At 41.1% G+C, this 238,109-nt stretch overlaps 15 protein-coding genes and 1 long non-coding RNA gene across 33 annotated transcripts in view; 10 read left to right on the top strand and 6 right to left on the bottom strand.

Annotated features, from left to right (window-relative positions):
* The first annotated feature begins 1,127 nt into the window (after positions 1 to 1,127).
* Positions 1,128 to 34,649, top strand: ric1 (RIC1 homolog, RAB6A GEF complex partner 1). The gene is made up of 27 exons (XM_019278326.2): positions 1,128 to 1,815; positions 6,223 to 6,330; positions 18,090 to 18,169; positions 19,222 to 19,329; positions 21,134 to 21,279; positions 21,410 to 21,546; positions 22,420 to 22,511; positions 23,153 to 23,241; positions 24,007 to 24,151; positions 24,275 to 24,323; positions 24,620 to 24,838; positions 24,935 to 25,147; positions 25,504 to 25,542; positions 25,877 to 25,987; positions 26,085 to 26,174; positions 26,294 to 26,454; positions 27,787 to 27,925; positions 28,014 to 28,130; positions 28,744 to 29,151; positions 29,305 to 29,616; positions 29,745 to 29,903; positions 30,145 to 30,281; positions 30,385 to 30,665; positions 30,763 to 30,975; positions 31,062 to 31,239; positions 31,331 to 31,519; positions 31,650 to 34,649. The coding sequence occupies exons 1-27, from the start codon at positions 1,675 to 1,677 to the stop codon at positions 31,966 to 31,968; spliced, it is 4,380 nt and encodes a 1,459-aa protein (XP_019133871.1). The 5' UTR covers positions 1,128 to 1,674; the 3' UTR covers positions 31,969 to 34,649.
* Positions 34,650 to 36,670: 2,021 nt separating this feature from the next.
* Positions 36,671 to 56,604, bottom strand: ermp1 (endoplasmic reticulum metallopeptidase 1). The gene is made up of 15 exons (XM_010738306.3): positions 55,994 to 56,604; positions 53,362 to 53,666; positions 50,980 to 51,107; positions 49,817 to 49,922; positions 49,251 to 49,397; positions 49,040 to 49,132; positions 46,396 to 46,608; positions 46,093 to 46,313; positions 43,147 to 43,321; positions 42,792 to 42,982; positions 42,404 to 42,556; positions 41,794 to 41,996; positions 41,586 to 41,701; positions 41,034 to 41,197; positions 36,671 to 40,494 (listed from the first exon to the last, which is right to left on the bottom strand). The coding sequence occupies exons 1-15, from the start codon at positions 56,266 to 56,268 to the stop codon at positions 40,318 to 40,320; spliced, it is 2,667 nt and encodes an 888-aa protein (XP_010736608.2). The 5' UTR covers positions 56,269 to 56,604; the 3' UTR covers positions 36,671 to 40,317.
* A 2,666-nt stretch (positions 56,605 to 59,270) lies between these two features.
* On the top strand, positions 59,271 to 64,336 carry oaz1b (ornithine decarboxylase antizyme 1b). The gene is given in 6 exon segments (XM_010738296.3): positions 59,271 to 59,496; positions 61,884 to 61,935; positions 61,937 to 62,023; positions 62,412 to 62,584; positions 62,961 to 63,046; positions 63,198 to 64,336. Coding segments are annotated over 6 exon segments (654 nt in total). The 5' UTR covers positions 59,271 to 59,371; the 3' UTR covers positions 63,329 to 64,336.
* A 2,909-nt stretch (positions 64,337 to 67,245) lies between these two features.
* On the bottom strand, positions 67,246 to 96,631 carry uhrf2 (ubiquitin like with PHD and ring finger domains 2). 3 transcript variants are annotated; one of them, XM_027282181.1, is made up of 16 exons: positions 96,471 to 96,631; positions 87,405 to 87,800; positions 85,707 to 86,026; positions 76,377 to 76,595; positions 76,051 to 76,160; positions 75,700 to 75,886; positions 74,988 to 75,111; positions 73,743 to 73,850; positions 73,498 to 73,602; positions 73,244 to 73,350; positions 72,922 to 73,084; positions 72,431 to 72,568; positions 72,054 to 72,288; positions 71,705 to 71,856; positions 71,027 to 71,125; positions 67,246 to 70,901 (listed from the first exon to the last, which is right to left on the bottom strand). In XM_027282181.1, exons 1-16 carry the CDS (start codon positions 96,618 to 96,620, stop codon positions 70,755 to 70,757), a joined length of 2,760 nt encoding a protein of 919 aa, XP_027137982.1. In that variant the 5' UTR covers positions 96,621 to 96,631; the 3' UTR covers positions 67,246 to 70,754. The 3 variants fall into 3 exon arrangements, with proteins under 3 accessions (XP_027137982.1, XP_019133883.1, XP_019133882.1); XM_019278338.2 differs by lacking the exon at positions 96,471 to 96,631 and adding an exon at positions 95,734 to 96,135 and having other exon boundaries at positions 71,705 to 71,853; XM_019278337.2 differs by lacking the exon at positions 96,471 to 96,631 and adding an exon at positions 95,734 to 96,134.
* LOC113746451 (uncharacterized) lies at positions 83,162 to 83,835 on the top strand. The gene is made up of 2 exons (XR_003462885.1): positions 83,162 to 83,252; positions 83,596 to 83,835. It is a non-coding gene; the product is annotated as an uncharacterized LOC113746451 (long non-coding RNA).
* Positions 96,632 to 100,516: 3,885 nt separating the features above from the next.
* brd10 (bromodomain containing 10) lies at positions 100,517 to 110,978 on the top strand. 2 transcript variants are annotated; one of them, XM_010738266.3, is made up of 10 exons: positions 100,517 to 101,009; positions 101,472 to 102,216; positions 102,695 to 102,895; positions 102,978 to 104,611; positions 104,797 to 104,858; positions 104,993 to 105,082; positions 105,234 to 105,349; positions 105,514 to 105,722; positions 105,931 to 107,955; positions 108,192 to 110,978. In XM_010738266.3, exons 2-10 carry the CDS (start codon positions 101,483 to 101,485, stop codon positions 110,180 to 110,182), a joined length of 7,062 nt encoding a protein of 2,353 aa, XP_010736568.3. In that variant the 5' UTR covers positions 100,517 to 101,009; positions 101,472 to 101,482; the 3' UTR covers positions 110,183 to 110,978. The 2 variants fall into 2 exon arrangements, with proteins under 2 accessions (XP_010736568.3, XP_010736560.3); XM_010738258.3 differs by having other exon boundaries at positions 100,518 to 101,009; positions 105,928 to 107,955.
* mlana (melan-A) lies at positions 110,415 to 113,840 on the bottom strand. The gene is made up of 5 exons (XM_027282182.1): positions 113,724 to 113,840; positions 112,592 to 112,684; positions 112,310 to 112,406; positions 111,974 to 112,081; positions 110,415 to 111,265 (listed from the first exon to the last, which is right to left on the bottom strand). The coding sequence occupies exons 2-5, from the start codon at positions 112,678 to 112,680 to the stop codon at positions 111,197 to 111,199; spliced, it is 363 nt and encodes a 120-aa protein (XP_027137983.1). The 5' UTR covers positions 112,681 to 112,684; positions 113,724 to 113,840; the 3' UTR covers positions 110,415 to 111,196.
* Positions 113,841 to 116,298: 2,458 nt separating this feature from the next.
* Positions 116,299 to 136,948, top strand: LOC104925421 (nipped-B-like protein). 5 transcript variants are annotated; one of them, XM_027282055.1, is made up of 48 exons: positions 116,299 to 116,747; positions 117,576 to 117,623; positions 118,118 to 118,267; positions 118,991 to 119,156; positions 119,514 to 119,614; positions 122,142 to 122,250; positions 122,337 to 122,485; positions 122,725 to 122,837; positions 122,926 to 123,016; positions 123,144 to 123,647; positions 123,742 to 125,187; positions 125,364 to 125,465; positions 125,622 to 125,780; positions 126,026 to 126,097; positions 126,178 to 126,267; positions 126,366 to 126,466; positions 126,572 to 126,658; positions 126,768 to 126,999; positions 127,660 to 127,811; positions 127,920 to 128,000; positions 128,103 to 128,203; positions 128,319 to 128,448; positions 128,532 to 128,614; positions 128,752 to 128,884; positions 128,979 to 129,122; positions 129,218 to 129,304; positions 129,589 to 129,806; positions 129,899 to 130,001; positions 130,089 to 130,187; positions 130,277 to 130,423; positions 130,929 to 131,063; positions 131,165 to 131,263; positions 131,380 to 131,433; positions 131,551 to 131,659; positions 131,755 to 131,891; positions 132,145 to 132,285; positions 132,397 to 132,490; positions 132,623 to 132,777; positions 132,868 to 132,958; positions 133,083 to 133,256; positions 133,378 to 133,568; positions 133,735 to 133,842; positions 134,187 to 134,387; positions 134,506 to 134,652; positions 134,780 to 135,144; positions 135,232 to 135,406; positions 135,563 to 135,751; positions 135,977 to 136,948. In XM_027282055.1, the coding sequence occupies exons 3-48, from the start codon at positions 118,204 to 118,206 to the stop codon at positions 136,334 to 136,336; spliced, it is 7,989 nt and encodes a 2,662-aa protein (XP_027137856.1). In that variant the 5' UTR covers positions 116,299 to 116,747; positions 117,576 to 117,623; positions 118,118 to 118,203; the 3' UTR covers positions 136,337 to 136,948. The 5 variants fall into 5 exon arrangements, with proteins under 5 accessions (XP_027137856.1, XP_027137855.1, XP_027137854.1 ...); XM_027282053.1 differs by lacking the exon at positions 116,299 to 116,747 and adding an exon at positions 116,905 to 117,100 and having other exon boundaries at positions 135,977 to 136,336; XM_027282052.1 differs by lacking the exon at positions 116,299 to 116,747 and adding an exon at positions 116,905 to 117,387 and having other exon boundaries at positions 135,977 to 136,336.
* A 1,405-nt stretch (positions 136,949 to 138,353) lies between these two features.
* nup155 (nucleoporin 155) lies at positions 138,354 to 149,621 on the top strand. 4 transcript variants are annotated; one of them, XM_019278349.2, is made up of 34 exons: positions 138,354 to 138,467; positions 138,767 to 138,933; positions 139,776 to 139,913; positions 140,029 to 140,125; positions 140,235 to 140,305; positions 140,395 to 140,487; positions 141,101 to 141,364; positions 141,454 to 141,527; positions 141,657 to 141,748; positions 141,856 to 141,953; positions 142,046 to 142,213; positions 142,299 to 142,399; positions 142,513 to 142,683; positions 142,779 to 142,889; positions 143,049 to 143,143; positions 143,229 to 143,314; positions 143,572 to 143,713; positions 143,839 to 143,905; positions 144,006 to 144,121; positions 144,343 to 144,446; positions 144,618 to 144,751; positions 144,860 to 145,051; positions 145,323 to 145,461; positions 145,560 to 145,695; positions 145,795 to 145,948; positions 146,043 to 146,147; positions 146,243 to 146,397; positions 146,497 to 146,626; positions 146,713 to 146,826; positions 146,927 to 147,047; positions 147,132 to 147,242; positions 147,607 to 147,743; positions 147,861 to 147,967; positions 148,682 to 148,820. In XM_019278349.2, the coding sequence occupies exons 2-34, from the start codon at positions 138,792 to 138,794 to the stop codon at positions 148,818 to 148,820; spliced, it is 4,104 nt and encodes a 1,367-aa protein (XP_019133894.1). In that variant the 5' UTR covers positions 138,354 to 138,467; positions 138,767 to 138,791. The 4 variants fall into 4 exon arrangements, with proteins under 4 accessions (XP_019133894.1, XP_010736538.1, XP_010736530.1 ...); XM_010738236.3 differs by having other exon boundaries at positions 138,369 to 138,490; XM_010738228.3 differs by having other exon boundaries at positions 138,369 to 138,592.
* An 869-nt stretch (positions 149,622 to 150,490) lies between these two features.
* Positions 150,491 to 152,240, bottom strand: ora5 (olfactory receptor class A related 5). The gene has a single exon (XM_010738209.3). The coding sequence runs from the start codon at positions 152,003 to 152,005 to the stop codon at positions 150,851 to 150,853; it is 1,155 nt and encodes a 384-aa protein (XP_010736511.3). The 5' UTR covers positions 152,006 to 152,240; the 3' UTR covers positions 150,491 to 150,850.
* Positions 152,241 to 153,295: 1,055 nt separating this feature from the next.
* On the top strand, positions 153,296 to 164,154 carry zdhhc8a (zDHHC palmitoyltransferase 8a). 3 transcript variants are annotated; one of them, XM_019278311.2, is made up of 11 exons: positions 153,296 to 153,468; positions 153,554 to 153,783; positions 159,650 to 159,771; positions 159,864 to 160,021; positions 160,484 to 160,656; positions 160,759 to 160,861; positions 160,998 to 161,089; positions 161,171 to 161,300; positions 161,436 to 161,550; positions 162,241 to 162,356; positions 162,471 to 164,154. In XM_019278311.2, exons 2-11 carry the CDS (start codon positions 153,680 to 153,682, stop codon positions 163,761 to 163,763), a joined length of 2,406 nt encoding a protein of 801 aa, XP_019133856.2. In that variant the 5' UTR covers positions 153,296 to 153,468; positions 153,554 to 153,679; the 3' UTR covers positions 163,764 to 164,154. The 3 variants fall into 3 exon arrangements, with proteins under 3 accessions (XP_019133856.2, XP_019133855.2, XP_027137720.1); XM_019278310.2 differs by having other exon boundaries at positions 153,296 to 153,783; XM_027281919.1 differs by lacking the exon at positions 153,296 to 153,468 and having other exon boundaries at positions 153,779 to 153,886.
* Positions 164,155 to 174,050: 9,896 nt separating this feature from the next.
* Positions 174,051 to 191,938, top strand: arvcfa (ARVCF delta catenin family member a). 2 transcript variants are annotated; one of them, XM_019278308.2, is made up of 16 exons: positions 174,051 to 175,227; positions 179,044 to 179,220; positions 180,392 to 180,999; positions 182,910 to 183,388; positions 183,474 to 183,657; positions 183,765 to 183,882; positions 184,172 to 184,340; positions 185,018 to 185,035; positions 185,180 to 185,251; positions 186,142 to 186,269; positions 187,164 to 187,314; positions 187,395 to 187,587; positions 188,441 to 188,552; positions 188,979 to 189,066; positions 190,572 to 190,648; positions 190,879 to 191,938. In XM_019278308.2, exons 1-16 carry the CDS (start codon positions 175,207 to 175,209, stop codon positions 190,969 to 190,971), a joined length of 2,688 nt encoding a protein of 895 aa, XP_019133853.2. In that variant the 5' UTR covers positions 174,051 to 175,206; the 3' UTR covers positions 190,972 to 191,938. The 2 variants fall into 2 exon arrangements, with proteins under 2 accessions (XP_019133853.2, XP_019133854.2); XM_019278309.2 differs by lacking the exon at positions 185,180 to 185,251 and having other exon boundaries at positions 174,053 to 175,227.
* A 1,821-nt stretch (positions 191,939 to 193,759) lies between these two features.
* Positions 193,760 to 195,945, top strand: bmp10l (bone morphogenetic protein 10, like). Its single transcript, XM_019278323.2, has 2 exons — positions 193,760 to 194,210; positions 194,551 to 195,945. The coding sequence occupies exons 1-2, from the start codon at positions 193,877 to 193,879 to the stop codon at positions 195,594 to 195,596; spliced, it is 1,380 nt and encodes a 459-aa protein (XP_019133868.1). The 5' UTR covers positions 193,760 to 193,876; the 3' UTR covers positions 195,597 to 195,945.
* Positions 195,946 to 200,129: 4,184 nt separating this feature from the next.
* smad4a (SMAD family member 4a) lies at positions 200,130 to 207,619 on the top strand. Its single transcript, XM_010738186.3, has 11 exons — positions 200,130 to 200,546; positions 201,932 to 202,288; positions 202,416 to 202,590; positions 202,677 to 202,706; positions 202,790 to 202,993; positions 203,319 to 203,426; positions 204,039 to 204,089; positions 204,184 to 204,367; positions 204,515 to 204,683; positions 204,891 to 205,029; positions 205,738 to 207,619. Exons 2-11 carry the CDS (start codon positions 202,049 to 202,051, stop codon positions 205,947 to 205,949), a joined length of 1,512 nt encoding a protein of 503 aa, XP_010736488.1. The 5' UTR covers positions 200,130 to 200,546; positions 201,932 to 202,048; the 3' UTR covers positions 205,950 to 207,619.
* A 1,300-nt stretch (positions 207,620 to 208,919) lies between these two features.
* Positions 208,920 to 224,567, bottom strand: rfx3 (regulatory factor X, 3 (influences HLA class II expression)). 3 transcript variants are annotated; one of them, XM_019278335.2, is made up of 17 exons: positions 224,383 to 224,567; positions 219,725 to 219,837; positions 219,498 to 219,586; positions 218,112 to 218,370; positions 216,555 to 216,629; positions 216,102 to 216,283; positions 215,824 to 215,943; positions 215,620 to 215,744; positions 215,409 to 215,524; positions 214,438 to 214,553; positions 214,107 to 214,258; positions 213,913 to 214,010; positions 213,613 to 213,762; positions 213,274 to 213,482; positions 213,037 to 213,190; positions 212,691 to 212,733; positions 208,920 to 212,522 (listed from the first exon to the last, which is right to left on the bottom strand). In XM_019278335.2, exons 2-17 carry the CDS (start codon positions 219,830 to 219,832, stop codon positions 212,242 to 212,244), a joined length of 2,277 nt encoding a protein of 758 aa, XP_019133880.2. In that variant the 5' UTR covers positions 219,833 to 219,837; positions 224,383 to 224,567; the 3' UTR covers positions 208,920 to 212,241. The 3 variants fall into 3 exon arrangements, with proteins under 3 accessions (XP_019133880.2, XP_019133881.2, XP_010736476.3); XM_019278336.2 differs by having other exon boundaries at positions 214,107 to 214,261; positions 218,112 to 218,367; XM_010738174.3 differs by having other exon boundaries at positions 214,107 to 214,261; positions 224,383 to 224,566.
* Positions 224,568 to 227,474: 2,907 nt separating this feature from the next.
* Positions 227,475 to 238,109, bottom strand: part of glis3 (GLIS family zinc finger 3) — a 14,271-nt gene continuing 3,636 nt past the window's right edge. For all 3 annotated transcript variants that reach the window (XM_027281968.1, XM_019278321.2, XM_027281969.1), the window contains exons 5-11: positions 233,472 to 233,633; positions 233,260 to 233,370; positions 231,362 to 231,506; positions 231,132 to 231,204; positions 228,446 to 228,597; positions 227,748 to 227,921; positions 227,475 to 227,620 (exon numbers count right to left, since the gene is read on the bottom strand). In XM_027281968.1, coding sequence (XP_027137769.1) covers positions 227,499 to 227,620; positions 227,748 to 227,921; positions 228,446 to 228,597; positions 231,132 to 231,204; positions 231,362 to 231,506; positions 233,260 to 233,370; positions 233,472 to 233,633 — 939 coding nt within the window. In that variant the 3' untranslated portion in view covers positions 227,475 to 227,498. The remainder of the gene's footprint in view (positions 227,621 to 227,747; positions 227,922 to 228,445; positions 228,598 to 231,131; positions 231,205 to 231,361; positions 231,507 to 233,259; positions 233,371 to 233,471; positions 233,634 to 238,109) is intronic.

Below are 238,109 nucleotides of genomic sequence, written 5' to 3'. Positions count from 1 at the left end.
GTTATGATTTGCTTGACAGAATTAAAACAAACTGAAAGGAAATGTAATAGCACTTATTTAAAAAAAAAGAGGATGAAATGAGGTTAAGTAGAATAATTAATTTAATGATTGATTTCAAGGGGGTTCATAGAGTGCCAACCACCTTTACCATCTCTGTTTAGTTCAAGTGTCAGTGATGCAGCAGTGCACTTAATTATTGTTTTTAAATATGCCCTGTTCTGTCTTGTCTCTTTTCTGTGTCTGTTTTTTGTAACTTGTAACAAAATCTTCATAAAATATATTAATAAAAAACAAACAAAAACTTCAGGGGCTCCAAAGTAATCCCCCAGGTTATGGAGTGCCTTCAGTATAGTGGTTGTATTTCTATACAATCCAATCCAATCCACTTTATTTATATAGCACGATTTTTAGCAAACACAAGGTTTCCAAAGTGCTGCACAACAAGATTAAACACAAAAAGTAGACAGTAGAAAGATAAAAAACAATAAAATAAAATAAATAAAAAGCACTACCCGCACAAGATAAAAGAAATAAACATAATAATAAATAAATGAATAAATGAAAATATGCATGTATACACATAAAATCAGTATGACAAGTGCTCTTTATAATCCTCATAACCTCCTCTTTTTTTTCTTCCAACAATGTCTTTATGAAATTTCAGACACATAACACATACATATACATATATGGCATTCTCGAAACAGAAAGGTTCCAAAGCGTGTAACAACAAAACGGCAACACAAATAATAAATATAAATCACTTACGAAAAACTAAATACACAATAAAGTATAATACAAAAATTACGTAAGTAAATAATAAAAAAAAACCAAATGGGTGAGAATAAACGCAAAACCAACCATATACTGATCCTATTCACAATGTGCATTATACATAAATTAAAAAGTGGTCAATCTGCTCCAGACAGTAATCATTTTCCCAAATGAGCTGCAGAGGGCTACTTATGGGTCATGACCTCTCTGAATCAAATGAAGACATTTGTTTATAATGGTCAGGCAGGTTACAGCCCGCCCTGCATTGTTTCTTTCCCACCACCAGGTGTCAGCGTTGAGACGCGTCGCCTGGAAACGCAAACCGCGTTCGAAGCGACGGTTTTTCCACATAACGGAGATGTGACGTCAGATGTCAACACCACGCAAACGTCTCCGCCGCCGCCAATCAGCGCCGACTCGAGCAGACTCTTGTAAAGATGGCGACGGGGAGACACAGAGGAGTGAAAGCTGGACGCTTTGCCGCTGTTAAACTCCGCTGCTCCGGACACCGTGAGAACTGACACGGTGGCGGGAGCGACGGCTAATCGACCCATTTGTCCGCCGTAGTACGCCGTTCGGTGCTGTGTGCTGTTCCCGAGGGTCTGGCTGCTTTTGTTTTCGGTCAGTCGTTGCATTGGAGACACAGCTCCATTAGCTTCAAGTTGGGAAGCCAATGCTAGCCCACGGCTAGCTGTGTTTAGCCCCATCGGCTGCTGGGGTCTCTCTGCACGGCAAACCGTGGGGATTGATTTGGCTGAGTGGTGTGAACTGCGTGTACTTAAAGTTTGAATTTCCACGGAAACAGCACCCATGACTCAGTCGGATTAAAACTACTTCAGGAGGAATACGAGGGCACCGACGACCTGGCATTGCGACACTGTTTGGAGTGAGTTTGCCGTCATGTATTTTCTAACCGGCTGGCCCCGGAGGCTGCTTTGTCCGCTGAGGAGTGAAGAGGAGCCCTTTCACATCCAGCCAAGCTCCCAGAGGTTTTACTTCGCCGTGCTGTCAGAGACGCAGCTCAGCATCTGGTTTAGTCGGGTAAGTTTAAAATAAATAAATAAATAAATAAAAAAAAGCCAGACAGCCTGCAGCTTGGGTTCAAGGCAGCTCATGAGCTCAGCTGTCCGGACAAAAACAAACGCGTGTAGCGCTACTGTCACCCTGCTTTCACCAGCTATCAAATCAAATCTGCGTTACTGCGTGGCAATCTGGCCCTCTGCCCATCCTGTTTATTAAAAAAATAATAATCGAGAAACACGTCGCGCAATAATGGTGACGTCGGTGAAGGCATGCGCCTTGACGCATCGCCAAGACGGTGCCAACCTGTACACCTATGACATGCGTGACAGGTGACATTGTTACGCATCACAACGGTGTGAGTATATCCGCATACGTGTGACGCGTACGAGCACAGATAGAAGGACAGATAGAAGCACAACACTTCTCCCTCGTTCGTGACTTAAAGGCTTAGTGGCTTTTCATCCTCGCAGCCACAGGAGCTGAAGTTCACCTGATGAATGTTTTATGTGAGTCAGAGGGCAGTACACCGGGTTGAGGTTTCTCGGGTAGATTCAGTTCTTTTGATGCCCCCCCTTTTTTTTCCTTTTTATTTCTATCACCCTGCAGCCTCAAAAAAAAAAAAAGGCTCCTGGAGTTCAAAGTTCAAATTTAATCAGCACTGTGTTTCCAATAGTTTCTGACTGCATGCTGTGGGTATGTTGGTGTTTCCAATAGTTTCTGACTGCATGCTGTGGGTATGTTGTGCCAGGCAGCAGCAACTCGACATCTGTTAAGCCGCCAGAGTTAAATGTTAAATGATGAATGTAAACAATCATGTCAGCACATTATTTCATTCTTTTATTTTCCTTTTTTTTCCCTCCACAGCAGCTTAATACAGAAGGAACATTCATTTTTCTAAATGGCCTCTGTGTAGTCGAAGGCCAATGTGTGCTCACTCTCTTTTTTGTAGTTATTATTTTTCGACATGAGGCGGTAATCTTATCAGTTATGAATTTAACTGTACGGAAAAAGGCTTCCTATGCTCAAACAGGCTCACTTAGTAAATCTTGAATCCTTTCAAACACACAAACAGAGCGGACCATTGTGGCGTCTTTGCGTGAGACAGTGGCAGCTACCACGAATGAGTTCCTATTTTCAACCGTTATCCTTATTTATTAATTTGTTTACAATCTCTATTTTAACTTCCAGACAAAGAATGGTGTCGCGCCGGCTAAAGGTTCGGCCTTTGAATATGAGAAAATGCAGAATGCCTCGTAAAATGTTTTGCGATTTCCTCCTTCAGCACTGTTTTCAGTCCTAGCACCAGCAATCAATGTAGCACAAAGGTCCTATAAAATTCCAAGTATAGCCTTTGTGCTCCGAACACTGTGAACTGAATACTCTTGCCCCCATTGGTTTTTGAATACATCACATTTAGCCACACTGATATAAAGAGGAGCTGTTTGAGTCGATAACCTGCAGACGAGGACATTGTTTACAGTAGACTGTGTTCCACACACAGCTTGTATATTATTGAGCTGTAGCAACAATGGATCAGGGTCACTGCTGATTTCCTGAGGCCCACACAGGATGTGACCATATTTTCCTTCCCCTCTTTCTTAAGACATTTCCCTTTAAGTATCAATAAGGCAACCAGGAAAAGAATCATGTCAGGAATGTCCACTGGAGCAACCTCTTCCTCATGACATGTACCTTTTAACATCTGTTGTGTTCATCATGTCATTTCAGTTCACTATCTAACCCAACTCCAGACACATGGACATATCGGGGGATCAAGTACTGTATTTTATAACGCAAACACATATGGTAAACTTGGTTATATAATATTGAGATTGTGATATTTAATATAGCATGAGCAATGGGGTGTGGAAATGTTGTTATACAGTTAATATTGTCCTCTGCTGACTCTGTTTCTTAGTTTATTTGACTCTCGTAGCCTAGTGAAAATAATTCAAATTTAAAAAGTCTATTCATATTTTTGTAACATGTAAAAAAAATACATAGTAAAAGTTGGAAAATTCCCCTCCCAGATTAGGATTGCGCTCAGCCATCCAGGTTTATTCTCTTTTAATCCCATCTGTCCACGACCCTGGTCAGTGCAGCCTGAGCCCGACTAGTTCATTTCAGGCACCGTTAGTTAATCCGTGTAACACAGCAGTTCAGCCCTCTAGTCACTCTGCGCTGCTACAGTTTTATGGGAGGGTGGAGGGTAGTGCTCAGGATGTCTAGGAATAGAGGACGGAATTTGTTGGTGTGGCGCTGTTATGCGATCGTGGCAACGTATTTGGCTCCGGGTGCCTGCGAAAATTAGCTGTGTATGGTTGCACATAGTTGTGTGTATGTAATCCTTTACTCTCTCCTGGGATTCCTTCAGTTGCACCAACTAACTGCATGTAATTGTGGCAGAGCATGGGAAATGGCAATGCAGGGGAAATATGGTCTCGAGTCACCACTCAGCTCAGTTAAAATAAAGTTCACTGGTTGTTTGTTTGGGATGACTTCATGGCAAGTTTTCCTTTTGGCCTCTGAGTTAGTGGGCAGAGCACCTGCCTGCCTGTAGCACTGGGTCATCCAGTGAGCGACTTTTCCAAACTTTAAATATCCTGAAAAGTGCACTACCCAAAGTTATTGATAATGATTTAACAGAATAGTACAGAGTAGAGTATTTTCCTGCGTATGAGAAACACCCCACCCTCCTTTTTAATATGTAACCCATAAACAAACGCAGTATCTAAATACATTATTAGGACAGTTTTGCCCACAGAGGCACTTACATAATGCGCCATAATTCCACTGAGCTGCCATAATGTTGAACTGTTTTCATCCCCAGCTCCCAGATGTAATAATAATACTGCCTAGAACTAGTGTGATTTTGTCCCTTTTAAAAAAATAAAAAATAAAATAAAAAATTGTTGTTTGTGATCTGATATCATTGCATCACTCATGTGACTTAGTATGAGGTCTTATGTTGCCTAGCTGGAATTACGTGAGCTGTTTCCCGGATTTCGTTACATGACCGTCGCTATTCAGTGTCATACAGTGTCCTGGTTCTTCTGCGCAAACACTCTTACATGTCCCACTGAAAACAGTATTAGATGCCTTACTTTAAAAAGATGCAGGACCAACATACTTTTGATGCAAAACATGTTTAACCGGTCTCAGTGGAAATACTACATCCGAAAAAATAAATGAGATGTCATACAACTCCTGTAGTTAGATTTATGGTATGACTCAGCTTGAGTTTCGGTAATAATCTGTGCTATTATAGTAAGTAAAACTCTACATTTTAATAATGAACCATAAATCACCTGCAGGGAGTTTCCACTGGTTGACGAATGATACCAATGAGTCAAGAATGGAACTTTATCAGGTGTTGTCAGCTTTATTACCAGTGTGCCTCTTGATCAACTGTTTTGAACACCTGTTTTCGTAGTGATTTAAGGTTGAGGCAAATTCAGGGCAAAATCTGCCAGTGTATGCCCGTTCATATATCTGTGTTTCATGGTATTAAAAAGTAGCCTGAACAACCTTTTTGTTTACTGGGCTAAAGGTATTTTTCAGATTCAATGAGCTTCACAAGGCAAGAATTAGCAGCTCAGCAACAGGCAGGTATCATAGACATCCCATTGTTTCCAGACAGAATTGTATGTGCGTTGCTTCTATACCAATGAACCAACATTGAGGCAACGAAACGAGAGGCAACAACTGACAACATTATTATGCTTTCTATGTGTTAAAAGCTGTTTTTTTTATGTTGCTGTGTCCAGAGCTCTCTGTTACTAGTTACTGGTTACTTTCAGATTGCTCTAGTAGTCTCATTATTAGTGCAATTTGGAGTCCAAATAGACCAAAACCTGAAGATATGCCATGCAGATTAGCACAGAGAAGAGAAACTAGGGCAGTAAAATGTTTGGTATTTTTGCATTAAAAATGACTAAATCTAAATCTGACATGCTGACTTTTCTTAACAGAAATATTAATCTGTTGTCACACTTATAGGCCCTTTTCAGAAACAGTGCACTTTGTGGTTCTCTAGCCGTTCTCCGCAGCCAACCAAGAACCTGGTTTGAACTCTGGGCACAAGCTCACCTGTTGTGCGTTCTGCTGTGTGTTGCGTTTTGCCCAGCACTGTGAGAAAAAAACAAAAACTGTTGTGGTGCAGTACAAGCCATAGAAAATAACAAGTGCAGAGCCACCGTTGCTGCGTTGAGTCTGAAAGGGCCATTACATTCAGACCTCAAACCTATTTAAAAGTAACTTTCATTTCATCAATCTTAAGACGTTTTTGACAGTGAAAAGTACATACTCACACAACTTGTGTGTTTTTAATTTATTTATTTTTGGTTATGATATGTGGCAGTCAGATGTCTGTGACATGCAGAATGTTTAAAGTGCTCATTTTCTTTCCCTTCTCCCCACCCACAGCCCAGTGTTTTGATAGTCAGCTATATCGAGTCTGCGAAGGCAGCGGCCCAGTTCGGCTTCTACCAGAAGGCAGAATGGAAACCAGACGACTCCATGATAGCTGTAGCAGTAAGTACACCACTCTATCATCTCATCTCATATTCACAGTTTCATTGATTCCCATTGGCTCCTGTCTTGTTTCAGTCCCTGTAAATACAATTAAATACATTAATTGCTTGCATAGTAAATACAAATATAGTACTCATATGACTGGAGGTTTCTCTGGAATTCCAAAAGGACGTGTTTTTGTTGTTCACTTCAGATGAAGTGCTGACACATATGCAACATTGTTGTGTTGTCAGCTGTCACCTGTAATCACCTCTTGTTCTCTTCCTCTGTCATACCCTCATCTGTCTTACCTGTGTGGTTTTCTGTTGTCAGTCATTTCCTCTCTTCATTTTAAGACATGTAGAGTTTCAGTCAGCCGTTGGAAGATGCTTCAGTAATCAACCGCAAACATTCTGTTAAAGAAAACTACAGTAGCAGCTTCCTTGTGCCTGTAATTGTAGTCCATCACAGTTGAATGCGCTCGGCGAATTTTCGAAAGAGGAAAGTATGGCTGCACTTTTCTAAACTGCAGAGTTTGTCCTATTTTCCCGTGGCAATGAGAGCGGAACTGAAACGCACTCCCTGAGCTCACTTTTTGCAACTTCACTTTCAATCATGCACACATAACACAGTGAGCGACGGCGTGACATTAGTGTGACATTAGTTAGGATTTTAAGGTGCCGTAAAGTAACTGGAAAGTAAAGGAGAATAACAAAATGTCAGGGGAAAAAGATGAGAGAGGATTGCAACTCATTCAGCATGAATAATCTCGTCGGTCTGAGGATAAGCAACTTAAAGTCAATGTTGTCGTCCATTTGATCTCACTATTCATGAACACTAGTTACATTCTGTTTAAGCAGCATTGTAAAATGACTTCTTGGCACCCGCTGTCTGTCTTTATTATCCAGTACATGTAGGTTCCTCCAGTATTTTCACACATCATTATTTATGATCTCAGCATGTACAAGCATTCAGACTGCAGGTTTCATTGTGGAAGAAAATGTATGACTCCCCCGAGGCTAGACAAGCTTTGACTTGGATGATCATCGCTTCAGGCCCAGTGCTTTCAGAATATAGTGGCCACTTCAAAAGAATTTAAATGGCTTTAATGTTGTGCTTTAGGCAAATACTGCAACACTAGAAAAGTGTACTACTGACTGTTTAAGTTACAATAGACTCCTCCAGGCATTAGAAAACGACCTGGTGTTGAAGTGTGACAAACAAGATCATCAAGATGAAGTTGATTTGGGGACAGCTGATGGAAAGAGCTCATTGTCTCTTATGATGAATAAAGACACTGAGCAAATGTGCCTTTAACATTTTCAGATAAGCAGTACTGTGATGATCTGTGTACTTTCACTCTGACTGTGCGTCAATCAACTCAGAGTGAAACAGTAGTTCGTTATGTAAGTTTACTGTCCTGCGGTTTATTCATTATAAATGTTTACATGTCAGCTGTAATTATTTACTTTACTCTCACAGAGAACCTATTGCAATCTATAAACTGGCTTTCGTGTGGGCATCAATCATCTTTTCCCTTGAACTTTGACCTCATTCTTAACTTGTCAAGCATGAGTGTGAGCTCTATACTGAGAACAGATTACATCCGTCAAAAAGGATCTACTTACTTCAGCTCTTTTGGGACATGAAGAAGGCCTCATTTTTTTCTGTTTTTTTTTTTTTTTGCCAATACAAATTCACCAGAATGCGTGATGAGGGGAGGATACATAGTCTTTGTCAGCTTGTTTTTCTTTTGTTTCTGTTAAAATTATCACCCACAATCTCCCTTCCTGTCATAGCTCTACCTTAGGTAAACTCCCAAGAAGAGCCCACAACCAAAGAAATGTGCAGGCTACCAGCCCACAAAGCTTAAAAAAAAAAGATTTTCTGTTCATTTCCTTGGAGATGAGATGACTATGTTCTCGCCAGCATGTTTTCTGTATGTGAGCCCACACAAGCTCTCTGATGTTAGCTTACCCAGACCTTTCCTCCACTGTCACGCCTCCAGTCGGATCATCGAATCTTTTGCAGTTCAGTTCCCTGAGCATATTTATCACCCATGAAATTTGGATTAAATTGTTCATGGTTAGGTTGACATATGCCTCCTTTTTAAGATGAGCATTGTAATCATTTTCAATCTGCCGTCTCTGTTTTTTACGCCTTTTTTCAACTCAGTCCAGGCAGAAAATCAACATTGCTGAGACGCGTAAACCACCTCTATTGATGTCATATATTGACAGCTGGACTGGTCTTGTTGTGTCCACTATTCACAACCCTTCCACTGAGGTCGAGAGCTAAACTAATGTATATTTTGCACATGATCGTGGACAAACAGTGGCCTTGTTCAGAGGAGAGACAGCATGTTTGATACCCTCTGGATGCAGAGACAGCAGCACGGCTGGATTTATTGAGTTCTTATTTAATTCCAGCGTCAAATTTAAGTCCCCCTCATCAAGCGTAATCCCCTGTAACAAGCCCTGTCTGCATTGAACTAATGTCTTGATACATACTGTGAATCAGAGACAGAACAGACGGGCGCTGCATCTGCTGTGTCAAACATGTCGAAGCAGAAGTCTGAGCTGTGGTAGTGGATAGGCCGGGCTGTTTATGCGAGGATTTTATGTAAATAAACAGGAAGCTTCTTCGTGATGATTACCATCTAGTTTCCCAGCACACGTGAGCTTTGCTTCCTTGATGAAGAATATCTGAGAAAGAGTATTTTGACCCAGGCAGGCACTGATAATCGAACTAGATATATGTTGATGTAATCTGATGAAAAATGAGGAAGACATTAACCTCTGACATGATATGTTCTTGTCATTACTCATGGTCCTTAGCCTGGCACTCTGCAGCTAAGGTGACTCTGTGAAGGAAGCGCCTTGAGTTGAGTAATCTCACACAAGGCAAGTGCCCGAGTCAGCAGATGACTCGATTGGCTTCCAAAGGCCATGTGATCAGCAACACAACGCAAGGATGACCGCCAAGACCCAGAACAGAAGCAGACGGCATCAAAACAAACCGCACACAGAGAATTGATTCATTCGAATCATTAGTGCCTGCTGGATGAACGCGCTGCTTTGTGCGACTGTGTGGACTCTGTCGGCTGCCTGGGATATAAAAGTGTTTACAAGATTAATAACTTTACATTTCTGTATTCAATATAGCCAAGAATAGAAATATGTGGCGTGCCGTGATTAAGGAACCTTCTCACCACACAGAAATCTTTGTCTAATTAGCAGAATAATCTTTTCTCTTTTCTTATAGTTATGCAGTCATCCAGATGTTACAGGACCAGGATATTTTCCTGTACAGATGTTTATGTTATGTGGTTGAGCAGTTTCAACAAGCCATATAATTTGGTTTCTTTTTATATTATTTCCATAATTAGGATGTGCTGGGTCAGGTGGAGATTTAGCATATTGCATATTACATAAGTTGGTGTAAATGAATTGTTGCATCACCAAAGAGTTCATTGTTTCCCCTTTTTTCATTTCATGTTTCAGAAAGTCCAGCTAATCCTACATTTCTTTTTTTTTTATAAACACTGCCAGGAAATGCTGCCAAGGCTGCAAAAAGATTTAGAAGTCAGTGTCGCTGTGAGCGCAGTCCATGTTCCTCCTAAAGCACCACCACTTGTCAACAAAAAATTGGCATTTATTTATAAAGACATAACATAACTTATTAGAATATATTAGCACCATGACCTCCTGCCCTCTTGGTGTCTGTCTCTGCCCCCCTCTCTCTCTCTCTTTCTGTATTTCTTTTCATCCCCTGCCTCTTTTAGTGAAGCCAAAGTACACATGAATGAATGTTGTGAATGTGTCTGGGAAAGCAGTAAGTCAGGCTTGGTCCCAGGCCCAACCAGCCAAACACAACAGGGAGCAGGTGGAGGAGTTAAAAATACCAGGGGCACGATCGTTCACTCACTTCCTGGGCACCTCAACACAAACACAGGGTTCGATTCTGAGTCCTGACTGGTGAAAAGTATTAAATCTTAATGTGCAGAGGACTTGTGTATGTGTGTGTGTGTGTGTGTAGGTCATTTATGTGGCAAACGCGTGCATTGACTGGAACAACCACAGTCACAACCACCCAGCCACAAACTGCATGTAATTTAAAACAGAAATACCTCTTTAATGCCAGCAGTGTTGTGTCTAAACTTGAGCTGCAGGTCCAATTGTAACGAAGCATTCATGCTCATTATCCTTCAGTCCGTAACGATTTGATATCATCTCATGTGATCATGTATGTTTTATGTTTGTGTGGTGTTTTTACTTCTCTTTCCTCGGTGTCTAGTCATAGCGGGATTTACAGAGCAGAAACTGTTCCTTTCAAACTTCCTGAAAATGAAGTTGAGTTCAACATCCGGACAACAATCTTGAGTTTTAAATTTGGCAAAGCATTCACTCGTCATGTTGTTGTTTAATTTATCTGTCAAGAGAACTGAAAGGAGAACTTCCAGAAGGACGCATTGGAGTGCAAAACTAACACAAACAACATTTCATGGTTTGCTTGAATGAATCACAATGTGTTATGTTATCCAGCAGCTATGTTGTGTCTTGAGCAGCTTTTATCTCCACAAAGCCATAACACTTTGTCACCCTCATTAGCATTGTAGTTCAATTACGTGGTGAGCAGACTTGGAGAAACGAGGCACTGCAGAACAAAGCCCAACGCTGCCCAGGCAGTAGTCCTCAATCCAACCACCAGCTGTTTCCCAGATGTTTGGCTGCTCACACACCCTGCAGACCTCGAGGCTAACGTAATCACCCTCCCAAACTGTGGCTAGGACTATCTTTAGCTGTTTGTGTGTGTGTGTGCCCCTGTGTGTGCATGAGGCAGACCATATGAGAGAAACAGCTAAAGCAACTGATGGGGTGAGAGGGATGGACTTTTTGTGTGTGTGTGTGTGTGTGTGTGGTAGGAGTCAAGAAAGGATGAAGTTCTTCAAAACAGGGGAAATACTCTTTCACTCTAACTCGTGTGTGTTTTGGGATCTGTCCGAGGCCAAAATGTTCCCTCTCTGTTTTTAGACTCTCGCTCAGCGGTGCCCGGGAAAGTGTTTTCACCAAAGTTTTATTTGGTGCAATTTTTTTATTGCACAGACGTAGTTCCACATGCCATACAAGTGCATATTATAAGCTCATACATACAAGCGTTGTAAGTGAAAAACAAAATAAAGTCTAAAAATACTCAACCTGTACTCACCTATTGTTCAGTCGGAGAATGTTTAAAAATAAGTAGCAGACTCCTAAAATTGTAGAGTCAACATTCCCTGCAGCATTTTATGTTTCTGTAAACTGATGCAACCCTCGAGTTCCCATCTTATCTCTGCTCCACACACTCACACACATTCAGGATATGGAGGCAATAACAAGAGCAAGCAGATTTAGTTGACACGCTTTTTAACTCTTTTTACTTTGTGTTGTGGCGTACTGGTTTAGGTGCTTCTTTTACTGTGTTCCCTCCTTGATCATGCAGAGCTGGTGAATTCTGTCACATTATAAAGGGACGGTAATGTTTCATCTGACAGCTTCATCTCTACTTTAAAACCAGTTTTCAGGCCTAAACTCTAATGTATTTATTACTGCTATCCTCTGTGATGAAGCATTTACTTTGCCTATACACTACTTACTGCTCTGCACACCAGTTTACCCAACAGAAATAAACAGGATTCAGCTATCAGTTACACATAATTCCTCTGTTACGAAAGATGCACGTAGTAGCAACGGCATACTAGTGACAGATTGGACCGTTGCTTTCCTCCCCACTGTAACTGTGAACTGATAAACCGGCGGAGAGATGGATCAGATGTCTTTTTTAGTTTTCTCATGCTGACAGCTGTGTGCTTTCAAGCTACATTTGGTAAGGCCGCGGTTACAGATGCAGACATCTGCATCTGCCATCGCATGCTGGTAGCACTGTTTGTTTAAAGTCCATGCTGGTAGCTAAAACACATCTGATTTGTGTTTAGCTAGGAATTTTGCATGCATTTCTATCCAAAGTGGTAGAACTGGTGTGTCTGTGAATTGTGTGAGCAGTCATATTTTTGTCAAAAGAGTGCACTTAAGTTAAGGGAACAGATATCCACAGGCTCTTGTGTGAGGACCTCCAGAGCTTGTTTAAACATGCAGAAGAGAGGCCTCGGTACTCGATTACACAGTGTAGAGTTTTCTGCTGACTTTCAACTTTCACTGCAGAAAACACTGTCTTTAACTCTACTTGCAAGCCCCAACTAGATGAGTTACCAAGTCAGCTTGTTCCTCTTCATTTCTTTTTGCTTGTGCCTTTACAGCAGCATTAAATCAATCCGTCTGATGTTCCCCTTTCTCGTATGCAGCGCCACGCATAGTTTAATAGTGTAAAAATGCCAACTGAAAAAAGTGGAAGTGTTACATGACAAGAGCCGAAGCCCTGTCTTCAGTCCCTGTAATTACAGTATCATCTATTATGTGCCCCGCACATACCGTACAATTATTGATTATGCATACGTGCCCGCAAAAACCACCAAGTTATTCAGAGAAACCAGGTTAAAAGAGGATGTTGGAAAACATTTTCATTCCCTTCAATAACCCGGTTGTTCTAAAACCACCACATGCATTCAGTCAATAGTCCGTCGCTTTATTTTTTCATCCGAGGCTGACATATTTTGTTTGAATTGGCGATTGGAGAGCTTTTTGGTCAGAGTCTTTGGACTAATGGCAGAGCAGGAGGACAGGACCTGAGAGTGTTTGTTAACTGTGCACATGCTGCAACTATGAGAGACTCTGCCTATCATATTATGTACCAAGCCATGACAAATCAATGATTTAGCTACTTGTTTGTACGAGTTCGGGAACTCTGATTGACACTGCAGTCCTGTATCTGCAGTGGAAACTGAGCTGAACTTGGCATCACTCATTTATAGATGCATCCTATTTTGCAGGCTCAGGAAAGACTCTTTGGGAGTAACTGCAGCTTTTGTTGCCTTTCCCATTTGACGACAAATCTTATAAAACTTCCCCCACACCGAGACACTGAGCACATTTTGTCTTTTTAAATCTCAGCGTCTGCGTGTTTATTGGGCCTCAGTTGACAATGACCGCCATCCCGCCTCTTCCTGTATCATTATCTCCTCCGCATGTGTGAACATACCGAGAGCACCAACCGTCCTCGAGACACTGGACGTATCTCAGTTGTCGCCTCTCTCTCTTTATCTCCGGCCCCTTTCATCCACAGTTTTTCACGTATCTTGACGAGATGAGTTGAAGCAAACCTAATCATAGTCACTGTGAAAAGATGAATGGCCGTGTGAATGCTTTCATGTATCCCGTGTGATCAAACTACAGACGAAAGGGGTGTGATGTTGAGTGGGAGACGCTGCTGAAGTTTGTCGTGGGTTGCCAAATAGTTTTCCCGCCCCTCTCCCCTCCCCCCATCTTTGATACTTCACTGTGATTCCCTGCCTCCTGTAATTGACGTGCTTTTGAAGTACAGTTGCAAGCTAGTCACACTCGCATTTCCTATCTGAGCCCACATAGGCCTGCTTCGGGAAAGAGCCACGGTCTGAATTCATGAATGGTTCAGCGGGGAGGCGCTCCTGGGATTGTAGGCTTCACATTGACAGGACTTTAGAGTTACTGTTTCGAAGTTTCTTTCCATCTTATGACATGCAAGATACAGTATTTCTGCTGGCCTGTGCACTGTTATGTTTACTGCTTTTATTTCTGTTAAAGGCAGGAGCATACCTCCATACAATGCAGACAATGGTCGACAATTAAACGGTGCTGCAATGTAACGACATGTAGATTTATTCAAGAACTCTACTTTATTAACAATTTATCAGTCAATTCCTTTTGCAGTTGTGGGTGATTGCCCAGTCCCCAGAGGGCTAAGTAAAAATGAGTAAATCCATTTTATGTTACTTTTATTCCTCTACATTTTATTATTAACTTATTGTTGTAAACCATTTTTCTTGTAAGGCCTTTACAGAAAACAGTAATCTAGTTGGATGTCTCGGTTGTTAGTGGTTAATTAAGCCCCAGCGATTTCCCCCTTTTAAACTTCTCACATGGTTTTTGGTGTTTGAGGCCCAAAGAACTCAAATTATACAGGATTTCACAAAAAAAAAAAAAAAAGCCAAGGGAATTGAAGAACATTGTTTGTTTTCTTCTTCTTTCCTCTCCCATAAATCTTCTCATGACCCCTCATGGGGTTGACACCTAGGTTTGGACCCACTAGACTACCTAACTTTATCTAAAAACTAAAACCCATGTTGTATTTGTGTTAAGAAATAAATAATGCCATCACAGTGAATCAGTTACAGGGCATTCATATGCTACTTGAAGTATATTATTGCTCATACTAATTGATATTCCTTCTGTAGTATTTATTAAAGTATGATTTGAACACAGGATTTGTAATAGAGTGTTTTTACATTGCCGTGTTGTGTATATATATTTCTTCCACCACGGCAATATTAAAACAGTTGAGATAAACATTCACTCATCTGAAAAATCACTATAAGAGAACCGAGCGTATTGTTGGGACATTGTTGAATCCTCGTTGTACTTTTTTTCAGTTTTATCATTTACATATGCAAACATGTATTTGTAAGGGAAGAATTTTGTGCGTCTAAATGGAAATACGAAGAGTCGTGCCACCGTGGTGGAGATACGCACTCTCTGGGTGCTTACTCGTATTTGTATGTGGACTATAATAACTAACTAGGTCATTGTAATGAGACTGTGTCCTACTGTGATCATTTTAAACTATATATAGTGCTAACACGAACATGATGAAGCAGCTATTTTATCTCTTCAACCTCGGTGCATGGTGACTTTTCTCAACACACTAAAGTCAGTGTAACATTGAATCAGTCTCCTCAAAGTCCTTTAATCTCACCTGCACTGTGGATTCAACTCTTTAAAGGTCACGATACAGGCAGTTTATAATCAGGAGTGTGTGTCACACACATTTTGGTGAGTTTCATTATATTTAGAAGTTAAACAATAACATGGGGATCTTTTTGTTTGTGCATGTCTCACTGCCAACCTCATATAGAGTCACGTTAGCTCATTCAGTCACGTCTGGGTCAGAGCGGCTGATGGTTGGTTGTTACAGTACATGTTAGGGTTGCAAATGGTGGAAAATTTCTCGTAAATTTCCAGAGACTCTCTATATGAAGCTAGGGAATTTTGTAGATATTCCAAATCAGAAACTTTCCATGGGAATTTATAGGAATTAACTAGTGGCCTCAATAGCCCTGTAGTAAGCAGTAGGGATGGGAATTGATAAGATTTTTACAATTCCGATTCCATTATCGAATCTGCTTAATGATTCGATTCTCTTATCGATTCTCATTTGGGAAAAAAGGTCATCTTCTAAATGTAATGCAGAAGGCATTTGTTTAACGTTAACTGTTATAGCATGTTTTACAAAGAAGCACATCGCGCTAACATGGTAGGCAGTGTGTTACCAGAGTTACCTTCCGTAGTAACCACAGAGGTGGTCATAGCCTGGCTGCTGCCGCTGCCGCTAGGTTGAGATTCATCTCCAGTCCGAAGCGTGTCAAAAACACGACATTTATTTAAAAATATTGCATGTTGTGCAAATGTTTCTGCATGTTCGTCGTGTTTCCTCCCGACGCTGTTATCTCCACTTTGCAATGATCGCAAGTCGAGCTGTCGCCATCTGTTTTGGTAAAATGCAGCCAAACTTAGGAGCGTTGGAACTGAGTGGGTGCCATTGTTTACTACCGATTGCACTGCACGTGCGAAACTTGCGTAAGTTACGTGGTGTAATTTGTCATGCTTGCTGGAATCGAGCGCGCGTAGCTTCTTGCAGAAGTTACGTGACGTAATTCGTGCTTTCTGGAATCGAAAGAGAATCGTTAGATAAACTGCCAAACGATTGAAACACACGGAACCGGTTCTCAACAGGAACCGGTTCTCGATTCCCATCCCTAGTAAGCAGTGTGCTATGGGCATGTGATTGAGGAATAGCAGATAGTCAAGTGTACCTGCTAAAATTTATTTTCCCCAACTAAGGACCAACCTTCAATTTTGGAAACTCCCAGTTTATTCCTGTTTATTCCCATACATTCCTGTTTCCAACTCCAAATTCCCAGAATTTTGCAACCTTTAGTATATGTTGACCATGTCGTGGCTCAGACGTGTCATGTCTAACATACTGTATCTACCTCAACAAAATTTAAAGGACGGCATTTGCATTAAAGGTTTGGGGAAAAAGCTTTGAATATTGTGCCACAACTTTTATGTAATTTTATTTTTAAAAATGACAACAGACACAGTTAACCGTATTGTTGTTATTATTACAAGTCTACACAGTTACCCCATAAATGACATGTAGATTTAAAATGCTTCTTTTCATGCTGAGATGTGCAGTTGAGTATTAAAAGAATCAAAAGGCAATTTAAGCTGCTGTATGTTGAATGTTTATACTCTCATTTCTTGTCTTTCCAGCAGATCTTTGGACTGTTGTTGTTTAGTAGTTTTTGCTTTTTGCAGCTCGTCAGTGGTTTTGTGGGACTCCCAGGGCTGTTGATGGGTTTAGCAGGCCTCGGCTTGGCTCTGTCGCCTCTCTGGCTGTGGCTGCTCTTTTCTAGCCGCGCTTCATGTTGCTGCTGGCTTCGCCCTCTCTATGGATTGGGTTTTCTCATTGCTATGGTGATGCGTCAGCTTGCGACCAACACTGTCGCTCCACTAGAAAAGTCAAGGGTTACTTCAGTGCACTGCCACCAATTATGAGCCAAACATTGGCATAGAGTGAAGCACAAATGTAACACTGTAAGTAGCAGAATAGTAGTTTTTGCAGTGAACTCACTCGCGTTCTCGGTTGTTTTGCATGACAGCCACTGCAAAACCATGGCATCTTACTGCTGACAGTGGAGCTCGGATCAGGTTTCGTGTCATGTTTCAGTCTACAGGCTCGATTTCAGCAGTTTTCCTGGCAGCATTCTGTGTCTGCATGTGTGTAGTTGTGGAAAAAGGCACTGTTGCAATATTGTCCTCCCATAAAATAGTAGATTTTGACATCATAGATGGTGTAAGCTTCACAACAGAACAGAGCCTGGAGCATGTGTGTTTTTAAAATGCTGACAAATTAGTTTTTTCAGCGCCCTTATCGCAGCTGCAGCAGTTTAGGAAAATGTCAAGCATCAGTTCCTGGGCATACGAATATCTTTTTAACTATGACAGGAATATTTATAGCTTATGCCTCTGAGATATAGGGGAAAAACGTGAACATGAAATACTAATCCTGGTCTTAGAGTCATTATTTGTGAAAGGATTCAGCCAAGGCAGACGCATCTACATCAGACAAAGCGTGGAGTTTGTTTTCTTGACATAAGCAGCATGATTAGAAGAGTTTTTTTAAGCTTTTAACAAAGACACACATCGTAATTGATGCCAAGCAGTTTCAGACCTGTCGACGTGGCCCTGCAGCGTCATGAACTAATGCAACCATCGGTAGTTCAGACCTACATTTGTGTATATTAAGCTGTTTTGGCCCAAAACAAGGTGAAAGTGAATATTTGTGGTATTTGCAGTGAATGCAGACTCACACTACCTTCTCCGTGACTGCAACAGATTATGTTTTTGTTAGCTGATGAAGCCCTTTTCTTCCCTTCTCTCCTCTTATTATTTCTCTTTTCTTGCTGCCTAAAAAGGCAGAGTGACTTTGCAAATTTATATTCATGTAATAATAAAACATTTTCATCTCTCTGTCTGATAAAAATGTATTTTTTTTTTTTGATAACAGTCCTTTCTCTCTGTTTTCAGACTGCCAAAGGCTACATCCTCTTGTTTGATGTGCTGGGTGGAGGAGATGACAAGTACCTTTATGAGCCTGTCTATCCAAGGTGAGTGCAGCACACACACACAAACGTATACACACACATGCTTATGGAAGGTGAGCAGAGGGGAGCAAGCTGCAGCTTGCAGGGAGGCAACACCATCAACAAAGAGCCATTTAATTAGTATTTTCATCCATGCTGTATCAATCTTAAATCATACTTGTGTGGATACCCCCCCTTCTGCCATAGTTTTTTGCTGCATTTCATCTTGGAAGAAGAGTGTCAAGGTCCTTGTCATAGTGTGAAACCGACTGAGACAGCCAGCAGCAGTCTGTCACTGCAGCTGAAAAACAATATCAGTAGGAATACAAGAGCGCCATACTACTAAATCTTCTCACGTCGTGTCGTGTTTGCTCATGACTAAATAAGTGCTGCAATGATTAGTCGATTAGTCACTTAATCACAAGGAAAACTTTCACATTTGAACTTCTCAAATGTGAATATTTTCTGGATTGAGTAGTCCGCTATGACAGTAAACTGAATATTTTTAAGTTGTGGATAGTTGTGATTCGCATTTTTCACCATTTTCGGACACTTTTTGGACCAAACAACCAGTCGATTAATTAAGAAAATGATGAACAGATTAATTGATAATGAAAATAATCGTCGGTTGCAGGCCTAAAACTATATGGCCAAAAGTATATGGACACCCTCATGTAATGAGTGAGCATCTCCTTCCAAAACCACAGGACATTAATATGTTGCTGTAACAGGCTCCACTTTCTGGGAAGGCTTTGCAAACAGCCACACTAAAGTATGCACACAGGGGGTGTCCACACTAATCCTTCCGTTTCTGTGCTTTGTATCATCAGCCTCCATGTCTTGTGTGTGTGTGTTGTGTGTGTGTTGTGTTGTGTTGTGTTTGTATGAGGTTGTGTCTACAGGGCACATGTGGATGTGTGTGTGTTTCGCATTCCTAGACAGCATACCAGCAAAGGTCGGGGCAAGTCGGGGCACATTCGCTGATCCTTTTTTCAGCTCTGTTAAAAATGCGTTGCTCCACACATGAGTAAAACATTTTGATATCTATATTTGTTTTATTTGTGTGTTTTGAACAGAGGAAGTACTCGTGTGAAAGTGACCCCGGGTTATAAGGAGGAGCAATGTGCCCCCGCTCTGTCTTTAGAGATGAAGAAGCCTGTGGATCTGGAGGCCCCCATCACCAGGTAGGATCAAGTCTCATTGTCCCTTTTTATCTCTGTTTTATGGTTTTGTCTCACTCTGTTGTGTCTTCATGTCTCTCTCTCTCATATTCACACAGTCAAGGTCACCTACACACCTGTGCATTGCTTTACTTGCACATATTTAGTTTCTTCTCATTTCAAATAATGAATTTAAAGTCTTCTAAATTACACACAGGCAACATTTTTAGCCACACTTTAAAGCTTGAAACGTGCACTGATTTTTTTTTTTTAACAGCTTTTTTTTTTTGGATATGCAAAGAATTTCCACCAGTGCTGTTGCTGTTAAAACTGACCCACTCTTTGACCTGTGAAGGGCATTTTGGCTCAGAGTAGTAGCAGCCTGTCATGGAAAGTCAGCGTCGGCAGTGAGAGATGGGTGAGGTGGTGCAAGCGAGAAACTAAGCTCCTCTCACTCCTGTCAAAGTTGTAAACAGAGAGGCCTCCAGAGAGAAATACACAAATATGCAAGGGATGGAGGAGGGTGTAGAGAAAGAGAAGAGTGATGGTAAGATGAGCAGAGGTAGGTGAAAAGGTGTAGTGATAATTGATGAGAGGAACATTTTTGATTTCAGTGTTAGCTGCACAGAACAGAGTGTTCCTTGGAGCATTAATCAACCTTTGTTTTGTGGGCAGTATTCAGGTCATAATGTGTGTATGAATTTGGGGTACTTAGTATTCCTGACCAGTTTTTATTGCTTTATGTCTCTCTGGATTATCAGTGTAATCAGACTGATTGATCGTAATCCTACCTCATGGCTGTGTTTGCTTGTTACACTTTCTGAATGAAGTGTCGCAGTCGAGTTGAGGATGAGTTTGTTCTGTTCACTTTCTCTGATGAGGCTCATGGCCATTTTAGATGGCTCAGCATTCATTCGCCATATTTCAAGTTTATTTTAGTGAATGATATTATTTTCAGGTAAGGTTATTTTAAGCCTAATGTACTCTGTGTATTAAAAAAAAGCTCTTGGTGGATCTCTAAAACCTTAGTCTGTTAGATAAGAGCCAGAGTCTACTCCCTTCTTGTTTCCTTCTTTTGTGGTGCTTCAGTCTTTGCTAATTTCACTTCTTTTTTGCGCTTCTCTCCTCCTCTTCTAGTTTCTCCCCCACATCCTCCAACTCGACATCTTTGTTTGCAAAATGATAAGAACTGTCACTCGCTCCGTGTTCTTTCTTTCTTTCTTCTTCTTCTTATTGTTCCTGTTTTTCGTTCGTCTTCTTGTTTGTATTGTCTGCGTCTTCTGCGTCACATCTCCTCCGCTGTCTGCACTCGACAGAGATTACAGGGTAGTCGTCTGAATGTGAGCGCTCTCTTGGCATTTTCGCAGGCGCAGCTCGATTCCACAGGAGATGAGTGGGTGTCTCCTGCTGTGAAACTACAGTAGAAGTCGTCGCCTCCTCCACAGTCGAAGTCCACTGTGCTTAACTTCCTTTCATTTGTCTCTTTCCTTCTCGCCTATTGGTTGTCCTCTCTCCATGTTCAGTCTTAGACCTCTCATGCTTTTTGAAAGACAATGAAGCGCTTTAGCCTCACACACGCACACACACACTGTTTGTTTGTTCCCTCGTGTATAAGAAGACAGTGAGACTTGGCACGGGCAGCTACGTGCCCTCATCACAGCTGGTCAGTAAAAGTTTCAGGCTTCACTCAGAGGGCACAGCTGGACGATGACTAGTCGACTGTTTTCTAACACTCCTACCACCCCTGACTGTTTTCTTTTACTACCTCCTGCATTCTATTCATTTAAACCTCAATGCTCACATCTGCATTTCTTCTTCTTCCCACCAGTCTGCAGTCCCTCCAGGAGGACTTATTGGTATGTACCGCAGACGGCTACCTCCATGTACTGCACTGGGACGGGCTAGGCAGCAACGGACGCAAGGCCATCTGCCTCACTACCATCCCCTTCTCGCTAGACCTGCAGTCTGCTCGAGGTTAGAGACTCCAGCTGTCACATTTTGACTACAGCGACCTCTGTATTGTCCAGTGTTTGCCTAACTTCAGCTCTAGCCCCAGTCTTTTGTTACACTGAATACTTAAATCTCTGTACGTGTGTGTGTGTAGGTGGTCCCTCCCTGGACTTGGAGGGAGTGTATATCCGTTGCATGGAGTATTGCCTGACCCTGGATGGCTTTGCTGTGGTACTGAGTGACGGACGGCTGGGCTTCATCACACCACTCAGCAACACCATCACTGCAGATGTAAGAATACTCAACACTACGGGACAAAGACAAGATCTAAATCCAGATGATGACAAATAGTACAATAGTTACAGTATTTTAAACTTTATGAAAGACTCACAGTAGATTAAGCCTGTATAATTCTCTATGCACATGAGCATCATCAACTGACCCCATGACAGAAGAACCACCATGATAACCAGGAAAATCCCCCAATTTTATGCAGAATTTTCTGATTTGTAAAAAGAGAAACTGAATGTTCTGTTCACCTTTTGAGTAGAAAATGCAATCTATAATCTGGCCATATTCTGGGGTATTTGTGTGTCACGAGTCATAGGTATAGATATCAAGGCTGACAAATAGATACATAGGTGCAACGTGAGCAAACACTGAAATGAGTGAGAAAGTTTCTGGCAAGTTTTCTGACAAGCGACTGCACTTTTACCAGACAGGAGAGACAGACAGATGATGCAACATGTTCAGGTCAACAGGTTTTCAGATTTTATGGAGGCAGCACCAGATTTCTTCTTTTATTAATATCATGATAATATAATTCAGTACGGGGCTTGCAGTTATTACTTTATCTTGGCAGGAATTAAACAGTGATGACTCCATCGGTTAGATATCTTTTCATATCCAAGCGAGTGAGATAGGCTTGAAACGATGTCCATGAAATTGAAATGTGGGTGTTGTGGTCACCATCAAGATGATTGTGTCAGATATAAAACGGTAAATTAAAATCGTGACCGAGCGTTCTGCTGATAAAGTGTGTTTTTAATTCTCTGCTGGTTAAAAAATAAAGTTAAGAATAAATGTGTTTAAAGGACCTGCAGATGACGTCATACACACATTCAGTTATTTGTGATTCAGTTTTCTGTGTGTGTGTGTTCACAGCAGCTGCAGGGCGTCTGGGCAGCAGATGTGACTGATGGCACCTGCGTGGCTGTCAACAACAAGTACAGACTGATGGCGTTTGGCTGTGCCAGGTACGTGTCGCCCTGTCCGTGTCTTTACAATACAAGGATGGGAAGAAGACTGGGCTGTGGGTTTTGCGCACATCCGCGTGTTACAGAGATGGATTGTTGTCCGTGTGGTTTGTGTGTCCAGTGTGAGAATCTGTCAGTTTGTGTTTGCAGAGGGCTAAGTAGTGTGTGCTTGTGCAATCTGCCAAGTTGGCAGGAATGTCTCTACTTTATTGCTCCCCGCTCTCCTTTCCTTCAAGATTTTGTCTTCTACCTCACTGAAACAACGTGGACACACACACACACACAAACAGTGTTAAAGTTCTTCATGTAATTATTGTCCAAACAGTCATCTGCAGACAGGAAGAGAAAGTAGAGCCTAAAATCAGAGTGTCAGAGTGCTTGTTAACTCTGATGTAGACCCAAAATGACCTTGATTTTATTGCTGGGATTAATGTATGCGCATGTGTGTGTGTGTTGAATGTGAATGCGCAGTCACCTGTGTGCAGACATGGGAGTAGTTCAAAGCATAGAAGTGTAGCTTGGAGCTATTGCCACAGCTGCACATTACAAATTAGTATTGAGGCAGCCGTGTGTTACTACACTCCTCATATTCCGACAGGCAGCAGGTTATAGCTGTTAAAGTCTGTTTGTTTTCATTACAGCGGCTCAGTACTGGTGTACATGATAGACACCACGACAGGATCCATGCAGCTCTCACACAAGCTGGAGCTCACCCCAAAACACTACCCAGGTATCACCTGCCTCCGCTCTTCTCCTTCTCCGTCCCGCTTCGTCTCTGTCCTCTCTTCATGGGTCTCTCTGGGTCATGCCCCTACACAAATTCCTGGTTGAGATAACTCGCATTCTTTCAGCTGTCTCTCTCCTGGGTGCACATGCCTTTGTTTCCCCTTAGTTCACATCTGTTTTAGTTGAGACTCTTGTAATCTAGTCCTAAAACCACAGCTCCCCCTAGTGGTGGAGCATCACCACTCTAACAATGCATCTGTTGTCAGGGTATCTGCAGGAATTATTGTTATATACTGCTGGGAAGTACAGAAGGAAATATGATGTCATAATAATAATAATTAATAATTCTAGGCCATATGATACTTTGGCCACAATGATTGTAGAACAGGCATTGAAGTGCATTCAGTGTTGCGTTAAAAAGGTCTTAGATCTTCAGCTTAACTCCAAAAAACCCAGATGTTAGCACTGATATTGAAACACACAGAGACAACACATATGATGATCGTGTCTCACAGACACTCAGCTACTGCAATCTCATTCTCCTTTGGTGTCATTCAGAGCTTTTCCTCCTAATTAAGATGGAAAACAACAGACCAAACAATTAATGAGCTCAGTGCGTCCGCAAGAAGACAATATTCAAAAGCAGAGTGTTTCCCAGTCATACTGCGATAAAGAAGAATGTAATATAATGTGGTTCACTATCAAATATGAGACGACTATTAAAGCTTTATGAATCCTGATAACTTCTCTGTATTATTTGCATGTTCAGACACCTATAACAAGACGGGCCCAGTCAAGCTGATCTGCTGGTCACCTGACTACAGCGTTGCCATGGTTACGTGGGAGCGTGGCGGCCTATCGCTGTGGAGTGTATTTGGAGCTCACCTCATCTGCACTCTGGGAGAGGATTTTGCGTAGGTTCACAAACACACACACGCATACACACACACACACTAATGCATACACACTTCATTTAAATTCATATCAACCTTTGTATTTTTTATTTTGTTTTTTTAATTTTTGTGTCCTCCCCTCAGGTATCGTTCTGATGGTACCAAGAAGGACCCCATTAAAATCAGCTCTATGGTAAGTGAGCTTATTCAACACTCTCTGTTTAAGAGATTAATGGGTACAGAGATTAAAATTTGATTAGAAAGTAATTGGAGTAATTGTAAATCTTGACAGTTGGCAGTTTAAAGTGACAGCGTTGTGGTTATGTTGAGATTCAGTAACTTCTCAACACTGTTATTTACACAAGCTATGTAAACCACTATTATTGATTCTGTTCATTGCATGTTTTATTGCAAACACACAGTTTGCCTGTTAAATATATAATGTAATGTTTTTGTAACCGTGCGTACTGATTGACTCACCCTTTCCAGAGTTGGGGAGCAGAGGGGTACCACCTGTGGGTGCTCCCTAACAAACAGGAGAGGAGAAGGCAGGAGGAGCAACAGCAACAGCAGCATCAGCAGCAGCAGGAGGAGGGGGTGGTAGAGGAGGAGGAGGAGGAGATGGTCACACCTCCTCCCTCCTCCCTGCAGGCCGGCATACTGCAGTTCCACTTCATCAAGAGTGCCCTCACAGTCAACCCCTGCACGGTGAGAGGAAACACATCCTCAGTTTTTGTGAACACTCACATTCAAACACACACATTAAATATTCACGCTCCGTTTGCTCCTCTCTCTGCTGCACAGAGTAACCAGGAGCAGGTGTTGCTCCACGGCGAAGACCGCCTCTACCTGACCTGCGGTGACCCCACGCAGGTCAACAACACCTCTGACACACACCCGCACACACACTTACACCCACATGACGGCAGCCCGCTGCACCATTCCCCCAACCCCGACTCCTCTCTCTCTCAGGGACTCAGCACTTTACTGGGACACAAGCACTGGCACGTGGTCCAGGTAAGGATGCACAGTCGTCTCACATCATCATGTAACGTTGACAAGAGTTTTTAAATGTGTCACCAATGTGGCTACTATTGCATCTCTTAGCAACAGAGACTTTTGTGGCTGCTAAAGATATTTAAAACATTTATTAAACTGCCAGTATATTTGTTTCTTAATAATTTGGAGGAATAAAAGTCCCAAACTTAAAAAACCTCAACATAATATAATGTGATATATAATATAATATAACATTTTTTATTAAACAATTTATGTTGGAGATGTATTCTGCTTAAAAATCAGTGTCTTGAACTTGATTGCGTGTATATAGTTTAGTGGACATAAGTTTCTCATAGTATTTTGTATTCCTCTAGATTCACAGCACATACCTAGAGAGCAACTGGCCTATACGGGTAAGTGTGGGAATGTGTGTGTGTGTGTTTGTATTTTTTTAGCCACCTGGCCACATGTGTGCTCATATGCTTGAAAAATGCTGCAATATCGCCGAGTTTACAAAGCAGTAATGTTCACAGAGTAAAACAATTACACTGCATTCACGTGTGTGTGTACATAAGCAGACTTATCATCACCTACTTCATCTTTTATGATGGATGGCTTTGCAAACATACTTGACGTGTCAGTTTATCAGTTTACAGGTGCTCAATAAAAATGTCTGTAAAGCTGTGTTCTGTTGATATTGATTGTGTGTGTGTGTGTGTGTGTGTGTGTGTGTGTGTGTGTGTACAGTTTGCAGCCATAGACACGGCAGGCCAGTGCATGGCTGTAGCAGGGAGGCGAGGCTTTGCACACTACTCCTTATTCACAAGGAAATGGAAGCTGTTTGGAAATATCACTCAGGTACACTCTATATAAATGGCTTCATTAGTTATAGTATAAGTCAGTTAATGAACAACTGGTGACTGGAAAGTTTCTTTTTTATTTCCCTTGTCTGTAGGAGCAGAACATGACGGTGACCGGAGGTCTGGCTTGGTGGAACGACTTTGTGGTGGTGGCCTGTTATAATTTTATAGACCAGCAAGAGCAGGTGAGACTAAAGAACCACTTACTTCATCGTTGTTCCACATAAATCTCAGTGTTCCTTTCTGTTCGTCATGATTCTATAGCTGTGTCTCATTCCCTCTCTTGTCCCTCTGTTGACACTAGTTGAGACTCTATCAACGCTCGACCAACCTGGACAATGCCTTTGCGTCTGTCACCAAGCTGCACTCAGACACTCTGCTGCTCAACGTCTTCAGAGACATGGTCATCCTGTTCAGAGCCGACTGCTCCATCTGCCTCTATAGCATAGAAAGGAGGAACGACAGGTGGGCCCACATCGGTCTTGACTTTACAACTTAGGGCGCTTCCATACCGGGATAGTCCAGGGGACTCAGATCGATCTAAAATTTAACACCGTTATTTGGTTTGGTTTACTTTCACACTGCACTTTTGAAAACAGACCAAACCGCCTGGACAATGTCATGCAGTTACAACAGCTGGTCATTTGGGGGTGGTATTGCCCGAATAAGCACTCACCAGGAAGAAGAAAACCTGGCTCATCAATTGGCTGCCTTGTTCACAACAAAAACAAACAATGGATCAACACCAAATTTTTGCAATCTTGGTGTTTCTGTTGTTACTTTGGTGTTTAAACCTAATTGGCTCTTCACATGAAGCTGCCCAGTATGAGCAGCACACGAGGGCAGCGAGCTATCCAGCATGTTGCTCTCCACATGACATGAATGCAGCAGTAGCGAAAAAGACAACGGAGAGCGAGAGACTTCCTCTCTTTGGTTCGCTGGATAGTCCGTTAGCATTTCCCCACTGTGAGCAAATCGCACCAGGGTTCACTTGCAACCAAACCGAGATCCACGTTTTCAGGTGGACTAAAGTTCGGATGAGTTTTCACTCAAAGTGGACTGTTCAACTATCTTTAAAGCTCTGGTGTGAAAGCGCCCTTTAAGCACTCACTATCACATTTCTGGCATTAATCTGCCAGGCTTGTCCTAGAGTTCGTAGTAATATTTGTTTTGTTTTTTTTTGTGCCTTGTAACAGTGAAATGTTCCAGATGGCCTCTACACACTAAACCTTTATTCACTGTTTATCCACAGTAATTCACATTTTGCATCCACAAAACTAATTCTAAGACTTTTAAGAGATGGCAGCATCTTTTGTAAACTGGATACTACTCTACATGTTGAACACTGTTTCTCTTCCTTTCACATGCTCCAGCAGCAGTGAAATTCCTGGCACCAGTAATCATAATAGTGTTAGGTAATAGTGTTACCGCCATATTTTCCCTCGAGAAAAGAGGCTTTTAGTAAACCCGTCACATGACACAACCGGGCATCGGCTTTATGTCTGTCCGAGACATTGTTTTTAATGAATCGCAAAACTATGTGAGAATTGTAAAGATTTCGACCTAGTTAAATATTTTTAGTGATTTTTTTTTTGTGTGTGTGTGTGATTTTTGAGTAAATGTAATCAGATGACTTCATAATATTTCAGTACGCTGCAAGTTCTTTGTCAGCATTTCAGAACATCGTGGATGGTGTTAAAGTCCTCCTAGTCTTTCTCTCTCATTTTCGTGCATTAGTGTTTTTACCTTGAAGTCACAATGACTTACAAAACAGATTATCTCTATTTCATGTTCCAGTCCACACCCGACAGCCAGCGTGGAGTTATTGCAGGAGGTGTCAATGTCCCGCTACATCCCTCACCCTGCCCTTGTGGTTTCTGTCACGCTCACCTCTGTGCGCACAGAGACCGGCATCACATTGAAAGCCCCGCAGCAGGTAACAATAACAACAACACACACACACTGATCTATATTGTCTCTATAGCCGCATGTACATTAATGATTTATGTGTGTGTCCATCTCAGGCCTGCATGGCAGAGAGCATCATGTTGAATCTGGCTGGCCAGCTGATCATGCTGCAGAGGGACCGCTCAGGCCCGCAGGTACGAGAGAAGGAGACGCCGGCCAACAGCAAGAAGCTGGTGAGACCAAACACCTCACTGAATTTTGACTTTGTGTGATTACAAATAATGTATCACCCCCTTGCTTTATAAAATATTACATTCATTATGATTAGTTTTTGGCTCCGGTAGACATTTAGCCATCGTGAATAAAATTTATTAAGCAATGCCGTGTTATTACGTGGTCTCAAGTTACACTGCTTTGTGCGTCAGTGCAACAAGAGCTTGTTTTGTTTTGTTTTTTTAACTGTGCTCTTGCTACAACAAAGCACACACAGAAGCAGTAACTAATACTAAAGCAACCTACAGCTTATGCGTCAACTTGGCTTAGCTTGCTTTGTGTTTATATTCCTGGTATATTTACACTGCGTTGTGCGTCAAGAGCTTGTTTTTTTTTAACTGTGCTCTTGCTACAACCAAGCACAGAAGAAATAACTAATACTGAAACAACCTACAGCGTCTGGGTCAACTTGGCTTAGCTTGCTTTGTGTTTATATTCCTGGTATATTCAGTATTCAGTAGTTTATGGCAGGCGATGTTCATGCTTGATGATCTGTTACACACTGGTTCCTCTTGTCCAACACATTTCATTCTTTTGTTGTTACCTGTGTTAATCTGCATCTTTGTCCCATAGCTACCATTTTGTCCTCCGGTGGTGCTGGCCCAGTGTGTGGAGAACGTGTGGACCACCTGTCGCTCCAATAAGAAGAAGCGACACCTGCTGGAGGCCCTGTGGTTGTCCTGCGGTGAGGCAGGCATGAAAGTCTGGCTGCCACTGTTCCCCCGAGACCACCGCAAGCCCCATTCCTTCCTCTCCAGACGCATCATGCTGCCCTTCCACATCAACATCTACCCTCTGGCTGTGCTGTTTGAGGACGCCCTTGTATTGGGGGCAACCAATGAGACTGTGCTCTATGATGGGCTGCAGGGATCCTCTGAGCCGCTGGAGGCGCTGTTTCCCTACTGCACCGTAGAGAGGACCTCCCAGATCTACCTCCACCACATCCTGAGGCAGCTACTGGTTCGCAACCTGGGTGAACAGGTATGTGGAGCCTCCGGTCTCATGTCAGCTTTGTTAAGGAGTGGCGGTGATACCAGTGAAGAAACAAACACAAATATACTTTACTCACACAAACTCAAGTCTGACTGTTTACAAAGTACATAAACTCAGTCTGTTCTTTGCACTCTCCCGCAGGCTCTGATGCTGGCTCAGTCATGTGCCTCCCTCCCCTACTTCCCCCACGTCATGGAGCTGATGGTGCACGTCGTGCTGGAAGAAGAGGCGACATCGCGGGAACCCATCCCCGACCCTCTGCTTCCCACCGTGGCCAAGTTTATCACCGAGTTCCCCCTCTTCCTCCAGACCATCGTCCACTGTGCCAGGAAGACGGAGTACGCCCTGTGGAACTACCTGTTCGCCGCCGTGGGAAACCCCAAAGATCTGTTCGAGGAGTGTCTCATGGCTCAAGACCTGGACACAGCAGCCTCCTATCTGATTATACTGCAGGTAGTGACTCGTGTTACCTCTTCAGTTAGATGTCATAGCATAATACAGAAGATGCACACGTAACTAAACCTGTTTAGGGTGTCATGATGTCATATAATGCTCACTCTGTCTCTATCATTGGTGTAAAGAACATGGAGGTTCCAGCAGTGAGCAGACAGCACGCCACTCTACTCTTCAACACGGCGCTTGAGCAGGGCAAGTGGGACCTCTGCCGGCACATGATCCGATTCCTCAAAGCCATCGGCTCTGGAGAGATGGAGACTCCGCCCCCAACGCCCACCACTCAGGTAAAAAAAAAAATCCCTGCATGTTTTATTTTGACTCTTATCTATTGATGTTAGATCAGTAATTCATGTTTGACATGAATATTCCTGTTCTAAGATCAAGACATGACAATTAATAACAGTCCGTCATAAAGAAACGCAGCACATATTTTGTCGCGAGGAATTTGCCGTACCATCAGGCGTCGTGCCCCTCAAACATTAACCTGTAAGCATGAAATCATAAACTGTGTATCTCTGTCTTCAGGAACCAAGCTCGACCGGGGGGTTTGAGTTCTTCAGAAATCGAAGCATCAGTTTGTCGCAGTCTGCAGACTCCATCGCCACGGGCAAGTTCAACCTGCAGAAGACCTTCAGTATGCCCTCCGGACCCTCTGTTAAAGGGTGTGTGTCCCACACAAACAGTAACCCAGAGATTGATAGAGACTTACTGTGATATCTAAATGTTTCCGCTCTCTCTCTTTCTTCCGGTGTTCATTCCTGTCAGTCGGGACGTGGAGTGTGCAGAGAACATGTACATCGATATGATGCTCTGGCGTCACGCCCGCCACCTCCTGGAGCAGGTGCGCCTCCGCGACCTGGGATGCTTCTCCGCACAGCTGGGCTTCGAACTCATCGGCTGGTTGTGCCGCGAACGAAACCGCGTGGCCCGCATCGAAGACTTTGTCTCGGCTTTGAAGAGGCTGCATAAGGATTTCCTGTGGCCCTTCCCTGTTATTCCCGTGGGAAGCCTTAGCTCACCCCTGAAGAACGGACGCTGTCGCACAGGTCAGTCAGACAGGAAACCTCACGTCATTTATTTAATTAACTAAAACTTAAAAGTCTCTTTTTAATACTTCATGGTGTTTCTTTTTGTCACACAAAGTGCTGAGCACACGCCTGCTGAAGTCCCAGTCAGCTGACAGCCTGTTGAACAGTGACATGGACACAGCGCCCCCTCAGGCGGCTCCCACCAATCACACCTGGCTGGACGGGCTCGGACAAAGAGCCAAAGACATAGACACGGCCTCGTCTGCTCACTCCAACCAACACTCACCACAGACACACGATGCATTCCTGTCCCTGCTCACCAACAAAGGTGATAACACTCGGGACAGTTAATCTAAGTAACTGTTAATGGTGTAACTTCCTGTTTTAACATTCTTTCACGTGTCACGTCTCTAGTGGAAGAGTACAGCGTCGGCTCGGCCACAGACTTGACAGAGACCAGCTCGGTGGTGGACGGCGATTGGACGATGGTTGACGAGAACTCCTCCACTCTGAGCCTGAGCCAGGCCGAGTTAGAGCACATCTCCATGGAGCTGGCCAACAAAGGCCCGCACAAGTCACAGGTGCAGCTCAGGTGAGATACCACCACTAAAACATCACCCTGGTCAATTCCAAGGTGAAACCAGAGCCAGCATGTGACAGCTGTGCGTCTCGTCGTCCTTCAGGTATCTCCTTCATGTGTTCACGGAGGCGGGCTGTCTGGAGTGGTGTGTAGTGATTGGTTTGATCCTGCGGGACGCCAACGTCATAAAGCAGGTGATCGGCTTCCTGGACAGCCCAGAGGTTCCTCAAGAAACTGTGCAGAGTGTCCGAAGCGGCTTGTTGGCTGTCGACACATGGGCCTCCACTGACTGGTGGGTAGAGCGTCTGACCAGATGTGTTATTATCGCTCCAGCTTGTGTCTTTCAATTTTTATTTTGGCTTTTATGAGACAATTTAGACACGTTTAGGTCACACTAATCTTTTTCTCTCACCTTTTTCCAGCCTTGGGTACAAACCATTTCTCAACCTGATCCAGCCGCAGCTGCAGCTGCTGATGGATTCGGCAATAGGCGAGCAGGTGCAGCCCGAGGCCTTTCAGCCCATCAGCCAGAGCTCCAAGCTCGGCGGCTCCGAGGGGCTGGGAGGCGCCGCGGTGCCGCGGGCGGAGGACAGTAGAGGAGTAGCGGCTCCGCTGGGCCTCGCCCTACCCTCTCTGGAACCCACAGGAGGTTTCTCCCGTCCCCCCTCTGAGGACTGTCCTCCCGAACAGACAGAGGAGCAGGGGGACGAGGAGGGAGCCTACGACTGCACCTTGTCCTGAAACCAGGAGCCTCCTCTGGATTCTAACCTGTGAACTTTGGACTCTGGTGGGAGAGAGAGGAGGAAGCAGTAGTAGCAGCAGTGGCTTGAAAAACTTTGTGTGTGTGCGTGTTTGTGAGTGTGTGTGGGTGAGTGTGTGTGAGGGTGTGTGTGTGTGTGTGTGCACAGAAAGTACCTCTCCTGCAGGTTCTTACTTCAGTCAGTATTATCCACTCTGAGATTTGCCCTTTTGTGTCGACTAGAAACCCCTGTGGATACCGACAGAGCGACAGAGTGTGCCCGACTGGCACAAAGACATCACAGCACAACCAGAGCCAGGGTTCAGTCTGACGGTAAACAGCCTCACCTGTGTCAGTCAGTACGTTTCTACATCAGGTTGTGGTATTTGGAAGCTGTAGACCAGCACAGGAAAGCACCAGGCTTTTTGTTTTAATTCCAAGACAGATGTTTTGTGTGTGTAGCTTTTCTTTGTGCAACTGGAGACTTTCTTCTTCCTTTTTTTTTTTTTTCCCCCTCACTGTCCAGACAAAAAGCTCCATTGTTTCCTTTTTGGTTTAACGCAGTGCAAGTATCAGTTCAAAGGCAAAAAAAAAAAACACCTGCGGGCAGCATCACGCTACGTCGCTTAAAAGCAAAAATGTAGAACAAAGCTCTCGATGCGCACACGAGTGTGCGTCCGAGCCGACGAGTAAGTAAATGTGCAGGTCTGTTTGTGTGCACAAGAGGTGTTTCATACTTTCATACCTCATATGATTTTAAAATATTTTGTGATACCTTTTTTTCAATAATGTAACAGTGTACAAGATAACATTATTTTTCTATCACCTCGTCCCTCCTGAGTGTCCCTCGCTCATAGTATGAATTCTGTGTAATTCTTGAGAAGTTACAACTTTAAAGATTTCTAAGAAAGTGATCTCTCTGAGAAGAATCCACTGTTGCGAGTGCAGACTAGTTTCTTACCACTGATCAGTACCTCTGCTCATGTATTGTTCACCCCCCTCCCTCTCAGTCCCAGTCCCAGGCCCAAAAGTGTCCGAGGGGAGCCAGAATCAGCCGTGCGCTCTCCTCACATGAAGATTTCAGACATCAGTGAGCAGATTTAAGGCTGCAGTGCGAGCCAAGCGAAGGGTTTCGGGCAAAACAAGAGGCTGTAAAAACCAAATCATGTGATGCTTTATTCAGCTTTTTAAAGTCTCCACTTTGAGAGATTCAAAATGTGTTTCCCCCACCACCACCATCATCATCATCATCAGTAGCCAGGCAGATCCATAATAATGTGTCATTAAAGCCATCCTGCTCTGTAGATTTTCGTACCTATCCCCTTGTTGAACGAGCATTAATCCACTCCCTCGTCCAGTAGTGTTAACCGTGACGCGTCAGTATCGTTTTTAAATAGTGAGGATGAGATTTCATCGGCGGCTGCTTCTCCTGCTGTTGTTGTTGTGTAACGTGACCCTCGTCACCTGAAAAAGGACTTGTATATTTCGTCCGGCTCAACATATCACATCCCCTGAACAGCTTGAGACAATGATGACGGATTTCACCCACGTGCGTTTTTGTGTGCTCCTGCGTGGATTTCTGAGCGCGTGTACCGCATTGTATTGACATGTTTTGGTGACTTCCATCACATGCAATTTGTTTTTAATTGTATTAGTCCTCATTATCACTATTATTTATTGACATTATAGCTGAGTGGTGATTAATGAATTGATGCTCGGTTTGTTTTTATGACTGACAACAAACCCCCCCCCTTCCCCACAAGTAGTTAATCAAAGTCGTGTATTGGCTCTCAAACCACAAGCACTAAAAAAAAGTTCATCACAGATATGTCAGTATTATATTGTGCAATGTATTGAAATGTTACTCAGCTTTATCTTTTATGTTCTCTAGCTGCTTTATTTTTTTTTTTACACCCCCCCCTAGCTGTTTGCTTTTACTTTTCTAGACCAAATCATATTTTATAGATTAATTCTCGCTCTCGTCGGCGTGTACAAGATGAGTTAGGTGTGGTTATCTGTTGTAAGATTCTTTCAACGGTTTCTGTTTTTATGAATTGCCTGTCACGAAAAAAAAGGGCAAAAATGACACTCTACGTCACTCTCCACACAAACCCTGTTGCACCCTCCGCTCTGAACAAGCCTACAGCTACACTACGCTGCTGCGCTGTAAGCTTTACTTGACTTGAAAACGGTAACGTGATGAACCAAAGACTTTACGTCCAGAGGCCTTCTGTTTTAAACCGGTTGTTTCGATTTGAGCACTTGACTCATTATTATGCAGAGAGGGAAGAAAACAACAACACACACACACAAACACACACACAGTCCCCATCCCTCTCATCAGAAATATAACCGTTGATGCTTCAAACTAATGCTGACGGGCATACGAGACAATTTCCTACGGAAATGAATATTGCAGATCTTTTCTGGTTTCCCTTCTCTGCGGGCGAGGAGTGGTCGGTCAGGTGTGTCAGCACTCCCTCCCTCCTGTGTACAGTTGTAAAAGTATTGCCTGTTGTCCTGACTCAGAGTAAAAAGTTTTATTTCTGGGGACGGGAGCAGCAAAACATCCTCAATGCAGTGTAAAGATACTCTCTTGTACATTTGCCTTTTCTACTCATGTTTGGTTTTCTACTTCATTTTTTCCTTGTACATAAAGACCAATAAATTATTTTTAAAAATGGTTAGTTTGCGTCTTTCTTTCAGTCTTTACTATCTTCCACCTAGGTTTTTTTTTGGCACCTAACTACTACTACTTTATCCTACAGAAACCATTTGACTATCACAACGTTCAGCTCATTTAGGACACGATGGCGTGTATTTTACTCATTCGTACCATTCATACTTCTTAAAATATTCAACTTTTTCCCCCACATTCAAATTTTACATAAAAATGAACGGCACAAATTTCAAGTCACACTTTCAGCTTCCACTACTTCTACATACGTCAAACTGTACACAAGACTTTGTACTATTAACTATTCAACTATTTTTAAAATTATTACAGTTTAACTTTGTATTTGTTTTTTTTAATACCTCTACTGTTTTCCAGGCATTTCAGCAGGAGGCATCCACATTGCATTTCCTGCAGGAAACGCAGTCTTCTAGTTAGAAACTGATCTGCTGTTAAAGTAAAATGTTGCAAATAGATATAATACGACACATTTAACGTAATAAGCATTTTAATTGCTGTACAGGTGCTAATTTAATTCAAGCTTTTTGCATAATGTAAAATCATCCCATAACCCTGTAACCAGATTAATCCCAATCGCAACAGTCACATCAATCACTTAATTCCAACTAACAGACAAATATGCAATAAAAAAAATAAAAAAAACGGAAAACAGCAGTTCAAAAGGAGAAACTTAACTGTTACAGTTACTCAAAGTGTCAAATCAATCACAAAAGAAACAAAATGATCAGTATTATTAAAAAAAAAAAAAAAAATCTTAATTTAACTCTTAGAACAAAACCTAAACAGTTCAAGAATCGGGTGAAGAGTCAAGATGTTGGACAAAAAGAAAACACAATCCAGGTAACGATAACAAAACCTTTTTTTAAACATTCATAAAGAGAAAAAAAAGAAAACTACATCCTTCAACAACAGGCGATAAGACATGTCAACGTATATCCCAGGACAGATTTCAGTTCAACTGATATGGACGATTGTTAATTTCTTTTTGTGACTCTTACATGTGATGACGATACAGCTACATCCACGTTTACACTGAATGAAAAAAAAAAAACACACTGTGCAGCACATAGTCACCTCTCAGTCTGAGCTGAGCCACATTAATACATTAGACTCTGTTACAAAGTGACTTTTAAATTCACTGGAACCTAAAAATTAGTTTGTTTTCTCTCCATGTTAAAGCTCTCTAGCAGCGCTCAGTGCGAGCTTTAGTCTGAGTGGGGAGCACCAGTGGCGTCAGACGAGCCATTTCACAGCGTTTACGTCACCTCTTGTTATTCAGCATCCCGTTTAACGTTAGACTTTTCTGTTTCCATGCTTTCAGTACGCCACTTTACAGATTTTTTTAGAAAAATATTCATTTACATTGTTAATAAAGCTTTTTCTCCCATAGACACAACTGTAGCACTTTGAATAAAACAGATTTGCGTGTGTGTGTGTGTGTCACCACACAGCACTGACAGACAGCTACACACTGATGGTGTGTGTGTGTGTGTGTGTGTTTGCTGGAGGCCTTACTTCGACTGAAATGACTCAACTCTAATGTCAACTTGTCATTTGTAGGTTTTCTTCGTTAGATCCGAAGTCAAACAAACATTTCAGAAGCCCGGGCCGCTTTTCACCGTCTACAGTAAAACTTATTTTGTAAAAAGAAAAAAAGAAAAAACACATTCATGGTGCAGATTTCCAAGCACTGCTGTGCTGATTAGACCAGGTTAAAGACAGTGAGGTTCATCTGACTGTTCGGGCTCCATAAACCTGATAATTGATTACAGACTGATGGACTACAGAGAGCCAGCGAGGTGGTCACAGTGCAGGACACACCTGGCCAGCTGTGAAGGAGAAACATTATGCAGTTTAGTGTTTCTGTTTCTGCTGTGGCTCATGTCGACTCTGTCACAGCTACTGAGCAGCACAGAGGTAATGCAGCAGCATCTGTTTGAGAGGAATAAATTATTACATGTATTTATAAAAAAAAAAAAAAAAAAAAAACCAAAAAAAAAAAAAAAAAAAAAAAAAAAAAAAAAGAACCATACTGGTGTTTTTTTCCCCACAATGTTTCATTTACAGCATGTTTTCCAGCAGGCAGCTGATGTTCCCATCTCCAGTAAAGCTGCTTTCACTGCTTTAAAAGGTTACAGTAAAGTTTGAAGTATATGTGATTTTGTGTGAGTGGCAAGAAAAAAAAAAAAAACACAAGTATGTTCCTTTAAGATGAACAACAACAATCTTTACAACAATTTCACAAGCCGAATAAATTTCTTCTTTTCTTATTCATAACAGCAAATGTCTGACAGATTTGATATTTTCCTTTTCGAGGCGTCACTGTGGTCCACTCTGCTCTGGAGCTTTCAACAGTATCACACCTTCTTTGCAGTCGGAGTACTTTAAGGACTCCTCGTGCATGTCGGCTTAAAAGATCAATGTTCCTCTTTGACCTTGGAAACTTTTAACCTTTAAGCAAACATGGACGTGGACTCAGAAGCTTTTTGAATATCTACATTTTCACTGCATCTGTTGAGAAGGATCATGGCATCGAGTGGACCTAGTCGTGAGATTGTGCATAAGTGTAAAAGGAGACAATCTGCTTTCAGCTTGCAAAGTGCCAATAAAGGCTGTGATGGTTTTTAAAGTTGAAACTTTCCAACAGAAAACAATCGAGGAACATAAAAACTCTGCGCAGTGAAGCACCTGATGGCTTTAAGACCACTGAGACGTTTGTGTCCACGACAGTAAATAGTTTGTTTGTCTTTGGAAGCGAAATGTTAAGGCCTCCTTCATGTTAGCATTTTTTAATTCTGTGTTAAACAAGACAACGTGGATCACAACGACAGCGGTCGCCGGGTGCGACACAAAGTGGACCGAAGACCATTTTTGCTCAGTGGATCTCCGTAGTCTTTACAACTCCATCATCAGGAGTCCGACCACCAACAAGCAACTGTGTGACATTTGTGTGTTTTAACAGATTTATGTGAGACTGAGGATGGTCACTCTGGTTTTTTTTTTTGTTTTTTTGATAACACAGCTTTGTGATTCAACTATCAAAACACAATGGAAACAGATAAATCTCCACTTAGTTAGCAGAAAACATACAAAACATTCAAACCAAGAACAAGAACATGAAATGTTGATCATTGTGGAGGTAGTGGTGACACTGAAGGGGCCAGTATACTCTGTTAGAAGTGCCTGTCAGATGATCAGATAGCTTCAAAACCTCGTCTCTTCACACTTTTCCGACATTCACGCCGTAAAAAAGGTGAGAAAGGAGCCATGGATTGAACTTCTCTGCCTCTCTAGCTCTCTCCTTTTTCATTCTTGGTACAACTATTCCTGTCACTTTTTAACGTGAACAACCAAGTCCAACACAATGAATGTCTTCCAAGGAGAGGCTGTCTGAAAATACGAACAGTTATCACTTTGTTTCGAGTACAACCCGTCCCCGACTAAAACAAAACAGGCCATTAAATGGATTGTGGGTGTGATACTTGGGAGTCTAGGCAACAAAACAAACGGATACAGCTCCACGTGAGAGGAGTGAAACTGAAGAAATATCACAGAAGAACATCACAGGAAATATTAACGGTATAAGCTGTCTGCAGCAGCACCGATGTAAAATTATACATTCTTAAGACACATTTCAGAGAGAAACCTAATTAAATGTAAATGCAAACGCCTCACCGGGTTGATAATTAGCTGAGCAGCCACACCATGTCATCTGTCTACAACAGAGATTATTTATGGAAACAGAAGTTAATTTCATCTAAAAACATCGACATAGAGCTGCTTTATTTTACAGGTCTGTTAGTTCTGAATAACTTATTAGGACGTTTCCTGAAAGCTTTATTTTTCCATATGTGTTAAATGCATGTATGCATGTAGACTGATTTATCTCTATGTTCCATATGATTAGTACCAAACTACATGTATTTTCCAGAAAATACAGACCAATAAAATAATGTTTTGGAAAATCCAACTTGGAAAATAAAGTCTCTATATTGCTATACTGATTTGGTGTCTGTGTTTTTAGTGGTTAGTGACTGAAAACAGGTTAAGTTTTCCCGATCTGCAGTCAACACGTAAGGTTATTGGATCCTTTTCTTTTAGGGCAGCAATTTATGATTATTTTTAGTATCAAAAAATCTTCCCATTGTGTTCTTGATCAATCGTTTACACTTATATTAAATATCAAAGAATAGTTTTTAAAGCCCACAGGTTTAAAAGCTGACATGATGTTCTCTCTATTATATATTCAAGTTTGGGGAACTGGAACCAGCAGATTTCTGTCAATTTCAATTAACTGATTATCAAAATAGTTGGATTTATCTTCTAATCTACTAATTGATTAATCAAATAATTGAAGAGATTCGACGGTGCTGCTGGAGACAGCTCGTAGCACAGAGGAAAAAGTCAAGTTTGAAAAACGTACAAACACGATTACAGTAACAGCAAAAGTAAATAATCAACACTTACACATGAGACAGAACGAGCTGACAGACACAGATGCTGTTAATGAGTTTTTCCACCCAGTCCTTCCTCGAGGATCAGGGAATAAATCACAGGACATTTAGAGTCCCTGTGAGCTGTGAGCGGTCTCACCAAGCCCAGAAATCACACGTTTGTTTGAACACAGCAGGGCAAAAAAAGTTCAGACCTCGATATTGCCCTCAGTGCAAAATCCTCGTCATCAGGAAGGCTTCTCCTTTTTAAAAAAGGACACCTTGACATTTTGTCTTTAGCCAGCTGTTTTCACTTAACAGGCACAGTTTTCTGCATCTGCATGCCAGATACTCTGACGATTAAAGCAGATTGTTAGCATTCCTCATTGAAACGCAGAGAGAGAGAGAGAGCTTTGCTGCAAATCAGTGGTGTTAGTGAGGAATGTTAATGAGCAATGTCATTGTTAATTGATTAGCTAATACAAAAACTATTTGCTCATAAAAAAAAGAGAAAGAAAGAAGTGTGTGTTGATGAAAAGCGACTTTCAAAAGTGTCAGTTTCCAGTTAAAGTCCAAAAAAAAAGGAAAAAGGCTCAAACAAAACAACAAGTCTTTGTTTCCCTTCCCAAACAGACACATCAGTATGTTACTACACCTTACAGTACAGACAGTGGTGGTGTTATTTCTGCAGAGGAAGCCAGACACACATTTACTCAAGTGGTTTGCCGATCAAGAGAGAGCAGGGGGGAGGTAGCCATGCAACATTATTCATTCAGGAAGGGTGTTTGCATGAGAGACAAAGAACAGGAGGAAGTGAGCAAAGACGGGTAGTGAGATGAAGGGAGTAAAAGCAAAGGCACGATAGATTGAGTACAAAAAAATTAAAATAAAATAAAAATCTTAACCCCTTCGTTTCGCTAACCGCGGAGTGAGCGGACAGTGAGTTAGTCGTTCCGTAAGCCGGTCAAGCTTACCTCTGGCATGTCTCAGCACATCTCTTCCTGCTCAGGTTAGCTACTAAAGCCTACTGACACAGTGATGGGGGTCTCTCAGGCAGGCTGGGAGGGAGCGTGAGTGTGTGTTAGAGAGTGTGTTTGTGTCAGAGTGAAAAGGCGGCAGGGCTGGCTCTCGGTATTGTTCCTTTTGAAATCTTCCGTCTGGTCTCGAGGGCCCCTGCAGCCCTCGGGCTCTTCTGCAGCGTCAGCCTCTGATGTGCGGCGTCCTCAGTATCGATACATGTCGTAAGTGCTAACCCAAGCCGAAGGAAAAGCCCAAGTGGGAAACCTGGGGAGAATTTCCTCTAGTTGAGCAGTCCTCTGGTCTGGCCCGAAAAAATAGTGGGTGGAGATGGCAACAGAGATCATCCCCTCGGGGCCTGATGGGTCTGGATCCCTCGGAGGCTGATAGAGGGAGGGAAAGAAGGAAAACCATGAGAAGGAGAGAGGCCAGAAGCTGTAAGAATAATCACTTCGTCTTTAAGTTGATTATACCGCATGTGTTTTAGCTTATGCAATGGATTTTAAAAAGGAGGCTTTAAAAGGTTATGGAGTTTGTCTCAATGCGATTGCTCTAATCTAAAATCTAGAAATGTCAGGTATGAAAAGAATGAGAAAAACTCATCCGACTGGATACAGATAGATTTTATGGATGTCAAACGTGCAGCAGCATGGGATGATTTGTGATGAACAGTGTGGGCAAAAACAACACATAAGAATAGCTGAGAGAAGATTGATACAACTTCCATGTCTGTATGCTAAATATGAAGTTGAAGCCAGGAGACTGATAACAGAGGGAGGGTAGTTATCTTGGTTTTGTCCAAAAGATAAATGAATCCAAGCTCTTCTAAAGCTCACCACTCTCCATGTTAATAAGTATATTTCCCAAAATGTAGAAACATTAATATATAAGTACAGACTGTCCCTTTAGCTGCAGACAGTACCTGTATTTCAAACCAGAAGGTCCATGTGGGGGCATCGAGGCCATGGGAGTAAAAGATGAAATATTCCCCGCTCAGGTCAAACTGAGGCGTTCCGTCACCGAAGGACCAGGTGGAGAGGCTCGCTCCTTTGTGAGGCAACAGATACAGAGACATGTGGCTGGGACCTGCAAAGGGAAAGGATAAGAGTTTGTCCAGCTGTTGTGGAATTGCAGATGTTTTGTTTTTAAAGCCAACGTGGAAGAGTTGAGATGTTTTTACAGTGCTCAGGAACATCTACATTCCTATGACAACAACTGGGTGAATTCCTTCTGCTGAGAAAGATCAGCCGATAGGATTGTGGTGAGGTTATTTTGTCTGCTAATGTTTCCAAGATCAAGACTGAACTTTCAAGCAATAATTCAATGTTGTTTCAAAACGGCAACCTCCTGTTCAAAGACTCCTCCTGCATTGGTCACATGGCTTTTTTAACCCTAACCCTTATCTCTGTATGCGACTCATAGAACGATAACCTATCTAGATTTGCGTTTTGTTTTGTCCCAACATGCTGCTGACCTTTCGCGCTGAAGGTCATCTTGATTGTCCCCCAGCTGGTCTCCTCTTTGGACAGCAGACTGAACTCCACTGGAGAGCTGGGCGACACTTCTGGAGCAGGAAGGTACCAGTTCTTTCTGCAAAACACACCCAAAATACTCGAGGTGAGGAAGACTACAAAGTATGAAAAGACAATAAAGAGAATGAAAAGGAGCTGTGAGTTACTCACTTGCTGAGGGACTTCACAGGCAGGTACCAGGGGTAACCACAGAAGGGTCGGTCCTCGGGGCAGTCGGTGCGAAAGCTGTCGTTGATCTCGGGGACGTGGGGTGTGATGTGCTGTATGCCTGTGAAGTCAAAACTGTTGATCCATAGACCTGAATCCCGGCTCTCCACCTGGCCCTGGAGATTGTGGAAGGTGCGTGTCGTATGCTGCAGACAGGACGGATGAAGTCATTTATTTATTTGAAGCAGATATTTTCCTTAAACTTGATTCACTGCTTGATTTTCTACTTAACGGAGTTACTTTGGGGAAGAAAAGCGACTACCTGCTCGCGTACATCACAAAAACACGTGGAGAAGTCTTATAGTGTGTGGTGTCCCAGCTACAAAAAGCCAGTTACAAATAGGGTTGCAAAAGAGTTCAAAGTTGGAAATTTTCCATGGGAGTTTATGGGAATAAACAGGACTAAAGCGGGAATTTACAAAAAATTCCCCTTTACAACTGTAGTTAAAATAATTTGAATAAATGCACGTGTGTTTGGTGTACATATTTGTTCTTCGGTGTGTGTGTGTGTGTGTGTGTGTGTGTGTGTGTGTGTGTGTGTGTCACTTTGAACCTGCAGGAAGACTCGTTTTGGCCGTGGGCTCTCGGGACTTCCTGAATAAGGAAAGAGGACGCCACAGGACATCAACAGGAACATGACCATGAAGACTGAGCCAAGACCAGCCAGGATCCACTTAGTGCTCCGTACCAAGTAGATGAAATGCAGCTGAGATAGACAGACAGACAGACAGATATGAAATATGTTGCTGGAGTGGAGGAACAAAAACTTGCAATGAATATGAGAAGTATCTAGCACATGACATTCGATCTTACTGCCACTCTGTTGTTCGTCAGTTATAGGTAGCAGTTGGTTTGCTTATCTGAAATCTAACTGCTACTGTCAACAAACTGCTCGGTCATGTGATCCTGCTGCCAAACAAACAGCAGGGGGCAATACTCACAAAAAAGGAGGAGAGGAAGATGGTTGCAAGGGTGACAAGGGAGGCCAGCACCACCTCGGGGGGTATTTCTGTACCGCTGCGACCCATGATGGGTGTGAAAATCTCAAACACCACCCAAAGGAGGAACATGAAGTGGACATACGGCAATGCCAGGCCAAGCAGATAGAACACACTGTACTTCATCGACGCTCCTGCAGAAAGATGGACAGGTTACAGTTTGTCAGATCAACATGAACCCGCCCCACAGCTATCCCAATCAAACAGGATGAAGTACAGTAAAGCTTGTCATAGAACTACATCTTAAGGCAGAAAGGTTTATACCTAGTCTGACTGTCAAAAGTTGAGTTCAGTTTACCTCTGTGTTTAAATTCTTTCGCCAGCAGTAGTTTGGTGGCCAGTGGAAAGGCCACCATTAGCATGGGCACGTAGGCCGAACACAAGCCCTGCTGGGTCAGCCAGACCAGGCTGCAGCACCACAGCAACAAGCTCACGTCAAAGTAGAGATCAGCCAGCTCCACCAAACGGACACCCTGCATGACACACACACACACACGCACACACACACTAATTAATATACAAGGAATATGCATGAGTAGATACGAGACATCGGTGGAATACAAATTTGTATTTGGGCTGTGTGTTGCTTTAATAGGTGGGAATCAGCTGATTCACAAAAAACACTTGCTAGAGGGAGAGAATATCATCAAGGCTGATGTAAAGTAATATATTCGTCATCTTTATTTTTTTAGATTTTACTCTGTATTTAATTTTGATCCATGTATTTGTGATTAATTTTGCATCTCAGGATAAGATAATGCTGTAAAGATATATTTTTGAAACATTTTTCTTCACAGTCTAGATAAAATAATCATTGTATTCTTTAACGCACATATTACAAACTTAATCAAATAAAGGCGTCTGCTACTTTTCCCATGCTAACCAAACATCCTGGACCAACAGGCCTGTTCTTGTTTGCCATCTTTCTACTCAAGCTGTTGTCACTATTATCTGTATACTATCAGAATTAAAATCTGTTGACATACAGGAATGCTAGAAGTTTTCTGTCTATGAAGAGTGTGTGATGGCAGCTCAGATAAGTAGCCTCTGAAAAGTTTCACTTTAATTAAGGAATAACACAAAGAGCAGTTGTAGTAGCTTCTGTTACCCAGTACATGCTAGTAATTACAGAACTGTATCCTCAGTTCCTGCCTTATAAACACTAAACTGTACATCGCAAATAATATTATACATCTTTCTACACATCACTGCAAACAAGACATTATCCTATGAGTGTTGTGGAAAAACAGGAACAAATAATCAGTGATATGACTTGGCACTTCCCAGTTCCTACAAGAGGAACTTTTCATAGTGTATCCTGAAACTTAAACTAAGAACTGAAAAAGGAAAACAAAACCTCAATACTCAATCCAGCTCTTTTCTCACACCGCATTTTGGTGTTGTGATCATGATTCATTAAAGAAAATATCAACTCATTGACTCAGCTGAACAATGTTTAGAGTGTGAAATTAAAAGTTAGCCAGCGAACATAAACTGTTAGTAATAAAAAAAGTTAAAGAAATGGATAAATGGTAAAAATGGTAAGCTAAAAGAGCTAATCCACATTGATATAATATATAATTCAATTAGATCCAGTTAAAATCAGGATGAAGAAGCATATGGGGATAATTATGGCTGGTGGGGAAGCGGTACATGAGTCCATCTGACAGGGCTGTGGGGGTACATCGGGCAAAGAAAAGACCAAAAACCACTGAACCAGAATACCAAATTATCAATGCTCTAGCAATTTGTAGAAAATTGTAGACTTTTCATCCAGACATGTTTCATTTAATAGAGCAGACAGAAATGATTAAGTCGATAAAATGAATGATGTCAGTCGTATCTAGACTCTTTTGTCAGTGAAAATACCATTTGAAACGAGGCCAAAGATACATTCTGCTCTTTCAATAGAGGTTTTGTTACATTGGAGATGAAGCCTTATGTGGTCTGGGAGAAAGGTTTGTCTGTGTCCTTTCTGGATAATAGCCATGAAAAGCTGGAGTTCGTAATGTGGTTAGCTCCATAAAAACAACTTTCTGTGATAGTTTCAATCCCAAATAAACACTTGTATTTACTAAATGTCAGACATACAATATGTGAGTTGAACAGCGCCTCCTAAAAAGTACAGAGTGTATCAAAAAGTTTCTGGCACTGATAGAAATGCAAGAACAGGCTTTGATATTAGCAGGCAGAGAGGGTAACATTTGATAGCTGGTATACTCATAAAACGTCACACCGGTCAATTGACTCTCAGCCGTAGAGTATGCCGTGATTGGCAGTGAGTATGACAGATGGCCGCTGCACACACACACAAGCAAACACAAAGAACTGCTATTCTGCTATCACCATTGAAAAAGAGGAAGTGTCTGGCTTTCTACCCGCTACACTTTAGTCCCCATTAAATGTGAGCTCAGTGATGAGCTCAGCATCATCATGAGATATTATGCTCCAGGAAATAATGTGATGCAATCGGTTTGCATGAAGCAATATACAAATATAGGAGAGGAGTTGAACTGAACTAAAATGAAGTCTACACTGTGTGCAGAAGAAACATGTTTGTTGAACAAGATATATTGTTAAAAGATGTCAATCTAAGTCAAGCCGGGCAACATTTTTTCAGCTTCAGCAGAAAAAAAAATGTCATGACTCACCTTTGGCCTAGACTTACAGTAGGATAGGATCTAAATCTAGATACACATAATTTCCCCCATTTAACCTCACAGGAGTGACATCTTCAAGTGATATAAACTGGTTTCTACTGTACTGATTCAAATCAGGGTGGCTGACTAGATTTAGCCTTAGTTTGGTTTGCAGTTCAAACTAAACTATGCTATAAAACACAAACAAACAATAAGTAAAAAACTACACTACACACTACAATGAAGCAGACAGAGTAATGGAGTGTAATACTGCACAATGAAATTAAGTTATTAAAGCATATCTCCATAGTTTACCGTAGCCTACTTCTGCAGTTACACACAGAAAGTTACTGTCCAACGTTAAAAGAATAGTAAAAGATTTTTGTATATACACACAATATTAATTTTTATGGCCAGAGTAGGATGAGAAGATTTATATTATTATCATCTCTGTCGCTTCAATATGAAGTCTGAACCAGAAGATGGTTAGATTAGCTTAGTATAAAGACTGAAGACAGCCGCCTTGTTTGGAGGCGTTCAGATAGCTCCAAGAGATAAACATTATTACTTATTATTCGAAGCCCAGTATTAAAATCTCCACTTACTCCAAAGTATAGGTTTTTGGCCAACGTGTGAATGAGGATCATCTTTCCTGTGGCAGCAGTCCCATAAAGGCAGATGGAGGCGTAGAAGTGGTCGTACCAAAACATGGAGCGGCCCAGCAGAGTGACGAGCAGAGCTACGATGAGCACCGAGAGCAGGGTGACGAACCAGCTCAGGACTGCTACACCTGTACAACAGGCCAGATCACGAACATAACGACCACCTGAAAGAGAAATGGAGATGAATGGTTAAAGCCTTCTCTACGCCACAAACCAGCGATGACATAAAAGAAATGTGTGACCCACCTCCGTTTCCTGGGAGTGAGCCTTTCTTGGCCAGATAGAGGAAGGTCGCTGTGGCTACCATGTAGTTGAGGATGGTGCCAACACGGGCTGGATAAGCCACCACGACTACCCCTAACAGGTCAAAAAATACCATGTTGCCATGGCGATACTCTGAGGAATCTGCCAACTTCTCTGACGTTAACAGGTACCTCAGGACGGCCAGGATGTTGTCGCCTGAAAACAGGAAGCGAGTTTCAAGGTGATGAGGTTCAAAGTTGGAATGTGCTAACATAAATACATACATTTAGTATGTATTTGTGTTAGTACAGCATGTTAGTACAGCTATAAGTACTACTCATATACAATCAAGTGACAGTTTGAGAAGGGGGATAGATTTAGCATGTGCATTTGTTTGTAGTGGTAGAGAGGAGGTACTCTCTGAAGAGCTGGGTCTTTTCAGGAGTTTTCTGGAGGTACAGAGAGACACCCCTGATTTGGTAGGAACTGGTAACGTGTTACACAAACGTGGAACAACAGACGAGAAAAGTTTGGATTGCCCTGAGCATCCGGGTGGCAGAACCAGGCGTCGTTCATCGGAGGAGGAGGTAACATATGCTTGTATAAGGGCATTCAAGTGAGTGGGTGCAGGACCAGAGATTACTTTGCAGGGAGACATTAGAGATTTGAACAGGTAGCCAGTTAATGTTTTGGGTTGATTGAAGACCAGGCATGCTGCCGCATTCTTGATCATTTCACAGTATAGAGCAAACAATACATCAAGAGGACAGCCCGAGGGTACAGGCAGGACAAGATCTTAACTCTAACCCAGGAAATGAATTCAGGGAGAAAGCACTGAGTTTAATCAGTTTGGGTTTTTGGTTCCAACTATTTGTAACTCCACTCCTTACCACGGGAGGAACAAAATGGTTAATATGACTGAATATGAAAGTGATAACTTCATGGTCATATGACAAAAGAATCACCCTTTATACAGCTGACACATCATATGCAGCACGGACAGCACGGACAGCACGGACAGCACGGACAGCTTTTACTGCTGACTCAGTGTAACCTTCTGATCAGTAAGGGACAGACTGTGTAGTAGTTTGTCCCTTGTTGTAGTGGCCTTTCTCATGGTCATGGAAACAGTATTTTCTGCAGCTATGAAACAGTGTACACATGAGCGCCATGTAAATAATTAAACAAATAAGATACTAGTCTGTTACTGTGTACCGAGCCATATAATCTCTGCTTTAATCATCGGGTGAAGTACCAGCTATTTTCTAATTATGGTAGACAATTCAGTCTTAGGCTCGTATTAAAGTTTCACCCATGACAGGATATGTAAGAGAAACTGTGCAATTTCACCGACCCACACACACACACAATGATTTCCTTATCTTCTTATCATTTCGATCTCACTACTCCGTCTCCGGGTGTGTATTGTGTTTGTAAAAGAGTGCGGTGGTGAGGTGTGTGTGAGGGCAAGTCATATTTATGACCTCTCGTAGTTACACAACACAGCAGCAGTATACAGGACACCTAGAGGACTTTCCATGAAATGGGCTACAATCATGGTGAATGTAGATGAGAAATCGTGAAGGATTGGTAAGAGGTCGTCGTGTTGGTTACTGCTGCCCGAGGCTAAGTTTCCTTTATCCGCACTACTCTATGTACTTCTTCCTGCCTGCCTGCACAGTTAACAGTACACACTCCCCCACAAACACATGGACCGGACAAAGCTCCATTGTTCTTCCGCCTGGTGGGCTCGCTGTGGCCTAAAAGTGTAAACAACGGAGTTTACAACATCTACTTGTTCATGTTGCGGTGCCTTGCTTAGCTAAATGATTCGTGGTTCACCCACAACTTTCCTGTCTGTATTTCACTGTGACAATCTGTGACATACATTTTAAAGTCATTTCACAGTGACATGCGTATCTTTACAGTCCAGGCTGCGTTATCGTTCAACATTAGAACAATGCTAGCCTTGCACTTCTGTCTAGGGACAGAGCTGTAAGAGGAAGAGGCCAAAAAAAACATGCTGTTCATTGCAGGTATCATCAGAGCAGAGCTGACGGTGTATCTGCATCCACTGCTCCATCCACCTTACAAAACTGTTCGTCTCTACAGACTAAAAATACCTCCTACCTCCCTCTGAAATCTCACTTTCTCTCTCTAATAATTCATGTCCTTCACAGCGAGTTACTGTACGCAGTGGAAGAGGAGGGAGATGACCAGTAGAGGGAGAGGGGAAAAATGCCAACCGTCTCAGGTTTTTAGTGCTGACTGCCTGGATTCTCTGTTAAGCAAAGCAAAATAATTCGCACCACAGATGCACAAAGTAAATGAGGGCAACAGTAAATGTCTGCTGCTGCTGCTATGTATGTATGCATTTCTTAGTTCTCTGGGAAATAATGAGATCAGCAGTATGCTGATCTGTCCGACACTGGAGGGATAAAGCACAAATGGACAGAGTGTGTTTGTGTCTGTGACACATACACAAGCGTTGGCAGTTGTTTATACGACAACAGTCAACTGCTGCAGTGACCGGTTCCTCCTTGAGACAGACAGACACACCCGTCAGCTAACATGCGCCGAATGTATTTGCAAAATAAATAAACGTACACATAGGTGTAAGTAGAAGCATGTGGGCTTATTTGCATACCGGCTCTTTGTATCGAGTCTGTCAGGATTCGGTCAGCAGTGTCATACTTGGTGTGGTAGATGAAACCGTTTTCGATGAAAGCCAGATCAATGCCTGTAAGACAAAGAAAAAGACACAAACTAAAACCATCACTGCTTTGTATTCTTTGACACAGAAAGGTTACATTCATGACTCATTTCTATACTGTACTCTGAAGATTAGTCAGCATTACCTGGGATGTTACCAAAGTCCCTGTAGATGCGGAAGTCGGTGTCGGAGGGGATGATGCCACTCTGGAAGACCTCCTGACCGACCACAGAGGCGAAAGGGTGTTTGGCTGCGTGAACGTAGGCTTGGACCAGCCATGGGTTCTCTGGACCTTTTGGGGAGGAACAGTAAGAAAGTGTATACTGGATAATTATCACACTTGCTTTGCACTGTTCTGTAGTTTGATGTCTTCAGTGTTAATTTACAATGTTGAAAATACATTGGCTGATACTGTAAGTGTATCAGATATCGTTCAAAACTCCTCAGGAACCATAATCAAGTTAGTAAACCATATAAATAGTGGAAGCTGCCAGAAGGTAAATGGTTGCATTCATATATACTGTAGGTACATAATACAAAACTAGACTAAGCTCTACGTCTCTAAAACAGCACTGCATTTATTTGCAAGCTTTCCCAGTTACAGGAGAAATTAATATTGACTGTGGTCTATGCATGCAAACAAACACACAGAGAAAACATGCTAAACAAGCCAAACCGGAACAATTTTCTCAAACAAAAATGCCCCAGTACCTGTTTGGAAAACAACTTCCTTGCCCCCAACACCAGCAGCCTCCAAGTTAATGAAGGCTCGCACCTGCTTGGCCCAAGGATGCTGAGTAATGAAACCGTGGCTGGCCTGATGGAGACAATGAGTACAAGGAGAGAGAGAGAGGAAGAGTTAGTGAGAGAGAAAGTAAGAATGTAAGAAAAACAAAAAAAGGAGGAGATGTTATATATAAAGTGATCCAAAGTGGTGGAGGCAGGCTACTTAAAACTTTGAGCTGCTTTCCTAACAACAAGCCCTGGATCACCAATAATGTCAAGGACATCCTGAATAGAAAGAAGATGGCATTTAAGGACGCTGACAGGGAAGAAAAAAGCAGCGAGCTCAGACAGGGTGTGTCCGAGGATGCTGGTGAAGCCACTCTAGCATGTGTTCAACATGAGCCTGCATCTGACGAGGGTGCCAGTGCTCTGGAAGACTTCATGTCTTATCCCGGTTCGCAAGAAAAAAACAAAAACACCCCAGTGAGCCGGGTGACTTCTTCAAATCATGAAGACCGCACAGGATCCACTGAAGTTTGCATACCAGGCGAAGGTGAGCGTGGAGGATGTCGTCCTTTATCTGCTACACAGGGCTTAAAGGCTGCACGTCAGACACTGTGGTCAGCAGCCACGGAGCACAACAGAGGAATCTGCTCTTGCCAATCCTGTTCACCTTGTACACATCTGACTTCCAGCTCTGGGCTCTGCCACAGGCAGAAACACTCGGATGATACTGTGATAGCTGGCTGTGTCAAGGCAGACGGGAGGGGGCATGGTTGAGGATTTCGTGAGGTGGTGCAGGTCGAACCATCTCCAGCAGGTTGGACTGGAAAGGAAAGGGCAGTACTGTGTACTTCTCGAGGAGAATAGGCTCCTTCGACAAACTGCTGCAGATGTTTTACCAGTCTGTGGTGGCAAGTGTTCTCTTCTACGCTGTGATGTGCTCGGGAGGAAGCAACAAGAAGAGGGATGCAGCTCGATTGGACAGACCGGTGAGGAGGGCTAGCACTGGTGACAGTGGCGGAGAGAAGGACCCTGGACAAACTGCTGTCCAGACTGGGCTACACAAATACACTCAATAACTCTTTCATGTCTCGGACCATAAGACTGTACAGGGTGAAATATGTGTCCTTGTCACTTCTTCTTACCTGCAGGATATTTTCCTCTGCCCCGTTAAAGAGGAAGACAACTCCATGATGAAGAGGAGTAGACTGGTTAGCCAGAGAATGGAGGACTTCCAGCATGACTGCACAGCTCACTGCATCATCACTGGCACCTAAGACAAAGAAAGCAGTGTATCAAAAATACTAAAAAAGCTGCTCAGTTTGGTGTAATGTGAGCTCCGACTTGCCTTTCACATTTGTATCAGGCAACAAAAGCTTGGCTTGGCCTGACATTTACAACACAGAGTGAAGCAACCGTTCGCCCAGATCTCCCAGTTGTCCTGATGCAGTGGTTCAGTTTGGGATTAGGACACATGCAGATGATTTTAAAGACACATACTTCAGAGTAACACACATTCCCAAATGCGTGAGAATGGAAGGGAAATGTGAAGAATGCGGCAAGCTGGTAAAAAGCTCCCAGTGCTTGTATAATGCTAAGAGCACAAAGGGGAAAGGGGTGCGAGAATAAAATGAAAAGACCATGTGAACAGGGCATGTGACGCCGAGAGATTAGACACATTAGTGATGAGGAACACAATATACAGAGAATAAATGAGAAGAAAAAGGGGAAGAAAGTGCTCTCAGATCACAGAGCCAAACTGAGACATCATGTGCTTCGGCTTTCTGGAGAGAATGTGTTCAAGAGGTAGGGGTGGAAGCCCGTTTGCTGTCTGTCTAGGTACCATTCATGCTCCTGTCGCTACCACTTGTTTTAACAACATATTAATCCTTTTCCCCCAAAAAGAAATCTCAGAATATAGCAAGGACAAAGCAAAGCCTGAATAGTTCACCTGTGCACATATAGTAATAATGCGTAGAGGAAAAAAACTTTAGTATAAATAAAGTCAGCTTTGACTTATCCATTTCCTGTACTGGCTGCTTGCATGTGCATGCAATAAACTTATGTGGACAAACATATGTGCAAGACAAAGCACTGCCTTTTTATTTTTTTCCCCAGTATTATCTTTTGCATAAACGTTGTGTGTTTTGAAGTCCATGAAATCAAAGGCTTGGCAGGCAGCGGTGGATGTCAAAATGTATGTATATCTTCCTGGTCCACACCTCTTGGATCAATTTCCCTTTGCCAGTGAAGCTGTGCGTGCAAATGTGTGTGTATGTGTGGAGTAGCAAAACAGGCTGATGGGTGTGGAGTGAAACAGTGAAACAGTGCAGACTCCTGACTTAAAACCAGACAAAGACTTGCTACAAACCACAATGTGCTACCTATCATCAGCAAACACTATTACTGTGTGGTCTAGATATGATCCTGATTGCTCCGATCAGCTTCCTGGTAGAGGCACAATATGACTGTTTGTGGCAAGCAGCTCTGTGAGGCTGTACTGTGGCACAGATATGCTTTGAGTTAAATGCTAACATGCCAGCAATGATCATTCTAACATGTTGATATTTCTAATATTTATAATCCATCCTCTGTCTGAATCAAACTTCACGACAAACCACCTACTAGTTTTCCCTGTGAACCCCAAATGATAACCTCATGGTGGCACTACAAGGACTGACAACATTCAACAGGATTCGTCCTCCTGAATGTTTGTACATTGAATCTTTATTTGATATCTGGATCAAAGTTTTTAGCATGCTGCTAGCTCCATTAAAAAAATAAAATATAAAAACAAGTGCTTATTAGATCCTCATGTGACAGGACAATACCATTATACCCAAAATGGGAACTAAAGATTATAGATGACCAAGATGACACTTGATGGTTACACCCAAAACGTGGAAGTGCCAAAAACTGCAGTTCCTTAAACGTCCACTTGAGGTTGGCTACTGAACAAGTCAGTCTCCATAAGCCTCCATGTTAAAATGTCCAACTTCACAGCAGAAATAAACATATTTACAGTCTGGTACAGAAAACTGTTTTGGTCTCTATAGATAATTTCCCCATTCATAATAACTGAATAACTAAAGGCTGAATCCTTTTTTAACTCACCTGTTCAAACTATTTAAAGGCTTAAAGATATATATAATAACAGCATGGTCACTTTGATTGACAGGTGTGTGCCGCATATATGCTGATTTTTAGTTTAGCCAAGAAAAAGCACGACTGTCAACACGGTGGCAGCTGTCAGTGGTTATAACAGACTTGATAAGTTGCAATCAATTAAAAAATATATAGATTTGAGCAAATATACAGGACATATCGTGTTTCATTTATTACAAGACTTAAAATTGAAAGTCTTTTCCTTTCTGGTAATTCTAGTTTGGTAGAAAGGTGCTTGAATGTTTTCTGCATGTACCGACATGTAAGTTGTGTGCAAACAACTGTCTCATTACCTTACCTAATTACCAGTGTTCACACGCTGTAGGCAGAATTCTTCAAGAAAAGGATGAATCATCACATACCTGGACTGTTGGCCACTGTGTCAAAGTGGCAGTTGGCCAGCATGAGATGCTGCGTCCCACCCTTTGGCTCCAGCCTGACAGCGATGTTGGTGACGCGGTCATAGAAGCTGGTGAAGCCTCCAAGAAAGTCAATGGAGAAAGTGCCGGTGGGACGCTGCACGTCCACCGTGAGCTGATGGGGGCCCGCTGCTGTCTCGACTCTAATGTTCTCTATCTGTTGCAATAGGTAGCCCACTGTCAGTACTTCATTCTCGTGGCTGCCCACTGGCCGAGGGCCGACGCTGGTGATCTGCTCCAAGTGCCGTCTAAGATTGTCAAGTGAGGAAAAGAGTGAAACAGAGAAGATTAAACCAAGACTGTTCATTCCCTCACAACATTGCAGCATATCTTATTCATTTAAAGACAATGACTTATTGTATGCATGCACGTATGGGAGGGCACAGTGCATGACAGTCTTTCTAAAAACCACTTTGAGGTTTCAAAACTTTACCTAGATTAAACTTTACCTAGATTAAACAGGAAAACGTTGCTGACTGCTCATGCGACTGTAGACACGCACACAATTGCCTGTGTGTTTAAACAGAGTGAAACAACTCTTATAAAGATTAGAGATATACCTTTCAGGAAAGTTAACAGTGCTACTAGTGTTAGTGCTTGATTAGCTGAAGTGAAACCGGGTTTAAGTTCAGACATCTCTCTACAGATTCTGTTGAATCTGGCTCACTTTGGGCCACTGCCCTGTCTCCAGTCGGGTTATGCTATGTCATGTTTCTGTATTACTTTGACCTGATCTTCCTTGTCACTGCACAGACTCCCGCAGGAGATCGAAACAGGAAATTAAGCCAAGCCCGGCACAGGAAAAAAGAAAAACAAATACGTTTCCTCATCTTTTCTTCTTCAAAAAAAAATAAAAAAAGCAGCTGCTGCTGCTGGTCTTTTCTGCAGCTGTCCAAGAAAGGCCAGCATAAGCGCCACATCCCACACCTGCAGAGGGGCTGCCGCTGTGCTAGTTGATGCTCACAGCCACCAAATGATAATATTTGTCATCTAACCACGGTGGCTGATGCCATGTGTTGTAGTCCCGCTGTTACAACATGGATCAGATATGGAAAATGTTTTTTCTTTTGCTCTAGACACCAAAGTCACAAAGTCCTCCCCTACGAGGAGTTTTCTTGTAGTGACAAAGTGGTACCAGATGACCATTTAAGACGTTTGAGCTGCTGCTTTAATTACGTTTTTACAGCAGCTTCTGAGACACAGTTTCATGCTCAAGCTCATAATTCAAATCTCGATTGGCAGGTCATGGACTCGTGAAAGCCATGATTGTGACCAAAGAAGATCAGAGCTCTAATCAGCTCAAATGCAAGCACGCCTGACTCATTTATAGAGCAACCGGCCAAATGATGGCAAATCCCGTCACCCGGCACTTTCAGGAGCTCAACAGCAAGCTCTGCGGACCTCAGATTGAACGCCATAATCCTCGTCTCTCTTTCTCACACGGACTGAAAATCTGGCAAAAGCTGTTGAAACTTAAGAAGCTTGTTTTTATCTAGAAATGAACAGGACGTAACTTTATCTATAGTCACGTAAGCTGCATTTTATTATTAATTCATCTGTCTGTAACTTTGTTTGATTTTTTATTGTTGTTGTTGTTGTTGTTGTTGTTCTATTAAAACATCAGTGCCTTGAAACAACTTATTTTGTCTGAGAAGTCAGAGAAAACAAAAAAGGTGTTTATGTTATGGTTACGTGAAACAGAAAAACAAGCTTATCCTCACATAATAATCAATAATAACAAAAATCAATCCAATAATCATCAATATTCAGACTAGGGAGGCAACTGTTGCTATTTAAATGTATTTAAAACGACGGTTTTAATCACTTTGTCTTTGAAATGTCAGAAAATAGTTGCCAGAAGTCAAGTTGACATCTTTAAATTGCTTGTTTTTTCCCACTAAAGTGTCCACAGCCTAAGGATATTTACATTACACCGACACAAAACAGAAAACGCCCACACACTTTTTGATTTATTTGCATGACATTAACTTAAAAACGGACCACAGCTATGTTTGCATTGGGCTTGTCGTTGGCTTTTATATATTTATTTAATAAAATTACTGAAACTAGTCCTTTTAAAACATATCTACCTGTTTACTTTTAGTTTTTCTGTCCTTCCTGTCCTTTGGATTTCCTGTTTAATGTTTGAATACAACATCATGTCAGGCACCTTGAACTGCCTTTGTGTGAGTGTGAGATGTGTTAAACAAATAAATATTTAATGCGTTACCTTACCTAGTTAAACGTGTCCTTTCTGACCTGTTTTTCTTGGTTTGACATGTTTTTTTCTGTTTGTGGAATAACATGCTCGTTTCTTCCTGCAGGCTACATCATTTAACTAAATCATCCCCTTCAGGTTGTTGTTGTCGTCTCTTCTATGAAAACACCTGGCATACCCAAGAGGAGGCATAGGTAAAGGTGGAGGTGGAAGAGACACCCGGTAGTGGTTTCTAGGCGGGTCTGTTACCAAACTAGAGGAAAGGTTAGCCGGGTCTCTGCTGCTTGGAGACGGATAGCCAACATTTCAACACCGAGCAGGTGAGTGTTATATTAAAAAAAACAAAAAAAAACTCACCGAGCTCTCACCGCGTTGAATTCACCGCTCGGCTTCCCGATGACGAGCTGCTGTAACGATAAATGAACAAGTCCCCACAGTACCAAAATAAACACAGAGACCAGGAAAGCTGCCACCCCTTCCCGCAGCAAGTACAGGCTGACTTCGGGCTTCCTCTTCGGGTCACCGTTGTAGCCGTTATTCCCGCATCGGTCCCGGGAACCGTCGTTATCTTGCGGTGCATAACTCTGCGACCCGAAGGCTTTTATTCTCCTGACAGTGGTGTCGCTCTCCATTTTTGAGCCAGCGGTACATCAGCTGCAAGCGTCGCTGTCAGGCGTCGCTGCTTTTTCTTTTTTTTTTTTTTTTTTTTTTTTGCTGCCCCCACCTCCACCTCTTGCTGCCCGGACCGACGGATCGCGCTGAGGGACAAACCTCGAGTGAGAAGAAGAAGAAGAAGGGCGGTGTGCGCTTTAAAAATGCCGAGCGAGAGAAAAAAAGGGAGGAGGAGGAGGTTTAACGCACTGACGTAAGAGCCTGAGGCGAAATTAACTAGATAATTAGACAGCAATTAATGTCACTTTAAAGGAACAGTTCAACGTTTAAGAGAAACTGAATTATCTCACTGAAATCTTTGCAACTATTCCTTTAATATGAACTCAGTGAACCCCCCTGTGTAAGTAACACAATGCAACAGAAAAGCACTGCAATTAATCCTACACTCATTAGACCAGTATTCAGATTATTTACTTAGGGAACAGTAGTAATACCATAGTGAAGAAATACCATGTAAATACCCTGCTTACACAAGTATACATTTGAAGTGTTATGCAAAGCTAATCTTAATTTGTAGTGCCTTTCCAACAAGACACGTTTATACAGACAGAGTGTATTATATATTATATTATTGCATTATTATCACTAATGTATTATCATAAAGAATAAAATAGATCATAAATTAAGTAATAAATACTTTTCTCCCATTACACATCACGCATACATTGTATCTCACACTCATTCGTGCCGACGTATGCAGTTAAAAAGATAGTTTTTCATCTATTTTAGTAACTATTGCTGTAAATATATTGACTTGATGCCCAGTATGCAGTTTCAGTGAGCAGATGGCTTTTAGCTGTACAAAGTATGATGGGACCACATGAAGGGGACGTAAAGGCACATTTCACCGTTAAGATTTATATTGAATATTTCCTTATTGAACATTTAGCAATTGTTCTAAAAATAGCATCAGCATTATTTATTATTATTATTTATTATTTAATTGTCATAAAGTGATATTATTATCCTACAGATTTGTCGCCATCGTGTGGACGACATGAGCACAACATACGAGATGTACAACACTGTACAGTATTTTATCATCAATTTAGTCATTGCACACTGACTTTTCTCGTCTTACCATGTTTTTTTCCAGTCTTACTTACTTCTAATTTTTTCACCTTTAAATCAGGATTACATACAATGAAGTCAAGTCCATAGAAGCTCTGCGTTCAAATATAATTTAAGTAAAAGAACAGAAGTACTTAAAAGTATCAAAAAATAGCCTAGTCATTGACGTTGTTGTTGTTGACTCGTTACATTATATATGTATGTGTTATTGTATTACTTTTATTGATGCGATAACATTGACGGTGATGCTATACACTGATGGGCTGTTTAATAATTAACCTGCAGACTGATTCTGCAATGCAGTACAGTATTAACTGTATTAGCTGTTAAATAAATGTAGCGATACAATGTTTTCCTTTAAAGTGTAATGTAGTATAAGTCGCATCAAATTTAAATACAGTACAAATAACGTCAAAATTATACTTAGTTGCAGTACTTTATGTACTTACTTTACTTCACTGTATAAACATAAGATACATTTATACATTTAAGTTTGTTTTTTTGTTTTTTGTAAGTGTCAAAATGAGATTGAATGTGGCGTCATGGCTTGTTAGATAATCATGTGATAAACAAACACCTTTAGTATCTTTGTTCTAAGTTTGTCTGGCTGGTACTTTTCCATTACACCTCCCATGTAAACACATATTAGCCGTTAGCCTGACGGCGGCTAACATAAACAGGAAGGTCGCGTTGGTTTGTTTTGACATTCAAATTAATAGTCATATATACATAATAAACACTTGTTAGTGACGACACTGGGTGTACGATCTGATGTTCTTATTGTTATTGTCATTGTTATTGACAGTCAGTTCTCTTTGGTGAAGTTACTCATGTAGCATCTTTAGCTTGTAGCGTTTCTGGTTAGCATGTTAGCTGGTTAGCAAGCGCGTGAAGCTACACGTAAACTCATGTCCCGCACTTTCAAAATAAAAGTCGTTTTTATTTTATTTATTTAGAGAATATTTAAGGATATTCTACTGATAATTAAAGTTAAATTAAACGAAATATATTATGAGATTATTTAATCATAATTTAAACAGATTTTATATTTCATTTTAAGCAGGATGTAGATCTTTATATAATTAAACGGACATAATTATAACAGAACAATTAATGTAACAAACAAATACAAATAGTTTGTCAGACTATTTTTGGTCAGAAAGTTATAATGGACCGGTGCCATTCTGTTTAAAGCCCCATTGTTTTGTTTTTCTTTATAAGATATTATATATAAAAATAGTATATTAAAAGTACATTACCTATTAGCCATAATATCATTTGTAAATCTTCCCATATCTTTTGTCATATCCACAATAGCAATTTTCCTAATCTTATCAATGTGATATCTGTTTATTGTATGTGTTATAAAATCAGAATCAGTAATACTTTAATAATCCGAGGGGGGAATTATTTTTGTTACAATACTCCAGGTATACAAACAAACAAAAACAACATATGTTAAACAATCCAATCCAATCCAATCCACTTTATTTATATAGCACGATTTTTAGCAAACACAAGGTTTTCAAAGTGCTGTACAACTAAATAAAATACAATAAATAACACAATAGAAACACAGTGAAAACATGAAGTAGATAATAGAAAGATAAAAGAAACAATAAAATAAAAGACCAGGACAGCACAAGATAAAATAAATAAGATAAAAGTAAATAAAAATATGCATGTATACACGTAAAATCAACACTCTACATGGAGTTAAAAGCCAATGAGAAGAGGTGGGTTTTAAATAAGTAATCATGTATTAAGAACAAAATATAAATATATATATATATATCAAAAATATATATAATCAAATTCATCCGACTTTAGTGTGAAGCCGGAAAAAAGGGAAGCTATAACGGAAACGTGTGGCTGTGACTGCAGGTGACTTGACTCGCTGTGTTTTCTACCAGCTCCGACTCTCCGACCGACCACTACCCAGCAGAGCATAGCAGAGAGCAGTCAGCCCGTCGTGTCTCTACCCGAGGCCGGATGGTAAAATCCAACCTCCAGCGGATCCTAAACAGTCATTGCTTTGCTCGCGAGAAAGAAGGAAAACAGCAGTCTTTAAATACCATGGCGGACTTGAGTAGCGGTATCTGTGACATGATTGGGAAGTAAGTGAAAGGAGAGAAAAACAGCTCGGCGTTAGCTCGCGGCTAACCGCCGTGTGGGGGAGGGGTGGCTAAGCTAAGCTAAGCTAGTTAGCAGCCACGGAAAGCGGAAGTAAAACGCGTTTTACTTTTTAAATATTTCGAGTTTTTTAAAATATCATTCACCATATCACAAAAGCCCCATTGTTACCTTGCGTTGCAGTCATGGTTATTACCCGAATTTAAAAAAGTGTCACGTTAAAATTATTAGACTTTAACTCGGGACAACTTGAGTTAGCATTAGCAACCGTTAGCTGCGAACATCGACGAACTTGTGGTACGTCACTGCGTCAGCGGGCTAACCCGCTAGCATCAACACTTCGAGTATCTTTAACATCAACTAAGCGATACAAATACAGGTAGTAATTGTGATAATTGGTTAGTTTAATTCGCCGTGTAAGACACTGGAGAAGTTAAACTGACGACAGACGTTTAATTATGATCGTGTCGTGTGTTGACGCGTTAGCCTGTTTAAAGACCAAACCGACTTCCGTGTCTAAGGAAAAAATTGTTTACGACTCGAGATGAACGTAAGGTCAATTATTTGACATTGGTTACGTTAAATATTATTTGTCACGTGTTAAACTAAAGATTCACCACGTGATCAGCAATCCTCCAAGGAAGATACGTTATCTTTATCTCACGTTATTACCTAACTGTGCCATTTGACGGCACCGGGGAATGTAAGGAGAGACAAAAAAAAGAAAAAAAAAAAAAGAAGGGACCAGGTTATAAAATCTGCCATTAAAAGTCGTCAGGTGAGCACGTTACCGGCCACGTTGATCTCGTGAGCTGACACAGCTGGATTATTACGCAATTGACAGTTTACCGCAGCAGGCTCGTGACGACAGGACGTTACCGTGCAAGGTGACGCAGCGGTACATGTAAACAGATCAATCCCCGGAGGGAGACATTATTATTATTATTGGTGTTATTTTAATTTATTATTATTATTATTATTGGTGTTAATTTAATCTTTGTAGGGTTTAATCAGGCCTTAATGACCCTGAAATGATATGTAAATGTATAATATTTATATATAAAATAGCTGAGAAGAGATCACATGACAGAAAATTAATTTATTCACTTTTATCTTATACCTTTATTTATTCTTTATCTATAAATGCATATATATTTTACAACATCACCCTGGGCTGCCGGACATTTCACAGACAAAATAAAGGATAAAAAAATTAATCAGATTAATTGAGCAGCTCTAATTTTGATCAGTTAATTGTTTAAAAAAATAAATTAACCCCTAAAATGAACTAAATCCCAAATGTCTCAACTCTATAGCATCAGCTTGCATTTTAGGAAAATTCAATGAGTGTCCAAATTTCCTGTCAGTTTATATCCATAACAAATAATTTATTAATTGAGGCACTAAGTGCTGAATGTGTCGGATGACAGTAACCGTTAGTTGCAGCCCTGTTGTAATACACAACATGTGTAGGGTTTGGTAAGCCGTGGCACAACAAAGGTTTCCGTTTGTGGGCATTTGGCAGACGTTAGCGGCTCTGACAACGCCGTAACCTACATGAGATGTTTGGAGTTTAAGCAAATCCATTTGGTTTGTTGCCTCTCACCACATCTTGCTGTGTTAGTGCACAGCTCTTAAAAAGTTCGGTTAACAACTCTTAAAACACAGCGCCATTGTTTTGGGCAAGTGGTTTGAAAGAACACCCAGGCCTGCTCGTGTAACACATGTTGTGGACTGAGGTTTTAGAAGCGTTATTTGTTACAAGCTTTGTATTGTTTACAAGTTTACAATGTGGAAAAACTTGTTTTTGTTAACCAGTAATGGATAATGTAACATTTGATCACAAACTGCCATTGACGTTTTTGTAAAGAATTGAAGAAGTGCTTTCAAACCTGATAGGAACCAAAGCACGATCATAATTCGAAGGTGCATCCTTCTCAGTCAAAATATGTTCAGTGCGACAGTACGTGCTTATTATTTTTGTTTTGTGAGATGTAAGTGGCAGCCTGGAGCGCTGAGGTGTAATCTGAAAATATGTTGACTCAAACTTCAAAACATCTTAGATGTTAACATTTTACGAGCTATTGAACACAGAATCAGAGCATACCTCCAGAGAACAACATTATAAAGCTGACTCTGGTTTATATGTTGTTTTTGGTCAAAGGATCTCTTTGCTTGTGCACACCGTGTGACGTAAACATCCTCCATGATTTAATTTAAAGAGGCGGCTAGTCAAAGTCCATATTTGATATCGTTTGAGCTGCATGACACTGAGGTTGTAGGTGTATTTTTGTGCACTTTGTACAGTGGGTTGTGATTTTTCTGACAGTGTTGTAATAATGTCCTCTCTCCTCTCTGTCCTCCCCTCCAGTCTTTCCCTGCACTGTAGTAGTACCCGCGGCCCGGGGCCTCTGTGGTGCTCCTGATGCCCCTCTCCCACCCCTGAAGATCCCAGGTGGGCGAGGGAATGGCACGCGGGATCACACTCCTTCAGCTCGGCCACTCTACTCAGTAAGTGTAGAAACACATACGCACACAGACGCGTAGTCGGTTCTTTTCAGAGGAAGAGATGTGAGCTCCATCTCACGGAAACCATTTCCTGTCACATGATGCAGTGGAAGGCACACCAGGGTTTATTCGACTCAATCTTCCACACTCAGCAGTGGCACATCATTTCATTTCTTTTTCCTCTCAGAGTTCAGTTTATTTATAGGGCTCAGTTTCACTGCTTGACCAGAGTTACAAGCAGAATAACTAAGCCCATGTGTACGTGTAATTGTTTTGGCCACATTTCCATGCTAGTTCAGTTGAAATTGGACCATAGAGAGAAACATAATATCTTCATGACGCTGTCACCCACCACTGTTCTCAGATGTGTTACTAGTGTTTGTGTTTTCAGGACCGAAAGTTGACTGTAACGGAGGAGCCAGCAGGTAACGGTCGCCCCAGGATACTCCACTTCCAAAGTCGTCCCACCGTTGCCAAGACAATACAGTGGGACGCTGTCCTAAGCAGCAGCGCACTCTATGTGGAGATACCTCTTGACCCTCTTCCTGAAGGCAGCAAGGAGAGGTGAGATCGCAGTGTTAGCAACAGGAAAGGGCTCAAGTGGATTAATAGCGTTAGGTCTTTACAGTGGCACACTTACACCAGAGTAAACAAGGACTTAAAGCACGAGTAAAACAAGTAAATAATATGATGTTTGTGTTTTTTTTTGTGTTTGTTTTATGATGACGAGGAGCAGTCTGCAGATTCTCAAGCCTTAAATACACATTAATCTCAATTATTAGCCTGAATTTAGAGATTCAGGTTGCCTCACGTTAAAAACATCAGGGTAAAATAGCTTTACAATCAGTACAAAACACCTCTTTTTCAATAGGACGTGCATGATATTCAGCCAGTTTTTGTGTTTTTTTCTAACCTAAGCTGCCCTCTGTTCTCCCCCCAGTTTTGCGGCTCTCTTGGAGTATGCTGAAGAACATCTGAAAGTCGTTAGCGTGTTTGTCTGCTTTTACAAGAACAGAGATGATCGTGGTAGGTCCCAACAGCCCCCTTTTCCCAGCTCACCTTTTCTTTTTTTTGTCCGAACATCCAGACAACCTTGATTACATAATTTATTTTTTACCTTGTGACTCATACTGCATCTTAACACCTGATATTTTTTTTCCCTACCTTGTTCTTTCAGCTAAACTGGTGCGTACATTCAGTTTCCTGGGCTTTGAGATTGTGAAACCGGGCCATGCCCTCGTCCCCCCTCGACCCGACGTTTTCTTCATGGCCTACAATTTTGACAGGGACTCCTCGGACGAGGAGTAACGCTCTGGACAGCCCCTCCACCCTCTGCTTACTTCCCCCATTTCTTCCCATTGTATGTTTGTCCATCCCTTCCCAGCTTACTCATATACACCACCGTCTGGGTTAAATCCTCTGTGGTAGCTCTCTGTATGCAAGTATTCCTTTTCCCCCATGCTTTTTGTGTTCAAGGGAATATGTAAGATGTGCATCTCCTGTTTCAAACATCTATCTTTGTGTGTATTATTATCCTGTTTTGTCGAAGATTAATCAGTGTTGTCACCTAAAAAAAAAAAAGGAGGGAACCTTTGTTTTATGGACTTACAATCATTTTGCAGTTGTCATAGCTATAAGTTAAATTCTGATATAATTTCCATTTCTTCCTAAGTCTTTGTTTTTATTGATATTTCCTTTTACGATAGATTATGGTGGCGGATTCTTCATTTCTTGAATGTACAATAAAAAAAGTCATCAGGTTTACACTCGGGTACTCCAGCTTTCTTTTGATTGGCTGAATAATGACTTTAAATTTGTCCCCTTGTCTCCATTCTGTCTGAATTGAATTACAAAATACATTTCAGTGGGACCAGTTTTATTTTGTAGCACTAATATCCTCTTAAAAGTGATAGGATGTTTTTTTGTTACTTTTGAGTGACAGCCCCAATAATTGGTACTTCATAGCTGAATAGTGAAACCATTTAGTCTAGAGCCGGAGCGGAGAAGATGAATGCATGTCTGAAGTAGGCGCTTCAGTTTCAAGTTAAAGATCCTACAATGAGTGAATTGGTACAAAGTGAAAGGAAAGTGAATAATCCAAAGTGCTTTGCTTCTTTATGCCATGTATATCTGACAATATTGTAGTATTTTGTTTTTGAAGATTGTTTAAAAAAATGCTGTGATGTTATGATTGGATTGTTTTTGTTTCTCCAGATTAGCATTCCTTTTAACTTTTTCATGATAGTATTGAGTTTGTTGTTCACCTGCATAGTGGTACCTGTTGTGCTTCTGTGATAATAAAACAAACAAACAAAACTTTTTTGTGTGTGTGTGTTCAGACGTATCTTTACTTTGGGTTGGAAGAGAATCTGATTAAGCGCTCCATCAGGCCTGTTTTATTGCTATAATTAAATATCCAGAGAGTGAATTCATTCAATGTGCCTGTGTGAAGCCTGGGGTGGATCATTTTTCTGCCTGATGAAACTGCTGGAGGTGCACTAGAGTGCTGCTGCATGATGGATTTTAGAGAAGCATACAGCTATTATGAAATAAAGTGTTGTTTATATGGATCCTTCTTACCTAACACAGTCTACTGTAAAACACATTTAATGGCCCCAGGTCATACTTTCAACTAGTACCCAACACAACTGCTGCTCAGTGTACACAAACTAAAGAAAATCAGGTCAGTTACACAAGAGCAGTAGGGCAGATATAACATAACATGTCCTGTGTGTCTTCACACCACCAGGAGGCTCCACAGGACACTGAACTTACATATGACCACTCCAACAGCTGATTTCTAGATGCATCTGCAGTTATACAAACCAATGTGTTGCTCAAGCCTCAGCCACAGGAGGCCTGGTGAGGTATGAATGATCTCAGAATGATGGAGTGATAGACTCTCACTTCACTCAAATTAGCTGCACATGGAGAGGAATCCTGTGCTGGACTGCTCACCCTGTATGATTTACTAACATGAGCTCAGGGCCATAGTACACCCACACAGTTTTTTAGTATGTGTGCAGTCTGTGCTTGATAGATTGTGTACTTCTCTATGATCAGTACAGTGTCTGATTACCTTTTGATATTTCCAGCATGCTTCTGCCTACCCTCAAAACCTGAGCGGCGATAACTCAGAACACCTGTGTGGTTGTGCAGAATAAACACCGATTTCTCTCGATTGGGCTAAATTGTTGTGTTACATGTTTTTTTTCTTCCAGCGCAGCCATTTTGACTTCACAACAGGACAAACACAGGGGTCACCTATAACATTAACGATGGCTCTGTTCCACTAAAATGTCCCAGAAAGCTGAGGCAGTGTGCTTCAGAAAGTCAAGCAGTTAAATGGAACTCAGCCTTTATTCATTTTATTATTTACACTTGCGCTTTTTACTGGTGCTATTGATTTTTAATTGACATAACATCATTTGTGAGTACTAATTATTGTAACATGAGATAAGATTTTTATTTTAGAGAATTGGCATCATTTGTTTAATAATAACTAACGTATTTTATTGCTTCACTTAGAACAGGAACTATATATTATGGTACGCCTTGCCAGTAATGTAAATTATGGTTAAGACTGGTGGAGTGATATAAGGTAACAGTGGGGTGTTCAGTTGTCCTGCTGTTGAAGCGGACATTAAGGTGACAAAGTTACGCAGAGGAAACTATTTAATAGACCTTTTTTTTTTTCACAGCAGCCGTTTTGACATGAAAATACAGGGTAAACACAGGTGTTACCAATAATACTAATTAAGGCTGAGTTCCATTCAGTTCAAACAGTCAGGGTGCTGTATGTCGCTTCACTGGGAAGTCCCTGCTACAATAAATGGACCTGAACCTTAATTAGCATCATTGGAAACACCTGTGGTGACCCGACTATTTCATGTCAAAATGGCTGCTGTGAAAAAAGGTCTATTCGACAACAGTCAAGTTTATAGTTAACGCTCAGAGTAACTAGCGTTACGCTATGATGTTACTTACTCATAAAATAAATGTGGTCTATTTTTAATGGCAAAACATCGTACAGTGATGTTGTTTGACAGCACATGTCAAAACTTTAGTCCAATCTTTTCTGATACCTTCTTAGATCATGTTAAAACTAAATAATGACGAGAAAGCAACATTTGAATTCTCAGTATTCAGTGTGCAGAACATGTGAATTAATAACAAACTAACTTTAGTTACTGTTGCATGTAGACACAAGGAAGTCTGCTAGAGACCTGCTTCAATTTGAAAAGTTATTTTTTAATCGAAGCAGGTCATTCATTCAAATCATTATGGAACTTTTTTTAATATAGCAAAGACATACTGCCCATTTAGTATATCTATGGAAGAAAAATAAAGGCACCATTTGTATCAAGAAATAAAAATAAAATAATTCTGAAAAAAAGATGATTCTTCAGAACAAAGTATCCAAAAATAAACTATAGAGAGATTACGTATGTCTCTAATGGGTTAAGAGAATTATATTATTCATCTATGAAAAAACTATAATTAGTTGGCCTAATGTCAGAGAGCAGCGATTAAAATCCCTGTAAATTAATTTTGGAGTGGGAGTGGAAATCGTCTGCTTGACCACTTTAGATATTAATTTCACGGTGCTGACATTAGTATTGCTCCAATAAGTCACTAGCTTCATGAAATCGGTCGAATACGGGACAAAAAGAAAAGAAGCATTTTATTTTCTGGAATCCAAATATTTAATAGGTACATATCAAGTATTATTATGACATGTATAAAATTTCAGATCACAATATGAAGCAATGAAACTCCTCAGACTGGCATATGCTGCAAATGTTTGAGGTCAGCACATAAAAATGACTAATGATTAAAATAGAAGAGAAGCAACTAAAATGGTAGAAAAATGGCTTACAGACATAGATAATAGTAAGCATTCTAGGAAAATTAAATGCGACTTTTTCAAACTTTTTTCTTCAATAGAGTGCAATAAAAAAAAACAAAAAAAACAACACAGCACTGAAGCCAAGCGTCCACAAGACGTCTAAAAAATTGTTAGTACTGTAGGTTCACGGAGGGCAGAAGACAACGGAGAGAGGAGGAGGAGAGGGCGCGAAGGTCACAGCAGAGAAAGAAACGAGGGCTATTAGGCTTGCCAGTCAATGCAGGAAGAAAATAATCTTTGAACAAGATTGAGCAACAGTGGAAGTAATGCACATCACAGTTAGCTTTAAAGACCATAGTAGCATTTGTACTTGCATGTTGTTGATTTAAAAAAAAAAAAAATCCTGAATGATTGAACAGAAACAAGGACATCACCACAAACAAACAGCCGGCCAATGAGAGGGGAGGAAGTGACAGTAACAACCGCGAGGGTGGTGGTGGTGTTGGTGGTCAGACAGACAGTTTTCGACCTCTGACCTGACGAGAGCGATAATAAACGGACAGTGTACAGCAGCGTGTTATTTCAGCTCTGCTCTACACTAAACATGGTGACGCCTTTCGGAGGCAGGTACAGGTGAACGTGATGATGTCGGTGAACGTGGGGGCTACAGTTTCCCACAAAAGCAACTGAACAGTTGAAACCATTTTTGAGATACGTGATCTGAAATTCAGCGCCCTCCAGGTCTGGATCGCAAATCAGTGCAGAGATTTTGCTCCATGAGATGTTTTTTTTTATTGTTGTTTTAACTCCTATCAGACCTGCCAACCCAGGACATTTTAAAGTACCATATCAGCACCGGAAAATATGTGACTCCATGTCAGTTGCTCGAGATAGAAAAAAAAATTTTAATTGAGGATTGCTTGTATTACACATGAAGACACCTGAACACATATGAGTACAGTGGACATTACATGGTAACAAAGCTAAAAAAGATTTAAGATTATCAAATTATTTGGGGCATAATATACAACAAAGGTGGAGGTATACTTATAGTGGGCTTATAAAGGTTTGGCGTGGGCAGATCTTTACTGGTCATGCTGGATCCACAGAATAGTAAAGGTAAGCATACAAAAGTAGCTTAAAAATATTCAAGAAATAGTCTTGAGCTTTGTTCAGGCCTGTTGTACAAGAATTAAAAAGCCTGTGTTCACAGCTGCCGTTTAATGCCGATTTATATTTCGGACCATGGTTTGACACATGAAAACATCCACGTAGCTTTATGAAACTAATGTAGCCAGAAAACTCAAACAAAATCCTAAACCAAGGCTCGCTGCATTACAACATATTACCCTTGTGTCACAAATGCTCCTAATGGTATCCAGCATATCCAAAATAAAAGAACTAGTTTTCTTTGGAACAAACTGTGTAAAAAAAAATCGATTTCTGTCTTTACGTATTTAAGATCTACGTATTCAGCACAGACACGTGTGTATGCTTTCAGGTTTTCTCCTGTAATATCTCAAACTTGCCTCCGTCTCCGGAACACAAACATAAACTATAAGGATTAAATCAGTGGAGATCCATTTGCCTTTTGCTTTCTGACCTTAAGTGCTTTCTACTATATTTTCAACATAACATTGTATCCAGGTCTACTGAAACATACATGTATTGAAATACAACCAGTGAACTCTCACGTGTGTCAAAAATCTGATTCTGAACTGAACAAAACCTTTTCAATGCTTAACCTTGAGGGCTATGAATTTTTAAGCACTAAATGTTTAAACACAGACAAAATTAGAATTTTAAAATCAGTAAATTTCTGATTGACAGTTAACATTCGGAAACTAACTGGGCACTGGATGCCAACTTTTGCCAATGTACCAATTTTTAAAAAAAAAGAATCAATAAAAAAAAGTATTATGTATCTCCTGTTGTCTTGTTCTAGTGTTCTGGTCTGGTCAAAAACAATGGCAGTATCATGACAGTATCAGTGCATTTTTGTGGCATCCCTGAACCTCTGATGATGTCCATATAACTACACCCACATAACCATCGTGTTGATTAGAAAGCTCTTTGTCAGGGAATAGAAATAAATTGCCTCTTTTTTTCACCACCTGGCTCCATTTTCTCCATCGGATGTAACGCGACAACAAATAACTCACATCATCCTGGCCGTGCAATCGCTCGTCACACTGCTTTTTCCGCAATGACGGAGAAGCAGATCGTGCTGGATATCTAAAGCTATTCTAAATCTAACAGAAACACCGACAGTGGATGAATATCTGCTGAGCACAATATATGCTAACCATCTTTGGTGGCTTGATTGTGGTTGCTTGGTAACACCGGTGTGAAACCAGTGTGCCCTTCTACACAAGCACCACATGCTTCTCGAGCATTTCAGGGAGCTGCGTGTTAAGCTTGAAATTTATCACATCAATTACAATATTTCTCTAGTAAAACATACTCATTTAAAGTAGTGAAGCGAGAACTTCATTCATAAATGTCTTGACATTAATGTTTTATAATGATTTCAATAGTATCAGAGGTTTTCAACAGCACTTATGGGAGAGATTTAATAGTGCCATTTTAGGTGCTTGGAAATGGGGACAAAAAGTGCTTTGCTAAAGAAAGATGATAATTAGTTTGATACTTTAGAAGTATTTTATTTTGTAGGAGTGATTTCTCACTACAAATGACTTTTTTTAAAGCATATTTCTAAAGGTATTTGCTCCTGACCTGCTCTACAACCTCTTTGGTATGTTAATGGATTAAATGCCTTTTTTTTTATTTATTCCAAATGAAATCCAAGTAGACAGATGCGCCTGTTGATAATTGTTGTGTTCATTAATAAGTATGTAACGCTGCCATTCAGACACAGCTGCCAAAATATCTGTTCTCTGCAAATGCCCTGGTATCTCTCTGGTGAGACGTTTGCTTGCTTCTTATTAGCTCAAGGCATGGCGATGGCATTATTCCAAGTGACATGAGCAGCTAGCAGGATGCTAGTGTGTGCTCAGATTAACCTACAAAATAAAGTCTGCGGCACATGTCATTGATAAAGTGCTTCAAGGGCATAAAACACTGTGTGCTTCATTTCCATGTACAAATACATGTTAATTCTTGACTTTCCTAATTTTACCAACTCTGTGGGCATCTCTCAGTCACGTGACCTACTTGCTCATATTTAATGCTATGGGGGGGGGGGTGATCTCGTATCGTGTGTCTTCTGTAACCTTGTGAAATTGCCAGTCCCGCTGTGCCTAAAAATGACTGTATTAAACTAGCACCTTTATTTGCCAGCTGAGTAGAATACTGCACGTACACGAAGTAGCTCAGCTCCGTATTTGGGTGTAAAACTTGCATACATGGTACATAAAATGTGTAAAGGTTGGCAGGAGTCTAGTGGCTGATTTCATGATATTGCCGGGGAGAAATTTGCACTCAAACAATGTGCTGTTTGTCAATTTCTGGAACCTGGTGAACAAAAAAAAAAAAGAACAAAAAAAAGAGCTAATATCTTGAGGTGAATTGGGGGTGGGGGGTGGGTGGGGGCTCCTTTTTGTGCGTTTATCTTTGTGTGCGTTTAGGTGGCAGGAGTAAGGAGGATAAAAAATGTCCTTGTTTAAATTTCAGGCTGGTGATGTTAATGAAGACAGTCCAAGTTTAACAGATGAGGTCAGTCCCTACTGAGGTTGCTTGTGTATGAATGATTGTATACATAAATGGCTGTATATGCAATATACATTTGCCCGTGGGTAAGTACAGTATGTGTGCGCAATGCGTTTTAAAGTGGAGCTCTAGGTACTTGACGGTATAGGTGTGTGCACAGAATGAATGCTTATGTGCGTGTATGTACGTATTCTACTTAGAAACGTGATTTCGACCTCATCGGCCCTTGCTGTAGCCGGGAAAGAACTGGTCAAGCAGCATCTGAAGCGTCACGTTTTGGATCATGATGTAGTCTTTGCCCAAGTCGTGGCGGCAGGCGGGGCAGGTGTACACCTTCGCACGAAACGACCGCTGGAGACAAGTCTGTGGAGAGAGAGAGAGAGAGAAAGAGAGAGAGGGAGAGAACAAGCAGGAAGAGGATCACACAAAACACAAGGACAGGGTGTTTTCAGTGGTAGTAGTTGCACATTCATCCGTCCGCTACGCACCTTGCAAACATTGTGTGAGCAGACGGTGGTGATAGGTTGGAAGGCCAGCTCCTGGCAGCACACACACATGAAGATCTGCTCCATCTTGCGCAGGAAATTCTTTATATGTACGCAGACAGAAACAAACAAACAAAAACTCCTTTAATATGTCGGTAATACTAAAGAAAGTGATTCAGGAAGTTAAAATCCAACTGGAGTTTTAAAGCTAATCAGCTGAAGCCCATTAAACAGCATGTAAACTTACCTGCAAATGCCACTTCAGTCCAGCTAAAGGCTGGTGTGGTCCTTCAATATCACCACTAACAACATGCTGGCTGCCAGTGACATGTAGCTACAGCGCATGTTTGTTTACTTTGTCTCTTGTTTCCTACCAGCCTGCCAGCTGCTGTCAATCAAACAAATACACCGACACTCCAGCCGGCAAGAAGGGTTCATTTCTGATCTCCCTTCTTCCTTTTAATACCGTTAAGACTATTACCAATACATTTAAAATCCCTGCTGACATTATTTTAGACATAAGTACATGTGATTTGACTTTAAAAAGGTGGACAAATTTTATTTTCATGCCTCAGTGACATTCGATGTGATCTCCTTTAAGAGGCTGCTGTGTGAGAGAAGCTTTGTGAACACAGCGCTGAGGAACCTGAGATGAGTGTCAGGGTGTACTGGAATTCATACCGGTCCCTCTTTAAGGTTTCCCATGGCTTCATCCCAGAGTTTCTTGTTGGCTGTGTCCTCCCGGATCAGCTGCTGCTGCTGCTCTGACAGCTGGAAGGTCTCCTCTATCTTCACCCGTTTGGAGGGAGGCTCTGCCGCTGGTGGCGACTCTGCTAAAGACACACAGAGAAGAGTAAGCAAACTTGGAGAATAAAAGACAGTGGTGCATACTTGAGGAAGACGCTGGTGGATATTAAATATTTACAAGCTATCTTAAGAAGAAGTTTCACTGCTCACGCTGTTCTCACCTGTCCTCTTCCCACAACACCTTGTCTGACCTGCTTTGAGCTTCATCTGTAAAAGCACCCACCACTATCTCTGGTTGTCTTCTTCTCTCCGTTACTCTGCGGCTCCTCTTCCTCAATGCTGGCCATCGGCTGCTCCTCATCGTCTTCCTCGCCGTTCTCCTCTTTCTCCTTGATCTTGCGTTGTCTCCGTGGCCTCCCCCTCCCGGGATAGTGCTTACTCCTGCCGCCACGACCTGGTCTGGCGCAGGCCTCTTTTTTTGTTTTGTTAGCCATGGCTGCCAAGTAGCCTGGTGGGTACTGCAGACACACAAGGGAGAGACATGAGCACCAAGTGGACTGCTTTATTTAAAAAAGGGAAATAGATTGCATCTGTGTTCCTTGTCTTATTCTCACATCTAGAAACTGGACATGCACATGTGTAACACACACTCAGACACACCTGAACAGCAAGGCCCAATTTCTGGATCCTCTCCAGTCCTTCAGGGGTCCACGGTGCTGGTTCCATATCGTCCCGTCTCAGCAAGTACCGCCACACAAGGTAACCACACTTACCGATCTCAGGCCAGTATTTTACCACCTAAACATGCAGCCAGAATGCCATTAAATGCATGAAATTCAGAGCCATTTCAAAAGGTATTTTAGAGAAAGTCAAGCCCCAAGCAAACTAACAAACTGCTATCCTGCCTGGTCTATGAGGTAAAGAAGAATCAAAGAGTTGTTTCTAAAATAAATGAGGTGAAAACCTAGTGTAAGCTACGGTCCTGCAACCTCATAGGTGACAGAGATTGGATGTTTTGCTCAGGCACTCATGTAGTCACAGGGCCTTGAACCCAGAGTCTCTCAAACCACTTATAACAGCGTCTTTGTATTTTTAAGCAGCTTCACTCGAAGTTAGCATTTCTCTCGGTTTACAACTAAATCCATCTGTACCTTGTAAATACCATCGTAGCGGTTTCCCTCCTCGGGAGCATATTTGCTGATGCGCCGACCTTTGGAGCTGCGCACCACTCTCACTGGCTTTCCTGCCCGCCAGTTCCTCGACTCTGCCCCGTCCTTGTCGTTCAGAGGTGCATCACAGTTTAAGGCCAACGCCCTGCAGGAGTTCGGATTTAAGAGACAAGACAGAGGGATGTTTATCAAGTCTGACATAGGACTTTTTTTTTTTTGCTCATAAGAACTGAATTACTCTTGTTAATTAATTTATTTTTTTAAATAGTAGAAGAATCAGTGAGCTTTCCATTTTAACCCGTACCTGTTCATGTGTGTCAGGGTCTGGTCAAAAGAGTGTTCTCCGATCCGTTTGTTTCCTGAGAGGTCACGACCGCCGCTGCCTGTGTAGGTGAACTCATCTCCCCGATCCTACAGCGGGTCATGGTAACCATAACACAGTGATCAGCATTCTGGATACTACTTCATACTATCTAGCCAGAGTAAAATAACATGCTGTCCAGTTGACAGACATTAATAAATATCTAGTAAAGAAATTTATAAATAAAAATAACCCACCACTTCGTCCTCAAAGCCCCCAGCCAACACCAGCGAATAGGAGCCATCGTTACTGCGCCCGTGGATACCACCAACATGCGGCCTGTGAACACCTGCCTCACTCACCTGAAGTGATATTGATATATTACAAAAGATATGACAATATAATCCAGAAGAATATAATATAGACAGTAAATTACAGATTTTTGAGTTGTATACAGGTGGTATATTTAATTCATTTGTGATGCACTGTAAAAACAACTAACCTGAACTCTGAATTTCCAGGTGGTTCCAACAGGAACACCAGGTATGGGTCCATAGTGGTTTGAAGGAACAATTGTGCACTCCTTGGTACGCCCCACACAGGCCATACCCTGCAATTACATCAAGAAAAAACAACAAAGAATCTAAGCTGCACGCGCAGAAATACCATTAAATGTCCTCGAGCGAGAATGTAATGAATGTTCACGGATTCAGAAACCATCGGAATTCCATTTAGTAGCTAGACGGGATTTCAAAAGTGAGAAGACAAAGAAAAGTATTTTATTTTAAGGTTTATAAAATTGCAATTATGTGAAATCCAAGTATAAATGCTGTGTGACTCACAGCGCTTAAATGTGCCCAAACACACAAGCCAGGCTGTTTTCAATTAGTCCTCAGAGAAAGAGAGCATTCTGGTAAAGAAACGAGTTATTTTCCGTTGGCAGTTCCAGGAAAGTGGCTAAGTCATGCTTAATGGCATTGTTCACATTACACCATGGAGCAGAGCGTCAGGGAGACAGCCAGGCCAGGATGGAAACGAGCCACACAATATCTCAAAGTGTTGCCATGAGGAGGAGATTTTGAAGAAAAATATTTAACAGTATGCCGAAAACAGATGCTTTTAAAAACTATTTGAAATACATGTCAGCTGTCTTCCTCCGTCTCATTTTCTGCCTCAGCAGCTAGTGTGAGATCACTTTTTGCCAAGTGAAAAGTCTCGATGTAATTCGAAAAAAAAGACGTGTCGCGACTGTACGAGAGGAGCTCGATAATAAACACATTAATATTTATGCAAATGTATTGCATGTATGTATGCAAATGTATTTGCTATGACTCAAACTAAAATTATGAATCGACTCTAGGACCCTGAGCTAACGTCTTAGTCTGTCTAAGTAGATATTAGGTGTTATTGACTGGATGTAATGCGATATGCAATATTTGACAGAGCTTCAAAAAGGGACAGACACAACTCTAAACACATAAAATAAAACAAACCAGTTTAAAGGGGGCATGTAGAATATCTTATTCTTATAAAAAATTCTGAAATGTTAACTTTTATATGAGTCTTTTTAATAAACTGTAACTCTTTGACACAAACTGTTTTTCATACTTACCCACGTAGCCTTTAGCTCCTTCTAGAAACCACAGGCCTTCCCCCAGGCTTACTGTTAACATTCATTTTTAAGTCTTACAGAGCATCTGTCAGTCCACCTGGTGTGCGTGTACCTTTGTGTGCCCCTGGGTCTCACCTTTCCCCAGTCCCTTTGACTCTCTGTTGTTGCCGAAGGCATCTTGGCTTTCTTCTTGCTGGCTTTGAGTTTCTCTCCTGCCTTAACAACCTCACTGGTGTCGTTCTTGCAGGTGGGACAGTACCTGGCAGAAAGAGAGGAAATAATTTCTGGATGTAAGCAGGTGTGTGTGTGTGTGTGTGTGTGTGTGTGTGTGTGTGTGTGTGTGAGTGTGAGAGAGAGAGTTTAATAGCAAAAGTTCTACATAAAAAGATGTACTGCCCATGTTCTGGCAAACACAAATCACTGGGGAAATGCTTACCCTAAATTAGCCGGAAGGCAAAGTAGTCTAGAATTTAGTAGTAAGTACTCTAAAGACAGATGTTGCACCAACTTAAACATTTAAATTAAGTGCACACTATAAAGTTGCAATAAAAGTTATTTAAGGAATGTTGTTGAATTTCATGTTTTAGTTTCATCAAGCGCTACACCTCTCAGTAACTGTTCACACCATCATTGCTGTTTGGCGGAGACATTTTTAGCTGCTTCATTAGAGAGACTCACACCTGTGACATCATTGTGTCATTATTTTATATTGATTTTAACCATAATCACCACTTAAATGCCGCTTAAATGCACTTCAGCTCATACCGAACACCATTAATCAACCATCTTAAATTGATTGTGAAGCACAGGATGTTTTGGCTAATTGCTAATCTGCGCTCTTGCTCACCAGTCCTCGTCATCTGGGATAGTGGCCAGCGGCGGGTTGAGGCAGTAGATGTGGAATGCCATGTTACACTCGTCGCACAGCAGCTGCATGTGAGCGTCCTGCTTCCCGCCGCACACACAGCAGGAGCAGAAGCGACACTCGGCGTCGGGGTCGGCCTTGCAGTGCTTACACTCCGGCCCGCTCTTCCCTGGATCCCAGAAGAAGAATGAAACATTCACATGCACGTGCACACGTATGAACAGAAACTTGAAGGTGATCTTATAATATGGTTGCGCTAAGATATACCTTCAAAAGCAATATTGGCAAGTTTTTGCCACTATTTTCACTGTGTGTGTATGAGTTTCTGCATACGTTTAAATTGTCCATCTGCGGCTGAGAGCGCACGAGCTCCTGGTTTCTCCACCTGGTAGATTTCATCCAGAAAGTGAACTTTACAATCCCCGATTACATCTCCAGGACCGCTGGAGGGAGGAAGAGAGACAAGACAGAGAGAAAGGCACAGAAATAGAGATGATGGATCAACACAGGAAAAATAGAGAATGGAAGAAGGTTACATAGAGTAAGTTGGTAAGCAACATGAACTAGCCAAGCATATATTGTGATAATAAGAAAACAAAAGAGAGTTATCCCCCTGAGCCCGACACATCACCCTCACACCTAGAAAAGAAGATCCTCACCCCAGGAGGATTTTGACTCGGAGCTCTTTGTTGGTGCGAGAGGTCTGGTTGACGGCCTGAATCTCGGCGTCGAACCAGAAGCCCCTCTCGTCTGGCGTCTCCATGTTGTAGTTGACCATCACATGCATGCCCACCTGGAGCTGATCAAACCGAAGGAGAGTCCTGGCACGTGGCCGCACATGCACCGGTCGGATCTCCACCACACCGTTCTCTGGGTAACTGGGGAGGGAAGAAGAGGAGAGAGAGAAGGGAGAAGATTAAGTTGTGTCATCACCCTAATTTTCACACTAAAATAAGGGTTAAGCTACCACTGAGCAGCTGACATGAACTGTAGAGCTATTCAAAACAGCGTGTTCTGTAAGTACAGATATAAGCTATTTAACATCTCAATGCATTAAGTCACAGACTGCACCATAAGCAATATAACTGTCTATCCGTAGGAACATGCAAGTCCAAGCAAGTCTGCAGCAGCCCATACAAGCAGAGAGGGGCAGAAAATGTAATACAAGTAGATTTTGCACAGAAAGCCAAAAGTTGTTTAGAAGAAACGTGACGCAGAATCACCAAAGTCAGTTCAGTTCTCTCCAGAACCACAGCGGTACGACCTACAGACAATTCATTCATCAGTCCAACTCAGAATACAGTGCAAATGAAATATGGTGGACATCAGAAAATAATCTTCTTTTTAGTTTATCACATTGACTTGGTGCAAGGTTTAAGCAACTGACAATGTAAAGAATGGACAGCGCCTGTGTGACGTCACTCGTAGGTTTCAGGAAATGAATCAAAGCAAAAAATAAAATAAAATACTATCAATAAATGTGTGGATTTATATTTAGATTATTATTACTACTGGACTAGTCCAAGTTATTACATACATACAGACAGGAATCACAGGGTTCTCCATATTCTACAAAATTCAGAGGATCCCCATCGGTGTTTAAAAACAGACAGAACAGAAAATGATCATTAGTCTCCACAGCAGTGTCACTGTATTCACCATATGCTGTTTGTGCTCAGTTAACACAGTCAAATGTTTAAGGAAACTCCAGTCTGGTTCGATCAGGCAGCAGAGTGAGGAAAGCCAAGATAAACAAAGGCAGGATTAGGCTGAAAAAAAGATCCACATAGCTATATTTAATGTCTATTTCTGAAGATTTGAAGCCGTAAATACATGCATCATATTATTTGATATGAGGAACAGTACACAGGGGTGGGTGTAACCCAGAATGAACTTCAGAATCTGATTAGTTTGGGAAATTTGAGATAATTGGCATCAGCAGATTAAAGGGGACAGTCCTAATACAGTGTTTTATTTTTGTTCCAGTTCAGCTTCCTTTGTAAAAACTCTGATTTGTCTTACAGCTGAAAAGAAAAGTGATTTGAACCTGTTACCTCGCACAAATTGAATGCAACCTTCTTTTGTGCCTTCTAACAACAATGCCAGTCTTGTAATCTTGACGTCACTGTGAGGCTGCCAGGCGATCAACAATGACACCAGACTGTTACTGCACCTGGCCACGAAAAAGTGGCACATAACCCCCCCCCCCCTCTCCGTAAAACCACATGTTGTTTTAGACTTCGTTTTTTTTGGACGGATTACGAGAAACGAGAGCTTTAGAGGCGTCAGCAGGCAGATTTTGTTCCATTTGGACAGAGCCGAGCTAGCTGTTTTCCTCATGTTTCCAGTCTTTGTCCTAAACTAAGCTAAGATAATATGTAAAGCTGTTCCTTTAATACATGAACTAAGACAACAAACACACAAGTCTTTAAGGTTTTTCTTTGTTTTTTTTAAAAAAAACGCTGAACATCCAGAAAGAAAACCAGTGGCACATTTTGTACAATTTTCAAAACACCTCCGTTGCCAAAAGAAGATCTGAACGTGTCTGAATTGAAACGTCTTCTTGTCTCGCAAACGTGTAGTGGAGGTATATACCGTGCGGGTTTGCTGTCTGTCAATCATCATTAACTGTAAGGATCAGGCCAGACTCAGATATGAATTGACAGCTCGCTCGCTTGCCAATACCTGGAATTACGCTTACAGGCGAACACAGATATGTTTTCCGCCAAAGTTTAACCGCGCACCAGCGTATGCATTCAGATCCATTCACACAGTGGGACGAGAACGGGGAAGTAAAAAAAAAAAAAATGTGCACATGATCGAGCAGCCTCAGCTTAGCCTAAACTGGGTACTTTCTCAGAGACACAGAAGCAACGATGGCCTGTTGACCTGCCTCTTACTAAAAAGACTACGCTGCCTATTTAAGCCATTGTAAATTGACCGAGGAGCGTCTTCTGTAAGTGTTTTAGCACAACATGTGCGTACTAACAGGAAGAGGAGGCCGGAGCACAGTGGAGGGATTTCCTTTTTTTTCTTCTTTTTTAGGCCCAAGGGATTACTGAGGTTTTGGGTATGGTAGCATGGTGGTGGAGGGGTGAATACAAGCAACACACATACTTGACACACACACACACCAACATGCACATGCGTACACACACAGGAGAGGAATATCAACCTTGGAGCACAAAGGGACTCAGCATGAACAGAAGGGGAACACAGGAGAACACCAGGGGAGCAGAAGTACTCAAGTTTAAAGACCACACAAGCTCACGGTCTATGTACTGTTGAACACTGGCCCTACTTCAGACACAACATCCACCTACAGATATATAACAATAATAAAGAATAAAAAAAAAGATATTACAAGTTGAAGTATCTAACAAAGCCTGATGTGTTATGAAACGAATGACTGCATTTCATTTAGTCAATGTGTACTTTTAGGGACAGACTCTCTGACCTACACCAACAACAACGGTAGAAAAGGATTTCATTCCTTTCATACACATTAAAAAGGTAACCGAATCAAATAATGGATGCACTACAATCATCTTAATGGAGAAAGGTCCACTGTCTGCGATCTATTTAAACAGAGGTTAGTGGTCCTGCAATGTGATACATGCATTAGAAAGTTTTTAGGTTTTTCCAGCATCTCAGAAAACACGACACGACAATTCAGATTTTGCCCCGACTGCACCTGTAAATAAAATGACATATAATAACTCTAATAGCGTCTGTTCGGACGAGATATGTACAGTGCGTTAAAGAACAGAAAACACTGGTCTGTATTGTGTTGGATCGTTCTGGCGCTGATAACGGCTGCCAAACATTTTTTGGCAGTTATTCAATGTCAGTACATGCAACTGCCCATGGTTGATGGTAGAGGAGGCTTCTCTCTAAGGATGTTGCTTTCAAGTTCATTCCAAATGTGTGTTTTGTGGTGGCCACACCATTAATCTCATTTGACCTCAATGTCCCTTCAACTATTTCTGGATAATTTGAAGATGCTAAAGCGGGATTATGTAACATCTGAATGAAAAAATGCCACATTACTCCTCTTGTTGGATTTGTAAGCCATAAATCTTTCTTTGCTTAATAAAAAACACTCAGAGGATTTGATGCTACAACCTTACGTGGTCCGATAGGACCAGTAGCTGCCATCTGTTGGCAGATGTTGCTGGTTAATGGAAGTTTATCACTCTGACTCTTCTGTTTACATTACTGCTGCACCGGCTGTGAAATGGAGCCAACAAGGTAAGTGCCAAAAACTGCAGTTCCTCGAAGGGCCACTTAGCCGGCTGGCTAAGTCAATCTCCATAAGCCTCTATATTGAAATGTTATTAAAATGCTTTAAAAATGTATACTCAAGCTTAAAGTTACGCATAATTAAAAGTGTGGCCGCGTTGATTGAAAGGTGGGTGCAATTACAGATGGCTTGTTTGAGCACCCAGGAGTCATTCGACCCGCCTCAGGTCCAACGATAATCCACGTCTTTGCCCATTTTTGGATTAGCTGGGAAGTGGAAGAAGCAGGACATCCAACATGGCAGTGTCCACAGAATTTGAGCTGACTTTTCCAAAACCTACGGGTGACGTCACAGATATGCTGTCCATTCTTTATACTGTTATACTGTCATTAGATACATGCTGTCAGTTGTGGTGACAGTGGCCACCACAAGGTACATAGGCACGCTTAAGATTTAACACCCAGGTATAATCAAGGTGTTAGAGGATCCACCAGTATGCCAGCTAAATTTGAAGATTACAGCCGATATCGATTTAAACAATCTCGATTTGGTTCCATTTAATCAAGATACATACAAAACAGGACATTTAACTGTTAAAAAATAAACTTCTAAATAATTTGAAGTACTCTCTGGTGGACAAACTATATAGACCATTTTTTAAATTGCCTAAAACCTCATTTGGCATTTCTGCTCTGCAATTTCTTATCACTGATATATACACCATTAACTGATGTATCTCCAATAAGGCACTATACAGTAGGTCGATTTGTCAGTCTGGCTCTAATGAAGGTATTTCTGTGGCAAATCCTCTGCACACTTGTACAATGAAATGTTTATCTGCAGCAAAACTTGTTGGCATCCATACAAAAATGTTTTGTTTTTGTAAAAACTATTCACACATACCTCACGATAAACAAATGAGTGGTTCTCAAGCTTGTACCGCACACATACACACAAGTGAAATTCATTTCATCTGCTCCTTCCTCACGCCTACTGCTACACATAAACGTGAATAGCTTTCTTCGGGAACACAATACATTGTTTTCCTCTGCAACACTGCTCCAGTTATTCCACCTGCAGATATCACACACCCTAAAAAGAATGAGGTGCAAGTCTGAAGGTAGGAAATCTGCAGCATTGAACATTTGCAGCATCAGTATTATATATTTCCACGCAGCGTTAACTCGACTACGCCCACGTTGTCACAGTGGCTAGACCCAAAGCTTGGGATTAAGTGTAAAATGAAACTTTCTCTTGAGGTAGAAAGAGGGAATAGAGGTAAACAAAAAACTAAATTGTGCCAACACCTTTATCGATGCATAGCGTACCAGAACAAAACGTAGAAACATATTTAATCAGTTGTGAAACTGAGAGAGCATGACTTATCGACAGAAAAGGCTCTTGCAGTCTTCTCTGTTATGAAACCATCATTAGTGCTTTGTGTGCTTTGCTGAAGTCCCCATAACGAGGGAGAAAGGCAACAGAGAAAATGAGAAATCCTCAATTTGCTGATAAGCAGCCGAGTCAGAACTTACTCTGACGCTAAACAAGCTACATATAAGAGCTTCACAACAGTGAGGGAAAGTGACTGCAGTCTCTTGAACGCGGCTTTGTTAGTAATTGAGGCCAAATTGTGAAGCTGCAACTTTTTAAAAACATGACTGAAACTGAAAATGAGAAATTATGTTCAGTCTTGTGACAGACATTAGAAGATATTAAGGGCCAATATGATGATTTTTAAACTTGAACTCGTGTTATTCTAATGTGACCAACTCACTCCAGTCTCTCCAAAAAACATGTGAGCTAGCATAACTTGACATTCTGTCAAACTCAAAGCCCTCGAGAACATTTAATACGTCCATTATTAATGGCCTGCTGGTAAATCTGCAACCACTCATACTACAAATCCCACAACGCACCGCAACAGCTGCCACACAGGCCAAGACCTGTGCACCATCCCTCCCACCACTGCACTATGCACTACAAAACATCAGGACAAGTACACAAACAGTGCGGCTGTTCAAATTCATATTTTTGATTAAAACACTGTCAGTTTAAGAATTTAAGACGATAAATGTTAATATTTTGAATAGAGTGTAATATATAGGAGTTTTTGCTAGCAAAAACATCTGATAATGTTATATATTCATTTTCTCATGAATGTATTTAACAACAATTGTTTTATTTTTTGTTTCCTACAAAAAATCTTTGACAGAATGATTCCTCAGATTTGGTTATCTATCTAGAATTTAAAATTTTTCAACATCTGGGCACCCCCTCCAGTGGTAGTATCAAAAACACACAGCGCTCCAGGGACATTCGGATGAATCAATGACACAACAACAAACCTATTTCACAGCGGCCATTTTTGACATAAAATAGTAAGAAAACACAGGTGTTAACAATGACACAAATTAAGGCTGAGTTCCATTCTGGTCAAACAGAGTCATTGTGGGGCTGGGGTGCCGTGTTGGCTCGCTGGAAAGTCTCTGCTGAAACAAATAGAACTGAACCTTAATTAGTATCACTGGAAACACCTGTGATGCGCCAAATATTTCACGTTAAGATGGCTGCTGTGGAAAAGGTGTATTTTCAAATAAATCCACTCGCCTGTAATCCTGCACAGGAAAAGCAGGTACAGATGATGGATGGTCAGAAAAACGTTCAGAATTCATCGCCGTCAGAATAACTGAAAGGCGTTGCATAGTGATGACGGGGATCTGTCTGTGCTGCGGCAGGGTCTTACACTGGTGACCAGTCGGCTTTTTCACAGCAGATATGGTGACTTGAGTAGGAAAAGCACAGGTGTTACTAACAGCATTAATGATGGCTGAGCCAGCAGCATGCACAGCAGCAGCGCCCTGCAAATGAAGCCGCTAAATGAATTCAGCAATCATTAATTTGAGTAATTGCACCTGTGCTCACGTCCAAATGTCCTCAGTCACAACAAACATGAGCCTAAATTTAGTATGCATTAATACAACACACATTATTTGCACTTTACCAACGTATACGCTCACGCCAGTATAACTGTAAAAAGTCGATGTCAGCCATCTTGTATTCGAGCACAACAATCAAACAATGACTGCTCTGTGAAGGAAAAGGAGATAAGAGAGTGGGCGAGTGAGAACGAGGCTCAGCTCAACTGAAAGTGAAATTAAACTTCATCTCATCCCTGTTTCATTATCACTTACTAAATTAGAAAGTTCAGCAAATAAAACTCTCTGAGCGGCACTCAGGTAGCAGCCACGCTCAGATAATGGCGGCCCAACAGCAGCAGCTTTTGTTACCGGTAAGATCTCTTCCATGGCGTACGCTGATCTTTGCCAATTAGAAGACCCGAGAGCCAAATTAAAGTAGCACTTAAGCCTCTTAAAACACCAATTTACACAGCTTCATATCAAGTGTGTTGCAAAAAAAAAAAAGAAGATGTTTTCGCCGCAGACATTCTGACTTGTCACTTTAAGAAACGCACAGGTGTTACTAATAACTTTAACAATGGCTCTATTATATTCCAGCGTGACTGTCAGCCAGCAACGCACAATACTGAGAGCCTGAAACTGAAGCAGCTAAACTAATTCAGCCATTATCAATTTTATTGTTTACACCTGTGCTTGTAAAATTGTCTTCCACAGTGTCAAGATCTCAGGGGAGGGGGGCAACAATGGTCCTAAGTACCCTGCCAACATGAAGATTCTGGTACTAATCCTGTTGTATACAAGGTTCCTGTTGGCCAGGAGATACTGTATATAATAAAGTGGATAACAGACACGTCAAAGATACAAAACATATACAGTTTTGTTGATTTAAACAGTGCAGAAATCAATGTGATGCCTATTGTCTAACCTTTAGAGTGAATAAATCATTTCATTTTGGCCTCTTTTTTTTCCATGAGCTTGAACCAATTAAATGGCTTTCATGTGTCGAAAATGACAACAATACAAGGCAACATTAAAAACACACGATTGCCAATTGTCTATTTGCATCTAACAAATATAACTGTCTACTTGAAAGCTGCATAAACATAAATTAGATTTCCCCATTTTATGTCTATATTTGTTCCTCTCTCCGCAGAGAATCTTAAACATATGCCGAGCTAAGCCAAGATTTAACCATGAAACATATCTGAGAGTCTTGTTATGGAGCAACACTCACTCAGCACACACACATGCGCACGCACACACACACACACACACACATACGCACACACAACCTCAGTTCCTGCGAGCAGCAACAGGGAGATTCTCCCAACATATCGCTTTGATTTTGTGGCTCATTACATTGCGTAGAAATGCTGTCCCGAACAGCTTCATGCAAATACGTGGCTGTTAATTTTGTCAAGGGCTGGTTTTCGTTCTCAGACTGTGCAGGCAGGTGTTTAAGAAGAAGGGTGTGTGTGCGTGTGCGCATGTGCACGCGTGGGACGGCAAGAGAAATCTTACCCACCCTCCACTTTTCTCTGGCAAACAAAATGATGGAAGAAACCTGGAATGGCGCTCGGGACAGGGAGTGGGATACTACGCATTTAGTATAAGCTGACAGTTTAGATCTTTTGCATTTGCAGCTGTGGCTTCTCAGCAGTGCTCCAAACCAGGGGCTGTATTTGTGGCTCAGTTGTCGAAGACGCAAATCACATATTACTGCGACGTCCTGTGTTTAAATTCAAGACATTTGTCGTTCTCGTCTCCCTTTCGCTCCCTTCCCTTTGACTGTCAGCTATCAGCATTATATGAAAACAATAATCTGAATAACGAACAAATGATAAATAATTCAATTTTGTTATGATAAAGGAGGACACCAAACAGTGTGTGTTATTAGACTGTCCCTGAAGGAAAACCCGTCCCATTGCAAATAATGAAAATACAGAAAAAAAAAAACGGGGATTTGGAAGATTGCGGAATGTCGAATAGAAATGATGTCTGCCTAAAAAGAAAACACACATTTACTGCTAAACAACCCCAGAGTTTCTCTGGCATAACATCCCATGACACAAACACACACACACACAGGCATAGGCACACACTACGAGAGACACAGCGAGGAGGCTATGTCTCACCGGTGGCATGTTCACAGCAATTACAGACAAAGCTGAAGGAGGCAAGCAAAGAAGTAATGCTCCTGAGAACTCGCGAGTTACCATGGAAACGTGGGCTTCTGAATGAATTTGCTGGAAAAGGAGAGCGCAAGAGATAGAGTCCAAATTGTAGCATCAACTACACAAACCCCCACTCTCTCTCTCTCTCTCTCTCTCTCTCTCTCTCTTTCTCCATCCCCTGGACTGCCAAGAGAAAGCAGAGGCTGCAATTCCCAACACACCAAACCAATGTTCCTGATGTTTGCAGCCACCAGTATCACACACATGCACGCACACCATGTATTTATGTTTCGGTGGACATTTTTATCTAGTGCCACACAACAGCAGCGTGCACAAATGCGTTTTTAACATTGGCATAATTACCAAAAATGAAACCCTATTTTCTGCTGTGCCGGAAAACAGCATATGCAAAGAGGAAGGCACACATTCGTTCGGCACTATTTGTTGCCACAGCACTAACGGATTCCAATCCTGAACAGCATTTTTACCATCCAGAATGATTTCTATTCGCCAGACCGGAATGCTGCCGCACTGTTGCTGCGCAGATGTCTGCTAAAATGCTAAATTCAGATCGTTTTTTTTTATTAAAATCCTGCGATGATGTGTTTGTTATCAGTTGCAGCAGGAGCAGCAAAATGAACCATCACTTACTCGTCATATTTAATGTGGTAAATCACGTCCTCTTCTCTATCCTTGGTCTCTGTATTCGCTGTAGAGTCTGTCTGAGAGGTGGAGGCTCCATTACTCTCAGAGCTTAACACAACATTATTCCTGTTACTGTCTGTGGTTTGGCTCTGGCCGTGGGCCTGTCCCTGCTCGGCCTCCAGCTTTCCATTAGTCCTTTTTGGGGGCCGGCCCACCTTGCCCTTGGTGGGCGTTATCTGTCCTTTGGGAGCGTGTGTCACATTTTCGACGCAGGCCTCAAACCAGGCACCGATGCTGACGTCTCTGCAGTCCACCAGCTCGTTAATCTGAGAAGACACAAAGACAAAAATAACACCTGGTCTCTTTTGATCGCATCTATCGGGTCGTTTAAAGAAACACTCCATGTTTTAGCACATTTGCTCCGGATCATATACTTTAAATAAATAAAACACAGAGTGTCAGATTTTTAAACATGTTCTTCCTATCCTGGGTAGCCAATTGCTATAGTTGTCCAATTACAAGTTACAAGTCGCTGTAAACTGATTCATTAGACTACTTATCTGAACTACACCAACAGCATCCTGAAACTTAAGAGGAACTCATTAAATTACAAGGGTAATGTGAGTAATATACATTTGCAGTAAACGGGTTGAGACAATCACTTTTATTAGTTATTTGTATGAAAGTCCTTAAACATTCAGTGTCCTAGTGAGACTCACAATGTTAATCTTCAGACTCGTGTGTGCGCAAACGTCCGAGATGCTTTCTTAAAAATAAATTTCATCCACACCACTGTTTGGTTATGTGTTCCTTTGTAAAATATTCACTCAGTCTGCAGTGAGAGCTTTAAGCCTGTAAAGGAATGTGACCTTGATATCCAGTGAAGAAGCACAATTTACAACTCCTCTCCTTACAGTTACAGTATCCTCCTTCATGGTGAGTTTGACTTCTGGCATCAGAAAGAGTCCAGTCCCACACACACATATATTTCTCAGACATGTCTGTCAGCCAGCCAGCCAGCAAAACTCAGTAGAACACAGTAGATTCACACAACATATGGATTTTGACTGTAGTCTTATTTATAATCTGTAAATTCGTTAGCGGCGGCATTGTAGCGAGCCGTTTCTTGTGTGTTCCACCTTGGCAAGGTCAGCACCGTGCTTATACGCATGTCATTAGTGCTAATAAATTAAAGATGTTCAAGGTAAGAGACCTAAAGACAGAGCACTTAAATAGTGAGAATTAATGGATACATTTAGCACCAACACATGCGCCCTTACACAAGGACACAGCACGTGTGACCAACAATACAGTTAATACAAGCAGGATCGGAGTCTGAGGTGCTACAGCACAAGACGGAGGGGAGAGGTATGGAGGACTTAATACTGTATGTGCAAAATAATATTATTACAAACTGCTTGTCTAGTGTGCAAAAGCTTGTTTCGTGCAAACTAAATAATGCTAAAAAATGAAGTATGGACTTCTTATTTACAAGATGATTTGGAGTTTTGGAGCACGAGGTCCCTTTGGTTCATAATTTCATTTGACATTTAACAAATAACAGTGTGCTGTGCCCAAAAATCTCTGGCACTGACTTGTCATTGGGGGGGGGGTTAACTTTTAAACGCCCCGTAATTTAGCTATGAGTCAGAAGCAGCCAGTTTCATGCAAACAGTTCCCAAATATTTACCCTCCCATCCTCACCTTGTACACACCGATTCCAGGGTCGGATAGTGTGTTTCTGCTGGATGTGGGGGGCTGGGTGTCCCGTACGGGACTGGAGGACTTGAACCCATTTTTGGTACTGGCTGAGTTACTGATGGCGCTGGTGTCCGGCTTGGTTTCGTTAACAGTGCTGGTAGTGACGCTGCTACTGTCATTGTCTATGTTGGCGGAGGTTTCCATAGCAGCGGGAGAGGCAGGAGCTGGGGAGTTGTGGCTTTCCGACCTGGGGTCAGGAGGTGGAGCTGAACTACAAGAAACACCGCGGGAGTCCTTGGTGGCGGGGCTGTCTGGGGGGTCGGTCTGTGAGCGAATCAGCAGCTGGACGATGTCATTGAGACCCACGTTATAGTCGAACAGCGTCTGGCCATCTTCCATCTAAAAAGATAAGAACAAAAAGGATGTATGAATCAGCACAGAGATATATGCCATAATAGCACAGTGCTACAACAGACTATTATTTTTATTATTCATCATTTTTTCTTAAAAAATCATGTAATCAATAAATCAATGCCATTAAGACCAAATGCTATTAGGTTGACATAGATAAATAAAAGCAAATAAATACATTTGAAAAGTAAACTAGAATTTGTTTTTGTTTTTTTGATAAATCAACAATTAATCATCAAATTTGCCCATGATGTACTTCGTCAACAAAGACATCCTTTATTCTATTCGGCCCCAAATTTCTTTCCTAATAGACGTCCAAGTAATATGAAATGAACACCACTGCGCCGCGGAGCGCCCTCAGACAAATACACTCTGCCGCTTGTCAAGGACAAACAAAGAACACACAAAGACGGAGGACAACATTGAGCGCAGCGAGAGGAAACAACTGTGTATTGTTGCTGCGCTCAACAGCATACAGGGGACATTAAAATACACACACGGCGCTTCGATGAATGCACGTGCCTTTAAATACACCAGTGGTGTTTAAGGATGTTGCTTAAGAGTCCACAGCAACAACATCTGTTTTCTGTGTTCTCAATTGAACCGATGTTTAGCTGCTGACTAAATGCATATAACTGTACGTTAACGTGGAGCACTGAACTGATTGAATTTTTATAAAAAGGGGGAAAATATCTGGAACAATTATCACTTATCACTGGTAAGCGTTTGGCACTACTGATTGGCCACAATCGTTTACGTATCCGGTCCAGCAGAAATGGGTGCTGCACTCCACATCTATCCCACACCAGTTTTCTACAAGAAATATATATAAAAAAAGAAATGAATGCATGAATTAAAGTGATAGGAAATGTAGCTGGGGGAAAGAAATGACTGGGTTGCTATGACAACCGAAATAGAGTACCTACCCGCCCCCCCCAAACCTGAATCATGTATACAATCTCTGTCGACACCAACCCACCATCACCATAACCACCAGCACCAGCACAAACCTTTCAAGCAGTGCGGCTTATGGGTATCACAAAATGTTTGTTCTCTCTCTCTCTCTCTCTCTCTCTCTCTCTCTCTCTCTCTCTGTTAAAAAAAACAAAAAACAAGCTCTAGACAAAATTTAAAAAAAACGACGAAGGCCTATTACAAATCCATATTTACTCTTCTGCCACAACCGACCTACTGTTAAGTATACAGCGCAGCTACGGCCTTAGGAACGGAGCTTATGGCAGACACGCAAACTCATTACAGACATCAGCTATTCATTTCAGCTCTCAACCCCACAAGCCCATTGTACTGGAGAGGCGAGCATGGCCGCCGCTCTCACTCGCGCTCCCCTCCTCTTCTTCGTTATTTGACAGCGAGGAGGAGGAGAGCGGTCGGAGGCGTAGCAGGAGAACGGTCGGAGGCGTAGCAGGAGAGCGGTAGAGGGAGCAAGCGCAATTTTCCCCATCCCTCCCTGTTCTTAATAGTCTCATGAAATTTAGATCAGAGGAGCAGTGGTGCAAACACAGCCATACAGTGGTTGCTATACTCACCTGTCTGTCTGTCTGTCTCTCTCTCTCTATGGTAGTCTATCTCAGCATTTCTTTGTCTGTCTGTCTCCCTGCCTAAACTCGGTCTTCGATTTTGCTCTCAGTAATTTTCTATCCTCCTCTGGCTTGTGCTACTTGATACTGCATAAAGAAAAGTAAAGGCAAACAAACACACTAACAGAAAACATCAGACAATAAAACTGCTGCTAGGATCTGAAGCAGACAGCCTCACTGTTGAGAAGTACTGGGTCAATGGATGGAGGATTACGCAGACAGACCGGAGCATCAGAAAAACATACAGTAGAATTTCATGCGCCACACCAAATCTCATAAATAATACCTAAGCTGTACCCGCCTTCCCACAGCGACTTCATTATGAGATCAGCCTCTGAGCCTTGACATCAGTAATAACCAGATGAAGAATCCTTAAAACAAAAAGAACCACCGTCTAAACATGCAATGTTAGAAAAAAACGTTGGTGGAGGTCAAGATCTCTTTGACAGAATCATTGGCACGTTGACTATTTCAAGCGTGCAGGACAAAAAAACACCATCAAGGATAGGACGTTTTCTCCTTCATCATAAATAATGCAGAATAACAAAAAAAAAAAAAAACATCGCTTCTGGTATCTTCATTATCTGACTGAGCGAAATATCATTTGGTGTTGCGGAGGGAGACTTGAGCGCACTTCACAACAAAGCTTTAGGCAAACCAGAGACACTTGCCTTGAAGATCGCTCAAAAAGGGTTGAACAAATCAGAGTTAGAAATCCTTGGCATGGCAACGCTGTGTGCTTGTGTGTGTCTTTGTGTGCGCGTGTGTGTGTGTGTCTGCATGTGGATCACATTGTCGAATGGAATAAAATTAACACCTCTCCGCGAGGCTAATTTCTCTGTAGCATTTCGACAGGCAGTCTTTCAAAGAATCATTTCTTAATCTAACAAGCACCAAAGTACAATGTCAGAGAGAGAGTGAGAGAGAGCCTCAAACAAAGACAAGAGAAAGACCTGTGGCTGCCGAGATACTGTCAAAAACACGCTGAACGTGTAGTGCTAAAATATCACTGATGGACCGTATGTGTTAATATTATGATGTATCTACAGCTAATTATACCTATTGGAGAGCAGAAATGGCGGGTGGGGAGATATTTGGATGGAATATTGCATGACGATTCATTATTGTGCCAACATGCTGTCACAGAGCTACTTATTGTAATGCAGAAATCATTCTGCAATTAGCCCACATAACAATAACATTAAACTGTTAAGTAAAGGTGGACCCAAATTGAAAGACTAAGAAATCGTGGCGGGCTGCTTAATATCAGTGTCTAATTCCTAAGAAGCTCTTTTTAAAAAAAAAAAAAAGGTGCAAAACCCAGAGCGGACCCACACTGCTGGTGGATTTCACAGCAGAGCAGATATTAGCCTCCTTTTCTCCGGCAGGCCGTCCAAACCTCTTACTCCTACGCGTTTTTTTTTCCTTCCCTTCGCCCTCGTCTTCGCCCGCAGGCCGTCTTAGCAAAGAGCTGAGAAAAAATAGGTCATATTTCCAAAAACAATGACATGGGGTGTGTCTGCGTGCCTGCCATCTACCGAGCTTCCATCTTTGATCTTTTATCCCCCATTTCTGACTGCAGACATTCAATCTCCTACCAAGTAAATCCACCGTTAATTAGCACAAATTACCTGGAGTGGTGACAATTATTGTTTTTTTTGTTTGCGTTTATGATTTTATGTTATTTTGTGGTACAGGACGCTGTAACCAATGTACAAAAAGGAACCGTGTTGAGGAAGCGCTTTCAGTTTTGTTCTTGTAGGAATTTGCCATCTTCTTTTTTTTAAATAGTCAAAGAGCTAAATAACTTTCTCAAGCAATGTTTGTCAAAAATACATCTAAGATTTCTCAGGGTCCACCGTACCACTCGATCAAGTGCTATGGAAGCAGCCTATACATACTCAGTTCACAGTATTTCCACAAGTTTTTATTTGTATTATGTATGAACTGTGTGATACTTTGTCATTAAGAAGTAAGAAATATATTTAGTAGATGCGAACATGTGCTATTAAAGTAAGAATCCTTAATCTAAGTAACATGGGGGAAATTAGCAGTAGCCGCTCCGGTAATTTGATCTTAAAAACATTAGGGGAAAACCAGGCTATTCACAATGCAGGGCGCAAGAGCTGCGAGTTAACAGGTAGGACATTTGACCACGCTAAAGCTGAGAAGGAGTGGCAAAACTATGAAAACGTGGGAGTGTTAGAAAGCCTGGAGTTGCAGTCTTAGGGTGACTGCCTCTCTTTGTCTTTGCTCTTTGTCCGGCCTATCTGTCGAAGAAGGGTGTGACTGTTTACATGCATGGCTGCAGCCAACTCTGCTTCCTCTTCTTGAGATTCTCTATGAATTTTTCTACAGCTTTGCAATCAGTCGAGGAGCCACAACATCAATGTATGTATAATCAAATTGTGACGATATCTAGGTCACAGCAACTGTCTGTGAAAAAAAAAAGAAAAGAGGCCAAACCAATAAAGCTTCCCTACAGCCCAACAATAGGCAACAGCTAACGGTGGACGACAGCCCAACTATTTAAACATGTTGCTGCCACAGTTTGGAAAAAAAAAAAAAAAAAACACACACCAGTGAATGACGGCCTTATATTTGAAGCACACGGACGCAACACAAGCCGAGCTTTAAACCACTTAATAAGCCCCTTTTTTTAAATTAGTAAACGAGAAGTCTACTGTAAAAGTGAGCGTAGGCGTTGTGCAGAAAGGCTGCGTGGACAGTGAAAGAAAGGTGTGTGTGTGTGTGTGTGTCTGCTCGGAAATGTGACATGAGATGTTGTTGTTCAAAGTGAAACAGAGACACAATAAGGCACAGACAAATTGAAAAACCCATAAAAACACACACACACACACACACACACAGAGACGCACACACACACTGAGGCAAAGTTGTGCGGCTGCTGGCTTGAGACCCTTCCGACTGAAGGGCAAGCATGACTTTGAACTGGCGAGGCAGCGTGCGCGCACTGAGCTGGAGGGAAAAACAAGACGCCATTTTGAAAAAGGGAATTAGACTGAGATATTCTGCTTCTCCAGTCCACACCAAATCCTAACAGAGCGCAGGCACCACTCCAAGCATGTAAGGGCACTAGCTAGTGTACGCCGCATGTCACTGGCTCATTCCTCGCATTACTTAACACATGGAAATCCCCTAATCAACCCTCCCTACTTATTTTCCAGTGAAATGAAGGAAGCACAGGATTTACCACACGGGCCTGACGTTTGCAACCACAGCTCCGACAGTCCAGGACGGCTCCAACAGAACAGCTAATTAATTGTTAATAAAGAAAATGAAATGAACTACGATGTAACTGCAATGAACAATTTAAATATTTAAAGAACAACAAGTCTTGTTTTATGCTTTGTCCAGAACAATAAAATTAGTTTAACAGTAAAAAAAATATGGAAAATAAATTCAAGACATTGGTGCAAAAGGTGTAACACTCTCATCTCTTTTCATAATTAACGATTTGCAATTATGTCGACCATATAAAAACACATGTGCTGCAGCCTACAGAGATAAATACAAAAGCATTCTCGGCATTAACGTCTCTCTTTTGCCAGATCTCAAAGTATTTTCTTCCCCCCTTCGTCCTGCAGTATATACGGCACACAAACAGGGACCCATTGTGGCCTGTATGACTCAGAATTGAATGTTAGAGACTTCATTATCATTCAATTACACAACAGGAAGTAGGCTGGACAGTTTGCAAATGGAAATTCTTGGCCTACATTGCAGCCCGACACATATGAATGAAGGAAGGTGTGACTAAATGTAAACTATGTGAGATCAACACATTTTGTAGGCCGCTCGCTCGCTTGCTTCCTTCCGGGGACTTATCTAGCCTGACTGAGTCATACTGTATTAATATCAGCGTTGTAATGTTATGCTAAAATGCTGAATAAATCACGGCGTCAGTGTCCTGCCGGCAGGGAGCATCTTCTGCTTGTCATTGCAAGAACCGCTGGCAGAGTTTTTACTAACCTTTCACACACACACACATATATATATATATATACACACATTAAGATACGGTGGATCAATATATTTGGATTCACGTATTTGAGCAACAAGAACATAAACAGTGAATGATACAGACGTCTGTTCAGACAGAACTCTTAACTCATATTACAGCACTACATCTATAGTTGCAGGATATACATTTTCCAAATATTGTTTGCATCTACCACTTCAACAGTTGCAGTTACAGTGCAGGTGTGTGTGTGTGTGTGTGTGTGTGGTAGATCATAAAATATGACTGCACGTGTTCATAAAGTAAACCACAGCATCTGAGGGTGCGCTGCAACCATCCGCCATGACAAACACATGTCAGGATGGCCTCTTACAGTTTTTAGGACCATGTATCTTCCCTAACAACTGACATTTAATAACAGTGAACTCACTTTAATCGCTACGTGGGAGACGGAGACGGTGCCCTCACATCTGTTCACAGTAATACATGAATCATCACATTTCACATCACACAACATGATTTAACAGTGTGTGGAATTGCATCCCACTAGGACAGTGACTAAATATCCCAGCCTGGTCATAACCTCAAAACCAAAGACATACTTTTAGTCTTTATTTGGTCTTTGTGGTTTTTGGGCTGATTTCCTCACAAAGACATGACATTGTAGTTTTGGTCCAAACATATCTTTTCCCAAAAAACACTGGTGGTTTTCTTGTATTACAGATTCTCTGAGTCCACAAACAATAATAATTTATGTCTGAAAACCATGTAAAATGGTATAATAATAAAAAGTTAGGTCAGTGTCGCACAGTACTGGATAAACTTACAATGATATCAATATTACATATTTTACACTGCATTACATAATATTTTACAGTATCTTGTATATTTACAGTAAATCTACATGCTAAAAGGTTAAATTCAAGTTGACCCCATTCCATTTTTTTAATATTCTGCCAGAACAAATCTTCAAAATATATACCAGTATTTGTTTGTATCTAGAGATATCATTCTGTAACTTATCACAATTAAATCATAATATCCTAATATGATTAATTATGTGGAGACACAACAAGCCTAGGAGCTATATTTTACAGGCTACATTACTGGAGTAATCATACAGGTGTGGGAAACCAAAACAACACAGCGAAGACGTCTAAAAAGATGCTTACTGTCTTTTTTTGTGGAGCTGTTGTTGTTTTCAGCCTTTTGATGGTGTAATATTTTAAGGCTGTTTGGAAACCATGTCAGTGATGTGAATTCTCTTTAGCAGCGTTTAGTTTAGACAGAAGGACACTGGCTCATTTTTCTCATTATTTTCTCGTATTAAGATGTTATGATTCAATTGTGATAAGTTACAGCATGAGATGCCAGATAGAAACAAATACTGGTATATATTTTGAAGATTTGTTCTTGCAGAATATTTAAAAAATATCAACCTTATAGCATGTAGATTTACTGTAAATAAACTAGATACTGTAAATAGTATATTACAGTGTAAACTATGCAATGTTGTTATTACTGTATGTCATGTATCACACAGTACTTGTGTTCATATTGCACACATATTATATATATCACATAACCTTTGCGTGTAATGTACTAATCAGAATTAAATTTCAGACATCTTTAACAACACCAACGCCATGAAATCATCCAATCTGAATGTGTGTGTGTGTTACACTGAGAGAGGACAGGTAGCCCTGTCTGTCCTCACTGTACAGTGTGCATACTGTAGTGACGCCAGGGGTGTAAACACAGCTACACTTGCCTTTAGATGTCAGGACACGTGGAGCCACGAGTCCCCTCCTCCCTCAAATGATCATTAACATCACCACATGCACGGGGCACATGTCACTAATATAGACAGATACATATATATATCAAAACAGACATGCGTAATTAGACAGGTGTTTAATTATGTGCTGTAGCAGTGCACACCGGGCTGTTGTTGTTTGCACTGCACTACCTCGGTCTACATGTGGAAACAGAGGGCGATGTTCTCTTTTCTCTCTCGCGGCAATGTAAACAAACATGTCTACGTCGGTGAGACATTTGTTGCATGCGGCTCTACCCAAACAATGCAACATGGCTCCATAACGTGACCGTATAATCATGTAAAAACGCCGTTTTTTTTCTCCCCTCCTCGGGGGGCTGGCACACAGCATACCCCGAGGGGCTCTTGCGCAAGAACTATTGGCGAATTCCTATCAAAACAGGAAGCTCGCATGGGTCCGAAACGGCTACAACACCAGGAGGAGGACCACTCAAAAACCCCATGGCAAAGCATCAAAAAACAGACTGTTGCATGACGGCGTGAGACAAAAAAAAATATCTTTACCTGCTTCCCTCTGTAGAACAAGCGCTGCTGCTGCGGGCTTACATTGAAGATGTCCTGTATTTTCAAGCGTAAAGACTCAATTTTGGTCAATCTAGAAAGATCCTCAACGGTTCGCGTCTCCTTCCCGTCTATAGTACGAACCTGGATCCACATCGTTGCACCCGCCCTTGTTTGTTTACGCGTCAAATAAATAGCGGATAAAGCGGGATTTCAGATGGGGGAAGTATTGTTTTCCAAGGGGGTGAAGGGAAAGGGGGGGGGGAGGTTAAAGGAGATAGAAAAAAAAGAGAGGGGAGGGAAAGAAAAAAATGTTCAGGGCTCCATTGCGTTTTCCTCTGCAGAGGTAAACGTCGGACTGGCTCTCGCGCAGGAGGTGTCTCACATGAGGTCGCGGCGCCAAGCAAATCTCGCGAAGTAACGTTAGAGCGAGCACGGGTTTGCAGTTAAAGGCACAGCTCTCGTTTGAATGTAAAAACTAAACATACACACACACATATATATATATAGAGAGAGAGACATGTCTGAAGGCCTGCACTGTACAGGAGTACACTACTGTTACAGCACCCCAGCAGTCTTATAATATGTGTGCTGCATTTGAATGCATCATATAGTTATGTAAACACCGCTTCATTTGTTTGACAGTTTGTAGTTATTTAAATAAAAATGCAATCATTAAAAAAAAAGATTGCTAAAGATAAAATAAATAAATAAATAAATAAAATGTCAAAATACTGTACCTTAACAGATATGAGCTTGTTTGTTGAATCCTTGTGGATTTCAAAATCTGCATCACTGCTGTCACTGCGTTCTCCAGCATCACTCAGGTCTTCCAGAGGAGGAGGTAGTTGTTCAAAAACTGGCACTGGATTTCCAGCTGAATGAGGCATTGGTCTTACAGCTGAAGTTAGATTAGGATATTCTATTTTGCTTTTATTTTTCTTGTTAAATCCTGATGTTTTCACTAAACAAAAGTAACAGTCTGTGCAATGATCTTTTTGCTCTCGCCAAACCATGGGGGTACCAAATGACAACTTTTCACGTGTTCCTTTGGTCCACATCCGTAAACTCTCGACACACTGCTTGCACACTTTGTGAGGGGCCCATGGCTTGTCTTGATCTCTGAGTTTGACTTTATAATATGCAAAATATGCTTGTTTGACAAATGCACTGATGTTTGCTTTCCTCTGACTTGGAATGGTGAAACTACCACAAATATAGCAAAAGGAGTCAGGGCTGTTTAGGCATTCAAGACGAGAAGTAGCAGGAGCAGACATGATCTGGAACAAAGGAAATATATACCTAGGTAAATAAAACACTAAGATGGAATGGTTACAAGCTTTGAAAACTACAAAAACAGCATAAAACGAAATAGAACTTACACCTGTATGCCCATGGTAACAAGGTTTAGAGAAAAGCCAGAACAAATCCTCTTCATTCCCACTATGCCAGCTTTCTGTTTGCAGATATTGATAGTACTGACCTATCGGGAGCTGCACACACCTCTCACCGCACTGTCTCAATCGTGACTGCACAAACAAGTTGCCACGTAGCTGTAGATGAGTCCAATCGTAATCAGCTGGCAAGTCTTACTACAGCTAATCAGTGGCATTTTTCTTATCTGGAGGGTAAGCTGTGGAGAACAAACTTGACGTGCTAGAAAAAAACTGACTACAATTTTGAAATCAGCATGCCAATATTTAGTTCTAATCAGCATAAAAATCTAACTCAACAGAAAATTGTTTTCAAATTGTTCCCCAGTGAAATTAGAATCAGGTTTGTTGCCATGTTTTTTTTCATGTACAAAGAATTTGTCTTAGTGCTATTGCTACATAATAAACATTAAGTCAAAATATTAGAAGTAGTATAAGTATCAAAAAGTAGAAAATAATATTAATGTATGTACAACATTTTCATCCTCTTCCATGGAGGCCACCATGTTAAAAGACAGTGTCTACAAAAACTAAATACTGACTCTATAGGGGGCCAATCAAGTGTTGTTTCTCCTTTACACTAGGAAGGTGAGGGTGATGTGAGGAGAATGCAATGCAGGGATTACACCACTAGATGTAGAACTAGATTTGCTGGACCTTTAAGTAAAAATATAAGAAAGAAAGTAAACTAAAAGCATTAAAAAAATATTTAAAATAGAAATATATATACAATATATTAATAATATATGTTTTTAAATGAAAAGAGCTGTACAGTTTGTGCATGAATATGCAAAGTATTTGCCAGGTAATGTACAAAGGTTCACAGTAGCATTTTAAATATAAGTAGTACAAATGTAATATATTTTTTTTAATTGTGCAGATATTTATTAAAATTAGGTAGTCCAAAAGATGTTAAATAAAAAGTGTGCATTAATGTAATGGGGTGGAGGGTGTAAGATATAAGTTCCCCCACATTCTCTATGGAGTCTAGGTGGCATGCAGCAAACCTAATAGTATTTGTTTGACAGTTTGTACATTTACACACAAAATACAAGTGAATAAAACATTTTTCTAAAGATCATCAGAATCAGATTTATTCCCAAGTAGTCCCCAGTCTACCTGAGCACTCTTTAAAGGTTCCATGACATACCATGTATTGATTAGCATAGTATAATTTAATCAGTCCATGAAAGTTTTGATTATTTCCTTTTGTAAAGTTTCACACAATAAGACTATGCGAGGAGTAAAAATGTATTTTATGGCATTTATTGTGTTGTTTTGTTAAGTTTTCATATAATGTGAGGGGCAGTACTGTGTGAGGGTCATGTTATTACCACCAGTTTCCACCACAGTACTGTGTGAGGGTCATGTTATTACCACCAGTTTCCACCACAAGGGCATTCTGCCAGGACCACACTTTGCCTGTGGCTCACAGCCTCCAGCCACTACACGGCCATCAACAATTATACCGTCCCAGGTTTACTGGGTGGCAACTCAATTAAACACAAACCCATTCATGCACACTGCGTAGGCACAGTATCAGCTGAGATAAATTGGCTGGTAATCCACTTTTGGTTAAACGTTGTAGTATATTATGAGATTAAACACTAAAGCCCAAGTGTCTTGTCTCTTGTCTTCCCCAAAAAAGGCAATTATACAACTGCAGCACATTCAGCTATATTTCTAACAGGAAGCAGTAAAACTGAGTCTATTGGCTTACAGATAGTCATAGAACTGATTTTAAAGGGGCTGCTGCCTGTTCACAAATCATTTTATGTCCTTGGACCAAAATATATGCCAGAATAGGTCCCTAAAATCTTTATGGAAGCAGTCAGATAGTAGTACTCCTGATTAATTTGGTCACTACACTTCTATGTTGTATGTTGTATGTATAGGTTAAGTGGACAGGGGACTATACAGTAAATCAATAATAATCCAAATAATGAATCTAAAGTCCACTATCATGGACCTGGTGCTATCCCTGTCCCTCAAAATATTTGTGCACAACACTGCAGTGCATTTATGGGAATTTTCCATCCTTGCGTAGGCTAAAAGAAAAACTGTATACTGGACTGAAAATCCATGCCTGACGATACCTCCTAGCTGAGCTGAAATCACTGTAAAGCAAGGCCTCTCGTGGCATAATTGCTTAATTAACAATTGTCCCAGCTGGAGACCTCTTTTCATTCGCCACCGGCAACTGTATAACCGTCAAGAGAATAACACATCCGCATTCCTGATGCTGCTTTGCTTAGTTGACTTAAAATACATAGACTGAAGAACACTTTTACATGTCAGTCCAGCTATAAACAACCTACAGCTATGTAAGACTACATGCAGAAAGCCCAAACACACCATGGGGCTCTCTTGCCCTGACATTAGTCTGTCTGCTTCAACTTAACTAGAATAACCATGTTGGTGGAGCTTTGCATCCTGAGGTTAAGACAAAGGACATTTTTAATGTCTTTGAACCGGTTTAATTAATTAATATATCCAGATTTATCTTATAGGTTAACTTTAATGTTTGTTTACTGTGTCTCATGCTGCTACTGGATGCTTCTATCTATCTATCTATCTATCTATCTATCTATCTATCTATCTATCTATCTATACCAGGGATGTCCAAAGTACGGCCCCGGGGGCCAATAAAATCTTTTTATTTATATTATTATTATATATAATTAATATTCTTATTATTATTTATTTATATTTATATATTTTTAAGCAGTGATAGGTTTTACCTTCAAATGTTAAGCCGCGCTACCTTTTCATTACTCATAATAAGTCATGTTTTGAATGAACATGAGGTGAAGATTTGTATCAATTTCATGCAGGTTTAACGTGTTCCATACAATTTATTCTGTGTTATCTGACTCCAGACTTTTTATAAAATGTTAGTATTGGCCCCTGGACATGTTCACATTGTAAAATCTGGCCCTCTTTAAGAAGAAGTTTGGACACCCCCTGATCTAGACATAAGGCGCTTCACTGCCTGTTGTACATTAGTGACTAGCGACACCTTGTGGTTGTAGGCCAGTAATGTTTACATTGTGCATGGAGCAGTAGCTGAGTGACTCAATTTACACTTGGAGGGCTCAAGTTATGAATTATTAGACTTTACAGTTTGGTGGTGTTGTCTTGTCGATAATGTGCAAAAAAATTTGACATTGTTTCTCAAATGACAGCTGCGCCTCTATTAGTGACAACGTGTTACACACACACACACTTTACATTGCGTTATTAACCTTATTGTGTGTGTGTGTGTTAGCATTAACTCCAAAACCAAAATAAATAACAATTTGGCTTGACACGCGACCAGCTACCCAAACTTACGTCAGGCTGCTGCGCACATTTGCATCAGGCGCACGCAGGGTGGAAGTGATCGGCACCGTAGACTTCAAGCAAACCAGACAGACAGGGCAGACGGTTGCTAGCTTTTTTCTTTTTTTTTTTCTGTAAAGAGCTTCAGAAGAAATATGACACACGTACGCACATTTATCTCTTGAAGTGAGGCTCGTCATGTTAACCTGTCCCTAAAGTCGCTGTCAGCTTGCAGACATAGCGGGTTAACTGTCTGGGCTCACAGATAAATGAACTGTTATGCATTGTCTTGACAATCAGCTAGTCCGGGCTAACGCTCTTTTAGCTTCATCTCGCCCGTCACTGGCATGACTCCGTGCGCTCACGGCATGACATGTCCGTCTAACTTTTTATCCGCCGGACGTTTAATTGACCATTTTCTTTTAGCATGGGCAGCGAACGCAGCAATTGCAGGCCCTCAAGATTGGAGACAATAGCAAGCTAACCTCGCTAGCGGAGCTGGTGCGTGTCTGAAAACCTATCGAGGTAGGTTTGTTTCAAGCCTCTGGTCACTTTTTTTGTTTTGGTGTTTGTTTTTACACGTGATCGAGGGAGACGTGGACGTGATGAGCGAACGCACCGTGGAGGTCTCCACGGGCAAACTTTGTTACTTTATTGTTGTTTTTAACTACAGCTCCCGCGCTAATGGCTAACTTGAAGCTAACTAGCCAGTGATCTAAAGGAAAAGGGAAAGTTTGTAAAGAGATCAAGGCAGGTAGATGAAGTCATTTCAGCTTGTAGTGATCACATGAGCTAAACATTACAGTGTTTTAATAGTGTGAACACCTGCCATGAGTATAAAGGATTATAATGTCAGCAAACTTGAGTATATTAGTTATAAACACACCATTCCCCCTGCTGTATTTTCTTTTGGACCTCACTTAGTAATCACTGTTTATTGGATCAAAGCTATGTTTGAGTGTTCACCACACCTGTTACCCACTCCAGGTGCCTGCACCATGGATCAGGAGGATATAACAGACCAAATCACAGCAGATTGTAGCCACGCTTTGTTCCACAACCAACACCCGATTGTGACTGACAAAGACTCAGCGCCCAAGCAGCCCATTTCAAACGTCATGGCTTCACAATCCAAACGGGTGAGCAGAAGCAGCAGAAGCAGGAGCACTAACGATACGGACCTGGTCGTAACCGATGGGCTCAGTAATGGCACCTGTGAAGTTGAGACTATGGTAGCGTTACACTGTCCTGGTGACAGTGGAGATGTTACTGCCGAGGGTGATCACATCGCCCTTAGCAACGATGACATGTCCGAGTTTTCAAACAGTGACCTCTCTCTGCCTGAAGTTTGCATTTCCACCAACAGCAATAGCTTCGAGGAGGATATGAACTATGAGGTCCAACAAGCTTATAGGATCTTCACTGGCTTTCTCTTAGACAAGCACAAAGGCATCACTAGCCCGTTCCTCCATCCCATCCGTCACCAGGAGGCCCAACATGGTATTGGAGGTGTCCGGGGCTGGGGTCAGGCACAGCTGAGACAGTCGATGTGCTTGCGGAGGATGGAGGAGAAGTTTATCAATCAAGAGTATGAGACCATAACGCAGTTTGTTGCAGACTTCAGGCTGATGTTAGAGAACTGTTATCGCTACCACGGGGTGGACCACTGGATCTCCAAACAGGCTCAAAAGCTGGAAATCATGCTGGAGCAGAAGCTTACATTGCTATCCAGGTAACATAATGTGATTACAATGTTGAACAAATTGCTGAGCTGGCCGATGTTCAAAAAATCACTATACACCTGCAATAATAGAGGGGCCAAAGGCTGTTTTTCTATTACGTGTAATCATAAGTTAACATTGCTTGGCAACAAATGTTTGTTACCTCAAGGCAAGGTTATTTAAAAAAACATTAGTTAAGTTCCAGTAGAACTAGTTCAATTGCCAGCCAGATTTCTACACAGTATTAATGTAGAGTGTCCATAGTACATTTATTTATTTATTTACTGTTTATTATTATTCATAACAAGACAATGGGACTATAATCACAATTGAGATGTTAATAATTTTATTGATGAATTACATATTGTACAATTATTTGGCTGTTGGATTATATCAGCAGATATACTTTATATTTACTTCCATCATCAGCTACTGTTAAACAGTTTTAATCATTGACACATCAGTTTTTTTTTACTCTTGTCAAATTAGGAAGCTGCGAGAGAAGACAACCTTGGCAGTGACTTCCAAAGGACGTTTCGGTGCTGAGGAAGAACGAGCTTCAGGGGGTACTTCAACGAGGAGGAGACTGGCACCTCGTAGCCTGGCTACCATCACTGTTGGTGGGCATGAGTCCGTCATGGTCCAAGCCCTACGGGTGGAAGAGCAACAGAGGGCCAAGGACGAGAAAAGGTGAGTGATTTATTGGGTATAATATTACAAGAAAATGTATTAAAACCCACCAACAAGCTTCATATGTGTTCTGAATTTTCAGGCAACGTGAGCTCGAGAAGAAAGAAGCAGAGGAAATGTCAGCCAAGGAGGTTGAAGAGTGGGAGCAGACTTTGCTGTCACAAGCTTCCCCCCACACTGTGGACACACTTTGGGAACTCCCTGCTATAGGGCACTTCCTCTGCTTGGCTCAGACTGCCCTCAACCTCCCTGAGATTGTATTTTTTGAGCTTGAGCGTTGCTTGCTGATGCCCCGCTGTAGCCCCCTCCTGTCCAAAATTATGTCTTCCCTACTGTCCCCACCCCAGCGGAGGGCTACTCTGCACCGCCGACCTGCCCTGCCTTACTGCCGCTGGGAATCAGAGCTCAGGCAGCGGGTCATGGGCTGGTATCGAACTGTCGGTGCCTCCCATGATCAGCCAGGTAGGGCTGAGCAGCTTGGACTTGGCCACAAGTTTTTTAGCACCCTTGGGGAAGTGAGTCCTTTGGAGGAGAAACCCTTTCACCTGCTGCCCTTCTACCAGCGAGTGTGGCTTCTGAAGGGGCTGTGTGATCATGTGTATGAGACACAAAAAGATGTACAGGATGCTCTGCTGTCCCAGCCCATCCACGAATGTAGGGAGTCTATTTTGGGCTATGACAGCAAGGAGAATGCCTATATACATTTCCCACATTTCTGTGGGGCAGACCTGAGGATCTACTGCCAGAGCCCCAGCATACCCCCAGCTTTCCCTTTCCCTTCTGTATGGGTCAGAAGGGTTGAAATAGAGCCAGGGACTGAGGGTGACGAGTCAGATGGAATGAAGGATGAGGGGCTTCAAAGTGACAGGGGTTGTTATGAAGGCTCCATGGACATTGGAGAGTCTGATGATTGTGGAAGTCAAAGATTAGAGACATTAGGGGGTTTCAAAAGGGAAAATGACGATGGAGAGGAAGATGCAAAAAGGCTCAAATTGTGGAGACTGAAGAAGGAGGAAGGGTCTGAATCGGGGTCCTCTGATGGAGACTCCTGTGATGATTCTAAATTGGACTTAAAAATACACACTAACTCCTTATCCCTTTCACACACTAGTCCTATTAGAGGAGGAGGTGTGGAAATGAATTTGAAGGAAGAGACTGTAGAGTGGGAGCATCAATCCAAGCGTCTCACATTAAAACAGGGGAAGGGTTTCTCACTGGGCTCAATACGCACCATTAAAGCAGAGACACAGGAGCCCTGTCTGAGTGTAGGCGAGCACAGCTACACAGGCAGGTCACCTGCTCGCTTAGTGAGTCAGGCCTCACCAACCAAATCGGTGGGGCTCAAAATGGAGGGAGGAAGTCTCAGTCAGGGACACCAAAGATCTTCCTGTTTGGAATGTTGTAAAAGCAAAACTAGTAATATCAAATCTGAGGAGCACGACTGCTGCTGTGGCACTTCAGGGCTAGCAACACAGTTGTCTTCGGAGAGTGCTCAAAACTCAAGTGAAGAGAGGTTGAATGACAAAATCTGGACTAAAAAAAAAAAGCGGAAGAAAAAGCGAGGGAGGGAACAGCTGCTGAGGGTGAAAGGAGAGCACAAGCAGCTGCAGCACGTGGACAGGATGAGGTTGTCACCAGCTGAGACTGCCAAATCTGCAGTGCGGAGAGTTTCCTCAACAATCAAAAGGAAAGACAAAAAGAAAAAACACAAAACAGGTAACGGAAAAAGTCAGTGTTGATGTTTGTCCTGTGGTTTCTTGTGGTATTGCATCAAGCTCTTTTAGTAAGTGTGTATTCATAGCCACAATGTCATGAGAGATCATTTCTGATTTTGCTTGCATTTATTTTTTTTTAATAATAACTTGTTTGTTCAGTGACTATATCTGTTATCTTGTTGACAGGAAAAAAGCTTGAATTGTCAAAGAAAATTAAAGATGAACCTCCAGTTGAGCCATCATTTAAGGTAGTCATACTCAGTCTAAAATATACACTGTATATGTTATTTTTAATGATGTATTATTTGAGTCATATTTTATTACAACTAGTTTCTTGTTTTGATTTTAAGCCTTACCCTTTCTTGTTATTTCTGCCCTGTAGTTGGTATGCACTAGTCTTGAAGAGTTGCGAGAGCTGATCAGTAAGACAGAAGATGAGCTTGATGACCTAGAGAGCACCAAAAAGAGACTGGTAGGTAACAGTCATAGTTCTGTCATGAAGACTTTCTCACATGCTCCAGAATCTTCTGAATTTGTTGGCGAACATGATGACACACATTTTCTCATAGTTAATGTGAGACAGTGATTTGACTAAGGTTTCCATTGTATATTTGAACTGACAGGGTCGGTGGTATTATAGAAGAGAAGCAGTAAAAGACCTTCACAGCACTCTAATCAGACTACTGAATGAGCTTTCACCCTGGGAACCCAAACTTGTTAAGGCCTTTCAAAGGAACAGGTATAACTCATTTGACATTTAAACGATAACTGGATGAAACCTTCATAAGTAATTTTATTCCTTTTTTGTGTCTGACCATCACAAAGTATGATCACAGTTAAATAGCTCTTTGTATCATACCATTATTGATGGACTAACAAATCTGTGATTTTCTTCTATGTCAGGCTTCGTTTGAAGAAGGAATTTGATGACTTCAAGAAGCATCCAGAGTACAATAACTTTGTGCGTGAGGAGTGTATCTCATCATCGTCATCATCAGACGATGATGAAGAGAGGAGTTTGGAGAAGGAAGCGTGTTCACTCTCGGATCATTATAGAAGATCAGAAGAGGAAGACCTTGAACATATGGTTCCCAGAGGTCTTTGGAGTGGAGGTACAGTAATCTAATCTAATATTTTGATTAATGTAAGCATAGAGATTTAAATTGTGATTTGCTGCATGCAGCTAAATGACACTGTTATAAGCTTATTTAACTGTCCTTTAAAAATTTAAATGGATGGCAGTACCCGTCCGTTAAACCTGTATAGAATGCTTATCAGTCAGTGCATTTCTAATAGACGTCTCTATTATGCTCTCAGCAGGCACCAGGGAGTTTGTGGCTGAGTCTGCTGGAGAAAGAACGGTGACATACATACCTCCCAGTCACCTGAAACATCCTCTGGCCAGCCCAGAGAAAGGTGTCAGTCTGCTGCCAAGAGTTCAGACCGGCAGCAGTAACGTTACTTCTACCGCTGACTCTGGGTCACAGGCTACATCTGAACTTATCCCATCAAATCAATCCAGGGATTCAAACTCAGCATGGGCAGCAAGAGTGCCAGTCCATACTTCCCTGTCACCCAGACCACCCATTCTCCACCCTACCACTGGACTACCTAAAGGCTACACGCCCATCCCCACCCTGCTTGCTAAGAGTGTGGGAAACAAAGTGACCTTAATGAAACGGCCTGCTGATTACCCAGGGGTAAACAACATAGACAAAGAGAGCAAGGGGTCTTTGCCTACCTCTGTAGTGACTACCACAACACTTTCAAAAGCACAATGTTCTCCATCGGTTTCCCAGCAGAACTCACAACAAATGCAGACACAAGGACAGCCACGAATGGCAACAGTGACGGCAGCTCTTTCTAAATCACCACAGGCCAAACCGACCCAGACTGTACCAAAAAATCCTGTCCAAGTGGTGTACAAGGTACCTGAGGGGCTGGGTCACCTTGTGAGAACCGACAACAGCAGCCCCGTCAAGATTTCTGTTCATCCTGTCATGGACCAGAATACTGGAGAGAAGATCATGCAGCAAGTTGTTATTCTGCCTTCTAATCTTCTCATTCACAAAACAGAAGAAAAGGCGTCTATTTTAAATCAACAACAATCAAAGGGCATTCAGGTCCCAGTTTCTAAAGTGACCAGCCCCTTATGTATGTCCACCAATGTGCCTGGGTTCACCATTCCTGAGAACAGAATCCCTGTTCAGCAAGTGGCTCCCCTTAAAGATACCAGGACAGTGAGGACCCCTTCTCCTTCTGTTTCCCCTTGTCTGCAACAGGGCCCCATGAACACAGCAGGGCTCAAAGGGACACAAGTCTGTAGTCCCCAAACTAGCACAACACAAGGTGTCGTGCCAAACCCCTCACCCATCACAACTTCTTCTAGTGCAGTTTCAACTGGGCCTATTAAATCTACAAACCCTAAACAGGAGCTCCAGACTGTGTGTATCCGTGACTCGCAGTCCATCCTGGTAACAACTAGAGGAGGCAACACAGGCATAGTCAAAGTCCAGTCATCCTCAGACCAAAATGCACTGGGTTCTTTGCCCACCAGTCCAGTCATCACCATCTCACCTCAGTTTAAAGCCTTCCTTGTATCCAAGACATCACCAACTCTTTCTCCTTCTGCTCCCTCTAAGACTCCTTCTTGCACCACACCAGCAGTAACAAGTATTTCAGTGGCCCAATCTCAGAACCAGGTTTCTTCAGTATTAAAGTCCCCCTCCACTATCACAACTCAGATCCTCACTGCAGTCACTGGAAACATTCCCATTACAGGCCTTGGAAGCCAGACTGCAAGTACTGCTGTTGCTCTAGGTCAAGGCTCCAACACCTCAGCTGGTTCTACAGTTCCAACAAAGATTGGCCAGTCAGCAAGTACAGCTTCTGCTGGTTCTCATTTTCAAGCTTCATTAGTGAAAAACACTGTTGTCCCATCACTGAATAGTTCTGGCGTTCCCCAAGTTGTCACACAAGCAGAGTTTATCAGCAAGACTGGCATGAAATGGCCTAGTACAGATGAGAGACCCCAAGTTACTAAATTTATCCTGGTTACCCCCTCTTCTTCTGCCTCAAATGTAGCTACGTCAAAAGGTACACCCTCTTCCACAAAATCCCTTCCTAGTTCAAGAGTCATGTTCATCAGCCAGCCCACAGCAACATCTTCCACCACCTCTGTTGGAACCATTCCACAGCAGGCAATAGTAACAGGGGCTAGTGGACAGCTGTTGACCACTTCACTATCAGGTCAGAACGTAAAGATGGGTATAAGCACAGACCAGCCTGTTGGCAGGGTCAACTCAGAGACATTGTCCAAGGACAAGAACATCACTCTGCCCTTAGGTGGGTTTGTTTGTATTCCTGTGTTTTATTTAATCTGTAAAGTTTGTAACAAGGGGACATTATTTAATTGTACATGAACTTCATAAAGTAGTTGGAGGGATGTGTAGTTTCTTTGCGATACTACAGTAATAGTTTATTTATAATAGTTAATATTGTATTCAATTGTCAATACCTATACTCTAAAAACAGACCCATTTTTAATGTTGAATACATTTTTTTCCTCTCTGTGTTTTCAGGAGTTCAGATCCATTTGTCAGGGAAGACAACAACCATTGGACAGTCCATTGGTGCCCTGTCATGTTCTCCTTCCAAGAACACACCAGCGTCTGTCTCCGATACAGTCGGTCCAACTGCCACCACAACTGGACTGCTCCTGGTTACAAGTTCAAATACCATCCCAACTTGTTCTGCCCAAATGGCTCCTCATGCATCTTTGACCACCAGCTCTCTGCTCCAAGGTATCCCTTCCATCACCATGATCTCCCAGCAAGGCTCTTCAACATCAACGTCTACTGCTCCCACTCTGACTGTAGGAAACATGATCAAGAAGGACCTTGGTATTCCCTCAAATATATTGTCCAGCAACTTTCCTGCACATGTAACCAATACTGTGCAGTCTAGCCTGGCCCAAACCTCCACTTCCACTCTTGTCCGTCAGACTTCAGGTATTCAAAGTTGCATTGGTGAGGAAACCATTTCCCACTTAACTTCCTCTCAGCTTGCTCTCAATAAAAGCCAAACACCCATCTCCCCGACAACCACCACCAATTCCCAATTCACCAACTCTGCTACTGGCACAATCCAGCAGAGGATAGTCATCAACACCTCTACGCCCCTTGCTGCTGGCACACAGATCCTTCTTAACAATGCTCGATTTGTAGTCCCTCCCCAGGGTTTGAGTCCAGGCAGTCATGTCCTTATCATCTCTAGCCCTGCACCACAACAAGTGCCTAATGCCAGTGCTACCAGTGCTGGAGTATCAGTACGTCCCCAAGGGGCAAGCCATGTGACTGTAGCCCCGCGAGCACCAGTTTTACCCCAATCCCCAGGCAGGCTGCCTGGTGTGCCAGCCGTAAGTTGTCCTTTTGTAGCATGCACACCTGCTGTTGGTCCATCATTGTTAGCAACCACACCCAATATCATGCCAGTCCGACTTACAGGAACATCTGGTCTATGCTCAACATTGTTACCCAGTAAAACAAATGTAGTGTCTGCTCTGCCTAGGTTGCCAGCTGCACAGGCTGGTAATTTTGCATCACCTCCTGTAGGTACACCCACTCTTGTCTCATCCCCACCAAGGTTAGGTAGCGTACCAGCTCTAGTGTCCCCAGTGGTAACCACTGCCCCTGCTCTTGGCTCAGCACTGGCTAAAATCAGGTTGGCTGCTGGTGCACCCATACAAGCTGAATGTTCATCCACTATTTCGCCTGTAGTAGCACCTTCCTTGTCCAGATTTTCTGCACCTCTATCATTACCTGTTTTACCCAGCCCATCAGTTCCCACACCCCTCTCTTCAGCTGCAGTTCCTGTTGTAGCAGGCACACCAGCTTTGCATTCTGCTCTTCCTCCTCAGCAGGTGGTTTCAGTGACAACCTCGGGTCCAGTCATACAGCTCCAGCAGACAGAATTTGGAATTGCAGCACCCTCCACTGCTCTATCACAGACTTCAGTGTATACTGGACTAGACCACACATCAATAAAAAAAACAGTGTCTGCAGTCATGCAACCAGTGCTTGCTGCAACACGGACACAAGTATTGCCAACCGTGGCTGTCCCACCAATTGTAAGTGCTGTGTCAAGGATGCAGACTCTGCCCGTTGCTACAGTTACACCAATTGGAAGCACTGTCAACACTTTTGAAACGGAACCTGTAGTGACTACACCTTCATCCAGCAGCACTGTAATAATAACTCCAGCTCAACCAATCGCATCGCTTAAGACAAACGCCATCCACCCACCTGTTGTTCTGACCAATCAAGCACTTGTAAAGCACTCTCTGCCGACTTCATCCTTAGTTATGCACACCAACATAGCATCCAAACTACTCATTAGTCCTGATGGCGCTGTTTTGAACACAGTTCAGTGCCAGGTCAATCCGGCACAGCTGACAGCCTGCCCCAAACCACTGGACGCACTGGTGGTTTCCCCCAACAGTTCCACTGGAGCACTACACGCACATGATTCCTCTTTACAGCCTTCGCAGGCAGACAGAAAGTGCACCAATTAACTGAGACTGCGCCGGCTCTGTGAGGACTCTTAAGACTTTTCAGCTGCTTACATTTGGCAGGACTCATATCCATTGCTTGTATTAATCCTTGGGGTTAGTTAAAGACCTGCTTTCCTGCTGTAGTTTGACTCGTAACTTACACTTAGAATACAGTAGGTTATACCCTCTGGTTAGATCATCTTATAGGTAAACTGTATGGTCACTCAGACTTACTAAAAATGTATACTGTGACGGGTTTCTCAAGTGAAAACTGTTGAGGTCACCCTCAGATGAATGTTATAGACTCCTAACTTCTTTTTTTTTTTAACTTCATGGCCAGTAATGACAACTGTTATAAAAAATCAGTAGAAAGGGAGGTTAGATCAAATGATTTTCAGTTTAAGATTTTTTACTATACTACGATAGTCGATACTGCTTCGAGAAGTAACAATTGGGATACAATTCATTCAACTTACTCTACTTTATCTGTCAGTTTGAATAATACAACTCTCTGTATCCAGATTCTGTTATGTTGTCCTTTTTTCAACTAGTAATTGTTTGAAAACTACATTTTACTTTTTAGAAATATAAATAAAACTAATAGATGATTTTGTACTACATGTTTGAGCCCATATAAAATGTTTTGAAGTCACATTTATTTATTTTTACCATATAGATTTTTCAAAAATATTTACTAGGTACATTTTCATTGAACAAATGTGGACGTTACTGCATGGAAATAAACAATGCGACTGTCCCCAACAAGTGTGTTTGAGCTGCTTCCTCATACACAGACTCTTGTGAAATCATTTTTATTGGTTTATTTAAACAACCTACTATGGTATATACATTGTGTTTGTTTGAATAATTTTACAAAGTGAGGGCTACAATACTTTTAAGCTGTTGGTATATTTGGCTACAAAGCTTATTGAGAGACACATCAGATCTATATATATCATCAGACAATAGATGAAGTTTATTGTTTGTCAGTATTCTCCTTTTTTAGACATCCGTCCAACTTCTACAGTTGGTTCTTCAGGGGGAATAGGGAGGAGGTAGCGGCCCAGAGGAAATCTTTTCGTAGGCTGGAGGAGCATTGGCAACCTGGGAAAAAGTGGAATTAGAACAAAATTTAGAGGCTCATACAACTATATAGTCTCAGTGAACCTCATTTATGTTTGTATGTACTATTCAACAGATGTTTACTTTTTAATTACATACACACAATTCACCATCATATCTAGGTATGTCAATATCTAACATATGGCACTGGGTTTAAACAATTTTGGTCTTTGGACTCAACAGTGGCTCCAGTATAGTTAAAATGCTCTTCTCTATTTCAGGAGTCTGGTTACTGCTGCAGTAGAAAACGATCAGCCATTGTGCTTTTGTAACTTCATCTCATATGAGAGGGTGCTGATCTGATTTTTTTTTTTCCCCGACATACATGGATATGCATACCTCCCTTGGGAATGAAACATTTTTAATACCCACCCTTAGTCTGGTGACAAAATAATCTCTCCTTCAGGCATCCATTACATCAGCTTCACGTGTTCAACACTGTGATCAGAGTCCTGAGGCTTTGTACTAAACAAGTACCCTCTGTGGAGGTTGTCCATACTTTGGTCAAGTCTGGCTACTAGTTAACTATTAATTGGCAATGCATTAAAAAAAGCAAACTTTTTCTTCTTCTTTTTTTACGTTCTACACACACAGCTTTTGAATTTGTTATCAATCTTTATCCTGACATTAAAAATACTTGACTTTAGGACAGGGAGATACAATAGAAGGCAAGGAAAGTCAGTTCCTCACCGCAGGTTGGAAGCTGCCAAAATCAGTGAGAGCCATCTTGTTTTCTGATGAAGGTCCTGCCTCTGAGTACTGGCCTCCTGTGTAACTTGGTGACCCTGATCTGGGGCTCTGCAGAGGAGAGAAAGATGTGTGAGGAATTGTGGGGAAACAGCAAGAGATGAAGACATGATAAATTGGGGAGAATGAGACAAACACACAGTGAAAAAATATACAAAACAACACAGATGAATATGCCACAATATATTGATTGTTCGACCCATCAAATTAAATTTTGGTATGAAATCTTGCAGAAACATTGGATATATATATATATTAAAGGAAGTATGATGGTCTCACCCTGATTATTTTGTAGCCACTCCTCTTCTTGAAGTACCAGCAGCCCAGGATGAAGAGAGCTGCCAGGATGACGACCAGCAGCACTATGCCCACGGCCCTGTGATGCACAATTTTTAGTTTATAACTCTATTTGGCATATCAGTATTAAAGTATTTGCCACAATATGTGATGCTGTATACAACAGATTCATATAAGGAAGTACTACTGATTACTGAGGTGATTACTGATTGAAGTACTACTACCTACTGATCCCTGATTTTAAATTAAAATATATACACATACTCCTCAGCTCTGACATTTCCTCGTCTGCTGCTGGCAAAATAAATGTTGAAGTCTCCACGAGGCATCCCGGATGTACGATTACAAGGCATTCAGCTGAAAGTCAAAAGAAAATTAAAGGGTTAAATACAATGTAGCAACATAAGGAGTAAGACAACATTTTCTTTCAGTGCATCAAATGATACCCATTTTCATCTGAAAAGAGAGAAGTTCAAGAATATATATTAGAAAATATGTATATGTTAGAATTAAATGTAGACTGTCATGTCAGGTGTCACAAGGTTATCAGCAACCAAATGATGCACATTGTAAAACACGTGATGTGCACTGTTAAATTGATTTGTTGTCCTTTGGAAATAATCAGTTTTCTTTATTTTATTGTGTCTCATTAAGATAAATCAATAGGAATGTGAAAATGTATAAAAATGTGTCATATTTGCTATTTTTCTCACAACATTTGGGGACATTTATGTCAAAGCCTCAAACAATCTGTCCATATTGACACTGAACTATACACTAACATGCTATGATGTGACTTACTGGGTTGGAATTTGAATCACTTGCACATTCAAATTTGCTTTTTAAAAATACAATTGTTTTGCCTTCTTCATGGATCACTGGCCAATACTCAGAGCCTAATGCATGTCCTGCAGAGTTTCCATCCACCCTTTCTCTAACCTGGTACTGAGTGATGCTCTCTTGCCCAGTGGTGAGTCACTAAAAAGTAATCGTGTAATTGGCTAACAATGCTTTAAAAAGCTTATGTTTGCAAATGACGAAAATACGTGGTCATATTTAATATTTAGGATTGCAAGGTTGCATAAAAGACATATGGGCAGTTTAAGTGTAAAGATTACAAATCAACAGATTGTATGAACAGTTAACCAATCGGGAAATATTCCTATCGATTATATAACATCAACGACATAGTCATCCTGATATGTAATAACATCACTTGTTGTAGTAGCAGTGGATGTAAAGTATTAAGTCAACTTGTCCTGTTTGATCAAGTAATAACAGGTTATTTGGAGTGATAATTAAAAATACTATTTGCACAAAATATTCTACAGTATGCCTGTAATAGAGCTACCTCTGCCAGAAAATAATAAATAAGACAAGCAAAGCACCATCTTACCAAATTGGATAATTAGGTTGTAGAGAACAGTTCCTCTGGTTTGGATGCCTCCTCAGAAAGACTGAGTCCTCTTAGCTCTGTGTTATTTCACTCCTCAAATATCTTGTGCTCAGTGTGCCCGAGAGCAGAGAGGGGCAGAACACACTCATGACCGTCACGGGTTAGAGGCTCATGGTTAAACCCATTGAAGCAGAGTAATTACCGTGAAACCCCGCGGTCGCGAACGCAACACTATTATCCATTGGTGAAACTTCAGGTGTCAGCTGCTGACTTTTTTATGTGAAAGAGTATGCCGTATTGTTATTCATATCCTGATCCGAGAGATACAGTAAATGTGTAGGGTTTGTAACATCTTTAAACCAGTTAATGAAAAAAAGGGAAAAAAAAGTTAAAAGTTACCCTAAATTCCTAATTCAAAGTTAGTTACAAGTACCTTGTAAATATTGTTGTTATATCATAAACTATAGTCAAATACCATAAAAATACTACATAAATACAATCCTCATCAAGTAATTTACTGCACAGATTTAAAACCTTTTATATTATATGAGTTATTCTCTTCTGAAAGTCCAAAATTGTTGTTTTTACGGGGAAAAAAACAGCAGCTGTGGTTGCCAGAACTTTATCATAATAAATCTGGTATAACCCTTTCTAATATTACAGTAGAAGGATATTAATACTGTTGGTTTCACGTATAAGTTTGGTTTTTATTCCACATTATAAAAGGGCTGTATGGTGAGAAACCGCCAAACCATGACAGTAAAAGACCATAAAATATGTCAGTAAATGTTTTGGTGTTTTACTGTACAATTAACAGTCTCTAATATAAAATACTACCTTATTCTGTGTAAATCTACAGTCATACGTCAGAGCATATTTTACGGTCTTTTACTGTCATGGTTTGGTTTTTCACCATACAATCTACAGACATTTGTATCATATTTTGTCTGCAAGCAGCAGATCACTTTATTTTGCTAAAATAATAAGATGCAGATGTGCTGTCAGTGGGAATGGCCTGAGAAACTTGTCATCTTTATAATATTTTTGCTTAGGGGCAAACATATTTGAGAAATGTTCAGAACTTTATGCCTGTTGTGATCTTAGAGCTTTTTTGGGATGTAATATGCAGAACCACAAGTTAATGATTCAACAAATTGAAAATGTCTGCGTCAAACCGCTGTCACCACCCTTGGAAATAAGAGCAAAACCTCTCAGAAACATGTTGTTGCTCATGGCTGCTCACATTGTGTTCACAGTATTCATGGGGATTATTTGTTGGTAATCTGCTGCAGTGTGAAAACACTATTAAAGAAAGATGAATCAAAAGACTATGCCTGTATACTGTCAAGAAACTGCACGGTATGAAGTCAACTTTGGTATGGAGAAAAAAAGTTTGACAATGTTTTAGCCCATGATTGGCAGAAAAGAATAAGTCAGTGCAGGAAAGGATATCCAGATTAGTTTTATTTTCCTAGTAAATGTTTGCTGCCTTGTCTCCTGAGGTCCATCCTCTGACTCAATGTTGAGCAATTATGTATTTTTAAACCCATCACCCATTGATCTTTGATGACAGTCTTCATCTAAAGTAAATGCTTAGTATATTATACTAATAAAGCCCATTCTCAAAACTTTATTAATCAATCTCTTCCAAACATATCACAATGAAAATTAAACCACTATTAACCTGATGTGTATAAATAGGAATAAAAGAAGGACTGTGTTGTTTTATGGGCAACAGTGCATAAAAATGTACCATATTTTATTACAGCAGCAAATTCTCAATTGTAAATAAATTGATTTTCATCACTGAAGCCTTTGTCTTGGGTCTGAACTGTTGATATTTTCCTCGGATGGACAAATCTAAATGAAATTGACAGTCTGAAAAGGCTAAACTGGACAAGAGGAAGCAAAAAGTTTACTTTTAGTCTGCAAAACCACTAAATGTTTCTTCCACAAGAGGGAGACCAAAACCTGTTTATAACATTTAATCACTATTCGCTTCAAATTCAGTACTTCCTCTCTATATATTCAATCTATTAGATGCGATGAATTAGTTTTAAAATGTTTCTACATTCCTGAATATGTTCGCATAATGAGAGAAAGGACAAACAAGAGGAGACTGTTTGCAGCCTCGGGGGAAAGGTGGGTAGGTTTGTTGTCAGTCAGCTGATTGGTGTGACTGTTCATGTGTTTGTGATGACAAGCCTACATATAATACATAACCACTGAACTGAATAGACATTTTTATTAAAGTGATCACATATAATTAAACTTTATTTGTGCAGGGGAAAAAAATGCAGCATATTCTTTTTTTTTTGTTTGTTTGTTTGTTTCATGTTTTTTTAAAGCTCCCATCACAGATCAATGGACTCTTTTGTTTTAATTAATAGCGCTGCATTGAATGATTCCAATACAGAAAATCCTCACTGAAAGGATGCTCTTATGAATGGGCGTTTAAACACGTTGGTTATCCCGGCTCCCCGCCGGTTGAGGGAGTTATTCCTTTTACCGGTTCTTCCGGTCGGCATTTTGAAAGGGAGAGAGAGAGAGAGAGAGAGACTGTGGATCCCCCCTCCTCTTTTTTTTTATCTGTTCCCTGCTTGTTTCTGTATCATGATAATGAAAGCGCTACCTGCAAACATAACCTCCAGCGTCTGATACACATCTCCACTCCGATAAAGGCCGGTTCGAAGGGGGGATGCCCTTCCCCCCTCCCTCCTCCCCGCCTCAGCAGGTGATATGCTCGGCGTGAGAAAGAAGAAAACACCACCACCCCTCCTCCTCCTCCTCCTCCTCCTCCTCCAGTCCAGTCCAGTCCAGTCCTCCTTGCCGGGAATCACTGCCGTTGTGTTAGCTATTACTCGGAGAGAGGAGCTGTTTGAACGCTGGGACGGAGAGGGGAGCTAGAGACTTCTTCTTCTTCTTCTCCCAGCTCCAGCTGCCATCCTACTCCTGCTCCTCCCCCTCCTCCTCCTCCTCCTCCTCCTCCACCAGAACCACTTCTCTTTCTCATCACATCCAGAGGTAAATAAGCCCGATTCAACAACCTCTTTTCAGGCAAATCGGTTTTTATTTATTGTGCAGTGTTTCCGCGTTGTCGGGTAGCTCAGTGTGTGTGTAGAGGGGGGACAACAACAACAACCGTTAACGGGATCAGCCAAGAGAGAGACAGAGAGAGAGAGAGAGAGAGAAGGGGAGAGAGAGGGATAATTGTGATTTGTGATGGGCTCCTTTTTCTTTTTTTCTGTTTTTGCATTGTACCCCTGCCTCCCTGGCTGCGTCGGGTCGGGGGTTACGCTTCCTTAGGCAAGTCCGAGGTCCACTTTTTTTTTTTTTTGTACGCTTTTTTTAAGAGATGCGTCGATGAAGGCCACAGTGTAAGTGTGAGGCGGAAATATAATCCCATACACGACCTGTGTGATATATAAAAAGAGAGAGAGAGAGAGTAGACAGCCTCACGGCTAAACTCGGTGCTCCCGGTGATGCTATCAGCTAAAGGCAACTCACAGACAGACCTAGCATACGTTAGCTAGCTACATCCAGTTGTTGCTAGCCGGCTAAACCTTCCTCCCCCCCCGAGTTGGTTTTTAAGTCACTTTTACAAACGTCTCCGTGTCGCTCGTCCCTTTTCTAGCCAGCGTACACACCTCCAACATGATACCAAGTGAGTAATAATACAGTCATACGCCGCCGTTGAGATTAAGCTAATGTCGTTGTTAAAGGTACGGACAGCACCGGAAACCTAAAAAAAAAAAAAAAAAAACTGACACAGAAACAAAAGAAAGAATTTTGAGATGTACTAACTACGGGTTTGTTTTTCTTTTCTTTTCTTTGTTTTCCTTCCGTCTTCAGCTGCTAAAATGGACATTTAAAACTCCCAAGAACAGGCTGACGTTTGAGGTTATACACACACACACACACACACACACACGTTGCAACTTTTCATCTTTAATTCAAACATTTAGGCGATTTATTCATCAATGCACGACATCCTGCATTCACACGAGGTGTAAACATGTGTGTTTCTGCAGCAAATGCATGTTTAGACTTAAGCACAGCTATGATCATTTAAAAACAAAAAAGCACACACTGCATATATAAACAAAGAACCAGGAAACACAACACAAGTCTTTTGGACACCAGAGGCTGATATGAATCAATAACTTTTATAAAGACATGCCCAGGCTGGCTACAAGGCCGGTATAAACTGTCTACGTCAGAGGTGCAGTTATGTTGGCAGTGTAATAATTGCACACTCATGAGCTGACACATTTTCGAATCCACCATCCCAGAAGATGCACGCTGTCGATCGGAAAACACTGTGTTATTGCCCTGCATGTGATGGCATCCAACTTTTTTTTTTGTGTAAGACTGTCTCTTTTTTGTCTCTGCAGCATTTTGGAGATGTGAGGAATAGGAAGAGATTGGATGATATTAAGCAGCCTGTGCATTGACACGACCTCTTGACCTCATCTTCAGCATGAATGGTGATATGCCTCATGTTCCCATCACTACTCTTGCTGGAATTGCTAGCCTGACAGACTGTAAGTGAAACATCGTCTTTCTCTCACTCTCTCTCTCTCTCTCTTTCTCTCTAATGCTGTTCATGCAGCCTAAACATTATAACATTCAATTTAAGATGTGGCAGCGCTGAGGAATACTTGTCTGCCAAGCTGGCCCAGAAATTGGCTGCACTGTGTAGTTATACCAGAAGCTAAATACTGGTAATTGTGATGCTTCTCACTTGTGGTGATTTCAGGGCAGACAGATGCGAAGTGGCTGATATTTCTGAAGATAGGACGTTGTAGGCTCAAAGACCCTCAACCCAGTTTAGAATGAATACAACATATATGCAATACAGCAATTCTAAAAAGATATAAACAGTATAAGTAAAGCAATATGAAATGATAATACAGCATGAACAGTGTAAATATAGCAAAATTAAAACGATCTGAACAGTTTAAATGTAGATGGCATACAGCATTTGACTGTAAATAGTGCGAATGGTTTGTATAAAGTGGTAATATGGCATGTTTTATTTTTTATCGTGCTTGAGTCAAAATGTTTATTCTGATTAGAGGTGTTGAAAACAAACACATGAGTATGGATGAATCAGCTTCATTAAAAGAAAAATAGCTTAACATGTTCAAAAAGTACATTATTTAAAGCAGTTGGCATAACTACCACATACAATGGGCCAGTTGCATGTTATCAAACTTTAAATCACATATTTTCTGCCTAACTTGTCTTTCCATCATCCCTTCTAGTGTTGAACCAGCTGCCCTTGCCTTCTCCTCTGCCTGCCACCACCGCTAAGAGTCTGCTCTACAATGGAAGGATCTCCGAAGAGGTCAGTAGCCTGCTGGTGTGTCGGGATGAGAATCTGGTGACTCAGCTGGCACAAAGCCTTAACCAGGTCTCCACTGAACACATGTAAGTACCGCTCAACCCGTCTTATACAACTCGCTGCATGTTCAAAAGAGAATTAAAGGTCAAGAAGGGAAAGCTAGCCAGCAGCTACTACAATAGGTTTGTAAGGTGGGGTTAACTCTAAATTTAGTCCTGAATTGGGGAAAGTCATTTTTGTGCATTACAAAGTGTTTCGCTGTTAACTTTTAACAGTGAAGTCAGGCGATCACATTGCAGTCACTTCTTAAACAGATAGGTCAGCTCATGCTCTGAATTGTCAGAATCATGAAGTCAATGCATTAATCAAAACTGCATTTAGGCCAGTGAGCGGCTATTGCTTGTAATATGACTGTGGACTGTGCTTTTTGCTTGCTTTTCCAGAGAGTTGAAGGACAACTTGGGGAACGATGAACCCGAGGGTGACATGCCAATGCTTCTACAAACTCTGCTGTCCAGGGACCCCAAAATCTTCAGGGACAAAAGTATGCCAACTCAGTACAAGGTTTGGGGTGGTAAGGAGGAAACATTGAGCTGTTGCTGTTGACTCAGTGCATGCTCTCTCACTGGCTGTTTCCACTGTAACTAGTTATTCACCTGAGCATTTCCTGGGTCAGATGCACTACTCTAGTTCCTCAACACTAGTTATTCCCAAACCTAGGGCAGAGCTATTGTGGGAGGAAAGACACAGAGTGAAAATTAAGTTAAACAGATCATTTTCTTCAAAAGGCAATGGGGAATTTTTGCTTTGGGATCCACCAGCAATATCGCCAAGTGTGTTTACACACACGCATTTCAAAAGTCCTGTCTTAATAGTGAGGTGTGCACAGTGGCATGACTCAACAAAACCAGAGTGATTCAGATTCATTGATTGGTTATTGATGAGTAGCTTCTTAGCCAACATCATATGGTATCGAAATAAGACATCTGCAGAGCTGTGGCAAGGATAACTATTTTAACGCTACTTCCAGTTTTTAAGTTAAGCTGTGTAAAAGGTTCATTTTATCCAAATTACGCACAAAAATATAGAATCTAGTGTTATCTGGTATGTAGTCATGAATCATATACTTTTAATAGTGTTCATAGGGAATGTAATGTCTGTTTGGCAGAAGAAGTTTAAACTCCTACTCATGAGAAAGTTTGTGGATTATCCAAAGTAACTGGAACATAGTTTCAGGCACATTGCACTGGACTTTTAAAAAATATAATTTGGGAATTTTATGCTTTTTATTAGACAGCACAGGTACAAGATACTTAGACCAGGGATATTGCGGTTTATGGTTGGCATCAAAGTGAAATTCCATTAATCTCCATTGCATTGGGGTCACAGATATCTTAAAACCCAGCCAAATATTTAGTTATTTTGGTTTGTATGTGTCTTGACTGAACACACAGAGATGAAATCTTCTGTTCATTTCTTTGTCTTTTGTATAATCTCAATGGATGGAAATAAATATGACGAACATTTGTTAGATAGCGTTTAATTTGTGTTTTGAAGTAATGCTTCAAAATTTGTTGACGAGTACTCCAATGGTTGAACCTGTGTATACCGCATGTGATATTTAGTAACAAACAGCAAAATATTTAAAAAGATATTTTAACAAGAACCCCATACACGTTTCTTAAAGGCTTAGCCGTGTTTGTTTTTGGTATCGTCAGTGATATCTCTAAATTGCCGTGAACAGTTCTATTTTTTTCTTTTAACCTTTTGTTCAGGAAAGCCATCTATTTTTATAAGCAGCTACACTAACCTGCAATTACAGGTAATTATAAGTATATAGTATCCATACGCACTTTCATACTGAATCATTATTTTTGCCAAAGAAGGGGAAAAAAGAGAGAAAAACTTCAAAGTATAAAAAGAGGTGCTGGCAACTGCAGCTCATAAAAATATATAATCATAGATATTTTATGGACATTAATACATGAGTCTGTTGAAGCGCTGAGTGAAACATGTTGCTGTTATCTTTGCTTGTGCTATTTTAGCCAACGGTAAGAACTTCGTGCTTCTGATCCGGTGAAATGCTACTCCAAGATGGGCTCAATGTGTACTTATCACCCGACAGGATGTATCACTAGACATCTTGCGGCTATAACCTCCTCCTCCATCACCCTGAACTCCAAGTCTTTTTTGTTTTGTTTTTCAAGTTTCATTTCCAGAATGATTAACAAGGGTACACGACTAAGCTTGCAATGCAAGGAAGGACATCACAACGGACCTTTCTTACAGCAGCCATTTTGGCATGAAGTAGTAGGGTCAGCGTGGTCGGGCAGGTGTTTCCAATCATACTAATTAAGGTTCTGTTGCGTTTATTGCAGCAGAGCAGTGCGACATGCACCCCAGCCGCAGTTTGACCTGAATGGAACTGAGCTTTAATTAGTATCATTGGTGACACCTGTGTTTACACTACTATTAAATGTCAAAATGGCTGCTTTGAAATAGGTCTACAGTATGATAGTACTACATTGACAATTATATACACTGTACATTGCTGTGTATATATGATTTGATATTATGAGTACCAGATCATTCTGAATATGTGTAATACATAATGCAATGTAATAAATCCTATAATCCATGTTTCGACCTGCAGGTAGTGGTGGTGTTGTATTGTTTAGCATTATATTAGCTACTGTTTCTAATGTTTCTTCCACCCCTATTTATAATTTACCGTGCATGAATCAGGGGGGACAGTAGTATTAGAAAGACCTCTTAATGCAATGCAACACACTGGAATCGGAGAAAATGATTCATAAGAATTTAGCGTATAAGTAGTTTCCAGTATTGCTATTGAGAAGGTGGTGTTTGGTTTAGTTGGAGCATGTTGCTACACTGGCGGTGTTATTCCCTTTCACTTCCGACACTATGTTTAACCTGAGATACCTTATTTCAAAAAGTGTAGACGGTATCAGATATTAAAAGCTAAAACATAGGAGAGTTTTGGTGCGGCACAATTATGCTCTACTGCTTTGTTTGTATGACCTTAATGTTTTTTCACCCGTATCTCTTAGGTGTAATGCAACAGCCAATGATGCAACAGTATAAGATATCTCAGAATCAGGTTCATGGGAGTCCAGGATCAAACTATCAGCAAACCACTGTCCCTCAAAGCCCCTCTGGGTAAGGCATGTGCCAGTATACTATCAGATGACGAAAAAGCCGAAGCATCTTTCTTTCCACTAAGACTACTTCTTCCTCCTTCACAGATGCTTTACATCCCCGCAGTCTGGATCGGGTACTCGGTTCGTACCCCAGCAGAACAGCCCCATACCTAGTCCCTATACCCCGCAGAGTCCCGCAGACTACATTCAGTACAATCCACCCAGTTATTCTCAACACCAACAGACTCAGCAAGGTGAGTATACATTTAAATCAGGAAAAAATGTGTCATTAGCTGCCTTCCACACCTCTGCTATAAAATAGTGAACATTTGATACTGAGGAATAACATAAAGATAACTGACTTTTATACGCACTGTGTCAAGGAGTAAGTTGATAAGCTGACGCTCTTGCTGTAAAACTACAAGAATGCGTGTACCTCTGAGGTAGATGTGAGAAATAATTCAACTGGTTATTTCATTTCACTCTGTTATAGTTGCTGGTGGTGTGAGGAATATCCATGACAACAAGGTCTCTGGACAGCTATCAAATGCGAGACTAGGCTCAGAAGAAGGCTACATGAGCATAGCTCACAGACTGGGAAATGAGGTAATGCGAAAATCAAGATACCCTGAACTGGACCTGAGAAGATGCTGACTGTTAAATAATTGTTGATAATTGTCTTGTGTTTCAACAGGAGAATGATCCCTCCATGAGGGCTGCCACGTTTCCAGTTAAATCAACACAGTCTGTGTGTTCCCCTGCTGGGAGTGAAGAGACGGCAAAAAGTATGCTGCCTTAGCAACAAGTTGATTCTTCTTTATTTTGTAGAGCAAAAATAATACACCACTGTAGTAATCATTCTTTGGCAAGGCTTAGGTGCTCACCTTTTCTTGAATCTATTTGTGTTTACAGCATCCAGGCCACCCCTCATCATGCAGTCACCTCCACTTGATGCTAGTGCCCCTGACCTGCTCCTCACCTCTGCCGATTGCAAAAGGAAGGAGAAAGAAAGGAGTAAAGAAGGAAACGAAGAGATCGACAAAAATGCTTTGTATGGCATTGTTAGCTCTCCATCAAAAGACTCTGCCAGGCTGACTTTGAAACTGTCCCGTGTTAAGAGTTCAGACACGGATGAACCTGGAGACCTTTCTCCTCGGCCACATATCCATTCAGACCATGATTTGATGAATAATAATCAGTTGTCAAGGACTACCCAGGACTTGTCACAAAGGTTATTTGCTGAGGAGCAGGCAAACTGTCAGCAGGTTCATGCTCGACCAAATACCAAGGGCTCTGGAGTCATCAGCGGGGCTGTGTTTGATGATGGGGAGATAGACACACTTGCAGAGATCGAGAGAATAGAACGCGAGTCAGCCAGTGAGAGAGAACGGTGGTCTAAAGAAGTCCAGGATAAAGGTATTGTGTGCCTTTGGCCTTTCTTTTATTTATTTCATGCCCTAGGTTTGTTTGTGTTTGTAGAATATCTAATTTGCATTTTTCTGTATTGCAGATAAGCCACTGAAGAAACGGAAGCAAGACTCGTATCCTCAGGAATCTGGAGCAGAGTCCAGTGACGGGCCTACTGTACAAGGGGGCAACATTGACAACAAGTTGACACCCAAGAAGACAAATGCTGCAAGTAATGGTGCCAGCCGGCCTGCTTTGATGGTCAGTATTGATCTGCAGCAGGCTGGCAGAGTGATAGGACAGCCTGTAGTGGTCTTGGAAACAAAGCAGTTGTGCGAGGACCACCTAAAGAGCATAAAGACAAAGACTGATGGAAAAATAGATAAAGTTGAAAACAGACCTGGGATCATCAAACAACATGCTGACAACCCCAGGAAGTCTGGCTCAGATGGGCAACCAGAAACCCCTAAGCAGAAGCAGGAAAGGCGGCGCGAATCCAAACACAGACATGATGGCAAAACTGAGAGTGGCAAGGGACACTCGGATGACAGATGTCCAGACACACCACGGCAGAAACACGACAAGCATTCAGAGTCGCGCCACAAAGAGGAAAAGAACCACAACATTCACCGGCCCCATATCAGCCAACCTAAGACTCTAAAGACCACGAGTAAGGCGGAGGGTGACTCCAGACATGGAGAAGACAAAATCAGGGATAAAAATAAGGACAGAGACAAAGACAGAGAAAGAAATAGAGATAAAAATAAAGACAAAGACAGAGATAGAGACAAAGAAAGAGATAAAGACAAAGAAAGAGATAAAGATAAAGACAAAGAAAGAGATAGAGATAAAGATAAAGACAGAGACAAAGAAAGAGATAAAGACAGAGACAAAGAAAGAGATAAAGATAAAGACAGAGACAAAGAAAGAGATAGAGATAGAGATAAAGACAGAGGTAAAGACAAAGACAGAGATAGAGATAGAAATAGGGACAGGGAAAGGGAAAAGAAACACAAGATGTCAAGGGAAAACTGCAACAGAAACTCTCCTGACCAGCCTACTAAACCCGACAGCCCCAGAGTGAAGCAAGACGGAAGCAGAAAATCCACTGACCCGAATGGTCGTCAGAGGACAGAGAATTCCAGCTTTCCAAACGCCCATAATAAAGAAGATCGGAGAAGCGGGGATGGCAGCATTAGCTGCCAAGCTAAAAACAAACAGCAGTCTGTTGAGCCAAAACCTAGCGAGTTCCCCTCATACCTGCTGGGTGGCAAGTCAGGAAGTCTGAAGAACTTTGTGATTCCTAAATTGAAGCGGGACGTGAAAGAGAAAGAGCCCCCGGTCGTAAACAAACTGAAAGAGAACTGGAGTGAACCCCTTGTCATGCTGGAGAGAGTGTCATTGGTAGAGAACTTAAACAAAGGAGCTAAGCCTGTTGTTGTGGTTCAGAAACTCAGTATCGATGAGGTAAAAAAGATCATGAAGGAAAGCAGGAATGCACACAGCTCCAAATCCAGGAAATGGTCCTCCTTTGACAAATCAGAGAGAGGTATGATTTACTTTGTTTATGAAACATTTGGATTCTTTATTCACTTTAAACCACTGTTTCATGAATAATTATCAGTCCAAATAAATAGATGTGTATTAATACATTTGTGATTGTATGTTTTTTTTTAAGTGTATATTATTCTGCGCTGAAAACTGCCTCACCTCTTGTACTTACAGAGATGTCACTTGGTGAAGGGAAGAAGCGAAAGCACAGTATGATCAGTAAGAAATCCAAGTATGCTGAGGTGGATTCAGATGAAGACGATGACTCTGACGAGTGTCAGTATTAAACCTATTTTTGTACATTCACCTCAGAGTACTACAACATATGTCAAGCAGTATTCTGTCTCTGTTGTTGTAATAGTTACGTTATACACATTTCTCTATTTATTAAAGCAATATTTGGTCAGTCTATTTTATTTGTTATTGTTACAGCTCCAAGGAAAAAGTCCAAGAAAGATCACGACAAGACATGGAAGCACGAAGAGAGGAGGGTTTCTGGAGAGCACCGGCGAAGTGGAGGTCCTCACAATCCTCGCCGGGGGAACTCTGATGACTCAAATGAAGGCTCTCCACCACCAAGCCTAAGTGATGGTGAGGCTTTTTTGAATAGGGTTGACAATTGGCATTAGCAAGAAATAATAACAACAAAAACTGTATACAGCAAACTTGTGATTCCTGTTTCTGATGGCTGTCCATTTGAAACCAGGGATCAGCCAAGCTAATTCCCAGGATAGTTGGATTACTACACCCAAGTATTTTTCTATTAAACATTCTGTGCTCGACGTTTTGTTGCTGAAGAATTTAGCTCATGTTGTTATTGTTTTCTTTCGGTTCAGTTGCCAGAAAATTGAAGAAAAAGGAGAAACAGAAAAAAAGGAAGGCGTACGATTCCAAGCTGTCATCAGAGGGTTTGTTACCACTTCTTCTTCTTAATGTTAATGAATGCTAAAATTCTTATTAATCAATTTGTTCACATTTGTTTTAACAGATATGATGGAGTCCTCCACATTCAAGAGATTCACCGCCAGTTTGGACAACATTATTGAGAGCCTTGAGGACGTGGACCTCACTGCTGCAGGTAAACAACAAACGCTACAGCAGTTTCCAACGTTTTTGATTTATTGAAATGCTGAGTTGAAAAAATGTCAACATTATATTTGTTTTGTCCTCGAATAGATGATGATGAGATACCTGAAGAGCTCTTGCTTGGAAAGCACCAGTTGAGCGAGCTAGGTAGTGATTCTGCTAAGATTAAAGCTATGGGCATCTTTAACAAGGTAAGAGGAGTGTGTTTGTGTTGATAAGTTGATGTTTAGCTGTCAAGACTATCAATTCACAGATGCATCGTGGTCAGACTAACTAATCATTTGTTTGATCCACAGTTTTCAACTGATAAACTGGTGAAACTTTTGAATATCCTGGAGAAGAACATTCAGGACAGCGTCAAACTTTCCACATTAATAAACCATGTAAGTTGATTCTTTTTTCAGCTATGGAGGTCATGATATTTTTCTTACCAATTTGAGGTTTTCAGCAAGTTTTGTCCTTTATTTTATTTTTATTTTTTGACATTCGTAGGATAATGATTCCATGGATGAGGAGCGTCTGTGGCGTGACCTTATCATGGAGCGGGTGACGAAGTCTTCTGATGCCTGTCTGACTGCACTCAACATCATGACATCTCCACACATGCCCAAAGCTGTTTATATCGAGGATGTAATTGAGCGGGTGTTGCAGTATACCAAGTTCCATCTTCAAAACTCTTTGTACCCTCAGTATGATCCGGTCTACAGAGTGGATCCACATGGAGGTCAGCACAGTTTTCTTCTGCTCTTGTGCGAGCAAGTTAACATATTAGCAACTGATTCATACTGATCCATGTGGTGTTTTCTTAGAAGAGATTGTGGCTTAAAGTCTGTGTAATGGCAGATTAAAGTTAGTAACTCATCTGACACGTTTCAATCGCTTCAAAATGGCTGCTTTAATGCTCCCACAACTGGGAGTGGCTTTAGCACATTCAGCAGACACACCCCCACAGTCCCGGAGCTGAGAATACTGCTCATTTTTACACCTAATTTCATAAACGTGATGATATTTTTAATCATTCCAGCTTCCCTTTGGCTGTTAATAACACTTTCTTCTTTGGTCTGACCAACTCTGATGAGTCAAAACTAGAAGCAGTTGCAATACTTTCAGGATTTACTTCCAAATACTAGCTGATAAGCACTGTCTCCACAAACTAAGTGATAAGCCTAAGTTAGGGACTTCACTTTAAAAAATATAAAAACTGAAGTTAGAATATTCTTGTAGCCGTATATCCTGATGTGAAATCTTGTACGTGAATGTCGAAATCTCTACCACATTCCAACACTATTTACCTGAAACCTTGTGGTGTTTTGCTACTGCTGTTTGAAGTGGTCTACTTATCTTTTATTCAATTTGTGTTTCCCCTTTATCTTCCTCGCCGAAGGTGGCATGCATACTTCAAAGTCCAAGAGAGCAAAGACTTCCACCCACAAACAGAAGGTGGTAGTCACGCTCTATAACAAAGTGTGTGATATTGTCACCAACATGTCAGAGCTCCTGGAGATTCAGCTGCTAACCGACACCACTATACTCCAGGTGAGACTCTAAATCTGGTGGTGACACCATTCAGTTTCCTGACCTCATTTAATCTTTGACTCTTGGAACTCTCTAACATACCTGATTGCTTTCGTGTCTGACTTTTAGGTGTCCACTTTGGGTATTACACCATTTTTTGTGGAGAATGTCAGCGAGTTGCAGTTATGTGCCATCACACTAGTGACAGCGGTAAGTCTGCCATGGCGTACGATTTCAGTGCACTTAATTTAGCTTCATTCCTGCATGATGTGATTTTCTGATTGAGCGTTTCACGTTTTACTCTCCCTTTAGGTGTTCTCTCGTTACGAGAAACACAGGCAGCTCATTCTTGAAGAGATCTTCACCTCCCTGGCAAGACTGCCTACTAGCAAACGCAGCCTCAGGAACTTTAGGTGACTTCATCTTGAGTGAACATTTGCTGTATAAAATTACATGAATTAGGAAATGTATCATTGAAATCCTGTTGTTCGGTAAACTTAACAATATTTATGTCTCATACTTTCCCAGGCTAAACAGCAGTGATTCGGTTGGAGAACCCTTGTATATTCAGATGGTCACAGCGCTGGTTTTGCAGCTCATCCAGTGTGTGGTACATCTACCATCAGAAAGAGACCTAGAGGAAGAGCACAATAAGAAGGTAACTACAGAGGGTGTTACTGATATTTAAACTATGTTTATCTGAAGAAAATGTTTTGTTTTGAGCTACTTTTTTTCCCCTAGGTGGATAAAGATGTCTTCATCACAAACTCTTATGAAACTGCCATGAGAACAGCTCAGAACTTCCTATCGGTGTTTCTCAAGAAGTAAGTCACTGTTCCTGAACGTGACACAACATATATTCTCAGCATACCTGCTTCAGACGTGAAACAGGCTGCAATATTAAATGGCCCAAAATTCAAAAACATATTATAGTGAAAAGATTGAATTCTGTATGTTCCAGGTGTGGAAGTAAGCAGGGAGAGGAGGACTACAGGCCTCTGTTTGTGAACTTTGTTCATGATCTGCTGTCTACAGTCAACAAGCCTGAGTGGCCTGCAGCTGAACTGCTGCTCAGTTTACTGGGCCGACTGTTGGTGAGTGGCCTCATTCACTTTAAAGTCTTCCATCACACTTATCTAATGTCGTTGATGTTGCCGTGACATTTCTTTCTCGGCTTCTTGTGTCTAGGTGCACCAGTTCAGTAACAAGCAGACAGAAATGGCGCTCAGGGTGGCATCGCTGGACTACCTCGGCACTGTTGCTTCTTGCCTGCGCAAAGATGCTGTCACTAGCAAGATGGACCAAAAGGCTATTGACCGCATCCTCAAAGAGGTAGACTAGATAATAATGGAATAATCTTAGCAGATGAAATGCAACAGTGGTGCACTGCTTTTGAGATGCTCCTGGCTTATTGATCTCCTTTACAGACTCCAGGCAGTGATGAAATCCAACAACTCCAGACGGCCTTGCTAGACTACCTAGACGAGAACATTGAGACAGATCCATCTTTGGTGGTGAGTGTTTAATTTTCATACATTAAGCTGCGTATTTACAGAAATCATTATGGTCACATTTATGATTCCCTAAGGACCGGCTGCTCAGTGTTTGCATGCTGTAATATCCACTCCTTGTTCTCAGGTTACTTGAAGCTCTCAAATGGCTTCACATTGGAATGTTGTGGGTTGTTAGGTCCAGCGTAAAAGAGACATAGGTTAAACGGGATTCCTTGTCAAAGTGTTGTTATACTCTATAGTACGTTTATCACTTCTCATTACACGTGTTCATTTGTTTCATTTAGTTTGCCAGGAAGTTTTATGTTGCCCAGTGGTTCAGGGACACTACGAGTGAAGCAGAGAAAGCGATGAAGTCTCAAAATGACAACGACGAGGACTTGAAAGGTCGACATCATTACAATGACGTTGACGCAACTGGGGAGATAATGCAGAGGGCCGAGACACGAAAGAAATTCCTCCGCAAGGTCATCAGGGCAACACCATCACATTTCAGTTCTCTGAGGTAAATATGACTTCACTCACTAATTTGCTTCGCTGTTTGACTTAAATTCAACCCGCCCTGTTGTTAAACAGTCTTCCTGATTTTTCTTTCAGGTTAAACTCTGACAAAGTAGACTACGAGGACTCCTGTCTGATTGTCAGATATCTGGCCTCTATGAGGCCGTTTGCACAGAGCTTTGATATTTATTTATCACAGGTAATACGAGAGTTAATTTATAATAAATGTTAGTGAGAGAATATGTTGTGTTGGCTGCCACTCACGTTTTTCACGTCTCTTGTGTAGATTCTGAGAGTGCTGGGTGAGAGTGCCATTGCAGTCAGAACTAAAGCCATGAAGTGTCTGTCTGAAGTAGTAGCTGTGGATCCAAGTATTCTGGCACGGGTAAATCATCCTGTATTTGCTGCTGTGCACGCCATAACTTTTAGTAATGTTAATCTGTGCTTGACTAATCTCCCCTCTTTGTTTTTTAGTTGGATATGCAGCGTGGGGTTCATTGTCGCCTCATGGACAACTCCACCAGTGTCCGAGAGGCAGCCGTGGAGCTCCTTGGCCGGTTTGTGCTCAGTCGACCGGAGCTGATTGAGCAGTACTATGACATGCTCATTGAAAGGATATTGGTAATTTGTTAAGCTTTCCTCTTTACCTTTTTGTCACACCTCAGGGTGAGTTAGTGTATTATACAAGAGTCTGTTGTGGTATAGTTTAATTTGCCCTCTTATGGGTTTGTTGAAAGGAACAGGTCAAGTCTATCAAAAGACATGACTCGAGTGTAACCTTTGACTTATGCAAACTGGCCCAAAAGGTTCATTTAAAGTGCCAAAGTTCAGCTGAGGTGAAATCCTCTTTTTTCCCCACACTGCCACCTTAAGTTCAAATGAAAAACTGCAACAATTTGACAGTAAACATGGCATTTCAAAAGACTCACGACAGAGCAACAATGTATTTATTTTATCACTTTCCTTACTGTTTACCGTTTGTCCATGATAGATCAATTTATTGTCCATATTTGATTTTAACAGGATACTTGATATTTTCTCATTCAAACCAGTCAACTGCAAAAAAATAGCACTTTATATTACATCTGTATTGAGCTTGCCTTGTACCCATTTCGTCTTAACACAGGACACAGGTATTAGTGTAAGGAAGAGGGTCATTAAGATCATGAGGGATATTTGCCTGGAGCAGCCCGACTTCCACAAGATCACCGAGATGTGTGTCAAAATGATCCGAAGGGTCAATGATGAAGAGGGGATCAAGGTTTGTGTTTGTTTTAATGTGAATTCTGCTTTCCAGTGTCAGTTCTTTGTTTTTAGTATACAGTGTGTATATATATATATACCACATATTTTCCCATGCAGAAACTGGTGAATGAGACATTCCAGAAACTCTGGTTCACCCCGACGCCCAGTCACGACAAAGATGCCATGACCCGGAAGATCCTTAACATCACAGATGTGGTGCGTACTATCTAGGCTTGTGACAAAAATGTTGGTGTCATCGTTTCAACATAAAAACATTTCGGTGTTTGACGTGGTCACAATCTGACTGTTGACATGTTTTGATTTTATCCCAGGTGTTGGCATGTAAAGATTCAGGTTATGACTGGTTTGAGCAGCTTCTCCAAAATGTGAGTTTTTCAACTTGTGAGGCTGCTTTTTTTCCCTCAGAAACAGCTTGTGAATCTATTAATCGCCACATATTTTGCCTAGTATCTTGTCTTAACTTCTGTATGGCGACTCTTTAGCTACTGAAGTCAGAAGAGCAAGCTTCGTACAAACCTGCCAAGAAGGCCTGTGTTCAGCTGGTGGACAATCTGGTGGAACACATACTGAAATATGAGGAGTCGCTCGCAGGTCAGAAGAAGAAACGTAATAGTACGTTTGCGTACAAAATTCTTATTGCATTGTTATTGTGTCAGATATCAATGTTTTCTGTGTTTCGGTTTCAGACTGCGAGGACAAAGGGGTCAACTCAGGTCGTCTGGTTGCATGCATCACTACTCTGTACCTGTTCAGCAAGATCAGAGCACAGTTAATGGTCAAACATGCCATGACTATGCAGCCCTACTTGACCACTAAGTGCAATGTAAGTACAAAGGTACTGTTCTATTCATTTTTACTTGCCAAAAAAAATTCTTTAGGACTGGTACCCACAAGGACAGACATGAACACTCACTTTTATGTTGTACTATAGCACCATCTAGTGGCAGCCAAATGACAATACAGTGTTTTCAAAAAACAGGCACTGCCAACAACCGGATTGGAGTGATGACTAACAGTCATTCACAAAATAATTTTCCAACACAGCTTTGAACTATGTCTCTGTATTGACATTTCAGACTCAGAATGACTTCATGGTGATATGTAACGTGGCAAAGATCCTCGAGCTGGTCGTGCCTCTGATGGAACACCCAAGTGAGACTTTCCTCACCACTATAGAAGAAGACCTGATGAAGCTTATCATCAAATACGGCATGACGGTCAGTTTACAGCTTAAAAGAAAGAACATGAACGACGTGGATGTGAAACTGCAGCTCTTAGCATGCAGGTTTAATTTAAACGTCATGTCATATGTTGCGTTTACTTCTCAGGTTGTACAACACTGTGTGAGCTGTCTGGGTGCTGTTGTCAACAAGGTCACGCACAACTACAAGTTTGTTTGGGCTTGTTTCAACCGTTACTATGGTAAGGCTTATGTACTATTCTGTACATACATTTTCTCTTAACAGAATTCTTATGTAACTTATAATAGGAAAGACTGGAACACGCACATAGTGCTTGTGATACTCATTATCTCATTTCACCTCCGTTTTATAGGAGCTCTGGCCAAACTGAAGACACAGCACCAAGAAGACCCCAACAGCTCCACTCTGGCTGCCAACAAACCTACACTCCTGCGCTCACTGTTTACTGTGGGGGCTCTCTGTCGACACTTTGATTTTGACCAAGAGGAGTTCAAGGGTGCTAACAAGGTAAACACCATAAAATCTGCTTAAACTATGTGTGCAGAACTACCGTAGAACCAGTTTTGATAACTCGCTGTCTGCCTCTGTGTCTCTTAGATTGTCATCAAGGACAAAGTGTTGGAGCTTCTTTTGTACTTCACCACCCATGAAGATGAGGAGGTCCAGATCAAGGCCATCATAGGTCTAGGTATATTGCCCCTCATCTCAAACTCTGTTTTTGCTATAATTTATTGTTTACACCTCGGCAGATCTGTATGTTTTGCTTTAGTTCCCTTAGTAATCTGTGTTCGATTTATTTCCATTGTTCCAAGGTTTCCAGTTCATCATGCACCCAGAGCTCATGTTTGTGCAGGATGTGAAGGTTCTGTATAACAGTATCCTGTCAGATGAAAGCAGTTTGGTTAGTCTGAAGATCCAGGTGCTAAAAAACCTGCAGACATACCTGCAAGAGGAGGACTCTCGGATGCAGGAGGCTGATCGCGAATGTGAGTCTTAACAAATCCAACAAATGTGTTTTATTACTCAGAGATTACACTGAGCATGTCAATCATGTGGAGCATCTTTCGACTGATCAAGCTGCTGTTTTGTTGTTGTTATTTTATCCAGGGAAGAATCAATCTAAGCAGGAGGATCTTAAAGAAATGGGGGACATCTCATCAGGCATGAGCAGCTCCATAATGCAGATTTATCTGAAGCAGGTGCTGGAGTCTTTCTTTCACTCACAGTCCACCGTTCGGCACTTTGCCCTGAGTGTCATCACTCTGACTCTCAGCCAAGGCCTCATCCATCCAGTACAGGTATGTTTTACTCTAGCATACTCTAGACAAGATATAAACCTCTAAAAAAAACAATATCTGTGCGAGATGTTCTTGTATCTCACAGTAGCAACATTGTCTGGCTGTCTTGAATGCAAAATGAATTGTTCGCAGATAAGGTGCAATTCTTTTGTTTTTGTTTTTTTAGTGTGTGCCCTACTTGATTGCCATGGGAACAGACCCTGAGCCAACCATGAAGAACAAGGCTGATCAACAGCTGGTGGAGATTGACAAGAAATATATAGGCTTCATCCACGTGAGTAGCTTTCTGGTTTATGATGTGTAAACATTTTGTTATGGCTGCAGAGTTTCAAACACTTGAGGCTACACTGAACACTACGAGAAAGGAAAACTCAAATTTTAATGTTACACAGAAGCACGAAGAAGCTCTATATGTCAGAAGACAATGATTAAAAATAGCCGTCTAAATTAATTAGATTTTGCACACTCAGTAATGTTGTAGTTCATCCTTTGATCACAGACTTTGAAGGTCTAATAAAAATACAGGCTTCAGAAAAATCATGAATTCATCGAACGAATTTCAGCCAGTATTATTTTATGTGTGTGCTTGCTGAGTTGTATCTCTCTGTTAATTCACAGATGAAGGCTGTAGCTGGGTTGAAGATGTCTTACCAGGTCCAACAGGCCATCAATGGATCCAGAGGTGCAGTGGTTCGAGGTTTTCGTCAGGACGACACAGACGCTGCTCTCTGCTCTCATCTGTACTCTATGGTCCGTAGCAACCGACAGCATAGACGAGCCTTCCTCATTTCCCTGCTCAACCTGTTTGACGACAGCTCTGTAAGTTCAAGATTATTTTCTCTCCGTGTAGATTTGTGGTTCACCCAAGCCTTGTTGCTGGCTTCGCTGCTGGTCGTTTTATTTGAAGTAGTGATGTTTCACACTTTGTCCCATGCAGAAAACAGAGGTCAACATGCTGTTGTTCATAGCAGACAACTTGGCATGCTTCCCATACCAGACCCAGGAGGAGCCTCTTTTCATCATGCACCATGTAGATATCACTCTCTCTGTCTCTGGGAGTAACCTGCTCCAGTCTTTCAAGGAGGTGAGACGTTTTGCTCAGTTGTGTTCGGGATTGTCTCAATTGTCATTCATCCTGAGATGAAAGTCCAAGCTGTCCCATTTTGTGTTGTATTTGTATTTGTGTTTGAGCGGCTTTTTTCTCCACACAGTCTTTACGGAAAGAGCCTGTACAGCAGGAAAAGAAGATGAAGGCAAAAAAGAAGAAAAAGAAGAAGAAGAAGAAGAAGAAGCATTCTCAGAGTAGGAAATACAGCTCTGATGAGGATGAGGATGATGATGATGAAGAGAGCAGCAGCTCATCCAGCAGCAGTGATGAGGACGATGAGGTGGTCCACAGGCAAAAGAAATCTCTCCTATCGGATTCTGACTCTGACATGGGCGATGAGGATGCAGTGTTGGAGCGTCTGCCTGAAAACCCCAACCCTCTGCTGGACTTTGCCAGTGCTTCACAGGGTATCCTGCTGCTGCTGGTGCTAAAACAACATCTGAAGAATCTATACGGCTTCTCAGACAGGTAGGCTACATGAAAAATGCCAGTCAACAGCATTAACTGTTCTCTTCTTCAAGACTGAACTGGATTTTTTGTTTTTTTGCTTTACAGCAAAATCCAGAAATATTCGCCCACAGAGTCTGCCAAGGTATACGACAAGGCGGTGAACAGGAAGTCTAAGGTGCACTTCAATCCTCGTCAGACACTGGATTACGTGAAGAGGGATATAGCCGAGATGGATCTCAGCTACGAGACCAAGAAGAATATTGTGAAACAGTATTTGGATGTAAGCATACAGTACTGTGATTTGAGTTTATTTATGTGTCATTTCATATCGTTTGTTTGTCATTTTAGTGAAGCAGAGAAGTACTTTTGAGTTGTCTAGAAATAATGACATCGAATTAAAAAGCTGAAGTTCTGAAGATCTGTTTTTAACTCTTAGTTCAAGGTACTGATGGAGCACTTGGATCGCGACGAAGAGGATGCGGAGGGCGAAGCGAGTGCCAATGCCAGAAACAAAGCCATTACTTCACTGCTGAGCGGCCCACAACCCAAAAACCACAACCACAATAATCACACGGCTCAACCGGAAAGCGATGAGGAGGAGAGTGAGGATGAAGATCCGCCTGCAGTAAGAGTTTTAAAACTCCTTAGAGTGAAGATTACTGATAGGATTTAAATGTTAACCTACCTGTAATCAAAGCATGTGTGCATGTTTACACTGGACATTCGTGAGGTAATGTGGACATCACAACAGAAGTCAGAAACAGTTAAAGACACATTACGGCGACATGGAAAATGATCCTTTGTGATGATGAGATTCATGTATGACACACTCTGCTTCTTCTATCCACAGCGGAAACCAAAGAAAGGCGGGGATTCCGCAGAAGATTCGGGTCACATGAACGAGAAAGTGAAGGCCATGGACGTCGTCGCCATCTGCCGTCCCAAATACAAAGACAGACCACAGATTGCCAGGGTCATCCAGAGGACCAAACACGGCTACACCATACACTGGATGACTGGATCTTACTCTGGGCCCTGGGTCGTGGCAAAGAAACGGGACGGTCGCAAAAAGGTGCCTTGGGTCGACACTATCCAGGAGTCAGACATTATTTACAAGAAAATATCCTTGACGAGCGGACAAAAGCTGACGAACAAAGTGGCACAGACGTTACGGGCGCTATACGCTGCTAAAGAGGGGACTAAGAGTTAATCTATTGAGAAACCCCTCAAATCTACGCGGATCCGGTATGAATACAGAGAGAAGGTGGACGTGGTGGAGGAAAAAAAGTATTGAGAGTACTGGTCTGTTTGAACACAGGCTTGTTTAAGTTAAACACAAGAAGGAAATGTTTGGGAAAACATTGTGTGGGAGTTCCTTCGCTGTTGTGCAGCAGCTTCGTTGTTTGATTTTTACTCCCACTGTATCATAGTTTAACTAAACACATGTTTATATCTGAACATAATTCTGTAAAGAAAAGAAACTGAATGTTGGAAATTAGTGTATTGATGATGTTCTTAATAAAGTGTTTTTGGAGTTTAAACTAGCACCAGATGGATTTATTCACTTGACCTGAGCTCCAACAACTTTTAACTTTTTCTTTTATTTTTTTTTCTCTCGTTTGTTTACCCACACTGTGTAATGGAGTATCTTTGATATAATTTATTTATGTTAAAAGCAGTGCAGTATCTGTGCCTATATGCAGGGGATGTTATATTGTTTTTAATATAGATTTTGATGTTATAGAACACAGAGCAAGAAAAAAGTGATCCCCCGCTCTTCTGGTGGAACAAATACTGCAATAAATTTTTCTTACGTCTTTGTTACTTGTTTGTGCTTTTTTTTTTTAACCCACATCAGAATATGTATATATATGTATTCAGGCTCATCTTTTTTTTGACAGATAAGAGGGAGTGAGGAAAATCATAGAGGATTTTTGTGGTTATAATTGGACTGTACACAGGTATTTCTTTGCCTCTGAAGAAATAATACTCTACTCACTGCAACCCTGCAAAGATATATTGCCATGGTGATTATGACTGTGAAGATGTGCACATCAGCAGCTGGCAGGTAACTTTATGAAATCTGTTGAACCATGCTCCACAGTAGAGGTTGATGTCCCGTGCACAATTTCAAGTTAACTTAAGATTTTCTGCATTTTGGTGAAACATGCTAGACCTGAATAAAAACCACATGTGGTCATGTGGTGGCTGTGGCTCAAGAAGTGTCTACTAATCAGATGATCGGTGGTTCAGCCCCTGGTTACCCCCAGTCTGCATGTCAAAGTGTCCCTGAGCAAGATACTGAACTTCCGAATCTGGGTGAATGCGTAAGAATATGAATGGTTAGCCATGTGTGTGGGACAGTGTAGTGTAGTGTAGTGTAGTGTAATGAGCCTTGACTGGTTGGAAGACCATAAGGATGCTATATAAGTACAGTCCATTTACCATCTGTGCTAAGCATTCTTGGAAGGAGGGAAGGAAGTAAAGAAAAAACGATGAAAGGAAGGAAAAAAACAACTAAAGGAAGAAGGGAAGTAAGGAAAAAACGACGAAAGGAAGGAAGGTAGGGAAAAAATGATGAAAGGAAAGAGGGCAGGAAGGAAGGATGGAAAAAATGACAAATGGAAGGAGGGAAGGAAGTAAGAAAGGAAGTAAGGAAAAAACGACGAAAGGAAGGAAGTAAGGAAAAAACGACGGAAGGAAGGAGGGAAGGAAGTAAGGAAAAAAACCATGAGGGAGGGAAGGAAGTAAGGAGGGAAGTAAGGAAAAAACGACAAAAGGAAGGAGGGAAGGAAGGAAAAAAATTACGAAAGGAAGAAGGGAAGGAAGGGGGGCCCAATTACATTTTTTTTGTCATGGCAAGGCAAGGCAAGGCAAGTTTATTTGTATAGCACAATTCGTACACAAGGCAATTCATAGTGCTTTACAGAGGCAAGGAAAAACATTTGACATTAAGACAAGCAATAGCAATAGAAATAAAAAAAATAAAAAGAGAAGAAAATTTAAATAAAAACATCCGAATGTCATTTAAAATCATTAAAATAGCAAATTTGAAAACAATTTAAAACAATAAACAAATCAGTGGATTATGATTAAAAATTCTTTAAAAGTTCTTTAAAAGAGCTCAGCCATAAGCACGTGAAAATAGAAAAGTTTTTAACCTGGATTTAAAAGCGCTCAGAGTTGGGGCTGTTTCAGTCCTGCTGGTAGTTTGTTCAAAATTCCTGGCGGGCGCCCCTGCATGTTGCACTGGCCGACAGGTGGCAGCATAACGCGTCACCTCGCCGAGACGAAGAAGAAGATGGACTGACCGGAAGAAAGCTCTCACCGCCGCGCATGAGGTTGGCGGGCTGCTAGTTGTTGTGTGAGTGTGTTGGATGTGTTTGTTTGAATTCTGCTGCTGTGGACTAGTCAACAGAACTTCATAACCAAATAACTCGGCACCACGCGGAATCTTTTCAGTCCGGTAAAGCGACGAGTTGACTTTAAAACACTTTGTTTCGCACTTATCTAGCATTTAGCTCGCATGCTAAACAACGAAGCAGTCGGTTAACTAACCGGCGTTAGCTAGCCTGTCTATCACAGACACGTTTAGTTGTTGTGAGGCCGCCTAACTCTGCTCACACTCTCCGGTCTGTAGATAAGTTAGCGGTGGTACACCAGCCATGCCGTCCGGCGCCGGACCCAGCAGCCCGGCCGCTGCGCTCGCCGAAGCGCTGGAGAACTCCGGCCGGCTGATCGACAGACACCTGCAGGATGACCGCTGCTTCCCGGACCTGTCCGAGCTGCTCAGCGTGCCCTCTCACAGTGAGTCATGTGCAGGGATGGAGCTCACAGAAACTCAGGTGTTTCTGTTTACACTGCCTAACTACACAGGGCAGGATAAAGTGTTACATGTTACATGAATTGTCACCAAAACTTTGATTTTAAAGGCAGTCAGACAACTCAGGAAAGGTTTGAGGCTTGTATGTTGTATCATTTCATTGTAATGCATGAAAAAATATAAATATATCAAGATAAGTTTGATGCATTTTCCCTGTCAGCTCTATTGTTTACACCTGCAGGTGAAACATGGAGCAAATGTTCATCATAGCATGCAGAAAAGATTATGATAAAACTGCAGAATGAAGACGGTAAACAAGCTTTATGTCCCAGAATCAGAAATACTTTATTAATCCCTGCAGGGAAATTGTTTTTGTTACAGCAGCTCCCACACGGTAAGTGAGATGGCAAGAAAACAAAACTTTAACACTATACACCTATACGATATCCTATTTTAACACTATATACACATGTATAAATAACAGTTAAATAAGAACCAAGTGAACTATGCAATATGTAAATCTAAAACCTTATAAATAATTTAGTCTTTGGGAGACTGTACAGAGAATACACTGATTGTTTAAAGTGCAGTATGCATGTGTGGAAGATTTCACTTATGTATCGCACGAGCCAGTTCGATACCTACTGGACTTGACTTGGAGTGTCTGATATTTTGAGGGAGGAGTTGTAGAGGCTGATGCTCACAGGTAACAAAGACTTCTTGTGTCTCTCTGTGGAGCATCTTGGTGCCAGCATGAGAGATGTATGATGATCGGGATACAGAATCTGGTGCCTAATCACACTTGTGTTTTTGATTGTGTCAATAGATATGCCATCCCTCTCTGGAGTGTCGGACATGGACTACCCTCTCCAGGGACCGGGTTTACTCAGCGTGCCAAATCTCCCAGAGCTCAGCGCGGTCCGTCGCGTCCCTCTGCCGCCCGAGCTGGTGGAGCAGTTCAGCCGTATCCTTTTGTTCATTCAGGAAAATATTAAATCAAACCCAGAGGTTTCGATAAGACGTATAGCGAAACGTGTTAAGTTTGATTGCTTCTGAGTTTCGCCTTAACCGTTTTACAGATATGCAGTGTAACTGCATGATGGGAGTGTTTCCTGAGATCTGTCGAGCGTGGCTCACTATCGACAATGACATCTTCATGTGGAATTACGAAGATGGGTGAGCACGTTTGGCTTTTATGCGACTGAGTGATGACATTCATTATTAGTACTCATTTTTCATTGTGAACTTTATTGATGATAAACGTGGACTGCTGCATTCTTTGCAGAGGGGATGTGGCCTATTTTGATGGCCTAATTGAAACTATTCTGGCAGTTGGCCTTGTGAAACCAAAACAAGGTACGTGTGAACACTTAAACTAAGAATTGATTTGTTTTTATTATTGTTTTTTTTTTTACTAATATTTAAGTTATGTATTTTCTTCTTAGGGATTTTACAGCCACACATTCACTACCTCTTAGTATTGGCCACTTCTGTGGACGTAGTGATCCTCGGACTGAGTTTCCCCAAAAGCCAGGCTGGTGAGTCCGTCTACAACTCTTATCACAGACACACTGCAGCATGTGATTATGTATATGCCGGAGAGGAACGTTCTCCTGACCCTGAGTCGTCTGGAGAATCTTGTAATAACATAATCGTATCTGTCTGCTGTAGGGAAGTAATGATATGGAAAATTTGATATCTCGATTATAGTGACCAAATTATCACGGTTAACGCTGTCGTGATATTCTTAATTGCAAAAAAACACATACATTGAAATTATTTCACGAAATCTTGTGATTTTCTTATCATACTAAAACATTAGAATCAAAATGAAACTTTCACATTAAAGGGGCAAGCAGCTGGCACAGAAAGAGAGTTTACTTTGAATGAACAAAACATGTAAATGAAATTTGTTTACATGTTTTGTTCATACATATGAAGTGTGCCTGTGTGAGTGAGAGGAGTGTATGTTCATGCATTGTAAGACATGCACACTGTTCAGAGTCAGTACATGGATAAATCAGGGTGAGATATGAAAATAACTGAGATGTTCTATCTCGTAGTCATACAATGTGTTTGCAACAGTGCTATTAATACCCTCTTATACTGGTTTATCTGGGTCATCTTTGTGTCTCTCTCGCTTTGCTCTAGGGTTGAATGACAGCATGTCAGGCGGGATGCAGCTGCTTCCAGACCCCCTCTTCTCAATCCCCACAGACAACACCTACATCCTATCCATCACCTCCACAGACCTGGGACGCATCTTTATGGCAGGGAAGGACGGCTGCCTCTATGAGATAGCTTACCAGGCTGAGGCGGGGTGGCTGAGTCAGCGTTGCAGAAAAATCAACCACTCCAAAAGCTCTCTGTCCTTCCTCATCCCCTCGGTGCTCCAGTTCTCCTTCTCCGAAGACGGTAAGGAGAGGGACACCTTTCCACATGGAGAGATGTCCATGATCTATTTAAACTTCATTTTAACCTTTCTCTGCCCTTGTGCTCCACAGACCCCATTGTGCAGATTGCTATCGACAATTCCCGCAACACACTATTCACCCGCTCAGAGAAAGGTGTCCTGCAGGTATGATGTGAATTACAGGTCACTTTTTTTTTACATGTATGGCCTTTTCTAATCAGACTGAAAACTAAAAAAAATCTGTGTCAGTGTGCTGGAATATCTATATATAACATTTCTATATTACATTTTTAGGTGTATGACCTCGGTGCCGATGGGCAGGGAATGAGTCGTGTGGCGACAATGTCACAGAGCTCCATCGTCGCGGCTGCTGGAAACATAGCAAGGTATGTAACCTCTCACACGTTTCGCTCATGTCCCTTAAATTCTCCTCATACGGAAGTAAAGATGTTTTTTTTTTTTCTTCTCTGTGAAACTCTCGTTTCCTTTGCAGGACAATCGATCGCTCCGTCTTCAAACCTATTGTCCAGATCTCTGTGATTGACAGATCTGAGTCCTCAGACTGTCATCTGCTCGCTGTCACTCATGCAGGTAAAGAATTACAGGGCATGCAGTAAAGATGAGCAAAAATAGAGAGCGTGTAATATGAAACGTTTATACTTGCGCGTGCTTGTCTTCATTAGGCGTGCGTCTCTACTTCAGCACTACACCGTTTGTACCTCCGCACCAGAAGCACGTGGCAGTTCGGCCGAGCCTGCTGGCTTTGGTTCATGTCCGGCTGCCACCAGGTTTTTCTGCATCTTCTACCCTGCAGAAACCTGCAAAGGTGCACAAAGCACTACACAGCAAAGGTATAACTTTTCCCCGCCTCTTAGTGATATATTCAGCTCACTGACCTGCCTGTAATAAACTTTTGTCTTTGTTTAAATGTTGCAGGTGTTCTGCTAATGGCTGCTTCTGAGACAGAGGACAGCGACATTCTGTGGTGCATCAACCACGACTCCTTCCCCTTCAAGAAACCCTTGATGGAGACTCAGGTTGGAACAAGAGACATAGAATGATTTACCATTTTTTATTTCCATTTGTTGCTCGTGCAGCTTGTATATACTAATATATAATATGCTCCTCTGTCTTCTGTGTGCTGTTGCAGATGATGTCTAATGTAGACGGACACTCTTGGGCTCTGTGTGCCCTTAACGAGGAGAGGCCATCCAAGATTTTCAGTCCTCTTAACAAGGATCAGATACCCATCACTGATTCACCGGTCGTGGTCCAACAGCACAATATCCCTCCACAGAAGTTTGTCCTTCTCTCTGCAAAGGTTAAAACTGCCGTACAGTGCGCCATCTTGACATAGCGCGACAGAACATTGTTGTAAATTTGCATACTAAGTGTAGACTCCTCGCTGTCCTGTAGGGGAGTCATATCTTCCAAAAACTGCGGCCAGTAGACCAGCTCCGTCACCTGCTGGTGAGCTGCGCTGGAGGAGAAAGCGAAGAGGTGGAGCGCTTCTTCAAGTTGCACAGGGTACGAAGCACGATGCTCGTTATCTAATATTTTATACTCTGTACTCGCCTGTGCATGACACACAGGACACCTACACAGGATTAAAGCATGCAGCCTTAGACCAGTGTGCAGGCATATTTCACACGGTATATATCTGAGTTGTTAATCTGCTCTGTACAGGAGGAGCAGGCCTGTGCCACAGCACTGATCCTGGCTTGTTCCAGCGCTGCTTGCGACAGAGAGGTTTCACAATGGGCCACGAGAGCCTTCTTCAGGTAACACTGTCTGTACACATGTGCAGATTTCCACTTACTCACACTGTACATGAACTGAAATCAATTCCTCTGTTGTTGTGATCAGATATGGAGGAGAAGCACAGATGAGATTCCCTGCAGCCATGACATCTCCCAGTAATGTTGGACCTGTGATGAGCTCTCCAGCACCAGGTGAACAATACGTATATCCTTTTACCCTTACCTGTGGACGTAGCACGTTTTGTAGCTGTAACGTGGGAGCATAAACTCCAGTGACATTGCCTAAAGCCTCACACACACACACATACACATTACATTACCATGTCTGCAAGTATTTGACTAATCATGTAAACATGGTATACAAACCAGATTAATATAAAAATAATTAAAACTTAACAATATCCTAAAGTACATGTGTAAACTTTGTAATTCTTGTTCCCCTCCCTCAGGCATTGTGCCCCCAGCCTTTGCCACACCTTACGCCCCGATGCACTCTGGATCTGCCCCCATCACGCCCATGTCAGCTGGCCCAGAGGTGATCTTCTCAGGGAAACACAACGGCATCTGTATCTACTTTGCTCGCATTCTTGGGTAAGTAAATCCTGTTTTCATTTGTCACATGGACACATTTTGAACAAGGTCTAGTTGGATGTGTGATGATGCTGTCTGTACTAAACGATGTTTCTTTCTCTCCTCTGCTCACCTCGCGTCAACAGAAATATTTGGGATGGCAGCCTCGCTGTTGAGAAAACTATTAACAACGGCAACCAGACTGTCAGTATTGTAAGTAATACACCAGGAATTTATTTACAGAACTGTTTAATAGTGATTAAGATTTTAGAATGACACTAGCAACACTGACTATTTCCTGTCGTCCCCACAGTTGGAAAGCAGCGTTGGTTTGTTCGATCTGGAGTCTGTTCTTCTGGAGCTCTGCGGTTTGCGGGAATTTCTTGATAAGAACTCTCAGTTCAGTCCATCGTCTCTAGGCGCAGCAAGGTAGGCTGCTTCTTTGCTGGCTTGAACTAATTAGTGTTCATGCCTTAAAGGTTCAGAACATCGCTGGCCACAAATTAAACTATGAAAATTAACATATTTTCTTATTTCATGTTACTTTTTTTTTTTAGTCAAACTTGCAAAAACAGGATCCGGATCTGAAAAAACTAACTAAATTGTGTTTTCCATCCCTCCTGAATAACATCTGTTCTGCTCGCTGTCAGTTTCAGCTCTCCTGCCAACCTGCAGCAAAGGCTGCTGGGATTTATGCGTCCTGATGGTGCCAGCTCTCAGCAGGTGCAGCAGGAGCTCCAGAGGAAATATCACAGTGAGTTATGAGTGCAGATTTCCTAGCTATTGTTATGAGAATCAATATCACAAAAATCTATGATCTTATGAATCATATTCAACATGAGTATAGTAAATGTAGAAAAAGCGATTAACTGTTTGTTTCACACTCATTTCTAATGTAACTCTCTGTGTTTCTGTCTATATCCAGCCAAGGCTCAGGTCTATGAGAAAGTGTCCCTGCAGGGCATCCAGCAGTTAGTGCATCGCTCCTATCAGACTCTGGCTCTCTGGAAGCTTCTCTCTGATCATCAGTTCAGCCTCATTATGTCTGAGCTGCCAAAGGTACATGCGTGTGCACAAACGCTTCTCCTGTAGGACAGCTGCAGATGCCCACATGTAATCGCTGCAGTATTATGCTCATTGGCACTTTTTGTTTTCTGCCGTTTGTAGGAGTTTCAAGAGCAGATGAAAGGAGCAAGTTTTAAGGACGTAGTGATGCGGGGCAAGGAGCTGTCCGGAGCGCTCATCACGGCACTCATTAACGTCTACATCAAAGATAATGCCTCTGTGGATTCCATCAGCAATCACCTGCGAGACATCTGCCCCCTGCTGTACAGCAGTGATGACAACGTTTGCTCCAAGGTACAAACACACACATGCATGGTGTTCAAATTTTTTTTAAATATCTTGAACTAAATTAACCTTAAAGGCACTAGATGTAGTTAAATGTTTCAGTCATTATTACAACCTCAGGGATCTGCAATATTTATTTATTGGCATCTTGGTGCTTTCCTGTTTCTTGCTATCTTCAGGATAAATGTGAGGGAACCAGGGTCATTAAAAAGGTATCGATTTACCCACATTGATTCACGTGTCTTAATACTTGAATTTGTTGCCTTTGTCTCCCACTTAGGCTAATGAGTTGCTGCAGAGCTCTAAGCAGATTCAGAATAAATTAGACAAAGAGAGAACACTGAGGGAGTCTCTACGGCTCTATCAGCAGATCAGCCAACACACCGACTTACCGCTGGTCTGCTCGCAGTACAGGCAAGGTAAGAACACAAGATGTCTTGTCTTTTTTCTTTATTTGTGCACTTGATGTGTTTTATTTATTTTTTTGACACTAACGCTGTTCAACTCACTGTCTCAGTGCGTTTCTACGAGGGAGTCCTTGAGTTGTGCCTCACAGCAGCAGACAAAAAGGATCCACAGAGACTGGGGCCCCACTTCTACAAGAACGGAGAGCCTGAGGACGACAGAGTGGGACAGCAGGCTTTCCAGGAGAGGTAAAGCACGAAAAGAAAATGGCACACAACTCCGCGTCACTGATGGCTACATTAGCCGATTGTCACCAACATTCTTCACCCCTCCTCTCCCTGCTCCAGACTTTCGTGTTACAAGTGCATCACAGACACCATGCAGGAGCTGGTGAACCAGAGCAAAGCCGCCCCACAGTCTCCTAGCGTCCCCAAGCAGCCCGGGCCTCCTGTCATGACCTCCGACCCTAACATGCTTAGTAATGAAGAAGCTACGGCTCATGTGAGTAAGAAGGGGGGACAGTTGATGCTTATTTATCGCCACAGCAACGTACACGATCTGCATTAATAATGAACATATGTTGTTCCCCTTGTAGTTTGAGCAGGTACTCGGTCTGGCCCAGAGGTCTCAGGACGAGCTGTTTCACATCGCTCTGTACAACTGGCTGATTCAGGCTGATCTGACTGACAAGCTGCTCGAGGTAGCGTGTGTGTTGACGTGTGGTTTTCTCTTTCTACATGAAACTTTGTTTGTATATCTGACAGATTTCCCTTTTATTTGTCCTCTGTTGTCCAGGTGAATTCTCCGTACCTGGAGGATCATCTGATGCACATGATCAAGCAGGACCAGAGCAAGGTGCACAATATGGACCTGTTGTGGCGCTACTACGAGAAGAACCGCAACTTTGGCAAGGCAGCTCATGTACTGGCCCGTCTCGCTGACATGCACAGGTTTGGACACTATAATAGAAATTATTTATCATATCTACAGGAGAAAAAAAAAATATGAACAAGTTCCAATACTGTTGTTGTCGTCCTCTGATCATACAGCACTGAGATCTCATTGAAGCAGCGTTTGGAGTATATCGCCCGAGCTATCCTGTCTGCTAAGAGCTCCTCCTGCATCTCGGCTCAGGCGTCTGATGGAGAGTTTCTTCACGAGCTGGAAGAAAAGATGGAGGTACGTATGCGGCGGTGATCAAAGTCGAAGAAATCTAGGTGTGAATTACCCATTGTGACCACAGTTTCTGTGTTTCGTTCTTCTAGCTGGTGCGCATCCAAGTGCAGATTCAGGAGACCCTGATCAGACAGTACTCCCATCATCCCTCAGTGAAAAATGTCATCTCTCAGTTGGACTCGGAGCTCATGGACATCACCAAGGTAACACAAGCAGAACAATGAGATGGAAAAGTTGGAGGTTGTAAAGAATTTCCTTCACAGAGAGTGTGAAATGAACATAAACTGACGTTCTCTCGCGTAGCTTTACGGGGAGTTTGCCGACCATTTCAAGTTGTCAGAGTGCAAGCTGGCTATCATCCACTGCGCCGGACACTCTGACCCCATCTTGGTGCACTCACTGTGGCAGGAGATCATGGAGAAAGGCAAGTGAAATGTCACAACCTCGCAAAACATAACTTTTTTTTTTCTGAAGTGTCAAGTGTTGATGATTGTTCTGTCTTGTTTAGAACTGGGAGACACTGTGGCCATGAGTCCAGTAGACAGGATGAGGTCTCTTAGTTTGAAGCTGGTGTCACTGGGAAAGATTTACGCTGGAACGCCCAGATACTTCCCTCTCGGTAAGCGTCTGTACTCGCCTGCGATTATGTTAATCTTCTCCTGTTGTTAGAATTTTCCAGCTTGCTGTTTACTATTTTGTTAACAGTCATATATAATTAGTCTTCCCCTTTGAATCATCAGCATGTCTCTGCGGTACGAGTCTGCAGGGTCATGCTGGTGCTCCAGGTGATTGCTTAATTACGCTCTGATTACAACCAGCCTGTTTAAACTTGCCTTCTCTGCGGAGATAACGATTCATTTTCTATACATCCTCGTTTATCGCACGCATACACATGTCAGACGCAAAACAAATTTTACCCCAGTAATTAACAAATTGATGAATACGCAGTGCTTAACAAGTGCCAATGTGTCGTGTGACTGTAGAGTTCCTGGTAAAGTTTCTAGAGCAGGAGGTTTGCAGACTGAACTGGGACGTGGGCTTCGTCACCTCCACCATGCAGGAGATTGGAGTACAGTTGCCGCGTCTTCTCGAGGTCTATGACCAACTCTTCAAAACTCGGGTACAGATCAATAATCGATTAATGTACATGATCATTAGCACCAGTTGCTTTTGCAGATTTAGGATTACACGATCTTTTAATTAATCCACAACCCTGCCTGTTGCCTCTTGCCCGTAGGATCCATGTTGGCAGCGGCTGAAGAAGCCTCTCCACTTGGTGGAGTGTATCCACGTGCTGCTGTCAGGATACGTGGACGATCCCAGCAGAGTACCAACCTATGACAGGTAATCATTATTCCAGTTGCTGTTCACCTGCTGGCCTCTAGTGGGTGCTGTAGTGTGGGCTCTGTGATAACTGATGATCCTACCAAAGTGTACATTAGCAAGACAAGAACTTCTCCCAACGAGCTCTCTTTATTGTAAGCTGCTCTTGATAAAGTGTAACGGTAAATTGGATTAAAGCTTCCACTGTGTGCATGGGAGCAAGAATGCTTAAAAGCATGATTGAAACGATGAAATGAAAAAAAGATTTTTGCTGTTTCTAGGCAACACAACATGTCAATCACTGTGGTACCAACAGATACATTCAAGCAAATCAAATTCGCAGTCGAGAGATGAGTAAACTGCAAATATTTATAGGATAGGTTCAAGTCTGTCTTAAAATAAATATTCACAGGTCCATATGTAGATTTAACATCAGTCTTTGTAATTGTTCCTCTGTACATATTGGCTGTGAAGACGTTCACAAAAAATACATGACTGAATATGAGCAGCAGTCTGAGCCAAGTCGAGTGGAGATCTTCCCAAGTCTGTGTTATTCTCCCTCCACCAGCTCAGCGAGTAAACACTGTTTGGGGAAATGCAAAGAGGAGAATTTTGCAGTAAAAAGACTCAGACTGCTGAAGCAGCAAACTAGCCTCATTAAGGTGTCTGTTGTGTTACTAAAAGTCTCAGAACCAGCAATAAACCCATAGTAAACAGTTTTTCCCTCCATTTCAGACGCAGATTCACCAACGTGTGTCTCGACAACATCTGCGGATACCTTGTGGAGCTGCAGTCTTTGAGCCCAAACTCGGCCCTTCAGCAAACTATCGGCAACTTCAAATCGCTGCAGGCGAAGCTGGAGAAACTCCACTGACATTACTAATAACGTTCTTCACAGGACAAAGGACAGGTGACCTCTGGATCCTTCACTGCTGGCCTTAATTAAACGGCTGATTTAAAAGTGTGATTACACGATCGGCGCACCTCTTTAGTCTGATATGTTGCAACTTGGCGAGTGTTTGTCGCTGAGGGATAGTAGTGGCAGTCAAGTCTGATAAAGATGAGAAGACGGTGACAAGTTTTATAACTTATTTAATACAGTTTGTTAAAAGTCTAAACATGGTGCCGTAATACAACTTTGGAAAGCGTGACTGTTTGCCTTGTGTGCAAATAGCTGTTATATCTTAAAAAAAAGAAGATATTTGAGTTAGTTTATACAAACATGAAATCACTGAATTCAGAATTTTGCAGGTCCGTTTTCATATATTGAAAATGCACTTATTGACTATTGATTTGGGATACTTTCTTATGAATCCACTCAGTATATACACCTGACTTAAGCCTTTATATCACAGGGGAATCATTTTGAGCTTTGCAAACGAACAGTTCAGTGTTGAATGTTGTAATTATGTACATAACTTGGCCATAATGTCACCTCTTCTGCCAAAGGCCCTACACACACACACACACACAAATACCAATTTTTCTTTTCTTACGTATTGTTTACAGTGAGCATTTTGCCTACTTGGCTGATAAATTTAACCGTGCCGTTGTATGAGTGCTTTTGTGATTGTTTGGAATGTAGAACAAATTTTTTTAACACTGCATTTCACAATGCTACACTGAAAACCTTTTGCTGAGGGTAAAACAAAAATAAAACGTTTTTATAAAGAAATAAAACCTTGTCATTGATTTTTGTGTTCGAGGGTGTTTTATAAAAGCACTACAGAAACAAGTCACCTGTGAACCAACAAAGTTTGTGTTTGAAGGCACTGCTTTGTTTTAAATTTTCCAAGTTATTACCAGCAGAACGGATTAAATTGCTGTGGTTTGAAGCTGTGACACTGCAGCAGCAGTCCCATTATGACTTAATGTCGTCACTGTTGGTGTTTATGTAATTATCTTTAATTGTAAAATGGCACTTGGCATTTCTTACAGTCGTCACCAACAGGGCAGTAATTTCTAAAGGACATTTTCTCCAATTAGCAGCACACTCTAATGCCCCATTATGTTTTGATTCTGCATACTATGTTTTATTTAATAAAATATTTTTTAATTGTTAATTTCTCTTTCTGACACAGTGAGTCAGTACACTTGGCACACAAGTACCAATAAAGTAATAATAAATAATAAAGTAAAATAACGCAATCAACGTGAACAGTCCTACTCCTTCAATCTAATCAAACTAACTTGTGCATTGTCATAATTTAAGACAGACTTCTGAATTATTCCACCAAACATTATTCAACATGCTGTTTTTAACATTAAAATTCATGAAGTCAGTCACATAAATGTTTATTGTGACTTCTTTGTGTACAGTATGTAGCTGGAATAAATCTAGATTTGAGCTTTTAGAGTGAGAAACATATTTGGACCTTTTCGTTTGCCTTTAAAATCTATTTCACATAGCTTTTCAAAATTAAGCTGCAAGAGGTTTTATTGTATAGAAGTAGCAGACTGAACATGTGACAACACAATGAAGGTTAAAACACAAAAACATTTTACCTTTATACATGATATGTACTCAGGCTGCATGGTGGGGACTCTTTCTTAAATTTATGTCAAAGTAATATTAAAAGATTACACACAGCCTTCGAGAAAACAGACTCTGGACGCTGCAGGGTGATACAAGGTGGGGCAAGTAGGGCTGCAACTAATGAAACATTATCAATCTGCTGATTATTTTCTGCTCTATAAAGTGAACATAGTAGAAGAGATGTGCATGAAAATGTCCAAAAGAAATACTTAATATCAATTAGATTTTAATAGGACATTAACATGTGGTTGAACAAACATTGGAACTGTTAACTTGATCAAATACAATGACGATGAGTTTTTTTCCTAAACCAAACACACATAACCACATATTAAGTCCAAGAGTAAAAACTGGATGTGTTGACATTTCTACCTTTTGCATGAGCAAGAGAGCTTTTTCACTCCGTACAGGAATATGTAGGGGATGATGCAAGTGTAGGAGGCTGCAATATAGCTGGCCACCTCCACAACTATCGACGAGGTGTGGATGTTGTTGGTGATGCGGAGAAGCAGATGAGTCAGCCAGCACACCAGGAACACGCTGGCCACAGCCACCACACTCTTGGCTGCCCTTACCTGAGAGCTAGAGCTCGAGCTCGGACTGGGCTTGGCTGGCATCTGACTGGGTCTTGAAACATTTGGTGGAGCTCCAGCACTGCTGACTGTGTTTGTTTCAGTTGTGAGGGGGGAGCTTTTGGAGCTGTCGCCTAACATCCCCCCATTCGGATAGGAAGAAGCCGGCACACCCGTATAAACGTGGGATGTGGATGCAGAATCTTGAAGGTCTTTTGAGGGACCTGGACCAGAAACAGTACTGACTGATTTGTCATCATTTCTGTTTTCAGTACTCTTGTTTTCATCCTTGACTATCTCCTTTGTAGCGTCAGTGTTATGACTCTGTATGCGTCGCTGGTTTTGCAGCAGTGTTACGACAATTTGGACACTGGCAAATACAATCCCAGCAACAGGGAGAGCATTAGCCAGGGTTAAATAAAGAATCTCATAGGTTTGCCTGGCAACTGCATTAGGGAAGACATCTACACAGTCTTCCTTACTCTCGTTTCCCCCCTCCACTGTGACAAAGAAAAAGTGTGGGACGCTGAAGACAACAGCCACCGTCCAGCTCCCAGCCAGAAGACAGCCTACCAAGCACAGGCTATCCATCTGCACCGGTGCACCTCCACGTTTCAGGGACCCAACAAGCTTTTGATGCCAGAAAGCACTGATGAAGAAGGTCGTGTAGATGCTGCTGGTTTCAGAGAGGTCAGCACAGAAACGAAACACTCCACAGAAGGTTTCCCCGAGGAACCAACGCCCAGCAAAATCTGCTATGGTGTCGGGCAGGTCCACCAGGTAGTTGGTGATAAGGTTGGACACAGCCAGGTTGATGAAGAGGACCTCGTTGGTGCGGATGCCAGATATCTGCCCGGGCAGGGAGCGTACAGCCAGCCAGTTGTTTCCAAGGATCCCAGCCAGAAACATGAGTCCTCTGATGATGGATTCAATCAGCTCCTCTGCATCCATTGTATCACAAGATCACTAACAACCTCACTTTAATCTTCACTCCAAGCTTGTAATGTGGGATGCTTTGGTCCTTGGACATTTATAAAGGAGGGTAAGAAGGCCAACCCAATCACACTGCAGCGTTCAAACAACGTCTTACCATTTTGTTTTTCCATCAAGGAGACTTCATCATGTAGTCCACCGAGGAGGAGGAGGAGGAGGAGTATTTTTCTCATCACAGACCCTCCCAAGGAGCTTCCCCTGACTGAAAGTGGACTACAGTGTATTATCTGACTGAACAAGGAACTAACACAGCACAAACTGAATGAGTAGCTGTGAAACTCCCTGAATAAATTACTAACAAATTATTACTTCAGGTAATAAACAGACTCAATGGGCTCTGTGTTGTAGGATCACTTAAAGGGGAATGCCACCAGTGGACAAAACCTACAAGAATCCATTTGGTTTTTCTGCATGCAGACTGGAATCTTAATTTGCGTCAACACTTTTTTTTTTTTGTAAATGAGAAATCAACTCATAGCACAAAGTGAGTGCCACATCAAATGGTGTCATTTTTTAAATCTTAGAAACAAACAAGCACTGACTGAACTGTAGCATGTGTATGCAATTTCTGAAAATGTCAGCAGAACTTTTGGTACCGCTTCCTTTAGAAAAAGGAATGCACTGACTTAGGGCCTTATTGATGGTTAACAAGTCATTTACTACTGCTTTTTTAAGGTTGATAAGTCATCAGTGACTGCTAATGGGTAATCCAGGTCTGCCTTATTCTAAAAACACCTTAGGTCCAGTGTGTACAGTAGGATTTAGTGGCACCTAGCAGTGAAGTTGCAGATTGCAACGAAACGAATACTCTTCCACGCCTCGCCATCTTCCTTCCAAGCATGTAGAGAAAAACTCTGGCTGTAAAAGGTCATATCTGGATCAGTGTTTGGTTTGTCTGTTCTGGGCTACTGTAGAAAAATGAAGGACTCCGTGGGAGAGGACCCGCTCTTACTGTAGATATAAAGGCTGATTTCGAGACTATGAAAACACAATGATTCCTATATATGAACGAAAAGGATTTATGAGGATTATATTCAATTCCTGTCAATAGATCCTGCTAAATCTGACACACTGGACCTTTAAAGATGCTTCTCCCTATAATATTTTTCAAAACCCAACTGTGGAGCCTCAGGATGACAATATAACATGATAAAATAGTCTGATTATTTTTTGATTATCAAGTTGTGCATGGTATTAAAAACTTAAAAAATATCATATTTTAATGTGATGGCAGGAAACAATAGTACATTTCATCCTATGGTCTAAAGGAAAAAATAAGCCTCTCGTCAGCTCACAGCGGGGGGTCTGAGTGTTTCACGTGATTCGTGAGTAAAAGCTCCACCTTTGGGATAAACCCTCGGCGGCATCTGTGCGCCGCTGCCTGCCGGCCGGGACAGACGGAGCGGACGGGGGATGCAGCAGTGAGCGCCGCCGCTGCTGCTGCTGCTGTTGTTGCTGCTTCTTTGTCTATTTTACCTGCTTTTGACTATGGTTTTCGTTTTCCAGCGCTCTGTGGTTGATGAAGGGCTCTGTCCGAAAAGACACACACGAGAACAGGTTACCCGCACGGCGTGTGTGCCGTCGCTTTCGTTAGTAATGAGACTCTGATTTGCGCGGAGAGGAGAGGACAGGATGCCCGCCAGCGGCGCCGACTCACTGAAACCCAGCGCCTTCATCCCGGTGTGCACGGCCACATGCCTCCTGGTCGGCTCTACATCCCTCTTCTTCGTCTTTACGTAAGTGCAAGCCTAGATATGGAGATGGAAAAGTTGGTGTCATGCACTGCCCCATCCGTCCATTCATCCAGACATCCATCACTCTCCATCCACCATGCACCAGGTATTCTTCCATTCAAGCATGTTTTTGCATGTGGGACTGAAATATGTTACAAATCTTCCTCTTTTAATTGCCCTTAAGCTGAATATTGTCCAATTTTTGATTTGTTAAATTAATATTCCATTATTTAAAGAAAAAAAAAGTTGCTTAAATGCACAATAAAAGCACCATCTCTACCTCCTCTTCTTCACTGACTTCACCCTGCTGCTGGCAGACCCTCCGGGGGTGGTTAACATCTGACCCGGTTGGCTCACACTGTGGGCTAAGTCTGGGTGCCTGCCCAGTGCATCCCTCACGAGGACTCGGAGTAAGCACACTTTAGGGGATAAGCCACCCACAATCAAACATATATCAACCCATCAGTATGTGTCATAAATGTAGCTGGAGGAAGACCGGTGGCTTGGTTTCTGTGAAATTTAAGTTTTAACACAACATTTGGTGGAAAAAGTTGAAATAGTTAATTTTAGCCTCTTGGCTTTGACCTACTTGTGAGGAAAAAGACAGAACTAGTGGGCGGCTGGAAAGAATCCACTCAAGCCAACGCTTACATGCAGGAAAAATGAATAAAATATCCTATAATACCCTTAAATCCAATTTAAATGATGACTATAGGTTAGTCTGATTTATCTGTTTCAAAGCCTTTACTTATGTACCAAGCAGACTAGTGTCAGATATTAAAGCACCATACTTTCAATATGATACCCCCTCTGATATCCACTATTGACTTACAGAGTGAAGGCTCCCACCTCATCAGATCTATGGCACTCTGCTGACCCTTGACCTCCATAGCCATATCTGTCCTAGTTTCTCTTGTATTCTCCAGCCGTGCACCGTTTACACTGGAATCTGACACCAGATTGGGATTAGGATCCTCTTTCCAGTGCCATGTGATCCCCCATCTGGGAAAAATATCTAAGATCTTTGAGTTTCCTGTCAGCATTCCTGCTACTGTACGCTCTTTGGAGCAACTTTCACCATGACGTTCATTAATTAAGTACTTTTAAATGGTGGTAAATATATTTGCTAATGCACCCCTTCCCTATTTATATATATTCATATATTATTTCCTTTTGTTTATGGTATGAAAAGCTTAAACTTACAGATATAAGCTCCACTTTCTACAGTTTTTTAAAATCTACATTGGGGTTGTCTGCACAGATGTGGTTGTAGAAATCTGATGTGTTGATATACATCATCATTATATTGTGTTTTTATTATACAAGTTACTAAATCTGGAATCATTTCATTTGGAGCTTCCTCTTTACACTAAAACACAAAAATATGTCACACGCACAAACATTTTGCAACTCGACAGCTGTCTAACTGCCGAAGTGGTGAGACGTTTTGGATGCAGACAGGCTCGCAGGCCAGAAAAAGTAGAGAAACCCTGATGAACTATACTCAGTGAGAGAGAGAGAGAAAAAATCAATTGCCTACTGACATGATAGATTGAAAAGAGACTACTTAATTGGGACTACATTGCTTAAACCAGCAAAACCAGGACACTGCAAATGACTGAATGAAGAAGCAATGAATCTGCTTCTTATGGGACAAGGGTTGCATTTGAGCTGAAATGACCTTAAAACCTAAAAACATTTTGGATTATCACAGCCAAGCAGAATAGAGCTTAAAATATTCTGACATCATGACTTCAAGGACAGTAGTTAAAAGTCTCACCAGCAGTTTGGCTTGACTTGTGAGTGAATCTTGAAGTACTACTCTTTCAGGAGAAACTCAGTGTCTTGTCCGCTGCCACTTAATGTCACAGTTTCCTATATGAGTAATAACTTTGTTTAATATCTCGTGTATCTGCCAAGCCAGCAGCTGCAGCTGGACTGAGTCCAGAGATAGACAGGTGCCACGCTCTGTTCAGCCCCGCCTTGGCAACATTGAGTCAAAGAGACGTCGCTTGTCATCTCCAATAACATCACCCCGGCCTTTACCCTGGTTACTGTGAATCATGGGAACATACATGAGTGCCGTTCAGTCAGGCCTTTTCTTCACTTTTTATACAGCCAAGCACCAATTTTAATTCTAAACCCTGCAATCATGTCACATATGAAGCACATAAAGTCCCAGGCTTTTCATCTTGTAATATTCATGCAGTGATGTTTGCATTAGCAGTGCGAGCGTGCTTCCATTTCTGTTTCCACTGCAACGACCTTTTAAAGTTAAGGAGGCTCTTTTGTCTTCCTTTGCCTGAAAAAAATTAATCAGTTACCGGTTTCCTGCTTTTGTTTGTCTGACCGTGAACTCTTGTTTGGGTTGGCGCTTAAGATTTTTATGCATTGTTAAACTCAGGCAGGTCGCCTACGCCCAACAAAGGCCACAGACATCAAAAAGAAGAAGCCGAAAAAAAATGTCCCTTGTTAATTAAGTTATTTTTCACTCTTCCCAGACTCCTTGCTTATATAACTGTTGTTCTGAATACTGAAATATATTGAAACTAGAAAAAAGAATTTGTTTAAAAAAAAAAAGTGCACTTTAAAATGTCAATTCTAGAAATATTGAAGAGCTGCCACTGGTGATTACTCAGTAATGCTAGTTACACTGCATTATCTGCTGGCCGACATTAACCTCCATTAGCTACTGGTCGTACCCACAGACAGTATAAATATGCTATCTTGGCAGTCTTGCCTTTACTGCCTCCCAGCCAACCTAAAAATGGGCAAAGACGTGGATCATCGGGGTGGCTGAGGCGAGCTGAATGATGCCTGGGTGCTCAAACAAGCCATCTGTCTTGGCATCCACCTGTCAATCAAAGCAGCCACACTGTTAATTATGCATAACTTTATGCCGTAATATAATTTGAACTAGCGAGTTAAATAAAACTTCACCCTCGGTGCAGTTGTCATGAAAGGTGAGATTAGCTATAGAGACCAAAACGGTTTTTTGTACCAGGCTGTAAACATGTTTATTTCTGCTGTGAAGTTGGACATTTTAACATGGGGACTTATGGAGAGTGACTCTCATCTGGAGTGAGCCTCAAGTGGTCGTTTGAGGAACTGCAGGTTTTGGTACTGTTATCTTGGCTATATTTCACAGTCTAGGAGGTTTTCATTTGGTCGTACCAGACAAAGTAAGGCTGTGGCAGAAAAACCATTGAGTGTAATCACTTGAGCAATGGAGCATTTTATTGCCTATGAATTTAACTTTTAATTTGTAAGAACACGAGTGTGTTATTTCTTTATTTGAATATACACATACTATGTATTGCTGCTTATGCTCTGTACTGATTTAAAGCTTAAATTGCTTAACTTGCAAGCATCAAAAGAAGTCCAACTGCTGAAATCAATCATTTTTTAAAAGGTTTTTCACGACCACAATCCTAAATTACATTCATCTTTTATTGGATGGTGCACGGCGAGAACAGGAATGATGAAATGTCAGTGACACGAGTCACAGATCACATCGACCCCAGCACATGCTATGTGAAGATTTATTGCCCAGTCTGTGGGAATTTATTCACTGCCGGTTGTTTCATGTGCTGATGCTTGTGTCAAAAAATTTGTCTACATGGCAGTGATACTTCACAAAAGGAGCCCTGGCTGTCAGCAGTGGTGAACCTGTCGTTTGACCAAGTGTGTTGCGGCGTCTGCTGTGCCACTGAGCCACTGCAGGGGTGAGGGCAGCGAGCAGATTTCAGAGCAGCTTACTGTTTTCTGTGATTTAATACAGCTCTGTCCGGGCCGTTTCATTAGGTGGGGCTTGTCTTTGCCACGCTGCGGTGTAATGAACTGTCTCTCCCTGCGGTCCAGATGGTCTCGGACCGATTGATGGAGGCTTGGCCGTCCATGCAGAGGCGTCCACATGGTAATCTGGTCCACAAGAAATCAGTGACAGTGATTGATGTGGAACAGGCTTTATTTGTTATATTAAGCCAATTCATTGAATGGGATGAAATTGATAAATAAAGCATCTATTTATAGATCTGTATCAGTCTGTTTAACTCTCTTTGTCTATTTGAAGAGGAAAAAGCGGAATAATATTGGGTAGGTTAATAGATAATAATTTAACATATACTAAAATAAACAAACTGTATCCAGACTAGGCAGTTTAAGCATATTTCAGCTGTATTTTGATATATCTTATATGATGCTCTTTCACTCCTACGCTTACTTATGCTAAATCTGTTCAGATCTACAAAACAATTCTTGTCCTATTTCTAGTTTTTCCTCATAATCCATCTCCTGCAGGTAAAGACTCCCAGCAGTAAATATAAATTGGATTTATCTCATGGTATACAATGTATAGCAGTATGATGCTGTGTGATATATGGTGAGCCTTGATGGCATGCTCTATTTGTGAGGAACACACAATGCACTGGACTGGCAGAAATGGTCTTTAATCCAGAGTTCATAATCCAGGGATTACCGGGTTTGCAGCTGGCACGGCATCAGCAAGCGTTTCTTTCGGGGGGTGGGGAGACCCTTCCCCCATCCCTCCGCCTAAAACCAGCCGGGGGGGTTTGGGGATTGGAGCTCATAGGGATAAGGCGAATGACTCTTTATTTTATCAGTGATTTCACATTCACAAGTCTTTGTGTTTAATTACTCATACATGTTCGCAGTTTGACACATTTTGCTGATCTTGATACTGGTTAAACTGGTTAATCTCTTTCCTAGGAGGTACCATTATTATATTTCTCTAACTCTAATTATAACATACTAAAAACTGCAACATTAAAATAGAAAATTCCCATGCAGCATATACAGTATGTAGGTTAAACATGTGATGTTCAATCAAACACTGTTAATATAATCCAGTGAGACTTTTCCTCTCTGTCTACCACTGTAACCTGATTACACTCCCCCGCCCTTTAATCTCACACAGTTGAGGTATAATCATACTTCTATTCAGTTTATAATTCAGCACGTACACACACACACACACACACACAGAGTCGGTTGAAGAGAAAGAGGAAGTGATGGTTCTCTAAGATTTGAGCGCACCATTAGTTTGCCATTAGTTAAGAAGCACCTATCAGTTTCAGTTCAATTAAACTCAACTTAACACCGTTTTTATTTCATCTTCTGTCTTTTGTCTTCTTGCTCTTTCATTCTACTTTAACTTTCAACTGATTTATTATTATTATGGTCAGCGCAATGATGATGTCTAAACTTTATTCAAGTGGATTATTATTTATACTTTTTTGTTCACACTGAACTGAGGGCTGCAGCTAATAGGTATTTTAATCATTGATTAATCAGCTGATTACTTTCTCATTTCATCAATTAGTTGTCTTGTCTATAAATCAAATTATAAAATGTATTATAAATGTGAGAATTTGCCTCTTTTTTCCTGTTTTACATTCACTTTAAGTTGAACATATTTGGCCTTTGGACAGTTTGTTTGCAATTTGACAACATCACATTGGGATTAGAGATTTATGATGGTCGTCATGTGTCCATACCTGCTTCATTGTGTAACACAGATACAGTAGGTGTCTTACATTTACTGCAGAGTACTCGTCATTTAATCCCTTGTTGTGGGCACTGGTGAACACACGAATACATGCTTATCTTTCACTGTAAACAATTACTTTTGCCATCCACTCCCCCATCAGAATAAATGGGATGAAGATTATCCCTTAAAATCTTTGTTGTAGCCATGATTTGTGTTAACCTAAACCTCTAAGGGATGGATACTTACCAGGCTCAAACACGCTGTCAAACCCTTGATTTACAACATGACTTCTGCTTTGGATGAGCACCCTGTGACAAGTACAGTAAACAGTTTTTCTTTCTCCTGTGTTTGTATATTCAGATGCCCGTGGCTGGCTGTGACCATCTGCCCTGCTGTGCCGCCATGCTGTGCCATCCTCTTCCTTTTTGTGCTGGCCAACTTCACCATGGCAACCTTTATGGATGCTGGTGTGCTGCCAATGGGTTTGTAATCAAAGTGATTTTATGCTTACAATAGGAAAGATTTTTTTGTGATTTTTTGTGTCATTTTAGTGATTTCACATATAATTTTACAGCAAACGAAGATGAGGACAAGGATGACGAGTTCCGTGCTCCGCTGTACAAGAACGTGGACGTGAAGGGCGTCCAAGTGCGGATGAAGTGGTGCGCCTCATGTCATTTCTACAGACCTCCGCGCTGCTCGCACTGCAGCGTCTGCGATCACTGCGTGGAGGTTAGTGCATGGACGGCTTTAAAGTTAAGACACGTGTCCGTTTTGATGTGAGAAAAACCTCAAACGGGGGAGGGTGAAAACAAATGTGTCGGGGAATTTGAGCGATAAGTGTAAAAACAGAGAAGGCGTGCATGGACAGATCAGGAGGGGGGAGAGTTGTGCTTATGAGTGAGTGAGTGTGCAATGTGTGTGAGGAAAGTCAATAAAAGTGGATTTCAGCAGCAGAGTGAGTGATGGACAGAGTGTGATGGAGGGAGAAAGAGATCTCATTAATCAGGTTAATCTCCGTTTTTCTCCGTCTCAGTAGAAATGCAGTTTGGAAAAAAGGGTTCAAGCGGCCTGTATTACACAAAGTGTGTTTAGAAAGCACAGAGTATATTCCACAAGTTTTCCATGGAAGTCAAAATCATTCAATATAGACTTCTTGATGTATGTTTTTCTTTTCCCACATTCTCCTCTCAGGACTTTGACCACCACTGTCCCTGGGTGAACAACTGCATCGGGAGGCGAAACTACCGCTACTTCTTTCTGTTTCTGCTGTCACTGACAGTTCACATGATCGGCGTCTTCACCTTTGGCCTCATATACGTCCTGCACCACATGGATGAATTATGGAAGCTGCACTGCACAGTCACGTATCCTTATGCACACTCCCTACGTGTGCGTGTATCCGTGTAAATGTGTTCAAATATGTCAAATTCATAATATTAAGTAGCTTTCCGTAACAGTATGTACAGTTTGGTCGTGATCAGTATATCAGGGCTGTTTCTTATCCCGGTCCTGGGTCTCACTGGATTCCACCTGTACCTGGTGTCCAGAGGGCGCACCACCAACGAACAAGTCAGTTTAATTTAAACTACTATCAAGAGCTTTGGGAATGTCATAAAAAAGTGCAGTATATCAATAAAGGGTGACAATATGAATATCTAAAATAACAAAATAATACAGGTGTAATCTTCTCTTCATGATTCCACAGGTAACCGGGAAGTTTCAAGGAGGAGTAAATCCTTTCACACGAGGTTGTCGTAACAACCTGGAGTATCTGGTTTGCAGTCCAATCTCTCCAAAGTAAGAGCCATTTCTTCAGTTTAATCTATCAGCTTTTCAGGAGGCCTCATTACTCACTGGCTGTTTGTCATGTGACACCAGGTACACAGCGAGGCCCTGTAAGAAAATGGTGGTTCACGTTCAGCCTCCGTTCCTGAGACCAGAGATTGGCAGGCAGATGTCGACGAAAGCCAGGGACAACGGGATACAGAGTCGGGATCTCCAGAATAAAGTATGCATGAGCAAATTTACATGCCGAGTCCAAATCACACGTAGTAAAATATATTCTCACACATCATCTAAGGATAGGAACCTCAGCTGTCAAGGGATTGGATCTCTTGTGTTTTGTTTTTTTCTCTCCTGCCAGCGAACCTCAGCCGCAGCTGTCGAGCTGTCAGACATCAAACAGATGAAAACTCCACCACCACTGCCACCAAAGCCAGACCACGGCCTGCTGAAAAGCCAACGATCTGCCATGGATGGTACTGTATATATACATAGCACCGAAGCAATATTTTTACAGCACACAGTCTTGTATAGTGACAAATAAACTGAAACATTAAGGATACATTCTATTTTACAAGTGTGCACAGTCGAGTAAAGGATCACACATCGGATGACAAGACCAAAACCAACAATGATCCTACAAACAAGTATTGTCTTTGTAGCCTAATATAACTTATCCCTCTGTGCCACAGGGCTCCATATTTGTCTAAAAACGCAACAATGAGATGAACAAGGACACAGCAGTTTATTTTGAGTCAGTCCCATAACGTACCCCGTCCTGGTGCTGTAAATACATACCTGCAAGTGCACCAAATCTGTACTGATCCACAGCAAAAACTAGTCCCCAATAAATGCGCAATAGATTTCCTCCTATTTGAGCGATGTTTGGTAAAAACAAATAGCCCAGCTGTTCTAGGAAATTATTTAACATTTAAAAAATGTGACTTGCTTTTTTGATTTTTGATTCATGTCTTCTTCTGAGTTCGTCAGACAGCCTGGGAAAGTTGCAACGTTGCTTTTGGTCTTTTCATAAAATTTGTGGACAATATGAAAAATGTAAAATGTTGCCATCCTTTATCCTTTTTCCTTCATCGTGTCATTGCTGAGCTGTGTCTGTGTAGTATGATTTCTGTATCTGATAATTAATCACAATCAATCTTTTCCAGAGATGGACAGACATCATACCAAAACCATCATTCCTGTCTCCATTCCCACTGTGCCGCAGCTACGGCCCGTTCTTGAAGCCATATCTAGAGGATCGTCACCCATTCCTCCAGAGCAGGTGTTTTTTAATCTGATATTCATTTATTATTTTAGATTGTCGTGATTCTCAGTATCCAAGACCTGGATTCATGTCTGAGACACATTGCTGTCTGGTTTTTGTTGTGTTGTTTAGTTGCTGAAGACATCAGAGCCACAAGGGAACAACAAAAGTCCAGACCTCCACTCTGAGTCTAAAGAAAGCCCTTCGAGAGGCAGCCAGCAGGCCAGCCTGCCTCTTCAGACCAACAGCATCTCCAGCTCGCTGCAGCTCAACTCTCTGCCGCTCAACTCCCGCTCTCTCACCCTCAAACATAGCAGTCGTCACGGCAGCAAATCCCAACTACCTGCCATGCATGGTGACGGTTTGGGATCCAATCCCACGCCGGGCATCATCACCTCTTCCAGCCTGCTGGCCAACCACAGCAGCAGCCTCTCCTTTGATAACCTCAACCACCCTGCAGACCCTCAGTTCCTGGCTCAGAGGGGGGTTCCTTCAGTCGGCTACCACCCTCACTTCATGGCTCTGGGATCAGATGGGACTGTAGTGCAGCGGCCCCCTCCTCACACTTACAGTCCTGTGTTTATGGGCATCACCAGACAGTCTCCCCAACCTCGAGACACCTCACCGTCTTTTCAGGGCCTCACCTCAAGGGATCCCTCGCCTTCCTTCCAAGGTTTCATACAAAGAGACCCTTCTCCGGCTTTTCAAGGGCTGATAATGAGAGACCTTGCATCCCAAAGTGTAACATCACGAGACCTTACACCTCCAGGTTTGGCGATGCGAGATCTGACCTCTCAAAGTCTCCGAGACAGTCTTCGTGATCTCGGCCCACAGGGCTTGACACCTCAGAAATCTGCGGCCACACGCTACGACAACTTTACAAAAACCATTATGGCATCTATCCACGAGAGACGGGAGATGGAGGAGAGGGAGAGGATGATGCGCCTCCAAGCCAGATCCCAGGCCCTCTATGGCCCAGATGTGGGGATCTATGACATCCCAAGCAGGAGGAGTCTACCACCAGACAACATCCGACCTCCAGGCTCCCGTGGACCGACTCCTCCTGCCTACGGCTCCAGGGAGTTTCTGATGAGTACGGGCATTCTTGGTTATGGCATGAGGACCTCACCTCTCTCCAGCTCCTCCACGTCTTCTCTGACTCGAGGCCCGAAAACGTCCAGCTCGCCTCTGCAGAGCAGCAGCAGCAGCAGCCTGCAAAGCAAGGGCAGGTCTTCCTCTCCGGCTTACTGCACCTCTGACAGACAGACTCAACCCCTCCCTTCGTCTACATCCACTCTGCCTCGTCTACCCTCCTCCTCCAGCTCCTCCGCCCCCTCGTATGCCTCCTATGCCACCACAAAACGATCCTCGCTCACATATTCCTCTGAGGGGAAGGACTCAGTCACCCTGGGAGCCCTGAAATAAGATAAACACACACACACACTCCATACATATTGATGCTGTTAATGAATCATCTATGCAGTGATAGTCTCAGTCTTCACAGCTCCAAAATACTTTGTAAATAAGAGGCCATTTGGGACTTTCCTGTGTGGGAGGGTGTGTGAGAAGCAAATACAGTGAAGGATGAGCTTAGAAATATTCCTGGAAAGTCCTAAAAGTCTGACCAAATCTGAAAATCTCAGGATAGTTGTGCCTCCTCTTGCAAACAGAGCGAGCTCTACAAACTTAGTCGAAGCAGAAGGGCTTGTTGTGAAGACTACAGATCAACTTATTATCTGTTTGTATGTGTTTTTTGATATTGCTTTTGTGAAACAATGTAATACCACATCATCGAATTTGTCTCCCGCCGCGAAATATCCAGTTTAATAAAGTTTTGTAGTTGTTTATATGAATAAACTTATTTTGTAATTTTCATTTCTGTTTTTACGTTATTTTCTTGGCTGTTAATAAAACAAAATGACGAAATTGTGAGTGAGGCAAGCGACAAAGGGAGTGCAGTTTATGTTGCGTATTAATCTTGCTTCACAGATATTTCTTGCACTTCTTTTTCACCGAAACACAAAAGTATTTAAATTCATAACTCAGCCAATGCTGATTTCCTACAGTACATGAATGCTTACATTTGTATAGCTGTGATGACGGGACTGCTGGAAAGAAAAATAATGTCTTAATGACGTCTAAGTGGGAGTTTAATGAAATATAACACTGGTGAAATGATTTAGTAGCTCTGTAATGCCAGTTTCTGCATTGACTTTGTGTCTGGCACCCTCTAGTGAATAGTTTGAGACGAGGGCGTCATGTCAGTTATACAGATCCAGTAGATGATGCTATTGTGTATAAAATACAAGAAAACAGCATGACATCGATGTCAAGTGCTGCAGGTAATGGAAAAAAGCACCATAGCGTGCCCTATATTACAAAAGGTCTATTTTACACAGCGGCTTATTTTCACTACAGGTAGTTCACATTAAAAATAATGAGAAAAATCAAGAATAATATTAAAAAAAACTTCACAAGGTGAGAAAAATCAAGAATAATATTAAAAAAAACTTCACAAGGTATTTAATTTGCAGGTTAAATCATCTGTGTGTTTGTTTCAGAGGGGTCAGATGGGGAATCCAGTGACAAGTTTTGCATTTTACCTTTTAAGAGAGCTTGAGAAGTCAGCTCTTCTGGCCTTCAGTCACAGGATGGGCTCATTAGTCTTTGTGACAGGAATATTTCTAATAACAGACTTTTATTACCTTGAGCCAACAATCACACATTTTTGTTTAGGCAATAAACGACAGGGCTTGACACTTTGAGGTTGGAGCTTTTCATATGAGTTATTGTTGCACTTGACCTTATAGCAGGTGGAAGTGCTGATATGACAACAAGAAAGCCCTGATTGATTTAAAGTGTTGGCAGGAATTTACAACACAGCTGAATAACTGACAGGTCTCTCACCAGACCAGTACATTTTTTGCTCAGAAGCAAAATCGACTCACTCGTACTGGCTTAGTTAAAAGAACTGACAACAACATGATATGTGAAGCATGAACAAAAAAAACCCCAAAAAACAGAGAAGTGCCAGAGAACAACAAGTAAAGTGTAAACAATGTTGTTCAGCAATCATTGGAGTAGTTTTTTTCTTGCCAAAAATGTCTAACAAGATTGCCAATTATATTACACAGTCTTTTCACTAAAGATGACACTAACAAATTCAAGAGAGAAAAGATGAGAACAATATCAAGGCATTCAAAGCCTCTCAGGAACCCAAGAGGGATGAGAGTTATCTGAAATTTATTTTTAAGTTTTAATTTTTAATTTAAGAGTCGGCCTCTCCTCAAGTTTCATTGAACCAAACACATTTTTCAAAAGGTTTTTTATTTTTAATCTATTCTTTTTTAGTGCTCAAGCTACAGTAAAACCTACACTCCACAGTTTTTCTTATTAAGGCTAGAAGTTGGTGCATACTTAACAGCGTGACCGCTTTGATTGACAGGTACGTGCCATTACAGGTGGCTTATTAGAACACCCAGGCGTCATTTGACCCACGTTAGGTCTGCCGATGATCCACGTCTTTGTCGATATTTAGATTAGCCGAGATGCAGAAGAACCAGTACATCCAACATGGTGGCCAACAAACATGGTGGCTTTAAAACAGTGCTTAGGAAACCTACAGGTGACATCACTTAGGCTCTGTCCATTCTTTATACTGTAATGACCAGATGTTGGATGTGAAGGTTTTGGATGTTGTTCTCTCCGAGTACTCTGGTTTCCTCCCACATTAAAAGACATGCAGGTTAATAGGTGACTCTATATTGCCCGTAAGTGTGAATGTGAACATGAATGGTTGTTTTTTCTATGTGTAAGACCTGTGATAAACTGCTAACTTGTTCAGGGTGCACACCACCTCTTGCCCAGTTTTTGCTGGGATCGGCTCCAGCCCCTGGTGACCCTGATACGTTACTTTTCTTGTCCTGTGTTATTCTCCTGTAATACTGAAGTGTGTTGTTGTTTGTCTCAGGAGGTAATGGTGCCCGAAAGTCTTATTTTGTTCTCTCTTTGAAATTACTCTCCTTTTTTATACCCTACACAACAACCTTCTTCAGACTTGTTTAGTCTTAACATCCATATTTTTCTCTACTATGCGGCTTTTTTATGTTCGCAAAAAAGAAAAAAATCTTGTATGTCAGGACAGACATTTGGATGTTTTTGTGATGTTTTTCTCTCTCACTCTCTCCTCTGTTGTGTTCTTGCTGCTCCCACCCCCCTTCTCACATCCTAGTTTCTGTAGCCGGGGGTAAAATGGTAATGACGGTAATGACAAGGCTGCTGTGCAAAGAGGGATTGCAAGTCGTTGAGGAGTGGATCAAAAGTATAATATGCATATTGTGGTGTCTGAGAAGCCCTCCATCTTACATCATGCTATTTTTATAATCTGTCTCCATAACAAACATGTCTTAAAAGACACTGGTGTCCTCATATTCTAAATTTGTCTCACTTATATCTTAATCTAAAAGTATGATACTATAGCAGTGCTATTCTATAACCCATGATGCATTTAGTAGTTTTGCATTGCATTTAGTTATTTCTTTTTTATTAAATGTATGGTTAGTTTACCAGTAAAAGGAAGAAAAAAGATCAGAAATGCTTTATTTTGTATCAGCTAGCTGGAGGGGCAAAGTCATGTTTCTGTTTAATTGACAGCAGCTGGCAGGCTAAGCACCAGTACTGTAGTGACAAAAAGTAAAGAAACTTGGATACAACTTACAAGTCACAGACAGACAGTTTGTAAGCATAAAAGATGAGCATTAAAGAAGACCACGCTAGCATCCAACAGACCAAAGTGATATTTGCAGGTAAGTTTACATGTTGTACTGCTGCTGAGCAGCCAACTTGCACATGCATGTGTTCATGTCTGCATGTTATAGAGGAAGACTTAAGCAGGGAACCTGTTTGTTTGTTGTTACAGTATAAATCTGTGAGTCTTGTGTACAAAGTGGCAGCCTTTGGTGACATGAAGCCAACAACTGCAGTGCAATGACCACCTGAGGCTGTCTGCAAAACAAGTCATTCTCCTTAAGGCACAATGTTAAAATGCCCATCTTCACAGCAGAAATAAATGTGTCTCCATCTCCGTAGACAGATACAGATTAATGAAAAACTAGATGGTGCCATCATGACACCAAATAGCTAATATATCCATTTGACCTTTTTTCTCAAAGGAGAACTCAGAGTATGTAAGAGCAGAGAAAAGCACTGCACCAGAAAAATGAAGCAATTTAAAGGCCCCATATTTTACATTTTATTTGAAGTTTTGATAACCACAAGAAGGTATATTTATGGTTTTAAATACAAAAACTTATCTCAGTATAGTTTTACATGTTCTCTCTCAGGGTTCTCTTTGGAGATCTGGAAAGAACAGGGTGTGTTGTGTTGCATTTTGTCTCAATAATGTTAATAAGCTTCTCTTCTGATTGGAGTGATGCATGGCTAGGCCAACAACAAGGTATTGAATTGTAGCCCGCCTGCACCGTGGCAGTGACTGTATAGTTGTGACATCAGAACCCTAAGGATGTCCTGACAGCTTGATTAAACGCACAGTTTCTCAGTAAATGCTGTGCGCATTTTTATGTGGATTGATACTTTCATGGTATCTATACACTACTTTCTAATAAAAAATCTCTTACAAACAAGTTTCTTAATTTCTTCTAGTGGTAAATTTCACAACCCTCATTCACGTTCACCCTCATTTTCATATTCATTAAAGCCATCAGCATTCCTTTGAGAAGTAAAATGAGGAAAATGAGTTTGTTTTGTCATTCATCATTGGGCAAACACTGTAAAACTTTATCTGTACCTTTATCATTAGCTAAAACTATTGTGTGCGTGTGTTATTCACTTAAAGGTCCAGTGTGTAGGATTTAGTGGCACCTAGCAGTGAAGTTGCAGATTGCAATGAAATGAATACTCCCCCATGCCTCAACCTCTCCTTCCAAACATGTAGGAAAAACTCTGGCTGCAAAATTGACATAAAAAGCCAAAGACCATATCTAGATCAGTTGCAGTTTGTCTGTTCTGAGCTACTGTACAAAAATGGCGGTTTAAAATGGTTAACAATAAACGGTAACACAACGATTCTTATTTTCAGGTCATTATAGACTAATGCAAACATACTTATGAATATTATACTTAATTCCTGCAAAGAAATACTCCTAAATCTTACACACTGGACCTTTAACTAATGATTACAATGTACGGATCACCTTGAGTTCTCAGTATAAACTTCCATTCAAGAGTTTAATCATATTCAGTCTTTTTGCCTCTGGATCATAGATTGCCTTGCGTTGCCATGGTTCTTCTTGCATTTAGATGCATGGTATCACCATAGACACAGCAATATAAAAAAGAGTAAATAGTTGTGAGGGTTCATCTGAAAAAATATGGACTCATGATAACCTCTTGACATGGAGTCATTTCATTCTCATCAATTCCCGAGTTACCTAAATCTTTAAGGATACTTCTAGAGATGCTGCAGACTGACCTACATTTGTGCCGCCGCTGACTCTCTCTCTCTGTAGCAGCGTCTCTCTCTCTCTCTCTCTCTCTCTCTCTCTGTCAGTTTCTTTCTCTCAGCTCATTGATATGCCTGATCATCAGAGGCATCGCTGAACTAGCTGATTGTCATTTTCAGCTGCAGTGGCACTGATGCATTTCATTTCCCTCCGGCTCTCGCCTCTGTTGGTGTGATTAAGCACTTGCTGCAGTGACACTTGACAAGAGGAGTGTGGATTGATAGTGCCTTGGCTTGTTTCTTCCTCGGGAGGGGGGGGTGTTAATTAATAATATTTACATTATTTATAAAAATAACCCGGGAAGGGAAGTATTGTAATGCTGCTTCAGAAGTTGTTTTCTATATGGGTGATCCTGACTGGCATTGCTGTTCCTACAGCTCACCAAGCGGGTGCAGCAGTAAGTCGATGTGAGAGTCAGGACATCAGGTGTTAGTTTGTCATTTATAGTCTGAGAGCAAACTCTCAATCTGAGTGGATCCTTTCCAGAAGCAGCAGAATTTACATAGATTTCAGGTTCTGCAAATAGAACAGTTTGCCTGCGCTTAACTTTAATGTTTAGATTCGTTGAATATTTGAATATGAAAATGAAAGGTGACCTTTCTCTTCTGAAGCCAGATTGGTGACCTTTTCTGGTATTTCCAGTGATATTATGCACTCTGTGTGACAGCACCATCTGAACTACGAGCAGAATTTAACACGCTGCTGACCTATTTCCTTTTTTTTTTTGGTAAACTCCTCATAGATATTTAGTCTTTGCGTTAAATTCAATTAGCCTCAGTTGCACATGCCAGTCTGAACAGTGAACAGAGGTGGGCAATGCGGGGGTTTAATTATGACAAAAATCTGCACTGACTGTGCCTCTGTCCACAGGAAAAGGATGTGAAATGCCCTGCTGAGCACCAAAGACTGTGTGGGCATTTCATTGCAATTAATACAGCACTACACACACACACACACCATAATGTCTTTTTCTATGTGGGTTTTTGTCATTAGATCCTGTGAATTACACTGCACTGTACCTCTCTGTTCATCCCAGTGTGTATAGACAATAGGCAGCAATAATTACATTCACCTCTGCCACACAGCAGAGGCAATTCACTATCCAGTTACTGTGGTGATGAAGAACTTTATCATCTGTACACGTGGAACATAAAAGCATGAAACACATAAAGCTGAAGCGTGTGTGGTTCGCAGAAATGCGTGCCTGTTCTGCGCTTTTGAATTCGTCAAAACACTAAGCATTTATTGTGCTCTTTGTGTGAATGGTATCAGGTCAGACAACAGGAGCAGAGCAGAGAAGACAAAAAATGAAACACAGAGTGTAGAAAAGTGACAAAATAAAAACATTTTCTGGTATAATAGGAGTCCAGGTAGGAAACAGTGGTTCAGTTCAACATATCCATGTTGGCATCAACACAGTATGCAGAGGAATTCCTGCTGTGGATTTCCTTTAAGGCATTTTTGCTGTCTTTTTATAAGTTAGTAAACACCGAACCGTGCTATGAAATATGAGCAGAGAGAGAAAGGATGATAACATTTAAGTCTCAAGCCCTGGATGTTGCAACCAGATGAATACAAAATAGACAGTATGCATTTTAGACTGTGGAGTTTCACAGCATGATGATTGATAAAGAAAATCTCGCCATTTGTCTGTATACAGAGCACAAAATTACACAACAGCCATCAGCTGAATGCTGGTGAAATACACAGATGGCTCAAAAAACAATCCATTTGAGTGGCTTGTAAAATTTCAGCGTTCACTAGCCCCTTGGCCCGGTGGACAAAAAAAAGTTAATTTTGCACCGTGTCTGTATGTTCAGAATTAAATGGATTGATCTTTTTCATGAATACACTGCAATCCTTTTATACCCTGCTATGATAGGACAGACAAGACAAATCTTTTATCCTTGAATCCCTGGAAGGGTTTAACTGTTTCATGCTTTTGCTCATTTGGCACTGAGCAGTGGCAGTACTGGGAGAAAAAAAAAAGACACTGTGGCTCATCACAATCCTCCATTTATCAGATCTGAGAATCAGACAGAATAATGAAGTGAAAATAACACATAAACTGCACTAAATGTCACAGAAGGTGTCTCATTTTTCTACCAAAAACGTATGCAGTCAGAATAACTGTAAAGATCTTATAACGACATGCTGTTTCTACACATAGTTCATGGAGCTTTTCAGTCTGGACTGACATTGTTGGAATCCCAGCAGTCATTACTACCAAAGAACATATAAATGGTGTACCTAGAGCTGAAAAATGTTTCATGGTCATGTGAGTCACGCTTCATATTATCAGCTAGAAGAAAAAGTACATTTGAAGTGTAAAAAATGTTTAGGTCAGTTCAAATCCTCCATGTTCTTTGCTGTATTCCTCCAATAAAATTACAATTTCTTTAAGAATGTCTGTGGAGTCGCGTTTGAACACGTTATGGAGAAAGCAAGATAAATGAGAAAAGGAGCCAGAGATAGCAACAGCCAGACACGCTGGAAAAGAATACAAAGGGGCTCGCTCATGTCCCAGAACTACAACTTTTCATTAAATTTACAGGGTACAGTGTGTAGATCGTGTCTGCTTGATATCTTCTCTGCACATAACATAAGGTAGGCACACAAAAAAAGGTCTGCAGGTTCTGTTATAGTCTGAGATGCGTCCCTGGCATGGTGTAAGACTGATGAAACCCTCAGAGGAGAAAGTAATCTCAGTGAATATAAAACCAGTGATGAGTCCTCTCCTGTCCAAGTGCAGTTTACCACCTCCAACATGCATGTAAATCATGTGGCTGTTACTTCACTGAACAAATATATATGTAGCTGAAGTATTTTGTGTGACTAAAATCTGCACACTCAAAGATGTGTGTGTATCAAGTGGATGCAGACTCTTTGTGTCACAGCAGTTCCCAGTGTCTCATCCCAACAATGAAGCCATTCAGCCTGTGGAGATGATGCAGAAGGAAGTCCTTGAAGAAAAAAAAAGTGGTTTAGACTTGTATAAGATGTCTGCGTGCGCAGGCCCAGGAGTGTGCATGTGAAGAGGTGTCAGGAAGTGAAGGTGGAAGTTTAGTAGTCTCATAATGAATGAAACATTAAATTTGGCTCGCAGATCTATACAACTGATGTTTTCCAACATTAAGGTTAATAAACTCAAAGTAATTTCCGAAAATGTACACCCTGAGGAAATGTCAATAAATCCAGTAGAGTTCATTTTAAGTATAGAAAGGTCTCATCTATCTTTTTCGTGCTCGCACAAAGGTGTTATTCCACCGCTCTCTCACGCTGACTCCCAATCACCTGTGTGGGCTTCTGTTTAATTTTTAACTTCACTTCTTGTTTGTTTTGATGGACCCCACGCAAAACTGCGAGGATGGCAAGTTCTGATATTAAATCTGGTAATGTACTTTATATTTATGATATGGAGGAAAAGCCATGAATAGCTTATACGCTCATTTTACATCACAATCTTCAAAAATACCAAATGATTAATAGCTTCATTTATTCAGCAAATTTGACCAAAGGGTTATCAGCCATTGCTTTGACATTCTAGACTTTGTTTTCAACTCATAATAAGGTATAACAAGGTCTTTAGCCATGCTAACAACTGAAATACCAACTAACAACTCTTGGATTGCCATTAAATCTCAAATATGAAAAACAAAAGACATGCATGTATCCCAGAAGATGAATTTTGATGACTTTAATGGCACGTTGACTTTTCCTCCATGAGGTTGACATTTGTAGTTGTACTGTAAGTGAAATGCCATTAAATGTTTTTTCATTATCTTCTGAATAGGGATGCCACAATGTACGGACGATTAATCATTATTGACGATTATATTGAATAATGACATACTTTGTTAATAATACACATATGATAATATTATGTAAATAATCATTTCAGTTTAGTTCTGTTCCTCCTTTGTGGTTCACACTCACAACATAGTGCACCTTAACGTTGGTCGCCAGTGTTGCCGTTGAGTGTAATTCATTTGCCAAACATGATAATCCATCCGTCCATCTCAGCATCATGGGGAGAACATGCAAACTCGAACCAGGAACCTTCTTGCTGTGAGGCAACTGCCTGTCATGATAATCGTGCAGATATTGTGACAGCCCTAGCACACTACATACTAAAGGTAAGGATAGGAGTGAACATAGTGAACATTAGGCTCTCTGCTAAACATTCCTATAGTGAGCATGTTAGAATGGTGATGTAGCTCAAAGTAAAGCTGTTCAAACTCATAGTCATGCTAGCTGGATAATGCTTATATTGATTTCTCTTTAGACTTTTACTCATGACTTATGCGTCTGATGATACTATGTGAAAAATCCTTATTCCTCTTCTTTTAAAGAAATCTTTCTCTGCAGCTTTGTTCATGTGTTCCCTGTTTCTTTGTTGGATATTCTGCCTTCTAAACGGGGATTTGTAAAAAGAAAGATCCTTCATCAGAATAAAAATACCTAAGAGTAATGAAGCCGCTCTGTCAGTGACCTGAAACCATTAAGACACTTAATGTTGGTATTTTCAATATGATGGGACTTGAATTTTTCGAGTGTGGAGATGGAACAGTGGGAGAGCGGTGAACCACGCTAATCATTTCTGGAACTAATGGATCCGTTTTCACATGTCAGTAAATCTTTGTGATGTGAAAACATGCTGTTTCATGGATGTTGCTTTGATTTCACTATAGAGGAATCAAAGATTTTTTTTTAAATTAAAGCAGATGGCTCAAATGTTAGCTCTTCACTTTGAGGGAGCCTTTTAACCAATTCACTGATTAAATGTATCTCGCTTATCTTTTGATGTTTGAAACGAGGAATTCAAGGTTTCGTCTTTTAAGTTTCTGTTGCTTCTGTACTGATCTATATATTAAAAATTATATCATCAAGGTTGTAACACCAATGAGGGATTGCATGCAAGAGGTTTTAATGAAAGAAACCTTAAAGGTGTTAACTTCAGAACCTCAGACAAACCGGGTCTATTAGCAAAGTTTACACAAACCAAGATGACTGAATGAGGACTTCTAAATGTTCCGAGATCAGTGATATTGAGAGGTTCTCTTAAATCAATAAGAAAGACAGCTGATAGAGAGCACTGCTCTGTCGATGAGAGCTGATCATTTTTTACTTAGATTATTGCTGCCTCAGTACAAGTGGTCTGATGGCAAATTGGAAGATGTCCTGGATTGAGAAAGCAAGAAGGACGTGGCCTTCTATTAGTCACGTGGAACAGTGGGTTTTGTCTCGGTTCATATCAGACCACTTCAGCTGATTTCACACTCCTTTAAAAATGATGTAATGCCTGCCTACATTGAAAAAGAGCCAGGAGCACACAAAGACAATGAGTACATTTTATGGTGATGAAATCTTAAAAACAAACAAACAAACAAACAAACAAACAAACAAAACAGGTTCTGAGCTGCTTGCAGGATATTTATCCCCTGTTTCAAGTATCTTCTTTGTTTTTTTATTCCTGTGCTTCTACCAAACCACAGTGAATCGAGCAGGTGTTGTGTGAAGATTTGTGGGCAAACAGTGACGGGGTGGTGAAAATGGGTTTGATTTGTTTTGTACAGTTTGCAGAACAAAGCTGTTGGTTCAGTACGGAGTGTGTCCCCTCTTGCCTGGTGCTGCAAACAGTGTTTATGCACCTTCCCACCCCTCGCCCTTTATTATGCTGCACATGGATGACATAGGACTGAACCAGTGCGGGCTGCTCTATGCTCCAGCTGCATCTGCTTGTGAGCCCACAGGGGAATGGTGTGTGTGTGTGTGTGTGTGTGTGTGTGTGTGTGTGTTAGTATATGTGTGTACTCACTGCCTGTGCACCAATGCTGCCAGGAAATATGGGTAGAGTGCAGGGATTGCGGGGCTCTGCACTTACCTAAGCCATTCACAGGCTCAGCATCACACAGTTGATTCAGCACCTTGCTAATAGCGCACACATTAACTGCAGCACAGAACAGAGGAGGAGTGCAGTAATGAGAGAGAGAGAGAGAGAGAGAGAGAGAGAGACCGGCTTTTATTGCCTCTCAGTGTGTGTGTGTGTGTGTGTGGACGTGTGAGGGGGAACGTCTGTGTTGAGCAAATGTGTGCACGGTGCGTCTAGTGTGTGTTTGTGAGAGTGAGAGAGGGAGGCAGAGAGAGAGAGAGAGAGTGAGGGAAAGAGAGAGGGAGTGAGAGCGGACGTGTGTTAGTGAGAGCTGGGAGGAAGGATGGCCGCTCATGTTTGAACTGCCTCAGATGCTCAAAGGAAGAGTCAAGGCAAAAATTCAGCAGAGAAACAGACGTCTCACTTGGGGACGCATCTTGTTCATCATTTGTGGGGAAGCAGAAAAGATTTGGCAATGCCCGCTGAAGTGAAAGAGGTAAGTGTGTGGTGGAATGGCTCTATTTGCTCTGTACCCTCCCTCTTTTTTTTTTTTTTTTTTTTTTGCCTATCAGTTTTTTTTTCTTCCTGCAGAGAACTGTAGCCCTCCACAGCTTTGCATTCAGCCTCTGTCATGATGAATGAAGGAGGCATCAATCGCTTCACCTCCTTGCCTCTCACTGCTGTTCGGTGCAGTCTCCTTGCGCGCATGGGGACATGATGCTAACATCTTCATCAAGTGTGTGTGTGTGTGTGTGTGTGTGTGTGTGTGTGTGTGCACGCGCATGGCTGTGCATGTGTACAAATGCATAGGCAAGCTTATAAGGGGGATAATCTTTGATTGCATTATGAGGAGAGGTTGTCCCTCCAGGGGGAAAATGCTGCACACACTCTGGTAAGTGTATTGCCATGATGTATCAGGGAGACATTAAATCTGACCATGCAGCATTTAACTATTTGAGGATCAGAGCAGAACCAGGAGTGGAAGGATGCTCCAAATAGAAACTTTGAGTATGACCATCCTCCCTTCTTTCATCCTCATAAACCAGCCTGGTCGAATTCTGGCTAAAACAAGATGTGTTGCATAATGGACTTTAGTGCGTCTGCAGGAAACAAGTCTTAAAAAAAGACGAGCCTTTAATGCATCTGTCTTTTCAGTGCCATTTTGATTCACAACGTACAGTGAATCATTCTGTAAATGTACAGTGACCAGTATGAGCATCACTGATTCAACAGATAGTGGAGGGCAGATGAGTTGTGACAAAGTTGTGACTAATGTCTTCTGACATTGGTGGGCTGATGTCATGTTTTATTATCCACTGGATGCATTACACTTTCAATCCCACAGTTTGATAAAGACAAACTGCTTGTTAAAGACGGATTTATTCTCAAGTTTGATCACCACAAAATGACTTGGCTCCGCTGATTTAATTGAAATTGAGGGTAGCCATTTTTCAAATCATCTTTCCTTTATGAAACAGATTTGTGACAAGTTTGGATTGTTGCTGTTTGTGCCCTTGAGCTGGTCACCAAAATCTGAACTCACTCAGCATTAGATCAGACTCTGTTCCTCCCAAAATAATACCCTGGCTGCAGCTGGCCTCAATACTGAGAGTTGACGGGAACAAGATGCTAATCATGTCATTTGTCTCCTGCATCGCTGCACCTAACATCTATATACCATACTCTGTTTTTTGTTTTTTTTTAAAGTCGGACTCAGAACCATCATGTCGACCTATTTGGCTCTGAGAGCACACTTAGTTAGTGATGGTGCAGTGAGTTATTTAAATGAGCTTTGACTCACAGAGGCCTGGCCTCCCTCGGAGCTTGGATCAGACGGGGACAACACACAGACCCCTGTCCAGCCTATTATCGTCCTCCAAATCCTTAATCAAGCTGTCTGTAGAGGACAGTAGTACCTGTCTTTTGGCCAGGCATTCATTTAGTGCTGCCTCACAATATCCAATCAACCCCCCCATGAGGTGTTCAAGCCAGGATCATCTCCATGCTGCCAATTTTTCCTGTGTGACTCTTTCATCTCCTCGTCCCGCTGACACATTTTGTACATGGATGCGAGGGGCTCTTGTGTTCGGTGAGGTGTTTGAAAAGCGAATCAAGCTCTCTCCCTCCACATTCAGTCAGCTGTTCACTGCAGCCTGATTTAATGCAGTGGAGTTGAGTTCTCAGCACTTGTTCGGTTTAATGCTGCAGCCTCAGAAAAAGAATAGAGTTTGGAGAGATATAACAGCTTATTTGTTCTTATCTCGGTACATCATTCGGCATATTGTGTCTGTGCTATTGGGTGCTACATATTTGGTGAGATATGCATTTGCGTCATATTTCTTGAAATGAAAATTGATTTAGAGAGTGGATAAGCAACTCAGGTAGTAAAATGGACCATAAATGATGCTAGTGGAATTGATTTTCCACAATACAACCTTTTAATTATACTCTCTAATGTTTTGATGGGTTGTCTGCGCTACTATTTGTCCTAGATTTTAGAGAAACTCAACTGCTTTAACGAGAGGGCCACAAAGGGTGTATAAGATAATCAGATATTGATTGAGATCATTAGAACAGCGAAGCATTTTTTTTTGTAGACACACTGTAATGAATATGAAGTTTTGCAAGAAAATCAGTATAAAATGTGTTTACAGTCAAATACTGCCTCCAGTTCTTTCTCAGACCAAGATACTGAATAATTAATCCACTCTGGTTAATGAAACCCATTTTGCTGAAAAGAGAAGAGAACTTATTTTCTTCTTGAAATAAACAAGTTGAAATTGCAGAAATATCCACATGTTGTAGCAGAGCAACAGCTGGGTTGCTGATTTAAGCGTCAGTGGTGGCAAATCAGGACTCGCGCCAAATAACTTAAATTGCAATGACTTTTATACATGCTTACATAACACAATTGGGGACAGCAACATCTGTTTAGAGGCATTAAAACCTATAAATATGCCTATGAAATGGCAAATTTTAGCAAATAGGTCTGCCCTAGCAGATATAACCAATAATAATCAATAATTTCAATGTTCAATATAGATATTGTTTCATCTCTTGTATGATGCTCCCAGCAGTCAAGCTGACCTACTAAACTAACTGAGGCGCCCTGGCATAGATGCATACTTCTGGAAAACACTGCTTTGCTTTGTCCTGATTTATTACTAAACACCGGCGGTGTTTACTTTTTTATTTATTTTTTTTATACTTCTTTTTCTTCCTTTTTTTGATCTATGAAAGCCTTCCTGTGAGATGCTGCCTCCCAGTGTTTGTACATATCAAAGGAAGTAAATATGCTGCCTGAAATCATTAAAAAGTTGGACTTGAAGAGGACTTTATCCTTTTAAAATTGCCTGCTGCTTGCTTTTAAAGAGCCTGTAACTTCAGAAATAGCTGATTTTGGCTGCAGTAAATCAGAGAACACACAGGTGCACATGTAATTAATCAATGATTATATATCAAATAATTCTGATATCCATCAATTTTCTGTAACCGCTTATCCTTATCAGGGTTGTGGACAGGTCACCGGTTCATCACAGGGCTGACACATATTATTAACACTCTCATTTACCTATGGGCAATTTAGAATCACCAATTAACCTGCATGCATTTAGACTGTGGATGCATTTAGACTGTGGATGGAAGCCAGGGTACCCACACAGGCACATGGAGAACATGGAAACTCCACACAGGAAGCCGACTGGATGATTAAAACCAGGAACCTTCTTGCTGTGAGGCAAGCGCTAACCAATGCAGCACTGTGTTGACCTGATTCTGATTTATAAGATATAATTTTTACTTGTTATACCAATAACATACTGTAAAGCAATTATTATCCAATAGAGATAAGCTAACTGATGCACAGTATTGTGCATCCTAGTCTGCACAGACGGATATGACACCTGAGACACCACTTAATTAAATAAGTGATAAATGGCATCTCTCATCCATTTATTAAACAACTCTGTGTTTTTTAATGTCTGCACTTGATCACTGGCAGAACTGCTTTGAACCAGTATTATTTTCCTAAAGACAGATCGCCCAATTAGATTGTAGGGAAAAAAAATCCAGCCACATTTTATCTGATTTAAAAATAAGTGTGTATATTGGCATTTTCAGCATGAATTCAACCGCTCATGTTTCAAATGATTCAATAATACAGTGGAAATAGGTTTTACTCTCAGAGTCGACAACCGAGCATAAAGAGCAGCTCTTTTATCATTTAAACACGGCCTTAGTGACATGTTGTGCTGTACATAATACACACAAATAATGCCGAAGGGCCTCACTTATTTCTGTCTGTGTGGTTTAGGAGCAGAGTTCAGAGGGGCCTCCTCCACTATCTTTGTCCCAGGATGCTAAAGAGGCCACGCTGGATAACCCATCCACCAATGACGAACTGGACACGCCCACCTCCATCGCCTCGATGATGACCTCGACCAATGAGAGCTCCACGGAGACCGACACCCCGCTGCAGACAGACACTGAGGTTCATGACTTTACTTTTGGTCGCACTTCATCACCACCTACCGACTTCCCACACTTTGTTATGACAGAGTTTTTGATTGAGTGGGAAATACAACAGACTCAAAAAGTCTAAGTCTACTCTACTTTACAGGAATTATGACTTGTAATATGTTTGATATAGATTTTTCTATGGTGTGATTCAAGGAGGAGTTATAGAGTGAAAACAGTATGTATTTTTTAAGTGTAGTTTTAGATTTGATGTAAAAGAATCAACTGAAACCTTTTTAAAACATTTTTTCCCACAAAATCAAATATGTATTTTTCTGCTATTTCACATATTTAACCATATTTGAATTGAATTGTCAGCCCACAAGAGCCATTTCTCACTTCTGTGACCGTTGATCCTCTTGAAACTTCCTTTGTTAATTACCGACATATTATCTTTTTTTAATTCACTATCACAACAATTATTTTCAACTAATATGAAAAATATGCAACCTACAAGGTACCTCCTACAAATCTGGTCACTGACATTTTTGAATGAACCATCCACTTCAGATATAAAGTTCTCTTCAACAGATACAACACTGAGTTTCAATTGTGCAATGATACAATAAAATTTATTACTATTAGGTTCTATTTCACCGAGTTACTATATTTACATGTTTTTGTGCTTAAAATAACAGGGTGTGCCCACAGTATGATAGGAAGGAGGAGATAAAATCAAAATCAATTTACTAAGCCAGACAATTAAATTTCACGCAATTTACTCTGCTTCTAAACAGGGCCTGGACCTCAAGTTGTTTCATCAGAGTCCAATCTAAACTCATTTTCAACAAGGGGAATTCATTACTCTTTGGCAGGAAAGAAGAATTCATTATTTACTGGTGGCTCTGAAAGCCAGGGAACCGCTGAAATGATGATGATTGATCATCGCTATGAGAAATGAGCTGTGGTGGGCTGTACAGTTTAGATGAGCGATAAACACACACACTGTAGGTAACATGTTTGGTCTATTCCAAGTAAATTAAGACCAAATAGTTCCTGCTCTATCTGTAAACACACAAATTTGGTGGCATTTAATCTGATAGAGGCAACCTGTGACCTTTCAGACAAATGGGATTTTAAAGACTAACAGAGATTCTGATTAGACTTTTGTGGAGATAATAGATGTGGTGCATCAATCCTTGTAGGAGTCCAAGGCTGTGGAGCAAGAGGGCGAACATGCACCCATTGAAAGCCAAGAATCCTCAGAGATACAGCAGGAGAACTTCGAGACATCAGACACACCTGATCTCACATCGACTCCAGAGGTTCAAGATAACACTCCGACTGAGCAACCGGTTCGTGAAGCAAACAATGAACCCTCTGAGTCTGTTACACCGACCACAACAACAACAGCACCCCCACAACCTGAGGTGGTACCACAGTCTGGGGAGCCTCAGCCAGTGAATTCAGACAGGCAGAGCAGAGTGTATACCCTCCCTGATAACTACAGAGGCATCGGGGGTGAAATATGTGCAGGATATGGAAGCTTGTCCCGTGCCTCCCTCCACAACTACTGGCCTGCCAAGAACTTCCAGCCCGGGGCTCACTACACCACCTTACCCTTCCTCAGGGACAGCTACGCTCCTGCAGGTCTCAGCAGCCAGACAGAGGAGGACGGACTTAGTGAGCGAGGAGAGAACCCCCTGGACATGAAGACTGACCACCCAGGTGCCACTTACCCAACACTGGGGGGAATTCATCAGTTCAGACCAATTACCACCATGGAGCTCCTCAGGGAGCCCTCCAGAACCAGGTAAGAGGCCGGTACATTGGATCAAACTTTATTGATCCCACAGGAGAGAGTGTGTAAATGCATTTCAAAAGACTGTTGTGGTTTTTATCGTACCTAGATGTAGGGTCAAACACAGATCAGTCCCAGATATGTGAAAATGAATCAGTAAAATGTATTCGTTGCTTTGATACACAGTCTCTAAACAGCACAAAAATATTCATTTTAAAAGTATGTCCATGCAAAATGATTTCTCTAACATTGACCTCTGTGGCAGGGTCTGTTTAGCTTTGAGCCCATTAAACTTTTTTTTGGCCAGAAATCAGACAGAGACAATAAAGGACACTCAGTCTGTGTCACTGAAATATCAATATGGTCCCTGATAATGAGCTCACCTTTAACAGGCACTAGAAAGTCAATTCACCTTTGACATTAATAGGAAGACTAAACAACAACAGTTTAGTTTTGATAGCTAAACAGGAACACAACATCAGCGTCCCCTTTGGTCTTTTTCGTCTCATTATGTCCATGAAGGCTGCTAAGACCGGTTACATTCCATTTCATTCGTCCACTGGCTCAGCTCTGTTTCAGGCATAACACGGGGTCTGTTCCCCCCATGAGCTAACAAACTGAGCTAACATTAGCTAACAGCAGCTATAATTCGTGGTAGTTTACTGTGTATCAGGAAAGTGGTAATTACAGAGAGTTGATGCATGGCAGCTGAAGGTCATCGGAGGGAAAGCAAAAAAACATTTTCTCCATAAAATATGATCCAGTTTCACCAAAAATAAGTGAAAAAGTTGGTGATGTTTGACTTAGTGCCATAAAGCATTACGTAGTTTTTGCGAGTGACCGTGCCCAGAACACAAATTTACATAATTCAAAAACAGCAAAGTGGGAATGAAAGAGAGACCAGTCATCTTAGTCAATGTAGCAATTAAGTGATATTAAATCTGTTATTTCATGGTAGAAAAGTTACATAATGGGGCTTTAACTCTGAGTTTGACACAAAATAACGCATAAATGTCAGTGATATGGTGTGCCTTTTAAAGCTTTGAATGAAAATGTGGATAATCTATGAAAAACTATAACCCAGAAATATCTATAAACATCCTACACATCAGTGCCTTATTATGTCTGGCCACCCAAACTAGTAAAATCCAGTTGAGTTTCCATTTTGTTTTGTTGACAAGCAAGAAGAATGCAGGCCCAAAGAAAGTGCAGTGCTATATAGTGCCACAGTAACAAGCATGTACAAATCAACACATCGGATAATTTTATCACAGAGCACCTGCTGTGATAATAATATACTACTGTTAAAACTTTGTAGCTGCACACGGGTAGTCGCCTCTATCCTGTTCCTGTAAGTCAGCCCGGACAATAGAAAGACAGATGGACAGCACTTAAGTAGCAGCTGGTATCAATCAGGAATGGCAGCCTGCTGCAGAGTCAATAAATAAGGAGGTTTCACCTGTTATTGCCTGCCAGAAGCTTTTCCTTAGCCCATATAAAGTGACAGAACTGTTTACAAAAGATACAAACAACTTACTTATGCTGTTAAACTCACTGGAGACCAGTTTATTAAACTCAGAAATGCCATCTGACCTGTTGAATACCAAAGGAATACTTCTACATTTTGGGACGTACACTTATTCACCTTCTTGCTGACAATTAGATAAGAAAATCAATACCACAATCTGTGTGATAGTCAGGATAGTTTAGCTTGAAAGCCAGAAGTTGAAGGAAACAGCCTGGATCTGTCCAAAAGTAACAAAATCCACCTTCTTTGTGGAGACTCCAGGATGTTACTGTTGTGCCAACATTTCACAACATTTTTGTTGATTTCAATGTTAATTTTTTTTAAAAATTCAGAATTGATGGTTGTGTAATTTTTGTCCTGACCCCAGCATGCATGACTTTCTCTGTCTCTTCAGAGGTGGCTATGATGACGCGTTCATGGCCCAGCTGGAGGGAAACCTGAATCCTTTCTTTCAGGCTATGTGCCGAGCACAGACCCTGCAGTTTCCCCACAAACGCAGCAGCATGGTCAGCCTCGACAGCATCCGCAGAGACCCACGCTGGAGAGACCCCAACTTGCATGAGGTGATCTCAATGCTCAGCCACCCAATGGACCCAGTCAAGTCTAATGCTGCCGCCTATTTGCAGCACCTGTGTTACGAGAACGACCGCATCAAGCAGGAGGTGCGCCAGTTGAACGGGGTGCCAATGTTGGTGGAATTACTGGACCACCCTAAACCTGAGGTTCACCGCAAGGCCTGTGGTGCTTTGCGCAACATATCCTATGGAAAAGACCACAACAACAAAATGGCCATCAAGAACTGTGACGGTATCCAAGCTTTAGTCAGGCTCCTGAGGAAGTGTAGCAGCATGGAGGTCAAAGAGTTAGTCACAGGTACAGCTCAATTCTTGTCTCTTCCTGGGGCTATAACCTTCAACTTCATATTATTTTTACAGCTTTTTTATTATTTCGCCTGCAGGCACTCTGTGGAACCTCTCCTCACATGAACCGCTGAAGATGATGGTCATCAACAATGGGCTTCAAACACTGACCGATGAGATCATCATCCCACACTCAGGCTGGAGGAAAGATTCAGTTGACCCCTCCAAACAGATGAGTGCTGAGTGGACCACCGTTTTCAAGAACACCTCTGGATGTCTGAGGTAACCTTGGCTGCTGTCGTGAGAAACAAATGCTACAACAGCTTCTAAAAGATGAATTTGTGATGGACCGAATTCTCGTAGCTTCGCTAACAAAGTTGTTTCTGCAGGAACGTCAGCTCAGATGGGGCGGAGGCTCGACAGAGGTTGAGGGAGTGCGAGGGGCTGGTGGATGCGCTCCTCCATGCCCTTCAGTCAGCTGTTGTCAACAAAGACACTGACAATAAGGTTGCTGAAGTCATCACGCCGACTTTAATTTAGAGACTCAGAAATGTTTTAATCCTATGCACAGTGAAGAGTGAATTTCTCTTTAAATAAATTAGTAGCCGGTACGGAATTGCATTTGATTTAGACATTTAATGCAAGTCACCAAAGTAATTGAAGTATAGATAAGCTTCTCAGCTTCTGAGTTTCATTATTGCAGAGAGCAGAAATGTACTCAGTCAGTGTAAGCACGTGTACAACTCCTGCCGCTGTGCAACTTCCTGTAAAGCATCTTTGATTGTCCTCCATTTAGTCGGTGGAAAATTGCGTCTGCATCCTGCGAAACCTGTCCTATCATGTCCACAAAGAAATACCAGGAATGGAACGATTTCAGGAACCCCATGCCAATCATCTGATGAGGTCAGTGGGGCACCAGAAGAAGAAGAATGATCCTGATTGTTTTGGAGGGAAAAGACCCAAAGGTTGGTCTGCCATCGTATGTGATCACATCATATCAATCCTTACTGGTTGTATTATTTCAGTCTGAGTTGCTCTGATTGAAAACACTAATTTTAATCTTGGATGTTTCAAATGTTTGTTTTCAAATTTAATTTAATTTCAGCAGATCTTGGCTTCAAGCATGGGTTTCACATTTCTTGCTCCCCTTTTATGTGAACCTAAATATTTCATGCAGGAGTTGATGATACATATACGGAGGAGTTAGGGTTATTGAAAAAGCATCTGTATATTTTGTTACATCAGTTTTGTGATTTGCACATCATAGAAGTGAAACTGAATTTGTGAAAAACCTTTGGTGGTGTGCATAACCTATTTAAGTAACGATAAGTAAGCTGATACTCTGTAATTAATAAGCTGCAGCAGTTTGTGCTGCGGAAAAAAAACTTAATGGAGGAACAATAGGGTCAAATTTAATTGTGATTTAAAGTTTTATGGCGTTTCACAAATGTTAACCTTTCAGCTAATTGCACAGTATTGACGAATGCCTCTGTGAGCCAAACATTGACTTGATACTGTCAGTTCCCCAGTGTTTCCCCACATGAAGAATCTCTGTTTTTGCTGCTGTGTCCTTTCCCAGCATAATCTAATATCTGACGTTGTTCTTTCTTTCTGTTCCCACCCCTTCGGTCATATTCATCAGAGGAGTGGTTCAATCAAGGTCAGTCTGCTCGTTATGTTGGAATATTTTCATGGCAGTAATGTTGTGATTGGATATCACATTGAATTTGCTGACATTATCTGTTAGTGTGCTGATATAATGAAAACTGGTGTTTGTGTGCATGTCTGTGTCTGTGATGTACAGGTTGGAAAAATGGATTTATGGACAGAAAATATGGTACATTGGACTTACCAAAACGTACAGAACAAATGAAAGGTACATAAAACTTCACATAAAACATTGCATTTAAAATATACTGATTACAGTATACACTGATTTGCAAATACTGACTTACACTGACATTTGGCAATAAGCAGGTTATACATTAGGTTTATTACTAAAACATTAATGGTCGATAGTAGGCATCAGTATCTGCTTTCTGTGTTACATTATTTGCTTTGTATGCATGACATTGGCATGGCCTGAAAGATAATTAATTGAAATGCAAAGCCACGCATCAGCACTCGCACCACTTGAGGAGAGTTTCATTACTAAAACAAAATGACCCACCGACTCAAGGACCGATAACAATTTTATCTGGCAAAATCTAGAGGAGCAATTTCCTCTAGCAGGTGCTGGTATTTGCTTGAAATTCTGCATGACCCAAAGACACTGATATATATCTGGTACCTTTTTTGTCATAGCCTTATGGCTGTTTTTAGCCATGAATGTGTTCTGTATGTAGGCATTAAAGGGGTAAAAATGTCTCCATATTAATGTAGGGCTGAATACTGTGTATCTGGATCTGGCTGCTGTTAGAACAAAGATCAGAGCTGAGCTGATGCCTCCCACACTCCAGCCAGTGAATGCAAATCAGAATGACAAGCATGTTATGGTCCCAGGTCAGCTTTATACTACTTGTCAGCCATCTAGAAGCCTCCACTGGCTCAAAAGCTCTGCAGGAGTCCAACAGAGTTGTATTTTCTTGCATAGAGAGTTTAATCAAATTCATCTATGCATTTTTCAATAGATCTGCCTACCTACATTGTGGAACAATGTTAACATATTTGCATTTATACAAACTGATTTGATTGCTTATTATTAATAACACGGACAAAAACATAACATAATTGATGGTCATGTATTCTCTGCTTTTCTTATTAAAGGGTTGGAGCTGCTGTACCAGCCAGAGGTGGTGAGGCTCTACCTCTCTCTTCTCACCTGCAGTCACAACCACAACACCCTGGAGGCAGCTGCGGGAGCGCTGCAGAACCTTGCTGCAGGACAGTGGGCTGTGAGTGGATGGAATAGCTGCAAGCTCTTTCTTACCCCTCATGACATTACACAGAGGTTGGAGTGTATCCCAAACATCAAAATGGTATTTATAAGACTTGATGTAGTTAAGTGACACTTTGTTGGCCCATTCTTAGTGTACTCATGTGTATTCATAATAGATTTCCATGAATGCTGTCATAGTGTCCTAGTGCCCTTAGACGCTGTCTATGGAGCAGATCCAGGATTTGTCTCCAAATGACATAATCACTATCGGTCTCTGCTGCTGCTTAAAATAGAGTTAAATAAATAACATCATAAGCTAGATGTAGATGCATCAGTTCAGTTTGGATCTGCACAGTGCAGGGTCAAACAAGACAACTCCCTCAGGCTTACTGTATAATATACGGAGGCTTCTATGCCCACAGGTTTTTCTTGGCTGGTTGGGACGTCTCTAAGGCTGCATCATTGTTCAACTGTGCAGAAGAAAGGCAATGTGGGGTTGATCATCTTAATCTAACTAGACTCTGCAGACTGACTTCATCAGCAGCCTGCATGATCAAAAATCACTTTTACTGCTATGTTCCTGAAGCGGATCCATAGGCTTGTCAAATAATGTACTTTGCCAAGATATACGGTGCCATGAATGTCACTATAATTTAAGATCAATGCTAAGGCCATGGTCAGATTAAAGGAGTTTTGAAATCCTGAGATTTTGAAATCCAGTTACATCATACCAAAGAGAGCAGTTGAGACAGTAGAGTTTAGTTCTTACTTGTGATATATTGGCATTGGCTATTTATTTTCATGGTGTACTTGTGGTGAGATGAGTGGTTTTTATAAAGGTGGAGATATGAAAGGGGACCCTGAAAGTCAAATCTGAGACAGCTTAGTGTGTTTGTGTTTTCTCTTGTAGTGGTCCAGCTACATCAGGGCCACAGTGCGAAAAGAGAAAGGGCTGCCTATTCTGGTGGAGCTTCTGCGCTCAGATGTGGACAAAGTGGTTCGAGCTGTGGCTATTGCTCTTCGCAACCTGGCGATGGATCGAAGGAATAAAGACCTAATAGGTACAAGCTTGTAACGCTAGTCTACAAACCCATGGGCCTTACACCTGCACACTCAAACCAGTTTTACTATGTTGTTACAGGAAGCTATGCTTTAAGGGACCTTGTTGGTAACCTGCCTTGTGGACAGCAGCATCCAGCGAAGAATCTTGAGGGAGATACGGTGGTGTCTATTCTTAACACTATCCATGAGATCATCACAGACAACCCAGAGAATGCCAGAGCCCTCATACAGGGTCATGCTGTGCAGAAACTGGTGGCCATCAACAAGTCAAGGTACTTTAAAGGTCCAGTGTGTAAGATTTAGGGCTCTCTATTAACGGAATGAGGCAGAAATGGAATAGAAAATGTAGTGACCATGTTTTCATTAATGTATAATCACCTGAAAGTTGGAATTACATTGTTTCTATTACCTTGGAAGGAGCCATTTATATCTACAGACACCACAGGTCCTCTTCCACGGTGTCCACCATGTTTCTACAGTAGCCTGGACAAACCAAACACTGTCTTTAGATAGGACATCTTGTGTTTTTCACTTGTTCAGTGGTCACTGTAGGCATGTAGGGGGTTACAATCCACAACTACACCGCTCACTAAATTCTACACACTGATCCTTTGGTGTCTTTCAAATAAACTTTATACATACCTTTACACAAAGGTCTAAATATGCACTGCACCCCAAACCAAACAATAAAAAGCTTGCTGAACAGTCAGGTTGTATTTCAAATCTAAAGTCTCATATATTGATAAAATAAGATGGAAGATGCACCTTAACGTGTACAGTTGACCTGACAATTTATATACTCAGTTTGCACCTTATTGATAATCTGTATTTTTTTAAATATTTGTTCATATTTGCGCTACAAATAATTTGTACTGCAGCTTCTGCACAGCAATTTACCGCAAGATAAATCTTATTTAAAGAGAAAACTGCATTAGTGTACAGCAATTGTTGTTGCGACAGCTTAATGTCTGTGTTTATACTTCTGACACAGCCTCGATGCAGTTGCTCATGATATTATAAGCATCATATCCCGAGGCAATCAGAAATGGATTTTAATCACTGGGACAGTATTGTCTCAGAGCGGTCCTCTGTTGTTTACCACAGTTTCTAATGATTTGTTGTCAGCCAATCAGCACGGGAGACCAAAGCAGCTTCCCATGTCCTCCAGACAATATGGGCCTACAAGGACCTGAGAAATACTCTGAACAAGGCAGGTTGGAACAAGAGCCACTTTAAGGTATTTGCCACTATTTTCTGGTCAAGAAGATGAAATTAGCATGTATGGTGAAGGGTAACACATCTTTTATCTTGCTGTGGAATGACTATACAAACTCCTTTATACCAGTTTATAGTACAGTAACGTGTGTCAAGATACAGTTTAACTGTAACATAAAACAAACAGCTTATGTCCAAGTGGGGACATGGACATTTGGGCTTGATTTGAACCCTGAAAATCACGTGTACAGTAGACTGTAGGTCAGCTTTCATAATCTCTTGTTGCATCCAGAACATCAAGAAAAATATATGGTGTGTTAATTTCCAAGAATGAGTACAAGCGCATCCAATTAAAGCCAATGTAATGTCCATTTATGAAATTAGAACAACAGGAAAGTATAAAATTCTGAGTGTCATCAGGTAACTTAAACCTTTTTGTCTTTCAAAGCCAACAACTACCGGAGTGACTAAAAAATCCAAGGGTGGAAAGCAAGGCGGCGATGACATCACCTTGCCTCTCATGGACAAAAACCAAGGTCAGCAAATCATTGCATGGCTTCCATCAGCAAAATTTCATTAAATCCTCATCTAAATGAGAAAAATGTCCTCTAGCTCAGGGCGAAAGAAAAAAAATAAATAAATAAACGCTTTAAAACATACTGTGGTTTTTGTCATGTCAGGGACAAAAAATGGGCATTTTTAGTCCTGACCACATTCTTCTGAAACATAGCCTTAAACCAATGATGTGCTGCCAAGGTTATCAGTGCACAGACGTGGCTTATTAGCCTACACACTCTCTGCCAGAAGCAGGGCAGGCTCACGCATCACCAGTCACATTTCATTTTGAACATTATTACAAAAGGGCGCACACTTTCCCACGTCAAGAGCGACCTCTAGCTTCCCGCTGAAACAGGCTTCCCTCTGAAATATGAACATAACTTTAACACCCTTTGAAATATAAATGAAGGGGTAATAGGTATAAACTGCTTTCAATTAATTATTTCATTGCTTTTGCCTGTATCTCTCTCCGGTGTGCACTCTTGCCTAACCCTGAATTGATGTGGCCTTTTGGAAATGTGTTTCACTTAAAAGGACAATATGTGCGCACCCTACGTATGATTATGAGGTTAGGTCTGCAGTTTACACTCAACAAGTCGAACCTTTTTTCTATACAGCATCCCTGAGTACAGAACCACAAAATAAAGTCTTTGAATGCAAATTAATTAACATTAAATTAACATTTTGCAACTATTTTAATAATTGATCTACAGCTGAAGTTAGTTTTTTCATGTGGGGCTGCGTTCTTCACAGCATCTTTGATGCCTGGAAGCAGGAAAATATATAGCATATTTGTAAAGTTTCAGAAATTGGTGACTGGAGTGAATAGTGAAAATTGTCTTTTATCACAACAAGAGCGGTAGCCTTTAGGGTAGAAGAAGCGCAGCCTTCAGGCAGTTTCAGGTTTCATCTTACTTCAGGTAAGATGTAATGAAACTACATTTATGCTAAAAATGATCCACATTTATTTACTGAAAGATTACAGTTTTGTCAAGCTCTGGCTAATAGCTAGACAGGTTTGTTTACATTTATAAGCTATAACAAAATTGTATGTTAAGCAGCAAATACACCATTTTAATAACCCTGAGTAACACATGCAACAGTAAAATGAGGGATAACCTACATAACATCCAGCTTCTCTAGCTACTACGGGTATGGTATTGATGACTATAGAAACAGATCCAAATCTGTTTCTATAGTTACTTTCTACCTACCATATCCACCTAATTTAACACTTAATTGACCTTTTTATGGAAACTCTTTAATTTGTGAAATAGAACCCTGAGTGAAGTGACATTTTTCAGAAACACGTTAGATTGGTTGGTTGACACGTTTCCCTACAAACTGATCCCTACATCTGTTCCTTTTCACTCTTAGTCATCTTGCTAAATGAATTTCCCCAAGGGAGCAATACAGTAATTATTATTATTATACATCTTTAGCAAATTGTCTACTGCAATATGATTATAATCTTCTTTTGCAGATGTATATTCCAGCTTAGAGCCAAATGATAGGGTTGGAGATGGAAAAGGGCCTGTTGCAGAGAGAGACGCTCTCCAGGTAATCTGCCATATGATGACTGATTGCATATAAACAACATCATGACGGCACATATAATTTGCATATAGCCTCATTTACTTAAAACTGACTTCATTCCCATTATCCCCGGTATGGAGCATAAGCGGACACAGTGTTTTTTATGCTACAGGATTACTTTCTTGTGACGTGTGTTTGCAACTGTTTTTCATGCAAATTAACCAATGCAGTGGTTTGCATATTTCTTGTCCTAGGCGACAAGTGAGAGAAAACACTTCATCAGAGCTGGCAGGCCTGCAGTGGGCCTCATGGATAACAAACCTCCACCACTGGACTCCTGGGTGTAAACACGACAACACAGCCAGTCAAGCTGGAAAAATCCTGTAGAGACACTTTACACTGGTGAAATACAGATTTGTGCCATGGATCATTCTTGTACAGAAAGAGAAACACATTGAATTAAAAGTAATTTCCTTTGTTTACAGGAAATAATGTGCCAAACACTTACATGTATTTATTACGGAGAATATTTGGAAATAGATTTGATGGATTTTGTCTTTTAGGATAATGTACTGTCTATCTAAAACCCATGATGGATTATGTATGACTCCGAAATAGCCTAAATATGCAAGAATCAAGACTCCAAAGAATATATAACAGATACAATTTGAATTTTACTGCTACACGAGTATGAGATCATTTATAATACTTATAGTTTGTCAAGCTATTAAGGCCTAAAGTGACATGTAGATCTGTTGTTATCTATTCCCATGGATAAAGAATGGACTAAAGAAGATTCTAATATAAAATCATTTTAAAAATATTTTTGGTCCGTGTTTGAGATAATTAGGATTAGGGCTGTCGTTGGCCTCGTCATCAAAAACATCCAACTTATTTGGAATTCAGTTTATTCTTGACAAACCTGCCATCAGACTACTGTGCGGTCATTAGCAAATCCTCTCTATTCCATTTGTTTTCATGATAGGAAAAATGGGATTGTAAATGTGTAACAAAGGACTGTTAATATTCTAAATGAAGGTATTTATATTGTAATATTTATTGTAATACCCATCTTATTAATTAAAGGTTATTGATGTGTATTAGCTAATACCAGTAAGTGATCCTACATTCAGTACAACTCTGCTTTGCAGTGGTCCTTTTTGCATTGCGATGTTGAATGAAAAATGAAAATAAATGATGTGCATAATTTCTCATTTTTATTTGTATTCTCTCTATTTTGTATTCATCCACTGGCCAGTTAAATAACCCTGTGCTGAACAGGCTTAAATTAAAAGATAAAATAAACGATCCCTATAGGCAGTACCTTGTCGATGAGCATTTTTTGTTGTTGTCTGATGTACATGATTTCACAGCCAGGCCTAATTTCCACTACTAGTCAGCCTCCACATTGTACACACAGGATACAAAATGATAAACATCCACTGTTAAAGTGGCTCAATCACAATTACAAACACATCTACAAATGTGGGCCATGTTAGGCTGAATGCCAGAGCAAGATACTTATTCGTCATCTGTAAAAGCTGGCACTATATATGCACGTTTTCAAACCACTAGCCTAACTGATTCCAGCTCTGTGCCAAACTGCAGGTGCATTGGCCAAAAAACACTAAAAAATGATTTAATTATTTAAAGGGAACAGTCTGGAAAACATGCCCAACTCCCAGCAGTCACAAGATGAACCTGGAAACAGGAATATGTTGGACATCCTTTAGAAAGGTTGAACAAATATGTAATTATTTTGTATGCAATCCACTGTAATATGACCTTCAGATTACTTTGTTTATCCTCAGTATATGAGGTTGTTTTTACACAATATTGCAATATACTGACATACCACTGATATGTAGAATAACATAAACATGTCATTGTAACTTTCACTGATAGAATTTGACAAAAGAGTAAACAATATTGGGTTTCTGCTTGCAACATAATGCATCTAGTGATTAAGCAGTGACTCAGCAATCCACAGCATATGTGGAAAGTGATATGTTCCAACAGCATACAGTGAGGTTTTTAAACATCTTGCTTTGTTTATATTCACATTTCCTCCCCTGTAGTAATTTGGTAATTAAGACCAAAATACTGTAAATCTGTTTAGTGTATTTTTAAGACATTCACATAACCTCATATCTGCAGTGGCCATGAACAGTGAACTTGAATTTATGAACTTGCATGTTGCACACAGCCCCTGAGAGGGCTAAAATGTGTCGGCATTAGTCATGTAACCTCCTGCAGGCTGCAGAGTTCACTTGCGTAAGTGGTGTTTTAGATACAAGCCTATACTGTGGGTTTATATATCTATATTTTAGACATTTTAGATACACATGTTGCATATAATAACAAAGCTGAAATGTCCTATGCTGTATGGAGGTTTGTTTAAGTCATAATAATCTATTACATGTGTATTTTTTAAAATGAGGTTTCATCACTTTGTGTTTGTGATTTGTTGTTGAAGTGGGTGTACACTGAAATGATTGCAGTGCATATGTGAGTCGTCTGACAGCCACTATTAGAAAACAAAACCAATTAGCTCATATGCAAATTAGATACAATTAGCCTCTTCACCACCATGAAAATATTCAGGTTGATTTCAGATGAGGCAGAGGTATAGATGTTGAGTTTACACTGGCCTCTTGTGGAGATTGCAAAGTATAAATGAACAATATTGTTAATTGGTAATTGATTACCTGCATTAGACAGGAAGTTAGGGCACAGAACATAATTAATAATGGTTAATCTGACCCACATTACTGGTGAACTTAATTAAGATAGCCTCCTTATTTCTAAATTAGTAAGAACTCTTTAAGAACAATTTTTTTGATGTAGCATAAATCTGTTCACAAATCATTGTCTTAATCTAAAGTCACAGTAAGGCAAGTTTTGCCGATGGTTAATGAAGACAAAAAATGAGACAGAATATCAGTGGAAATTATGGATAGTCATACACTCTTGGCGGGGAGAGAAAGAGGTGGGCCGAGCAGGGCCTTAGTGACATCTCCAAACATGTCAGCACAGCACATTGGACAGCACAGCCCTGCCCTCAGAACCAAACCACAAGATCAACAAGGGCAAAGCTGTTTTCTCATTGCCCCCAACAGCAACCTGTTGTCCCTTAATGAGGGAGACTTCTTCCTCTGAAACGTTGAACAGTTTGCAGGTATCCACTCCAAAGGATCCATCACATCTTCTCATCTGATACTCTCTGGATTTAAACCTTTCATCTGCTCAACCATGACCGTTTCAGTCTACTCCCGTCTTGGGTTTATACGCTGTCCGAGTGTCCTACTTCTGACGTTGACTGGTTTGAGCTTGAGCAGTCCCATCAGGTCTCCTGAGAACCGTCACAGGGCATCAGTCGGAAGGGGTGATAATCCCCTACTTGATACACAGGACTTTCTGAGCCTTTTTCGGGCCACAATGAACCTCACAGAGCTGAGGCCCCAGCCCAGGCCCCTCGCTGCCCGTGAGGAGCCACCAGACTACATGCTGGAGCTGTACAACCGATTTGCCCATGACCACACTGCTGTGCCGTCAGCCAACATTGTGCGCAGTTTCAAGAACGAAGGTACAAACTTGTTTTTGTTTATCACTGATCAATTTAGTTGGAAAATGTATATATTGCATTAAAGATGTTAAACTTTGTGTTGCATTTTTAAGAAACAACATCCGTATGGTGAACTTTCTGATCATTGGGATCGAGTTTCTACTAATTTAACATATTAGACTACTTTTATTCAAGGAAGTCAAAATTCTGTTATTTTGGAAGTTTTAATTATTTTAATTGAAACTATGGGGCTGCACTTGAGCAACTGTTCATGTTAACTGTGTATTTAATATTTATTATTATTTGAGCTCAGAAACATACAAAATACATTGAGACAAGCTTATTGATATTTTGATTTCAGATTCCTCCCCATACAGTACAACAACCCGGGGTGTAAGGATACATCCACTACTGTTCAACATCTCAATGCGCCACCATGAGCACATAATATTAGCTGAGCTTCGCCTTTTCACCGTGGTCCAGAAGGCCCTAAGACCATTTGCTGGCATTGACTGCAAGGTGACCATCTACAAAATACACAAGGGCGTTGTTTGGACAAAAGAGGTGAGGAAAGAAGGGAGAAGGAGGGATGAAGAGGAGGTGGTGGAGATGAAGGATTTGGAGGAACTGGTGACAAAGCACATCCATGCCAAAGATAACAGCTGGGTGTCGTTTGACCTGACTCATGTGGTTGCACTCTGGCTGAAGTCAGGGTGTGCAACTCACAGACTGGAGGTTCACATTGCAAGTCTGGGGTCAGAGGAGGAAGAGGACACACAAGAGATCACAGGGAAGTCAGTTGAGATTGACATTGACAGAAGCTCGGATGGGAAAAACAATGCAGTGATGATTGTATTCTCAGATGATCAGAGCAGAGACCACAAATTGGATAAACAAGAGGTCAACCTGATGATTGAACATGAGGATGACCTTCCTGAAAACATGGGCCGGAGCCAGCAAGCTTTCTGGGGGCATGTTAATCATAACACTGGCCGTGCTAACCCGGACGAGCTGGACAAACAGTCTCTCACTCAACTGCAGTCCAACCTTATCTATGACACACCTCCCCGAATCCGTCGCAATGTTAAGAGCGAGCCATGCAAGAGGACCCCACTCTTTGTGGATTTTAAAGACATTGGCTGGGATACGTGGATCATCCAACCTCTGGGCTATGAGGCGTATGAGTGCAACGGTGTTTGCAACCCACCTATGACCTCCGAGGTCTCGCCTACCAAACATGCCATAGTGCAGACACTGCTGAGTGTTAAGAGTCCCGAGAGGGCATCGCGTGCCTGCTGTGTACCCACTAAGTTGGAGCCGATCTCGCTGCTTTATCATGATAACGGGGTGATCACTTTCAACCACAAGTATGAAGGAATGGTGGTGGCAGAGTGTGGCTGTAGATAGTCTTGAAAATGATGCTATGCCACAGAGATATAGACTGTGCACTGATGAAGCAAAAGAAATGATCATCATCTCAAAAACATCTATCTATCAATCTATTTATCTTGTTTCCACAGTATCTAAGATCTCATACAGTGGTGTGTAAAAACACGTGTCTAGAATTAGTTGTAAATTAGGGATGGACACAAATCTGTGCTACATGATGTAAATGTATAATTGTATAAAGTTAAATCAGTTATTGTTATATGATTATAGAATGCAAAGGTTTCAAAGTAATGCTGCAAATCCTTTTAAACAGTCTGACATGATTTATGATCTTTATTTGCCCAATTTTGTTTTGCAGAATGTTTTTAGATAAGTGACAAAACATGTTCTTACAAATGTGGCATCAGTACCATGTGGCGCAGTAAGAGACAAAATAAGAGAAAAGAAAAGAAAGATCTGATATTAAATGTGAGCTCTGAGCTCCATGTAATTAGCGGTGAGTAAAAGTGTTAAATACTGCAGCACTTACATCAGTTACAGACTTCTGAATAATTTGGAAACATGTATTTTAGATCTATACAAGCAGAAAAGTTTCTGCTTTGTGGGTGCTGGCTGCCTTTTCATCTAAATTTTCTAAATCTATATTTTGCAGAAGTGGAGAGGCTTGAGTTCATTGAAACTGAAATGTTCTTTCATAACACTCAACCTTTTAGGATTTAAGGCCAGATTACAATGATTTGCACTACTGATAATATGCTGTGTGTTTTTTTTTCTTCCAAATATGAAAAGTCACTTGAATGCTGCAGACTTTTAAATGATGTAATTTGTCCCTGTGTCCTATGGTGTGTTGGAGCCACCAAAATAATTTAAACAATGTGACATTTATTCCGCTTATTTGCTTGCCAAACTTGTAGAAAATATATTTTTTGAGGATTTTCACAGTGTCTTGGAGCTCTTTGGGGGCTTCTTGTCTGAAAAAATGCACAACTTTTCTTACCTAACATTTCTGTCAACTGCTGTGAAATCTCTCTCTTTACACACTGGCCATTTATATCCTGCTTTTGGTTCTCACACCAACATTAATCTTATTTATGGTTGTTAAAATAAAACATCTGGAAAAGAAATCTATTCATTGCGCAATGTTTGATCTCTTGTACACCCTTGTTTCATTGTCAGGTAATCACAACCTAACAACCTTAATCCCCATCCCTCTAGCGTCACATGCCTAGCGGGCCTCTCTCTGCCCGCTTCCATGCCATAGTGATAACGAGGTGTCAGAGCCTGGAGACTTGTAGACCGTCACTCAGGATGAGACGCCACTCCAAGTGGCAGCATTTGTGAAAAGGTGGTGTCAGATTCCTGGTCTCCAACGGCAACATGCTCTATTGACTCTGAACCCTCCCACTTCCTTTTTCTGTCATGGGCATGCTGACGCCCTTATCAAGGCCACGGCTGCAAGTACAAATGGAAAAAAATACATGTCACATCATCACCTAGCTTCTGCTGTTAACAGTCGGAAGCAGATAACAATAATGGAATAACACTGTGGAACTTTCTAACTTAATAGGATCCTCACTCAGCACACAGATTTACATAGGCCAAGTGTGCAGGGCAGAGATATCGACTGGCAGTGAACAAATTGATTTCCTAGTGTGGAGCTTATTTAAGGCAAGAATAAAGTTCCAATATGTAGAAAACATTCCTTAAAGACAGCAGTATGCATTGACTTCTTTGTTCGTAATGGCTTGTTGCTGTGAAAAAAAACAGCATCTTCAATATTTTCTTCTGACTTTTTTTTGACTTTGACAAATACAGCACTGCCCCCGCAATATCTCAAAATAATAGATTTATGGCAAACGTAACGTAATAATAAAAATAAATCCAACCGCACCTTACTTATAATCAGTTGCTTAAAAATGCAGAAAGTGGGAGCTGCTGTGCGCTGATGAAAAATGATGCTGTTCCTTGAATAAAGAGACAGAAATGTTCCAATGCAAATAAAGCTTGATGATTCACGGTGCGCACATTAGCTTTTATATTTCATTTCATCCAATGTGAAAACGTTGCTGTCCAAAATATTTTACAATGCCAGAAAGACAGAAAAAATTGCCCCCACTAAGTAGTCCATATCAACTCAAAGCTCAAAGCTCTTAGGGGAAGCTCTGAATTCATGTAATTTATGGTCTTTGGATTTTTCTGTTTTGGCAGCTTCGACACTCTTTACTATATTCACAATGTGTTCTTGTAGGTACTGACTTTATTTTTCTGGAAAACAGAAGCATACAACCATGCTGTCTGTTTGAACAGAGTGTACATTTCACACCTAAACAATATTTTAATTAATAAAACCTGAACAAACACTGTGAGTAATCATGAAATTGTAAAATTTAGTGTTTGGGTTATTATTTCCTCAAATGCAGAGAAATGTATGACAGGTCAAACTAACCATAATCATATGAATCTTTTGACTGTTGAAGATTTACGAAACTAAATTTTTAAAAGCTGCTGTTTCAGAGTGTATTATTTCATTTACTTAACTTATTCATGTGCTGGAAAAGATTTGTGTCAACAACACACTTGAGCAGGTTCATGTGATGGCAGCTTTGTTCATCACCCTTTAGCAACAAAGCTACAGTCGTTCATGCGAGGTCAACTTTAAATCATAAACACTGCTGGTTAATCTCATTGGGCGATACGCAAGACAGAGCGTTAGCAGAGATTTGGACGGGGGATGTTTTCATTGCTGTGATATCACACTGCCACAAGGGGGAGACTATATATTACAGTAAAATGCTCTCTTACACCTGATGGTGTGTTTTGAGAACATCTTCTTGAGATTAAGGTAATTTGAACAAATCTTGTCAAGATAAAAAACCAAGACGACACTGCTGGCATCAATCCACAAAATATTAAACCGTATTATAACAAACTTATTTCAGTATAAGTGGAGAATTACTTGGAAATATATGGAAAAAAGATGCTTAAACATTATGAAATGGTACTTTATAACAGATCAGTCCCAACACTCTACAGGTGGGCGTTGTGACACTGTGTAATACATCTCTTCAGTCTCTCACTACAATAATTCTGTTTAGAGTGATATAATATATGCAGTAAACATAGCATTTGTATCAGGTGAGAACAGCTGGAGATATCAATGTGATTGTATTTCATTGTAATAACAAGATTAACTAGATAACTAGATTCCTTATACTAACTATAACATATATAAAATTGGACATATGTAAGAGTTAAAGACTTCGTACAACGTGTTGCTGTGGCCGTATTATTAACTCACTTTGTGGTGTTGGGGTAGAAAAGAGCAGTGAGCACTTCTTCCCTGAGTATCCTATCACCTTTGAGTACTCACCAGGTACAGTTCACACAAGACATTGCAGTTTTCTGTCAAAGAAATCAACTTGCAGTAAAACACTGGTTATACAACAAGTTTTTGATACAGAACACCTCCACGTTACTGTAACAAGATGAGGATATAGCCTCAAGGCCACTTTTAATGTGCTTTGGTGTTTATCAAACTTTTCACACTGCGTACCGCCTCAGTTAAAATTAGGCTCTCTAAGTACCGCCATTATGACAGGTAGCGTAACTAATCCTGTTCAGCTACATTAGTTCACACAGGAGGTGGTTTATTCTTAATAAGAAGATTATTTATTGTTGACTGAATCCTGAACAGAACTGGTTCGAGAACCAGAGCTAATTTGATAAAGAATAAGAAAAAAACAAAACAAACTCCTGATCCGCACATCTCTTCTGAATATTTCCTGCTTGGAGACATTGCAGTGTTTTTGAAGCATTTATTTTACTGAGGTTTACTATCTTGCTGTCACATTTTAGCTTGTAACTAATCACAGATGTGTGTGCATGAACTGATATTGAAACAAAATATTACAGGAAATGTAAAAAAAAAAAAGTTATTTTGCATTCCAGTAATCTCATAGTTTATTTTCATTCTAAAATTTGTAGTATTTACAAATTCATATTTGTCGCATTCGTCATGATGGTCTGAAATGCTGCACAGTGCTGCTTGTCTGCGATGGTATCAGAATCAGAATCAGAAATACTTTAATAATCCCAGGGGGGAATTATTTTTGTTACAAAGACATCTGATATTGACTGATTTGTCCATCTCCAATTGTGTGCGTGTGTGCTCGTTCAGTTTATAGCACAGTGTTCAATTTGTTGACTGCACTAGGAGTTTTTTGGGGCCCCACAAAAGAAAATCTTGTTTAGGCACGGCCCCGCCACCTGGGATGCTTAGGGGCCCACTGAGGATTTGGGGCCAATTGGTAATCCAGTCCATAATTTGTCACTGTTTATTTTAATTTTTAATTACTTTATTAAAAATATATTAATATTATTTATTTTTACTACTGGATATTGGTTCATTATAATTATAGTGAAAAAACAGCACATATTGTAAGTTTTCATTGATACTGGAACATCTGGTGCAGCGCACAAACACTGCAAACAAATGAACTGGTTCATTATTGTAAAATAATGCACCGCTCGCTTTAAAATGGCTGTTTGTTGCGTGGTATATTGGCACGGTGTTTTAAACAAATACGATAACAAACAGCAGCGCCACGCCTGTCACATTTCACGCGTGCATGCTCAGTCGGAGCGTGGTGGGTGGGTGGAGAGGATTTTTTTTTTGTGTTTATTTTCGTGGCCAGCTAACCAGCAAACGTGCTGCTGTTAGCTTCAATCAACCTTTTTTAAAATAGTTTTAGCGTAAACAAGGCCAACAGATAAAGCACTTGTGATTTTGTAACATTGTTGAGGATCACAGGAAGGTTCGCGAGCTAACGTGAAGTTGATGATTTTTTTTAGCATTAGCTGTTAGCATATGTGCTAACGCCAGATAGCATATGAACATATAGGAAGCTAAAGCCACACACTTACCATCTTTCATCACTGGGACTGGCGTTACTGTGCGGAGAAATCACGGTAAGTCCACAAATCAGTGTGTGTTTGATTCAGTGACAGGAGACGAAAGCTTCCTTGACTAGCCGCGGCTAACAAATGCTAACCGTGTCTAACGCTACGTCCGTTAGCTCAGGCAATGTTAGCCAGTACTCTTCAACAACAACACTTTGAGTAAACACGTGTATGAATTTGAATAGTGTTAAGTAATGACTAAGAAGTGTAATTCAGGTCAAGTTGGGTTGCATACTAACGTTAGTGAGGCTTTAAGAAGAAGGGTACGCTCCCTGTGTCTGTGTCAGGGCTAACGTTAGCTCAAAAACAGACTGGCTGTTTTAATTTTAATTTTAATTTTAATTTTAATATAATAAAACTAAACCAGGGAATGAGAAAACACAGTTTCGGTGCTATAAAAGTGTTTTATCTTGTATTTCAGATGAGATAAAATGGTGATATTTTTGCTAAATGACGACAAATTAGTGTTGTTACATGTATAAAATATAAGCTTTAATTCACAATTTAGTACAAAGTACAAAGCAAAAGTTATAATAATAATAATAATAATAATAATAATAAAAATCACAACTTTATGTATTTATGTATTTGATATAATATTATATATATATATATATATATATTATAAGTAGTATATAGGTCATATTATATATTGTGTCTATGATGGTGATTGGGACCTCAGGGGAAACCCCTTTGCTTCACTGGTATGGTAGCTATTATTTTACCATCATCTTAAGAAAATAGAGCCCAACAATACTTGATTTTTAGGGCAGAGACAGATACACACAAGCAAATATATATATAGTGATATAGATAAATAGTTATATATAGACATATTATATGAATCAAGCATACACCACACACACAACACACACACACACAACACATATACTGTACAGAGACACATATACATATACAACATACACACAGACACACTAATGTAGCTAAGTACATCGATTGCAATGCTCCCTCACTTGTGGTTACACAGTGGAGGATATCTTATAGTTTTAACAGTAAACTTTATGATCCAATACAACATTAGTGTGTACTATTTAATATGTTATTTCAAAATTATGAATTCACTTTCAAACTATACATAAAAAAAACAAATGGAACATAATTAATACTATCAAACCGTCTCGTGTGTCGTGTTATCTTTAGTGTTTTAAGTGTATTTTTTCTCTGCACATACTTAAGTTCTTTGCTTAGGTTTAGTTTCTCATTTTATTTAATTTTGCATGTTTAATGTGTAGAGCTGAACGTGATAATTCTCTTCCTACACCTGCTGTTAAGTCAGGGTGATACACAGATTGTACGCTGAGTGCTGCTTTATGTGATGCAATGTGAAATACATGTCTGAAATCAGTCATAAGACACTGCTCTTTCTTTTTCAGGTTGCCAAGCTTGGACAGCATAAGATAAACAGTTCTTTGACGCTGACACTTCTTGCTGGTAAAGGCATAGAGGAAACGTCTGGAAAGCCTCCCCAAGGTTGAAACCTAAGGAGCAAGATGTCAATCACGAACACTCCCACAAGTAACGATGCCTGCCTGAGCATTGTGCATAGCCTGATGTGCCATCGGCAGGGAGGAGAGAGCGAGAGCTTCGCCAAGCGGGCTATCGAGAGTCTTGTCAAGAAGCTGAAGGAGAAGAAAGATGAGCTGGATTCTCTTATCACAGCCATCACTACAAACGGAGCTCATCCTAGCAAGTGTGTAACCATACAGCGGACTTTGGATGGACGCCTACAGGTATAGTAGCAGATACACAGTACCAAGTTGGTTTAGTGTTACACTCCTTGTAGTTGTAAGAGGAAATTGGCACAGTAACATGACCTGTCTGATGAGATCTCATTAGATCTTCCTCTCTGTGCTTTAGGTTGCGGGACGTAAAGGTTTTCCTCACGTCGTCTATGCCCGACTGTGGCGATGGCCTGATCTACACAAGAATGAATTAAAGCACGTGAAATATTGCCAGTATGCATTTGACCTGAAATGTGACAATGTTTGTGTCAACCCGTACCACTATGAGAGGGTTGTCTCTCCGGGCATCGGTAAGAGGGATCACGGTTGTTGGTCTTGACTAGACTTGCTGCAGATTTCTGAGCGATAATATCTGTTCTTTTTCATGTTTTTGCAGACTTATCAGGACTGACGCTTTCTGGTTCAGGTAGGGAGGTGCCAGATTTTCCTAACTGCTACTTGTACTGTGGATGTAAGTCATTCTAACTCATGTCTGTTGTCTTCGCATAGCTCCACTTTTGGTAAAGGACGAGTACGACTATGACAACCCGCAATCTCACTCAAGCACCGAAAGCCACCTGCAGACTATACAACATCCCCCCTCGAGGCCTGGTCCACAGGAGAGCTTCAGCAGCCCCACTCTGCTCCCCCCGTCGGAAAGCAGCAGTTCAGCTTCAACCTCTGCTTTCTCTACCATCAGTGCTGGACCCTCAAGTGAGACAATACATTTATGCTAAACATGGTGGAAGATAACCTCTGTGCTATTTTTTTCCGGTCAGAAATAATCAATTTTTTTTTATTAATTATCTAGCTTTAAAGGTCCAGTGTGTAGAATTTAGTGACATCTAGTGGTGAAGTTTCAAATTGCAACCGACTAAAACCCGGCCACCTCTTCCTCTCGGTTCAAGCATGAAGGAGAAACAACAGTGGCTGTGAAACCTGTGGAAAATAATAAATTGTTCTATGTAGAGTGGTTGGTTTGTCCCTTCTGGGCTGCTGTAGAAACATAGTTTAGTAAAAGCTGTCTATTTTTTTACAGATCCGAACTCTAATTGGAGCAGAAACAGCAGCTTCACCCCTGCAGTGCCTCAACATCAGAATGGGCATCTACAGCATCATCCACCCATGCCCCACGCAGGCCATTACTGTGAGTGGATACAGAACTCATGCAAAGCCTTAAAAACAGTCCACGTCCTTACTCACAGATGGTTTAATTCATGAGTATATTATCTCCTTCAAGTGGCTGCAGATAATGAGCTATTAGAATAATGAGCTCTGTTAATTAGTTATTTAGCCTAACATTGACTGCTGTGGCTGGAGGACATTATTAACCTCTGCACGGAGCTGTTTGTTCACCGATTCCAGGACAGGGCAGCTCAGGCACAGGCTGATTTATTATGAAGACTCCAGTGTTACCTCTTTTTAATTGATGGAACCTTTTTAAGATGATTTCCACATTAAGATGTAACGGTGATAGCAGCAGCACCAAAACGTAGATGGATCTCCAGCAGACTTTCTGATGTTCAGATATATTAATACACTTTGTGTTCATCAACACGTCATGAGTTAAAGTGACAATGTGTTGCTGTGGTTGAAATGAAACTAGCCTTAGATGTTAAAGATCACCCTCCACCCCCAGACATTTTATGAAATTTTCAGATTCATTACCGCCATGATCTACATTCATTTATGAATAATTTGTCATATCTTGAGAGCTGGTGTTGTTTCCATATTTAATATTGATTTAATGTTCATGCAGGGCCTGTTACCAATGAAATTGCGTTCCAGCCCCCCATATCCAATCACCCTGGTGAGTATCAAGCTGCAGATGGGAAAACAATCCACGTATTTAACATAATCAGAGCAACTCATTTGACCCGTGGTTTCTTGTTGCTTTGTTCTAGCTCCAGAATACTGGTGCTCCATTGCATACTTTGAGATGGATGTCCAGGTTGGGGAGACGTTTAAGGTCCCATCCACATGCCCGATAGTGACCGTGGACGGCTATGTGGATCCGTCGGGAGGGGATCGCTTCTGCTTGGGCCAGCTGAGCAACGTCCACAGGACAGAAAACATAGAGAGAGCCAGGTACTCCGCCACATACTTGGCGATCTGTCACCATCAATTAATTCAAGCAGTTTATAATTACTGTATGTCTCCTTTTAAGTGTGTGGATGTAATTTCTCACTTCTCTGACTGTGTTTACCAGTCTTATCCCCTCCTCTCTGTTCTTAGGCTCCACATTGGCAAAGGCGTGCAGCTGGAGTGCAAAGGTGAAGGAGACGTCTGGGTGCGCTGTTTGAGCGATCATGCAGTGTTTGTGCAGAGCTATTACCTGGATCGGGAGGCCGGACGTGCACCTGGAGATGCAGTTCACAAGATCTACCCCAGCGCTTACATCAAGGTGAAAATTCAGCATAATGTTCATACAATAAAAAAGCAGAAACATTTCAAGTAGGTGTTATTAGAAACTTGCAAATTTGTTTTAGTCTAAGCACAGGATACATTGTGAACATTTAAGGTGGACCTCAACATTTTAGTAGGCAGTCAGATGCTTGCATTTGTGTGTCTTGTCATCAGATTTAAGCGTTTTGTCTTGTCCCCATGCCAGGTGTTTGACTTGCGTCAGTGCCACAGGCAGATGCAGCAGCAGGCGGCGACAGCTCAGGCAGCAGCTGCAGCCCAGGCAGCAGCAGTGGCCGGGAACATTCCCGGGCCTGGATCTGTGGGTGGCATCGCCCCTGCCATCAGTGAGTGTTCTTACTGCTGCACATCCTTTTCAACAAGTGTCTCATTTATGAACAGATATGAACAGACTCATAACCTGTTGCAGAAAATATACATTGGCCTTTACATAATATTGGCCTTTACATAATATTTCCCTTTAGTGTTAGAAAGTTCATATTCGGGGCATGCTAGAGCGTGCGCCTCATGAACAAAGGCGGTATCCTTGATATTAAAAATGTATTTATTCAAACTTCAGTGCCAAGTTAGTAGAAAAATACAGCTGAGGTGAAAGAATAGTGGTTGTACTCTGCACTCCTCTCCTTTTTTAAATGTTCTCATTTAATCAGAAAGTTGGAGTTATTGCTTTAGGGCAAACTGATTGAATAACCACATGAACATTGAGTACATACTGTTAATGTACTCAGTGATGTTGTACCTTGGTTGAACTCCTGTAGAAAATGGTTTTGGCTTTGGCCTACTTAGCAATGACAATTAAGTTTGAGGTGATGAAATGAATTTCCACATAGCTGACACTATTACAGGCTACAGCACTGAGTATGTACTTTGGGCCTCAGCCCAAAGCCCTGATCGGAGTCGTAGGTTTTCTTCCAGCTTTTACTGCAGTCGTAACTCAGCCGACATCTCTCTGCACCATATGCAGCCAACATATTTCCAATTTGGTCTATAGTGCCACATTGATCTAAAAGCTGCTGCCTGTCATTTCCCTCCAGGTTTGTCTGCCGCCGCAGGCATCGGTGTCGACGACCTGCGCAGGCTGTGCATCCTGCGGATGAGCTTCGTGAAGGGCTGGGGGCCCGACTACCCGCGGCAAAGCATCAAAGAGACGCCCTGCTGGATTGAGATCCATCTACACCGAGCTCTACAGCTACTGGATGAAGTCCTGCACACCATGCCCATAGCTGACCCTCAACCTCTTGACTAGACATAAACTGTACACATTAAAACTGTACTTTTAACAGACCACTTCACCTATAGGCCTGGAGTGCCGCTGAAAGAGGAGGACTGCGACGACAGGGATGCTGAGTAGGTTGCAGGAACGAGGACACGTACTCCCAAACGCACTGCTTTCATATCCAGCACTGTGAGCAGTTGGCAGTATACCGAGCGAGCCTCCAAGTCAGTAAGTTCACTGACTTCCAAACAGCTGGAGGAACATGTGAGTCACACTGGGAGGAGTCGTAGTACTTAACATGCCGCCAAGAGGCTGTGTGTGAGAAGGAAGAAAGTATTCTGCTATTGTGTCTCTCAAACCTCAAGTACTTCAAAGATACTCCACGTGGTGATTAAATTGTACAAAAATCAATTATTTAATTAGCCTTAGTGCTAGACAAAACAAACGCATCGCCACATGAGTGAAGGGTGTGAGACAAGGAATGATTCATATTGAGCTGTTGCCTTTTTTTCAGTGTGAACATTTTGATATTTAAGATTTTAAGATGTATACAGCCACCATAACTGATTGATCATGTTTTGGACTAATTAGTAAGTTAATTTAGTTATTTAACCTGTCTAAAAACACAATGTGATTTCAGCTGGAGTATACTGCCAGTCCAGTCCTCCTTCATTGGCTTTCCAGTGCTTATATGGCTTCATGTAAGTGGACCCCGACTCTCACTCTGCCCTCACAGATCACAACATTTATGTAAAATCATGTTATTCATTACATTACTCATGTTTTTTGTAAGATGTAGTCTTAAACATGTTTAAATGCTGACAGTCCTTGGTTAACATTTTTTTTTATTTCTACTCCCTTTTTTTTGAAGTTGTTTTTAAATGACCGAACATTTGATAAGCCCATTTTAAACCGACCTCAGCCTCCCGCTCTCTCTCTGAAAACCAGAGAATTTTTTCATTATTTCACCACCTCATTGACATTATCAAATATTTTCAAAAGGTTATTATAACACATCTGCATAACCTTATTTGTAATTGTAATTCTTTTGATTAGATACCCACAGTGTCCATTAGCACTTTATTAATTTCCAAAAGTGTTTCGTCTCGTTTCATAGTCTCATGTGTGTTTTACTCGTTGTATTCATAGGGTCTCTTAGCATAGTTGAATTTTTTATTTTTTATTGGTGAGATCCATGAAAAATGAAAACTTTAAAGTGTTTGCCCAAAATCAATGTTTTCAGTGTCGAGCGCAGCAGGTTTGACTCTCTTCTGGCAAAAACATATTGATTGATGGTTCATGAAAACTTTGATTCTGAAAAGATACATTTTGGGTTGGCATCACTTTACGACTCATTTTAATTGAAGTATTACTTGGATGACACTTAACATATTCTAGACCGCAGCTGAGTAAAGGAAGCAAGGAATGAACTGTGAGAGGAAGTCTAAGCCATACTGATGCCAAATATACCCTATGAAAAGTGAAGAAAGGTTGTCAGTCTGCAGTCATTTCAGTGTTATGTCGCTTGTAAAAGCCCAATTATCAACTGAATGATTTTAGTTTTTGCTCAGCACTATCAATCAAACAATATTTTGGTATTTTGAGCTCTGTTTACCTACAGCTGTTGCAGTATTTTGTACTCTTTTGCTACCTTTACAGTGATGTACCACTCTGGTCATAATTGAAAATGCTAAAAAAAAGAATGCTGTACAATTTTGAGGAAATGCAAGTTCATGCTCATCTTGATCTTTACAATTGTGTCATACATTCTGAATACATATGGAGTTTGAATGATATTGGTGTTTATATGTATGAATATGGTTGAATAAAATTTAACGGGCTAACACATCGTTTCGGGGGGTTGTGAAATTGTCTTAATTTTGAAATTATGAGAACGGACGCAGACCTTCAACAAGAAAACGTTTATTACTGCAAAGACAAGTCACAAATTTTAAGAAAACAACACTAAGAAGCTAGCCTGAGCTGAGATCTGAAATATTCAGAAAACCAAACTACATGTGTCTTTAATAGTTTCTATATTCATCAATACGACACACTAAATGATAATGTCTTTATAAATATAAAAGTCCCCCAATTGTCCTTGTTTTTTTATGTAAAATACACAATACAAATCACCCTACACGCATTGGTTTGCTTGCCAATTTGAGAAGAAAACTTAATGGCACACAAAAAGAAAGTCACATGAAATTTGTGTGTATATATTATATCATATACTATACATTATCCAAAAAAAAAGGGAAAAGAAATCACAAAAGCACTTTAGCCAATATATCTGATAAAATGTTCACCAAAAGAACAAATCAAATAATTAGGACACAAATAAATATACCTTTTCAGTTTTTGATATATACATATTTTTGTCTAGGGTGAATCAAAATAAAAACCTTCCCCAAATGCCACTGCCAAATGCTTGTGCTTGCATTAGAGCGTGCTACAGATGGCCACGACTCACTAGACTGTCAAATGGCACTTGAAAACATCCAAATACAAATCTCAAACAGGTCACAGCATTCAGAAAATATCATTTGACAAAAGAAATCACGATCATGAGAGAAAACGGAAACATAAGAGAGCATTTTACTTACAGTAACTCTCCTTGTTCATTAACCAGTTCTATACAATAAAAAGCCGTCTGCAGATAATCTACCACGTGTACACTACTAAGTGTGTGTAAGTGTGTGTGTGTTTGTGGCGTCACATCCAGTAAATAATAAATAGTCCAGTCTGAGGACAGGTCTTTGTTTCCTCAACCCTGGTGTCTTCTCAGTGGCAGCACCTGTGCAATGAAATGTCTGCTCTGATAGCCTCGATCTGTAGCCCACCAGAGACCCAATAGTCACCCAGGCCATCTGCTCTGGCCGGGGTGAAATTAAAGGCACTGGAGTCTGCTATGGGTCAGTGAAGCTGCCGTTTTGTCCAGGTGAAGAGGCATCTCTTTATCGTTCGCTCCTATGATGAGTTAAGGAATAGCTTATGTCTTTTTTGTTGTTGTTGTTGTTGTTGTTTTCTGGTTGGAAACGGGCTCATTTGCAAACAGCTGATACAAAAACAATCTTTACTGCTCAATTTAAAAGACACCGAGAAATAAAGTACAATTGTGTTGGCAGCATTAGCATCAGTCCAGTGTTGACCAGGCAGGCTTAGAGATGCAGAAAGCTAAATCACTGTCTGGCACATCAGTTTAATGTAAAAAACAACAACAAAAAAACAAAATGAAATGAGGGAAGGGGGAACAAAAATCGACAAAAACCAAACAGTTTCGAGCAGCACATGGTAGGCGTGCAAGACCAGAAAGCACTTATGATCCTAAAGCACACATTTAAGATTTAAAGAAAACATTTTATAAGCCATTTTCACTTCAGGCACAAAATAATACAAGTTTACATCTACAATGTTGTAGTTAAATTTATATGAGAAGGGAGCTGAGATTCATATGTTAGAAAAAAAATAATTAAAAAATCATTAAATGAGAAAGTAAACAAAAAAAGAGCCAAAGGCAAGAGAAGGTAGCAGGCATACACTAACAGATTTACAATGTGGTTTTAAGCCACAGACAGAACCCCATCACTTTTTACAACTTCATTTTCAAAAAAAATTCAGCGAGTGTTGGAGTCAGTCATGTGGAGCTCTTAGGAATGGGGCGGGTTATAACGGGAGCACAGATTTATGTGCAGCTCTGGAGGAAGTATACGAGATGATCTAGGGCTTAAGTTTTTGTATCTGTTCATTTGTTTATTAGACATTTTCATTACTTGCTGTGTTCTCCCAACTTGCATTCGACAGTTCAATACCGAAAGTCAGTGTTTTCTACACAGGCACAACCAAAACAAACTGCAAATATCCAGTGTACTCCTAATATCTTAAGGAAATCTGACCAGTGATAGAACCTAAAAAAGGACTGTGAATACAGCAAATACAGTACAAACCTTTTTTTTTTAAACCTACTTACATGACTTACATAGAAAAACAAAACAAAAAACAAACAAAAAAAAACCTCTGGTCCTCATGTACAGTAGGTCTCATGATTCATCTTCAGTACCCATTATTAATATGTTGTAATGGGTAAGCATCTAAACCAGAACACAATAAATATCAATAAATAAACATTTTCTGCAGAGAAACGGCGCATACCATTTCAACGAGGATGAAAAACAAACTAACAAAAAACGTGTTTTAGTAACAAAATGTTCCTATTCAGAGGATTAATCTCAATATTCTCCACGACATAGAAGGCTAGAACAGTTCAAGTATAGATGTAGTCTAATGAATCAGAAGTTAGTCCCCATGCCTTTCCCATTTCACAGTCTATGAACTAATTACAGAGGAGCTACCAAAAGAAACCATCACATATAAACAATCAGGTCAACCACATAAAAAGCAACAAATATATGTAGTGTATCGTCATTATATATACTATACATATATATATCTATATATCTCTTTGAATATCACAAAATATCTACTTTTGGTCCACTGTACAAAGGTGATCTTTAAACAGGGAACAAAGGATGAAAGCATTTTATGGGCTAAAAACTGAAGTGAAAATGTATCAGAGGTGAGAGAAAAGCAATGCAGTTTTTCTCTATCGCGTTGAGATTTGTGCAGTACAGTGGTGTGTGTGCAATAAGGTTTGGTGACTGTGCTGCACGCGTCAAAGGGCTGGCACCACTGGTTTGAGGTAGGGTGACTGATGAATGTGTTCCAACACATACACGCAAGCGCACGCACAGGCTTATATATACACACATGCACATTAAAAACACGGTGCAGACCGACGCATTCCGTGCTCACGCAGACACACTCGCGCTCGCACACACACATACACACTTCACCCGATAACAAAAGGCTAATGTGAGAATTGGCCTCAAGAGGGCAGAGTGAGGGCAGGAGCAAGGCTAAAAGACCATGATTCAGATAAGTAAGCTTAGTAGAGCTGATCCAGAGAAAACAACAACAGGTGTGTCTGTGCCTGCATCCCCTTGGTCTCAACACTGATGAGCCAGCCCAAATCCAGCCACGAGTCACCAGAAAGCCAAATCTGTGGCTGGGACAATGCAGAGGGGCCGTGGGCTCTCTACAGCACACAGTCAGGACTACAAGGACAGCTGCATTTAAGGATAAGGCACTATGATAAAGCCGAGGTACATTAAATCCCTGACATTCCTTCTGCTCTGCAACATGGCACTGTGGGACAGGAAACAGCTCTTGGGTGGGCCCCAAATGGCTCACTCTCAGCTTCCTCTTGTTGGTTTGGTTTTGGTCCTTCGTGAACTTAAGAAATTTCATTTAAGACAGAAACTGCAAAAAACAGGGGAACGTGTCCAGTAAAGTTGTTTCTTCAAGATTACAGCTCGTCATGTAAACGACACTACAGAGCATCAAAAATGAACAAAGGCAAGCGTTATGCACAGAGTGCATAGAAAAAGCTAGCATCGAGGAAGTGGTTTTGTACAGCCGGTCTTCTCAATCTCCTTTCTATATACACAAGTAGCAGCACAGATATCTCTTTAGGGGTTTCTTTTTCTGTGGCTAGAAGTGGCTAAAGGTGGGTGGCTACCATATAAGTTTCCAAAAGAAGAGACAAAACTGCCCCATGATCCTTTTTTCAAATGCCATACATACATAGAAAGTCATCCCTTTGTTTTTTAGCTACATACAATACTCAAAATATTTTGTTCAGCCAAAAGTTTATCAGCAGTCGGAATGCATGTTGACATAAACCATACTAAAATTAGAAGGGATACGTGGAAATTAAAACAAAACCAAACACAATGATAGCACCATGAGTTTTGGGTAATACCAATTGAAAGTACAGCAAAACTATTTACAATAGACGAAGGTCTTAAGTCAATCAATGACTTTGCTCCACTGGGACTAGTGACATGGATTTGAGCTCTGAGACATCAGTAGTTTGAAGGAGTTTAACTTTCCTTCAAAGGTAAAACCCGTCTGCATAAACAGACTGAGGCGTTAGATCGCGCCTAGGCAGGAAACATTTAACGGGTCAAATTAGTCCTTCTCCTCCAGCTGCTGCATTGTGGTAGAGCACAGACTTACGGGATGACAACACATCCAGAATCTAAGCAGTCAGACACGGACAGCACATCTCGGCCAGAGTATCATCATTTCAGCGCTCCCCCACTGACCGTGCTAGATTGGGAGAGGAGAGTGGTGTCCACTCGAGTGCAGACAGAGACAATGCATGAAAAAGACGGAAACATCTAGACTTACAGAGAGAAAGATATGTGGAGAGTGAGATAGCAAAAATAGGCCAGACAAGGTTAGCCGTGCCCTCAGACCCTCAAACTGAGGCGTAGGTGTTGCCTGTAGCGCTGCAGTGGCGGATGGTGGGAGTGCCAGCGGAGGGGGTCAGTATGTGCTCAGTGTGGTCCTGCGGGGGCTGGGGGAGTGAGTGGAGGACACCTGGCTGGACGACCCCTACCACAGGGTGGGACCCGTCCTCTAGGGCCCCGACCTGTATCACCTGGATCACCTCATGCTCTGACTTCTCTCGCTTGGCAAGAGGTTCCCCGGACTCCTCCGTGTCGTCTTCCAAGTCACTGTCCATCCCGCTCGTTTCATCTAGACAGAAGAAATCAGCACGTGTATAAATGTGTAAAACATTGGTAAAAGGAAGATTCACACAGCTGGAGAAGATGCAAAAACTTATGTAAAAAAACACAATTACTGCTCAAGAGTCACACCTCTAAAGTTCTCAGGTATTTGCACACTATACACTTTGCCACATACCTTTGTCAATGTTTGTGAGGGACAGAGTGTTGAGGCTGTCGAACTGAAAACAGAGACAAACATTAGTGGTTTACACTGTAGGTAAAACATCTCTCCTGAGGTGAACAGAAATTAAATAAGCAAACAGAGGTAGTTTCACATCCGACATACAGTGTATCCATCATTTACTGTAGTGTATCACGATGGCACCATAAAGATTCTGTGAATTTTCAACATTGGAAACTTTCCATGGGTATTAACGAGAATAAACGGAATAAACTGGGGATTTACAAAACTGAAGGTTGGCCCTTAACAGGGAGCTTAAAACCCTAACCATAACTATGAAGATAGGAAGCTACATTTATACCTCGCCCATGACACCAATGGGTGTCTCTCCAGTAGCTTGGGCCACACGATGCTCCACTAGGTAAAACATGTACTCATCATACAGCAGGCGAATCAGGTGGAAGGAACCAAAGCTGGCAGCACTGCGCAGAGTCAGGTCCCTGATCACCATAGAACTGCAGAGACATGGAAGAAAACATAATAAGTGTTCTGTACACTCACATATGTTTCTCAGTATGGTTGTTGTGTCTTTACAGACCTGTAGAAGGACCACTTGAGCAGGAACTGTCGAGCCGCTCTGGGGAAGCTGGGTCGGTGCTCGTAAGGCTTGAGCACCTGAGTGACCACATTTTCCAGCCAGGCTGCCCACTGCTCCAGAGAGCTTTGCTGCTGTAGTGTGGCCTTGAAGTCCTGCTCCAAGTGCTGAACCACTCCCTCCTCGCACTGGCACACCCATGATGCCTGCTCCTATACGGCAACACAGAAAAAAGAAAAAAAAAACTGGAGGTTACAGACAGAGCAGATAATGGAGAGGGGAGTTTGGTAGACACAACAAAAGCACCACAGCTACATATCCAAAACACAGAGCTGTTCTGACCTGTACGTTAGCAAAGTCAACACGGTTGAGATCACTCAGCATCTGGTTGATCTGTGACGTGTTTTGCAACACAGCACGTGCCGCTTGAGCCAGATGGTTCAGAGATGTGTATCTGCGTAGTGTTTGCGCAAAGGCACTAACAGCGGCAATCTGTGAGGAGAGAGCACACAAAAGCCCAGGTGGTTACCAACTGTAAGTATACACACTTCCTCTATACGTTCCTCTCAGGCATTCATTGTATTGAAAAGTAACAGGTGACTTTTATGTGCAGCACTCTGTGTGAATGCTGTTGAAGTTTACCTTGGTCTGGATCATTCTCTGTGGAATGGCATTCATGGCATTATTCAGCCAACCTTCCAGGCTTTTGGCAAAGTTGCGAATGGCTTGAGTCAAGGCACCTGAAAAACAAGCCGACAAGCACAACAACAACTTAATAACTGAGCATTAACACAACAAACAAGTAAACAGGAGAGGTGTCTGTGACTGTGACTCACTGGGAATGGGTCTCAGGACATCAGGGATGAGGATCTCCACAAGGGACTGGTACATTAGATGGTCACAGGTGCTCATCCATTTGAGTACAGCCTCGTTTCTGCACAGCACCAGTAGCTGTGAACGGGGGAGCCGTGCTTCAATCTCACTCACACTGCTGAAGAATAAACAAACCAGATTTAGAAAGCTGCCTTTGACTTTTCAAATGAGACCTCAAATGAATTCAGTCCAAATATATACTGGTTAAATATGTTCTGGTGGCTACTATTTCTCTTTGGCAAAACACTGACAGACTTCATCCAAGACAAAAATTGTACTGTGTATTGACCTCACCTGTTTTCTGTTATAGTGGTACCCTCTACAGAGTCAGGGGGAGAATAACGCCAGAATGTTTGCCACAGTTTCTCAATTAGACTGAACTGGAGGTTGACAACCACATCCAGGATAGCCTGAAACAAGAGAATAAACAAAAACAGTGAATGGTTTACACTAGAAGTGTGTCTGTGGATTATCCAGTCAGTTGTCAGTAACGTATCTACTGGCCCCAAACTATCTGCATGGCCAGCCACCACTACAGGCGCATGAGGAAATATTTTAGTTTTTTGTAATTTGGTTGAACTAACTTTGATCATGAGAAGAAGATTAACAGCCATAAGGTTTTGAGCATCATCTGTGGATGACCCAATCTCTGGTTTTCCAGACATTAGGTCAGCTGTGATTGAAAACTTTACAAGATGGAGAGAAAATTCTCTTCCAAAATGCCAGCAGCTGGCATTTACAAATATCTGTCAGTCTAAGCACACATGACCTTTCCCAAAGTTTCTCTGAATCCAACCAAACTTTAAATACATGTTCTTTTTCAAAATGTGGAAGACTTGGCAGCATTTTGAGTCTTCCCAGCCTTTTCTCATTAAAGATAGCTTAAAGAAGATTAAACTAGTAAGTGGCCGTCATGACAGAGACTGACAGATTAAGGCATATATACGTAAGGGGGAACAAAAAAAAAAAATGACTTGAATCTAGGAGAAAATGGGAATCTTTAATAGGAAATAAGTGGCATAGATTTAGGGGGTGGTGAAATGCAGCTAGCCCTGGAAGATCAATAATTAGATGTACATTCACAATGCTTACATAGTCATATTGATAATGTTGCATCAATAAATTCTACAATATCGAAGGGCATTACTTAGCTTTCATTGAAGGCCAAAGAGCAACTCGACCCCCTGGTCCCCCTGTGAATTGCACTTGTGTGCCATAGTGAGCTGTGGTGACAGCGAGTATGAAAAGAATGCATGTTATCTAACCTCACAGTGCTCTCTGTAAAGGGACTGGAGAGCTTTCACATCCTCTGGGCTGATGTTCTCTGTATTGCTCTGTCCCAGGTCCAGCTCTACAAAGTCAGGGAGTGCCCGCGATGCATCTGTTGGGGCAATAAAAATAATTTAAGTCACACAATATTCAGTATATTTCAGTGCATCCCACATATTTCTGGTTGAACAGAGCAAAGCCACTGACCTAGAAACTGCTGGTGGTGTTGACTCTGTGCAATGACTGTCTGCTCTGCTGCACCAGGATGGGGTTGGCCTCCACCTGAGTAATTCTCCCCAGAGCAGGTATCAAACTTCTGCACTGGCTTGAACCTGAAAACAAAGAGATCACACCTCAGTATCTATAAAAAGGGTGACTTGTGTCACAGCTGGAACACGTTTCCTGTGTTACCTCTGTTTCTGCTGAACAGGTTGCTGTCTGAGGGCCATATACTGCATGTCTTCTTGAAGTCTATTGAGTGGAGAGTCTGGTTTCACACGTATACCATAGTAATGATATTTGGAGTTCCCTCTGCAAGACAGAACAGAAAGTGGATACACATTGACACAGTCCCATTGTGAGGTGCACAGAAAAGTTCATATGGATTAAAGCGAAGGGCAGGAAAGAAGAACCGATAAGACTTTCACTGGATCAAGAACACTGCCATTAGATGAAAATCGGAAAGTAACCTTGTCCCAAGGCGCCTTGTACGGAGTCCCATGAAGATGGAGCGGATGAGTTTGCCAAAAGAAGCTGCATTTACAGGGTCCAGTTTCTGCTCCTGGCAATGGCGCAGATAATGATTGTAGAGGGTGGATCGTGGTAGACTTACGCCCTCTGCTGTCTCGTAATTATCCAACAGCCACTGGAGCTACAAGGGAACATATGCTTTATCACTCAAGAGGTTCACACACTTCAGACTGACAGTCTGTAATCTTGATGTTGCAGCGTCACACCTCCGCAAAAGCATTTCTATAGCAGCCAGTCAATTTAAAGCAATCGTAACAATTAAAACCGGCAACAAAAACAGCAAAAACTAAATCAAACTCAAATGTATTCAGAGTTGAGAGAGGCAGAAGAGCAAGAGAGTGAGTCTAGCAAAAGTCAAGGTCAGGCGGCAAGCATTCATAAAAGCAACTTACATGGCTGTTGAGCAGTGAGCTTCTCTGACTGGATAAACCCTCAGATTTTTGGAGCGTCTCAATCGCCATTTCAATCTGATAAACCATGAAGCACAGGACAACAAAATGTAAGAAGGGGGGAAATAAAAACAAAAGGAAGAAAAAATAAAAGAGTTGATGTAGACACATTTGTGGCCACTAGAAAAAATGAAAATAAAGAGAATCTAGAAAGTGTCCCAAAGCAAGCGCTACAAAACCCAAGCAGAGCAGGATTCAAGGAAGGCTAGTTTGCAGACACACAACTCTTCAAGATTTCCACTTATAACACATACCATGTGCTGAGAAGACTCCATTACAAAAACAAAAGAGTGGGGCAGTGTGCCAAGACGCTTTAGTAACACCTGCGCATCAATCTCAAAAGCTGGTTCACACTTCACAGGGAGAAGCCTAATTAGATATTTCATTTTACTTTTTTTTTTTTTAATTTTTATTTTTATGTATATTTCTGCCCAATTATTATTTCATTTGTAGTTAGGAAGGCTCTACCAAAGGGACGGTAGACCGCATGGTACTGATTCTGTGCAATGGTTGTCCACTTCTTAGTTTGTACTGCTTCTGATACATGTGAAATTATTGAGCAGGTATCTGGGATTGAAGACCTTACTGCCCCATCTTTGGGGCCCATTTATCTTGTCAAGTACATCACTTAGGCTAGACAAAGATGAGCTGCAAATTTGCTTAAGCCGTTAACCCTTGCACACATTTTGATGACAAAAAAAAACAAAAACATTTTTCCCTTGCTTAGCCATTATTTGATGCTGCACTCTCTGCTGTGACTGACAGCTAAGCATCATGCTAAATTCCTCACAGAAAGGGTCACCATGGTTGACTATATGAAAATGCCAAATGGGGCATCTGGGTTATTGCAAAAGCAAGAGCAAACCACTTTGTCAAAAGCAGGGCTCTGGCGAGGAGTGGGTGAGTCTGTGGAGCTTTGGTTCCCCTAGACCATCCTCCCCGCTTCTCCTCTTTAATACACCTGTCTCTCCCTCTATTCTTCTACACCAAAGAGTGGGAATAACAGATGGATGAAATAGAGGACAGAAACAAAGCCCTGCATCAGCTGAATATTAAATATTAAGGGTTACAATTTTGAACACTGCTGGAAGTAGTTAGGTCACCCAAGCCCAGCCTACGCAGCGCATGGAGCACATCAGCAAAGGATCATCGCGAGAGATACACAATCATGAAGGAGGTGGGTATAAAAGTTGTTTCTCATTGATGTGTAGCATGTATACACACTGTCATGTGGAAAACATGACACAACTATTGAGAACGGTGTCCTACTTTTTGGATCAAACTAGCGCAAAGATCAATAAAGTATGACACAAACAGAGCATCTATGTTAACGGGGAGAGTCTAGCCAAACTAATAGCTGTGTGGATCTAAACAGGAAAGAGGCAGAAGTTACTACAAAGTCACTACTTACAATAAATCAAATAAATAACAAACAAAACACACAAAAGCAGGCAGGCAAAGGCAGGTGAGGGGCCTAATTAGTAGGTGCACTGCACTTACAGTGGCTGGGGAAGCTCGTGCGGTCTGGGTGGCAGGGTGGGGTCCAGCATTGTCCATGATGTAAGCCCCAGGACTGCTGCTGATTACCTGACCCCCTGCCAGATTCATGTTCATTCCTCCGTTGCCCCCTCCTCCGTTGTTGGTCATGCCATGAGATGTCACCACAGTGGACACTTGCGATGAGCTTCCCTGTGTGTCAAAGTAGCTCCCTCCACTGTTCTGGCTATACAGCTGTGGCTCTGAGTATGAGTAGGTTCTTCTGTTCAGAAGAGAGGTTAGCAGTCAGTCACTGTGCCCAAGATATATGAACTATAACTGAGAAAACAATAGTGTGAATTATTTTTAAAAAATGGTCTGGTGAAGGTTTTAGTGGCATCTAGCGGCGAGTCTGCAAATTACAACCAACTGAATATCACTCGCCTTCCAAGCATGTAGCATATAACTAAGGTGGCCAGGCAATGAAACATGGCGGGGCAACGTGGCTGACTCCGTGTGAGGACCTGCTCTCTCTGCAGATATAAAAGTCTCATTCTAAGGTAATGAAAACAAAACAATTCTTAATGTACTAACATTCTTATGAATATTATATTCCATTTCTGCCAATAGATCTTTCTTGATATTAAACATTGGAAAGTACTTTTAAGTATTTTTATTGCAACTTTCAAATTAGCTGTGTAATTTATTTTGTGTTTGGTCTGAAGTTATTTTTATATTTTTTTTTTTAATTACAGTATGGTTTCTAATGGTAACAATTAGACAGTATGTGTTTTGATTGCCTGTGAAGGCACAGTTCAACAACAATCACCATAATGATGACAATCCAAAACAGTAACATTATTTTTAATGGTTATGGTTCATTTTCTTTTCCAAAGTAACACAGCATTTTAAAAATGTGCTTTTGTATGACCATTTAAATATAACTCTAACATGTTATTGTTGATTGATATTGTATTTCTAAGCAGCACTGCTAGTGACTGTTTTCATAGGTAGCTGAGATCACATGGCCTGTGTATTTTCTTTTTCTATACATGCTCTGATGCGTGTTTGTGTATCACAGTAAGACAAACACAGCTTGGCCTGGGTAGTGGTATGTAACCCCATTTCTCAGACCCAGGGGACTCTGGCATAGCGTCAGCACTTATAAGACAGACCTACTTCTGGTCATGTTCAGGTGACTGAGTACACATGGCCGCACACACCTCAGAAAAGAAAACAAACACTCACACTCACACATACACAAAAGAAGGCACTCCCACCAACATCATGTGCTTGTGACATGAATGATGGTGTGAAGAGACTTAAGAGGAGAAAGAACAGGCTGCAGAGACGCAGCGCTAATATTTGTGGAGTGTTATAAGAGCAGAGCTGGGTAACAGATTGACTCACATGTTGCCATTGGTGTAGACGCCACTGTTTTCCTCCACATACTGCACCTGTGCTGGGTAAACATGCTGAACCTGCTGAACAGTCTGGGCCTGGCAAGACAAATTGGAGGCATTGAATACGAATGATAATACTTATTAAATGCAAATACATACATGCACATATGTCCATACAGTATGCAGGAACATTCAGACTTGAATGCACACACACACAAGACAAAGTGGATGTACCTGTTGCTGGACAGGCACCTGCTGGGTGGAGCCGGTAGGCTGGACAGGCACGGTGGTCTGAAGAGGGACAGTGGAGGTGGAGTCAGCGCCTGCTTCAGGGGTCTGCATGGCGCCTAAATAAGACAGAGAGCAAAGTCTTTCTATAAATAAGATGATGATCATAATTACTGGTAACCAAGAACACGCTCAACCTACAGGTCAGACTGGTAAAACAACTTAAAAGCACAGCGATCATTGAATTTGTGTAGCATCAAATATCATAACTGTGCATGTGTGATCAAACACGTTTGATTTCTTTGAGTTGAAAACCAGACTTATAATTAACAACTTTTTTTTACATTTTATATAATAACAAATATAAAATAAAATAAAAATCATAAAGTCAGTGTCAGTAATTTCTAAAAGCTCAACAATTATTTACCTCATCTTTGACAAGTGTCTAGAAGATATTGAATTTAATAACAAAGAGACAAATCTATCATATCACATGACATAAGCCGTGTAGAAGAAAACACATCCAACACTTATCCACATGGCTTGGTTAGTTAAAGACATTAAAATATGCCTAAATGAGATACTAATCTAGAAATGATAGAAAACACAAGGTTTTTACCACAGACCCAAATCAATGCTACTAAAGCTGCTCAAGAGCAACTCTACCCCAGCACCTGTTTCTGCCTTGTGGTACTCAATGTACTGAGAGCCTCATGCATCACTGACACATGGTCTTGTCTCCATGTTCACAGCCATAAAACAAGTTAATATTTAACAAACTCCAAATAGAAGCTGCTTCTCGTCGCTCTGTCAGTGCCCGCTTTTGCAGGTTTGACATTACTTGAGACTGGAAGTCCCGGATCAGTAAGAACAGCTGAGCTGACAAGTTATCTAAATTTATTTAAATCTCCTAATGCTACTAATAAAAGAGCTATATCACGATTATCAGCATCTCCCTACAAAGTGAACTATTTTGAAGAGAATAATAGTGTGAGGAGACACTGATGGTGAACCTGTGTTTGTGAGTTAATAATAGTATGGCTACCATCACCCATTCCTTCCAGGGGAAGGCCACCTCCTCCCCATCACAGTTTCCATGAACAAGCCTCTCTTGGTTAATTAAGCTGGGTCTCCTAACAGCTTCGACTCTCTCCAGGGACAGCCTGCCCCTTCCCTTTATCTTCAATATCATACAGGCCTTTTTGGTTGGGATGAAGGCTATCGTTTTATTCGTGTTGGGGTGACAAACCTCACAGTTGGACTATAAAGTTTAGTCAGTATCTCCTGGTGCACGGAGTATGATGAATGGTAAAGCAATGGGGGGGGAGAAAAAAAAAGAAGCTTTCTTTAAACATACGGGAGCACCGAGATTCATTAACGCAACGCCTTCTGCTTTCAGCATGACTATTTTCAACACCTTGGGGAGGGGGATGTGTGTATATACTATCACTGTCAGACAATGTCAGCAGGCTGTTGCTAGACAGGCTGCAGTTTGGCTCATGAAAAAAAAACTACTATCCGGTTCAAATATTTTTTTATTCTTGCGATTTGGTCAGTAAACAATCAATCCAAAAAACAATAAAGACAAAGCTGACGTATGATTAAGATCCTACGACACAGAAGTAACTTTTTTTTTTTTTTACCCCGATGTGTGAAAGCTATTGGATGCAGGCTGATGCAAAGTGATAAAAATGTCAAACTGTAGCCTTCAGCATACTATATCCAAATGCTAAAAAAAGGACTTGTGAAGGGAGGAGAATATACTGTAGACTTATATTCCACATTGCAGTCTGAAAGCTAAAATACATGGCCCCAACTGAGCCCACCTAATCGTGGAAAGGAGCCCCTGCATCACAACACACTCTTGTTGCCTCACCCCAACCCCCTCCACAAACACTCGCACGCACGCACACACACACAGACACACACACACACTAACACACCTCCTGCCTCACCATTCAGGCACTCCCTTGTGGCCCACTTAAATACTGTGCTCCACTGAGCAAGTGCAAGCCCTACAAAGACACAGAGGAACAAAAGCCACCAAGGAGGGCAGCATTTTGCCCTGCGTTTTCTCCCCTCAATTCCTCTTGCTAACATCACGAGCAACAAAGACTAAAGAGTGCAAGGTTCACAGTCGCAGCTAGAAGAAAATACACAGGACCATAATTTGCCTCCCTAATGATCATGTATGATAAAAAGTGGTGTCTAACATGCCGGGTGAAGAAATTAGAGCTGGTGAACAAGGTTGAAAAGTATACCACAAAATCTCTCCCTCTCACACACACACAGTACAGTACATGCAAACCAAAGGCAAGACGGGAACATGATCAGGCGCTAGTACAGCAGAAAAACAGGTGGAGGGAGACATAATTGGGAGCTGAAGTGTGTGTGTGTGTGTTTGTGTTTATGAAGGGGAGGGGGTGGGGGAGTATGCAAAGTGTCAAAGTGTTTAGGAGTTGGCTTTTCAGATAATAAGGAAAGCTGTGGGTGACTTGTGTGTTTTTAAAAAGGTGCTGATGTTGAGTTCGAGATCAGGAACATTACATCAACATATGGGATACTGCTAGTTGTGCCAAAAAAAATAAATAAAAAAAAATAAACTAAAAATAGGTCAAAGTAACAAAGTTAGTGCTCAGCATTTAATCTGATTTTAGGTCATAACAAGACCAAATGCAAAATGTGCCAAAATTTCTTGAAGCATCATGAAATAGGTTACTAAAGTGTGTCTAAATGTGTCCTGTTCATCCTAATTGCCAGATGTGGGTTTAGGAAGGGGAAAAAACAAGAACCTGCGAGTCTCCTCTTTCATCAACAATATACATTATGTCTGGCAGGGCCGAGGCAAATAACAAACCAGACATGCTGTATTCTGCTAAACCATGAAAATGGATGACTGAATAATTGAATTAATCAGCCCCTCTTTAAGTGATTGGAAATGTAACAGGATCCAGGCAGCAGGTGGCATGGTACTATTTCTGCACTACCGGACTACAGGTAAGTGGTAACATGATCTGATAACTAGCAGTTCCTAACATCCTGTTTTGTGTGTGTGAGGGGTGTCTGTGCATGACCTATTTTGGGTTAGATCAATATATTTATATCATTTTGGGCTTTGACTACAGCGCGTGTAAAAAAAAAAAAAAAGGATTTGACATAACAAGTTGTTCACAAACACAGGTACATGAGTAAGTTAGAGATCTATACTGTTATGGATGACAAGTGCAAGATCTTTTTTTTTATTTTTTATTTACTGCGGTGGACGCATGCAGTCAGGCCTTTGGTGGTCAGCAGTCCCACCACTACTTGAGGTGCACCTGCCCTCCACCCACTTCTCCACAAATACACACACACACACACACACACACACCTGTTCTGTAACCTAACGGGAATCAGAGGTCGCAGCTGCACAGGAGACCCAATGGACCCGAGAATAATTGTGATGCAACATTAAGAAACCAAGCCTCTGCCTTTATATGAACCTCCATCCAGGATTAAAGAAGGAACCCTAAAATCTGAAGTTTACTATTCTGGAGTGAGGAAAAAAAAAAAATAGCATATTTAATACATAATATAGCATATTTTAAATGAATTAAAGTAAAGCTTAAAAACTAAATCTGGCACAAAACGTCCTCTTCACTGACACTGCTTCTCCTTTGCTTTCTTGCGCACCCAGACACACACAGATATAACAAAATAAATAAAAAATACACATTGCAATCTATTCACTGATATTCTGCTGTGTGTCTGTGTTGCAGAGCCGGTGATTGAACCTTGACGTTACCAGCCCAGTTTGCACAAACGCGAAATGATTAAAACGGTGGCACTTGAGATTTAAAAACATAAATCAAGCAGGTTTATTATTATTATTTAATTTATTATTATTATTATTACTCAAAGCTGCTAAACTTGTTATCAGACAGCTTATCACAGCCATCTGATGCCACAAAGAGGGCAGATGGAAAGCTAGCGAAGCTATCTTGCTCCCTAAGACAAAAGGGAAAGTAATGGCTTAGCTATTGTCAATAGCAGTTAGTGTATGGACATCTAAGCTCACAGCACTGCCCAATGTTTATCGACGTTAGTCACACTGTGTTAAACGACAAGATTTAAAAACATAAAAAATTAAAAAAAAACGTGCAATAATCACCGGTAACATTAGCCCAAAAAAAAAATATGGGATACCAACAGGCATTGTAAGAAGGCAACGCTGGCGTTAGCAACCTAGCAACAACAGACACCTGCTCCTGCTCCAGCTGACCAGCTAGCATCAGTGACTAGCCCAGACCTATGCTACCGCTCAGCATGGTTTAAGTTTAGACTAATAACTAACACAGACTCGTTTTTTTTCTGTCAAACGGGTTAGTTTGAACCCTTCTGAGAGCACACAGTTAGCTTGTGCTAGCGAGCAAGGACCTCTCACAGCTGTGGGTATCTACAGGCAACGTTAGCAAGCGAGGCTACCACGTCACAAAGAAACACCCTCGCTAGCAAACTACCCCAGCTATCCACCGAGCCTTCATTCAGCAGCCGGACAAAACATTAAAATAAAAAAAAAAACAAAGCATTAATATACTTCTTCTTAAAATTATCCCCCCTTTGAAGCGAGAAGGGGCGTTAAAAAGCAGGCTTAGAAATAGTTACAAAAAAATATGTATTCAAACCTGAGCTGTGGACTGGTTGATGAGATGAGGATGGTGGAGGAGGTGGTAATGATGGAGCGAGAGGTTGTTGTTGGTGGGTTACAGTCGCCAGGACTACGGTGACTATGGCGCTGCCTCACTGGGCAACAGTTGCTATAAAACTCACCGGGAGCGCGCAACCTTACCAGTCAGGTGGGAGGAGATTAAGCGCACTTAACACAGGCTTAACGGAAATAAGATCACAACGAGAAACATATGTATTTGAGCATTATGGAGAATATGCTACAAAGCTGTCCGTATAAACACCAGCAGAGCCCCGTGCGATTAGCCTGGAGTTATCTGGAGATGCATCAAGAAATAAATAAAGTGAGAAATGATTTCGACTGTAGTCCTTTTGTGTGCACCATTGTCTAAACAATACAAGTCTGCAAGTTTTCAAATGATTTTAATTCTTATTTATGATCATATACAAATAATTGCTGCAATTATACATGCAAAAATTCTGAAGATGGCAACTTTCTTTATATTTTATTCATAGAAGGGACAATGTATAGATATGGTTAAATATGATTAAATATCAGTGTAGAGGTTACAGGCCTGTCATCCTGCTACAAAGAGCAAGTTGTGCTCCTAAAGTTACTGTCTTAACCCATTCTTGTCTTTGTCTTGGCCTCAGCAACATCTGGGTGTTGCTTTATTTATTTGTTTTTATATGTATCACTTAACATTTACTTTTTTAGACAACATAATCAGGCACAATTAAATAACAACATAGTAACAGCGACGGTTTATTATCAGACTTCTCATGCCAACCTCCATAATAAGGGCCATAAATCATTTGCATTCATTCAGACATTGCTAAATCACTCAAACATTCAAAAATATCAACGTTAAAGGACTGGAAAAGATCTCACTTTTGTCTAAACATTGTCTCAGATTTCTTTTCCTGTTTTCCTGCCCCAAAGTCTGGAAGAAAACAGGTGTTAGGCCTCTATCACTTCAAATGAACGCTGACTGAATGATTAGCCGATTATACATCACAGTCCTTGTGTGAATTTCTAACCACAAGTGTGCAGGCCATGGCCAGTATTCATCATACCAGATGGCTGAGAAGGTCGGGGGTGAATACCATTCCTCTGTGCTGTGTATTTGCTGACCATCATATTGCATATTTCTGCCAATTATTCCCATTAACCTACTTTGTTATTGTCACGCTATCCCCTTCTAATGAATGTATTGTTTTACCCGAACAGTTAAATATTATCATTGTAGGTGTTAGTTGGCCGTGTTAACGACTGCCTCAGGGCTTTTGAATCAGAGTTCCTTGTTTGATCCTCAGGCTGAACCTCGTCTCTCTGACTTATCAGGGCATTGCTTTACAAAAACTGAATGTTCACCTTTACTTTACAATTATTCCTAATATTTGAGCTTTAAATAATTGCAACAAGAGTTGTTATTGTACGTTACTTAACCAGTGGATACTGGTAGTTAAACACTTGTCGTAGATATTTAAGAAGTTATTAAGTATAAAGTTGTTTTTTTTTACCACATAGCACAAGTAGAGCTAAACACATGCAGAACTTTTCAGTTGGGAAAGGTGACCAAACAAAGCCCGCATTGTTAAGATGCTTCTTACTGCATAGAAAGCTTAACCAACTGTGTCCACTGCGCAACACTTTTTTTTTTTTGGTTAGCAGTACTAAACAGATGCTTTTTGGAAAAGCTGTTGTTGTTGCTAAGCAACTACTGAAACCCCCATCTGAAGCATGACACTCGTTTGCTAAAAGAATTATTTCCAAGTAATACAGTTTGTCCTTTCAATTTCAAACAAGAAAAATGTAGTGCTATGAAGACTGGTGCCTGCTGGACCTGTGGCTTCTCATACTGTTCAGGTATATAACAGAGGTTGTTAATTATAACTGTGATTTACGTTAGCTTACTGCCTCTAGAACCTCTGTGTGCCAAGTTAATTATATTTCTGTGTTGTGCCATTTAACTTTATCATGTTTTGTTTCATGCAAATAGAGATAGATTTATAGTGATTTGAGCAATTAAATGAGTTTATTTTTGCTTGAGAGAATGCGGTTTATGTGCTGCAATGCCACTGCTTTTCATAGAAACGCTTTTCCATACTAATCATTTGTTGCATTATTTTCAAGAGCAACAAAGATATCAGTGCATCCTTGGCCTCGCAGAGCAGCGTGACAGAGCAACAGGCTGTTTAAAAAGGCATTTATTAACATCTCCTTCCATTTTTATTTTGCAATGAGAGTGCTGGAATTGTAACCTTGCTGCTTTTTTGCTTATGGTTGCATGAAAGTCTGTATTAATATGCAGCATTAAATTAACTGGCAAAAGAGAGAAAAAAGAAGCAGCGATAATCCCTGTGATAGCTGACCTATAGCAAGCATGTTATCTCAAACAAATCTACACAAATCTATTTTCATATCTTAGGGAAATGAACTGAAATGAATGGCTGTAGGAAAACAAGTCCAAGAATACACAGCACTATACAATGCTTTCAGAAAGGGTCACTTCCAATATGAAGTGTATATAATTTGCAGTAAATAAACTAAAACATACAGAAATCACTAGCATGGTCACCTACACAAATCCACCTCATGATCTAGGCACAGGAGCACTCACGGCAAGTTACTATATTCAAACATCAGGTTATATCTATGAGCATTACAGTGAAATGATAAGGCTGTCTTGTTACTATAGTTACATAGCTCTGGTTCTAAGAAAAACCTTAATAAATGATTCCTTGCATACTTTCCTTTGATTGCAGTGTTAAATATTGTGTGAAATGTCACCCTTGAAGTACTTACTACATGTTATATACAAACTGTATGAAAACTAAGAAAGTAAACATTAAAATCCTGTAGGCTCAGTCATTACTATACACTGATTATGGGGGCAGAAGCCAGAGTGTTGAGTCATTTATAGAGGTTCACTTGAAGCGAAACTTAGTGAATGCAAGTGTGAAATCCTTCAATGTTATCCAATCCAGGTAGCAGCATCTTAGATCATTTTATTATCAAAGATCCTTTTATTTGTGCCGCCTAAAGTGTTCTTCTTATTCAACATAGGGACACAAAAACATGCAAAATAACAAAACTGGCAATTGGTTGATATCATCCCTCTGTGTAGATGCAGGAGACCTGGCTGGCGCAGTGGTCCACCACACTGAAGAAATCCCCTCCATGCAATTCTTGATTAGGAGCAGCAGCCTGTGCTTGGCTGTCAAATCCTGCAGCTGCACCCGCACCCATCCACCCACACACACACACACACGCACACACACATTAATGCACAGATGTGAAATCCAATGGCAATAAAGTGTTCATCCTAGAGCAATTTTGGTTAGACTGTATTTTCATTACCTGTAATGCAGGGAAGAGCTGTTTGTAAGGGGGCCACCCCATTGGGATTACTGACTGCTGGAGGGAGGCTGTCACCAAAGGCATCATCTTGCATCAGGTGACTCGCGCTGGTGTGTGCTGTGATCCCACCATATTGTGGAGGACAATATAGCATCTTCATCTGTCCTGAGAGCTCTACAGGGGAGATATGAAAGCCTTTTAAAATCTTTTGTCTTTATTGTAAAGAACAAAACAACTAAAGCTTATATCTTTAAATTAAACATTCTAGCAGAACGACATCATTAGACCTTAGAAAAGAAACAACTTGTACCTTTTCAAACTCAAACTCTGTCTTTATGTCAGCAGTTAAAACTAATTTGTGTGTTTCTGAAAACCTTGTCAACATCACCGTAGCTGTCAACTCCGAGGGGAAAAGAGGTGATATCTATTTAAAGGTACACAGAGCGGAGCTGCCTGATTCTGTCTAACTAGAAAAACTACCAGCCACCTGCTACAGATCATAAAGATACACTGTATGATCAATGTGTGAGTAAATCTGTTTAAACAGATTGTCAAACCGCTTAGATATTTGCTAATAGGCTCTTCAGACGTGAATCCTACACTATAAAGATTTTTCAGAACCTCCCTCTGCTGCACAACTGTATTGACATTAATTTGAAAAATGTGAAGAGTCAACTGATGATAAACATGATGAGTACCTGGATTGTGCTCTGCTAGATCAGGAGGCTGACTGGGGTGCTTCAGGTTGTTCTGCAGAGACGTCCCATTGGGAGGATGTTGGAGGCAGGTGGAAGAGCAAGACCCACACTGGTCCCCGGGGAAGAGCTGGTGAGGGGAAGGATCAACAAACCTGAAATATTTAAATCGAAGTAAATACTGTGCTTGTGGAATCAAATAAATAACAGGTAATTAACAACATATAAATGTATGACTTTAAAAAACAACAACTATTCGTTTTAATATTAGTATTAATTGCACTTCAACAAACAACTGTCTTATTCCATATTTGCTCCACTTCCACACAAAGTGTGATAATCAGTTAGTCTGCAAATGAAGCACTGATTAGTCCATCCATCATGAAGTAATGACATGATGGCAGTTTCACACATACAGACATAGGCATGAGCTTGCTCCACAACCGTTCACATAAGATAAAACTGTCATCATCTGTCTCTGCCTTTAGACAATCTTTACTCGCTTGAGTGATGCACATGCGATGGACAGCATGACACGTTGTTTAAAATGACTAATTAAAGCGATGCAGAAAACTCTTTAGGCTCATCTATGCTACATCCATGCAGTGAGGAAAGAATGACTGCGTATTCCTTCCTCTGCCTCACTTCTGGATCATGGTGCACTGATTTACAGTACTCCCTACATAGCATGCTTTCACCACATATAAACTGAATTTAAAAGCACATATGGAATTGCTATTTGCAATAAAATATATAGTTTCTGCAGAATATTGAAAAAAAAATGCGCCATCTCAGGTGTTTCAGTTATGGAGTCCATGGCCACAAGATTGATTCTCTGTGCTTGGCAATTGATATAAGTAGCAACAGAGGCACTCTAGAGGCATTTTATGATATATTACAGTCTGCACTCTACACACTATGACCCATGCAACACAAGCCCATTGATGGCTTTTTCCAACATAATAGTCCACAATAGTACACCTGTAATTTGTTCCTTTATCACTATTTTATATAGATAATGATCAAGAGTTCTGTCTTTAGTGTAACCAGATAACAACATAAAAGTGAGACAGGCTATTTTTCTTCTGTATTATGTCTTCTTTTCACACTTTTTTATGACAATAACATTTTTTCTTTATGGCTGTTGATGTATTTTCCCATTTATGGAGTAATACAAAAATACATCCAAAATTCCCTACATTCTTATATTAGACTCTAATATGTCAACAAAAAAATAATAATAATTTTGCAACTGGATTTATCCACTGTTCAGATTTCTGTCTTAGAAATGCAAATTAGGGATTTTAAAATCAGATAATGCCCAATTTGCATATTTAAACATACAATTTCAGAAAACCTGTAACATAAATGTCTTAATGTAAGTCATCAAATGTGGAACTTTCAGATTGATATGTATTTGTTTTATTTTATTTTTTATTTTTATTTTTTTTTCCTATTCACCTCCGAAGAGGTCTCACCAAAAATCTAGGACATAATCAGATTCATGTAGCTCATTGGTGAATACACAGGATTAAACCAGTAAATTTAAAAATTGTTCAGTGGCCATGGCAGCTGACACCCCTGCTGTTAGGTTTGGCCAAGAAACATGTTTACATGCCAGAGTTTGCTGACAATATACAAGGACTGAATGGGAAACCGAAAGGAATCCCAGAAAAGTGAACAGAAAGTGGCAACAAGGATTTTACAATCGATTTAACATGTAAAAAAGTAATTACAGAATCTCCCTTTTCCCAGTGGACTTTAAATGGTATTTTTTAGATTTTATGATTCACTTATTGAATTCCTTAGCCGCTCTTGTCGGTGGCTATAGCATCCATTAATACCAGCGGTCGAGACCAATGAGGCAAGGCAAGGTCTGCTTTCACAGGCCAATTGTCTACCCAGGATCCTGCAGTGAATGCTTTGGCCTACCGCTGATATGAGAACAATCACAGCCAGTGAGGAGCCATGAGCATCTGGCTGCTCAGAGCCACAGAAATACTTTATCACATGCTTTGAAGTGTATAGATGAACAGCTATTTTCCTATGGGTTGACCAGGGAAATGTGTTGCTGGCTATCCCCAACCTGTAAAGCCTCTTCCCAGGCGTAACACCCACCCACCCATCCATCCATCCACCCACACACATACACATACCAAAAAAACAAAAAAAACAACCCTTTAGATTCTTTTATCAGGAAACTAAATAGTGCTTTAGTTTAAACTGATTATTCTAATTATAAGCTTATGGACTTGAAGCCATGACAACCAATGTTTAAGTTGATTGGTTCAGATCATCAAAAGGGAGAAAAGAGCATTTAAATCAGTCATGGTTAAAATTCTAACAGTGCCAGTAGGAATACAAAATGAAAAGAAAATACCAGTTGGCTTGCTGAGAAAAGCTAAGTGCTCCAACTGTTGACTCTTATGTTGCTGCACATGGTTATATTTCACAGTATTTCAAAAAGATTAACATGAAAAGGCTTTGTTTCTTTTCTTTTTTTTTGCTGCTTATAACACAGTATGCTTTTACACCACCAAAGGTTCTTTTAAAAATGTAGTTGGAATTTCGATCACATTATGTAAATATGCAGAAATTGACAATTCAAATTTTGGGGGACATTTATTTATTTATGTATTTATTTATAAAATCATCAGAACTAAGAGAATAACACAAAAATCCTCAGTACCTGTAATCATCTTGTAAGGAGTGCAGCAGAGCCAGGTGAGGATTGCTGGAGGAGTCTTGTCCCTGCGAAGCAGCTAAGGAACAGGGATGACAAACACTTCAGGACTGTCCACCACAGCCTAAATCTAATGGATAAACCTATTATGTGCACATAGTTGCAGAGGGATTTACTTAAAGGTCTAGTTTTCATGTCAAACATTTTGATACAAAAGGGCCAGGGTTTAGACATACCAGAGTATGACTCATGTGATGCACCAGAGGAAGAGTTCAAGTTGTTGTTGTCTATCCTTGCCAGAGGAGAAAGGTTTGGTTGCAAAGGATGGATGGTTAAACAGTCTGTCAGCGTGTCCTGGGTCACATCAGCAGTGGATTTCATCTAAAGAAAGGGCACATGGAAAAGAAACGGTAAACAGCAGTCTTCTATTATGATTCTAACAGTGATAATATGGTCATAGTTTTCTTCATAATTGCCTTTTTGCTCTGCTGTTGTGCACTGCATTGACAGATAAACATCTATAAATAAACTATAACACCTGACTTTGTTATTATGCTTCCTTTGGCAGATCACCTTGAGAACATCTTGCTTTTAGATGTTAAAAAATCATCCTTAATCGATCTCAATATGGGCATAAATGTCTCTTCTATATTAGCTGTCAGTTAATTAAGATTAATTGTTGTCTGCAAAACTAAACATACTGACTCAATTCAAAATTATTCTGGAAATACATACACAGTAAGTGTCTTTGATGGGAATCTGGCCAAAAAACCTAGCACACCGCTCCTTTACCACATTGCTTGTTCTTCTAACAAATATAGTAAATAATAAATAAACAAAGATTTTTTTTTTTTAAATTGAGAAAGTCATATTACTTTTTTCTTTCTTGTGGTTTATTTAAAGGTGAAATCCTTAATATTTCAGTTGTAATTGATTTAACAACTTCTGTGGGTAACAGTAAGAACATGTTAATAATACATGTCCCACTGTTCTCAGTTGAAATGACATTTATTGATTACTGGGGGTGGGAAACGCCCTTTGCGCAGCTACTCTGTTCAGCCGTGATGAAAACTTGATGTCTTCTTTATAAATTGCGGGAGCTATACTTTTACCCACACAAAGACTAGATAATGTCATTACTGTGAGTTAACGCGTTGACTCCCGTCTTCAAAATTTTGTCGAGTACTTGAACGCGTTCTTTCCTGCAAATCACTTGAGCATGTGCATGGCATTTGAATCCAATGCAGGAATGGTGGACTGCTATTGCAGAATAAAGACCAGCCATAAATTGTATTGAATATTGAGCTTAATATGATGAAAATCTTAAGCTTTAAAGACTGTTTGCTACCATGAGGACTTTTTGCAGACAAGACAAGAAACAACTTATGAATGCTTATGAGCATTGCAATACAGCATGTAAATTACGAGGGTCACGGTACGGAACATATATACAATGCACACCATCTTGAGAATCATCAGTCAAATCACAAATACATATATTTGCGTTTCAGATGAAAGGAGTTGTGCACGTGGGAGACTTTGTAAAATGTCATTTTTTTTAGTAACTACCCACCTTCTTTGTCTGTATCTATGGTGACATCACCCTCCGTAAGTGCTAAAGAGCATAAATCTCTCTCACACATGCAAAAAATATGACAACACTGCAGTGCCACAATGTGAAACTTTGGGAGTCACCCTAAGTGGAAAATTAAGGAGGTAAACACAGGACAGGACAAACATACACATGACAAACAACATAATTATGTTTTTGTTTGACATAACTCTGTAGGTGTTAATTTAAATGCATATATACACTGGATATTATCTGACTGCGTGCACGCCTATGTTAGGCTAGTGAAATTCAGTGTAACGGAGTGTAATGGAGAGCACATCACAGGAATATACTCAAAACCATAGTTAATTAGGAGAAATGAAAACACAACTCATAAAATGTGTTAATGTAGCCTTTCTTGAGTTCAGTTGTTGAAGAAGTGTCTTCTTGCAATAATCACTAATGTGATTTAATCAAGGTGGAAAGTTATTTATTTCTGCAAAACCTGGAGCCAGCCTTTGTATTTGAGAAATACAGTCAGTAAACTCGACATGTTCACTGAGTTGTGTGTTTAATGCGTACCTTCTTCCGTAACTGACGTTCTTTAGTAGAGTGAGATTTCACGTGTTTCCTCAAGGAGCTGGGATCAGTATAACGTTTCGCACATCCAGGCACCTGGCATGTGTACGGCTTCTGTACAACCAGACACATGAAAACTTGTAGAACACACACACATGCGCAAACTTTTAAATACCATCCATAATTGTCCGTGTCTATGCAAGGTTGCCACTCACTGTTTCCAGGTGTGTACGCTGGTGTTTAGCTCTGTCACTTGAATTGCTGAAGGCCTTGTGACATCCTGGGTGCTGACACATATAGGGTTTTTCCCCGGTGTGGCTACGCAGGTGGATCTTCAGATTTTCCAGCCGAGAGAAAGCTTTCTTGCAGCCCTCGAACTGTAACCATACGTAAACACAGTACAAGCAGATCATCAGTATTTCTACAACATGAATTTAAAAACATTTGAAGTCCTTTGTGTTTTAAGCTCTTTGGCTACATCCAATGCAATATTAAATATATGCTCATAAGACGTGCAGCTATGAGCTTGAAGTCAGTGCAGACAAAAGCCTGCTGACCTCAGTCAGTGTGTGGGAGGCAGTGGAAGAGGAAATATAGAAAACCTTTTGAATGGTAAAATTATTGTCATTTACTCTTGACTGTCACTCAAGTAAGCCTCAACTATTCAGCTACAGTACTTTCATGGTTAATAGGTAAGCAGCTGTAAAGCAGCAAAGCCCAGGGAGCGACTGGTGCATTATAGTTTTATGGCAAGTTTATGTTATCTAGATGCAACTGTAAGTCCTGCCTATTATATTAGCAGTGAGAAGACTCTATTGTATCGCTTGTATGCTCTTACTATGAGCCAATTTCTGCTACACTGCATTCATTATGTGAATTTGTACTTCCAATAAAAATACTGTGCCTTTGTATTTGTCAGCACACATTTGGATGTTGGTTTAAAGATTCTTTTACTGGAGACAAATACAACCACAATATTGCCAAAATATCATGTGCATGTAACTTAGAAAATAACATAACAGAAATTAAATGGTTATTGCTCTCAGGAGTTCCCTGTCAATATATCAGAATTAGTCTGAGTGATACTCGTTTACATGTTTTTGATGCATAAAATAAGAAAGTGCTGTCACAGTAATATTGGAATATTAAAATAGTTTGCACAGATAGAATCATTAGTCTTATTTTAAGTTATACATTTCTGATGCTTGTGTTTGTCACCAGGGGTCAGTGTTTATACACACATCACTGTATTGTCATTCGTGCTTTGAATCCTTCATCTTGCGTCACCTTGACAGCAGTTAAGTTACAAAAGTTCGCTTTTAGTAGACTGTTTGTGATACATTTTCCTGAGAAATTCAAAGTGAGGCTTCAGGAAAATATTAATACCAGAGTAACCAAAACCAATAAAAACAGCTCTTTTTTTTGCTGCATCATGCAACCGCAGTGACTTCACTGTTAAAATATGTGAATCATCAAAGCTTTTCTTTTGTAAGGTCGGGGCTTTACACTACTCTTTCCTGCTCACAGGGGGTTTGGAATGTCCTTACTAAGCCTTACGGAGAAAACACACAGACCATGTCCAGTTTTGTTATTTTTTCCTCTAAGACTAGATTCCTCACATACTGATACCTCTCAGTCATCACTGAATGCCAAATTAAAAAGTGTTTTTCTTCCCTTTAATAGTTCACTAATAACATTCCTTTGCATTATGCCTGGAAATACTTCACAACACGGCTATTTCCTGACAACATCACCTAAAATAAACCCATCATGTTTCTGCAATTCAACTTTGCTCACAGCAAAGCCATTGTTACAATTCTGTGTTACTAATTGTTCTTTTGAATGTCAAATGGAAGGTGGTTGTACTCTTTTTTTTCCAAAGCAGAATGTCTAAGGTTGATGAGCGTATGAAGAACATCTCAACATTTTATCATGACTAAATTCGAAACTGAACAAAAACAGCAGAGTGGCACAAAATGAGAAATTCTTCTCATAACCTCTTCACACACACTTCATTCAGGAGCTCTTTCCAATTCAATGCTCCTTCATAAGGCTTGTACTTACAAAGTGGACCAAACCTAAATATAGTTTAAAGAAAAGAGTTAGTAGCAGACCCACAAGAAAAAAAAAAACAGCACAGACAGAGATAAATAGTCTCTCAGAACCAAAGTGAACGGACAAGAGAGAACCAGCGCAAAGCTAAAATACTGCCAAGACTCGAGGACTAGCCAGGGGTGGGTAACTGTGTTACTTTCTCTCTCTCTCTGTCTCATGAAGCTCTCATAAAGCACGGAGGGCTTTTTAGTTTGTCGCGAGGGACGTTTGGGCTGAAAAGAAAGCAGCATGGCTCCTCAGTGTAGATCAGTGTTACAGCCAGCTCCTGACAGGTCCTGGCAGGTACTCATGCTCTGGCTGAACAATGACAGCTGCAGTCTGTGCCAAGAGAGTCTAGTGCCCAGTCTTGCTCTGAGGTCAATTCACTCTGGACTCTACTCTTCCCTGTTTCACCAGCAATATTTCTATCCTCTTTGCTCTTTTTGTTTCGCCTGTTTCATTATGCGGTATATTTTCAGCATTTTCTACCTCTGTTTCTGTTCTTACATCGCTATGTAAATTCTCAGAAGAAATTATTTAATTATTAACTACTCAACAGAAAACAAAAAAATCTGTCAGTAATTGGTATCATACCTAGATTTTAGAGGACACTGTGTCATAAATTTTCATAAACATTTTCATCAGCATCTTTTGTTTACCTTTTTTAAAGTTCACAATAGTGATGATTTGTTAACTGATGCAGAATAATGACAGACACTGTGAAGTAAAAATATATTCCAGGTATTAAAGCATAATTTCCTGGCGCCAAAACCAGATTTGTTCCCTCCAAACAATTGTAAGGATGGTGCTTAAAATGTTGTCAAACCTGAAATCTTATCAGGCCTGCCTTTAGTGGCATTAGTAAGGCTTGAATTACAAGCTGCTCATGGAGGAAAGTTTAGTGGATTAGCAAAGAGACTAAGATTTCATTTTCACTCTATGCAAATGCACAGATTGATGATTGATCAAAGCATGAATAATTCATACTGAGAGAAATTAGATCAAGTAAATCTTAGCCAACTTTGACAATAGCTGATGCTCACTGATGCTAATTATTGTTTTACGAAAAATTCGAATTCAGTAAAAGTAACCAGAAATAAAAATACATTTTTTCTAGTCAGTATAACTGAAATATAAGTGTAAGTTTCAGTGTGGACTTTTTCAGTGTTGGAGTGTGAGTAGAAAATGTGGCAGCCACATTGTACAAGCTAATAATTTCAAAGAGCCAAGGTATTTCTCCACAACCCGAGGAGCAATTAGCAAAATGGTAATGACACAGAAGGATCATACAAAAAAATCTAAAAAAAAAAAACCCTGCTGACTCACAATGACTGTAGAAATCCCTTGTATGGGTTTTAAAATGTGCTCTTAAAAACTCATATGTTTAAATCACAGTGACAGACAAGTCAAGGATTTGCTAACAAACTGTTCACTGCTCAATCATCATTAAACAGATTATGAGATGACAGGTACAAGCCTGGGCCTGCCCTATATGTTCACTGTGTAACATGAGCTACCTCATTGTTCTACTGCAGGCTCACACTTCACATCACGTTATTCACCTGCCAATCATTTCCTAAGAAAAAAAACGGGCGCTACTTATTAGAATATTGTTTAATTTGAAAGGTGGGCTCTGTCAAGGGAAATTAGCTTTCTCTAAATATTAAAGTATTTTTAGACATTTTAACTGTTCTGCGAGATTCACAATTTTCATATCTAGCATTTCCTTTGTTTACCTTTTAATCTAAGTGGGAGTAAATGTAATCACAGGCACAGACTCATGCTAAGATCTTTGAAGATGTTCATGTAAAGAGAGAGAAAGCCTGCGTTTTTGACTGTAACAATGAAGGTTGACCTAAAGAAAATCCAGAGAGAGTCATAATGTCTCTCTTGAGTGCAGGAGCGATAAGTACTGGCTTTTCCTTTCTTACTCAAAATTAGCCTCCTCTATAATTACTAGCACAAACACAAGTGCCATTTCATATAAATTTTGCATTTTGGCAAGGGGTTGTGACCATGAATACATTCTTCATTATTGAATGATTACATGGAACAGAGACCCGACCAACAATTGCAGCCCCATGGCAACAAAGTGTGCTTCAACTAATAAGTAAGTATTTTGGTACAAAAGGTCGACTGCAGGTATGCATGCTGTTAATTATTGACTTGTTGAGTGAAATGAAGCATGTTTGGTCAGTAGTTTGTCAATTACTCAGCTGAGTCACAAATATTTTCCCAGTGGGAGTGAGAAAAAGACATGGACAGAGCTAAGTGTATATAATCTTTGGTAGCAGCATGGCTGTATGGTTATTAGGGAATATTTCAACAACTATTAAATGGATGAGTTTGGCGCCAATGAGCAATTCTTAGCATGCTTGCCATTGTAGACATGTTAGGATGCTAACAAAAGCATTTAGCTCAAAGCACTGCTGTGTTTCAGTACAGCTATAGACTCTTATTTTTGTTTCCATATTGTGGACGCACATTATATTTAAAACAAACTAAAAAAAACTAAACCAAACAACCAAACCAAAAAGGCGTCATTAAATGATGCCACATCTAAAAAAAACTAGATCATCCATCTTGGACAGACAAAGCTACTTAGTTCATCATGGAAAACGCCAACTCTTTGGCCACAGATGCAGACCTGTAGAGAGCCAGACTATAGGGGCATCACCTTCCCAGAACGATGGCCAAGTTTGTCAGACGGTGGCCTGGCAAACCCCCCCGTCGCTGACAGACCCAGTAGCTACTAGAGA

Source organism: Larimichthys crocea, chromosome IX (assembly GCF_000972845.2).
Source record: "Larimichthys crocea isolate SSNF chromosome IX, L_crocea_2.0, whole genome shotgun sequence".
NCBI classification, from domain to species: Eukaryota; Metazoa; Chordata; class Actinopteri; family Sciaenidae; genus Larimichthys; species Larimichthys crocea.
This window is presented reverse-complemented; position numbering and strand designations above follow the sequence as displayed.

Coding starts and splice junctions, on each gene's coding strand:
- ermp1 (XM_010738306.3), bottom strand. CDS start 56,268: ATGGAGAGCGACACCACTGTCAGGAGAATAAAAGCCTTCGGGTCGCAG. Junction 43,322..46,092: donor CCAAAAACCTATACTTTGGA/GTAAGTGGAGAT, acceptor TGTGTCATGCAG/GGTGTCCGTTTGGTGGAGCT. Junction 42,983..43,146: donor GAAAGAATTTAAACACAGAG/GTAAACTGAACT, acceptor ATCTTTCTGCAG/GAGCGTCGATGAAGTACAGT.
- brd10 (XM_010738258.3), top strand. CDS start 101,483: ATGGATCAGGAGGATATAACAGACCAAATCACAGCAGATTGTAGCCAC. Junction 102,896..102,977: donor AGGGCCAAGGACGAGAAAAG/GTGAGTGATTTA, acceptor CTGAATTTTCAG/GCAACGTGAGCTCGAGAAGA. Junction 107,956..108,191: donor GAACATCACTCTGCCCTTAG/GTGGGTTTGTTT, acceptor CTGTGTTTTCAG/GAGTTCAGATCCATTTGTCA.
- rfx3 (XM_010738174.3), bottom strand. CDS start 219,832: ATGCAGACCCCTGAAGCAGGCGCTGACTCCACCTCCACTGTCCCTCTT. Junction 218,371..219,497: donor GTCTACACCAATGGCAACAT/GTGAGTCAATCT, acceptor TCTTCTGAACAG/AAGAACCTACTCATACTCAG. Junction 212,734..213,036: donor CCATTGGTGTCATGGGCGAG/GTATAAATGTAG, acceptor CTCTGTTTTCAG/TTCGACAGCCTCAACACTCT.
- uhrf2 (XM_019278337.2), bottom strand. CDS start 95,886: ATGTGGATCCAGGTTCGTACTATAGACGGGAAGGAGACGCGAACCGTT. Junction 86,027..87,404: donor CTGGAATCGGTGTGTACAAG/GTGAGGATGGGA, acceptor GTGTCTTCTCAG/ATTAACGAGCTGGTGGACTG. Junction 73,851..74,987: donor GTCAAAGGGACTGGGGAAAG/GTGAGACCCAGG, acceptor ATGTAATTGCAG/GGTATGGCCTGTGTGGGGCG.
- arvcfa (XM_019278308.2), top strand. CDS start 175,207: ATGCCCGCTGAAGTGAAAGAG. Junction 175,228..179,043: donor TGCCCGCTGAAGTGAAAGAG/GTAAGTGTGTGG, acceptor TGTGTGGTTTAG/GAGCAGAGTTCAGAGGGGCC. Junction 188,553..188,978: donor GGAACAAGAGCCACTTTAAG/GTATTTGCCACT, acceptor TGTCTTTCAAAG/CCAACAACTACCGGAGTGAC.
- ric1 (XM_019278326.2), top strand. CDS start 1,675: ATGTATTTTCTAACCGGCTGGCCCCGGAGGCTGCTTTGTCCGCTGAGG. Junction 1,816..6,222: donor TCAGCATCTGGTTTAGTCGG/GTAAGTTTAAAA, acceptor CCCCACCCACAG/CCCAGTGTTTTGATAGTCAG. Junction 29,617..29,744: donor CCTATCTGATTATACTGCAG/GTAGTGACTCGT, acceptor ATTGGTGTAAAG/AACATGGAGGTTCCAGCAGT.
- zdhhc8a (XM_019278311.2), top strand. CDS start 153,680: ATGCCCGCCAGCGGCGCCGACTCACTGAAACCCAGCGCCTTCATCCCG. Junction 153,784..159,649: donor TCCCTCTTCTTCGTCTTTAC/GTAAGTGCAAGC, acceptor TTGTATATTCAG/ATGCCCGTGGCTGGCTGTGA. Junction 160,022..160,483: donor TCTGCGATCACTGCGTGGAG/GTTAGTGCATGG, acceptor TTCTCCTCTCAG/GACTTTGACCACCACTGTCC.
- smad4a (XM_010738186.3), top strand. CDS start 202,049: ATGTCAATCACGAACACTCCCACAAGTAACGATGCCTGCCTGAGCATT. Junction 202,289..202,415: donor CTTTGGATGGACGCCTACAG/GTATAGTAGCAG, acceptor TCTGTGCTTTAG/GTTGCGGGACGTAAAGGTTT. Junction 204,368..204,514: donor GAAAACATAGAGAGAGCCAG/GTACTCCGCCAC, acceptor CTCTGTTCTTAG/GCTCCACATTGGCAAAGGCG.
- ora5 (XM_010738209.3), bottom strand. CDS start 152,005: ATGGATGCAGAGGAGCTGATTGAATCCATCATCAGAGGACTCATGTTT.
- nup155 (XM_010738220.3), top strand. CDS start 138,792: ATGCCGTCCGGCGCCGGACCCAGCAGCCCGGCCGCTGCGCTCGCCGAA. Junction 141,528..141,656: donor CAGAGAAAGGTGTCCTGCAG/GTATGATGTGAA, acceptor TTACATTTTTAG/GTGTATGACCTCGGTGCCGA. Junction 145,462..145,559: donor CTGCTCGCAGTACAGGCAAG/GTAAGAACACAA, acceptor TCACTGTCTCAG/TGCGTTTCTACGAGGGAGTC.
- bmp10l (XM_019278323.2), top strand. CDS start 193,877: ATGACCGTTTCAGTCTACTCCCGTCTTGGGTTTATACGCTGTCCGAGT. Junction 194,211..194,550: donor GCGCAGTTTCAAGAACGAAG/GTACAAACTTGT, acceptor TTTTGATTTCAG/ATTCCTCCCCATACAGTACA.
- mlana (XM_027282182.1), bottom strand. CDS start 112,680: ATGCCTTGTAATCGTACATCCGGGATGCCTCGTGGAGACTTCAACATT. Junction 112,407..112,591: donor GGAAATGTCAGAGCTGAGGA/GTATGTGTATAT, acceptor TGTGCATCACAG/GGCCGTGGGCATAGTGCTGC. Junction 112,082..112,309: donor GTGGCTACAAAATAATCAGG/GTGAGACCATCA, acceptor TCTCCTCTGCAG/AGCCCCAGATCAGGGTCACC.
- LOC104925421 (XM_027282055.1), top strand. CDS start 118,204: ATGAATGGTGATATGCCTCATGTTCCCATCACTACTCTTGCTGGAATT. Junction 126,467..126,571: donor CTATGGGCATCTTTAACAAG/GTAAGAGGAGTG, acceptor TTTGATCCACAG/TTTTCAACTGATAAACTGGT. Junction 127,812..127,919: donor CCGACACCACTATACTCCAG/GTGAGACTCTAA, acceptor TCTGACTTTTAG/GTGTCCACTTTGGGTATTAC.